This window comes from Aspergillus pseudotamarii, assembly GCF_009193445.1.
Source record: "Aspergillus pseudotamarii strain CBS 117625 unplaced genomic scaffold BDV38scaffold_15, whole genome shotgun sequence".
In the NCBI taxonomy this organism is placed as follows: domain Eukaryota; kingdom Fungi; phylum Ascomycota; class Eurotiomycetes; order Eurotiales; family Aspergillaceae; genus Aspergillus; species Aspergillus pseudotamarii.
In genome coordinates this window covers 1-255666 of record NW_022475029.1, presented here as the reverse complement: position 1 = coordinate 255666, position 255666 = coordinate 1, and the positions used below count along the sequence as shown (strand labels likewise).

The following is a 255666-nucleotide window of genomic DNA, read 5'->3' as shown; positions in this document are numbered from 1 at the left end:
ATCGCAAAGCCTGGTGATCACGTCTTAATTAACGGTAGCAATGACAGATGGGAGTATTTAAGAACTTACTACCTCGCAGTTATTGCCATCTCAGTCACCGGCTCTGTTGGAACTGTCATCAACCAACTGGATACAACGCAAGATATCGTGTACTCGGCATTACTAGCGGATACTCTGTTGGTAGAAAAAAAGCCTGCCTAGAGAGGATAGTCGAATACAGAAGAACCTATGAGACTCAGGCCTTCTTCCTACAGTTGACATATTCCTCAACCTCTGGCGCTGAACCTAGTGAACGAAAGTAGGGTTCAGAGTTATTGAGTCTATTCATACGAGCGGGAGTCGTCGCAGAACTCGATTTCAGAGCATAAATCTCTAGAGATAACGAGCTGAACAATTTACTGGCGGACACAGCTCCCCTACTTGGAGATGCTGCGTCCCTGTAACCAGTTCAGTTGGAGCGACCCAGCCGACTACTAAGCAACATCCTGTATTCCAACAAATACATCTATCATAAACATCGCCAATATGAATTATTATAAGTCACTATAGGATGCCAGACTGAGACGCCGAACACGGCCTGTGTACAGCCTCTTGGTCGTCCGATGCTATAGGGTAGCTTAAGGCTTTCAGCTTAACGTCTATTGAAAGGAGGGCCGAATTTGTCTTTCTAAAAGACAAGCTGGATGCTTTGTTGGATCACGAACTTTTTCAATGGGATTATGAAAATATTGCACGAGAGAAGGATTTGGTATTGGACATCTGAACAGTCAAAGCCTGACATATGTCTGGTGAATGAATATGGCCATAGGCGAGGTCTTGTTACTCAGTATACCACATTCTCAGGCATCATTTTTCGTGGGTATGATGAATCTGCCATCTGCCATGTGGAATAGACAAGCATCAAAGCCGCTTGAGATAGCCTCCACGAAGGTTGTTTGCATTTTGACTAGGCCCTTAAACGCTGTACATACTAGGAAGTATCGTAATGGCAAAATTCAAGGTGTGAGAAACAAGACTGAATTGACCGGTTACATTCTGCATTGTTGCAGTTTCCTGGCTATGACTCTCTAAGCATGAGCGAGAGGGAGATTACATCTACATACCTCAACAGAGCGACATAGTAACTTGAAAAGGCTAGTATCTAATATCCATGCCCCATTCATTATCAGTTACAGGCAACATCCCCATCTCTAGACGTATTCAGTTTTATAACACATAGCACATAGCAACCCACCTCAAACCTATCAGCCTCAACCCACTCATCCATACATTACCTACCCCCTTCAGACCCCCCTCAAGATCAAAAAACAAGAGGATATAAAAGCAAGAAAACAAATCAATCACACTCCTCCCCCTTAGCAACAGCTCTCCACCCCCTCCACCGCTCATACTTAACACAAACCCCCCACCCATCCCGAATCTCCCCAATCAGCTCCTCAGAATCACAATCCCCATCTGCATACATACAGAGATCAAACTGTGGCTCAGACGGACTCTTCCACGAGACCGTATCCACAATACTCAGATTCAGACCCCGAACGGTCGTCAAATCCACACATGATCGCTCCGATACGCCCTGCGCATGGTAGACGCTGACGTCGAAGTTGGAGCCGCTGGGTTGGCAGCCTGGTTTGAGGAGACGGAGGTCCCACTTTATTTTATTTTTGGTCAAGGTTATATGTTAGTTTCATGAATGGCACTTTGGAGATTGGGATTATGGTTGGGACTGGGGGGAGGGGAGTTACGTTTCGGGGTCTCAGGGTGTCGGCTGTTGTTGCTGTTCCTAGGGTTCCTAGGGTTGCTAGGAGGGTGAGGGTTCGTACTAGGTGCATGTTTTGGTAATTTTGGTTCAGGGTGTGGAGTTTGGAGGGGGTTGGGTGGAATTGAAGATCTAGAACAAGGTGGCTATGGGTTGGAACTTATTTATAGGTGGAAACGAGGTTGCTCTTTTCTTTTCCTTTTTTTTTTTTTTTAATCCACCTGACTCGAAGCTGAGTTCTGGATTGCCAGGAACCCGAACTCACTAATGCGGGCACCCGAAACACGGCAAATGGCAAAACTCCGGGGCACTTCGACCGGGCCGGCCATTGGCTCGGGGGTTGTGATGAACTTTTAGTAGGAAACTGAGGATACATGGCTGATGCAACCCTCATTTCTTGGTCTGCAGGGATCTTGGTCCACAATAGTCTGCATTTGGACGGTTCTATTAATACATCGAACGTGCAAGTGTTTTGCAAATAATACAGTCCGTGTCCATCTATAGTAAACCCCGGTCCCGTTTATCGCTTTTCTCTATTTTTACCGTCTATTGCCTGCCGTTCGGGGATAACCGCCACGCCCGCAGGGGAAGTCCCTGCAGCTTCAGCACGGCGGGTCGGATAAACATGAAAAAGGTGACGGTGCCAATCAGCACACATAAAATGTTCGTCGTATAATACCCATCCCGGAGGGTGTGACAGGAGCCGCCGCCATTTGTGCAACGGTTCTTATCCGGTTCCAAGGCGCAGGAGAAAGGCGAGGTGACCAGTTCACCCTTCAACTGGTCCGCCGCGGGAGGAACGCTGGGAGGGGTGCACGTCGCCTCGGTGAACATGTCCACCAGCTTCAGGATGAAGTAACGTGGGAATGTGCCACCCAGGTTGGAGACACTGCGCGAGTCAGTTTACAGTTACAGCAGTTTTAAATTGTGCAAAGGGGCAAGAAAAGGAAGAGGTAAAAAAAAAAAAAAAAAAAAAAAAAAAAAAAAAAAAGACTCACGTTGCCAGCAGCGTCATGTAAGTTCCTCCAATCGCTGGATCGGAGATGCGTGCATGGAACGCAGACACAGCGACGAACATGACCGTGTTCATAAACGTTGACAACACGTGCTCCCCAATCACCGTCAGCATATACCAAAACGGCACTTCGGATCCCGACGGGTAAATCATAACAGTGAACTGCGCCAGAACAGCCGCCGCCAGTCGTCCCATAAACGCCCAACACCATAGGCGCATGGGAGTATACTCGGTTGACCATTTACCAGCATAGTAGCCCAAGCCAATCTCGAATGGAAAGTCAATCAGCACGACCAATGCCATATTGTCCTGCCCGAAGCCCTTATCCAATAACTTCAAACTGGTTACGCCGTCGTTGGCCTGGAATCCAATCTTGGCGATCAAGTGCACCAAGATGATCGTCTGAACATTCTTGAGTTTGAGCACGCTCCACATGCTCTTATACACATCCGAGATACTATCCCGATCATGGGTTTTGTCTTCCTTCTTCATAACAGCCAAACATATTGTCACAACCAGGTACGCCCAGCCCCAGAACGTCAGATACGTTCCCAAGGAGAGCAGGCCGCCCTCTCCGGGAGCGGACCGGAACCAGCGATTGGCGAAATCCTGCGAGTTAAATGCAAGGAATACCGTGTACGACAAGAAATGGCCCGCGGTCAAGCCGACCGTCTGTGCGGTCGAGGCATAGGAGATGTTTGGCGGGGACATGAGCGTAATGGCCCAACCGTCCACCGCAATGTCCTGCGTGGCGCAGAAAAGTACCAGCAGGAACCACCAGTATGTAAAGTTCCAGACCCCAGCGCCGCCGTTAGCGCCCGCCTGCACCATCATATCACCAATGCGCCCGCCCAAATAAATCATGGCCAATCCGGCAATCACCTGGACCGGGGTGATCCAGCTCTTGCGGCGACCAAACCTTCGACTCCAGACCGCGTCCACAATGGGGCTCCAGAGTAGTTTGAGCGAATAGGGGTATGACGCGAGGGAGAAGACACCGATCTGGCCGTAGGACAAGTAGGGCTTGAGGAGGAACGGGACCGATCCCGAGGCTAACCCCATGGGCACTCCCTGGAGGAAATATAATACACACAATAGCAAGAAGTTTCTTTTATCGCTTGGCGGGAGGTTCGAGAAACTCGTCGTGGTTAATCCCGGTGTTTGCGGGGTGACCGGGGGGTCGTGGTCTAGGGAAAAGCTGGGGCGGGACATGATGCGGGAGGCTCGTACGGACGACGTCGATTCGATAGAGGTGTCCCTCTTGCGCATTTCAATGTTGGAATTCATTCCGTCTCTCGCATGGCCGTTCTGGCCGGTCGCGACTCTCAGGGTCGGCTTGGAGCGACGTTTGGACACTGTACGGTCCTTGCGCTTCATCGGTAGTTCCGTTTGCAACGGGACAGTATGAAATCGCGGTCGCGCGTCGTTTGTTGGAAATCAGAGAGAGGCTGAAGAATAAAATATCAAAGATTTTATGGAGCGTCAGATACGGGTTCGTGGGTGGCCCCTGGTCAATTCGGCATACTAATCGATCGATCGCTTAGCGTAAACTCTTCGGGTTGGTCGGTCCCAGGATGACGTGGGGAGGTGACAGGAAAGACAGAATTGAAGAAGAAGAAAAAGAGGAGCAGAGATACAGGGTCAAATGAGAGTATGGAGTGAATTTGTAATTGAAAAGGACCCAAGGGATAGGAGTTCGACCGGCGTAGTTCCTCCGATACCCGTGGAGGCGAAGTAAAGTAACTAAAAGCAAAGGAAAGTCAAAGGTGTCCTCAACGATCACTCGTTTTCAGGGTCACTCATTCATTAACCATTTATGGAAAGTCTGGTTTCCCCGGCTGACCCACTCGATCTGCAGGCTCCCATTGGCCCGAGCTTTTCTGCAGAAAGGGACATCGGCACTGACACCTCAGTCACCCAACGATCTAATCGCTACCTTACACTTTACACGTTCTATGGTGATTGTCTTCATATTTATTATGTGTATGCTCATAGTGTAGTTGATTGACCTTTCTCTCGGCCAGTCCTCAACAAGAGATTCGTCACCATTTCATGCCCATTCACCACAGCCTGAAACAATGGTGTCCGGCCCAGGACGTCCTTGGAGTCGACATCCACTTGTCCACTTTCAAGCAGCAGCTTGACCACTGCCGCATGACCATTTCTTGCCGCCCAGGCGAGTGGCGATGAGCCTTCGTGGTCTCTCGAGTCCATGTTAACCTGTTTGGTTTCTAGCAATAGCCGTACCACTGTCTCGTGCCCATTCTCTGCAGCCCAGGAGAGTGGTGTTCGGCCAGAACCGTCTTTAGTGTCCACATCAGCCTCTCCAGTGTCAACCAACCGTTTGACTAAGAAGTCATGTCCATTTTCTGCAGCTCGAGATAGTGGCGTTCGGCCAGCATCAGAATCTTTTGCATTCACTTCAGCCTGTCCAGTTTCTAGTAACAAGCTGACCACCGTCTCATGTCCAAACTCCGCAGCCCAACCAAGTGCTGTCGACCCGGTGACATCTTTGAAGTTTACATCGGCTTTGCCGGTGTCAAGGAGGACCTTCACGACCTCCACATCCCCTGATTGTGCGGCCAATATTAGTGGGGTTAGAAACAGATTATCGCTTGAATTCACATCAACTAGCCCGGATTCGAGTAACAGTTTTACCACACCGGCATGTCCATTATCTGCAGCCCAGCCTAGCGGGTCCCGACCCAGCTCGTAATCTATGGCGTTTAGGTCAACCTGTCCGGTTTCAAGTAACAGGTGGACCACCTCCTCGTGCCCGTTCATCGCGGCGATGGATAATGCAGTTAAGCCTGCATGATCGCATGCGTCCGGGAGAGCGCCCTCTCGGATGCTAATCCGTGCAGTATCTTCCACTCCGTGCGTTGCAGCCCACACCAGCGCTGAGCTGTCTGAGTTCCATGCATCAAACCGATACAAGTATGGGTTGATGACAGCGTGAAACACACGGTTGACTTGAGATAGAGCATTGATATCCTCCTCCATCTCAAGAAACTCGGCGACGGACAACAGAAGCTCACACGGCAAGCGCAGCAGCGACATTGGTGGTTGTGTTAGAGACTTAAGGGTAGGAAGCGGAAGCGATGGTGGTACGGGCGTTCTAGGATACACGGTGGGCGACATCCAAACTCGATACTAGCTTCAAGAGGGGCAGGGACTGACGAGGGGATGCCAAGGTTGCTCGATCTCGATATGACCGGTCTCAATGCTTTCTCAAAGTTGGCCAACCCTTTTTGAAATATTGGCAGGAAAGCACCGTGACCACCCGCTTAATGCCCTGCTTCTTATACCCCTCGTCTGTCTTCCGTTGTTTCTAACTACTACCTTGCGAACTCACTAATATACGGACTAATAAGTTACTGAATCGATTGACTAACGTACCGTGACCTCAATGAGGAGATGGTCGAATCCAACCTTCATCACCGCTTCGAACGGGCCAGAACTCGCTCTGATTGGTCAACGGGGGCTATAAAGTCGGTATGCCGTCGTTGGTTCATCGTCTTAGACACGCAATACTAAAAGCGGAGACTGAGACGCCGTCGATTCTTCTTTTGAACTAGTTTCATGGGTCCGGTCTGGTGCCGAGGCAAGGATGAAGCATGAGGCCTTACCTACTAGGGTAATTTAGTTGTTTCTTCACTAGCATTCACGGATCCTTCCATGGTCATGGTAGAGGAATTACGGAGTATTCCACGTCTACATTTCCTAGTAATTCCTCCTTTAGCAGTAAAGCCTTTTGATATACCGTGAGATAATTAATCACTACGCCTATACTTGCCAAATCCATGGGGAAAGCCCAATCCCCACCATCATATTCTTTATCATATAACCTCCACTTCTATTTCAGTTCCCTTCTAGAACTTCACACTTACTGTTGGACAATAACACAAGCAAGGAAGGCTCGATTGCTTGCCAGAAGGTTTAAAGAACTATGGAGAGAAGGACAGTTTATACCTGCAAAGTGATCACATGATTGAGAAGCGCCCATGTCCAATCCCTTCTGAACGGGTTCGATTGTCGCCCACAATCTCCTCCCGTACGCCCGCAACTTCCCACCAGACAATGTAAGAAAGTGTCGCTTGAAGATGTTGATCCTTGAGAAATCCTTTTCAGGGGAATGTATGCTTTTCTCCTCCGATGATTCGGTCGTATTTCATGTTGTCGTCGGGGACCAGGCCTGTGTTATGGAGGTGAGAAGTTGAATGGCTATATTCAACATTCTACACACTTACTCTACAGTATCGGGGACAGGGTCGTTTGGATCGTCTTTGATCGCGCGGTAGCTTAGGACAAGGACGAATCAAACCCACTGGCAGAGAAAGAAGCGGCAATGGTAACTGAATTCAGGGATTGTCTTGTAAGTGTGTGCTTAGTGTAGCCGTTTTTCAGGAACTGATCGTGTACTACAGCAGGCTGGCCTTCTGAATGGGAAGCTTCCACGGAGCATACCTCTTAATTCTACATGACTAGCTGATCCACTCGACGTCTATAATCACGATCCGTGGTCACCAGGGGCACCAGTGAATCTCGTCCGAAATCTGTCTGCATTCAACATCTAATTAACTGAATTTCTCCCATGTCGGCATTGACGTGCGTTACATTCTCCGAGTTTGTGGGATCGATATGGGCAGTATACTCTAGACTTTTGGGATTTCATCTTAATGGCCATACTAACAAGGAAGTTTGGCTGATACTTTGTTAAATCTAGTGAGGCATCTAGACTTTGACAGTCGTTCTAGGTATTTTCTTCATCAGCGTGGGCAAATCAATGCGAAGATCCATTTTAAATATATTCAGCAAACCCAACTCAGACTTCGCACGGCTCACCAGAAAGCATACTCTCTGCCATATGATACGCTTCTACCTTCTTTTCTTTCTTTTTGAATTTCTCTAAAAGAATGTTGCTTGGCCCCCAAAATAGTATACTCATCCACCCCTCTCTCATCACAAGGACCCGCGGTCCGCGGAAGCCTCTACTCCACCCCAGCCAAGACGCAAAGAATGGTCCAAGGCCACTCTAGAAGCGTTAAACACATTAGAGTGTCTTAGCGCCAGGAACCTCCCTTTAGCGGCTTGTCCAGGCAACCCCCATAAAATGGCATTGTCGACTTCCGCCGACTCCCTCAATTTGCAGCCTAATTTACAACCCTAAGCATCGAGTAAAGCCGGGAAGGTCGAAAATGCCACCCACATTACCAGACAAAACGGATCACTCACGATGGCGACTATTGAACGAGGACGGCCGACACACATGGCACTACCTGGAAGATGACGAGTCTGCGCGAAAATGGCCCCAGACGTTAGCCGATAAATACTATCTTGGACTACCACTGGTATGTATCTACCTAGTTACCATATACTCAGTAGTATTCAACTAACGCACCACAGAACCTGCCCGATCTCCCACAGCCAAAGTCCCCCTTAGAAACAGTCCAGAATGGTCTTGCATTCTTCTCTAAGCTGCAACTCTCCGCTGGAAACTGGGGCTGTGAGTACGGTGGCCCGATGTTCCTGATCCCCTGCATCGTCTTCGCCTGGACCGCAACGGCAACACCGATTCCCTGGTCCTATGCAACGGAGATCAAAAATTATCTCTTTGCGCGGGCCAACCCAATCGACGGGGGCTGGGGCCTGCACACTGAGGGCGAAAGTACCGTGTTTGGCACGAGCCTAAACTACACCGTCCTCCGCCTGCTCGGCGTCCCCGCCGACCACGAGGTAATGATTAAGGCCCGCACCCTGCTGCACAAGCACGGCGGCGCCATGTACGCACCCCACTGGGCCAAGTTTTGGCTGGCGCTACTCGGCATCGCGGACTGGGATATCGTCAACCCTATCCCGCCTGAGACGTGGCTATTGCCGGACTGGGTACCTGTCGCACCGTGGCGGTGGTGGATACATATGCGGCAGGTGTTTCTGCCAATGTCATTCATTTGGTCGAGACGGTGGACTATGCCTGAGACGGAGGTGGTCCGGTCATTACGAGACGAGTTGTTTACTCAGGATTGGGGGAGTATTGATTGGAAGGGGAATCGAAACTCCATTGCCGAGATTGACAACTATCATCCGAAGACATGGGTACTCGGTTCTGTGAACTGGTGGTTGAGCGAGGTTTGGATGCCCTTTTTGAGGCCGCGGTTTGTGGCTACCTGGGCTGAGGAGTGGGTGAGTAAGCTGGTGGATATGGAGGATGAAAACTCAGATTACGCTGATTTGGCATCTGTGAATGGGCCGTTGAATATGGTGGTTTGTTTCATAAGAGATGGGGGTGATGCGTACTCCGTCAGGAGACATCGGGAGCGGTTGGAGGACTTCCTATGGGTCAATAAGGAAGGGATGCTAGTCAATGGGACGAATGGGGTGCAGTGTTGGGATACGGCGTTTCTGGTGCAAGCTGTTCAAGCCGCTGGTTTGGCGGAGAGTGAGGAGTGGAGGCCTATGTTGATGCGGGCGTTGGAGTTCCTGGACCGCCAGCAGATGAGGGAGAATTGTCAGGATCAGGACGTTTGTTATCGCCATCCGCGGAAGGGGGCTTGGGGGTTCAGCAATAAGGATCAAGGGTATGCTGTGTGCGATTGTATCTCGGAAGCCTTGAAGTCAGTGATTCTTCTTCAGAAGACCCCGGGATACCCGCAGCTGCTTGAGGATCGGAGGATCTTTGATGCGGTTGACACGTTACTCACTTATCAGAACCCCTCTGGTGGGTGTTCATCTTATGAGCAGACTAGAGGTGGCGAGTACCTGGAAGTTTTCAATGCTGCGGAGGTATTTGGACGGATCATGGTCGAATATGATTATCCAGAGTGCACGACTGCCGTGGTCACGGCATTGACATTGTTCAAGAAGCACTGGCCGGATTACCGATCGAAGGAAATCGAGGTCTTCACCCAACGCGCGCTGCGATATATTAAAAAAGCACAGTTCCCTGACGGAAGTTGGTACGGAAGCTGGGCTGTCTGCTTCACGTATGGCACAATGTTCGCCCTGGAAAGTCTGGCATCAGTGGGAGAAACATATAAAAATAGCGAGTACGTGAAGAAGGCATGCCACTTTCTACTATCTAAGCAGAGAGAGGACGGTGGATGGTCTGAAAGTTGTGAGGTAAGTCACCTCCTTCAAATTATTACCGGCGCTGTGCTAACAAGATTATAGGGCTGCCGACAAATCAAATACATCGAGCATCCAAGCGGCTCTCAAGTCGTGCAAACGGCATATGCGGTCATCGGTTTACTCTCGGCTGAGTATCCTGACATGAAACCTATAGAGAAAGCTGTACGACTGATAATGGCGAGACAACAGCCCAATGGTGAGTGGCTGCAGGAGGCCATTGAGGGCATGTTTAATAAGACATGTGCCATCTCCTATCCTAATTACAAGTTTACATTTACAATGCTGGCGTTGGGGAAGTTTGCTCAGATGTATCCTGACCACAGACTTGATTGATTCTTATAACTATGTTATACTAATTTTGTGCTCTTCTTGCACCTTTTACACTGCCATGAGTCACTATATCCTTTCCACATGTTCTACATTTCTATTAACACTCACTTCGCCTAGAGATAGTGTATAGCATAATATGTATATACCACATGAATATCAGACGAACGAGAAGACCGACTTTGTCTAAACTCATTCCGGAAATTACTCTAACAAACTCTACATCCCTCAAGAATTGCCACATCATCTTTACAAACATCATTCCAGAAAAACCAGGATATCACAAACCCCAGCCTACTTCCCATCCAAGACACAACCCTCACCAACAACACCAGCACCAGCACCAACCCACCCTAACTACCAAGTCAAGTAACAATCCAGAACAACCCATACCCAAGCTCCCAGCCCGCCGCTGATCTACATGTGAAACAACCCAACCGGAAGTATCTGCCGCTGACATCATACGCATCCCCAAGATCCTTGGATCCATCATCTCGAGATACCATGGTCAGGCAGCATGATGGTATCAGCGGCGGCGTCTTACTTTTATTTCTAGCTTAAAGTAAACTCTCTTCATTAAGCTATGGATATGACGCTGTAGGGCGTGTTCTAGACTCCCTAGTGATATCATAAGGTAAAGTTAGGAAGCATTATTGTTGGTTTTCTGGATTGGGTGGTTTGCGGCCATATACTACTACCCTATGCTTCGTTAGTAGGGGGCTTTTTTGTCATGGGTTCGGGTGGTTAGGGCAGTCGTAGAATAGGGTAGGAGATTGGGTTAAGGAAGGGAAAGGGAAGGATAGTATATACGTACTTCTCCTGATAAGCATGAATACTCGGATCCCGTAGTCCCTGGCGCATGCGCGCGAGGTATACCTCTACTTCCTGACGAGTCCACTATATGCATCATATTAGCAACATGTTAGATCCTAATGTTGACCCCCACCTCGCAACAACAATAAAAACTACATATAACAGACACAAAGCACGCCAGCAGAAAATAAAACAAAAGAAACGAACTTACATTCAAAAAGTTCGTCAAAAGCATCATACTCCACCCCTCAATCCCCATCTCCCACTGCAACCGATTATATTTACCCAGTACTTTTAGCCGGGGATCCTTCGCCCACGGCCCGACTGGACACTTGAAGCGGTGTTCCTGTACATCTACAAACCCGGCATTGATCATTTTCTCTTTCGCTTCGTCCACGATGCGTAACGTTTTCCCGAATGCGTCGCCTGCTTGGAGTGAGACTCTACCCCATTCTTCGAAGATGGTGTTATTTGTGCTGCCGTCATCGGATTTCGGGACTACCGAGACTTCGACTTGTTCTAGGTAGCTGTTTGGTTTTAGGTGTCTGTTTTTTTGGGGTGGTTTTGGGTTAGTTAGGTAGGTAGGGTCACTGGGGTGAGTGTGGAAAATACAGCGGAGGAGGAAAGGAGGGAGGAAAGGGGCGTACTTGAGGGCTTCTTTGTAGAATTTATCCCAGTCTGCTACACACCCGTACAGACCGCGGACGTGGATGAAGTCGAAGCTGTCTTTGCCGTAGACCCAGTCGTCGCAGCAGTCGTCGACTTCAAAATGGAGGTTTGGTGGGATCCAGGTTGGTTGGATGGGGGAAAGATCTGTTCCGATTACTCTTGTCGTAGGATGAGCGTCTGCAAAGTCACTGTAGTAGTCGTTAATACGGTTTTGGATGAGTGTGGAGGTGGGACGGACATAGCCCATATGCCGGTTCCTGTACCGATGTCGAGGACTTGCTGGGTTTGGGTGAGTTAGTTGGTTGGAGTTGGATAAGGAAGTGATTTTGGATTATGAAGTGTGGTGCGCTTACTTCGACGTCCTCTGGGATCGGTGCGAGATAAAGATTTCCGTTTAGGAGGAGGTTGAAGACGTGGTGGCTGGGTTTGCTTAGTTGGTTGGTGTGGATTGGAGATGGGCTGTTTACCCTATATCTAGTTGTTCCATAGCTTTTTCGTCGTTGGGGCCCCTTGATGAGAGCAGTTAATAAAGCTTAGTATGGCGTGGAAGGTAGCTCTGTACCAATATGATCCTGCATGGTAGGCATGGTAGCGTCGCCCATTATCATAGTGATAGTTCATGATACTGCTGCGTAGCGAAGTATAATCTCTTGAAGATAGACATTGTCAGCTTTCCAATTTCCTAGAGACAGCCCAGGAAAACAGATAGTAGGAAAAGTACTGAATGGAACAACTCACGACTGCGCACTCTCCCCATACCCCGACTCAGCATCCTGCCGAATATCCAAATGATCAGTCAAAATTAACCCATGAAGATAGAGGCAACTACCGACAAAACATACAGTATCAACCTCCACAACATTAAGATCAGTATGCCGCGACATCACAAAAACCGTCAGCAAGCGCACAGTTTCGGAAGACGTCCGCACCACCCCCTTCACCGACGGGACCCCAGATATTAATATCTAGTGGTTCCGGACAAACACCCATGTCAGTACTCTTTCGTCTCGTCACGTAATCTACTATAGCATTGCATTATTGGTCGGACTCTGCGCCGTTAGACATGGGGGCCATGCATGGAGGAGCTAGTCCTGCATAGTCTCGGAAGCCCTAACGGTCGACTCCACTGAGCATCACTAACGTTCCGACGCTAGTCTCCTGCGTCATTGTCAAACGAGACTTTCTAGTGTCGGGCGGGATTGATGTATTCGTATTACATGGCGCTTTTGATGTAAAATTGTTTGCATGATGTGGCTTTCTGGGACTTGATTGTTTGGGGAGATGGCTTTGGGCTTGTGTTGCACAGGATGAGCCGGCGTTTATCGGGTGAGAGCCCCGGGGGTGCGAAGTTTCTTTACGGCGATAAACCGAAGGATAGTTGTATAGCATTGGCTCTGTCCCTCGGGAGCTTGTGAGTATGTCATGCCATTGCCCAGTCCTGCGTGTCTCACGCTGCGATATTATTACTGGTATAGGTATCTCGACATGGGACGATGTTGCCGTTCCTTAACAGCAATTATGTTTGATTCTCGGTCCACCTGATTTGTATTGCTTGAATGGCCATAGGCGGTACTATATCAACGGGATGAGTCCAATTTCCCACAGAGATCCTATAGTATGTCGTGATATCGTGTCCATTAACCACCACCGTCTTTGTATACAAATAGCATCACGTGATCTTAGCAAAATAAACAAACACACCAACCTAAGGCAGCGTTTCCCCATCCCATAACAATGTCGCAACTCTCCGCATTCCCAACTTAATCTCTTGCCCGCAAGACTAGTATCCAAAATGGACACTACAGAACCCCCAAAAAACATGGAGGAGGAGCTGGACTCCGAAATAGCCAATATCCGCGCCGAAAGTACGACTCCACCCCCTAAGCACCGTCGCAAAACTAACGCTCGTGAAAACAGTCCGCAATCTACAACGCAAGCGCCGTTTCTTAGCCTCCAGTCTACTCTCTTCGGATAGCTTCCAGAAACGTCTCCGAGAATATCAATCTTCAAGACCTTCTTCACCCTTAGACGCAGAAGTGTCCCCGTTGGTCCGCGCGGCAGGTAAACACGCCGAAGTGAACCACCACCGAGTCGCATTCTCAGCGACGACCTTCCCGTTCAAAGACCCGTCCCCGAATAGTGAGAATCTGAATTTACTAGGTGTGCGGATTGACGTCTGCACGAGTAATGGTCGCTTTACGAAACCGTATTATGTTTTGTTGAAACGAGTGCGCGGGGAGGAGAAGAGGTTGCGAGTCCATCGGCATACCATTCCGGCATTCATCTCGGTGGAGAAGCTCGAACGAGCGTTTTTGCCTGTACCTGTCGCCCGTGAGGAGGAAGCGGAGGAGAACTTGAAGTCGTGGAAGAGGAATGCAAATAGGCAGGACTTGCCGAGGTTCGTTCGGGAATTGAGACGGCAATTAGCTGCGTGGCATTTGAGGATGGATGCTGTGAATTATCTAAGAGGCAAACTCGGTGTCCAGCGGCGTGGTATTGAAGCTTATAACGACGATGATGACGGCGTTTGGGTGCGAGATATTTTAGCAAATAACCAGGAGGAAATCCGGCTGGAGACGAATGACCTCGGCATTGTATCTCTTTCTCCCACCGCGCTCGATGCGACTTATGTTCGGCTTGAATGGGAGGATGGACGGGTGGGACGATTCAAAATTTCCGATAATGGGGCCGTGGAGCGTGCGGTAGTCATCGGCGATGATGGACGAGACAAGTTGCTCGAAGCTGTTTTGACCGGCGGGAATGGTCGAGTAGAGGCGGTGTTGGACAGATTGAAGCAGCATTTGGTTCCCAAAGGATAAGCTTGGGCTGGTCCCAATCTGAATCTAAGAGCAAGCATATACCCAAGGTGTTCGTGAATAAATCAAGTTAAACCTCTCTGAAACCATAAATACATGTTCGTACATTCCAATGTTGAGTGCAAGAAACTTCTATATAGTGAAAGAGGAGCAAATCTATGTAGCGGAGAAAATTATATCATGCAGGAAGAAGAGAAGTAGTATGCACAAGAAACCAAAAAGCCGCCAAAGTGTATAAATGATGCCCCATCCAAAAAGCAAACGCACCGAATGCAGCAAAGAAATGTCGTAAAATTACAAAAAGTAAATGTCAGGAATAGCCGAAGTATAAAACATTAAGCTAAATTAGGGTGATATGTCACTGTATATGCAAAGGGTGAGAACCAGAAGGAGAGGAAAAGGGAAAGGGTATCACTGGGACATCGCATCATAAATTATAGTAGCGGTTCACCTCTCTTCCGGTGCACCAGTTCCTCATCACCGCTTGCACTGGTTGGGTTCCCTTCCGAAACGGAAATCGCCGAGTCGCGCGTCTCATAGCGAGAGTCGGAGAACGACAAAGGGGGTAGAGGCCCATAGGGTTGATCATATTGCACTTCGAGCTTCTTCCGCAGAATTGCTTCTTCCAGGTTCCATCGATGGCGTAGTCTTGTCTTCTTGGCTTCAAAGATTTGCAAAGCCGATGCCTCCTCCAGCTGGTGGTCTCGTTGGAGGTTGGCAAACTCCAGCGCGTGCTTGTCGATCAAATCGTCCAATTCTTTCTCCATACGGGCTATAACTTCCTGGAGCTTGAGTTCTTGGCGGTCCCTTAGTACTTTGATTTTGGCTTCGTGAAGTCGGTCCATCGATTCATGGTCGTGATATTCCTGAGCCAGTTGAGCCTTGTGTTGCGGGGTATACTTTCGAGTAGGCGGCGGTGATATCTCGGATCCTGACGCCGATCCGGGGGAAGGTGGAGGGCTTGCATTGCTGAAGTAGCCCTCCATATACTTGATTCGAGTACGGGAATTCATCTTCGCTCGCTCAAATTCGCGAACTTGATCCATTTCCACGGCGAGTTGTCGTTCCTCCATACGGCTCGCATCGGCGATATTCTAGCCAAAAATTGTCAATACCTAGAGATCATATACATTGACAAAAGACAGTTACCTTTTCGCGCTTTTCTTCTTCTGACCATTTATTTGCTGCGAGCCGGTCGGCAACAATCGTTTGGTGGTTGCGTCGGAGTTCAGTAATGAAAGTGTCCTGAAAGGTCATGTGCCGGTTCTTCTCCATCTTTTGGGACTCGCGCATCTGCCTGAGGTCTGCATTCTCAAGGCTCCGCCGAACACTCTCATTGTCAAACACCGGTATCTCCAGCCTCAAGACTGGGCTCTCTTCATCCGCACTATCGTGGCCCCGTGGTTCATTGACTTTGGATTCCACATAGTATCTGTCAACCCCTCCCTCACCTTTCGCAACGGTGATCTGCGCAGCCGGAGGGAGTAAGACAGCGGAGGGTGAACGCCGTTTCCGGAAATGAATCTTGTCAATTGCGGACTTCAAGGTTGATTTCCGCCTCTCTTTCTTTTCACTCGAAGCCACACTCAAGAAAGAGCTTCGATGGCCGGGGGTTCGCAATGCGATGCCATCTGTGCCGTGTGCTAGTTTCCCCTCGCTCGAACTATAAGAGGTTGGGCGCGTTGAAAGCGAAGCGATCGAGCGAGTACTACCGCACTTGGCATGGTCGGATAGGTTAAACTCGGAAAATGACGATGCGATCTGATCAAGGGGGGGGATCTCGTTAGATGGGGTGACTTCACAGACGGAATTGCGATCAGTTGAAGAGCCCGCTGATGACAGGATCGGAGAGGAAAGATCGACCATGCCTGAGGCAATCGACGCGGCCAGCGATGCCACAATTTCAACCTCTGGAACTTTTAATCCCAACTGACGCGCTTCTTCTACTAGTGTTTGTTCTTGCGATCTCTCATCGTCCTCGGAGGAGACAAGGAGAACCTCGTTGCGGTATTTGTTCTCGTCGAACCCGACGGGTTTGCTGGACTGCATCATGCGATTGGAGGGATTTGATCCGCAGAAAACATACGGTGCAGATGAGTCAAAGACCAGGTATCTTAAAGAACAAACAAGACAAGACAACAATAGGTATTTCACAGATGTGTGCTTATACAAAAAGCCAACAGGCTCGTCCACAGCACTCGACGCACAGTGGACGAGATGGAGGCGCTCCAGGGCGGCATCCGACTAGCGGAGTGTGAACTAAGAAGGAACAAGTTGAATACGAAGGACGGACCGGGGGGGAAAGGAGGGAAAGGGAAGGAGGGTGAGTGGAGGGAAAGGAACTAAGAAGATTGACTGATTTAATTAATCGTATTAATTAATTCCTTTTTTTTAAGGAGACAGCAGGTTAGGTCTGTGATATCTCTCTTTCTCTTGTTGCGGTCCCACGAGTGACCCGCCTGACCGAATCATTAACTAATCTGACGACACAGATGATTGTTATTGTTTATTCAGGAAATTTCCTTTTCCTTTTTTTTTTTTTATTATTTTCCATTCAGGCACAATCCGTTTCCCATTGTTAAGCAAGTTATGGTAACGTAGGTCAGTGGCTTCTCCACCCAAGGGAATCTGTGACCGCGGGTGAAACGCAACTGCCCCTCCAGGGGTACTACTACTTCGGGCAATTTAGGGCATAGGGCATTTTTGCCGGTCCGTTCCGCCCCCAAGAGACAACCATCCATGGTGTGGTTTCAGCCACTGCATCACCATCGCCTCCAAGTCAGGCACCGCTGCTTCAAGTTTCAACGGTTAATGAGGATTTTCTCTACTGGCCCACTGTTCTTCTCCAGTTTCAGGATCGTCACCGTCCCATCATCCTGGTTACTTATTCTTTATCTCGTGATTCGATGATGCGGTGGCCTAAGTTGACACCTCACCGTCTATCGTATGGAGTACCAGCTGGCGCCAATGCACGATTGTGGGTGGGCCAAATGATATGCAGTTAGACCATAATTGATTGATTCACCGCCAGTTACCCGATCCTAAACAAAAGAAGCGAAAGGCATAACTATGAAATTTTTATGAGTTATATAAGCTGATAATATGATGTCTCATCTCTCAAGAGGCGGACAACATTGCGATGGCCATAGCGTAGGCCTTGTCTTTCGCGTCTGCTGAAATGCTCCCTTCGGGGGCATTTTTGTCAAAGCCATGATTGCAGCCCTGCATCTGGTAAACACGAATCTCCCGCTCCGGTTCTTTTCCAATCTTAGCGGCAAGCGCCTCAGCTTCGCCTGCAAGGCTATCACAAGCTGCCGTCACCAATAGGATACGGTCGGGAAAGCGGTCAGCTTGGGCATATAAAGGCGAAATTCGAGGGTCTCTGGCATCGTAGGACGCAGGAATGTAACATCTATCAAAAACTCGGGCTAGCGCTACAGGCAGCGGCTTTCCTGCAGAATCCGGTGGAGTCTTCAAGCCTGGTTCCGTGTACAAGTCAACCGGGGGATAGAAAGCGAGCAATGATCGAAAGGTTCCTCGGGGGAAAACACTTGAGGAGAGTGCCAAAGCCAGATTACCCCCGGCGCTGAACCCCGAGATCGCCAGCCGGGATGTATTGAATTTCTCAGGCCGCTGGAGAACCCAGTTCACCGCATCCTCGGCATCATGGAGGGCTGCGGGGAAGGGATGCTCTGGTGCTAAACGATATTGTATATCTAGCACCGTGTACCCCGTCTCTCGGCTGACTTGCCGGCAGAATTCATCGTCGCTCCCGTGCATAGGAATAATGAATCCACTGCCATGGAAATTGATGAGAATGGGGGTTGGGTTCGGCGCCGATGCCGATCGGTAGACATGTGCTTTGATTGTTCGCGCTGCCTCCCGCGACTGAATATAGACGACGTCATTGGGGCTAGAAATAGGATGCTTGCCGCGACTAGCGAGAGCCCTGATTAACACGGCAAGGACTTTGTAATATAGATAGGTCAGAAAGAACATAGTGGAGTCTAGTCTCAGGTTTCGTAAATAATCGCGCGTTGGATTTCGGAAAGTCACAGCGACTCAGAACGTCTCAACTGCCGAACTTATATCGGCCATCCTGGCGTCAATGACTTCGGACGGTTGAGTGGCTCTTGGATGGAGACTAATAACTCACTAGTTTAGGATCGGTGGACCACCGCGTGGTAACTAAAAGTGGACGGTGTGTCCTTAGTCCAAATTACGAACCAAAGATTCCTACACAGTAGCGTATGAACCCCAAATGATGACGTCTTAGACAATCTACGAGATGTTCTCCTACACAGTACATTTTGTGTTGTGTTAAAGTGCTCTGGATATCTCTTAAGTATGGTTAGGTGTAGTACAGTACAAAATTATAGGGTTCAATCACATCAACATTGCTGGGGAGCGCTCCAATGGATCCATTATCATAACTAATTGCTATTTTCGGAATACTCACGTGGACAGGAGTTAATATCGTGGCAATACCCTCGGATACTACAAATGATGGCCTGTCTCCCGCAGTGTGGGTCAAGGTGCACGACATGCTTCTATTATTGCGACGCACATGCTTTGGCATCTGACAACAACTTCCCGTCATCCATTCAACTGCAAACAATCAATCAGATGATCCAACCGCCACGATCTATTCGCCGGCATCAATTTATCTCCGCGCGTGCCTGAATTACTAGATTACAACTGCAGAGAGGGGGGGTCGTATAGTCTTATGAGCATAATACGGTTGAAAACTGCGTCTTCCTGATCATCCCAAAGCTCCACCGCCAACTCCTAGCTTATCTCCGCCGGAATAACAACCACCACAGGATGACGTCTCTTAATCAGTCCGGGGATACCAACTTTACAGTTTTCATACGCCTCCCTTTTCCCCGGGGCGATTTTGTGGATCCTCCACCTGCAAGTATTTTCCCGGCTAACGTGCATAAACCAACTACTGACTGAGCTAGGCTGAGTGGAACGCAGCGAAGGACCAGGCTCTTTGGGACCTACTATCGCGGCCCTCTAAGGGTGATGATATAGACTGTATGCATATCTGCGTAGGGCTTTTCCGTCTACTACAGACTAACTAGTCACAGGGAAAGCATTGTATGTTCACGCATCCGAATGAAAACGCTCATGTCTGCTTACGTGTATACGTAGAGCGGAACGATTCGATGTAACTCTCCAGTTTCTCCTTCAACAAGCAGCATGGCTGTATGATCGGCAATTATCACAGGTCCGCTGGCAGATGCGCAAGGTGGGCACCACTCAGTCGAGTTCTCCGTCCCCTGCGCCTGGTTCTGTATCTGGAAGCACAGCGCTCGGCGGCCAATCAGCCAAGGGTGGTCCTGGTGCAGGTAAGCAGGTCTTCCGGCGCTACATGTGTCATCGGCTCATATGTATTAGCCCCACGAGTCCAGAGTCGTCTATCCTCACATCAAAAAGATACACTCCCTCAACGAGGTAAGTCTACCCCCGAGATATCCACCTCATATGCGTCCGGAAACCATGGGAGTGAACGCTTGTCTAACAATCTGCAGGTCCGCCGCCACGTCGGACAAGCTCGGCAACTACAGTAAACCAAATTAAAATTTCGAGGGAATCACCCCGCACTGAAACCCCCGCGGAGCTCAAAGATCCACGCTGGGAAAGCCTCAACCGGCGTTCATCAGCAAGCAAGCGGGACCAGGCTCCAGTTCCATCGGCACCAGTTCACAAATCACCCGTCCTTCAGGAAGAAGACCTAAGTTCAAGCTCAGCCTCATCATCCTCGTCAGACGAAGACGACGGTCTAGCCAGTAGACGAGGACTACGATTCCGACGATTCGGCAAGTTCTCCACACATCGACCTGGTCTTCGTGATGACGAAGAAGACGAGGATGAATCACCCGCATTTCTTCCGCTTTCCCGGGCCCAGCCTGAAGCTGCACGAGACCCGTCAGCGCAGGACCTCAATGCAACTCTCCGGTTACAAGGTGAAGATCACGCGGGAGCACGACGCCGCACATCAGAGCAGAGTCCGATTCCAAGAGCATCGGTTACGACCGAATCATCGACAAGCTCTACTAGTTCAGGGGCTCCAGTTACAGTGCCACGTCGGGGAGTGAATAGTATTCCATCACCGTTGAGTTCATCACGGAGGGGAGAGCTGGCCCATCTCAGTCCCCGGAGGTTGAATGCTTCCGGGAGGGATACGAGTGATGGTACACCGAGTATGGGAAGTAGCTACAGTGATCTTGATGGTGAGTCTGTGCTTTCTCTTTCATTCTTAGCCCCTCTTTGGCTAACAACGACATTGGTAGACGCAAGTGTTACGCAGTCGGCACTTGAGGAGGCTCTCCTGAGTAATATGCAACATGGTGGTATGGCGAGTCGCATGAGTACGATAAGTCAGGCATTACGGAGCCGGATTTTGTGAGGGTTGGTTTGTTACTCAGTCTAAATATTTGGTTTCGAGAAACCCACCCGGGGTGGACAAACGTCAAAAAGCGACTTACTTACAACACCCTTCGGCTACCAATCAAGAGTCGATAGTCCCCTATGCCTGAATACCACGGTGATGTAGGGTTTCTTTAATCTATTAAAGAATGAGACGCACATGGCTGCTGTATCAAACAACTTGCTGTTCCCAATACGGAAAGCGGACAGTAACGTGTTCGGCTTAATACACATACGTGTGTAATTGACCACTTCTATAAGAGCACGCAAATCATATGCCATGCCATCTCATTAGAGCTCATCAGCTACTTTCAATGTATCAATATCTTGGGCATGAGCGACAGGTTTTGTACGGTTGAGAGTTTCGAAGTATTGCCCCCTATACCTCCTTATACCAGCCCGCAGTGATGTGGAGCGGAAAGCCTGGTGGTGGGTAAGTTACGGCATTTTCTATGTAGCGTCAACTTTTGATGATCTTCACTAAGGAAACGTTAAAATTTGACTAGTAGCGAGTGCCATCGTGACCTTTCTCTATAGCAGTACAGTGCCTTGAGGACAAGCTTCACTCTCAAAAAGAAGAACAGATAGGTGGACGCTCAGAGGATATAGGGCGACGAGTGTAGGCACTGAAACTACGCGATTTGCAATTTATTCGTTATATATTTCCTCGCTATAACGCCCTTCACTATTAGGGTAGTATTACCTCCAACGGCACGCATATCAAAATCATTCGATGCACAGTGGTTCTCGATGTTTATCGTATCTTTGACTCAACGGAGATCAACAATTCTTTCCTGGCCCTCAACAGTTTCTTTGTTAGGGCGCAACGTCGTTGATGTTCAACCAACCTGAGGCATTCTAAGATCAGATAAGGTTGAATCCCGCCCACGTGATAACCCTTTGGACCGGAGCGACATGATTGGAGGATCAGCTGTCATCTGCGTCATCTGTTGCGGGCGGTGAGCGAAAGTTCCCCTCCCAATTGCCCCTCGGCATCTTTTTTGGCGGGCGTGATGGAGACAACGTAGTAGAAATCAGCATCACATCAAACCATAACTTTCTTGATCTATTCCCCTGGTGCAAACCCCGCGGCCTTTGGTACGATCCGAAAGGGCATTGCTGTAGTGGTGCAATTGAGATCTCTCCGGTATCACGTCAGACCGAGTCACTTACAGTTTACGGAGGATTAATTCCGGCGTACAAAATAACATACCAAATAAGGTCCGTCATTCCTCTTCCACGACTCAATTGTTTCTTTTTTTTTTTTTTTTTTTTTTTTGTAGAGGTGCATACTATCTCTTACAATTGAGAATTTTACACGTTATATCTTTCCTTCCCTTTGAAAACAACTATTGTTTGGAAAGCGACACCTTTCTGATATCCTTAGCATCGTCATACTCAGAAAAATAGGGCCCGGTCACCCCGGTCTTGATTACCTTGCAACATGGCCTCTGCTCCCACGCATGAAATGACCCCTGCTGAAGCAGAGTCAGTTTACTTCAACAATTATCCTCCGCCAAAGGCTCTTCCAAAACACGAGGCCCTCGCTCGAGCTTTCATCGACTATCATGTCGAGGACAACAGACGTCTCGTTCTCGTCACGTCGGGAGGTACAACGGTCCCTCTGGAGAACCAGACCGTTCGCTTGTAAGCAGTCTACTTGACCCGGGGAGAGTGTGTCTCTGATAATTTTTTGCTTTCCCAGCATCGACAACTTCTCCGCCGGAACAAGAGGTGCCACGAGTGCCGAGTACTTCCTCGAAGCAGGATACGCCGTGATTTTCCTGCATCGTCAATTCAGTTTACTGCCATATTCTCGCCACTATAGCCACTCGACCAATTGCTTCTTAGACTTCATGGACGAAGCGCCCCCAGCCAATAATGCCGAATCTGATCACGGGCGTATCGTCGTCCACAGTGAATACCAGGACCAGATGCGAGATGTGTTGAGGAAATATCGCTATGCGAAGAAACATAACCGCTTGCTTCTGCTCCCGTTCACCACCGTATCTGAATATCTGTTTGAATTGCGATCGCTGGCCACGTTGATGAAACCCCTGGGCCCTAATGCCCTCTTCTACCTCGCCGCGGCGGTTAGCGACTTCTTTATCCCGAGCGATCGGATGTCAGAGCATAAGATCCAGTCCTCTGAGTTGCCTAAAAACCTGAACAACGAAGAAGCTATTGACCCCTCGGACATTTACACGGGCGGAATCCCCCAGGAGACCAAGCCGCCCACCCACAGCAAGAAGCTGATCATCGACCTGGACCCTGTGCCGAAATTTTTGCATCAGCTGGTGGACGGATGGGCACCCGACGGAAGCATGGTAGTCTCATTTAAGCTCGAGACCGACCCCAATTTGCTTGTGTACAAAGCACGGACGGCACTCCAACGGTACGCGCATCATCTGGTGATTGGCAACCTGCTGTCGACGCGGAAGTGGGAAGTGGTGTTTGTCACCCCTGAAGCCCCTTATGAGCGCTGGATCCGGGTCCCCAAGTCCAAGCGCAGTAAGAGTATTTCTGGAGCAGAAGAGCAGGTGGGACTGGCCGAGGCAAAGACAGCGGGGGGCTCAGCGGCCCCGAAGAATGGGGAAACCGGTGGGGACTATGAACAGGGGCAAGACAGGAGCCACGAGGGTATGGAGATTGAGGCGTTGATCATCCCTGAGTTGGTCAAGCTGCACTCGAATATGATTGCGAAGCATGGTACCCAGGCTTAGTTGGTATATCGTTGGTTGGCTATTTAGTATGCACGGTACCTGCACGGGTTTTTAATCTATTAAACTGATATATTGCGGTTTTTCTTCTTCTTCTTTTTTTTTTTTTTTTTTTCCCTAAATTATTTATTATTATCCTCATTTAAACTATGAATCGAATTAATTAATTTCGTCGATAACGACGTTTAGATTGAGATTGGCGCCATTCTGCGGCGATCAGTGACGATGATTACCAGGTTGGGAGGCATATTGGGTAGATAAAATACCAGCCGTACGGTGTCGTTACCCCGTCCGTGACATTTGTTCATTACTCCGTATGTACAGGATCTATCGGTCTCTTCCTTCCTTTTAGAAACCATGGTTGATATCACAACCAATTGCTATTCTCGAATGCCCAGAGACAGGTGAGACTCAATCCAGTGGTTGGTTACAGCTTAATGAAGCTGTTTCAGTTTGACTGTCAACCAGGAGTGTCTCATTCTTGAGCTGCGCCCATACGCGTCATTGAGGTTCAGATCCTAGTGGGTCGATCATCCCATCCACTGCTTCTTGACTCTGCCGCTGAACAAACGTGCAGGCAACCTACCGTACCTGCTCGTCCCTTGTCGATCTTCGGGACTTGGGGGGCTGTTTTTTCTCCTTCTTTTTTTTTTTCTTCTTGTTCGTTTGTTCTTCTCCTTTTCTGCCTAATCTGTTGTGACTTTACATTCTTCATCGGCCCCCAAATCCCACATCGCAATCGACCTGCCGAGGCAAAGAGAACAACGAAAAATGGTGGATTGCTCCCCATCGATTTGGAGGAACGGTCATAATCTTGCTCTTTTGGTGTCATTTTCTCAGGTGCTCTGTGTGGAGGCTGTTCCTAGCTTCCGACGAGTCTTCCTCTCCTCTCGCTAGCTAGCATGTTTCCTCGTCGATTCCGTCGCATCGCCGTCATCACCTCCGTCCTTTGTCTCTTCCTCCTTTACCACTTCTCCGGTCTCCGATCGAGCTTCCATCCTACCACCACCCATGGCCGCCGTCGGGTCGAATGCCCACCCCTCCCGGGCATGGAAGACGTGCTGGTCGTGCTGAAAACAGGTGTCACCGAGGCATTGGACAAGGTCCCGGTGCACTTCCAGACCACCCTGCGCTGCGTCCCGAATTATGTGATCTTTTCCGACTTCGAGGAGGAAATCAATGGTATCAAGGTGCACGATGCCTTCAAGAATATGGATCCCGACGTGAAAAGGACCGTCCCCGACTTCAGCATCTATAACCGCCTTGTACAGCTGGGTCGAGCGGGCCTGGAAACTGGTGATTTCGCCGACGAGGCCAACTCTGCCATCGGCAAGCCAAACAACCCTGGTTGGAAACTAGATAAATGGAAGTTCCTGCCGATGGTCCAGGAAACGCTCCGCCACAAGAGCGACGCAAAATGGTACGTCTTCATGGAAGCGGACACGTATTACTCATGGGGAACGTTGCTCGAATGGCTGTCGCACTTTGATGCGTCCAAACCGTGGTACATCGGCACCGAGACCCAGATCGCCGATGTCATTTTCGCCCACGGCGGCTCGGGCTTTGCCATCTCGAATCCGGGCATGCAGCGAGTCGCGAAGGAATATGCGGAGCGCAATGTCGAGCTGAACGAGTACACGGATGCTCACTGGGCCGGAGACTGCGTCTTGGGCAAAGTGTTGGCTGACGTCGGGGTGCCATTGCACTTTTCCTGGCCAATCCTGCAAAACACCAACATCGGTGAGCTAGATGAGTTCACGACCGCCTTCTACCGTCGACCCTGGTGTTTCCCCGCCGTCGCATTCCATCATTTGAGCGTACGCGACGTTCAAGATCTGTCCAACTTCGAACAACGCCGATGGCGCGAGGTAAGCTTCCTGTCACCCTCCATCTTGAATGTCAATTAACCTATACCTAAAACAGAAACAAACCACCTTTCTCCTCCACGGCGACGTCTTCAAAGAACTCATCTACCCAAATCTCTCTTCATACCGCGACCACTGGGATAACCTCTCCGACGAAGAACACTCGGAAATCACCACCTTTGACGAATGTCAATCCCTCTGTAAGGACAAGTCCGATTGTGCACAGTTCTCCTTCCGCTCCGGATCCTGTTTCACCGGCAAGACACCTAAACTGGGCACGGCCAGCTCGGGAGCCCGGTCCGGATGGGCTATGAAGAAGGTCGAGGAGATGATGCACGAGGCGCCGGTTTGTTCGAGTGTGGAGTGGGGGGCGGCTTGATTTTTCTTTATTTCTTTTACTTGTTTCTGTTTCTTTCTTGCTCGCATTGGCGACGATGCATTGGCAGTTCGCAGGTCGAACGTGATGGGCTGGAGTTATACTCTGTTAGAGCTCGATGCCGATGGACAGAATGAGACCCAGCTGGTTTATGCTGATCTCTGGGTTGGATGCATACTATAGACTACAATTCTCGCTGTGCTCTTTTTCTGATATGTTTTTATGGGCGGTGCTGGGGCTGGTCTTGCATGGTAGGAGTTGTCAATGGTTTCATTCAATACAGCAATTCTAGCGAATCTCAACTACCACAAAAAGAGCAACCCGTTTTACAATGAGCCATAACCCAGGCACTTGACAACCCCACTAAACTGAATTATGTCACCTACAAAAAACAAGAACACCCAATTCACAAACTTCACAAGCACAACGAACAAACCCTATCATCCTACAAAAGCTCAGGAGCCCCCGGGTCCTCCAGGCATTGATCAATACGCATGATCTTCAATCCCTTGCCTTTGACAAACCGAATAATCTCCCGGAAATACCCCACGGTCGAATTACTTAGATAATGTAGCACTGCCAGATTGCCGCCGCGCTCGACATCGCGGTAGAACGCCTTCAGCTGGCGTTCGGGCGTGTCGGAGTCTGCCCACATCCAGTCCTCAATGTCGACGCTCCAGTTGATGATTTGTGGGTTTTTGATACGTTTGGCTAGGACTTCGCGCGTGCGGGAGCCAATTGTACCGTATGGAGGGCGGAAGTAACTGGCTATTTCTTAATTAGCTCGTTGGTTTCAGGGGAATATTTGATGGTGGCTTGATTGTAGTTGTTCTAAATTACGGATGGATAGGTATAAGTGCATGTATACATACACTCTACCCCAAGCAAAGACTTAAACGTAGCGATGTTGCGGAAAATATCGTCATCAATAGCTTTGGTCGACTCCATTCCTTCCATCCTACATTCGTCACTCATTAGCCTTATCAAATCTCACACTCACCCGCCCCCTCCCTACCCCTAACACCCTAAGCAAGTAAGGAGAAAATTGAGAGAGGAGAACTCACTTGGAATGCCCATCTGAATGTAACGCAATCTGATGTCCATCTTCCATCATCTTCTTGTAAAACTCCGCAAACCCTGTCTTATTATCCCTCAGTGGTCCCCCCACAACGAAAAACGTAACCAGCACCCCTTCACTCTCCAATATCTCCCTCACCTCGTCCGCAAGGCTGGGTATGCCATCATCGATACCGAAAGCAAACGAACCAGGTCTCGTGCACCGGAGTCTCAGCTCCCCGGTCGGTTGTTTCTTTGGAACTTTGACACCGCGTGGGAGAGTCGGGATCAACTCGATCTTGTACACTTTTACTGGGCGCGTGTATGGTGGATAGAAATTTCCAAGGGAGATGGAGAGGACGCGCGAGTGGTCGATGGTGAAGTGGGAGAGGGGGATGTAGAGGTCTTGTTTCTTTTGCTTCTTTGGTTTTCGGTGGTGCCAATGAGGTTTGGCAGTGTAGCGGGAGGCCTCGACGCTGTCACTGGTTTCGGGATAGGGGTTTAACGATGGGTTGCAGGAGGGATTGTTTTGGTGCATGGAGATGCTGAAGGTTGGTGGACCGGAGTAGACGATATGTAGGGTCCAGGTGGTGTATGGAGTTAGGTCGAAGCATGTTGTTGAGGATAGTTGGCTGTGGTAGGTTTGGTCGGCGTCTGAGGCGTTCAACTCAATATAGTTCCGTCCTCGGGCGACGGGGAGGTCTTCGAGGGCGCCGTGCCAGGATCCGAGGTTGTTTTTGTCGGGGTGGGTGAAGGTGTCGACGATTATGGGGGTGTTGTTGGTCGTGGGTGGCAGAAAGGTCACCTGGAGGGGTGTTCGGTGGGTGGCTTCTGTGGTTGTGGTCCAGAAGAGAGCGAGGATGATGTAGAGGTACAGAGTATGCATGATTGCTGATACGAAGTGGGCGGACAGTGTATGATATAGAGTCAAGGAGTGGACTGTGATAACTTCACACTTGTAGTAGATGATAGTGGACGGTGGATCTGTGTCACGAAGGTCAGCTCGCTCGACTTTGGAGACAAACGATGAAGGCATGTATACTCACTCACTTTACACGGAAGGAGCGATTGGTAGAAGGACACACACCCCAACAGGGCTACGACTGCTCCCACTCGAATCGAAGATTAATACTTATTAATTTCTAGGTCTAGCCATACAGGAAAACAAAGCCACCATCCCTCACTGCCCGAATATTCCCAACCCGCCCAGTCGTTGGTTAAGAAGCCCTAAATCCATATCCTCTACATTCCAAAGTAAGAGGAGACAACCTCGCGTGACCATTTACCAGGCTCCCAGGGAATGATCGAGGCTAAGAAGGCCGGCTCGCCGTTGTCTCCCGCATATGGAGCTGAGACCGCAGAACAGTGGAAGCCGCAGTAACGTGCACTGCATAGAGCATTTGATGGCGTGAACACGCAGAATTTACCTCAGTCGACTCATCACCAGTATTGCCCGGTACAACCTAACCACCCAGCAGCCTTGGTATCAACTCAGCCAAACCAGTGGTGAGAGATAAACGACCCATCAACTGCCAGAGAGCCTAAAAAGGTTAACTAGAAGTCGTAGTTGACGGCAGGGGCAGGGGCATCTTCGGTTTCACCCATGGGAATTCCACCCCAGGCATTATTACCAGCGCCCTCATTCTCATTCTCACCACCACCTTCTCCATCCTCATCATCGGTGTCGTCCTCAAACAGGTTTTCACCATCGCCAGGCTTGTAGGACTCCAGAAAGTCAGGTATCTTCTGTTTGGTTTCAAGAAGAAGCCGAACAAGATCAGGGGCGAGGTCCGAGTCGCGGTCATGATTGTAAAAGGACGTAGCAAGTCCTTCGTTTCCAATTCGGGCAGTACGTCCTGTCCATGGTTAGTATTCTGGTGATATGTGCGACTTGTTGTATTACTTACCAATGCGATGAACATACTCGACGATGCCACCGTGGGACTGGCGGGGAAGATCGTAATTAACAACATGCATGACATTCTTGATGTCAAGCCCGCGAGCTGAAACCCCAGTCGCGACCAGGATTGGGCATTTGGCAGTACGAAAAGCACGCCTGTTTCTCCTTCAGTAACTGGCTCATCGGTTTGAGGGGCGAGAATACTTACAAGGCATCCTCACGCTCGCGTTGGGTACGATCTGAGTGGATAGAAGTGCTGGGTAGACCCATGTTATACAGGTAATCATCCAGCAAATCTGCCTGTGCTTTTGAGTTGACAAAGATCAAGGTACGAGAGGGGGGCATCGCCAGAAGCAGATCATAGAGGCACTGCTTCTTGAGATGCTCTTCGGAGTAGACAATCTGAATGGTTTGTCGGTTAGTTATACGGTGCACAGTCCTAGCTTCCCAGTGAATGGCTTACACTCTGGTCTACATTGATGTGAGTACTGCCAGGACGTCCAACACGAACACGAACGTGGTCATCCGCAAGGAACTTGCGGGCCAGCTGACGGCACTCCTTGTTGAATGTCGCAGAAAACATCATGTAACGGTGGTCCGCATCCTCGTTCATATCTTTGTTGGTCAGCATCACAGCTAGATCGACCAATACTTCCGGTCTTACCTCCACCTGACATGATCTTGTTGAAGTCAGACTCCCAGTCCGCAAGGAGAAGTTCATCTGCTTCGTCGATGACAGTGTACCTGGTTTTGGATTAGTCACATACTAGTAACGTGGGAGAAAGAACTTACTTGACACGGCGGAGAGACAGAATATGAGGCTTATCCATGAAATCCAAAAGTCTTCCAGGCGTGCCAATGAGAATGTCGCAGCCTTTCTGCAGCTCGTCCCTCTGGTCACGCACAGGAGCACCGCCGTACACAACGCATGGACGCAACATAGAGCGATAACAGAGTCGGCGTGCTTCATCGAATATCTGTGTAGACAGTTCCCTAGTAGGCGCAACGATCAAGACCAGAGGTTCTGCACGGACAGCATCAATGATGGGGTTATACCCGTCCGCCAAGTTCGGACGGGGAGCAGCAAGTTTTTTCGCCTTTCCCATCAATTTTGACAGGACCGGGATCAGGAAGGCTGCGGTCTTTCCGGAGCCTAATTTTGTCAGTAGCTCATTTAACCTCCATACAACCTTCTCAATCACTTACCAGTCTGGGCAACAGCGATGAGATCGTGGCCCGTCATGACCGCAGGGATCGCATATGCCTGGATTGGCGTTGGAATATTGTAGTGACAGAGCTGGACGTTGTCACGCACGATGGGGTGCAGTCCGGCATCATCAAACTGCAGTAATCGTAAGACTTTGGTGGATCATCAGTGCTGAGCAGACTTACACTCTTAATTGGATTAGGACGATCACGACTTTCAGCGACGACTTCGATGTTTTGGAGACTTCAAAGATCAGGTTTTGGTGACCGTATCCAATAAATACATCTACTTACTTTCCAATTTTGAGACCAGTTCGATTTATGAACTCACTCCGAAACAGCATCTCCTCAAGCTGTGGGTTGGCTGGACCAACGTCACCGTATTCGTCTTTCCACTCGTATTTTGCCGCGTTGGCCGCCCACTCAGGGAGATCCTGCTGTTGCTGTTCTGGCTCAGTGCCCTCACCAGGGGTGGCCAGAGGAGGCCCGAGAGGGGCTGTATTGTACTTGGAGTAGTCGTAGCCCTCTGGCTCAGTCCACCCTTTTTCGCGGGCAGTACTAGCAGCTTCGGCCTTTCTGGCATTCTGTGCGTGCGTTACATCCTCAAGGGCAGCGCCCATTTTGGACACGTCAAATGTATCCATGATGTTTGAATCGACACGGAATACGCGTGAAGAGAATGTGTAGTAAACTGTTGTGGTTCAGAAACACAATGCTGAGCTTGAGGAAAATAATGAAGAGGCAGACTTAGAAAGTTTTACACATGTGTGAAGAAAAGTGAGAAGGGAGACAACTCTTGATTGGAATGAAGAAGGGTGTGCAGAGAGTGGTTAAATGATGAAGGGGAACGGGGGAAAGAAGCTGCAAGAGGACGAGGGGGATGGAGATGGAGGGCACAAGAGAGTGAGGGGTTGCAAAGGTAACAAACAGAAGGGTGAATATCATAAGAGGTTGCTCAGACATGAAACACATGTATTAGTAGTAGTATAAGCTGTTTGGTTGGGGTTACTCTCTTGTACAAACCAATAGGAAGGCTACAGGGGAGCAGTGAATAGTATCAAGATGTGGATGACTTTGGTTGGGAAGTGCGGTAAGAAACAGATTCAGAGAGAGTGAGTGAGAGAGTGAGTGAATGAAGTCTTGCTCGTCAACAAGAACTTCCGGTGACCACGGGGTTGTCCCAATTGGGATGTCACCAGTCAAATCACTGGGTTTAGATAACCCTCCTAGAATGATCAAGATATCCTTACATCCTTCAATTCTCCTGATGCGATACTCCCCGTTATGTCTATGCACCAGTACATATATAAAGTATAAGTGAAGTAACACCAAGTAGTACAGTACTTCAAACAGTGAGAATTGGCTCAAGAGCTGTCTTCTACTACTGGTATCTAGAGCGATGTTGTTATCTTTGTTAGACATATCTACAGATCTAGCCTTGACTTCAGGACGGACGTATCCTTGATGCCGTTCAACCGGTAGCCTAAGAGCGATTTCCCCTAATCCTTAATCCAGACTATGACCAAATAACAGCTCAAGGTGTAATGTTCGCTGGAGGCAATTACGAACAGAAATTGTAGGCTACACAGACAGTTGGCTACCTTTCCGGGCCAGATGCATCCATAGACATAGTACATGTATTCTACATAGTGTAGAAAATGACATAATTCTTCAGTGTGCATTTAGATTAGAGTATCAATATAAGTCTATAGGTCTATTAATTTACAGAGAAAGGCGGGGTGTAGGTCCTTCTACTATGTGGGTGTTTATACACAGAGATCGTGATATATATATCTTGCGAGTGAGTATGCGGATAGTTGTGCACTCTTTGAGCTTAGCGAGGGAACCTTCCCCTTAAAAGAAGAAGGAAGAGAGAGGGCAAAAAATAAATATAAAAAAATAAGATAAGATAAAATAAAAATAAAAAAGCCTATGAAAAAAAGTACAAGAATATTGTAAGCTTATATCAGCTATTTGCTCAGCTCGATTACTACAGATTTGGGTGGCGTGCCTGATGAGAAATGATGAATGCCTCAGGATGATGATCAAGAATGGACGACGTCATCCGGATGACTTTTGGACCGTTGCGATAAGCCCATTCATTGACAGTACGAGGTCACCACCTGGATAAATTTTTAGTCTTAATTTTAATTTTAATTTTTTTTTAAGATTGCCTATAGTGCACGTACTCCGTGCATACTCCGGGTAAAAGTGAAAGCTTCAATTTAATCTTGGTTCCAACTTCCGATCCCAACGGAAAACGGGCAGAAGGAGATATACGCCGTAGGGAACAGCACGGCAATCCCATTACTCCGAGATGTCACCCTGAACCACCGCGGTTCAACCCATTCCTCGGTTCTGGATGTGACCTTCAAGTTGCTTATTTCTTGCCGGCTCGCCCTTCTCTTCATTATTTCTTATCATTGATACACCATGTCATCTACAAACCACAACCCCTCGCGCGCCACTCGGCTAGAAAAAGCCATCACCAACCCCGGTACTGTGAAGATTAATGTCAAGGGTGCTTTCATTGTCGATGAAGATCCGCGATCTAAGAGTCCCGTGCGATTGGATGGTGTGCACTACGAAGGCCACGATATCCGGCTTCCCCATCATACCGGAGTAGTGAGCCATGTTGCTGTCGACGTGAGTGACCTCGCTTCATTTTTTTTTCATGTTCCCTCTCTTTTTTTTTGGCCGTTCCCCGCATAATCTTTATAACCCACACCCCGCAATTGAATTGCAAGTCCCGATCGCATCACCAGATTGTGACCAGCGCAACTGACTTGAGCTGTTTGATTTTTCTAGATCGGTGGTTCTCTTGCGAAATTAATTTATTTTACACGAGAGCTGGACTCCGTGGACAATGGCGGCCGATTGAACTTTATTAACTTCGACACTCATCGCATAGATTTGTGCATCAACTTCATAAAAGAATTGAAAGAAGAATACCAGAAAGCTCACGGACCTTCCAGCGATGAGCTATGTGTTGTGGCGACCGGAGGCGGTGCCTTCAAGTATTACGACAAGCTGAAGGAGACATTAAAAGTGAATATTATACGCGAGGATGAGATGGAATGCCTCATCACCGGTACGTGCGCGAGTACCGATTATACACATCCATTGTGGTTCTCCGGAGGCATGATGACTGATTGAACAACAGGACTCGATTTCTTTATCACCGAAATACCGAACGAGGTCTTTACCTATAGCGAAACCGACCCAATGCAATTTGCCGAGGCCCGACCGGACGTTTACCCGTACCTATTAGTCAACATCGGTTCCGGTGTATCCATGATTAAAGTGTCGGGCCCTAGGCAATACCAGCGTGTGGGGGGTACCCATCTGGGTGGCGGCACCTTCTGGGGCATCATGTCGCTCCTGACTGGTGCTCAGACCTTCGACGACATGCTGGCGATGGCGGATACCGGGGACAACAGTGGGGTAGACATGTTGGTGGGCGATATCTACGGCATGGACTATAACCGAATTGGTCTGAAGAGCACTGCGATTGCCAGCACGTTCGGCAAGGTGTTTCGATTGAAGAATGACGTGCATGAAGAGGATGGCGAAGACAAACCCCACGGTGAAGATGGGCAAACCAATGGTGAAGTTACATTCAAGCCTGAGGATATGAGCCGAAGCCTTCTTTATGCTATCAGGTAAGTCCAGACGCCCCTGCTCTCTGTGGTCTGATGGAACTAACGTAATCTAGTAACAACATCGGACAAATCGCATATCTGCAGTCGGAGAAGCATCAAGTGAAGCACATCTACTTCGGTGGATCGTTCATCCGCGGCCATCGGCAAACCATGAACACACTATCCTACGCCATCCGATTCTGGTCCAAGGGCGAAAAGCAAGCCTATTTCCTGCGCCACGAAGGCTACATTGGCGCCGTCGGGGCCTTCCTACGCCGACAGCCAGCGAACTGGGGTCGCAGGAATAGTCTTGATGGTGGCGCCGTGCCACAGGAGCTGAAGAGTAGCTCTACTTGACGAGTTAAAGAACCATTCTTCCAGTGCGACTGGAAGCTTGCATGATCTTCATTGTTGTTTGGTTTATCCGCCCTTCCGATCTCTTGGGCTTCTGATACCCACTTTTTTTTTCAGTTCTCCGTGCATGTTAGACAAAAGAATATACACCCTGCAAATATCTTTTTGCCAATCTTTCGGGACGTTAATGCAGTTCGATCTTGCAATGGCCGATTTACATTTGTACCATAATATCCTGAATACTTTCTCTCTCTTGGTTCCTATGAGCAGCTTACATCCACAAGACGATGATGGTGTCCTTCCTCCGTTGCTTTCGGGTTCTTTTCTCAATTCGTTCTGAGTTTCTTTCATCGTAGTTCAATTTAATGATGATTATTATTATATTTAGGGGCTGACATGGAATCGTGCGGTGCTATTCCGACAAAAGCATGTTTGTTGCCCAGACACTTGACAGGAAATAGTGATAAACTGCAAGCGACAGAACTCAATATTGACACATCTAGCTAATCTGTCATAAATGATTTTTTGGATAAGGAGAGAGACTGCGTTTGCTACCCAGAAACCGTTGGAGGTCACACCGTGCGACAGGTCAGTTTTGCTCCATGGGGTGGAATTGACCAGTTCACAAGCTATACAAAATCCAGCACAGACACAATGCTTCATTGTAGCTCAGAACGATCCCCATGCACCTAGGGCGATATTGTCAACTTATGAAGTACTAGTAAGTAGTAGTACGTTCGACATTGGTACCTGACGAGGAAGTTTGGGACTAACCGCTACTAGACTGCAGCTAGTACGAAGTAGTCCCAGTGGGTATCAAAATCACCCAATCGGAATGAAATATGACCTGTGTTAAGCTTAACCTACCTTTAGCGCATTGGAGTTGACAAACGCGGATCCCCGACATTGACGCGTTGGTTCAGTTCCAAGTTGCTAAAGGTATCGACCGAAGCGGTAGACTCCTTATCAACCATTGCAGCACGCTCAATTGCGGTCGGATTTATCATCCATCAATTAATACTTGGCGCGACTATCCTCTATTCCATCGAAGGCCGGCAATTATACTTATTTTCCCGCGTGTTTCTAGATCGGCAAGGGCGCTAGACTTGGAAGAACCAATATGGTGGATCAGTACGCAAAACTCCGTTCCGGTTATTCCATTTCTTCAAGCTCATCTCTTCTTGTTCAAGGCGAGAAGGTTCCCTCAACAGGGGCAGCTCCGAGGAAGAGCGCAAGCCGACAGTATCCCCTGCTAACGAACCACAAACATCGACCAGGTTACTTGTTGTGAACCCCAAAGCGACCTTTGGGTCCGATCAGCCGTTTCCCCAACATCTTGCTGATCTACTGGAAGAATGGCACAAAGAGAATGGCAGGGGACGACCGCCTTGTAACACGAAACAGCCTAGGAGAACCAAGGGTGCATGGAAGACTTTCGACCGTCAGGGGAGGTATCTGGAACTCTCCGCGTATGCGATTAAAGGGCCTGCCACGTACAATGTTCTGGTGCTTCATACTGCGGACGGGTCTGAGAGGCTCGTAGGTTCTTACTTCCCTTTCACCACGGTATACGGTACCTTCCTGAAGGGTTGGCTGGGGGTTCATGGTGGGTGGGATCCTACACCTTGTGCAGTGCGGAAGTTCTCGGATACTCTGGATGATCTGAGTTATGAGCCTGAGGTGTGGAGCGCATTTGAGGTTCTTGAGATGCGGCGGAATAAGGCACAGGCCCTGGCATCAGGAGCGAGTGGGCAGCGAAGAAGTCTCCCGGGACCGTCTCAGATGCAAAGACAGGAAACGAGGCCACAGAGAAAGAGCCTCCCAGGGCCGCTGGTCGCTACAAATGATCGTAGGGATAACATTGCACCTGGTACATCGCCATCATCGGCAGAGGAAGAGTCAGACGAAGAAGACGACACTTCTTCGGAGTCCTCATCGGACGAAGAGCCCGAGCCTACATCTGCGCCTAAAAGGCGCCGAATGAACGAGCCTAGCGTGCCCACGCATCGAGATCCCAAAGTGGTTTTCAAGTTGTTCTCGTATAAATCCGGAGCAGTTCGCTGCTTTCCATTGGACGAATGCCGGACTGGGAAAGAATTCTTCGACAAGGCCCGGGCCTTTTTCCAACTTTTCGATAGGAACGCAGAGGTGAGGATCCTGTCATGCCAGATAGCATCCCAGCCTCTACAGCAGTATATATTTGAGGGTAGTGAAGGCGAGTTTGCTCTGCTCGTGGAGCAAGTGAAAAGCCTGGCTGGCGATGGAGCTTTGACTGTAGAGGTCAGTCATGTCTTATCGCTTCACTGAGCTGAATATTGTTTTGATTGTGTGACGTTGTAATTTGGTGTCAAGAACGCTAGTTGTAACATGTTATGTAGCCATGACTAACTATTGAGAATAATGTATCTTTAAGAATAGATATAAGTGAGCGTTCGCGATCAGTAGTGGTCGGTTGAGTGCGCCTTGCTGTATAGATTGTTGAATATCTACCCTGGAAGCGATGACTAATGACCACGTGGGCGAGGCGACGCAATCGGAAGATCTACTTTGGGGTACTTCGCAACACGTCCCCAAGAATTACCCACTTCATCGTCGCCATGCGTCAAGCATGAATTCAGCGCTGCTCGATGCCTCCTCTGTCCGACTCGCCGCCTCCTGTTCCTCCTCCAGTTCCCGTCGAGACCCATCCAAATCGAGCGGTCGGGATAAAACCCCCTGGGCAACAACGGACCGTCCCCGATCCCACCCGGCTTGCCCCTGAAGATGCATACTATTCGCCTGCATTGGTGAGGACGCGAACTGCTCCAGCAACCTACGATGAGTCTATTCGGGGACTGAGCGGGAGCGCCGGCACCGCTGCCTCGGTCGCAGCTTTGCGACCGCCGCACGCGGTCCCGGCACGAAAACTACGAGGAACCAGTAGACGCCGGAGACGAAAGGGCGCGTGGAAAAAGCTTCTCTGGGTGAAGCAATCATGTATGGGTTGGAAATAATTTTCCAGTTAGGATGGTTGTTAACGGCGCTGGGCAGATCCTGATAACTACACCGATACCGAAACGTTCCTCGACCATCTCCAACGCAACCCGCGCGTGCGTCCCTACGACTTCTGGCCTCTGGTAGCCGATTCTACAGTCATTGTCCAGCATGTTTGCTCGGTGGCGATCTTTGTTTGCTGTTTCGTTGGCATCGTCCAGGGACGGGTGAGCCCCGTGTCGATTGTGTGCTGGGGAAGCGTCGGGACGGCGATGGGCTGGATACTGTGGGATTCGTGGGTGTTCAGAGAGCATGGGGAGAGCCACGTGGTGGAGCGCACATCCGAAGGCGATGACGGATCTAGTTCTGGCTCAACCACGAGCTCAATGAACCCATCCAGCACCCGGTTAAATGACCAGAAGGATAACCAGGTCCATGGACTTGGGTTGACCATGTCTCATAGTGAGACAGAACCGGTACGAAGGAGCAGTCACTCGGGTCTCGGCGATTCCTGCACGCAGGATGCGGCATCCTTCGGAGGTGCGAATGGCACTGCTGCCGGCAGCGTCCCGCTTCTGCCTCCCCACGATGCGCCGATGACTTCGCGACTATCTTCACGCAACCGCCAGCGGCTATCTACCGTCAAATCGGCGTTTTTGATCTACTGTGCATTACTGGGACTTAGTCCGATCCTTAAATCGCTCACGAAATCGACGGCTAGCGACTCGATCTGGGCGATGAGTTGCTGGCTGTTGATCACCAACATCTTCTCATTTGACTATGGAAGTGGGGAGGGCGCAGGCGCTACAAAGTTCCCGGCTTCCCTGTCGACCAACGCCGCGGTGATGGCCTCGACCGTGCTGGCGTCCCGACTGCCGTCGACGACGCATGTGTTCAGTTTAATGCTATTCTCCATCGAAGTGTTCGGACTGTTCCCTATCTTCCGGCGTCAATTGCGCCATATCTCCTGGACCGGCCATGTGTTCCTCACACTAGCGCTGGTGATCGCCGCTGGTGGCGCCGTTGGAATTACATTAAGGGGCGGACTGACGGCGGCCGTTGTCGGTTCGATGTTGGGCAGTATCCTGACTGCCTTGGCGATGGGAGGCTGTAGTTGGTGGCTCATCAGTCTCCAGAAATACAAGAACGTGGTGACCGGACCGTGGGACCCGGCGCGGCCCATCATCCGACGCCATTGGGATTAATTTGGAGATTCGAATTCGAACCGGCTGGATCCCAGGTGGCGTGTGAACTATGAGATACCCGTACGAACAATGTGAATATCGTTCCGTTTCGTTCCGTTTCGTTTCGGTCAATGAAAGTGTTCCTCTCATCTCCTCTGAAACCCTTTATTAATTATAGGACACTCTCATCATACACGGTGTACTCCTGACCGAGTCAAAACAAAGGGAGAAAGCCTGGAAGGATCTTTACTTCTGAAACCTCTGTTTTGAAGCAATAATCGGTCCAATGCCATGGATCCAACGACAAACCAGTATTCGTATCGTAGTGCCCTCGGGCGAGGAGAAGAATGCAAGAGGAATGCCACCTGGCATGTTAGAAGGTCTATTTTAGGCCCGGACCCCAACATCGAACGATTGATCGCCTGCTTCGCCCCCGGACTCAGGCCCTCCAAATACCGATGATCCAACAAACAATTCAACAATAATTCAATGGCAAAGGATCCAATGTCTCACCCACTGCATACCTGCCGGACCTCATCAAGAGATCGACATCGAACAGCGCATTCCCCACTACGTAGTTGTTTATTTGTCTGGGAACCGAAGGGAATGATTCGCACTTCGTGTGACTCCGTCTTCACGGCATGACTGCTCAAGTGACCCGTGCGCATTGGACTATATAAACCGCTGTCATCTGTCACTCACCCTCCTTTTTGTTTTTTTTTTTTTTTTTTTTGTTCCCTTATTATCATTCACTCACTTACGATATCCCTTCCCGACCGGGACAGAACCAGCGACAATGCAGTGGAAAAGTCTAGCCCTAGGCCTCCTGGCCACGGCCCAGTCTGCGGCGAGTCTTCGCTTCTTGATGTATATCGACCAGTATGTTGCCCCTTCACCCTAACCCGGTTCTACCCCCGGCCCCAACCACAACACCAAAAATAGTGGAACCGCCGAGCAACCGACTAAGAAAAATAAAAAATAAAATAGATATCACACCCAAGGCCTCCCCGACAGCAGCGGCACAGAGGGGATCAGTCACGCTGTAATGGGTTTCGCCAAATCGACCCTGTTCAACAGCGACTCACCGCAGCCCTGGCAGCCGTTTGAACCGGTTGACACGATGCGCAAGCGCTTCAGCCAGGATACGAAGCTACTGGTTGCCATTGGAGGATGGGGCGATACCTCGGGGTTCTCGGATGGGGCGAAGGATGAGGCGTCCCGGGCGAGGTATGCGAAGAATGTCAAGGCGATGGTTGACCAATTTGGTTTGGATGGAGTTGGTATGTTGTCTCCTTTCTCTGTTGGGATTGTTATGAGTGAGTGCGACATGGAGAGGTCATACTAACCAATCCAGACATCGACTGGGAATACCCCGGTGGCAATGGCGAAGATTACAAAGACATCCCCAATGAGAAGAAGAAGGGAGAGATTGAAACATACCCGCTCTTCCTCGCTGCTCTCCGCAAGGAACTTGGCAAGGACAAACTCATCTCTATCGCGGTACCGGGTAAGCGGGGCGACATGATCGCCTTCACCAAGGAACAAGGACCTAAGATCTGGGAGTCCGTCGACATGGTCAACGTCATGACGTACGATCTCATGAATCGCCGTAATAACGTGACCACGCACCATACCGGTGTCAAGGGTTCTTTGGATACCATCAAGGCGTACGAGGAGGTTGGTCTTGACACTCAGAAGATGAACCTGGGTGTGGCCTACTACGCGAAGTGGTTCGAGACGAAGAAGGATGCCGGCTGTGATACGCACCCGCTTGGCTGTGAGGTTGCGGAGCTGGAGGACGCCAAGGGTAAGGACACTGGCAAGTCTGGCGCGTTGACCTTCGAGAAGGGAACCATGGGCGAGCCATCAAAGGATTTGAAGGAGAGCACCGATGGCAGCTGTGGATTTGGCAAGGGCACATGTCCGAACGGCTCGTGTTGCAGCCAGTATGGAACTTGGTATGTTTTTCATTATACCTACCCCCACGCAACATTCCATCTTCGTACCCATATACAATCAATACACTTTGGAAGAATGCTAACAAAATTCACAGCGGCACAACAGACGCCCACTGCCAAGCCGGTTGTCAATCCGACTACGGCACCTGCAAGGGCATCTCACTGATCGACTCCTGGCGTCGTGCCGAGAAGGACGGTGTGACGGACGAAGAGGGCGGCGGCCAGTACTACTTCGACAAGGAAGTGAACCTGTTCTGGAGCTGGGACACGGCCCCACTCATCAAGCGCAAGTTCGACGACATCGTGGACGCCGAGAATCTGGGCGGTGTCATGGCCTGGAGCTTGGGTGAGGATACCTTGAAGTGGGAGCATCTGCAAGCGATGCAGGAGGGTGTGAAGGAGCGGAGTTAAGATGCTCAAAGCGCAGTCGTGCCTGACACTTTGAAGTGTATAAGTTATAACCATTTAACTTGCTTCTCATGAAGTTTACATCGATTCCCAACCATCTAAAGTCCAGTCAATCCCTTACCAGAATCAAACATAACCCAAACCCCCTAAAATCAAAAACACAAACCCCCCCACCCCTAACAAAAGAAGTGAAGTACGTACTATAGTTAAAGTAACAGTGATTGAAGTAACATGAAACTACCAAAAACAAAATCCCCCCCCCCCCCCAAATCCGGTCCAAGCAAATTACTACATCCTCCCCGAACGACCAGAAAAAACCAACCAATCCGAAGGCAAGGCCCAGCACGGGATCGCACAACCCTACTTAACCGGCCGCAACCATCAACTTCCTCATCAAACTGACGCGAAATCACTCATTTAAAGAGCACCACTTTCCCCTTGAAATAGAGAAGAAAAAAGAACCTTCATAATGTAACCAACCTAATATTTACCATGCACATTCATTTTTAACCACTCCTCCCATCAGCACTATGAAATGGATTCTACTTTATTTATATTTCCTCTGTTTACCGGTGTGTTGGGGGGTGCCGGTTCCGGGGAGATCTTTATCTGATAAGGATCAGTTCCAGATATCCAGGGGGATGAAGTTGTGGAGGAGAGTATATGGATATCATGATAAAGATGGACCAAGGAGAACCGGAGACCATGAGTTGAACACACGCATCCTGGCACCTTCGTCTCGAGATACAGATGTTGATGTTGCTATGACTATGGGGCAAAGTCAACATCCTATCACGCTCACTCAACCAGCTTATCAATCATACCGTGACTATACTTCCTCTGACAACTCTAATTCCAACGTCAACTCCAACTCTCACTCTCACTCTAATATCAACAACAACAACAACGACAACAACAACGACTACAATAACAACAACGACTACAGTAACAACCACTACCATTATAATACTAATACTAATAATAACAACCCCACAACCCACGGAACCTTCCTCACCACCCCCAATACAACAACACAGATCCCACCAATAACAAAACGTTACCTCCGTGTCCTTCACGACACACAACTCCCTACAACCTTTCTAAAGAACCACATGCATGAGATTGTGGTCGTCGGGTTATTCCTACTCATCCCTGTTACTCTGGCCTTGGTGGAGATTATCGAAAGAATTGGGCTGGGAGTTGATGAGGGTATTGAACTTGAAGATTACCTAGAGGTGCAGAGGGGGAGAGGGATGATTCGACGGGGGAGGGGGAGGGGGAGGGTTTTCAGGAAGAAGAGAGGGAAGGGGAAGGGGAAGGGGAAGAAGTTGAAGTTTCTGGAGATGGATGTGGCTATGGATATTGATATAGAAGATCAAGCACTCTACCGATGATCTTTAGATTATTCCTTAATAACGATGAGGTAAGGTTGAATTTTGCATATCTTCATTTTTGCATTTGCATTTGCTATGTACTGTAACATTCATATGTATATATGTATATATATATATATATACCAAGGAAAACAAAACAATTAATCGTTATACATTTCATGACTAGACATTCTCCCGCTGGTCGACCTCGGCCTTTTCCGCTGCCCGGGTGAAGGCGTCGACTTCGGCGGCTTCACCCTGAGGCAGGTGTTTGGCCATGGAGACGATGTGCCAGGTGGTAGGGGCGTCCCGGAAGACATTGTTAATAGCTTCCAGGTTACGGTTCATGGTCTCCGGGTAGAAGAAGTAGACGACGAGGGGAATGCAGGCGGAGATGACGGCATACATGATATAGTACTGGTAGCCGATAGTGTCGAGGGCGACGGGGGTGATCATGACGACGACGAAGTTCCAGAGCCAGTGATTGGCGGTGGAGATGGAAGCCATGGCGACACGCAGACGGACGGGGGCGACCTCAGTGCAGTAGAGGAAGTTTCCGCCGAGGAAGCCGAAGGGGTAGAAGGAGTTGAAGAGGAAGATGAAGAGGGCGGAGACGATGGAGGCGGCGTAGTTCTTGCCGAAGCTGTTGGTGATGGCGAGGACGATCATGCAGACGCTCATGCCGACGCCGCTGATCATGAAGATGGCGCGACGGCCGAGACGGTCGATGGCGACGAAGGCGACGAAGCTACACAGGAACTTCCAGGTCATGGCACATGATGAGAGGATGCGGGCCAGGTCGGAGTCCATGTTGAGGTTCTCTTCAAAGATGGTCGAGGCGTACACGGAGATCAGGTTACCACCGCACATCTGCTGGAAGAATTGCAGCGCCATGCAGAGGCCGAATCGGTACAGGAGACGGTCTTTGTCGTTCTTGCTGAACATTTCCTTCAGCGAACTGCTGTGGTCGGCGCTGACTTCGAGCGAGGACTCGATGCCGGCGATTTCCATGCGGATTTCGTCGTCATCTTCGGGGATGCCCTTGTAGGCGGACAGACTGGTGGTGGCTTCTTCGATGCGGTTGACGCGGACGAGCCAACGGGGGGATTCGGGGAGGAGGAAGACGGAGAAGACGAGGACCAGCTCGAAGAAGAAGGAGATGGCGAGAGGGATACGCCATTGCAGGGAGCCGTCGATTTTACTGAGACCGAAGTCGATCCAGTTGCAGAGCGTGTAGCCCAGACAGATACAGATACCGTCGACAATAACGTGCTGGCCACGGTGCTTGGCCGACGTACATTCGGATTGCCACACGGGCACGGCGGCACTGAACATTCCAATGCCCACACCGAGGACGACTCGGCCGATGGTGAACTGGATGAGGTTGTACGAGGCCGTCTGGAGCACTTGACCGATGATGGAGACGATGGCGCCGAGAAAGACGGTCTTACGTCGACCCATCCAGTCACCGAGGAACGAGCAGGAGAGGGCTCCGATCAGGGCACCGAGTTGGAAGGATGCGACGACGGCACCTTTACTGGTAGAATTATGAGCCTTGACGGCACCGGTCGTGTTGACCGTGTCGATTTCAGGGAAGACATGGACCCAACTTTGCAGAGTGGCCAGAGGGCCAACACCAGCTTGGTTGTAACCGAAGAGGATGAAAGCAGGAACGACGATGAGAAACACCTGAGCCAGGCGGAGAGGCCTTCCTTGGAGCACCATTTTGAGGATGTGGAAGAGGTCGACAGAGTGCCCAAGTGTTTCCAATGCTTTCTGGGTAGGGTGGGAACGTGTCGCTGCTGGCCTTTTATACCCTAATTCTCCGGATGCTTAAAGTCCTCCCACTTGACCCCAAACAGATTTCTACGTGGAGACCCCGCATCTTAGTAGCAATTTACTATCCTCACCGAAAGAGAATGAACACAGAAAACTACTGAAGTGGGCTAGGGGCGTGGGAGTGTACCTGTAAAACCAGTGGGCCCCCCCCCCAACTGAGCCGTGTTAACACACAAAAGGTTCCATATCTCAGTTGAGCGTCATACCGATCCACTTTTCGGACCGTGACCGAGCGGGCGACCTAATCAATTATCACAGGGACGGTCATTCGCCGTCGCAAGCTAAGAAATTCAGGGCTGTTCTTCGGTTGAACTCAATGCTGAGAAATGCCGCGTTGGACGGAGTATGTATAAAAATCTGGAGAAGGATGGTCCGAAACTATGCCGGTTAATAAGGGCTAGCGATCGGTATTACTGATTTAGTTGCGCGGCGAGAATATCCCGGAGGAAAAGAAGCTTCTTCCCCCCCAGAAAACAAGCAGCGATCTACCTCCACGTTTTTCTTGTCCTTTTCTTGTCCCGGACCATTGTAACCCCGTAGGATATACTCCGTACCCTCCAAGAGAGAAAAATCGAAACTTAAAATTTTTTAAATTTTTAAATTTTTAAACAATTGAAGAAAAAAAACTCTAACACAATGAGTCTTAACTTAGTGTACCATTTCTTACAGTCGCTGGATCTCCCCCACCATGGCTTCGGTGACTTCCTTGGTCGTGGCTTTACCTCCCAGGTCTGCGGTCAAGGTTCCTTTCTCACACACGTTCTCCACACACTCCATCAGTTTCTGAGCCGCCGTCTCCTCGCCCAACCACGCTAACATCTCGGCCGCGGTCCAGAAGGTGGCCACGGGATTAGCAATGCCTTTCCCGGTGATATCGAATGCTGAGCCGTGAATCGGCTCAAACATGCTTGGGTGCTGTCGGGTGGGGTCCAAGTTGGAGGTCGGTGCAATACCTATCGAACCGGCGAGAGCAGCTGCGAGGTCGGAGAGAATGTCCGCATGCTAGAGGTCCCGATTGATCAGCATCAGCCCATCCCCAAACCATAATTCAATAAGGTAATATCAATCCGGCCCCCTCAAAGCCAAGCGTCCAGGGAAAAAAATCCTTTTATCAGCGCCCACCATCCCCCCCTGGAGTATCCTCGGGTAGGGCAAGGAACGCGAAAGAATTGGATAAAAAAAAAGGGAAAGTCAAACGCACCAAATTACTGGCAACAATCGTATCCACTGTCTCTGGCTTCAACACCATCCTTGTAGTCATCGCGTCCACCAACATCTTGTCCACCTGCACTTCTGGGAACTCCTTCCCCACTTCGGTCGCAACCTCATCCCAAAGGACCATACCATTGCGCTGGGCATTGCTCTTAGTGACCACGGTCAGTAACTTCCGTGGCCGCTTGGCCGCCGTCTGAAATGCGAACCGCATGATTCGCTCAACACCGTGCCGGCTAAAAATCGCTGTCTCAGTCGCTACTTCCCAGGGGTGACCGCGGTGGGATCGACCCCCCTGCCCGGCATACTCGCCCTCACTGTTCTCACGAACAATCACCCAGTCCAACTTCCCAGGGGGGCAGTTCCGAAGCGGTGATTGTGTGCCCCGGAGGACCCGTGTAGGTCGCACATTCGCGTACTGCTGCAAGGGCTGACAGATCGAAAGACGGAGACCCCAAAGGGAAATGTGATCGGGAACATCTGTCGGTATTTACATTAGTAATCGTCGTAACATACTATTGTAGTATTGCATATGCGGGCTAGGTCGATCCCGGACATGGCGGCGCTGTATTTCTTTCTTTTCCTTTCTTCCTTTTTTTTTTTTGTTTTTTCTCTCTGTACTTACCAGGGGCTCCTACAGCTCCAAACAAAATCGCATCATGACGCTTCAGGTCTTCCAGTCCTCCGTCGGGAATATATTTCCCAGTAGTTTTGTATGTTTCCGAACTCCAGTCGTAGTGGGTGAAATCAAGCTTGAAAGTGTTAAGCTTCTCGGCCAAGGCGTTAAGAACAGTAACTCCGGCCGAGATGACCTCGGGACCGATGCCATCTGCGGGGATCGAAGCGATGCTGTAGGTCTTCATGGTGCAGTGTGTATTGATCCTAATTGTGATACAAGGATGTTGTTTGTGAGATATTCGGGTAAATTTGTCTTGAGTTTTAGTTCTTCTGGTACACTTTGATTCGTATTTATGTTTGGAAAATCTTCTGCGTGAGGCGACGGAGTTTGTGAACCCCGCCGGACTTGTTCTGTCCGGTATACTGGGCCCGGAGGTGGACATGTCCGGATTGCCACGCTGCCTCGTCTATCCTGCCCATTCTCCGGATTGCCTTTCCCGCTCATACGCAGTACTCCAGAGTACGTCTATCGCGGGGAAACTTGGGGGAAGTGACGGCCGATGTTGTTCCCCGATGGTAATTACGCGCAAGTGTAACTTATGATGTGAACGTATGGTTAAATTTGAAACCCGAAATTTTGATCGAAGTTCTCCTCGATCAACCAGGGCCCATCCGCGACGGTCCACAGGTCATTCCACCCGGATTCGAAATCTCCGGGGTCTGGAAATGGGTATGTAAAAGGAAAATTATTGATCGACGAGTCTCCAAATACAACCGAAGGGTGATATTGCGGAGCTGGCCTGGGGTCCTCGGCAATGTTAGTGGGGTAATCCGGGGCTCTGTCTTCTGCAGGTCCTGGGCTGGCTGGTCGGTTGTCGGTCGAGGGCGTTGGCGGTGGGTTGGATAGAGCAGATTCTAGATCGCGAATGGCTTCGATGCAGGTCTGTGACCAGGTGTTTCCCCTCAGAGATAGATTCTGGAGGATGGAGAGGCCGGTTTTGGCGTATCTATTGCAATGAGGTTAGGCTGGCATTTTATAGCTCAGAGATATTTCGCCCTCACCGTGAAGCGGATAGCACGGGAAAATCTCCTTCCCACGCTGCATATACTAGGATCAAACAGCTCATCCAGACGGCCCATGTGAATGATGGCCATACCAACGGCACCGTTCCCTGACCGCTGGGCAGCACATAACCTCTGAGAGCAGTGATCAGTGACCTAGATGACTCAATGCAAACCTGCAATGCCGTCTTGTACTCCGGCGACGATTGATCGGCCGCCAGGAGTGGCCTGTTCATCGAGATGATCGACTCATGGCGGAAAACGATCAGCAGTAGACGATGAAGAGGCGACACTCCGGGGTCCTCTTCCACAGGGTAAACATCATCGTAGACTTCGTTCCACCAGTGGGCAAGCTCCCCGTTGACTTGAGTCGCGGCGTTGGAGGTTTCCTGGCTATGAAGGATGGATTTATTGCGGAGTTCGACGACTAGACCTCTTACGCGGGCGAATTTGGCCAGATAAGTGAGCAAGCGGAGGTTTGGATCTAGAACGTTAGATCCGAGTGCTGTAAATCCAGCAGAAAGCTTGTCACTTACCGTATATCCCTTCACCGTGTCTCTCTATTCCTGGATAACACACGTCGATGTCGTCATCTCGGATGCTCAGTGGAATACCCAGGGACTGGGAGAGGTATCTCTCTAGGCAGTAGATCGACCAGAATAATCGCTGTCGGACTGCAGCTTCTTCAGGACTAAAACAAGCGAATCGCGCCGGACATCGATGTAGACCGAGATGGAACGCGGTGCGCGTTATAACACCACCAATTCGCGAGGCAGCATTCAACCGCAGCAGCGAGGCGAGGAACAATGCGACGCTAAAAGCCGCCTGGAGAATGGATATCGTAGGCGGGTCGCAGAACAGCGTGTGCAGGCTTTCCATTGCCTGATCAACTGTACGAAAGACCAGCTTTGCGGGCACATACGTACGCCTCGTAGCATCCACTTGGCGACCATCCATGAGAGAAATGGACATGATGGACCGGACGAGGATGACGTCCGTGGTCTTTACGCCGTCCAACCCGCCCTGGCTAATCCGCTCCAAGAGCTTAAGGAACCTGGGACCGGAGAGGAACGGAAACATCGGATGCCAACATTCGAAGTAACTTCTCGTCCATTGCACAAGCTGTTCAAATGAAGCCGTCTGAGACCGGTGGTCCAGCTCCTGCGGTGCCCACAGCTCGTTCTTCACTGCCAGTGCATCATGCCCTGGGCTCTGGAGCAATTGGTCATCTTCACCGGGAACCAGATTCTCCTGTGCCTTCTGGGATTGGCTGAGATGCGCTGAGCGACGAGCAAATGAGGTGTAGACGGTGCGGATGAAATGAATGCCGCTTGAGCTGCCGAGGAACGTGGCGGAGCCATTGTCCACGGATGATTTCCTCATCACGCCGATTTCTCGCGGCGGATTCGGTTTGCGCCGTTTGGCGGGAGAAGTAAGATAATCATGGTGCGGTGAGTCCATGATTCAGCAATGGGAAACAGAATTCTTATTGGATTGGGAAGTGATAGTAGCCGGAAGAGCTTGATAGAGTTGTGTGGGGGTGGAGACAGCTTGCCAAGTGCAGCATGATAATCACCCCTTGGCATACAGCGTTTCACGCCAAATGCATGTCGCCGTAAAGACTGTGTGGGTATGTTCTTCGTTCCACTCGCATGACACACAAGAGGTTCGTTGAGCTTGTCTTCGAGAACGACGATCGTCTGCGTCTGGGGGAATGAAGGAGGTACTAACAAGATCAACCTTGGAAGATACCCCGGAAATATATTTTCCATGCTACGCATGCACGTGGAGACTCATGACCGCCCCAGCGAACCATAAAAAAAGAAAATATTAAAATAAGATAAAGTACTATAAGAAATACAAAAGAAAAAAGTATGATTAAGAGAAAGGAGAAACTCCAGCTATATAAAAAAACCACAAAAAGAGGCTTGAACGAGTGAATCCATTGTTCTACTATCAGTATGTGACCTCTCGATCGCCCAAGGCATACACCTCATCCTCAGGCACCAACCACCTCAGGCAGACTATCAATTGTCCAATCACACGCGGCCGGACTTTCTTCGTGCGGCATACATTTCACGTTTGCCTCCAACTTAAACGTCTCCAACTCGCCATCTATAGTACTATTAATATCCACCAGAATCCATATCATGATACCCTCAGAGTAAATAAATTAATCACCCCAGCCAGAATGTCTACAAACACCATAGCCACCGCTCATCCCCAAAACCCCATCTCCTGCGAACCATGTCGACAGAAGAAATGCAAAGTTAGTTTCCACCAATCTCGATGTTAATCGAGATATTTACTGACCTATTATGATAGTGTGACCGACTCCTGTATGCGAAAAACACTCGTTATGTTCCGAAATTAGAACTAATAAGCAAGTCCGACCTGCACACAATGTGCCACCACGCCATCCTCGCAGAGCAGATGTATATACCCTGAGAGTGGGAAACGGTTCGTATATATACATCATGCCGTGCATTACCGTGCTGTAGTTCTATGCTAATGAGTACTAGAGGTCTTCCGCAAGGGTACATAACCCATCTTGAGCATCGTCTCGCCGCCACAGAAGCGGCTCTGTTCTCCGTGTATTCCCAAATACGGGCTGGGAGTCCTGTGCAACCACAGGGGCAATCCCACATACCGGAGGGCACTCTTCCTGTTCCTGTTGATGCGGTGGCTGCGTCGAGGGGAAGTCGGACGGAAAATATGGCTGAGTGGCAGGCGTTGCCGTTGACAGCTGGAGGAGAGTTGGAAAGATGGTGGGGGGTAAAGAAAAGGGCTTGGGGGGTAGAGATCGAAGATGGGGGTGGCTCTTCTGGTGGCTTTGGGCAAGAGAGTGAGAAGGGAGCGTTGGCTGAGGCCCGGAATGGACCGGACACAGGGGGAAGGGAATCGAACTTAGAATTAGACAGTGGGAAGATGACTAGAGCGGAGAGGCTGGCAAGGCTGGAATCGAGGGTATATTTTTGAACTGTCATTTTACTCTAAACCGATTGAGTATGTCCATGTGGATCATATTGGGTGTAGGATGTATCGTCCCTTGGTGTACATGATATGAAACGGGCTTCTCAAGAATTACATGTATGACGACAAATGAGTCGATCAGATACGGCACAACCGTCCGTTCTGGTCGGGAAGACTATCCTGGCTCTTCACCGTCCAGTCCTCACTACCAACTCCGGTCGGGGCATAGAATAACCCGGAGGGGTCGTACTTTTGCTTCAGCTGGTACAGGCGCTCATAGTTCGAGCCGTAAAACGACTGTTGGAAGTCTGGCTCCAGAATGTTCGCTTCCGACATGTAGGCACCCGCCTCGGGGCAGGTCCTGCGCCAGATACCGAGGACGTCATTGGCAAAATGCTCCATTTGGTTGAGGATCTGGGTGTTTGTCGAGTTAGCAGTCCAGCTCGCCGAGGTAATGGCGTGCATGAGCGTCTTGCGGAAGGCTGGGTTAGCTGAGCTCTCTGGGTAGCCCTCGGGCAGTTCGGCCTTCATGTTGAAGGCAAGTAGGGGGTATCCGGCAGTTACGGTAGTCTTGAGCGCGTCGAAAGTCTTATTCAGAAGACTGGTGTCTTCCCAATTGGCACGGGGAAACAGACGTGAACCGGTCACCATCGTCGAGGAGGCGACGGTCTCGAGAGGAAAGACAGCGTCCCAGGCGTCGTAGAAGTTGTCATGATACTTCGTGTCGGGAGTATATGGGATGCCCAAATGGTCGAGCTCGTCGAACCAGGGCTTCATCAAGGCATTGAACTCAGAAACGGTGTGGTTGACCGCAAAGTAGGGGTTCATGAGGAACGAGAATGAGTTAGTTCCCGTGGACATCACCCAGAAGTAGGCGTAGGTGCCAGCGTCAGCATTGATGGCGAACCGATCCAAGTAGGCGCGGACGCCGGCCCAGAAGGTGTCGACAGTGACGTTGCCACCAGTGGAGAAGTTGAAGGTTGATGTTGTTACGGCAACCTTGGGGTGCACACGAGAGATGATCGAGGTGACAATACCGTAGGTGTCTGAGTTGTTAGCACTTGATTCGCTTAGGATGCAAAGGAAAGACCAGGAATCACTACGTACTGCCACCACCACCACGGAGAGCCCAGAAGAGATCCGGATCGGTTTCTTCCGTTACGGTCACAAAGCGCCCATTGGCGAGGACAACCTCCAGAGCGAGCACTTGGTCCGCAGCCAAGCCGTAGATACTTGACATGGGCGAGTGACCACCCCCAAGGACGTAACCGCCCGCGACACCCACCGTCTTGCCTTCACCACCCACCGCAGTGAAGCCTAGCTCCTTAGCCTTCGCATAGATCTCAGTGGCCTGGACACCGGCACCCATCTTCACAGCAGGGCCACTGTACCCGTGGCCTTGGTAGCCCTCATAATACTGAATATCCTTGAGGTTATGGGTCCAGATGCCGAGAGCTCCGGCACCGGTAGACTTGCCATTGAAGTCATGGCCAGTATTCTTGACAACCAGGCGGATGCCAGTGTTACGAGCAAAGTTAACAGCCAACTGGATTTGAGCGACCGAGCTTACATTGACGGCATACTTGCTGTAGCCGCCCACGGTGCAGGTACCGGATGCGTTATTAGTGGGTAGACACGTTCGGCCCTCATACAACGGCCACATAATGGAGGCCGGGTTGGCAGCGCTAGTCATTTAGTAAGTGGAGGAAGACCAATCTACAATTCATACAAGTACGCACTGGAGGTTGGAATCCGTCCAATTATTCGAGACAACCTTGCACTGGTCGCGGTCGTATTCCGGCCATGATGAATAACAGGATGATGCCAAAGGAACCGTTTCAATCAAAGCACCACCGAGAAGGCGGTCGAAGAGCGACCAGGTGGAAGTGGACGGCCACTCCGAGCCACCGGGAAAGACCTTGCAGGCGCCGCTGTCGCTCAAGCCCAAGTTGGATGAGCTAGAATTGCTACCGAAAGCAAAGAGACTTGCGCTGTTCCGGAGGTTGAGTTTGTTGAGCACACCATTTGTCAGCTGAAGTGTCTCGCTATGGAACAAGGGAGCCCCTGCAGCGGTCTTTGAAGAGGGAACTGCAGTTTCAGCCGGTACGGAGGGAGATGGCGCGGCCAGAGAAGGAGTCAAGAGGGCAAAACACGCAAGGACGATCTTTGTGGAGGACAACGTAGGAGCCATTATGACGGCACCAGCACACGGCTGGGTGGTAGACGAACTATACCTGGGGGTTTAACGGAAAAGTCGATGGGGCAAGCGAGAGAGACCTATGGGATATTATACATTTTGCGATGAAGCCTAGATTGTGGGTGTCTAGACTACATTGAGCACCCCGGCCGAACGGTCGGTGCTAGCGGCGAATGGCTTGAGAAGCGTGTTAGCCTGGCTTCGGGGGTACAGCCAATAGCTTGTGAATAGCTGTGTCTAGCTACATTGTTAGATGCTCATATGGAGCCTTCATTATATGAGAAGATGACGGCTGGATAGCCGATGCCCTAAAAAGGTAACTTGACTAGATTATTATTGGTGAGCGTCAGACCTTTCTACTTCCAATAGAAAACCCTAGCAAAGCAATGCTGACAGAGATTACATCGACCCACATCGGAAGGATTCAAGGACCATGCAATCTTGGATACGGTCTCCACTTAGTGTAAAGATTTCGGGTTCCATGGGCGAGAAGCCGAGGAAGTTGAACCTATTCGAAAAAGGTACTACATCTGTTGTCTGTCCGTCTTCGAGTTCTCATGGCTCGTCTATCACTCCAATTATGTGCCTTCTCTTCACCGTAGAAGTTCAGACATAGCCTCAGAAAATGGTCCGTTAGAAGACCAAGATGTGATCTGTTTGAGTCGCTAACCACGTGATCCCACCAGCCAGTGCGTATGATAGGAAGCCATTTGTGAGCTTAGAAGACAGGTATGCACACCGGAAGTCTCCTACTTTTGTCATGCAGTTGGCAAATTGCGCCAGCCGACGTCGGTCTATAATAAAGGTATAGGATATCTTACTATATCACTAACTCGGAACGAAAGGTCCTCTGCTTCGCAGTCTACTGGTTACAGGGAACTTTAAGTACAGCTGTACTTCTATCGATTATTAGATTGATCTAATATACATGTCTCGTAGCGCTGTGGTAACAAATCCATTGTACAAGAAATCTTCAGTTTACCTACCTGAGCACTCCAGACTGACAGAGTTAGATCATGCGACTGCATTCCCATTCAAGATGATATTTTCCAGCATCTTCCGCTCCGGGTCCTGGTACACCATGCTCTGAAAACATGACTGATCACGGTAGCATCACTCCTTCGGACTGCCCGATTCGACGATCATCCCGTTATCCATGACAAGCACCATACCTGGATCGGCGATGGTTTTCAACCGGCGAGCACACCAGAGGTACATCGTCAGGAGGGTTGCAGTGATAATAAGGAGGTATGGATTCGCGATGGTGCCAGCAATCAATGCTGCAGCCATTTCCATCGAGTGTTTGAGTGTAGCGAAACGATCGCCTCCGACTTGAGCATCCAAAATGTTGACATCAGTGGAAAATCGACTAAGGACGTATCCTACAGGCGCGTTGTCATGCCAGGGAAGAAGCAAGTGGAGCACCGAAAAGAGCACTTTATGAAACAAACTTTGCGAAGCTCGAAATGCAGCAGAGGACGTGGTATAAATACGTCCAGATATGAATTCGCTAGGGCCTTGAGAAGTTAGGGAAAGAATCAAACGATATGCATGCTTTATCTAGGCTCAGTGGGATCTTACCTTAGCCAACATAAACCCTGAAAACCCAAGAATTGAAACGGTCATCAACAGCCATGGGAAGATGTTACCCCCCTCTTTTGAGAAAGTACTAGCGACTGTGCGTTTAGAAAAGGTTGGAGCCCATCTACTGGTTTTTTTCGGCAGCAGCAGAGCTACTGAAGGTGCTTGCACTTCCCAGGGGGCTTCGGTCAGGGTACTGGACCTCAACCATAGCTGGCAGTGACTCCTCCTTCAGTTGAACCGAGGGTACCAGCTGTTGCTGAGGGGCCCTTGATATTAGAATCACGCATCTCTCCCTGCCTTGAGGTTGACCACGATAAATCAGTCTCAGGACTGTCAGTCAGGTTTTTCAAGTTATAGTCAAGATAGGACGCCGGGTCCATGTAGTTGGGTTGACTAAGAGCTTCTCAACTATTTATTGTGGCCACTTTGAACCGGCTGTTCTAGTCTATTATATGAGTGGAGGTGTAGGAGTATATATATACCAGGAGTGATTTGGATAGGTCAGTATAACTTTAGATTTTCCTATATTAATATCATTTGGCACGATGACTATATATTGACGGTATGAATACGAAGTCCTATCATCTAATTTCATGGGTTCATAAATTGATTTTGATATTGGATGGAGGTGTGATTGAAGCCAGTGCCGAGGGAAGGGCAAATCCAATGAGGGGTTGTTGGGCTGCGGGGTTTTTGACAGAAACTCAAATGCTTATAAATTTTGATGAGAGTCGCAAAGCTGTCGACTTACCTTTCTTTCCCTTCAGTATTTATTCATTTCTCTGGAGCCACAGAATCGACAGGGTCCACCGCACAGACATAGGATTTCATCATGGCGACACAGTATCAATTGCCGTTCGAGGTATGGAATCTCCTTGTACGCGATCGGATCCCAACTAATGCACGACTGCTGATAGTTGAACGACCCGAGTCTGCTCCACTTTGACGCCTTCGTCGGGAACAGCTGGGTTCAGTCGAAGAGTGGAAAACGCTTTGAGGTCGTCGGTACAGTACCTGATCACAAAGCCTACGTAGCTACGCGGCTATAGCTATTAACTATCTCTTTCTGTGAAGACCCCGGCACCGACATTGCATGGGCCAGTTGTCCGACCAACGGCGCTGAGGACGTTCCATCAGCGGTAGAAACCGCGCACGCCGCCTTCGAGCAATACAAGAAAAGTAACCCCCGCCAGCGAGCGCAATGGCTCTTGAAATGGGACGCGCTCATCCGGGAAGCCAAGCCCGACCTCGCCAAGATCCTCACGCACGAGACGGGTAAGCCGCTGGCCGAGTCCTACGGAGAAATCGACTACGCGACCGGGTTCACCTGGTGGTTCGCCGGTGAAGCCGAGCGCATCCACGGCAGCATCAGCGTCCCCTCGGCGCCGAATCGCCGGGTGTTCACGGTCAAGCAGCCCATTGGCGTGGCGGCCGCCTTAGTGCCCTGGAACTTCCCCATCGCGATGGTCCTGCGCAAGGCCGGTGCGGCGTTCGCGGCGGGTTGCACGATGATCGTGAAGCCAAGTCCCGAGACACCGCTGTCAGCGCTGGTGTTGGCGCATCTCGCGCAGCAAGCGGGTTTCCCGGCGGGCGTGTTTAATGTGTTGACGACGGATCTGGAGAATACGCCGCCGTTGAGTGAGGCGTTGTGTAAGCATCCATTGGTGAAGAAGGTGACGTTCACAGGCTCGACGCGGGTCGGGAAATTGATTGCGTCGCACTGTGCGCATGGCCTGAAGAAGTTGACGTTAGAGCTGGGCGGGAACTGTCCGTTCCTGGTATTCGATGATGCTAATCTGGACCAGGCGTTGGATCAGCTCATGGCGTTGAAGTGGCGGCATGCGGGACAGGCGTGTATCACCGCCAACCGCGTGTATGTCCAGGCGGGCATCTATGATCGCTTTGCGCAGTTGCTCAAGGAGCGTACGCAGAAGTTGGTCGTCGGCCATGGTGCCAAAGAGGACACGACCATGGGCCCCGTGACCACTCCGCGGAGCATTGACAAGGCGCTCAGCCAGGTCGACGATGCCCGTCGACTTGGGGCGGACGTGATTCTGGGAGGGAATAAGGTCACGGGGACCCAGGGGTATTTCTTTGAGCCCACGATCCTGACGGGCATGACCAAGGACATGTTGGTGTCCCGGGAGGAGACCTTTGCGCCTATCGCTGCCCTCTATAAATTTGAAACGGAGGAAGAGGCAGTGCAGCTGGCCAATGACACGAGCATGGGACTGGCGAGTTACGCGTTCACGAAAAATATTGATCGCATGTGGAGGTTACTCGAGAATCTAGACGCCGGCATGATCGGGATGAATACGGGCAACTCCTCCGCTGCGGAGTCTCCCTTTGGAGGCATCAAGGAGTCCGGGTATGGCAAAGAAAGTGGGAAGGAGGTTGCCGTGAATGAGTATCTGGTGACGAAGACGGGAACGCTGACCATTGAGGGACAGTATTAGTAGGCATCACCAAGGGGGATTCAGCGTGCAATGCAGATTAGGTGTCCTTTTGGGGACGGATTCAACCGAATGAATTAACTGCTCTAGGTAGTCTAATCGAGAAACTGTCATGCAGGAATATAAGTCCGGAGTACTAATTTAATCAATTGTCGTGAAAGGCACGGACCTCAGGCATAAATTATGATCAATGATTCTCATGTTGGTCGGAGTCCAGCTCCGAACAGGCACTAATTACCTGATGGAGTCTAGCGGATCCGAGGAGCATCTAAGTTTAGTTAGTGTGATCCAACTGGGCAAAAAAGTCGGCACTTAACCGCTTTGGAAGTTGCCGTTGCTCGTAGAGATTACCGCATGCGGTATAGTGCACGAGCTATCCAGTGATCATCGATGGATTTGGGTTGATCTGCTTTTTCATCCACTCCCTGCTTTTTCTATCCTTCGTTCTCTCTCCAGGATTTATTGATTCTTCGTCGAGTCTTCCGCCTTGGGATTGGCATGGATTGGTGCCTGCCCCTGTGACAGTGACAGGACGAGTGTCTCTGCCAATCATGCCAGGACTTGCAGTCTCTCTCGTCCCTCCGATGCTGAACTAAGCATGCTTTTCTTTTGAGGTAACATCTCCGATATTGTGACATCGCGATCAATTTCGACCATCTCGACGACCTTGGATCGACACTCGGAGACTGACGAATTGCCTCTTTGGGTAAGCATCGACTGCTTTTTTGATTTTCTATTTTTGTTATTTTTCTTTTTTTTTTTGTGTTCTCGTTTCTGGTGCGATCGATCCTCCCTGAGTTGGGTCGTTTATATACTCCTCGGGTCTTCTGGCCGGTCGAACTTCTCTGCCTGTCATACAACTTCATTTTCCAATTTCCAAAACGTACTCTGTGATGATCATACTATCATTTATCTTATAATTGCGACTCTTTTCCCTCTCTAAACTCTACCTAATCATAATAATCAATTTGTCCTTAATCAACCATGGATCTTACTTCCCTCCAATCCGTGATTCAAACACACCCCCTCATTGATAACCATGCCCATAACCTCTTGAAGCGTGACGAGGCCTGCAACTACGCCAAGTATCCCTTTGAACAGATCACTTCAGAAGCTCAAGGATCCGCCCTGCGCAATGCCCCGGCTACACTACCATTACACCGCGCTGCCACACAGCTCGCCGCGCTGTACCGCTGTGCCTCCTCCGACTGGGACCAGGTCAAGGCGGCACGCGACGCATGGGTACAGCGCGACTACGATGGTCTGATTCGCGCGTGTCTGCAGGGCACGCATACGTTGCTACTCGACGATCTCCTCACCGACCAAGACATTGAATCCTATGAATGGCATGACCGCTTCACCACATCGCAGACTAAACGGATTGTGCGGATCGAGACCTTGGCAGCTGAAACGATTTCCACCCTGATGCGGGATGACACCCGGCCTCAGGAAGGGGACGTCTCGGTGCTACGGGAGCGGTGGGAGCAGTTCCGTGAGGGCTTTCGACAACGTATCGCCGAGGCGATCGCCGACCCCGCAGTGGTGGGGTTCAAATCGGTGATTTGCTACCGAACTGGGCTTAACGTCCAGCCTACCGAGGACGGCGATGATACCCTCCTGCGAGAGTCATTCGCGCGTACGGTTGGCCAAGGACAGGGGTCTGCTTACCGAGTGGAGGACAAGCGGCTGAATGACTGGGTTGTTCGTCAGACGCTCAATCTCCTGCAGTCCGCTAAGGCCGCCAGCGCATCCGCCCCCAACAAACCATTGCAGTTGCACACTGGACTGGGCGATAACGACATCGACCTCGTGCTCGCCAACCCGGCCCACCTGCAGTCATTAATCACGCAGTACCCGGAAGTAGATTTCGTATTGCTGCACTCGTCGTATCCGTACACACGGGAAGCCGGATATCTGGCGTGTGTATACCCCAATGTCTACCTGGACCTGGGGGAGGTTTTCCCCATGGTAAGCCGCGATGCGCAGGAGTCCATTCTGCGCGAAAGTCTGGACATCGTGCCCACCACGCGTTTGCTGTGGAGTACCGACGGTCATTTCTTCCCGGAAACCTTCTACTTGGCTAACAAGCAATTCCGCGATGTGATGGAGACGGTCTTCGTCGATTATGTTCACCACGGCGATTTCACGGTCGACCAGGCGAAACAAGCGGCCGCTGACATCCTCTTCCACAACTCCAACCGTGCGTACAGCTTGAACGAGAAGCTCGCGTATGAGGCACCGGTTTCGGCGAACGCCGTGCCCGCCTCGTCGACCGTTACTCTCGATGCATTCATGCGGGGTAATCCCGATGTCAAGTATATCTGGATGCAATTCATTGACTACACCAATACCACCCGAGTTCGGATGTTCCCCGTCGCAGAGTTTGCCAAGATCGTGCGCAAGCAACGTCGGGTTGGCATTTGTCTCTGCACCCAACTGATGCTGCAAGATGACAGTATTGCGCCGGAAGGGTCGGTCACAGGCCAGTTCTACATGGAGCCGGACCTGTCCAGTCTTCGCCGCAATGTCGGAATCGACTCGAAGAGTGCCACCGTGATGACCTACTGGAAGACGGAAGAAGGCGCCCCACTGCCCGGCTGTCCTCGGACAACCTTGCAACGGGTCACGAACAACTTGCGCGAGCACGGTGTGGAGGTCACTTGCGGCTTTGAGATCGAAGTCATCCTTCTCAAGCCCACCACCAACGACGCGGGCGAGACCGACTATGTTCCCGCAGTCCGGAACCACTCCTGGTCGCAAATGACCAGCGACACCCGGAAGATGGTCCCCTTACTGGAGGAGATTGTCGAGGCCCTCGCGTCCATTGGCATCCATCTCGAGCAATTCCACGCCGAGTCCGCCCCGGGCCAATTTGAGTTCATCCTGCCCCCCGGCTCACCCATTGCCGCGGTAGATACCCTGATCAAAGCCCGCCAAGTCGTCACCTGTGTGGCCGAGCAGCACGGCCTCCGCGCCACGCTCCACCCCCGTCCGCTCCCCCACGCCGCGGGCTCGGCGTCCCACGCTCACGTCTCCATTGCGCCCCCTACCCACGAAGACGCCTTCCTCGCCGGTGTGATGCGCCACTACCCAGCCTTGGCGGCATTCACTCTGTCGCAGGACGTCAGTTATGACCGCGTTAAATCAGGTCTCTGGGCCGGCAGCGAATGGGTCACATGGGGCACGCAGAACCGTGAAACCCCGATCCGCAAGATCTCTCCCGGCCACTGGGAGATCAAGACGCTCGACGGACTGGCCAACATGTACTTCGCCATCGCCGCCTTCCTCTCCGCCGGGTATCTAGGCGTGAAGGAGAACCTCCCTCTCACTGTCAAGGACTGTATCCGTAAGTTCACCTCCCGGCCCAACTTACAATGCCCCAAACTCAAGATCAGATAAATTAACAAAATCACAACAGACGACGCAGCCAAACTACCCCCAGCCGAGCGCGAAGCCCTGGGCATCACAACCCAACTCCCCAAATCTCTCACCCAAAGTCTAGACGCCCTGGAGGCAGATTCCGCTTTGCAGAGCATCATCGGCGAAACCGTCGTCAACAACTACACTAGCGTCAAGCGCATCGAAAGTAAACGTTTACTCGCTATGGACGAAACTACTAGAAGAACATGGCTTCTTGAGCGTTATTAGCTTTGATTCATGTATAGCTATGTCTTGCCTTTTTGAATACCTTCGTCTGATGACATGGCATATATCTGCATATGTCCTATGATATCCAGGATAGATTATTTAATTACTACGCTTCATGAATGATACCTTGGTTTCTCTTGAGATGTTCTCTTGTAGTATTACTGGAGCCCTGTCGTTAGGATTGTATATTTTGCTAAGGAAGACAGGATTTGGTCTAGATAGCGTTAGATGTTGTATGATCTTGAGAATCGGTATTGATTTCATGGGATGTTAGTGAAAGGGGGGTATTTATTTGTTTGATCGTAGATGTAATTTTGTGCTCTACATTGCTTCGACATGCCTCCTTGATGGCGAATGCGTCGTTAAACGAAACAGACAAAAAACCAGATCTAAATTTTTAAATAAAAATGTATGCCAGGACAGGATGAAGAATAGAACAACGCTCCAAGTTGGCTACAAAAAAAGAATACCGTCTGCGCAGGAACATATGATTCGTGTATTATCATGATGTAAGGGTATCACTCGTGACAGATCTAAAAACATATCCACATCCAATGAAAGAATCAAAAACTATCAAGCAGCCGCCCATGATAGATGCAAAACAAATGCAACGCGTGATTTCAATCCAAAAAAAACTCGGCACTCGCCGCAGGTCTAAAGAAATTATGATGACAAACACCGGTCTGCTAGGCCTTTCTCTGCCCATTCTTCCAGGAGTCGCGAGACCTCCTTGAAAGACACCGGTTTCGTGAGAAACAGATCGACGCCGGAAGTAAGGGCTTCCGATTCATCGCGAGAGCTGCTGAGTCCGGTCAGGGCGATGATCGTCGCGGGGGTACAACAGTCGCGTTCTTTCTCGATGGCTCGGATAGCCCTCGTCGCTTCAAAGCCGTTCATAACGGGCATCGAGATATCTATTCGTTTGGGTTAGAATTTGTCTAATTGTCCAACCAAGGAATCTGGTAATCAAAGGGGGCAAACACAACTTACCCATAAAAATCAGGTCATAGCCTTGTTGAAGCCTTTCAACAGCATCGACTGCTACTTTACCGTTTTCAGCAGCGTCCAGCGTAGCCAAATTGCGTTTTTTCATGAACGTCAGCATGAGATTGAGGTTGATAGAGTTGTCGTCCACAACCAGGACACGCGCGAGGCGCTGGGGCTTGGGTTCGAGTTCCTTGATTTCGGACGGCGATGGATCCAGTACTGAAGAAGGAGACATGATGGTAGGAAGGACTCCTGGAATCTCACTGTGTGTGGGGGAGTGTGCTGATCCAAGGGACGACGATGCGCCCGAACTGCTCGTGGCGTCTGGTGTTAAATCTGCCGCATCATCGGAGAACTCGGACTCAAAGCCGCCTTTGCCGTCGGGTATGAACTTGGGACGTTCCGGGAGGACAATGGACCTCGTGGTTGGGATGCTGTCAGCGTGTGAATCAAGACACTTCCGGATGCTTCGGGCAAGTTTATGTGGACCGCATGGCGGGCGGATGATATTGACGATGCTGGCGAGAGAAGAGCACTCTTTTAGCTTAGTAGCTCGGTCAACTGATTTGTTACAGAGCAGGACGAGAGCTGGAACTCTGGTTACAAACTGCTTCTTCAGATCTGCAGCTGAAATGGCTCCATCAGAAAGAATGATGTCGACAGGGGCCTGAGGCGACGAGACCAGCTCGAGGCCGTACCAGTCGGTCAGATAGCAGCTGATAATAGACCACCAAGGATGGCTTGCTACCTCATCTGGCTCCACACCGGCGATGGCAACCCGTCGACCGGCATGCTGGTCTCGTAAGAGGCGGCTTTCGGTGGGGCTGTCCTTATCCTTTACGGATGGTGACCGCGGGGTTAGCGGGTCCTCGGCGATATCTTCGACATCCGGTCGCAAGAGAGGCAGGGTGACCTTTACAGTAGTCCCCTCACCAGGCGTGCTATTCACATCGATGCGACCATTCAACGATTTCACAAGACTCCGGACAATAGATAGCCCTAAACCAGTTCCCACGGCCAACGTATCCTCCTGCGCGAATGGAGTGTACAGGCGCCCGCGCAAAAACTCCTCCGAAATGCCTTTTCCGGTATCCGAAACAACGAGGGTCACCAACTCTTCCATGCCTGACCGGCGACCACGACCCTCGGCCTCAGTCACCTCCAGTCGCACAGACACCCGGCCTGAATCTGTATATTTCATGGCGTTACCGAACACATTCATGATAATGCGCCGTAGAGCTCCCGGTTGGGTCTGATAGACCCAATCGTTCTGTGCAATGTTCACGACGACATCCACTTCAGGCCGGGATGGGGAGAGACTGCTTTTGTCGCTTGGTCCCTCCGTAGGCGATACCACAACAGGCTGATCGGATGAGATAGTGGACTTCTGGCCGTACGCATGCCCCAGGCACACGCCTTCCACCACTTCCTCTGTCAAAAGGGCTAGGTCTGTTGATACATACGTGTCCAAATGAGCTGATAGCCGATCGAGCGCCCGGTAGTCGGACGGTATTGTTCTGTCCCGCTTGATATGCCGCCAAGACTTCTCCAAAGACACAATCTTACTATAATCTAGGACCTGATTCATCGTGTCCAGCAAGGTCCGGCCGCATGCATCGATGGTTTCCAGGAGGGAACCCTGAAAGTCATCCAGTTTTGTGCCGCCCAAAAACTCAGCCGCTGCCAAGATACCATGCAGGGGACTGCGTAATTCATGTCTGTGTTAAGAGATACCAATCAGTAGCCGGCCTACGAGACTAAAGATATTGTGGATATACTTACGAAATACTGCCGATGAAGTCCCCCTTCTGACGGTCAGAGATAAGCGATTCGACCCGGCTGTACTCTGCCATGATCGAAGATCCAAATCCAAGGACAGAGCTCAGCTCCACGGACGAGTTAAAGACGCGGGTTTCGACCGTATTCCAACAAAAGCAACCAGCGAACCATTGAGAGTTGGCAGCGTTCCACAAAGGCACGAAGAGAACCTGAGTTGCGTTGGGGAAGTAGAGGTTCAGCATGGAGTTTTCCAGGGACTTCCTCTTCTTTCCCGTACCCCGGCCTAGTTCGGGGGCCTTGGTGGCTCGAGAGCGACTCCGAGAAGGCTTTTCGTCGTCGGAGCTTGACACCAACCCATCTCGGTGGAAGGACCACAGCTTTCCTTTCGAATAGCGCCGGAGCAACTGATGCAGAAAACTGGTATCGAAATTTGATGCTGGGTAGAGATTGGAACTACCCGGTCCTGGCGCGAACGGATCGTCGTTTGTTGAGATAGCCAATACGGGAGCCGGCGAGCTGTTTTCCGCGGAACAGTCGCTGCCGCTCTCCATATCGAGCATTGGCGTATTGCCCGCCTCCAAGAAAATGACACCGCCGTCACCACCGAGCTCAAGACTCTCACGCAGCAAATTTGCCGCCCGCTTAAAGGCCCAGGAGTTGCCATGAACTTCCTCCAGCCGCTGATTCCCCCGATTACCCGACCACCAATCTGGAAGTGGCGACAAGCCGGAATCGCCTCGACCCTCTGACATGGAACTGGTCGAACGGGCATCACTGCTCTGGGATCGCCGCGAAGGGAGCTCGAAACTGTTAAGAGAGCCCACCGAGAGGTGATTCGCCCTCAGATTAGAAGACTGGGGCGTGCCCGGTACCGCGGCGAAGCTTCCCGCATACGAAGGATGTGATGTATCCACAAGACTGGAACTACCCTCCACAAAACAGCTGAGACCCCGAGATAGCCGAGTTGCACGTCTCCCCTCAGAAGCTTGACGGCTCACTCGCAAATAGTCCATGATAAGTATACTCATGGTTTTCATCGTCTCCTTGTCGGTGTCGGTCAGCCCATCATGGGGTTTAGTGTCCAGGACAAAGAGACAGCCGATATTGATATTGGTCTCCGTTGTCAAGGGGGTTCCTGCGTAGAATCGATAGTTGGGTTTCTCGCGCACAAAGGACAGGCTCTTGTATTCGTCATGTTGACTTAGATCATCAATGACCAAAAACTTGCATTGACCCTCCTCTCTTTTCGAAGGACCGAGTGCTACTGTAGCCTACACGAGAAAACGGTCTAATTAGTGAGTGAATAAAGTGTTCCCGACCAATGAGACATACCGCACACATCTTCCATGCCTCGGCTGAAATGGTGCTACAGCCATTCCAGATCGCATCTCCTGGCACATCATGCTTGCTTGATGTAGTGGACGACCGCATTGACTGTGCGAGGATGAATTGTGAGTTGCGATCCGAGACACTAGATAGCACAGTGGTTAACAACGGCAGTTCGGTCAGAAGGAAAAGGTCCCCCCTACCTAATCAGCACACGCTCGACATCAAGGCGCAACGCTGCCAGCTGCGCGAAGGATGACAACGTCGTATTGGGGTTGCCCAGGACCAGGGCCTCCTCGGGCACGACCGCAGATGCTGCGCCGACGGGGCCCGGTAACGGTGGTTGCGAAGAGATCGACGGCGACGGAGGTGTAGCGAGAGACGAATCCTGGATTGGAGCCGAGGCCAAGAAAGGCGAGCTATTGCTGCTGGAGGCTCGGTTCCCACTGAGAACTCGTTCCGGTTGAAAGTAGCGATACAGCTCACGAACTCGGCGACCGGTATTGTGGTCATCGCTCCTGTGGTTGGACTCCATGGCTGCCGAGAACGAGATAACGGCCGGAATGAGAGGGGTGAAAAGACGCAAAAAGGTTAAATCGGTCTAATTGCTTCAGTCGCACTCCATCGTCAGTCCCTTCTCTTAGGACGGAACTGTTGTTGGTTGGATTGGGTGTGGCGCAAGAATAGAGCCTAAAAGACTGAGGATGGGAGGGGAAAAGAGGCGGAAAGAACCAGAAGGGAGAGAGTAAAAAAAAAAAAGAAAGAAAAAAAAAAAAAGTGTAAACAAGGGTTGAAACCGGGGGTCTGAAATGAGTTTTATGAATAATATCCCAGACAGGAAACCGGTTTAATATGCAGGCCGCGGCATGTGCCAAGAGGCGGATAGTAGATGGAGCAAGCGTCGTGGCTTTGAGGGTACAAGTCCCACGGTAAGGGAACAAAGACCTTGGAAAAAGAACGGACGCCTGTTGCCTCATATTGGAAGATTTACTGGGTCAGTGGCGATAGACGATCGCACAAATGACAAGGGCCAGCCGGACAAGGCGACATCATCCACGTTTGGGATGCCAAATTATATGGCAATCCGAGCATGATGCCGGTTTGGTTCCCCGCGACGCCGGCTGATTGGAGGTACCTGTAAGCGACCATTGGCACGGTAAGGGGTAAGGAAAACGCAAGACCCATACGATCTCAGATGGCGCAGACCCGGAATTGTCCTCCGTCACGGTTATGATGATTGGGACTCAGGCAGGGCAGTGGAGGAAGATGATGAAACGACATCCGACCAACATGTTTTCTCACTGGATCACCTGCAGGCACTAAACTATGTCGGGGAAGAGTGGAGCCTGCAGTTCCAGGCCACCCTGTTTTCGGTCCAAAATGCCACCACTGAACGGCCAGATCGACGCGTTGGCAGCTTTAGTCCTTCCGCTTTATCGCAGAGCTCCGCGCCTTTATTATTAAAGGTCCTGTCATGCATGCACGATTCAATTTAATTCAATCGAGCTTGCCAATCCCACTGGCTGATGTTTATGCCGATGATTTATCAACTGTGATCAGTCCCCGTTAGTCCCTCGCTTGGCTTCGTGCTTGTTTGACTCTCTCGAGACTCTCTCGAGACCCTCTCTCGATCGCTGCCTCAGGCGGGGCACCTGTCATGGGTCTTGACTAAGCGTTCTAGAATCCCAATGATGCGCGGCGGTGTCCATGGTTCAGTCAGTCCATTACGGCGTCCAATCAACGAGGCTGATTCTCCGGAATTACTAAGTAACGCATCGTAGTTCGATCATGTGAGTTGCCCAAGACAGTTTCAAACAGATAAAGTTGATATCACTCTATACTATATATATACTAGCTCGACATGTATCATGCACATCATGACGACTCAGGGACGTAACAATGCATATGTACTGGAACGTCCATGACCTATATATGTCCAATCATAACTCATCAAAGATTGCGTCGAAAGCAGGGTCTACCATTTCTCCATCAGGCGTTTACGGACGGTCCACATCCGAAGCCGCTTTCCATAAATGTACATGGGGATCGTAAATAGAAGGCATCCCAATTGAATTCCACCCAGGGCTAAGAACACGGTTTGAGAGCCTTGCGCGTTTAGCCAGTCGACAATGAACAACGAAAAGATCAGCCCGTGGAATACATCTGGAAGCGGTTGTTAGTTGCCAGCACCCAGGGAATAGATTAACATGGAATCATCGTAAGGGAACTCACTCTTGCTCCAATTCAGGGTCACCAACGCTTCGCCTGCGTATTGGCGATAGCTGTCGACACAGAACGTGATGGACGTCGTGCTACCCAGGCAGCATCCAAACGAAACTACGCCGAAAAAGACTGTGGGCACTATCCACGCATCCCGCTCCTCCGCGCTCCATCCAAATCCCATGAGACCTATCGTCGTCGATAGGGCGATGGGGATCGCCATCACCAGCCGAAATTCTGGTTCATAGACGCCGCCGTTACGTCGGGTCATGTATCGGACAATCACATCGGATACCTTCCCGGCCACGGCAGTTCCCAGCAAGCCTCCGATAAATGGCGAGATGTACACGAGTCCCACTTGCAAGGCCGTGAAGTTGTAGGAATCCCGCGTTTCGTAGACTTTTGCAACGGACTCGGACAGAACAATCAACCATCCGACCGAGAGCGCGTAAACAACTGCCGACCACAGCACAGCTGGGTAGGCAAATAGGATAAACGGGCGCGCGGCCACGCGCAGCCAATTGTCATGGGAGATTCGACCGTTCCAAACCCGGAGATAGTGTAGATATGGCATCTGAGGTCGCTCCCGAAGCCAATTCGTGTAGTGCATGGATCCATTCATTGGTGCGCTAGGATCAAGCGAATCGCTGCGGGCTGGAGATAAGGCGGCGTGGCGGCTAACTCCCAGCTCGGATGGCCGCTCGGGGCCAGGAGCGGCAGGAGCAGGAGGCTGTAGAAACCCGTCGGCCTTTTCCGGATCGGAGTTGTGTGCGAAGTGTACATGATCCTCGCCTGGGGCATCCGGCGCTAGTGAGACACGGTCACGGTCTGCCGCCGCCTCCTTTTCGTCGGGTGAATAACTTTCCGCGTCAGGGTTCTCTACGAATCCGACGTGGCCCTTCTTGGACTTCTTGGGCGGCGCGGATTCGGTGTCAGCCTCCGGGGCATGATCGTCAAGTCGTTTTACATGCGTCGGGCGCCCGCGAATGCCATGAGAGACCAAGTCCGACACGCTCCGATATAAATGTGGACGTTTGCGCGCACGAGGGCGCGGCGTACGATCCCAAAATGTTTCCGGAACAAAGAAAAACAACAAGACCAGGCAAGCTCCCACCACGATGGAGACAATCCAGAACACCCAACGCCAGCCCAAGTTGCCGATAATGGCAGCACTCACCAAAGGGATTAAATTCTTCCCTCCCAAGAGGAGAAGGGTATAAATCCCAACCCGATAGGCCCGTTCGTGTAGAAAGTATATCTCGGCAATGGTCGCAGAGGGTAGACACTCTACCGGGCTTACTGCGATGCCTTGGAAAACGCGGGCAACGATAAGGCTGGGGTAGTTCGGAGATAGGGCACACCAGACGCCTGAGATAACGAAAAGGGTGGCGCCGAGAAGGTAGACCGGCCTTTTTCCATACAAAATCGCGGTCGGCGACATGATGACGGACCCCACGCCGAGACCCAACATATACAGACCTGTGGTGTAGGCCACCTGTTGCGTGGACACGCTATAAGTATCCGCGACCTGCGTGAAACCAGCGGCCAGGATCGGTGTCATTCCACCTCCCATCAGACAATAAAATCCCAGCGATAACAATGCGGCATCTCGACGCCAGACCGGCCAGTTTAACGGGTCGTTCATCGAATCTTCAGGCTGAGGGTCTAAGACGATCTGTCCATCCGCGGTCTTCTTCTTCGACGGCCGAGCTTTTGCCGAGGTACGCGAAGATGAACGCGACGGGGGATATGGAGATGGGAGGGATGAGCGGGATGTCCGCTGCGGCTGGTGCCTCAGCCCTAATGGCTCATTGCGGTTTGACGATAGCAGAAGAACCGTTCCTAGAGCCTCTGTCAGTGGGTTTCTCAAGCTGTCGAGATGTGTTGATAAGAGAACATACCAGGTACTTCATCGGTTTGCTTGTCACTGAGAATTCCCAAGGTCGACTTGGAGCGATAGTTAATACTGTCTTGATTGACCTCCGCGTCATTTGCAGACGAAGGCTTCAATACTCGTTTCCACCAGGGACCTGCGGATGGTCTTTGAGAGCTAGCCTCTGGCTGCTCACCGGGAGAGGCTGTTGCTTCTGTAGCCATAATTATTGCAGCAACGCAAATGTCTCAGTGCTCGTGATAAAAACTAAACGTATCAGTAGGACCAGCAACTGATTTGATGCTCTGATCTGCCCGGGATATCCTGGTATCAAGGTCACGGAAGAAGGCAAGAAGAGGCCGGGCTGTAGGGGGTTGAGATTGTGTCTCTGATGTCGTACAATGTTTCTAACCCGTGTTGCAATAGATGAAAATTTTCCGAAGGGCAAAGATAGTGTCTAACTCGAGGACATGCCACACTCCCTCCTTTTCTCAGGTCAGGGAATTCGGTCACGACCCACGAGATAAGACCTCAACCGATGACTCTGCAGGGATAACGCCACCCCATAGCTGAGAAAGAAAAAGAACAAAGGAACTCTGGGACCGGGGGAAAATGATGAAGGATTAAATAGAGTCGGTGAGCCGTCACGCGCCAGTGAAGACGGCGAAACCAAGGAGGAGTATGGAGTAATTAAAATCTAATCAGAACAAAAAAAAAATAAGCGACAGATAATCTATGTAGTGTCATATCAGTTCTCTCCAGGAAGGCGGTGGGCACGGGAAGGGTACCTCAACGGTACTCGTGGGTCCGCCGGTCACTCGCTGGTTGGGCGAAGTACTTTGGAGGTACAGAGTAGTCGATAACGAGTAAGAACAATCGCCGTTTAAACTCGAGATCTGCACACCGTACAGGATGGAGTACAGGCGATGCTCTGGAGGAATATCATGCGGGAAGCATTTCTCGTCTCGGCTGGCGTAATTCCGAAACATTCTCTTTCCACCATTGGGCGTGGTTCAGCCAGTTAAAGGCTTACTATTGATGGGGAAGAAGGCAAACGCCGAATTATTGGGTTGGGAGGGGGGACATGTGGGCGTCGTCCCAAGGAAGCTGATGCATGATTACTAGTTTTCTGGCTAACCTTCTTTAATGAGGTGAGGCTGGCTTAACCAATGTTACTTCTTTGTTCTTTTTTTTTTTTTGTTTTTCCTTTAATTGTTTTTCCTTTTTCGTTTTTTTTTTTTTTTTTTTTTTTTTTTTTTTGCACGTATTTTAGTTGTTCTCTGAAGAAAGAACAAAATCAAAAGGTACAAAACAGAACATGAAAGATAATCAAGGGTCTGTATATGGGAAAACAACGAGTAAGGCCTTCTCTGGGACCGTCGTTTAATATGCCTCGAGTTTGTGTTCGGCGCGGGCAGCTCACGGTTACGACCCCACATAACGCATGCATCCTACAGACAAACTTCGACCGAAAAGTAGGGCTAAAGAGATCATCGGGCTGCCATTGGCATTGCCTCGAGTCATATGATTTCCCCCCCATCCTGGTAGATCTTGAGCTAATTTACCAAATTCCGTCATCTTGCAGCACCGTCTTTCGCATGGTGGGGGAGAAAGCGGTCTATGATTAGGGGGTTCACGAGCAGCGAAGGAAGGAACTCGTAGGAGAATTCTTATCGTGAGCCAACGCATAAAACTTTTCCAACGTCGTCTTGCTTGACAGAGTGCTCCAAACGCCATAACGTACCAAGACTATGTCGTCATCGCACAAGTGATATTCGGACAATACGAATTCCTCTTACTTGTTAGTATGCAGAGAGGCTCCACCCGACCTTGTCCACCTGAACAGCAGATCCCGTGACATGGCACCATCATCTGCTATGGGTTCGTGCTCATCCTCGTGGTAACGAAAACACTCGATCCAGAACGCTATCTAGCCAGATAATGCGATGAATTGTAGGCGATATGATTAGTACTAAAAGTACTAACACCTCGGAAGCGGAATGGACTTGAGAAAGACGATGTACCAGCATGTGTTTGGTAATATATATCTTCAACGGATACAATTATCGCAAACAGATAGTATTTATTTCTCGTGCCTCTCTGGCAAGCAACTAACGGCGAATGTTAGTTGCACGCATTACCATTTGAAGGCTGATGGGATCAACCCTACAAAGTTCTCGGTGGTCAAAGAGCGTCTCTTATCGGACCGATGGATACTTTTCCCACCGTTTAGGAAGAAAGCCGTCATTTCACAGTCAATCACGCCGGCAACAACGTCCAGATTGGATGCAGTACAGTGTTCGAGAGGTTCTAATCTATATGCGATAGCACTTCGTTTGCTAAAGGATTGATCTAATTACTAAGAGATCACTCTTCCTGGTATGCCCCGAGAAACGCCTCGGTGGATGGCAAGGGTTCCCGGCGAGGAAGTCGATCGTGAAAAAGCTGGATACCATCTTTTTAGCGAGGGGAGATCTGCTCCCATGCGTTACCTTCGAAGACTATAAACTCCGGAATTCGCTCGAAGACATTGAATCTGGACCAATACAATCTGAGATCCGGGGCTAAAAGAATACCCATTGGATGGAATGCTATCCTACATACTCCTTGCCCTGGTGTATGAGCTTCGGTATAGGAGGATTCGTTTCCCCGCGAACCAGTTCTAGGGCACGCAGCTCATTATTGTCATACTGCGCAATCGTAGCGAACTGAGGTCCGTGTCTTTTGTACGCCAGTCCACCGGGTCTGAGTCGTTTCTTCACGGCCTGCTCCGGGAGAATGTAGGTGGATCTGTCAAAGTGTTCACAACACGAACAGAACAGGAGATCTAACCTATCCATTGAGAGCAGACAATGTGGGAAGAGAAGGATGTCCGAGGCTGGGGACGCGCTGTTACAATACATGCCCTGGGTGACATAACACAACGGTACCTAGCGACGTTGGAATTGAAACCCAATTCGAAGCTCTTTTAGGTTCTAGGCGAAATACTGGTCAAACTGCAGTTGCCTGTAAGTCAGGAGCGTAGCTATTCTTTCCAATCCCACACGACTTTGCTATGGTATATCCCCAGTGGTTTCTAACTTGGCTCGTAGGGGGTCCGATGATACCCATGCATCAGAACCCCCACACTATTCAGAGTCAGCCAGGACACAGTCAATGAGTGACTATATAGCCTAAGAATGTCATAGATCAGATGGGGTGAATGAGGTCTAGTCCTGTTGTCCATATCATTGTTTAATGTAGGACCTACGGGCCGGTAGCACGGTGGAAGTAGGAACTTCGGTGATTCTGGAGAGCCCCATCAACGGACCTTACAAGATGAACCGTGCTCGTATAGTTGACGTTGATTGGGGATAGAGGTGATTCTAGGATGGACCCCTGAAAGCTCAGGCCTGCGAGGAAATGAGACTAGCTGTTCTTGGATCGCCTAGCACGTGGCCCGAAAGCGTGTTTCGATTCCTTGACGGGTTGGGGCCAAGGCTTGGTTGCTTTTTGCTCGCCCGGTGCCTGAATTCTATTATGCATAATGCCATGATTAAATCTTAAGCCATCTCACCCTTGCCTGCGGTTGGCACCTTGCAACGTGCCCTAACGTCGCTTTCGGATTTGTTCCGGGAATTGCTGCCAAGTTGCAGCAACGCTTGACAATTACAGCCACAATGGGTGGTGAGATGAACCAAAGGTGCTCCTCTACACCATGATGATTTATATCGTCGTGACTGTCTCAGGTCGCTGCCGGCGATCTTCCCTGGGGAGTTGCGATGCCTCCATAGTACCATGGAACAGCCGAAGCTATGGCGCCATTTTTCGTCGATGCTGTTCGGGAAGGCTGGTATACGTTCACCCCCCGTGAGAGACGCAATGTGGCCTTCTACATCTTGGGGATTATGCTCTATAAGTTCGGTCTAGAGGCCTTCAACGGCTCTATCGTGGCCCTGGCGACGAATCGCTATGACTATGATGCGATGCGGACCAAGACGCCCGCGAAGACTTTTCAAAGAGTTGGGCTCATGGTGGGCCTCAACCAAGCTTGCCAGTGTATCGGATCCATTTTGATCGCCCCGCTCATTCGGAGATTCCCCTCTCGGGTTGTGCTCTCTAGCGCAGTATTAGTCTTCGCCCTCTTCAGTGCCCTTCTTCTCATCATCGACGCTAGCACCGGGGGTACATTTGTACCGGCAAGCTTTCGCGATCACCACCCCGACCATGATTTTCATTACTACGGCCGGTACAATACCGATGGCATGATCCCAGTCTACTGCGTCGCGGGAATTGCCTATGGCATGGTGGAACTGATGCGCCGTGTCATTCCGCGCGATATTGTCGGGGGAAATGTTAAAAAACTACGTCACCTGGACGCCTTAGTGCATATATTCTATGAGGTCTCCGGCACCAGTGGCGCGTTCTGCACGGCATTAGCCTTGATACCTTTCTTTGGAAACAACTATTCTTTTTTGATCACCCCGATCTGTTTTGCATTCGCCGCTATCGCCTGGTTCTTCCTCACCGACGAAACCTTCCGCAGTCACGATCCGCCGGTATTAGAACACCAGCCTCCGCCATACATTAAAGCGGTCACGGTTGGGTTCTGGCTCTTTGTTGAGTCCATCTGGACTGGTGCTCGGATCATCTTCACGTCGCGCAAGTTTATCTGGCTGGTTCCCGGGTATTCCGTTGCGTTGTATGCTCACCGCTACCTGGAAAATGCCGTGGCACCCGCAATTGCCCGTCGGTACCTGGGGAATGCCGCTTGGTCACAGATTATCGTGGGTGGATCGAATTTAGGGGAGCTTCTAGGCGCACTGTTCGTTATCCTATTCACGAATTTGGTGACAACACCGGTACCCTGGCTCCGGTTAGATGCCGTCATGCTCCTCATAACATGGTACCTACCATTCTGGCGACCGTCGATGCAGGTCAGCGCTGCCTGGATGGCAGCCGCTACCTTTATTCCCATCTCGTTTGGGTGGGCGGCTGGCGACGTCTCGTTGGCGGCGTACATCCAAGCCACGCTGGCACGAGTCGAATCGAAGACGCAAAATGTCTCTGCGCTGGGGGCGGTAATGGCTTTCTTGTACTCGACCTACATTATCCTTTACGCCATCACCTCGCCGATCCTTGGAAGCTATATTGACCAGGTATACAGCGACACTGGAGGATCTGAGAATGGGGGCAATATATATGCAGCCATCCAAAATATCGCATCGGTGCAATTTACGATAATATCAGGACTGGTGCTGGTATCCACTTTCGTGCCGCGAGGATCACTGGCGTTCAATCCGAAGATGCTCTATAATGAGAACTTGGACGGAGAAGCGGGTTTGGAACGTGTATCCTCAGATGACTTGAAAAAGTAATTACAACCTTGACTTGCTGGCGAACTGCTGGATCTATATGATCCTCCCTGGGGTGTATCTTTGATCGGACGGCGTTAGGTGCTATTCGGGGTACTCCTACTTAATAGGTATTACTGCTGGTACACGATACCAATACTACACGCACCAACATGTCATTTCCTTAAAATCAACCCAAGTCGCATCGCATCATTCATCTATAACTTATAGCAATTTGTGCCCTGGCTATTTGCCACCAGACTCAGCAACATGCAACAATATCCGACGATAGGTAGTCAACGGCGGCGAGCCCGAATCCGTAACCTCCAGAATGAAATGGAACAGATCACAATGCTCGATGCCTGCCTCACAGGTCCTATTGATAACGGGAACCGGCAACTTAGCCTTTTCACCACGCGACCCAAAGGTCGTCACGTTCACATCCAGAGCGCCGTTGATGGTGCTGGGCTCAGGATAGAAAATCCAGTTGAACGTCAACTCATCCCCATCCGGATCCACCGAATCACCAGCATCCACGACCACCTCCGACCCAGCAACCCCATAAACCTCGACCGGCTCCAAGCCCGAACGCCCATTAACCTTCACTAGCGGATGGTGGTTCGCCTTCGTCACATCATCCGTCAAGGTCCAGCGCATCCGCGCCGCGAAATCATGCTGATACGCATTCCGCCACCGCCAAATCGTCGCATGATTCGACTTGAAAGTGTCCCCATTCACGCCCACCACCTGGTCCTGCACATCTGAGTAATGTCTGAACCCTAGCCCATGCTGATTGGGAGTGACCAGCTGATACCGACCGCCCCACGACCCATACTCGGGGTGCTCCGGTACCCCCAGTCCATTCTGAATGAGATAGAGAAACGTCGGGGTATCACCTTCCATGGTAAATGCCACGTTAGGATAGGCGGCGCCCAAGGTCCCGATTTGGATGTTCTCCTTGATCCAGGCATTGCCTACCAGTGTGCTGTTGGGGCCGCCCTTGTCGATGCCGTAGAATTTGTCACCAGAGATCCCGGCCCAGGTGGACATATAGTACTGGTTCCAGCCGTGGATGGAATTAATCCAGAACAGATCTGGCCACTGCTGGCGGAGCCAGGCGCCTGTATCGTCTTGGTCGGAGATGGTGTAGATGCGGAGGTTCTTCCGCAGGGTGGCGGCTTTGTTTGGGGAATTGTCCTTGTGGAGTTTGACGAGGGCTTGCGCGAGGACGTTGGTGCCGCCCCAGGCGAGGACCCAGAGAGGGGAGCTGCTGTTTGTTGTAGCTTGAATGCGGTCGAGGAGGAGTTCGGCCCCGGCACTGAAGGTGGCATTGGGGGCTAAGGCGGCCATACCGTAGACCTGTTGGTGTGTTAGTAATATTGATGTGAAATGGAAGGGGGACTGGGAACCCTAGGGGATGTATATATACCGGAGACCCTGCGCGGACTAGACTCCGCATATGTTCTGCGGATGGGTATTGTGAATCCGCTGGGGCATGATGATTCAGATTGTCGACGACCTTCTCATACGCATCGATGATGTCGAGCATGGCATCTGGGTCGGTTTCATTCTTGAGCCAAGTTGATGTCGTGGCCACGATGCCTTCCGTCTGGAACTGGTTGCTGTAGGTGAGATATCGGACGAGGGACTCAGAATCATCAGGTTCATTAGAGATATCCGAGAGGACGAAGACTCGTGGTTTATTGGGGAAGGAATTGAGGGTTATGGCCGAGGCGAGAGTGAGGCATGCTGCGTATAAGATAAACAAACGGGTTATGAGAGCCATGACTGCCAAGTTAGATACTGATCCAAATCTCCGAGTAAATTTGATCCACTTCCCTTGACCACAACCATAGAAACTCCTCTACCGACAAGAGGAAACATCATCCCATTTATACTGTACATACAACCACCCCAATCCCCAACCCAGCCATGAAAACAGAGGGAAAAAAAAGAATAAAAAAACCCAGGCACTTAATCCCTCCCCCACTCTCCCGAAACCTCCTACCTAGCAAGTATATAGAAAACAACCCCCGGGAAAATATCCATAGAGCCCAAAACTTCCTTTTTCGGACATCTCCGGCAGTATTCAAAGATCCGGGGAAAATGCGGAGTGCAGAATGCGGGGAAATCTCATGATATCCCCGCCGTCACTGATTCTGATCGGCCTACTTTTTTCTCTTGGGGAAGGTTTACGCACCCTCGTGGCTCCGATTGCCCGGTTTGGAAGATTTGGAGACACTTGGGTGTCGTCATCTGGATTTTCTGCAGGATTGTTGGTGTATAGTTATGGGAAAGAGATGCCGTTTTTGGTGGTGTAGGGTATTAAGTATTGTTTTCATTCTGATTGCTTTTATTTGTTTTTATTTTCTTTACTCAATGTTCTTTTGGAATTTGAGGAGCTTTGAATTCCCTTTCTTTTTTGCTTTATTTCTATATTATCTGTTTTTTTGGTTAGTGACTCTAGGGTGTTGGAACATGAGTGTGGACAACGTGAAACCGCTTCTGAGCGATGGAAAAGCACGTAGAAGATAACCATGACAGTCGCACAATTTAAAGAGTTACAGGAAGAAAGGAAAGGCCTCTGAGGAGTCGATTTTGGCTCCCAAAAAAAAGATGGGGGGGTTGAGTGAGCGACAAAGAAGCCTCTCGGTGGCAGTATCACGACTGGTCAGGCACTGAATTAGAGCATGACCAACCATAGGCGGATATACAAAGATGTTGAGACAGCAGGGCGTAGAATTAAACAGCTGTGGCACTAAGATAGTCGCAAAACGGCGCCAAATGCTGTTTTATTGTTCAGTGAAAACAAAAGCCACTAGATTACTCTACTCGTCCGCACTTAAAACATAAGCTTCCAAGCCGTAGTCACGCTGCTCCCTAATACAGCGTCAGTGAGACCACACCAAGCCCTACGGGATAGGGATCTATTGGTGAGTATATATAGCGTAAATGTTTAGGAAGTCTTAAATATGATTCTATATCCTCTTATGCCTCGACGGCTTTTGGTGTAATCTCAACTTGTCTAGCAGGTGTCATAGAGACAAACTCTTTAGCGTATGCAGCAGCCGTGGCAGCAGCATACTCTTGCCAGTCTTTGTTCTTATGAGAATCAGCATAGTCGCAGATTCCACGAATCACTAGACATGGAAAATTATCCATTAGGCCGGCTGCCTCCATCTCAAAGCATAAGATTCCCTGTTGTTCAGCAAGCCGGTCCCGGGTTATACCATGCTTTAAGACTTGATTTCCAGACGCAGTGGACTATCGGGGTATTTTGAGTTCGAACCTGGCGGTTCACATCCACCCATGAATTAAATACATATAACTCGTTTCGAACAATAAAGCAAACTTGCATTGACAGGCAAACCATAGTAGTTAGGGTGAATAAAGCGAGCACCTATGGATTCCCTGTTCCAGTTAGCTTTACCACTTCTGATCTAGTATTCTAATACCTTATATTACAGTTCAATGGAAGTTGGCCAAGGCTTAAAATGGAAAACCAACCTACTTTGATTATAACTTAGATATAAAATGCTACATGAAGTTCAGCGTGCTTAAGTCAGGACTAATGTACTTACATATCGAGTTGGAATGCTCATATAGATATCCGTTCATTATCCATCATGTATGGAAACATGAGAAATTATTTCATCAATTCCATCTCATCGTTTGATATGAGGGGTATATATATATATATAAAGTAGAAAACCAAAGAGAACTATAGGGCTGTATACGAGGAGCCGAGTATGCGGTATGGCTTCTTGGCCGATCCTATCCTACGTTGAACTCGTGACAGGAAGTCAAGAAAAATATCAAGAATAAACCAAGGCTAAGACCGTATAGTAATAGGTCCACAAAATAGTATTGCTGCTTTCTAGGCCAAGGAACGCTTTGCCGAAAAGTATTATATAAAGCTCTATCTACCGCGAGTGGTATCTCATGTTAGCTGATTGCGAATTACAAGATGCATGAACACAGCACCTGTGGACAGGATAGTGAGTCAGTAACAAGTGATTCTTAACTAGCATATCTCCTCCGCAACAGCATACCACTTAAAAATGGCGCCACTTGGACTAATCTAGCCCGGCACCATCGTTTCCTGATCCTATCTGGACTGCAGCCGCCAAGGTGTACTAGTACTTCCCGCTCACATGAACGAGTTAGCTTTGAGAGTCACAAGCCTCGCGGAAGTAGTGACTGAGCGAGCACCCAAAGACCCTAAACGTTGGGCAAGAGGATTGTGAGTCTGCTTTTGGATATTACCCATTTCAAGTGCCCGAAAGCCTTTGGCGGGAAAGGATCGACCGGGGAACCACAACGGATCGGCCCCTAGGTTTAATTATCTAAACTTTTCATTCGCGGCAGCCGGTGCTAACGAGCCTAATCACCCAGCCAAACCTGAGCTAAGCGCCCATCTTCCGAACGGATCATGGAGGGCTGCTACCGTGGTAGGTTATGTAGTAGTCAAAGTGCGCGCTGCAGCACATGAAGCCACGTAGTATCTGCTTTTGTGCGATTGGCTGCCTGCAGGCAATACATGACTCGCGTACGCACCAAGAGATCCGTGCGTTTTGGTTCGACTCGCTGTGCGGTATAAAGAATTGAAGCCTTGCCAGCCTTGTATTTAGACCACCAGATTAGGGAGCCGCTCATCCAACGATCAGATGAGTGTTCACTAAATCATGCTGTACCTTCTGCAAAGGCCAAGTCGGTTCTGCCACGTAGGCAGCTTGGGATACCGAGTGAGGCGGAAGTGAGGGTATAGGGCCTTGAAGCATCCCTCCATGATGAGGAAAGCAACGAGACTTAAATTGACCCTATGTGTCGATTTGCTGATACAGGAATGTCCAACGCCTCGGTTCTTCAAGCGAACAGGTTGGTACAGAACTTTAGGTGTTGCGATCTATTGACTGCTTTCGATTTCTCTTGGGACTTGTCAACCAACATGCCTCCTAAACCCTTGACCCCACCATCTACACCCTCACCCAAAGCCCCTGACCAGAATTTTGTGAGACTATTTTTTGATCAGTTCAAGTCGTTGGCCTCGAATGCGGGACTCGATGCCATTCTAGCCATTTACAATGAGAACAACAAGCTAGCCGATCAGTTGAAGGTCAAGGACCAGGACATCGCAAAGCTCAACGAGAAGATGGAAGGCCAAGAAAGGAACCAAGGAATCGCGCTGGAGGGAGTACTTGAGACTCATGAAAGAGAGAAGGCCAGACATAAAGAGACCAAAGATAACGTGCAGAGGCTTGAAACTATTATTCTTGGCAAGGAAAAGTACATTGCCGAGCGGAATAAGGTGGTAGATGACCTTGGGAAACAGCTGAAAAAGCTCCAGTCCGACAATGAAAAGGAGAGGGATAGGCTGGCACAAGCTCAAAAGAACATCAAAGACTTGCAGAAAAGCATTCAAGAAAAAGAAACCACCATTAAGCAGATGAAAGTGGTGGAGGCAGACCTGGAAGGGAAGCTCGCTTCTACCAAGAAAAGATTCAGCGATCTTGAAGAGAAGGCCACTGCCACCAACGGATTGCTGGAGACAACTCGGGCAAGCCTCAAAAAATTGGAGGGTTATGCTGTTGGATACAGTACAGTAACGGAAGACTCAGCGTAAGTGTGCATCTTCTGCGGGATCATGGGCTTCACCCAACACTCTAACTTCATTTAGAATTGAGAGCTTCTGCAAGCTTTGGAGCTATGCTACAACCGAAATATTTGGCATGTTGAAAAACGACCTTCCTGCCAATACTCTTGGGGTAAGTAGCTGCCATCGCACACCGTCCCACAAACAAGAATAAGGTGAGGAAAACTGACATAACCCATTGGATTGCAACGGTAGATCACTTCCGCATGGGAGAAGCTTCGTCAACGTGAATTAGCACGAACCTACCAAATCCCCCTTCCATGTTCCAACACACTGGCGGCGAAGCAGATGAGGCTTGCCCTCATCCTGGCCATCTTGGCTAGAGAGATTAACAAGCATATCTTCCTACCAGCATACATCGCACCAGTGGATAACGAAAATAACCTATTTCGGAAGGCTCTCAACAACGAGGCGGCTCTCAACAGCGAGAAAGAGTCATTTTGCCGATCGATTCTCCTGTCGCTAGATCCACCAACTCAGGAAAGTATATGCTTGGAGGGTATCCAAACAGTGGTGAAGAATGTGTCTGAATACTTCTACGAGTTACTCTCGGAAGAGCAGCGCCCCGCTTTCCATAATACTCTGAGCAAGGTTGTACAGAACGCAGCGGCTGTCTGGAAACCGATCCAGCGTAGCAAGCGCAGATACGAGCTCGACTTTGATCCGCCGACTGCCGATGATGAATGCGAGGTCTTTATGTTTCCCAGTTCCAATAACGCTCCTAAAGAGAAAACTGCCAACCAAAAGAACCCCAACAAGACCTACTTGACTGTGTTCCCCCGAGTGTCTATTATCGAAAACGAAGAAATGACCGTCTACACTGCTCCTATACAATTAAACAGTTCACAACCCCAGTGGGTAGCTGCGGAAAGTGAGATGAATAAAGAACCAGCTACACCTACCTTTGGGCGGAGGTTCATGCTAAGGAAACCCAGTACTCCAAAGAGTACATCCGTTTCAAACGGCGGTTCAAAGAAGGGTAACGGGGCATAGAAGCTTGGAGGCTTCATGGCTAAGAAGTGAGTCTTAACTAAGTCGCGGATGCTGGAAGTTCGACACATGATTAGTATGTCCAAATTGCATTAAATGACATGTTTGCGTTCAAGTTAGAAGCACCCTTCTGCCGTACATTAACTTATAACACCCCATTGCGCGTTCAATGCGAACATAGTCGAATTGATAGAGGCCTTAGGACGTAGCAGCGCAAAGCCTTGCTGAGAACTAAGAATATTTGATACCATCACTGGGCCGTTTGCTCTCCTTTCTCTACCCCGGAGGGTTACTCGTCCAAAAATAGTTCCCCTACCCTTGGAAAGGTCTGGAAGGAGGACTATACGAGCTTGGATTTTGATTCAAGACGAAAGCTGTCCAGATATAATAAAGCCAGCCCCTGGAACACACGCGATATTACATCCATGATCCCAATTTTGCCGTCACGCAAGACTGGGTGCTCGATGAAGTATTCATGCTGGGATTTGACAGTCGTTCTAAAACATAAAGCGAGGGCCTGTGAATCTTCTAACATGATGTCTACCTGCTGAGCACCACCCTAGTCGAAGGTACATTGCTTCCTGTACTCCAATGATGCATCGTGTTGCTAGACGAATCAATCACGGCATTTATAGCGCAGATGTACAGACTCCGTTCCAATTGGCATAAAGTCACTCGTCCATACTATCGGATATAGCGTGGTAAGCATATTTTTCTGAGTAGACATCATGATGATGGACGAAAGCGTCATGGATGGCCATCATTCCATCAACAGCACGAAACGATCCTCGATTTAAACCCTACTTATTATGGAGTCATGCTTACCCCACGTAATAGGAGCAGACCCGCCGCGGCCCGGACCTGGACCCGCTACGGTGGGGCCTGTATTAACTAGTGTGGTAAAGGCGCCGCGAGCCGTAGCTCACTGGCTAACTTATTTTTTTTTTCTTTTTTGTTCTAACTCCTTTTCCTATTTTCACCAGCACCGCGCCTTGCAATACTACTCTTCACCTCTCTTGAGTGTGGCAGAAGTCCAACAGGACCAGCAGTACCAACTTTTACTCCATCTATTCTGGTCGGAAGCACGTTTGAATGTCAGTGGCACCAGCGAGTACTCTATTACCAACATTCATGATGTCGTGAGCGAAGGCTCTATGTTAAAGCGATTCATTTGTTACAAAGATGAAATTACCGAAACCGTATTTATCGGCAAGGGTGTATAGGATTTTGTCTAAAGTTGGTCGGTCGATATCCAACGTCAACCCTATGGACAATCTCTAATAATTAGGTACAAAGTTCAATAATTACGTGGACCCACAGCCGTATCAGAAAGAAACCCTAGCTTTCGGCAGCCCATTTGGATTGGAATCAACAATATCCCGTTGCCACCACGGGAGCTGATGAATGAATGACAAATGCTTCTCAGAACAAAAAAAATAAGAAAGAAAGAAACACAAGAGAAGGAGCATCTTCGGCATACGCGAACGCAATAGTGGATCGAAATTTTCCTAGCGAGCTAGGCAAGAGAATCGTCACCGGGATAACTTATTGGCTAATGAGCACTTGGTGAACCTCTTCTTTTACATGTTCCATACTCGCATATTTGCCCCTCCAGCATTTCTGGATTATTTTGCCACATAGAACATCATCAACAGTTGGAAATGAATCTGGTTCAGGCCAACAGAGCTCGGGGTTTTCCGGGCTGAAGAAATAGTATTTATGGACCCGCCAGGATGCAATGGAGTAGAGAACCCAACCAAGATGAAGGATCTCAATCTGAACATTCAATTCATTCTCATCTACCGAAGTAATATCGATATCAAGTGGTAATAAAATGGACTGTCCGAAATCTGCAAGTTTAAGCTGCTCATCTAGAATTAAGATATTGCGAAGGGCGATATCATCCACAAATACTTTGCGAGAGTGGACATGTGCAAGAGTGTCAATGAGACTTGACATCCAGCGGATCTTCAGGGCGTCCTCGCGCTCGGGACAAGTTTCTAGATAAGACTCTAGATTTCCCTGCGCAAGAGCTAGCTCAATCCCATACGTGGATGTTTGGAAGTATGGAATAATCCCTGTATGGCTGCCCAGGCGTTCAAAGACCTGGATCTCATTCTCTAGAGTTTGCTGGTTGATGTTGTTCATGTATTCCACGTCCTCGCGGTCTGGGAGGTCCCCAGGTTGATATTGCTTGACTTTCTTAACTGCACGGTTTTCCCCCATCTGAAGAACAACCCCAGTCATCCCATTCCCAATTACTGGGAGACCAAGATAAGGATCATGAGAAAATGGAGACGGTTGAGCATGGGGTGATGATGATCCAGCTTTTGCTTTGATTGTTTCAAGGGGCGGTGTTTCCTCGAGCCGTATTTTGCGAATATTCTAGAGAAAATAACTTAGCCATAGAAGACAACCACAGCCTCAATACAGCTTACCGTTGACTGGTCCGACTCCTGAGTTGCGGAAGGCCACACGATATCATAGAACCAGGTGCGGATTATAGAGAGAACCATAATTATTATTGGCGCGTGTCGAATAAGAATATATTAAGAAAAGGAGGAAGAATATGCGCAAAACAGATAGGAGGAGAAACGGCGGGAAGCAACTTAGGGATGGTTAGGCTCCATCCCTAGCTAACTGGTCCTGCGCGTATATACGCTTGAAGTTGACAGGGCTGAGCACCGATAAATAAAGTCTTGGGTCGATAACGGGACCGGAAAAACCCTCGGCGTGGTTCAGAGCAAAATTACAGTAAAATATTACTCCTTGTACAACTACTCCTGATACTCCCTGATTCCCCTGATCACCCTTGCTTTGTGATAGTGTTGAGAATACTATTACCGGGGGAGGGACCGGTCCACTATGCTATATTGAGCAAGAAAGAGCGAACTATTTTAAAGCTTGGCCTCAAGTTAAGGATAGCGAGGGAAATTCAAGTAAAGCACAAAAATACATTGCAAATAAGCATCCTCCCTCCAGTATCATGGCCCCTGTTTATTCTTCTTAGAACCGTTACTTCTTTCGACAACCTGGACAGAGATATTGGCGGTTTGTGCTTGATCCTTTGGATGTAGGTGTAGGAGGGTCAGGACACCATGATGGGGGTGACCGCTGTTCCGCTACTGGACACATCCGGGGAGTTGGCTCTTTAGGGATATCGATAGTATGCTTGCATTTGGAAAAGTACACGGGGGCAGGGCTTTCCATGAAGCACATGTTCGGAGAAGCGTAAGGACGGTTGCAGATTCCTGAAGACCGTGAATCAGCTAAGCGTATGATGATAAGTTAGGAAAAGCAACAGACTAACGCAGTTATGAAGTCTCGGTACATATATAACTTTAGCAGCTTGTCGACGTTCGGAAGGATAGCTATTGTCCATTCCAAAATGGTTTAACCATTTTATAGTTGGTTCGCTTACGCCAGCCTTGCGCAACAGACTGTCTCTGCATAGAAGGAGGGGTAAACGTCCAGGGCACTTGGGGTTGGGCACGAAAGGCCATTCTATTGGGTGATAGGTGGCTAGAGAAATATCACCAACTAAATGGCCTTTCAAATCTATGGAATTAAGAAAGAAAATTTTCAGCACACACTCAGAGTGTTGGCTTGTAAAAGGTGGGGTGTATTCCCAGTAGATGTGGTTAGATTTTAGATATTCCAGTAATGCGTAACAGTAAGCCGTCAAGAAAGAATCCCAACAAGGGATAGAGTCTTTGTGGATACATAGCGATGCACACTTTTAGAGATATTTCAACCCTAACACTAAGTAGATAACATACGGATGCTAAATTATAGGTAGAAATATTGCCGTAAACGGCCGCGAAATTGCTTATTGCCGGCCTCGATTTTACAGCTCGTGGTGTTCAACTTATAATATACTTGACGCTGTTACATTGTTAATCGTGGAGGTAGTCGTGGTGTAGACTGAGACTAGAGTAGATGGAGTGTGTTTTCTTCGCTTCTTAATTGGGCTAAAAAATAGAGCTGCGGTATTCATACAACGGTGGATATAACACTAGCAACCTTGAACTTTAGCTAAAATAAACTATGTAATTCTGGTGGTTCCTCTGGATTTGAAGAAAGCCCTACCTGGACAAAAGGAGCTTCTCGAGCTATGTGGCCACTCAAACGCCACCAACATTAATTTCTTGTGAGCTAGTGCTGTTCATGATTCCCCCATATACTATCATACCATCCAGAGCAAGCCTTCCATGAACTGGAGTCAGTCGACGTGTTCTTGTGGAGCGGAACTTAAATTGTCAGAGCCTTGCAGATGATGACGAAATCGAACCTTATGCATAAATTTATATTCCACCCAGAAGTCCAGCCACATACTTAATATATCATGCCCTGCTCCTCTAGAATACCTCTACCCCCCTGAAACAACCTAGCAAATCTCCTGGAATAGGCTCTGGCATAATACTCCCCGATTAAAATTAGAGTACCTCAACCCACCGAAAAGAACCTACCAAAGAACCCCTCAAAATGCCCCGACTAATCGACCACGAACCCAACACGCGCATAGAACCCATGCGCATTCTCTGCCTGGGCCTAACCCGAACCGGAACAAACTGTAACATCCACCGACTATCATCCACAATCATACGGACACTAGCAAAAAGCCACAGCCCTAGTCGTGGCCCTGCGCAAACTAGGCTACACGCCCTACCACGGCTCGGAATGTTTCAAGTCTCCACCTCGCGACTTCAACCTCTGGATCGAAGCTCTAACATGTAACTTCTTCAACCCGGACCCGAAGAATATCCCTCGTTACGACCGCGACGAGTTCGACCGCCTCATCGGGCATTACGACGCTGTCCTCGACATCCCGGCCTCGATGTTCTGGGGTGATCTCATCCACGCATACCCGGATGCTAAGGTAATCCTCACAACCCGGGATTTTGATTCGTGGTGGGAGTCCATGGACAAGACTCTATTTAGATTCATACGGATGCCGTTCTTTCGGTATTGGAAGTATGTTGACCATACGGAGATTGGGCCGTTATATAGGATGTCTGAGCTTGTTTGGAGGGTGTTTTGTGGGAATTGTTATGATAAAGGGGTTTGTGAGAAGGCGTTTCACGAGCATTATCGAAGGGTAAGGGAAGCTGTTCCGGAGGAAAGGAGGTTGGAGTTGAAGGTTGGGAGGGATGGGTGGGAGGTGCTTTGTCCGTTTCTGGGGGTGGAGGTTCCTGCGGAAGAGTGGCCGAGGGAGTATCCTGCGAGGGCTCTTAATGAGCATGTAGATATGGCTTTCTGGGGAGCTATTAGGACGATTATTTGGTGGGTTGGGTTGGGTGCGATGGTTGTTTTGGGTGCGCTTTGGGTGAGAGGGTATGCTGGGAGGTACCATGATGAGATATGATTGTTGGATGGAGTAAATATGTTTAGTTAGCTTGGGCAGGAGGATGCTGATTGCGATGTATCGGTGCCACTTACTTATCATTATGCAGGGAAGTCGAAGCAGGTATATGGCTTCTGCGCTATTCAACCCATCCCATTGCAATGCTTTAGAATGTCCCGGTACCCAAGGTGTCCTTTGTAGGGCAATTCATAGTGTGACTCCTTGGTTGACATGCAGTTTAGTGCTTGTCATGTCAGACAAGAGCAATGTACGCATGCGGATTTACGTGAAGCTGGAGATGATAGCGTGACGATGAGAATTGTACTAAGCTATATATATGATGTGACCTGGTGAACTAAGAGGAATACACAAGATTCGTGGCTATGATAGGACTTTCTCCAACTCAGATACCTGCACAATTTGTAGTTTGATAAACCCAAAAAGGCCTCTGTCTGGGCCTGATGTACATATGCAAAATGCAGGTGACCGATCCAAACCCTAAACAGCTATGGCATTAAGCTAGTCACAACCGAAGAGTAGATATGTAGATGATAGAACCTTATCATGTATATTTTATCTGTGTAGATCGAAGATGGTGTCGACAAGTGTATACCTTGGTATAGATTAACAATGTACCTACAACAATATCCTTCGCTTAGCGCGCCATCATGACAGAGGGTGGTCATGTGAATCGAGGATAAATAACCGGTTGGGGCACGCTTTCTATTAGGAGGGGTGGTCAGCAATTGTTACGAGGCACGGACGAATTGAAGTGTTAGATGAGACATTTAGTCTGGCAGTCGTGTCAGACTAATGCACGTACACAGCACAGCCTCATGATCCAAGCTACTATAAGCACGATGAAGTCCCACGAGCAAGTAATCCTCCGACAAAGAAAGATACAACATGAGCACAGTACATTTCGACTACATAATTGTGGGTGGAGGCCTCGCAGGCTCCGTCGTTGCAAATCGACTACTCAATGCTGACAAGTCATTGAATATCCTTCTGGTCGAGGCCGGCGTTGATGCCTCTAACAACACTTTGATCCCTCACGCAAACAATACAGCGTTTCTCATTGGGTGCGAGCTCGACTGGGGATTCGTCACGACGCCTCAGAAGAATCTCGAGGGTCGCAGGATTGGAAACCCGGCGGGGAAATGCCTTGGCGGGGGAACAGCAATCAACAGCTGTAAGCGCGGTGGCTAGTACCAATCATATATCCTCAGACTGACAAATATTCCCCAGGTGGATGGATCCGTGGGGATCGTAGCGACTATGACAGGTGGGCTGAGATTGTTGGGGACGAAAGCTACAGCTACAATTCTATGCTACCTTATTTTATTGCTACGGAGGAATACACCGACGGAAGTCAAGCTAGTGGACAACATGGATCCGACGGTCCGCTGCATGTTGCCCGAGTCTCTTCGACCGGTCGCAAATATCCGCTGCGCGAGACATTAGCACAGGCATGGGATGAGAACCATGTCAGTGCCCTGCCTCACTTGGATGGAAACAGAGGTAACCCTCAAGGTCGGGCAGAGATCGCAGAGGATCGTCGTGACGGACTGCGTCAGTTGGCTAGCGCTGCCTATCCACTCGATGGTGTCCAGGTCATGACCAACACACTTGTGAGGCGCATTATTACAGCACCAGAAGACGACACACCGAAGGCTATCGGAATCGAAACAACAAGCGGCGAGAGATACTACGGCAGAGATATCATCGTCTCTGCGGGAGCATACCGCACCCCACAGCTCTTGATGCTCTCTGGAGTCGGCCCAGAAGAGATAATGTCACAGTATGCCATCCCAACTATCGTTGACGCCCCGGAAGTTGGAAAAAACCTCTACGATCATCTGGAGCTCGTACAGTACTGGAAGCTCAAGGACCCTTCCAAGGGGTATGCTGTTGGATCCGACAACCCTCTCTTCGCCAAACCCGAATTCGGACTCGGGGTGCCGGTTGACTGGGTCGTCACCACCAGCGTCCCCAGAGATGGCTTAGTAGAGGCAATTATAGCGGATGAAGGGTGTCTACCATCAGCAGATCACCCTCTCGTCAAAGCCGAGCGATCCATCCTAGAGTACATCACGTTATACGCCGCTGGTAGTGCTTCAGACCCGGTCGTACCCCTAGACGGTACCCACATATGTATGACCATCGTTGACCTACTGCCGACCTCGAAAGGACACGTTACCATCAATTCGACGGACCCGGCTGATCCGCCTGTAATCGACCCCGACTACTTGTCAACTGAGGTGGATCGCTACGCCTGGCGCACGGGGCTGCGCACTGCCGCTCGGCTATTTTTGGGGACCGATTCAGGCAAATCATTCATTGATCAGGAAACCCCACCGGATGGGTTTGAGCCGATCAGCTTGAACTCTAGCGATGAGTATTTGGATGCTAGGGCTCGGCATGGAGCGTTGTATGTACAGACCCGAGTCGTTCATATGGTCCTAACTAACGGATGTAGTTCTACGTACCACCCAATGGGAACATGCTCAATGGGCAAAGTCGTCGACAACAAGTTCCGGGTCCACGGAATATCCAACTTGCGGGTTGTTGACGCCAGTGTAATTCCAACCCCAATCGCGGGACATATCCAGGCCGCGTTGTATGCCATGGCAATGAAGGCGGCGGATGTAATCGCCAGCAAGGTATGAGTATATTTCGTCTATATTGAATGGGCACATCTTTCAACTATTAAGCTTCCCACGACAATGTAATTATGTGGCAAGACCGCTAGGGCCACCCGAGTGTATATAGTTGAAGTTGAATGTCAACGCGTAGGCCGGATGGTACTAGTATCAGTGAACAGGCCCGAAAAGCTCGGAAACATCAATAAGCAAGTATGAGAATTGTCTTCTGAATTTTGAGCATGATTCAGTCTAGCAATGCAATTTGGGTATAGAAAAGTGAGCAGGTCGAATCGATATTCAATCTACCACCGGGTAGTGTACTATCACCTCCTTCTCCCACTATTGTTGCCGTAATGAATGGTGACAGCTGGGCACAGATTTTATCCCAACAGTCCAGCGTCAACTCACATTCCAAGCGCACTTTGGTCAACCATGCATGAATGTGGAGATGGCTCTTCAATGCGGCCAGCAAGTGTTGATTTCAATGATCTGACTGGGGCTATAAATAAACCAATTTTGCTATATATCAAATAACCCTCAGTAAATGTGTGAATGGCATGCTTTATAACAACGCCTCTGTACTCCATATATATTAGGTTTAACGATCGGAACGCCAGGATTTTGCCTCCCAGGATTATACAGGCAGGTATTTGTCACAAGCAAGGAGCCGTGCAAAGTTATAGCAAATCAGCCAGGAATAGGAAAAAAGGGAAGAAGTGATATACTACCCAATATGCACAGTGACACCGCATCCTTCAATATCCCTCCTCGGGATATTGAATGTAGTCCCAGATTGAATGTCCGAGAGGAATGCTAACTGTACTTCACAAAATTGGCCGACAAGGCTAGTTAATGGTGCCTGAGGAACTTATGTGTGAATCATCCATCGCCTTCATGATTAGAACTAATTTGAGCGTTGAATGTATCTGGAACCATATACAAGTTTGGGGCCCTTGCAACTATCATTTGTAACATAAACTCAGTTTTATCTGCACTTCATCCTCATCAATCTGGTTTGTGTAATCGGCTTATAATGTTAACGAAAGCTCGTCTTTGATTGCCATATATCAAAGTCTCCTTTAACAGGCAAACATCCATGACTTGCCCATGGAATCGGTCTCTCTATTTTAGTAGCATCAGCAAGAGCTACACGTCAAGGGGCGCTCCAGGCACAATTTAGATAGGAGTCGTGGACAACCCGCCTTATGTTGCCATCGTTGCTTCTATTATAAATCTAGAAGGTAACGGTCGGAATGACCTCGATAGCTCGACTCCCAAGCCTACGGACATGACACAGTGGCGGTCATTTGAGCTGCATCGTTTCATATCCCCACGACATGCCTTTGTTTATAATCTAGGTTTGGCATATTGAAGTGTGCAGCTTGGGCAGCCGTCACGAGACCAAGTGCGGATTCCATGATGAACGGGGAACTCTGAGCTGCAGACTGGTGGAATAAAATATTGGATTTGAATATGGCTTTGGCTTGCTCGATGATATCCTCCAAAGGGTCACTAGCTATCGGCCGTCACAACAGCCAATAAAGGCGAAACTAAAACAGCGAGATTCAAGCTCCAAAACCCCGGTCTTTACATCTACCCGTCCCATTCCTCTTGCGAGGATATTCAACAACATGTTATTTCTTAACAGGATATTGATGATTGGTTGATCATCAATCCTTAAATTGATGATGACTATATCGGCTATCTTAGCTGCCGGAATCCACTATCAACACTCTTCATTGATAACAACAGCACTACCGCAGGTCACAAAAACAATATTTTCTTCATCATATTGAATATAAAAAGATGTTCAAGCCCCTCAGTAACCCAGGATGCCTTGTGCCTCAGAGCCATGCCCTAGATTCATCAAAGTGAGAGCGGCAGACGATACTCTAGACAGGTTGTGATCATGATGAAGTGATATCTACCCAAGGCTAACGCTACCCTGTGGCACAAATGGTAGCATGACTCAAAGATAAAATCGTGTTGTCCCTTTCTCATGTGGCTTAGAATGACCTTGCGTCTAGTAAGTCATATAAACATGTCTACCCATCGAGGGTCTGCTACTAAATTTGCTTAGACCCCAACCGCAAATATAATGAGTTTGCCAATCCCCAATAACGGCTTAATCTAGTTGACGATAAATATGGTTAACATTCACCACACAAAGGTGGATCAAAGAGATAAGGACGGTACAGGTAGCGCACCCTTATGTTACGGCTGCTTCTGTGGAACAACGGTGCTTCTAAGTGGGAAATTATGGCCTCCTATGCTCGCATGACTGCGACGGGTACGGAGGTTTCTCTCGGTATAATCCCATCAAGTCGATGCAAAAGATTATTGACTTGGACGAGCCAATCAACTTGGATCCTGAGGATGATAATGAATGGCCGGATATTGAGTCGGTGCGTACATATTCATTAGTTTGCGTTGCATTACAATGGGACATCATCACCAGAACCTGCACCAGTACCTGCCCCCCAGCCCGAAGGCATCGTCTCGGCTGGCTTCCATGACCTGATTCACGAACCGGCATTTTGAGCTGTTCTGATTCTTTCGGAAATTGGGATATTAACTCGCTTCATTGATCAATGCAAGAGGTTGACATTTAATCACCAATAGAACAAACAGTCCGCTAAAGCGAAGTCCAGAATGCTGTTGAGTCTACGGTATATCCATGGCGAATATGATGTTGCAGCTGCCTGAAGAACATATGCTTTTATAAGTAACAGCTGCTTGCTGAGCATCGTCGACTTATAAGGCAAGACAATTCCGAGTGATTCTACTTACCCTGCTCCATGTTAGCATATCTGCTCGCTCCACCAATGCTGCGCTTAAAGGTACTGTGAATTGACTGGAATATACCTTTGGGAGGGGCCCATTCCTCGATAAAGATGAGGTCACTCCCGGCCCTGACTATGACTACTCTAAGTGGCCCCTTACTGAGCCAAAGTTGAGACCGCCCACACCTATATAAGTAGCCTAGGTCTTGCAGAATGACAACGATCCCATTCCTTAATCAAAACCCACGTTCCGGTTTGGTATAGCTCAATTCCCATCTCAGTATATCGAAGGTCTACCACAAAGTCGAAGGCGCAATCATATACCGACATGTCCAGACCACAACGGATCCCCATACCGAGGGCGGAATAACATAGGAGTCTAACCGTCAATATGATAATAATGCATGACGACCCATTTTAAATCACGGTATCGGACATGAGTGATATCATCGAAGTACATTGGAAAGCATTCACCCCAACGCCAGACGCACCTGAACCCTATCCAATCGCTGTCACGAGTGGAATGTTACTGAATATTGAAGGCACGGGATTCCCTAGAGCGATAGCGTCTGCGTTGGTCGCTTCATATCGGCGAATTGTTCGGACAAGGCATTCATAAAACCTGTGAACACAAAGCCTTCAGACGAATACATCGATCATAACGGGAAAACGATCGCGCTGAAAGTTACCCTACTCATGACTACCCTAACACCAATGCCGTCTTAGAGCAGGACAGGGTAGTAAGAGCAGCCCTCATTAGAACTAATAGTAGCTTTAAAGATCAAGGAAAGGCCTGCCACCATACTGCCATATTATTGCCCGGTCAGCTCCCTACTGTACAGCCAAAGGAAGCAAAAAGGCCGAGTGCGCAACGTGTGACAAATCCTGTGGTATTGGACGTTTTATCGCCACATCACAGAGCTAAATATGGCCGCTGAAAATTCCCTCGTCCTGCGGTTTGTACTGTCTACCACTTATGCAATGAAACATGTTGTTGGACATGGAAAATATAAATCATCAACTTTCAATTGTTATGGAGAGCGGATAGAGCGAATCTTGGCCGCACTTGCGCGCTGATGAAGATCTATGGCTGTATAGATCCACCAAAGTCAACTTGGTTATTTTGTTGAACTGATCAGAATCTTCCCATAATGGAGATAAGGGTAAGGTTGTGGAAGAATTAACACCTATCTAACAGATGCAGAAGGGGAGCTTCTCGACGGTACGATGAAATCCTACCCCAGAGGTCAACCATGTTAGTTGATCCAGGCTGGCGACATCGCTCGTTAACCATGCGATAATCGTGTCTCCAAATGCCTTACCATGACAGACAGTCGTCAGTGCAGCTCTTCAGGTATTCCATAAATAGACTATCAGTTATCCAAGATGTTGTCATTTACATTGCTACGGGGTGACTGCAATTTGGGAACACGCTGAGTCCATAATGATAACATCACTGATCTCTCTTCGGAGCAATATACTTAAATTGTGTCATTTTCCATTACATATTACTTTGATACCCTCACCCCTTGTTCGACTTCCCATTGCTTGGAGCCCGTCATAATGTCCTTTCTACACCTCATTGCCTTGACACAAAGTTGAAGATATGATCCCCGTCGGATAGCAGCCTAGGCCACATACTTCTATCGAAATCTACAACTCATCAAGACACAGGAGCCGCACCTTTTTACTACCAGGAAAAGAAGGAAGCAAGGAACGGTATCAAATCGGACCAGACAGTTAGTCAAAACTTGGAGAATATCATCAGCCTTCTACCGAACCGAACCGGTGCGATTCCGATGAGAATGCATACATTTACATCCATCTGGATACGGATCGTGCTGGTGCGTTCCCTACAGTACCTGACTGGATAAATACATCCCATGCCATGTGGCCGATAGCACTGTTCACGTTATACGAATGTCTTTCTTGAAAGGTTACTCCTTCGGCAGGGGAGGTTTTTACCACTGAGCAACGCAGCCAACTCGCTTCATACATCCCCTGCTTAGTACCCTTATCGCGCACATGGTGAAGAAGCTGGGATTCATTTTGAGCAGCAGAAACCTCTTGTTATTGTCAGCCAAGGCTAGGGCTCGGAGATGGTAAAATTCATTTTACTAGAAAACCTCCCGGTCGGAAACTGTTTAACAGGATTATCCCGATGATGATTAGTATCTATCCAAATTGCTATGTTTAAGCGATCCAATAACCAGGAGAATGTATTCACATTCATTGTGTCGAAGCCCATCCTGGTCGAAGTGCTTGACAAGGTCATACATGGGGATTTGTGGATTACTCGTCTACAAAGAGGAGCACCCCTAGTAGCTTCATGTGAAGGATAACGCTGGAATATCGTCTATAAGGACTACTATGCATTGATAGGCAATGACGTGGCGAAAAGCATTCACCAGGGCCAAGAGACATAATAGAGAGTACCACCAGCCGTCGGATACAACGAACATTTGTGTTAAAGAGGTACAACTGGGGGCACTCGACTTCTATCCTTCAAGGACTTGAATAGGAGTATACGGGCGACGATTGATGCAGTTGTTGTTGGGCCAGTGGAGTATTTCGGTCATGCGTCGTATCCCCCGAGTTATCTGGTGCGGGTCGAAGCATGGGTTTCGTTGGAAGAGTCTGTGGTAATTGCGTGTGGGCGAGAGAATTTCGAATTGTAGGTATGCACAATACATGGCGAACCCTGGGACGATAGATAATCGAGCTGGGGTCTAGCAACGGGTTGAAAGCTGATTACGAGACATTGGGAAATGCGTATTCCGGATATCGTCCTCAACATCCCTCGATAATCTGGGAGAAATATCAAGCCAGCCAAGTCGTCAGAAAGCCAGCAAACAGAGCCTTCCGCCGTCGAGAGTGTCGCGTTTACCCTCGGCAGTTGTTCTACAGTTCGATACATGGGGACGGGGTTCGACCAGGCCAACTACAATGACGAAGGTAGTGGCAATCACGATCCCAGGGACAATGAAAACAAATCCTAAGCTTTGTATTATAGACAGCTGCTGATAGATATGTACTTATATGCTGGTGCTGATCTTCCGATGGGATATTAGTCAATTAGACTAGGTATCTGATTATTTTGCCTGCCATCGTCAGTTTGTAGTGCTTTGCCAGCTGTGTGACAAGCACAACGCACTGTGATTGATTATATACATTTCCTGCATTGTCCTTATATAATGACTTGCGAAGGCTCCGCAAGGTATGCTGGGAAATGTCTTCAAATTTTCGCGTGCACTGAAGTGGGCAAGAGGCGCCCTTTCGAAGCTACTATCAACGGGGAGGAGAACCCTGGTGTCAACCAAAGTACTCGTGAGCTTATCGCTAGACAGCGATAGTCCTCGGTTATGGGTTTGCCACTGTTGAGGAGACTTGTCGTGGGTAGTTCAACTGCCATAACGGGGGAAAAGAAGGTGGTATGTATTGAACAGCCTATACCGGGTGACGCTACAGTATGCCTTGCCGCTTGTTGCATGGACAAATCGCCCACTTAACGGGTACATTGGAAGCCATATCCATTGGACCTTTAATAGCTGTAGGTATACTACCCGCTTATTTGATGCTGCACAGAGAATAGAAGGGACCTGCTCGCTAAAGATTCATGCTTCATCGACAACAGGAGGAGGTCAAGAATCCGATTCTTACTTTAATAGTATAGCTAGGGGATTGGGAGCTGAGAAACAGATAAGCCACGTATTGTAAGTCTTTCATTAATAAATAAACGAGGGAACAAATTATGTCTTTACAATATTCTTCCAACCTGGACGAATCCGAGAAACTTTATATTTAAAATCACAAAGTTAAATGCTAAAGGTCGCTCAGACCTTGATTCTTAACTTCAATGCGGCGGGGACTTGAACCATAGATATAGGACTCTTTTATACCCAGCTGAATATTGCGAGAACAGAGACAGTGTTCAACAGAGCTATAGATGTGATTCGACCGCTGGCCAAGAATAGAAACAACCCTGGGCATCTGCTGCGACTGACCTGTTGATCCTTATGTTTTACTTCTAATGGCACGGCCATTAACTACAACGAAGAGGATGAAGAACAGGGCCTAAACTTCCGACGACCAACTGCAGAAGAAGATTGCCTTCAGGGAGCAAGAGACTCGAAAAACGGGTTCCTTCACTGTCTGTGCTTATACTTCACTATATAATGTTTCTTGCAATAAATCATAAAGACGGGGTTTCTAGTGTATTCTGACTATGTCAAGCCCGTTACAGGGCTGCCGGGTGGAAGGGCATGTCGATCATGCCGGCCGCGAAAGTTGAAACGGGTTCGTTCTAGTCGAGGATGATTCCCAGTCCATGAGACACGGAATTACGTCATGTCTGAATATAAAGACAGGTTCAGGGAAAGTATCTACACACAGAACACCTCGTATGGCTTTTGGCCAATCGCAGCTTGGTTCCAATCCCCTCGTATTGTTAGGAAGCGTGGATAAGGCTGATGTAGGGGAGGAAGTTTCAGCGGCAGACAAGCGAGCAAGGGCTAGCCAGCTAGGAAAGGAGGTTGAACGGATAAAGGCAGGGAGAATAGAATAGAGGCCGCCGAGGGAAAGGATGTCAATTGGGCAGACAGAGAGAAGGGCCCTCCTGTGATAGAGATGTACAGGACTCTAGGAAAACAGCAACTGCGCTGGTTGTAATTGACTGGAAAGGAGCCCTGGCGACATGCTTTTCTGCAAGGGCTATTACTGGTTGAATTTACAAGTGCGTGTTGATACAGCTTTATCATGTGGAACATTCTATATCTCCATAACCTGGTTCGAAGATGTACTAAGTGATCTAGAAATGAGGATGCACACACACAGAGGATAGCGCCTCAAGAACAGGGTGCGACACCAGCCGATCCAGGGAAGTCGCAATATACGCCCGAACTGCTCTGAGCACAAACCAACCCAGCGGGACATGGCTGCATCACCCACCTCTCATTGTCGCAAATACCGAACTGACTGCCATTGCAAGCAAATGCTCCACTAGTCGAACATGTTTCCCCATCAATGGGACACACAGTTGAGGTGGGTGCTACGGTTGGCTTACTGGATGTTGGACTAGCTGTGGAGGATTTCGTGGTGGTCAACGTGGTACTTGTAGATGTAGTCTTTGTCGTAGGGGTAGTTGAGGTCGTCTTCGATGTCGTAGTCGAGCTTGTCGTCGGAGTTGGAGGAGCTCCACCACCCAAGGCTGACCTGAGCCCTGAGAGAAAGCCGCTATTGGCGTAAACCTGACTCGCATCCCATACCATGGCTCCTCCGAAACTGCTGAACTGTTTCACGTAGTTAATGATCTCGGTAACGGTCGATATAGGCTGGTACCCAGTCCCTGCTGCACCCTTGTTTCCAGGAACACCGAGAAAGACTTTGGCGTTTTTGTTTAGAGAGGTTTCACGAGCCCATCTGTCCCAGACATCGAAGTTGAAGTTATTCTGTGCTGCGCTACCGGGGACAAATGCCTGCAGTCCGCAATAGTTGTTGTAGAACTGAATCCATATCGCATCGAAGTACACAGCGCCATTGAGCATCGGGCCATCTGCGGCGTCTGGGTAGGGACACTGCGGTGCCGCTGTGGTGTAGTATTTCTTTGAGGTATCACTTCCGTAATATGACCGCAATTGGTTCGCAAAGGCCGGCATGTTGTTGACAGTTGCCTCGAAGTCGAGGTCGAAGCCGTCAACTACTGCGTCTCCGAACGGTCGCTTCACAGAGGCATTGGAAACAGGTCCGAATGTCTCCCAGATCATCTTGGCACCGGCAGCTGCGGCTGCTTCGCTGGAAAAACCGCCTTCGTTGTAAGTGGCTCCTCCGATCGAAAGGAGGATCGTCCGTCCGAGCGATTGGCATTCCTTGATGTCCTCACTGATAACACAGTCGAGTTAGTGTATCTATTGTATATGATTTCGCGCGTACTCACGCAATTTGGGGACAGTCTAAAAGTTGGGTCCCTGAAAATGTGGTGCAGTTGTCGCCAGCGTTTGCGAAATTCACTTCAGGGACACCACCCGCCCCGTTGATCCTCGTCAAGAAGGAGATCTGGTATACCTATCTGTGCTGTTAGTGGATCCTTGAGCAGTTTGGGTCTATTTGATATAATACATCTATGCCCGTGGCTGGACATCACATGGGTCGAACCGTTAGCTATTGCATGCTTACGTGGTGTAGAGTCAGTCTTACTCCTGCAGTAATACGACAGACGCTGTTGAACATATGGACCGGTAGACTGTCCATAGGAATTCTGGCCTGAGAGATCCTATCAGCTATGGCGCAGGCTACGTGCTTGGCGCCGACTTTTACCCCAGTAAGCAGCAATGTTGTTATTACTGTTCAAGTTCAACGCGGCCAGCGCGCCATTGAAAGAAGCCAGAGCAAGCGTGAAGAGTGCAACAGTCCTTGACGAAGGCATGGCAGGGTATCATGAAACGCAATAGCGAACCGGCTTGAAAGATTTGGCGCTGAGGTTGAGTACAGCTCAACATGGAGGAATGTTGGGCCTTATTATACATCTTGTCGTAAGGTTCTTGATGGGCACACAGATGGTTGAATTAGATTAACTGCGCACATTGCGAGTCATGTGCGTTTGTCATGGGTATTTGAGACTAGCCTTTGAGAGTTGTACACATACATTCCTTGGCCTCATTCTTTGATCTCAATAGTCCGAGACATTAGTGAGACGACAATGGACTTCGGTGGAATGCTACGTTCGCATCTCACTGGAATAAGAACGCTAAAAAGGTCGAAATAACGCAGAGAGTCGTTTGCACGCGACGCGTTTCAGACGGAATTACAGGGCGGCGCCGTTATGGTGTGCACGACGAAGTGTTAGCGATGGCGTACAAAGTTGCTTGGCTAGTGTACGTCGAAGGCATGACAAACGGGCTTTGCATCATGGAAGGCAACTAATGATCGGGATTGAAATCCCTGGTGGTTGCCATGTTGTCGCGGCTAAGCATTCTTATCCGTCAGGTGAGAAGCCCTAAGAGACTGTCATGCAGGTGAACTGATCACCTCTTTGGGCGGAATGATCTTGAGAACCTTGTCTCAAGTTCGCGATATAATGCCCAGGGCCCCTGCATGATAATCCACGTAGGATAAGGAGGGTTTCACAAGAAGGCTCCATGGACGAACAGCCATTTGAGAATGGTTAAATCAATGCAACTCTGCCGGGTAACCACATGCCGGCACTCGGAAATGAAGCAAACTCGCTTAATCGTTGAAAGGCCTCATGACGGCCCGTCTAGACTCTCATGTCACATTCTTCGGCGCACCCGCTACCCCGCGGCTTGACAAGGGGTATTGACCCTACCAATGGCTTGTCAATAATTGATGGAAATGGGTCAGGGACATCTGCCACTTGGAAGATAAGCTACCATGAAACTGTTTCATCCCTTGTGCCCGTCGCTCTGGTGGTTCTATCTTATGTATCTTCCACGTGCGATATTACCTCTTCCAAGGCCTTCACAACTTCATTTGTCAGCCCTGCAATCTTGTACAAGGAACATTCAATGCGAGCTCCCTCGCTTCAGCCACCTTCTGTTTGTTGGAAACACTGCGTGGCACCCATGTCCTCGATCTCATTTCCCCTCGACGCCCTGGAATGCGAGGGATCTAAGACACGACAGCCGCCCGCCCTTTCCCCGAACTAGAGCGTTCCCTTCACTCTGATTTACATTACTTAAATAACCCTAACCATTCCGCAGGCATGTTTACAGGTTGTTGTCGGCGCCGAGCTTCGCCCAGAGGCCTGTGGCCATTCCTACATAATGACTGGTTCACCGTGGCTCCATTCTTTCTTTCCTATAATTTAGGATGGTATTATGTATGTTTTGGCCACGAGGGACATGAACCTCGAGACCATCTCTATCCTATCTAAATTATACGTCGCTTCATCGGGCCTAACGGTTGGTTTCGGTGTTCCTTAACGCGTCATGAGACCTTGTAGACTAACACTGTAGATCGTCGCTAATTATTAGTTCCTTATAGAGGCGTCCGCACGAGCACTTGGGTTCACTGCCTCCACCTACCAATTTAATCAATGTTACAGTGACAGTTACCTCGCTCAGTTCCTAACAAAGAAGGCCCTCCGTGATATAGACCTACGATGAATATCACATCCAAAAGTATATCAACGTTGCTGTTTCAATCCAGTGGCTGATATGCCTAAGATCGGTACTCCACTCGACCGAAAATACTACATCCCTCGGACTAACCAAAGTGTGCAAAATAGGTAGGCAGATGATGTTGTTCACATCATACAGTGCCCAACCATTATAGCCACTGTGGTGGTATCAGCAAGGACAGAGTAATTCCCCCATCTAAAAGGTTACATATAGAAATTCGATACTATTCAGTAGGTCATATGAGGATATTGTGACGATATCCACCTTTGAACACTCCGTTTAGGGGTACCGAATACTATGTGATCAAATTGACTGCTTTTGTAACCTTGCGACGCAGTCATGGTCTAATGATAAACTGGATATTCAGCGCGTCACGATGGAAATCAGTGTAGTTGCTTTACTACTCAGACAAGTGCGCATGGCCAGTGTAACATGTCATTTTAGTTGTTTGTATTCTGTACGTCTGGTCAAGCGAGCATCCAGTCGCGCCATGTTAATCGACTGACATCTACATGGAATGAAGGCTCGGTGATACTTAGATTAATAGTTGTCCGTAAACAATAAAGAAGAGGATGATGCCAACCCAGTACAGTATAACGAATATGCGAACAAATGACAAACGTCAGGCTTTGCTTGGAATACAATCCTAAACATCTGACAGCATGATCCATGAAACGAGACCTAACCTACAGAATTCCATTCCAGAGATTAAGTCCAGGGTGGAACACATATATATGTGCCGACGGATGGTTTGTGTACATCCTAGAACGAAACTCGGGATAACCCGTACTATTTGTTCTCCTTCGAGTAGGAGCATACAATATATGTACTGTTGAGGAATTCCTCGTTGATTCGACTTACAATACTTAGCCGGGCATTCTGTACAATGTCAATGTATAGGCAGCTAATTTCGCACGTGTAGGTGTAGCATTTCTCAATACAAGCTAACATGGTGTATGCCGGAGGGGTACTAGTTCTTTATCTTTCCTGTGTGGGGACTAGGGGGTTTATTTTGGCATATCGACGTTTTAGACCTTTACAGATATGCAACTTTGAATACACACAGATCAAGACAGTGTGGCAATCAATGTAGTAACCGTACGTAAATGTGGCGTGTCGATATTAAATACAATGATTGCCCAGCCATTCTTCCTGGAAAAGCTAATAATCTCTACTGTGATGGCAAACCTACTACTAGTAGTACCTCTATTCATGGTTTAGCCTGCGGGACATCGAGGCAGGACACGCACGGCACGATAAAAGTATAGTTGGTATTGCTACCTGATGAAGTTTAGGTAAACGAACTCTTGGTAAGTTAACTGGGGATTACCGCGTGATCCAATTCTACGAGACTTGAATGAACAAAAGAGACCCCACACATCATGTGGGCCTGATAATGGCATTTAGCAAATGTACACAATCGTAGTAAACATTAGTTCTCGAGCCACCGACCCATTGAAATACATACACAATGTAAACTTGACTCTAGGATGAGTTGCACACTCGGCTTGGCTTTCGTCGTGAGCGGTCCTCTTAAATATCGGCATTAGGGTTACATCGGCCCAGATCGACTAGTTGACTGGCCAGACCCTGATCATGGCAAACAAGTTACTTTTCGTGTCCCAAGAAAGGCCCACTATGAGGTCACCATCTGTATTAGTGATACGAAGCCGATCACTGCGAACAAAACAATTCAGTAGTCCCTCCTGCTTGGACGTTTGAACTTTTCGTTGCGAATAATATCCGTGCACGTGGTGCCGATAGTGGTTGAGGAGGGGGGATTGCATTATCGGACGGATTGATATGTCGCCACGTCAGGGTCGGCATAATGCAGCTAATGTGCTAATCATTTATCAGCGATTGCACAATGGAATAGCAGTTGTTTCGGGATTCATGATTTATCCCCTCGTAAATGTTGTACCCCGCTACCCGATTGATAGTATTTCCACGAACGATCGCTTAATTCACACTTTCTCGTACAACTGTTATATTCTCGTTGAAACAAGAATCTCTACAACAGGATTTGTCTAACCAAAACACCCACAAAGTACAAACTATCCTAGGGTGCTATAAAGGTAATGACCCCTATCGACCAATCAATCCTCTCTCTTTTCAATCCGACAGACTTGGTTCATTCTCGGCGCAGAACCAACCACTTGACAGATCATCTTCAACCATTGTAGGTTCAACAAGTTAAATTTCTCGTAATGAAGTGGCGCAATTCCTAAACTTCGAACACGACCGACAAAGTCCCGATTTCCCGGCTGCGGTGAGCTGGATCATAGTAGAGGACCGTGCACGCAGAACAATTGTTTGTGAACTGCTTATCATGGAATAGCTGCTTCGCTTCACCTCCACTGTTGTGGGCTCATATCGTCCAATTGAATTCATGACCAAGAGCCAAGCTTATCGGAACCTTTCGCCGAGGTTTCTAATTGGAAGTGTTGACTGTCTCCAGCTGGAAATAGCAGCTTGACTGTGTCTGGAGTCGGGGCATTCCGCTTTGGTATGTAGGGGTCGATGAAGATGAGGGTCTTAGGGCCAAGCCCTGGGGGTGGGCATCCCGCATGAGTACCGTGGAATGGAGGAAGAATAACTTCTGGGATGAAATCACTACGTCCTAGATAACTGACAGCTTCTGTTCTTGACAAACAACGTATGCTTGATGGCTGAATTCAGAAGAAACATGGCTTTTATCGAAGATACAATGACCAGCCACCCTTGCCCTAGATTCATTGGGGAGGCTATATCCTCGCATTCCAGTGTCCTCTCTAGAATTAATCCCTAATCATAGCGTGCCCCACCACTCTGCAGTATGAGGTGATGATGATCCTCCCCATCTCCGTTATTGGTAGCCACGCCATACCCACCGGATCGGAAATTTCTCTTACCCAGGCAGATCGAAGTCGTTGGTAATACTCTGTACTGGTCTTAGTGTCAAGAAAGTTAAGCCCTAGGCTGGGACGTTCTGGACTGTTTCCGGAACCTTGTCAAATAGACTCCATGATTGGTGTATTACTATTTCCACTTGCGGAAGGTTGAGCTGCCCCGCTCCAGCTCATATCCTGACGTTGCGTAGTATATAAGAATAGATTGCGTTACTCGGACCGACCGATTGACAATCCTTACAACACAAAATATAAGCAATGTCCCACTTGAAGAAATTCGAACGCAAGGTCGAGCGCAAAGTTGAGAACCTTGAACACAGACTTTCGCACGACGCCCACAAACACCAGAAGGGCGACCCCACCGGTAAAATGCAGGACCAACCCGGCCCCAAGATCAAGAATGTGGTGAAGAAGCAGATTGAGAACCGTCCCGATGAGTGGAAGATCGAGCAGGGTATCAATGCTGCCAAGCTGCCATTCCTGGACCAGAGTGGTCCGGAGACCGTCTTCATCCAGCCCAAGATATGGGACGGTAAGATGACCAAAGACGAGGCGGCCATCAAGGCGGTTGGCAACCCCGAGAAGTTGTTTCCCCGTGAGCTTGAGGGATGGAAAGGGTAATGACTACTCTCCGAATTGGTTATATTACAACACAGGAACTAATCATTCTCAGATATGTCGAGTGGGAGGAATACCCCGAGAGAAAGAAGGCCGCGCACAAGATCCTCACCTCGCAGGCCTTCCCTCCCAACCCCGAGTACCAGATGGGCCCCATCCCTGACACCAACCCTGTGCTGCCCGGAACTCACTGGAAGCAGTGGCATCATGCCGTTGGCGGTGAACTCACGGACGTGCCCGAAGACTCTTGGAAGACCGTCCTCGAGGAGAAGCACCCGGAAATGCTTCATCTTCTGCAATTCCCGTACAATGGCGAGCCTCCTAAGCGTCTCACTACCGCCCAGCCAGTTACACCCAACCCGCTTCACTTCGTTCGGAATCACGGCGGTATCCCATTGATCGACAAGGACAAGTTTTTCCTGAAGCTCGACGGACTTGTCAAGAACCCCAAGACATATACCATGGATGACTTGATGGATGAATCGAAGTTCCCTCGCATGAAGAAGATGATTACCATGCAGTGTTCTGGAACCCGTCGTATCGAGCAGATCGCCCTCTACGCTGGTCAGGGTGATGAGGTCCCCCAGGCTCCTTGGGCGGAAGGTGCCATCGGAACAGCCGAATACGTCGGTATCAGCTTGAAGAAGGTCATCAAGGACTGTGGTGGTCTTCTCGAGGGTGGCAAGCACCTTGAACTGTACGGAGCCGAAACATACTTCAAGAATAACGAGGCGATGAATTATGTTGTCAGTGTGCCCTGGTCCAAGGTCAAGGCCAACGAAGTGATGCTTGCCTGGGAGATGAACGGGGAACCCCTCCCTAAGATCCACGGATACCCCCTGAGAGTGATGGTCATGGGATACATTGGTGCTCGCAGTGTCAAGTGGCTGTATCGCATCAAGGCTATCGAAACACCCAGTCTGGCACCAGTCCAGAGCAAGGAATACCTCTATTTTAACCAGCAGGTTGGCAAGCACAACCAGCGCCCCACGGATGGTATCCAGATCCAGGAGATGCCGGTCAGTTCTGCAATCATGTCCCCATGGAAGAACCAAGTCGTCATCCACAACGGAAAGATCCGCTGCAAGGGCTGGGCCTATTCGGGCGGTGGCAGATGGCCAGAGCGCGTGGAACTCTCGTCCGATGGTGGTTTCAGCTGGTACCCTGTTCCTCTAGAAAACTTGTCCGAGAAGGGCCAGTGGACCTGGCGTACCTGGGAGATCGACCTGCCCTGCGATGTGGAAGGGTGGATTGAAATTGTGTGTCGCTGCTGGGACAACGCTCTGAATACACAGCCCCTGAATGTCCGTGCTGCATGGAACTGGGGTCTGCATGTCACTAGCTCCGCGCACAGAATTTCGGTCTACAGTATCAACAAGACCAGACCCGTGACTGCGGAGCGTTTGGAGATGCTCAAGGCTCATGGCCAGCCTCTTGCCCCCATCACATGGCCCGAAGAGCTCCAGACCCAGTCGTGGGATGATTATAAGGACTTCTTCAAGAAGTACCCGAGAGATGCGGATAATGAAGAAGTGTTTTAAATACGCTGCATCCAAAATTGGCACCTGTTTTAGCAGCTTCCATTTTATGACTTTTATTACGAAGTATCGTGGTTGTGGGGACGGTTAATCCTGCGTTGTGGTATAGCTAGCAAGTATATGCTAAATTGATGAATATTGAATTATTATTTCATATTGTCTTGATACATCATCCAACAATTGCACAGTCGCATGTGTTCCAGTCATTCCCTCCATAATTATGTTGTTTAACCCAGAAGAATACGCCATGGCACGACAAAGTGTCCGCACTACAGAAGGCTCATAGGGAGTATTTCAGTGCGACTTCTACATTAAATGTATGCTAATCAATAGACATGAGCTTTTCTCTTAAAAGACTAATAGCATTAACAGACCCTAGTCATGGTAGGAAAACAGCAGTTCGGCTAACAAACATTGAAATAAATAACCGACGATACATCACTTCATCGACTTCATAACATGTCCCTCATAAAGACCTACACTGAAGAGCCTGTTTCTGCATAACCCTCCAAAATACCAAATGCCACAACCCCAACCGTCCGCCATAATTAACCCCATTAACTGTGCTCAACAAATTTAGTCTCGGTAGCATCAGACGAGATACTGCCCGCAGCCTTTTTTCTCTTGGCAATGGTAAAGCCACCCAGCAAGAAGAACGCAGCCTCCAAGCCCAGAATAACCGCAAGGGTAACCATAGCCCCAATAACACCAGCAACGGGTCTAGAGACTTCGTTACTCTTCTTCTCGGTCGATTCAGTACCGGCAGAGTCAGAAGAAGGGTTAGCACACTTTCCATCGGTGTTACCGCACGCGCTGCACCATTCGGCCGTAGACATGACGGCGATGCTCTTGGTCTGCTTCTCAAACTCCGACCAGGGGATGGTTGCGCTAGATTGGCCATAGAGAGGGAACTCGGTGGGTTCATCGGAGCCAGTGATTGTACCGTTGTGGAAGACAAAGCGGACGGAAATGTCAGCTGGATCGGGGAATCCGCTTGTCGAGTCGGTGACCAGCTCCCATGCCATTGAAGAGGCGTAGTCAGGGATACCGGTGAAGTCGGAGTCAGCCTTGGAGAGCTGGGCAAGGCCGAAATAGGAGAGAAACGTTCCGTAGGAGCCGAATTGGATGTTCAGCTTGGTTTTGCCCTGAGTGCTAATCGTCTCGGTCAGGGCGTCGAGCATCTCGCCGGCAAGCTGGGCACCAGCAATTGCGCGGACTGTCTCGCTCGAGTTGTAAGCTAGATTGTACTGCTCGATATTGGCCAGGGTCAGCAGCTGGTGGAATTGGGCGTCTGTGGGCATGTTTTCAGTGCTGGAATTGTGAATTCTTGCGACATTGAGGAAGTCGAAGATCGCATAGGCGTTCTTGAAGCTTATGTCATCGTCGGAGAATTCGCTCTTCAGAATGGGCGTGAGTGATGTATAGAAGTCTTGAGTGGACGCTAGAAGATCCTTATACAGTGACGAGCTGTAATAGCTGTTGCTGCTGACCTTGGCTTTCTGACACTTGGTGGTGGCCTGAAGCCATGTGTTGTCTTCGCTGTTTGTTCCGGTAGTGGTGAGCGAGAGTGGGACAAGTTGGTAGCCGTTCAACGGAGCATCAACTGTAGATCCGTTGGCCAATTCCTGGCTTGCAGTTGCGCCGACTGGAGGGTAAATACCCTGCAGGAAACCAGTTGCCGAGTTCTGCAGCACGGCATCAGATGGTGCAGCTGCACTGAGCTGCTTGAGGTTGACGACATCTGTGCTGATGCCTTCAATTTGAAGGGAAGAGTTCGAATCGATGTACCGGTTGTGATAGTAGCTACCAGTCATGAACACCTCATGATATCCCAGGTCTGTAAGCTGGGTGTTGCCCAGTATTTTAGGGGTACGATCTCCATGACGAGAAAAGATGTAGGCACCCAGAACTCTCTCCGCAGACGCTAAGTGGGCCTGGGGCATGGCCAGCATGGCCAGCACGAGGTAGTCTCGCGATGAAGTACGCATTTTAAAGGAGGAATGTCAATCCTGGAAACAATTGATCCCTAACTCTTTCTCTAAGTCATGGGAATAGGGTGTTTATTATATATTTGGCAGGGTTACTGCATGCGGGACGCTACTGTTACTACGAAGACCCTGAAGGAGTACCCCGCACCTATACGGGCATATTAACGACCCTGTCCGTGGAGCAATATGTCACTAGCCATATGGTCGAAGACTATTTTACCCTTGTACACCAGTAGCAGTTCTAGACGTTATACCGGGTGCATAACAGAAATAGCTGCCAAGCCTAGACTCCTTGGCATGTCTAGCAGGAAGCAGGCGGCGCCTCTCCGGCCACCCGCTCTGTTCCAGGCAATTGGTGAACTCAATGCAAGAACTTGGAGCGAAGGTCCAGTATCCCACCTACCGTGGGTTAGACCATGAAGGAAAGCTTAAATCATTATGACTGGTCGAAATACCCATCTTGACCGTTTTTGGAAATTCTAACTGACCAATAATTTACTCGTGCAGTACACCAAACATCATTGACTACCTAATTGACTTGGCATCTGGTGTGATATGGTTCATGTTGTCGTTGAAGGCGCACTGGACCCTTCTAGGTAAGTAGAGAGCTAGTAAATGCACTAGTCACAGGATACGAAGGCCGTACCCTTATAATCAAAGGTCCAGACGCAGTATGGCTCCTCATTAAGCTTGCTACGGTGCCCATACATATGACGTCGAGGGCAATCTTGCCACCGGGATAATTAGATGCTTGGATATTCATGAATTGCACAACCTTTCCGTTTTTCAGTTGAGTGAAGATAGATCATTAACCTGCACTATTACATATTTGCTCATATCAATCGCAAGGCCGACCAGGTGGTCCACTGCCATACAATAATAATATTCTTACATTAGAAATGTAAACAGAATTACGGACAAACCCACAAGTCCATTCAAGTGACAGCTGAGTTTATTCGTATGACAAGATCAACTGACACTGCTGAGTTTGTACTCTAATCTTAAATGCCCGTCATCCGTAAACAATAGTCATTATTGATGTGAGACTAAATTTCCCTCCCCATCCCAATCCTTATTTGCCCTCCATTCCCCGTCTTCCGGTTTGCTACCAACGAACTCCTCCCGCTTCCAGATCTCCGCCTTTGCCTTGCACTCATCCAGGATTTCCTCGCCGGCTCTCCAAGCCGCACGCCGGTGCCCCGAGCTGACAGCAATTAATATTGATGCCTCTCCGACAGCCACTGTCCCCAGCCGATGGGAGATGCTCACGGCGATAAGCCCATGTTTTTCTTTGCTTCGCCGTGCGATCTCTGTCAGGGTCCTTAATGCCAGTGGTGGGTAGGATGTATAACTGAGTTGAGCGACGGCACGACCGTCAAATGTATTTCGCGTTGTCCCTAGGAAGAAAACATTTGCGCCTGCCGCGGGGGAGTTGGTGTAGGATAATGCTGTATCTGCACTGAGGGGGTCGTATGTCAACTCGATGTGAATTCTCTCGTCTGGTAGAGTGATTGTGCGTGGAAATGTAGACCGGTCAAGGTGAGCGGGGGTTGAGTCTTTGGTTTCGGAAGGTACTGAGGTATATGAAACTCTACTTGCTTCTGTTGAGACGTCCATCTTGAAAGTGCAGTAAGTGGTAGTAGTTCTAATGTAGTGAAGATATATATCCAAGGGCAAAAGTCCGCGATGCTATGATTATGGTCTTACAGCCCGAAGTACACTCTTTGGACCTCACAAAGCTACCTATCTGTCACAAACAGACCCAGAACTTGGTAAGATAAACCGCCGATGACAGTGGAGCTCTTAGGGAAGCTGAAGAGGGGCAATTGTTCGAGATCGTATCTGCAAAGTAGGGTTCGAACTACTAAACGAGTGGGGCAGCAACACCCCCGCGCTAGGCTGCTTTGGGAACAACTAATCGACCAATTACAGAAAATGAGATGTAATGCAACTAAACTTGACTACGACGAAATTCTTACAAACTAATGCACTCGGAGATGATCGCTTTGAATATTTTTCCTTCAGGCATCGGAGATTCCGCGGTGAAAGGTCGTTTATAATCCGGGTGATACTGTAAAAATTGGACACCAATAAGGTTACATTCGTGCCTTGCCGTTGATCTCCCGTTTCATGGCCTCTGCCCTTGAGTGAGTCCAACAGAGCGATGGTGATGGACGCACGCCGGCAGAAGAAAGCTGGATATCAGTGGGGCACGTTAGGCGTTGAACTCTCCACCACATGAAGACCAAGGAGGCTTTGTAATTATAGAACAGGAAGCATGGGCTGACAAAACAATGTGTAGCCTGGACAATCTGAGAGATTCTTGCTATTTCAATAGAGGATGACTGCTTTCTCGTAATAATTCTCCATCATTACTGAATCTTTTGTACTTGACTTCCAGCTATCTACGTTGTGAACCATGGCAGATAGAGCATTACAACCTGCGATACTGATCGTATCAGACACTGCTTCTCAGGATCCATCGACAGACCGGGTTGTCGATGCCCTAGCACCCTTATTACTAACCACAGACCAGAGTCCCTGGAAGACACCATTTGTCAACATCGTGCCCGATAATGTACTCGATATTCAAAGGAGCATATGTAACTGGACAGACGGGCAAGACGCCGTGAACCTAGTCCTTCTGAGTGGTGGCACAGGATTCACGACTCGAGACAATACGCCAGAGGTTAGTTAAATCCCTGGTAATGTTCTTATTGCTTCAACTCTGATACTCTGCTATGCAGGCGGTAACTCCCCTTCTTCATCGTCATGCTCCTGGACTTGTGTATGTTTGTTCTCCGGATGTATTTGGCGGTTATCGCTAACTCGCTGTAACAAGGCATGGAATGCTGGATGCCTCGTTGAAAGTCACGCCATGTATGGTTAAACTTGATCATTCCTCCTGTCAGAGAGAGGACTAATGTTGAGCGCAGTCGCGATGATGTCTCGACCCGTCGCAGGAGTCCGGACTAGGACAGTGATAGTCACTCTCCCCGGGTCGCCGAAGGGGGCAAAAGAAAACCTTGAAGCCATTGTAAAGCTACTTCCCCATGCTTGCGTCCAAGCAGCCGGTGCAAACTCCAGAGCTCTTCACGCTGGCGGCATGCGGAAACTAGAAGCAGAAGCCGGCGTCTCCTCGGGAAGGAACCAAGAAAGCAGCACCGCGGCGGACACCGATAATCGTCAACCGCAACTTGGACACAGTGACTGTGGGCATTCCCGCCACTGTGGAAATAAGACAGCAAAGTCGAATGACACGAGTGAGGGACCAAGCCGCCGGAATCGCCTATCGCCTTATCCGATGTTGTCGGTCGATGAAGCTCTCTGGCGCATCAGTCACCATACTCCTGATCCTGTGGTGGTGGAGGCCCCGGTGACACCTGCGCTGGTTGGATCAGTAATCGCTGAGGATATCTACGCCGCAGAGGCTGTGCCGGCCTATCGAGCGAGTACTGTGGATGGATATGCCGTGATCGCTCCTGACTCGACTGAAAAAGATATAAGTTCGACGAGTAGAGGGACCAAGGGGATCTTTCCTGTCGCCTCCATCGCGCACGCTAATGCCAGTGATACCGCTCCCCCACTGGAACCAGGGACCATTTCGCGTATTACCACTGGCGCACCTCTGCCTCCAAACGCAAATGCGGTGGTTATGGTTGAAGATACTGTTCTGCATTCCTCCACACCAGATGGTACCGAAGAGGCCACGGTGGAAATTTTAACGGATGATATCAAACCAAACGAGAACGTACGGCAACCCGGTAGTGACATTGGACTGGGCTCGAGGATCCTTCGAATGGGTGACATCGTCACACCCGTTGGGGGTGAAATTGGCCTTCTTGCAGCAACCGGGACACGCAAAGTCAAAATCTATAAAAAGCCTTGTATTGGTGTTATGAGCACAGGAGATGAACTAGTCCCACATGATGACCCCCAGAGACTTCACGGTGGCCAAATCCGTGATTCAAATCGGCTCTCACTACTTTCTTGTCTCTCGTCTTGGGGCTTTCCCACCATTGACTTGGGAATCGCTCCTGATACCCCTGCCGGAGTGCTCGAAGAGCGGCTACGTAATGCGATCGAGAGGGAGGAAAATAGTATCGATGTGATCATTACGACAGGTGGTGTCTCGATGGGTGAATTAGACCTCCTCAAGCCGACCATCGAGCGTTCCCTGGGGGGCACCGTACATTTTGGCCGGGTCTCCATGAAGCCTGGGAAGCCAACTACCTTTGCCAGCATCCCCGTAAAGCGGTCACCCTCCCAAGCGGACGATACACCAAACACATGGGGAAAGAAACTCATCTTCTCACTACCTGGAAACCCAGCCTCGGCGTTGGTCAGCCTGCACTTGTTCGTGCTACCCTGTCTGCACAAGCTTATGGGGATAGGTCAGGGAATACTTTCCTCAGGGTCCGGCCCGACGCCAGGACTCCCTATCGTGACTGTGACTCTGATGCATCAGTTGGCATTGAACCGCGAGCGCACGGAATATCATTGCGCTATTGTCAGGGCATCTCAAGCAGATGGACTCCTGTATGCTTGCAGCACGGGGGTTAGTGCTACAGGACAGCGGAGCTCGAGGGTGGGAAACCTTGCGTCTGCGAATGCTCTTTTGGTATTGAAACCTGGACAAGGGTCTATTGAAAAGGGCACGCTGGTAGCAGCCTTGATTTTGGGTCCTATTCGGTCGGGGGTATAATGATGCTTGGATTATAAATGAGTTTATAAATTCCGTGCAATATGACTGTGCTACAAAGAAGATGGCTCCCCCGTTCATCCATGGTTTACTCAGGCCCGAAGAATCTATATTAATGCCCTATACTATACTTGGCGTTGTATCAAGATGAAGCCAAGCTCTGGAGGATTGGCTCGCGTCAACCTAAATCCCAGCCACGAACTTGGCAAAATAAATCAAGTTCCAAATGCCAGGCACGCAAGCCACCAATACAAGTATTTGTGTACATTATGACGAGAAGAAATAATGTTTCTACTATTATTTACCCACATCATCAGGGCTTGCAGTGTCAAACCGTCTGAAAACCCCAAGTTCAATACGACGCAGCAATGATTCGCTCCATAGTATTGCCCAAGACGGAAACGGCGCCAAATTAGAACGACTCCACTCAGAACACACACTTAGCAATCTTAGCTTCTGCCTTAGGGTCTGTGCTTTGCAGACTCAAGCCACCTTTCTCGGAGGTGCAATCAGAGCCCGCGGAGATAAAACCGGGTGATTTGCTAATTGGGGTTGACAGGATTATCAAGTGGTTGAATAACGGATTTGCAACGTTTCTGCCACCGGTGGTAAAATTATTGTTGATCCCACGCAGCTTTGGTAACGATATCAACCCACGTTCAATACAATAGAACATAATTTACTAACTATTTTAAGAGTAAAAACTTTGAGCTAGGAAATAGGAGAAAAGCCCGCGAAGAAATAAATTCTACAACCATGGCCCAAGCTCCGACCGGGACCTTCCAGGTTCATTACTTCGCCAGCGCATCGAGCTATACGAACCGACAATCGGAGGCTCTGCCCGCACCACTTCCGTTGGGTAAATTGTTCGATATCTTGGAGTCCAAATACCCTGGGATTGGAGCCAAGGTTTTAACGAGTTGTGGAGTTAGTGTTAATTTGGAATACGTGGATGTGGAGGAGGAGAAAGTGAAACTCCGCGATATGGAAGCTGCCCAAGATGGACAAAGCCGGGCCTTGGTGACCATTAAGGCCGGCGATGAAGTGGCTATTATTCCCCCTGTTAGTTCGGGGTAGCCTGTAGCTGGTTTACTTCACATATGACAGAACTATGACTGTTTTCTTGTGACGGCAAGCCTCCTTTCTTGACTTATATTGCGTGCATATGCAGCACTAGCGACTTGTATACAACCCAGAGTTATGGTCAATCAGCTCAGGCGACCCTTACATACTCAATCTAGACCAACGTATACCACAAAATAGATGAGGCATGTATGCAGGAGAGCAAAAGCCGTCGTGGTCTTCGGCCCGAGCGTTGACTCCACCAGCCGGTTATAGTAACCGTCGGCCATTTACTACGTAGTAATTTTATCTAGCTGAGTGATTCGCAGTTGTCTTATCGGGATAGCCCGATACCTTTTTTTTTTTTTTTTTTTTTTTGGCCCTTCCCTTGAAAGAAGGGAAAGGTGTTGCCGGGCAAACCCCCTTCCCCTCAACTGGTGTTGTATATCGTATACAACTCTCTTCACTGCCTCACGAGATCAATGGTTACATGGCGACTGCGCGACATACTCATACGGAACAAAACTCGAATGGTTAAATTATGTATTCGCCAGCCAAGGAAGAGCTTAACCGCCACCATATCTGTGGACCGACTTTTCTTGTTGAATTGCTTGATTGCACGGCTTCTTATCGTCGGTGGGGTTCGTAGCCCTAGTCCGGAGACCGCCCGAGACCAAAGCCTTTAGTACTTGCAGGTCGGAAATGATTTAAATCTCGATCAGCGTCATGACCACCGGACGGCTTTTAAATAATCGGGGACTGCCTTGAGCCCGGGTCACGGTGTGTGGGAGTTCACTGGTCTTTCTTCACCATGACCTACGATCCAGAGAATGGAATGGCAAACGCCAGGGCCGATGCGCCCGTGGAGACAGGAAAGGAGCATGAGGCAACGCAAACCACTGTCAAAGAGAGTACACTCATCTATGATAATTCTCCCGACCCCAGCAGACGAGATTCCTACCGTCCCACGAAATTACAAAGTAATTTGACCATCGTCAGCTGTGTGAGTCGGAATCTACTTGCGGACATGCATAGAGCGAGGGCTGATAATCCATTTAGTACATCGCCAATTTCAGTGACGGATTCCAAAACAGTCTTGCCAATCCTACTAATGTCATCTTCAAAAAGCTCCTAGGGACCAATGGATATCCCTCCGAGATGCAGACACGGATTAGCAATTCCCTCTTAATCGGTGCTATCTTGGGTGTCCTCGCCCTAGGATACACATCGGACATGTTTTCACGACGAGCCGGGTTACTATTCACCTCCGGCCTCGTCGCGATCGGAACTCTGATGTCTACACTTGCGCTCCAAGTACATCCGACGCACAACATGCTCTGGTACTTTGTGATAGTGCGAGGGATCGCTGGTTTTGGGGTTGGCGGCGAGTATCCCCCAAGTGCAGCAGCCGGCATCGAGGAATCAGACGATGTAAGGCAGAGACCGAGTTACGTTCACTTACGGGACCGATCAACTAAGAAACCATTGACTAGTTTAAAAGAAAATACCGTGGACCACTATTCGTCTCCTTCACGACGCTAATGGCGACCTCCGCTGCGCCCATCCAGATGATTGTTTACCTCATCTGCCTCATCGCCAGCAATGAAAACCTCCCAGTCACCTTCCACGCCTTATACTCGATTGCGACCATTCTCCCAGTAATAATCATGGTCCTGCGTTTCTTCATGACCGACTCGACATTATTCCACTATTCGAACTTCAAACGCCAGAAACGCCCGCTCAGGTTCTACTTGCTCCTGCTGAAACGCTATAGATGGCGTCTCTTCACCACATCCCTCGCCTTCTTCCTTTACGACTTCATCAACTTTCCCAACAGCATCATGTCCAGCACCATCATCAACTCGCTTGTCAAGGACCACAATATCCGCACCACCGCAATCTGGCAGGTCATCCTCGGCGCCCTCCCCGTACCAGGCGTGATCGTGGGAGCCTGGTTAACCAATGCAATCGGACGCCGATACACCGGTATACTAGGATTCGCCGGATACATGATCCTCGGATTCATCATTGGCGGTACATTCCCCCATCTATCAAAGAACATGCCCGCATTCGTGGTCCTATACGGCCTGCTACAAGCCTTAGGTCACATGGGACCCGGTGCGACGATCGGATTGATCTCAACAGAGTCATTCCCCACCGCCATGCGTGGAATGGGGTATAGTATTGCGACAGCGTTTGGAAGAACTGGTGCTGCCGTTGGGACGCAGTGCTTCACGCCATTGCAGCAGAGGGCGGGCAAACAATCCACCTTTTACCTGGCGGGTGGTGTTGCTATTCTCGGGATGATTGTGTATTGGTTTCTGCCGGAGAGTAGTGAGTTGAATTTGGAGGAGGAGGATCGGGAGTTGAGTGAGTTTTTGGCTGAGAATGGCTTTCCGATGGAGAAGGCTTGAGGGTTTTTATGTCGCTGTTGAGATAATGGTGTTGATACTAGGGCATGGTGTGGGCTATGGCTCGATATCTTTTGGGACGGTGGGTGTAGCGTATCCACCACGTCAACATGTCCTTCACAGAAATAATGAGTAAAATTATACCCGCTAGATGAAAGAGACAGAGCGCGTTATGTTTATTATATACATTGATGTAATCAAGACGTCGTCGTTATTGAACAAACTTTTAGAAGCTAAACTAAATTTCTCTTGAGAATGTATCCAACTTCCAACTCACACAAGACCCAAGACACACTATCTAACAGACCAACCTGAGGCTATAACCCCCGATACATCCAATAAAGAAGTCTCCAACCACTTCTCAGCCACCCTCAGGTATCATTACTCCCTCCGCCGCACCCGAATCTTTACATTTAATTGAGGAATAATGGTCTGACCTACAACAGAATTCACCGGCCTCTTATCCAACGGCTCAATATCATAATTCATCAATATATAACCAATGATGAGCTTCATCGCGTGGGCCGCAAACCACCGACCAGGGCTACACAAGTCAGCGAACCATCATCCTTCAACAAACAAAGTCACAAATCAATAGCTCAAATAGAGAGCTTACCAAGAATGCCGCCCATGACCAAAAGCCAAGAACTTCTCACTGGTCACAGGAACCAGCATAGCTTTCGATTCCTGGGTTTCAGTATCTATAGAAAGGAAGCGGAAAGGCCGATACTCGTCCGGGTCTTCATATGTCTGCTCGTCACGATGGACACCAACTGCTGCTACAGCGAGCCAGGTTCCACGAGGTAGGAATTGCCCGTCGGGCAGTGTGATGCCTCCCTTTTGGACGACTCGTCGAGATAGCATACGGTCGGATAAGGGACTCAGACGGAGACTTTCGCGAATGGTGCTTTCCATGTGAGGCATTGATTGTGAGATGGGTTGGGATTTGTCCCGGTTTGTAAATGCGAGTTCGGCTTCTTGACGGAGAGTGTTGTAATATCTGCGGTCTGGGTCAGAGCTTAGGAGGTCGAGGAAGAAGTTTTCTGTCATTGCGATGAGGACGTCGATGGGGAGGAATACCTGTGGATGAGTGAGTTAATCTGATGTTTATGGTATGATGAGAAATAATCACTGATGGAGGCATGCGCTCACAATAAGGGTAAGCCGAACTATCAGAGCACTGATATGTACTTTGCGTGTCGGATTCTGGCACATGGCCAGATCGACCATCCATGTAACCATATCTGCTGGCGGAGTCTCTTTCCTGGTTCTGAGGCATTGTATGCGTTCTTTGAATGTCGGATACAGGTAAATAATAAGACGTATCCAGTAATAATAGATAGGAAGACCGGCAACAACACCAACAACGGGTTTAAGCGGCCAGGGGACTAATTGAGACACGAAAAGCATCATGGCCCCCGTGATGCGTGTAAACATCTTGACATAGTATACAAATTTTGCACTTCTACAAAGTGAGGCTCCGAGGAAGAGGCGAAGACATATCCCAAATATAATCCTGTCTAAAGCTGCAGTGAGATTAACCTCCTTCCATGCACTGGCACCAGGAGGGCCGAGCACTTCATCGGTGGTATATCTTAGTTCATCTAGAAACGCGTCTTCGGTGTTTGCAATATTTCGGGTAAGATCGTTCCGGATGGCTCTGATCAGTTCGAGATGGTCGTAGTTGTCGAATGCCGGGGCGAGGAATGGAAGGGCGTGGACATCTTCGTTGGCTTTTTCGTGGGACAAGACAGTTTCTGGTTGGCTTAGGAGCCATGGGATTTGTTCTGGTGGTAGCAGGACTTGTGGATAGAAGCTCGGGTTGCAGACTGCGAATGGTTCTGCCTTTTTGGAGAACTAGAATCAAGCAGAAGGGGGACACGTTAGCAGGTATATTGGAAAATTGCTTAACAAATGTCACACCTCTCTATAGCCACCCTCACTGGATCTGGACCCTATGCATTCCTTGAGACTTATTCTAAGAGCACAGAGAGGTTCACGAGGAATTGATGGCCACCACCGCATAGATGATGGTAACCTGAGATAGCCAAACCAAGGACATAGCAGAACGAAAACCAGCAGACAAAGGGAGGCAATGAGAATCTGCCCCGTTAAGTTAGTTGCCATATCTGCGATCTGCATTCTAACTGTGGACGGATGGAGTTTTCAATCTCGATAGACCGTTTGTGCTATCAACGAGTGATGTACAAAGACATGCGGCATGCGTTAGATACCTTTCTCGAATCGAGGATCTGACAACGGAGAGAATCATCTGCCGTATGGCACATTTTGCTATTGAATACCTAAGGTTGAAGTAAGCTGACATGTTCGCGAGAACCACCGAGAACTAAATTTTGAATGTGGCACTCAGGGATACAAAACCAAATTCAAATACGATCATATGCTATCCATTACTATTGTAGTGATCAGACACTGTGGTCTCCCTTGCATCCGGGCTTGGCCAGAAAGTGTCAAATACGAACCTGCAGTGTAATGATAGGCATCCAATGACGACAGAGAGTTGATAATGCACTGATACATGGCTTAAACCCAATGCTATGCATCCATCTGGCCGAAAGACAGGGAAAAGTGAATGAGGGACTGGCTGATGGGGGAAGGGAGAGGGTATTCGTATGACTGAAGTCAGCACGGGAGCGCGGCTGCATTCCACCAGGCCTCCAGATTGCCTGCACTCGTTACCAATTCAATTGTACCATGAAGTATTACATTTATTGAATTTAAAGGTGTGGGCTGGTGGTATTAAGGTGGCTCAAGGCCATACCATTGACAGGCAACCCGTGTCCATCCTCCCATAACATCCACGATGATTGGCGACCAGTATACCAACGTCGGTGCGGGTTTTAAATCAGCCTTAGCAGTACTCTGCATCGCCGTGTGCTTTCTTCTACTATCTCCGTGGATTGCTTACGCGAGTTTGCCAACGTCCATAAAATCGCCTATCAAAGTAAAGGGACCGTTATCAGCGCTCCGAGCATGCTTGAGTGAGATCACCGCCGGAACGAAAACCTCGACAAAGGGATACGAATTAGTGCGTAAAGTTAACCTTTCCACGTATGAGAAGGCTTACGCTAACATGATCGGGTGTACAGTATTCTAAAAAGGGACAGTCATTTGCAATGCTGAACATCAACTTTCGCCCTCAGGTTATCCTACCTCCGGAGTATGTTCGCTGGCTAATCACCCAACCAGAAGATATCCTCTCCCATGCCAAGGCCAGTGACGATGCTGACGCACTGGGGTATATCTGGCCACTGTTTGATGCATCAGCTCTTCACTCATTCTCCAAAGTCCTCCAGAATGATCTCACTCGGAACGTCACACAGACAGAGAATGATGTTTTGGAAGAAGTGCAGCACATCATGGATGAGCTTGTCGGTAAGGCCGGCACTTGGAAGGAGGTGAATATGGTTCGGGTTTTCGAAAGGATCATGTATCAGGCGACGCAGCGCGTTTATGTGGGACTTCCTCTGTGCCGAGACAGCACGTATATGGGATATGTGAAAGGATATGCCCGCTCTTTGGGGACTGCCATGGTATTCGCAGCCCAGCTTACCCCATGGCCCCTCAGACAGGTTACAGCCCTGCTGGCAGGTTTGCCGGTTTACTACTATGTCCTTCGGGTCCGATCTTACCTGTCCCCGCTATTCAAGGAACGGATGGAGCGGCTGAAAGCGAACGAGGGGATGAAGGAGGGTTTACCAGAACACGAACCAGGCAACCTGATTACCTGGATGTCAAATGGCGTGCTTTCCGGGGTCGCGCCCAGGTCGGTCAGCCCAAGCGAAATGGTAACATGGCTTGGAATTCTCGTAAGTAGTTCATACGACCTAGTGTCATTCTAATCCTCACTGCCGTATACCAAGACCTTAACTGATTATGCACAGGCACTCCTGCCAACAGATAATCTCTGGACGACATGCACAAATGTACTTCTTGATCTGCTTAGCTCCGCGTCCGAGCACGCTTATCTCCATAGCATCCGTGAGGAAGCAAAGACAGTATTCGCTTCAAGCAAGGAGTCTAGTAAGCCCGTGTCACATGGATTGCATCATATTGATAGCGCAATTCGAGAGAGTCTTCGGATGAATTCCCTATCCCCGAGATCCCTCCATCGCCAGGTTGTACGTCGCGGGGGTGTTGTGCTACCTGACGGACAGAAGGTCCCTGTAGGGACTTGGCTGTGTGTTTTATCCGGGAACATCCAGAGAGATGAAGACTTTTATGACGATGCACATACCTACAAGCCATTCCGTTTCGTTCCTAAGCTGGCTGAGTCTGGAGGCGACAAGGCACCGTCGTTGCCTTTGACAAATGAGAAGTATCTTACTTTCGGTTATGGTCGACACGCCTGGTAAGTATTTGAAATGATTCTTCCACTTTGGCTACACTAATCATGCTTCAGCCCTGGGCGATGGTTTTCATTCCAGATAATGAAGATCGTTATTGCCTATATCCTCGTAAACTATGACATTCGGCCGCTGGACAAACGCCCGGACAATATCAAGTTTGCAGATCTCAACATACCCCACCTATCCCACATAATCAAGATCAAGAGGATAACAGGAAGCCAGTAGTGCAGCACTATTGGTTAAGTAGACAGGAATGCGGTGGTTGCACGAGCAAGCAAGGGGTAATGCCTAGACAAGTTCATATAGCTTCGCAGCCCAGCTTTCACAACTACTGTGTATCTACTTAGGTTCCGATAGGTTTTGATAAAGAGAAATACCAGGGTTTCTTTGTATTGTATGATCATGCACTTGGCAACACCTCTCAAGAGGCTACAGGGCAAAGCCTCGATCACACAGCAGAAGTTATGGTTACAGCGCATATTCGTATTGGTGTAGGCCTACCCTATACAATGTCTCAGGGTCAGTTTTATGATTCCTCATCTTAGCCCGAGGTCTTGGACTTTCAACCACTGGGCAATTTAACGGCACTCTCTAGACTTTTTAACATAATGTATACTTTTTAATAGAGCAACCCTCCGAGCCAGATATGCTTACCCCATGACCAAACCATGTAAATTCAATCACAAGGTCCACTTCATACGTGATCTCTAAACTATGTGCAGTGTCTGAAACCCAGAGCATGCATAATGCCGTATTTCCTACTTACTCACACATGTCAGGTGGTACAATAGTAAGTCGGCTGGCTGGATCTCAACATGATCGGCAGCCGATGTAGCACACGGTATCCATGAATCGGAATCTGCCAACCGGAATACCTTTCCGATTGAAGCCGGAATAAACAGTCAGTCCTCCAATCGGCCCCGTATTCTAGTTTGTGTGATGGACAGCCGTAATAGAAAGCATTGTAAGTATGAGAACCGATGTGTTATGTTTCACAAGGGATCCTGCTTGGTGGACAATACTGAAGCTAACGCCTTAGATTATCACCGATAGAGGAACTCAATACAGTGTGAGTATAGGAAAGACCGGAAAAAAGGTCATTAACACTGCCACTAATGCATCCACAATCACAGTAAGAAATACTAACTGCGGATCAATGCTTATCCTGTGGGTCTATGTGATAGGATGCAGGACCGGGGGACCTCAAACTCTAACCTCTAGCCTAACGGTGGCTTTAGATGATGGGAGGGAATAGCTCCCTGTAAGACTCGGGGTTCATATCCTCCAATAGGACCACACAGGTGCTATGAATACGAGCGCATCTGGTCCCTTGGCGCTCTGGGTTCCGAGCGATCTGTACGGGTCTTACTGATATTCCGTTCGTATTACATGGTGACGGATGAAAAGTTATCAAATCTGACTATACGTATGCGATAGATCATGGCCATACCACTTCTTGATTTATCTAAATTAGGTCCCAATATGGACTTACCATGACGCATTGAATCTTTGAGGCTGAAATCCAACTGCTGGTTTTGGTGGGCCTGATCCATAATGACAGGATAAGCCAAATGAAACTGAGCTACAGTATACCGATATTTACATAGGGTTCTGTTTTAAAGCGCATGGCAATGATACGCACTTTCTAAATGTATACAGGGTTTTCCCCATAGAGGTCAACATCACAATTTGCCATAATCATTCAATACAATCCACGGCTAGGTGGCTCGGGCCTTTTCCAGCCCCTACGGAATCCTAAGCAAGTAGTCCAGAGATCACGGAGACCAATAGCTTAATTTGCAAATCTTGCAGCAAACCAGTCATGCGCAGAAGTCAACTTATGTTGGCCTTCCAGTCGACCCAAGTACAACGCCGTGGTTTGCTTCAATTGTCTGGCGGTATCGATCTCTGTCTCTTCCGGCCCGAAGTATCGGCCACCTGTCAACTGCGTGAAGCCAAACATGAGTTTCACATCCTCTAGTTCCTGGATTCCATGCGTGTCAAAGGCCTCCCACGTCGGTAGTATAGGCTGAAACCGCGCCTTGTGTCCTGTAACCGCGGTGAAATCCGCGACAACTTGTTCAAAACTGCGAATGTCGCTGACACCGTGAACGAAGTGACCGTTCCATCGACTAGGATCCAGAAATATACCATGGACGATATCTCCGAAGTCGTCCGAGATGCTCAACCATGGAACGTGTTCATCTCCTCCCCAATATGGGACTTTGAAAGTAAGGTATCCTTCGTCATCAGTAAAATAGGGAAATCCTCCGAAGACTGGAGCGACCTCTTTGCCAAGGAAGTTCTCTAGAAACCATCCAGCGCCAATAGGGGTGAAAGTCTCGAAGGAGCCAAGGGACCTTGCGTATTGCTCAATCTTGTTCTTCACTATCCGGGAGTTAGTCGTATCCTTCCGGTCAGTAACCCTGCAATGAAGGTAGGCTTACTGTCCATTGCCTTCATTCGCACTCGGCCATTTGTCATCTCTGTGCAAGGAGGACCAGAACTGAATACGAGATGCTTCACACCATCCTGAACAGCAGAATCGACGATTATTTTGCCCAAGTCGAACTCTGTTGGCCCACCTTCGGTGGCAAAGACCTTAATACATCCGTTAACAGCTTGGGTTTGCCGAGGTATCATGAGACATACACACCTTGTCATCGGAGTTGATATTGACAAATGCTCCCCAAGAGCCACTAAATGCTGACAGCATCTCGTCGCCCATAAAACCATCCCCCTGAACAATCTCGGCACCGAGAGCAGCAAGCTTTCGGCTGGCATCGGACTGGGGGTTTCGTGTAATTACACGTACTCTAAAGTCCGGACTTTGAAGCAGCGAATGAGCCACGGAACCACCTTGCTTGCCTGTACCCCCGAAGATGGTGATGAGCTTACGATCTGAGCCCATGATGAAACGGTGTCAGGGAGTCACTGTATTGAGTAGACAAAGCCTTGTAAGGAACGGTAGATATGATGAATGGAAAAAGCAGACTGAGCTGGTTTCCGGAATCCGAACTTGCGCGTCTGGGCCTGCCTTTATAGATATCTGCCAACCCTATAATCCGCGTTACGGGCAGCAGGCAGCACCATTACTCAGTAAACGGTGGCATCGATCGAGCTGCGTTAATCACATCCCGGACCATCTCAGTTGGATCCCAGGGCGCAGCTCGTGTCATCATGTAATTAAGTTGACATCACACCCTTACCTGCATGAATTGTCGGCTTTCACATTTCATAACCCTTCGCCATTGGCTTGCAGTGTTTCCCACGATCCCACACCACTTACCGACCATACATAACACTATACAGCGGTTTCCCATGCAGATGTGAGACAACCTAACTCCAGGAATATGTCTTACCTGGGCGGCCTGATGGATTGGACCCCTTGCTCTTGGGGCCTTCTCTCAATTCATCATGCAGTAATGATGTACTGCTGACAATTTTGACAAGGCATTTAATGTAAAATGTGGCAAATCACTGGATGGTGTATATAAACAGCTCCTTCCAGGGCTACTTGTTGGCTCAAGACAACTCCCTTCTCTGCCTGTCAATAGAATATTCTATTACCGACCTAACACAGACGCCTTCGATGCCTTCTCAAGTTTTGACTCATGAGGAAGAGTATGGCTTGGCTGTACGCCAGGGAAAGGGCCTTGCCCAACAATTTTTCGATCACGTTTTGCTCAACCCTTCTACCATTGCTGTTGTTGATGGCGATACCAGTTTGACGTATCAGGACCTACATGTGCGGGCTGCAGTGCTCGCCCAGGAGCTCCGACGGGGGAATCTGCATTTAGAAGAGCCTGTTGGTGTTGTCGTGCAACATGGAATATCAGATGTCGTTGCTCAAATGGCTATCCTGTATGCAGCGGGTACTTGTGTTCCCATGGATCCAACCCTGCCTGACCTGCAAATCAAGGGTCGACTAGACAGATTACAGGCAAGATATATCCTCGTCGACAGGGCCAATCAGCATCGGGATCTGCCATTCCACCTCTTAATTGTCGATGACTCAAGCGCGTCGTTTGCCAAGAGCTCGTACGTCTGGGACAATGACGAGCCCATGCAGACTACCTTAGAGCATCGCACCCACATCATACATACGTCCGGTACTACCAGTGAACCTAAGGCCGTTCAAATTGCGGCACGCTCTATTCTGCAGGTAGTTTTCCATGCCCCGTTCGAGCCTTTGCACCCCACCGATAGGGTGGCCCATGTCAACAACTCAAGCTTTGATGTCTCCCTTTTTGATCTCTGGGTACCACTGTTACGCGGAGCTTGCATTGTAGTTGTGAGCAAGGTTACCCTGCTCGATCTAGAAGCCCTTGCAGCTTATATAGATCGACAGAGAATTACAGTAATGGCTACTACCACCGCCATTCTCAATTTAGCGGCGTCGGTATACCCTCGTGCATTCGAGAAGCTGCGGTTGTGTTTCATCGGAGGTGAAGCCGCCAACATTTCCGCTATCGAGACTGTTTTCCAAGCAGGACCACCAACACAGCTTATCAACGCGTATGGCCCGACTGAGTGCTGCATATTTTGCCTTGCACACCGAGTGACCATCGCCGATGTCCAAGCTGGAGGGGTGAGTATTGGAAAGCCAATCGGACGCACTATAGCTTATATTTGTGATGAAGCCGGTCAACCAGTCCCTGATGGCCACGAGGGCGAATTGCTTATCGGTGGGGCAGGTGTCTCACCAGGATACATCAACCAGCCCGACAAGAATAGAGCTTCCTTTGTGGCTGTTGAAGGCAGCGACTGTGAGCGGCTCTACCGAACAGGGGATATTGTACGCCGACGGGTAACAGATGGCCAGATTGATTACGTTGGGAGACGGGACCATCAAGTGAAAGTTCGCGGGTTTCGGATTGAGCTCGAAGCAGTCGAGTCTGCGATTATGAAAACTGGGCAATTTTCTGAGGCCGTGGCGTTGAAGGTTGAAGCTGGCTCTGAAGGGGCGGGTTCGATCCTGGTTGCCTTCGCCGTTGCGCTCTCTGGAATCAAGCCTCACGCAGTCCTGAGTGCCGTAGATATGCTAAAAGCTGTTCTACCGGATTACATGGTCCCCAAGATTGAGCTCATCTCCAAAATGCCCGTCAATAGCCATGCCAAGGTTGACCGGAAATACCTCGAGCAGCTATTCCGCAACCGATGGGCCGAACAGCATATCGATATTGACAATGAAAACAGCATTCGCGGGAAACTTGCCAATCTGTGGGCCAGCATATTGGGTGTACCTGTTCCCCCTTCCAATGACAATGCCGATTTCTTCCTTCTTGGTGCTACGTCCATGCAAGCTTCCTTGCTTATCAGTCGAATTCAGAAGTCCTTTGAGGTTCAGGTGTCTCTCCTGACTCTCTATGATAATAGCAGCCTCATCGGACTGGCTGGCATAATTGAAGAACGCATACTGGGTACCCAGGAAAGCTTTTGCAAGGAATCAGAACGGCACATGTGGCTTGAAGATAGCAAGCTTGCAGACAACCTAGTTCCTCCGTTGGGCCCTCCGGTCGATTGGTGCCGTGACACCGAGGGACGGGTGTTCTTAACCGGGGCGACCGGTTTTGTAGGCTCCTTCTTACTCGCCGATCTACTGCGTCAGCCGAACGTGCATCAAGTCGGATGTTTGGTACGGGCTGTGGACCCCGCAACTGGCCTGAGACGTTTGCAAAATGCTCTAGCAAAATATGATCTATGGGAGAACGGGTTTCGTTATAAGCTGTTGCCCCTCTGCGGTACCCTAGAAGATAGGTATCTTGGACTGGGGCCCGATAGGTTTGAGGAAATTGCCCACTGGGCTAGTGTTATCTTCCACCTCGGCGCCCGAGTTAACTACACCCAGCCTTATTCATTACATCGTCCCGCGAATGTCCAGGGCACAGTTAATGTTCTGCGCCTAGCCTGTGCTGGCCGGTCCAAAGCGTTGCACTATGTTTCCAGTATCTCCTGTTTCGGCCCAACGGGCTTCATTACTGGCACACGGACCGTTATGGAGAATGAATCTCTCCCGCGACACCTGGAGGCCCTTCCCTATGACCATGGATATGCCCAAAGCCAGTGGGTGGTGGAGAACATGTTGCAACGTTTGATGGATAATGGGTTCCCCATCGTGGTATATCGACCGGGCTTTATTACAGGACACAGCCAAACAGGCGCCTGTAATCCCGATGACTTTCTCAGCCGGTTGATTATCGCATGCGAAGAGATGGGATCCTACCCTCTTCTTCCAAACCAAAGGAAAGAATTCGTACCCGTGGACTATGTCAACGCCGTTCTCCTGCATATCGCCTCATCAACCACTACCGCTATAGGCCGGGTTTACCAGATTGTGCCTCCAAACCGGGACCTGTCATTGGATATGAATGACTCCATGGAGTTGGTTGGCTCCTTGGCCGAGGGAGGCGGCTCTTCCCTGCGCGGCATAAGCTACCAGCAGTGGGTCCAGGAGTTGGACAGACAGTCCCCGGAACGGCTTCGGCCATTACAACCCATGTTGACGGAAAAGCTATACCAGGGACTCACACGGTGGGAGTTGTACGAGAACATGCCCGTGTATGACACTACCAACACCAGACAAGCGCTCGAGTGCTACCCCGGCGGTCTCAAGTTTCCCGTGTTAGACTCTGACTTGATGCAAAAATATATCCGTTACCTGCAAAATCAGCCGACGTGTCCGAAAGAGGAATCTGCAATGAATGGCACGGACAGTTAAGACGCATGCTAACCTTCATCCACGACACTATTGGTTTCATTGTCGATGATTTTATAGATGCTGATCTCGGGTGTATGCTTGCAATGGGCCGATTATACTTGGGTTTTGGGGAGGGGAGGTATCTCTTCCGGTAAATTGGGTTTGGTTTTAAAAGAACGTCATCATATGGGGCACATTGGGCTTCACTTCGTATAGTAGTGCAATTATTTGCCATGTCAATATAACGACCAAACTCCACCTCTCCTCGCTGTGGTCTGACCTTTGCCCCTACTCTCGGGCCATTTTCCACGTGGCATGCACAACTAGTGATTTTCCACCCGCGTGTTCTGGGGTTCACCCTCATATTGATCCTCTAAAAATAAATGTCAAATTATTGACGGCCGTTCTGAAAACAGTATCGGTTAATGACGCTTCTAGGTCTAAACGGGTATGGACTAACGCATGCTGTCAGTAGGGACACATCAGGAGGAACCTGGGGAACAAATCAAAACCGCGAGCTACTGCAACTGTTCCATCCTCGGTCACACGGTTCCACCTGGGAACACGTATTCTGATTGAGATAGTCACGGAGCCTCCCGTCACATCGGCTGGGTGTTCCCGCCGTGTCAACTTGTATAGCAATAGAGTGGTCTATTCTCGGAGCTTGGCGTCATTAGACGGGTCAATAGTTAGATTGTGGAGAGGAAGATCCTATATATAGAAAAGTTGTTCCGGAAGGGGACATGCGATCAACGAGAAGAAAGGAGAAGGCGGTGGACGATGGGCTGACCGGGCATTATTAACTCCTGTGCGCGTGAGCGGTGAGGTCCCGTTGACCCAATGAACAAGCATAAAAATCCCGGACTGGGGGGAAGGGAAGATGAGATTTGGATCTGGTCACGGGGGGCGGCTTTTCCCTTTTGCCCCTTATTTCCGCTTGTTGTGCCCCCCGTGGTCCGTGATAACCCTAAATAGTCTTAAGGAAGGAACTTTGGCTGGACTGGATCCCCCTTCTTTGATGGGCTCACAAATAGATGGTTCCAACGAGGTAGTAACAATCGACAACGGAGACCACTCTCCTCTTTGCTCCTCAATCGCCGATGTGATTTCTGCCAACAGAACAGATTCAAACTATTGTGGTGTACCCGTCACTCGGATTTGCTGATCATAGAAAAGGGTGTCTCACCTTCTCCACCGGACCATTGATCAACGGCGCACTATAGGGATAAATAGTTAGGGTTGCCCCTCATTGACCGTCGTCAGCAACCCCACTACTCCTAACTGACTCCAATTATTTGTGTTCATACACGAAATATGTCAATTTTCCCCCATGTTCCGCGTCATTTGATCCTTTAAAAACCATTCAAACGTGGCGCGTTCGACTTCTCCAGGCATCTCCAGCGCGTCGCCATGCAGTTGGTATTGTCGACAAGCTCAGTCTAATTCTACGTCTCCCGCTTTTTGTTTTCGCGGAGATGACACGGGTCACGATGGATCAGGACACGGAGAACAAAGTCCTTGTCATCAAGAATATGGACTCGGGATATCTGGTCGCCGGGGAACAGGTCACCCTCGAAGACGTGCCCTATGACGCGACCGAACCGATTGCCGAGGACGAGTTAATGGTGCAGCTTCTCTATGCAACCTACGACCTCTTCAAACGGGACCTGGCCAGTTCCTCGGCTGACGCGACAGAATTGCGGGGCCGAAAGCCAGTCGAAACGATGAGTATCGCGAAAGTCATCAAATCCAATCATGGGAATTTCCAGGAAGGGGATATTGTGATCGGTCGCTTGCCGGTGCAACAATACGTGCAGATCAACGCCGACGACGCGACCAAGTTACAGCGTCTCGAGAATCCCTGCGAGTTCGATGATATTCGGTTATTCCTCAGCGTCCTGGGTGTCCCCGGTCTCCTAGCCTTTTCATCCTTATACGAGATCGGTCGACCTAAAAAAGGCGAAACGATCCTCATCGCCGGTGCGAGCGACGAAATCGGCCAACTCGTCGGCCAGATGGCCCGCCTCGAAGGGTTGAAGGTGTTTGGTAGCGTTGAATCAGATGAAAAACTCGACTTTCTTATTACGGAACTCGGCTTCGATGGAGGATTTAATTACGCCAAGGAGAGTCCCTACGAAGCTCTCCCTCGTCTCGTCCCCGACGGCATCGATATATATTATGATAACTTGAGCTGGATGTCCCGCCTGAATATCGGCGGGCTGGATACCCATTTTGACCTTCTCGGTAGCAGACATCTAAACGCAGCGTTCGCCTCGGTGAGACGATACGGCCGGATCATGTTTTATGGCACGATCGCCGAACAGACCGTGCTGGACCCCATCATTGGCATGTTTTTGCACAATACTGTTTTGAAACGACTTACGATTCGTGGCTTCGCGCTCTCTGATCCCAGCTTTGGGAAGAAGTGGAGCAAGCTTCATATGGAACGCATGCAACAATGGGTCAAGGAAGAAAAACTCAAGATCCCTACCTTCGAGATTACCGGGATGGAGAATGCGGCCAAGGCCTTCGTGGAGGCCTTCTACTCCAGTGAGAATACACATACGCATACCATCTTAGCAATTACGTGATTCAGCCATGTGCGTCTGATCTAGGAAATACACCGTTCGACACCGTTCGCCCGAGCTATCATGACAGAGTTGAGGTTGTCCTTTCCCTCATCTTCCATGTCTCTATCCGCAGCCAACCCAGGGCATAACATGGTCACCTGGACCATATGCGACGACTACCTTCCGCAATAATCAGGGCTTACGAGCCACTCGACCGCACATCACATTTGTGCCATAATCCAAGGGCCTATAAGGACGCCGGTGAACGCCCCCCAGCCCGTTGAACGTCTCTCATCAATTCCGATTTCTCGACATAACATTTTCCTTCCATGGGAACTGAGAATTTGGCAGGTCACACTATACATAAAAACGGGGAATTCAGCGACCGTTTGTTAGACCGCCGCACCGCTCAACCTCCTTCTTCTGCCTGACAAAAAGCGCTGTCTTTACCGAACACCAAATCCCTCCGTATCTCACTCGCATGGCTAGCCCTGAAACGCTAACGAGAGAGATTTTTTTTTCTTAAGGTCTTGATACTATGACGATATATTTTTGCGCTTTTTTATTAGAGGCTTGAATTCCACGAAGAGGGTGTGCCTTCATACTAAAACACAACTCTCGTTCACCATTGTAAATATACAGTAGGCGGTCAGATAAAAGCTCGGATCATCGAAGCAAACAACACCCGGTCCCATCCCGTGATTTTCTTAGAGTCGGGGCTCTTCGGATTCTTTCGGGTACCTGAACTACGTTGCCTTGGTTCAGGGTCTCATGAACCGAGCACTGAATCGCCTTAACACGACATTTAATATGGTCTGTAATTGGCTACGCTATCTTTTTTATGAGAAAGCGGAAGTCTGGGTTAGGTATAAGGCGTTGGAGAATTGGGTTACCATGTTTATATATTTCGGTGGGATTATATATATGTGGAACTGTACATGTAAATATTCTATCAAGTCCGAAACACTTAATATCAAACTTCATTTTCCATAAGCCAACATAATCCCGAACAATGAGATAGCCAGCCGGAGATAATGTTCCCTATACGGTGATGAAAGGGCCCAACTGACTGCAAAGGAATGCTAAACAAACCCGCCCCCAGCTGCATCAGGTTTCTAAAGGCTCATACCAACCTCCGACGCCATTGAGTTACTGTTACAGAATTTTGATGAAGCTAATGTAATCTGATTTCGCCCCCCCATAGAAAAGCTTCTAACTTGTTCTATGTACATAGTTGATATTGTACCCTGTATATCCCGATTCAGTCATCACAACCCTGTACATGTAGTGTCATCTGCGAAATCACCACCTCATTCATTGGTTGGTATCGGTGGCCCAAATGGGCTCGCCGTCATTCTTGTAGAGAACGACGTTACCATCATTCTGCATGATGCAGTAGACAGAGTCATCCCCCGTGGGGGCAGCGGTGTTGGTGTGCCAGGTACAGTGACCGACACCCTCGTTGGTACTAGACATGATGTCGTGTCAACCCATCATGGTTTAATAGCAAGGAGCAGTAGGACTCGAAAAGAAGACTAGGAAACTTACTACATGCAAAAGTTTCCGTCTTCCTGCATCTTGATACCCTTTATATCGTCGCGCTGTTGGGGAGTGTTCTGCCAAATGCATTCGCCGTCGTCGCCGTTGTCCGGGTCACCACCTTTGTACACGGCGATCTTGCCATCATCCTGCATCCTGAACTCGAATTGGCCATTCTCGCTCCAGAGGCTGTTGCCAACATCGAGCCATTCGCCGTTATGGAGAGTGTCTGGCATGTTGTCTTAGAAAAATATATGTGAACGTTGGGGGGGGAAGGTTTGACCGCGTTAGGGGATGTAGTAAATAGATAGTTTGTGTATCTGAGAGGCTGGATGGTTGAGTTTAGCTTTGAAAGGAGGGCATAACGGGGGTTTATATATTCACATCTCCTCTCCCAAATGGTTGTTAGCATCATATGCAGCATAAACCGCAGCCCACCATGTTGCGTTTTTTTTCTGAGCATAGACGATTCTCGAATCCCATGTTCAGCTCGCCACTATCCCTTCAGCTACTCAAGATGTCCTATCCATGTCAATCTCCTGCGTGCCCGATCATAATCAGGTCTAATCAAGTTCTACCGTCCGTGGGGCGACCATCGTTCGTCTGCTTCCGATTATTCGCTTTGAAATCGTGAGCTGAACTGATCTGGTATTGTGGAGCCTACGCAGTCATTGCCTGGCCCACAGTGTGCCCCGCACTAGCACTACGATCGGAAATAACAGAAGAGATCGCTGCACGAGCTATAGTACCGAGGTGGAGAGGAAAGACCTGTTGTTGATCCGTTGCCAGCCACAATCTGTGCGATCTGGCACTAAGTATTGATATACCGACATTCTTACTGCCGATAGTTGCGAGGGGCGGGTATAGCCCTCATTCTATTAGTCGCGCGCATGCATAGAATACGTTCATCATCTAGTACGCAGTAAATCCCGTCGTGAAAGAGGGGTTTTGGGGGTAACGTGGAATAACCCTGTAATGTTTATCAAATCGAGTTATTCCGCAGTAAATGATTCCGTCGTGTCCCAGCTGCAGCTTCACCCTCATCTACGTGTCATCCTGTCCCTCGCCAACATCACTGACACCGACGATCCTCCGCTGCCCAATCAGGCAAGGTACAGCCCCACGCCTTTGCGTTAAGGTAGGAGGGGCTTTGTTGATGCTGGCCAATTGTTGGGGTTGGATGATCAGGTGTCAAATTTCTATCCAGAGGTGGAAGTGCGTGGTAAAGCCGCTAGAGCGTGGGTGAGAATGAGGATGGCAACCACGCTTCCACTGTCGTACGAAACGAGGCTCGTTAAGAGCCAGTAGGTTCTGAAGTTGGCCTTGAGAGTGGGTTTGTGGAGCGTTGTGTTGGACTGGAAATTGCTCCACCACATCTCCACCAAGGAAAGTAAAGATCTGCAATAGCGGTCAGGTCACAATTAGGCGAGATATTGAACATCTTCAAAGCTGACTGCTGCAGGACGACGAAGGCTATGCCAAGGCCGTATACAGAGTAATTGGAGCCATTCGATACTCTGCTGACCTCATCGCTCATTACATAGTATGTGGGTTTATCGTCTATTGATACATGATTTCCGAATGGCCGAACGACTGTGGAAAGCGCGTTTTCGCTATGTGGATGTACCGTCTCTCCGCAGCAAGAAACACCCTTCATAACGGCAAGGCTAAGTTTCTGTGTCGTGCTATTTCCGAGGGTCCTTTATATTTACGTTTACCGGCCAGTTATCTAATAAATCGTGTATTGAGCACATATAAAGGCATAAAGCAAATGTCGAACGCTGACTCATACATATCTAGACCACAGGAGTTCGTATGCTCCGCATTATCATCTACATACGGGACCTTACACGAAGACCACCTCCTGAGGGTCATTATTCCCCAAACCGCTAGGGTCTGCAACTGCTAGAGCAAATATGATCAGGATCTATTGGGGTGCGGGAGGACCAAATAGTGTTTTCACCCCTGTAGAGAACGACGTTGCCATCATCCTGCACGAAGCAGCAGACGCTGTGGTCCCCTATGGGATACGCGGTGTCGGTCTGCCAGATGACTTTACCATGCTTGGTACTACACATGGCATCGTGTCAGTCCAGGAGGTCCCACGATCAAAACTAACATAAGTGACAAGCACAGGGGTGGTGGAGGGGGATGGAATACCTACCATAGACAAAGGTTTCCATCCCTTTTCATCTTAAGACCCTTGATGTCGCTGCGCTGTTCAGTCTGAAATACACATTGGCCTGAGTGGGAGAGAACAAGTCTGCCATCGGACTGCACGCTAAACTCGACTGTACCGTCCTTGCTTTTCAGGCTGTGGCCTAGCTCAAGCCAGTGACCGGGATAGAGAATGTAGAATGACATGGTGCCTGAGGATTTATGAAGGTGGTGGAGGTTTTGCCGGGTGTGAAGGGGATCAATTCATGGGCTATGACTCGGAACATGGAAGTAAGTATGAGAGGGTTTTTATATTCTCATCTCTGCTAATGACTCAGGGTGGATCCCGGAATTATAAGAATCATCCTCGGCTGTTACGCTACAGAGTGCTCACTAATGTTTACTGTGGTAGGTAGCAAACCACCTGACCAGCCTGCCTAGAGAATAGGGATTTGAAGTCTTTCAACATCATAGACCTATAATAATTTCTCCATTTTCAGGTAATGTCGGGTTTGCTGTGGGTGCCGGCTTACCTTTCTTTCCTGAAAGAACTGGGTTGGACATTTGGCCCGGTTGCCTACTGTGTTGAAAGCAATGTTGCGCATAGTACTCTGTATTACTGGCCAACACCCGTGACGCCTTCGGCGGGCAGTGCAAAGAGGCAAAATTTTGTTCTGCCAAATCCGTGGCTACGGTCTAATTGACCAACTTCGCATGGTCAACGACACCCTTTTCATCCCCAAGTGGTGGCCCGAACTAGCAAAGCTAAATATATGCAATCATCCACTCTAAGTACAAACGGCAATGTAGCATTGGCGGTCCCCAATTCAGCTCTTCCGTACTTTGCATCCCTGTCATATCTCCATACTTGTCATCGAGACTGATGAGTGGTATTATTGGCAATCGGGCTATATCACACATCTTCGCATGGGTGGGCCTTTGTGGGCTACTTCAGTTGAGTATCCTCCGCTGCAGATATTTGAGATATATCTTAAATGACTTTAATAACTAGCACGTTGTTAAACGGAAGTCTGCGTCATCTGTCCCTGGTTGAGCAACGGACCATTCAAACATGACTTGCAACTTGGAGGCTTTCATCATAAATACATAACATTGTGAGCTATGTAGCTATCTCAACACGATGCATTCGAGTCACCATTCTGGAGGTGAGGAGCGTGATTAGAAAGTCTGCAATGTGAAGGCGGAGGCTGCGTTGGAGCTTCCAAGAGTGGTGCAAACACTCAACGTGTTCAACGAAGCATACTTCCGAGGTAGAAACACGTACAGGTCATTGTAGCATCGTAGTACTTCGAATAGGATCAAATAGTCTTTCGTAATCAGATTGTTTCAAGCTCTGCCGGGTTTATGTCTTCGACTAGTCGTAGCCGTTCCAGTAACTGTGCATACATACTGCTGATGCCCCACGCTTTCAGAGAACGCATGACCACGATGGCGTCTGCAAGTGTTTTGCGTCGGCCCTGCCGACTCAGAAGGTTGCTAATCCCCGGAAGTTTGATACATCCGGACCCGTTCGCGATCCATTGCTTAGTAGCTGGTGTATCGAGACTTTTGAGATCTAGTACAACTGAAGGCATCTCTAGTTGGTATTCACGACCCTGTCTTAGCTGGTCATGAATTGTTGAGTACAGCCACAACACAAGAACTGCTCTCAGGAGAAGCACTGGGGTCATGAAATGGATACAACGGGCCGACCTGACTGTCTCAAAGACATGAGCTGCATATAGGGCACCCATCCGCCCTTGGCAGGACGAGTTGCACCATCGGTCGATAGTCAGCATCCAGGAGTCATCGTTCATCTTCCCGTAAATCACTTTGATAGCTAGAGGTACGATATGCGATGTTGGTGTATGATAAAGTGTCAGTGCCGAAAGGATCATGACACGATGGGCAGCCGACGCCTTCACTTCAGACAATGAATGCCCGTAGCCTTGATCTCCTGTTTCCTCGAGCAGGGTCTCTAGGGCTTCTAAAGCAGCATGCCTGTGCTCAAGTGAGAAACTAGGCGACGCAGGCGACATGAAATCTTTGTCATTGACAACATTTGCCAAATATTGCAAGATCGTTTGCTTTCCCAGGGTTCCAGATTTCGACCAAGCATATCGCCACATCTTGTCTTTGATCACCTGGCCTAGAGTTATGTTTTTAACGGAGCCTATGCAATAAACTGTCAGCCACATATAGCAAACACCGCATATTATCGTGCGTACCATTCTCTTCTCCAAAGGTCGCCCAGACCTGAGCATTGGAAGCATCCCAGCGATCTTCTGGCTGAGGGAAGCAGTTTTGCAGTTCGTCTGCCCTCATAGTAGTGCATAGGTCAAAGCTATAGTCATACGCTGCATCAATAAGCTGTAATTGTAATTAGTACAATTACCATGGTTATAGCGATAGTGGTCGGAACTAAGGTACCCAGATAGCGAATCCTGCACGCCGACGCTGCTCGTCAAGGATTGAGATTTGCCATTTCTCTCCCAGAGGAAGCTCTAGTCGACCTAGCCTTTCCTGCGGGAGCGTATTCGTAAAGAGGCGCTTTCGCCGAGCTAAAGTGACTGGGACAGCTTGGAAGATCTCGGCCAGTTCTAAAGCTCTCCGGTCACCAGAATACATCAGACCTAATTGATTCAGAAGTATCGTTTGTGTCATCCACAGTTCCCGACTTTTCAGATTCAACTTTTCGCACTGGTTATGGCCTGTTAGCATTATTCAGGCTCCTAAAAGAGATGGTGTCTGTTACCGTATAGGATGTATAGCGCCGTGTCAGCTCATGCATCGCTCGAAGGCACCGCTGCGCACCTTTTATGTCGGAAAAGTGAGCACCGATAGCGGCAACTGCGAGGACTAGAAAGGGATTTGCTCTAGAAGTAGAGAAGGTGGGCTTATGCAGAACAGGAAACATTGGATGGAAATGTTCAAAGTACAGCTGAACCCAAGCATTCAGCACAGGTACTGGCGGGATCCGTAATTCGATGAATTGGGGGTAATTTGACTTATATTGCATATCATTGGCAAGTTCAAATACAGTATTTGTCAGCTCAGCTGGGACCTCTTCAACATGAGCGAGGTTCTCTGCCTCGATATCCTCATGAGGAATGTCAGTCATATCCGGGAAGACCAGCTGGGCGTCAAATTCCGCGCTGCCTGGGTCGTAATGTCTCGGTTCGACGGCATCTTTGTCAATTTCTGGGACCTGATTTCGTCTGTAAAGTTCAGCAATGTTAGATTGTGGTAGAAAGGAATTGCGCAGTTGTACATCCCAGGGCTTCAGCAACGACGACCCTTCCGTGACCGATGGTCGAACAACATCTACCATGGATAGGTCCTGTTCGTAGCACGTGAGATCCGGCCAGAGATCATTATCAGCAGGGACACTGAACCAGCTCGCAAAGTCAATGAGGTCGTCCGCGGACAAAGCTGGAGTTACCGTGACATGTATCGCATTCGTTGCCTCGGCTTCACTATGAGGACTACGGCGTCGGGGATCGGGTGGGAGAGTAACGCCATGGGGCACTGCATATTGCGGATAAACTGAACACTCTGCTGCAGAAACTGTTTCAAAGTCCATTACCTCCGGGGCAACTTGTGCACTTGGGAGTCCCGCCGATACATGTTCACCGACGTCAAGTTTTGGAGCCCTCTGAGAAGGTCCATAATGGCAGACGCTTTCTTGGTCGCGACAGCGTCTACATGGCTGATTTCCATCACACCGCAACTTTGATTGACTGCATTGGGTACATGCCTGTATGACCCTGCGCCTACTAGTAACTAAGCCGCCGTCTTCAACGCCCGGATTTTGGTGGACCGTCGTGTGATGCCGGGTGAGTGAATCTCTCCGCTTGGTCAGTGATTTACTCTGACACGAAGATTGATGGTATCTCACACTCGACCAAAGGTTTGTCCACACCAGGTACAAGCGAATGGCTTCTCCTTAGTATGTGTTCGTAGATGTCGTTGGTAATGCTCTTTTCTAGTGAATGTAGTTTGACATGTTGAGCAGTACAGCTCAGATGGCGTTTTGTGAGCACGGGGCATCTGTGGAATGTTTAATCATGCGGCCCAGCCAAAGCCCCAACTATCCTTTCAAGGGTGTTTGAGCACAGGGGGAAAGCTGGAGATGCTGAAGATTAAGAACCAAAAGCGAAAGATTCCAGTGGGTCAGTGATCATCGCGGATTTCCTATTCTGGACTAGTACGTGTTTTGGTAAGCGGAAGTTAGAGCGTGGCCCAAAAGGGTAATCGTACCTTTCTGCCCTCCTATACAAGTACCTCGGACAGCATACCTTACCATATAAGCCACGATCCCGGTGGCTAAATACGAAAGGGAGTCTTTGAAGATTGCTTTGATGGCAATATACCTAGATAGCCCAGTTGGACGCAAGGAAAGCAGTTTAATTTTGTATACACTGTTACCTTGATGGTCTACACTGAATTGAAACCTGATTGTTGCTCTATTGTAGACACTGAGAACCCATCGGTCATATCTCCCTCTATACATGATCTGCCAAGAACTCATATCCTGGAAGAACAGTTTCCTTGAAACGCACATCATCTCTTTCCATCCCGAAATTATATCCATGCTGGCCTCCCTCGGCTAGAACTAACTTCGTCTCTACATTCAAATCCGACAACTGCGTGTGTGCCTGCTTCGAGAACTTGGGGTTGATGAACGTATCCTCGGTTCCGGTCAAGAAAACCGTCGGCGGAAACTTCGGCGAGAAGTACGTCGCTGGATCAACACGACCAAAGTCTCCATCCTTAACGCAACGGGACAAGTGCTGTCCTTCTTTGAATGCCAGAGCCATCCAAGCATCTCTGGGCACCGAGAGATTTGGCATCGGCATAGTACCTGGGGCAATGAACTGCTGGGGTGCCACAATTGTCATTGAGGCAGGAGCCTCGTCGTACACGCTGTCTGCGAATGCCTTATCAATCGGAGGGATCATTTCTGTGCCAGGAGTTGGCTGTGTCCAGATATCATCATCGAAGTACGCGGCAGCGTAGAATGCGGCAATTGCGCGTGGTGGGGTTGGAAGGCTTCCCTGTAGGGGAAAAATCTTGTTATTTGGTCCGCTTTAAGAAAAGCATTAATCTCGGGGGTGCTGACCAGATGAAGAGCTAATGTTCCACCGGAAGACTGCCCAAATGCCACAATTCGGTCCCCATCAACATCAATATCGGCATCCTTTTTAACTAGATCTGGCAGTGTTGTCCGTGCCCAGTTGAAAGCATCCTTTGCATCTTGGATGGGTCCCTCGTATAGTGACACGTGGGGACATAGGTGGTGATCTGCTGACACCACCACGAACCCGAGATCCAGTAGGGCATCTATTTCATTTGAATTGAAGAGGAATCTTGAGCCGATAGTGAAGCCACCGGCATGGAATCCGATAGCTGGACGCGCACGTTTAGAATGTGTATTTCCGCCAATGTAGAAATTCCCTTACCGATGGGCTTCTTGGACGAGCGGGTTTCATCCTGACGATAGTACATTGTAGCCGCAATTTCCAGAGACCCAGAGGTCTTGTAAACATAGTCTTTCGAGGGCATGGTGCGAATGAGTTGTAGGATTGAGCGTCACAAGTCTGAAGATAGAGAAGTTGCAGGTGGTCTGATCAATTTACCGGGATGTAATTACGAGGATCTAGCTCTATGATATTTAAGTGAACTTTCCACGGCATCTGGTTTATGAATTGGGTTGTCGTCATAACGTGGTGCATATCGTCTCGGGTAGTGTGGTACGGATGTTGATCGCTCTTCGGGTACGGTGGGGAAATTACTCCGGGATCTACAACAACGCATCCCATTTCACCCATATACCGAGTAGAATAGTCCAATAGAGGTATTCAGAGCTGCAGATCTGTCTCGGAGTAGAGAATTCTCTGGATGGTGAAGGCTTGGGTCGAAACATGAATCGGCAAAAGATTCGCTCGATATTCCCGTTTTGGGATAACCGAGGACTGCTCGAGCCACCCAGGATTAATATTTGCGGGTCTCAAACAACTCACTATGCAGCTAGTGCTTGGGTTCAAGATTGTAGGTTGGGGATATCCTGTCTGACGAGGTGAGCGCTTATACTACACACTGGAGTGACACAATGTAATTGTTCATGCAAACACTAACGTATAAGTAGGAGCCTTTTACGCCTGCCAAATGTTCATTCATGTCCAATCATTTAGAAACGAGAAGCATACATCTCTCGCTCATCAGTTTCCCTAATATATAATTACCCAACGATTGTATCGCCGGAAATGACGCCGAAACCTTCCTCCCACGAAACCAAAGCCGGTGCGATCAAGGTGATTGTTATAGGCGCAGGACCAGTGGGTTTGCTTACGGCACTGAGGCTAGCCCAGAGTGGCATGTATGTTGATGTACTAGAGAAGGAGGAGAAGCTGAACGTTACTCCTCGTGCGTGCTCTTACTACGCAGCCGCTCTGCATGCCCTCCAACGTGCCAAAGTCCTGGACGATGTCAAAAAGGCTGGCTTCACCACGCACGGTCTGTGTTGGAGGGGTCCACTTGAAGACGATGGTAAAGGGGGAAAGATATTCGGAGACATGCTGGCGAGTTTGCCAGTTGTAGGCAACGAGGACTGGGATAGCGGGGTGGTCAACCTCCAGCAAGCCAAGCTGACGAAGCTATTGTACCAGAAGGTCCTGGAGACTGGCCGGGTTACTGTTCATCTAGGGACAGAGCTCATCGGCATTGAACAAGATTCGGCCTCTGTAATGGCGACTGCCGTTCGTGGGGATTTAAGCCAGGAACAATTCCAGGGCTCGTTCCTTGTCGGTGCGGATGGAGGAAGATCAACCACCAGAAGGCTCCTTGGGATCCGCCACAAAGGCCATAGCTGGCCTGAAAGACTTGTGGCTATGGATGTTCTGCTTGATGATGTTGAGTTCGATGAGAAGTTCCCGAGCTCGCTTTTTGTCGACCCTGTTTACTATGGTCTGATGTCGCCACTGGAGCAGCCACGCGCTGGCACGGAAAGCCTATGGAGGTGCACGGTAGCAGTTGATCCTACGGATGCGCGCACAGATGATGAACTGGTTTCGGATAAAAGCATTGAAGAACTTCTCCTCAAAACTGTTCCCGGCCCAAGACCACTTCCTTTCAAAGTCCTTAGAGCGTCCCCGTATCGTGTGCATCAACTATGCGCGTCCACATTCAACCGTGGACGGTGCGCTTTGGCCGGGGATGCAGCTCACTTGAATAATGTATGTATCATCTTGTCACCTGTACTATCCTTTACAGTGCCATTTACTAACTTTAAGACCTCCAGCCCATGGGAGCAATGGGTCTTACGACCGGTCTCATTGACTCCGAAGCTCTTGCAGATGCGCTAGAGTTAATCATCCACGAGGGGAAGCCTATCAGCATACTGGACACTTACTCAGACGAGCGTCGACGAGTCTTCCAAACGTTTGTGGACCCGACTTCCACACAGAACAAGCTACGATGTGCGAGTGACGCTGAAACCGCGAAGGAAGACTGGCTTATAAGATTAATGGCTAAAATGGCCAACGCACCAAGGGAAATGGTTGCACAGGGATCTCAGCCATTTTTCACTGCCTGGAGGACCGACTTAAAGCAGGTACTTAAGCATAGCTAAGTCGACGGGGGTAGTTTACGGCCATCTCAAGAAGGAACAAAGGACTATAATTAGAAAAACTATTATATGTTGGTTAACCGGTCTGAAAGACGAAACACTTGTTTTCGTTTATGTAAGAATCTTAAGTATGCTGGACTCATAATGAGCGTCCAAATATTAAACCATAATGAGGTCTCTATTTCCTCCGGCTGAAAATATTTTGCCAGTCAACGTCTTGCTTGATCTGGCCCTGAGATAAGATTCGTCCGACGACGCTCGCACATCTCGATTACCTCTGATACACTTTCTAAACTCTGAAGCCGAGGCCCGTTGAGCATAATCCGCAGACGAACCCAACCCATCTCACTGTAGATAAGAATGTGATTAAAGAGGAGCTGTGAATCTATCTCCTGACGAGGTTACATATTACCTTTATTAAGCTATCGCGGTTCATTATACCTTCGAACCACTCCGTGTTGAAGATATAGAGCAAACGTGAAGCAGAGGCTTTATTCTAGGATTTATAGCGGCATATACATAGCCTTTTAAACTCCTTCTGACCTAGTATTACCTACTCAATGGTCAAGAACAAATGCAGTAAGTGTCACTATCACGAGGAATGACGTGATGCGCTAAGATTAAGCCAGTTAATTAATTGACCCCTCAAAGTCTCTCTGAACCTATAAGTACACCTATCTCCGCTGAAGATACTTTTGAGGTTCAGAAAGACTGTGAAGGAGCAAGATGGTGAACTGGGGAATCATATGTAGGTCCATTTCTCAACAAGTACCATTGGATACCCAAGTCAATTGATTATAGCTAACCCTAACGGCACCAACCAGCCACTGGCGATAACGCTACAAGTTCGTTATCCACCATCATTCAATCTCAATTAACATATGTGCTTACCCAGCCTATTGTTCAGAATTTGCGAAAGACCTCCTCATCGACCCATCAACAAGGGACGTCCACGATGTCACCCACAACCTAGCCGCCGTCGCATCCTCGACCTCACTCCAAAAGGCCCAAGACTTCCTCTCTGCCATCAATGCACCGTCCAGGACAACCGCTTACGGGTCCTACGAGTCTCTTCTCGCCGACCCTACTGTTGAAATTGTCTACATCTCCACGCCGCATTCGCACCATTTCCAAAATGCCCGCGCTGCGCTACTGGCCGGAAAGCACGTCTTGCTTGAGAAGGCCTTTACGGTTAATGCAGCCCAGGCGTGCAATCTCGTTCAACTCGCTCGGGAGAAGAAACTGTTCCTGATGGAGGCAATGTGGACGCGTTTCTTCCCACTCACGCAGTATGTGAGACAGCTCATCAAAAATGGGGCAATAGGGGTTGTGCAACGAGTGGTTGCGGACCGAAATCTAGGGAGGGATATTGAGAAACTCTACGGAACGGAGCATCGATTGGTGAATTCTGCCCTGGCGGGTGGTGCTTTGCTCGATTGTAAGTGGCATCCATGGAGATGCAGATCTTTGCCAAAATCAGGGATTTTGGAGAACCTGTACTAACATGCTTCTCTGTAGTGGCTATATACCCTCTAACATGGATATTTCAGATCCTCTATCATGATAGTCCACTGGCCTTTGGTACTGTCAGGTCACCACCGCACATTTCTAGCTCCCTAGTCAAATACACACCAACAGGGGTGGATGAGACCGCTACTATTATTGTCACTTTTCCAGAAAGTAAAACGCAGGGTATAGCGACAGCGAGTCTTCGGTTCACCTCGGACCCAACCGACCCCGGGGTCCGTATCCTAGGGGATAAAGGTCAGATACAGATTTTTGGACCTGCTGCACGCCCGTTGAGTATTACAGTTGTTGCGTATGGGGAAGGAAGTCCGAAGATAGTGGAGAGGAAGGATTTTAAAATCCCAGTTGGACATGGATTGTTCTGGGAGGCGGATGCCTGTGCTCGATCCTTGTTTGAGGGGAAGACCGAGTCAGATCTCATGCCGCTGGATGAGACGCTGTTGATTATGGAGGTGATCGATAGGGTACGAGAAGAAAATGGGCTGAGGTATCCGGCAGACGTCGAGGCACATTAATGCAGCACCAAATACCAGAATGAGACGTGTTTTTGCATGAGCCTCCATGTTCGTAAATTAAAGTGTTCACTGAAAAATCAACTACAATCTCGATCGGCCTTTCGTTTCTCAGTAGCAAGACGTCTTGTTTTCCATGATCATTAATCAATTAGGATTATGTATTATATGCTCTGTGGATCTCTGTAGTAGATAGTTATCTAACATACTCTCACCAATGTACCCCTTAGTTTTATGCGTGAGGATACCACGCAAGGAACCCGAGACATGGGTGGTTTAAAGTCTAACGTCGGCTGAGTCTCTTGTACAGGTCCTGGATCTCGCTACCCATCTGTCTTTCGGTTGTCTCATGGAAGGAGTCCTCGTCAAACTCGGTTTCTCTTTTCTCCAGCCCGGCGTCGCGGTCGAGCTCCTCTTGAGCCAATTCAACTAAAGACGGTGAGTAAGTCATACAACAAAAGACAGGAGACAAGGCTTACCATGGCAGTAGACAGCCGCCGACTTCCCACTAGACATGGCATGGGGAACATTAGTGCTGTTATCGCTGTTGGCGTCTCCAACACCCCAAACGCCCGGAACGCTAGTTCGCAGGCCCTTGCGCAGCGTGTTCATCTTGGACCCCAGCATTTCCACACCGAGCTGAGCGGGCAGATCTGACCTCTGCGACGTATCATAGTTCGTGATGAACGCGCCGCGCACCTCGGAGGTGTTATCGGCGAAGTAGATTTGGAACTTGTCGAACTCCTGACGGGTCGCGGGATCATACACAACGCCTCCATCCTGAATACGGGTGATGTTAAGAATGGGCTTGTTATTGGCTGTCACATTATATGCCTGGAACACCTTTCTCCAGTTAGGGTGGTTCTTATCCAGGATTGCGATCTGCTCTGTGGTGTTGGTTCCGTTCGCGTAGATTCTGATACCCTTGTACAAGGTCGGGTGCAGTTCTCTAACAGCACCGTATGCCTCGGAGAAATTTCCCAGGACTCCCATAGACTGGTTGCGGTGCTCGAACCCGTCGCACCACGGACACCAGAAGATACCTTTCCCGAAGCCTTCCTGGAGACCTGGGACATTCGGCAAATTGTCTTTCATTCCACTGCCTAGGATGACCTTGCGAGCTGTATATTGCTGTTCCCCGACAGTTGCTTGGAAAACACTATCCCTGATCTTTTCGAGTTTGGTCACCTTTTGATCTATGAATGTTGTCGCGTTGTAAAAGGAGATTTGCTCACGGGCGGTTTGCCGAAACTCGGCGGGCACGACATCTAACTCCAAATCAGCATAATAGATCGATGCAGCTAAAGAAAGATATACATACGGTCGTTTCCAATCACATCGTGCATGTGTCTAGTAGGGTTGTTGCGGTACTCGCCAGAGTCGAAGAGGACCGATTTCCGCAGGACACGAGACAAGGCACTCGCTGCGCTAAGGCCAGAAGGACCACCGCCAATAATGATCACATCGTAGTTTGTCTGAGGTATATCTGCTACACAGACCGAAAGGATAGAGAGTAGGGCGCACAGAAGTGCAGTCCAGTTCCAGGTAAACATCATGTTAGCGACGGTCCCAGCAGCGTTGAACTAGTTTCGGAGACAGTAGAAGGGGCCTCAAGATGGGATCCATTTTTGTTATCATTTTATATTGAATAAAAAATACTTTACTTTTCCCTCACTATCAAGTCAAACGGGTTGGGTTGTATTGAATATTCTGATGAGCCTACGACTTTTGCGGGATGCTGTGAGATATACTTTGGCGAGAGCTGAAAAGTTTGTTGACACAGTTTTCCTCCTGGATATTGCACGAGATGTCACCGCATTCGGTGTATTTATTCCAGCATCGCGTCGTAACTCCAGTTCATTGGTAGGTATGCACGAGTACCGGAAATGCTTCGTGGTTACATTAGGGCTCCACCGCGGAGTGTCGATTATGTCATGACTCTACTAGAAGACGTAAAATCTCGAGTGATGAAGTAAAGCGTCAAAACAAACAAGACTGCTGTTTCACAGCCTGCCGCTTTCCTTTATGATATGCAACTAATTATCTCTGTTTGACTGCTGATTTTAATTTGGTTGAATGACAAGTTCTGTGGGTGGTTCCTCGCTCAACCAACGAGGGAAGGCTGGTTCATCGAAACCTTGGAAAAACTCTAACTAGCGAAAGACAGTTAATTTAGATGGAATTCGTGAAGTCAAATCTACTTAAGTGATTAGCAGATATCGTAAAGTTTTCATGGGGTATAATTAATCAACGTGGCCTGAGTTCTGGGCAAGCAAAATACCCATCCATCTAAAAGAAATGTTGAGTATGCGGAAATTCCATACATGCATGACATGGAATATTATTAATAGGACTGAAAATCTGGGAGATCGAATATTTCACGACTATCTTTGAGAAGTGGGGGCTTAAGGTATATCTCAGGACTCGGTGTGCCTGGGTATTCATCACTTAAGCCTTGCTATTCGAGGCTTCATGGCATTCAGAGTCCACGACTGAATACGAGACGGGGTTGAAGCGGTGTATCATCCTCGACATTGTCTTGGCTGAATATCATGTTGAAGCAGTCGGTATCATAGATATGAGTGTCATCCGGATTTGTTCTACTAGTAGGACGTTTGGCCAGGGCTCAACCCATGTCCTCGTGTCAGGCGAAAGTATCGACATAGTGCGTCGTCTGTAGGGCCCTTTGAGCTTGATTTCATACCAACGGTTGAAGTATAGGTTTAGTAATATCCATACACGAATGCTGACTTCTGGTCATTGGGCCGCGATATGCGCAAGAGGGTGGGAAAGAAGCGGTATGCGAGAAGCGGCAAGGTAGACACGTAAAAGCACGTACAACAGTGAAGTACCGATAGTAGTGAATATGTAGCATAGGGGAAATGATTACGTTTGCTCTGACAACGCGGTTAATTGTGAAGGTTTATAGAGTAGAAATGCCTTACACGTAGACAGCCACAAGGAATCCAGGCTGTGCAGGAGGCTGAAGGAGGCGAGGTGCATGCATGCGGCTCCCGGTAGGGCTCGGAAAACAACACGCACCGACGTCAGATTTTAGTAGGCAACGTGAATATAGCACATTGGTGGTTCATACCCATCGGTGAACTTACATGCTGACTTGGCTCGTGTTGGGTGCGGGGAATTGACGATCTGAACACCAAGGCTGCCAGTAGTCTCAGACTCTCGGGCGTCCACATATACTCACTACTACTATGACAGGAAAGACCAAAAGTGTCTATCCATAAATATGGGTTCGGTGGAGACTGAGTAATGCATGGACATGCGAGTTCCGGATGCGTTGAAGTTTATCGATGACAACAATTGGTGACTTCTCAAGCCCACGTTTTCCTCTCGTAACCTCGTATATGCCGCTCCCATATTTTTCGTGTGAAAACGTTGGGTCCACTTACATACGGATAAGCCTCGAGAACAACATAGTGCTATTGATAGACATTCCCAGCAACTTCATTAGACCATGCAAAACAATAAGTTTGTTGCAGGCAACATTCATACCTTGTAGACATTGGGTAAGCACGTTGATCAGGCAAAGCCTAGGAATGTCAGGCCATCTCCGCCGCAATGACCGGTCATCACTTGAGGCTTATCGTCAGCACTAGCATACGATAGGCAGGCAGTGAAATCCGGGGTTCGATCTTCGAGTCCGCCACTTCCGTGTAGATCGCTGGCATGACATCCGAAGATTTCCGTGGATTCTACTCCATGAGTTTGTAGGTTTATGGATTTTCTTACTATCTGAAAATAGCGTCCATCTAGGATCTCATACACCCGAACAATGTACCACACTCAAGTACCATCGCTCCATTCTTTAAGTCATATCGCGGGAATTAAAGAGCTGAGGTTCATATACAAGCCTACCCTAACACATCTGGACATCCAAAGCTTGTAGACATAACATACGATGCGAGACACGGCTGTTCTGATATCTTGAAATCACAGGCAGGAAAAGTGATACTTTGGGCCGGGCTTGCCACGATTGAACGACTAGTTCTTTCGGTAGGAGCATATCATCCCACCACTTAAAATGAATGTAATTGGTGTTGGTCAAGGCCTAGCCTTACCGAAATGAGCAATTTAGCCTCCTTCCTAAATAATAGTATTGTATAGTTCAGGTGATTCGCAATTTCGGGTGCAACCGATGAGGTGATGTCACGGAGATGATCCATGGTTGTCCGCGAAAGAAGGCCGTGAATTAGCCAAAAGCGGAAATATACTTATGAACGTGCGATATATTTAGCATAGAGTCAAACCTAGACAGGTGGCACGGAATTAAGGCCAACCACGTACTCGGGCAATCTGTCGGAGTCTCGATTGACCGGTGTTGGTATAGGCTGCTCTTCTACAGGTTCGATTCGGATCTGATATCCATCATGTTGGGGCAGTGAGCTGCTCAGATGACAGCCATATGCCAATAATGTTGTTCCTTCCGGGCTCTTAGGCGTCGGGCCGGCAACACCTACTTTGGGAGAGGCTGCGTATGGCTATGTCTCATTCTATCCATGGATGGCTTCGTATCTGTGATGTGTTCTGGAAATAGTAACATTGAGGTAATCCCAAGGGCTTCTCCAGAGACGGCCGAGTTTTCCTACAGTTCGTACCAGTGGCTTGCTTCTAGATGTCTACATAAACCCCCATGATTCCTGCTTCAAGTCCCATTTTCAGATCAACATCAAGCATCTTTACTACTACCTTTCAATACAAGATCAAACTAAGACCATCAATCTCCTTATAAACCAAATATTCAAGATGAAGTTTTCCTCGACCTCTGCTCTTGTTGCACTTGTCGCCGGTGTCAATGGCGCCAGCATTCCTCGGACCCAGGGCTCAGTCCCCATCACTTTCATCGGTGCAGCCGATGCCCAGTTTACTCAGGACTTCCCAACAGACGGTTCAAGTGTTGCCATCAGTAAGTTGCTCTGACTGAGGGTCCTTGAAGCTCGTGAAGTAGCTCTGACCATCCCAGCCAACCCTCTGAGCATCTCCCACATCGCCTCTAGCACCAACGGCGTGTCCTGCGTTTTCGATGGTGTTGACCACAGCGTCACCATTGTCTCTGATACAGAGACTGTAGACGTTGGCCCTCCCCAGACACAGATCTCGGGTGCATGCGCTGTTGGCGAAGTTCCTCCCACCCGGCACGAGCGTCGGTCGTCTGATAACCAGAATGTGGTTATCACTTTTGTTGGCGCAGCCAATGCTCAGTTCACATGGGTCTTCCCGACCACCGGAGTCGCGACTCATATCTGTACGTATAACCGGCCTAATCTTTAGTGGTTCATGGTAACTGACAACAATCCCAGCAAACCCTCTCAGCATCTCTCACATTGAATCTCATGCTCCAGGTGTTGAGTGCACCTTCACTGGCATTGACAACAGCGTTACCACTGTCAGCGGTGTCCAGACTGTTGATGTCGGTCCTCCCCAGACCCAGATCTCTGGTGTCTGCCACCGCAACTGAAAGGATATTACTAGGAGCTAAATAGCTTCTGGACTGTCTAAGGTCACACGTATGGACTAAATACAGCGCTAATCTTTGAACGACCTCATTACTAATTTCCTTTTTCACCCTTGGGGTTACGATTCGGACATCGTTATATTTAACTCATGGAATGTTGTCTCTTCTTATATTACCTCTACATATACTTGTTTATGTCTCTCCCTTTAATGTGTTATCTTATATTGTTGCTTTTGCTTTCCTTTCGACAATCTTGTTGGTAGACCTCGATGTGATAATGATATAGCCAATCCTTAATTGACTATTATTGGACGATCTGTCTCATGACATGAACGACTTAACTGCAAAGTAACACATTTTCGAGTACTAGTTTGATTTCCCAAGAGCCTCTCGCTTAATATCTAGTGCTAGAGTATCGGCTCTCATGGAAACAGCAAAGTGAAGATCTTGAATCAGCGATAACATTCTCAACGAGCTCCTCATCAAGCGATAGCTTGTGCTTCGAGATACTCATTAACATGTAAGGCCAGGCGATGACCCATGAATTATAATATGTGCGATATTTAGCTGACTTAGCCGATCCATTATGCTCGATTATGCATGTTATTCATACCATTCACAAGATACGACTGGTAGCACACGACTCGCAAACGGAACTAGAATATTCCGGAAAAGCCTAGTCACATACCTTCAGTTGTTTTTATTAGTTGTACAAGCAAAGGCGTATATCTACTTTTGTAAGCCACCGTGCGGGAGTCGAGTGGCAAACCAAGCCCGCCATCAGACAAGGATCAGCAGAGCAGAATGCTCTTTCTAGGGTTTCAATTACACCTCGAAGCAAAAGATATGGCACGAACCCTCAATCGGCTAAGCTCTCCTCGTTGTACAAATGCTGTAATCGAGACGTAGGCCAAGCCGCGGCGGCCGAATCGTGAGGCCTGAAGCCTCGTCGAGAACGGCTGGATCCATGGGTTGGCTGCCGTCATGATTGGAACCACCCAAACATGATGGCGAGTTCCAACAACTACAAACTCTATATGCTCTGTCACCTGAGTATGTTGGCGTCAATGATTGGGACTGACGACCTCTTCGTCCGTGGAACCGAAGATCCGGGGTTGTCTGGGGTTCGCATCAACTCGCTTGTGGTTAACAGAAACGCAACCGTTTTTTGAAACCTCAGGTTTGCTCGCACAATGGAATTCATTGTAATTACGCAAGGTACGACATTTATACAGGATTTTACTATGGGTGGTGACCTCATCGGGGGTACTTGAACCGTCTCAGTTTTTCAACTTATAAAACCTCCCGTTGTATCGTCAGCTTACATGCTCCTATACTAAGACATCATTGATGAATTTAATTGACCCATTCCTTTTGATACCTTTCTTCAAACTAGACAATGGGGCTTCCTAAACTGAAAAAACCTCGCGCAAATGCTGATCGACCGTACAAAGATGAGGTGGACCCAAGACCATCGAACGCCGTCCTCCGCGAAAGCGCGGACGCGGATGATGGTCTGGTAGACACGAAAGTCCCTTTTCTGACATTTCGGTCATTTAGTATGTGTATCGTTATCTCGATGGGTGGGTTTCTCTTCGGTTATGATACTGGTCAGATCTCGGGATTTCTGGAGATGCAGGATTTCCTCCAGCGATACGGTGAGCAAAAGGCAGACGGTACATACTACTTCTCGAACGTTCGATCGGGCCTGATTGTTGCTCTGGTATGTAAAGTTCTTATCTCGTTTAGCATGAGTTACCCTGCTAAGCTTACGATAGCTGTCAATTGGCACCTTAATGGGCGCATTGGTGGCCGCGCCAATTGCTGATCGGGTTGGTCGCAAATGGTGTGTTAGTGGCTGGTGTGTGATTCTCTGCGCAGGAATCACGGTCCAGATCTCTGCCCCAACAGGCAAGTGGTATCAAGTTGCATTAGGTCGATGGGTTGCTGGTCTTGGTGTGGGAGCTTTATCCCTCCTGGTTCCTATGTATCAAGCTGAGACTGGCCCCAGGCATATTCGAGGATCCCTCGTTAGGTGGGCATGAGCCTAGAACATATCACCCATTACTGTTTCTGACGCAAAAGCAGTACATACCAGCTGTTTATCACTCTGGGCATCTTCGTTGCCAATTGTATCAACTTCGGTACCGAGGCCAAAACCAGCACAGCCTCCTGGCGAATTCCAATGGGAGTGACGTATATCTGGGCTATAATTCTCGGGTTCGGGATAGCACTGTTTCCAGAAAGTCCGCGTCACGATTATCGAAAGGGCAAGGTGGATAGGGCTATCTCGACGCTGGCAAAAATGTATGGCATTCCTAAGAACCATCAAGCACTGCAGATTGAGTTTGATGAGATCAAGAAAAAATATGAAGAGGAGGTGGAACGCGGCCAAGTATCATGGATCCAGCTATTCAAGGCCCCACGAATGGCGTACCGTGTTGCTGTCGGGGTCGCCCTGCAAGCATTACAGCAGTTGACGGGTGCGAACTACTTCTTCTACTACGGCACGACCATCTTCCAGGGCGCCGGAATCGAAAACAGCTACGTGACGCAGATGATCCTTGGTGCAGTCAATTTCGGTTCCACATTTCTGGGACTATATCTCATCGAGAATTACGGCCGTCGTCGCTCATTGATCGCTGGCGCGCTCTGGATGTTTTGCTGCTTCATAGTCTTCGCTTCCGTGGGCCATTTCTCCTTGAATCGGGATGACCCGCCGGCGACTAAGAGCGCGGGTGTGGTCATGGTCGTGTTCGCCTGTCTGTTTATTCTGGGATTCGCGAGTACTTGGGGCCCCATGGTGTGGACGATTATTGCTGAACTATATCCGTCGGAGTACCGGGCGCGTGCGATGTCTCTGGCGACGGCATCCAACTGGCTCTGGAACTTCCTTCTGGCCTTCTTCACGCCGTTCATCACGAGCGCGATCGACTTCCAGTTCGGGTACGTCTTTGCCGGTTGTCTCTTCCTGGCTGCCGCTCTCGTTTATTTCGCTGTCATGGAAGGAAAAGGTCGTACCCTTGAGGAGATCGATACGATGTACGTGATGAAGGTGAAGCCATGGCAGAGCTCCAAATTTGTCTTTCCAGAAACCGAGCCGAGCATCATGGAGAAACGGAGAGCCTCTCATGCTTCGAACCCGAGTACTAACCCGACAACCATCGGCAACGAGCATGAAACTACGGTGTGAAAAGAACGTAGATGTTGTAGCCTGAGAAGGGGCTGTTGTAGCTACATCACATGCTTCCATGGTGCCCTAACCAATCCAGGCCAGACACGTATTACTAGAATTCCCATATATGGATACACCCCATGAAGAGATGGTGAAAGAGGTCTATTATATTGTGATTAGATCGATTAATGTCGACCGTTTGGGAGTATATCGAAAGAGGGAACCCTGTTAATCCCCACACTGGGTTTATTAGCAATCGTCGACCACTTTAATGGATTTTTAATTTTTGATGTCGCTCAGTTTTTGCTCATTGGGTTTGTTTCCATGTTTGTATGATAGCTTGAGACAGATTAGCTTGTGGCCAATGATAATCGTTATGACTTCATCATGAAGTGTTGGCCACTTCGCCTCCTCCTTGAAGATGGCCTAACAAAATGCCCAGACACGACTCGGACCTAACCAGCAAGGGGCGGGTAAAAAAGTATGCGAAGACCGACAGGAAGCGTCCAATTATGTTGTAGAGACCGTCATGGATCCGACACCCCTCTTCCCTTGCAAATTATACATCATCCTTACCATGTCCCATTCAATTGACCATTAAGTTCGCGGCGCATCAGGTACCCACGGTTAGAGTCGAGAGGTAGGGGGTCACGACTTGTACAGGGGGCTCTAGGTAACGCGTTTATCGTGGTCGAATCTGTCCTAGACACTGATATCGATGTGGTAAGTTTCCAATAACCCAAATATCCTACAACAGAACGAATGGTTCGCAAAGGATCTCGGCCACCCGATTCTCTGAGCACATCGACAATGTGGCGAGGTCGCGTGTCGTGTCACTAAACGGATCGTCAGGGACCTGAGCGAGCAGGATGCGAGGAGAATGCGCATCAGGATGTCAGAGATTCCTCAGACCAGGGGGGAGGTGTCGACTGCGTCATGGCGCGTATGCGTGTATGTGTGTTCACGAAGCACGCAAAAATGTGTTCTTGTTGCGGGAGGCGATTGACCAGGAGAATAAATACCTAACTTAGTGGATTCTGACTAAACTCCTAGTAACTAGCCTTTCGGGGCAATATATAAACTGTCGATCATCCCTCAATCCTCGGCCGAAACCTCGGGGTCAATTTATCAGGGAGAGAGAAAAATGTTCGAAGCTACTCCTTGCATAATCCTCGGCTACGAACCTGACCAGCTTTTCTTATCTCGTATTAATTTTGTGCTGATACCATCTCCATCTTCACCAAATCTCCACGGTTAACTCTCCCTAATTTATTTTGGGTATTTCATGTGTCACCGTTCCGACGCGTCTTCCCGGAACCAAAACAACCCACTTTGATTAATTTTGACCTATTTATTTTTTTTTCCCCTTGATATCTATTTGTATATATATATTTTTTCCCTTGACCCGTTCGGATCTCCACCTAGTGATTCATGACTGGACGGTATCATCAAAGGCGTCTCGCTCCCAAGGAAGAACTTCCACCCACACCTGATGATCATAGCCCTGCAGAACAGAGCAAACGCAAACGAGCCTCATTAGCCTGTCTGGAGTGCCAGCGACGACGTATAAAAGCAAGCTTTATCCAAGGGTCCATTCATCATCGTCAGCCCTAGTGTTGGCCCATGATCTCCGTCACTAACCTCTTATCTTATCGTCTTTATTTAGTGTGGCCCTGGCCGTCCATGCGAACCATGTCTGCTCAATAGACGTGAATGTATCTACAATGAATGCAACGACAAACGCCGCAAGATATCCGCCGAGGCGACAGAACAGAGCCTGAAGTTTTATCGCAGTGCCTTGGAGAACTTATTGCGCGCAATCCAGATCGGCTCCGACTCGGATGTGGACCACATCATCAATGACATTCGGAAGGGCGCTCCGCTATCGGAAATCTCTCGCATAGCCGCCGAGTGTCTAAATGATATAGCGGCGACGACGACGACGACGGCACCTGATTCGGCGAAGCAGGACTCGGTCGGGAGCCCTGGATGAATACTGTCTTTTTTTTTTTTCATAATCTCTTCCTGGTTGTTCAATTTTGCCCAAAACCCTTACCCGCGTGGAAATCCTTATGTGGTATGTCCTGGAGCCCTCAGGGAAGGGGAGGGGGGGCAGGGTGGAAGCTTGGTCGTGCCGCCACTCTTGGCGACTGTCGAACTTAGGCTTTCAGATACCGAATGGCTTCTGTGGTAGTATTGGTGGCTTGGTCTACAATGGGCTTAGGGGTCTACCCGGCCCATATTATTACTCAACTGGCAGGGCTTCTTCTTCTCTGGTCAGAGAGGCGTGTCCTTGCCATTTTGTTGGGTGACCAAGGATATACAGCATATGATGAGGCTCCATCCATCCATGTCAGTATAATGAAAGCAGCGCGCACAAAAAAAGTCGAAAGGAATCAAATCAAGAAGGCTCTTGGAGCCGTATCCACCTGGATCTGCAGATGGGCACTCGCCGCGACGCAAGTAACGTTCCTGTCATCATATGCGGCGCATTCGTAGACAATATCTTAGTGTAGAACTCAAAACTCCTGTCATGATTTATGGTTCGTGGTGTATTTCCACAGCTACCATTAAAGCAGACCCAGTTGTGGGCAATCCGGATTCTTATTCTCAGACTCCTAAACATCATAAGTGGTTAAATAACGCATCTATTGGACCCACATAGAAGGAGCTCTGGGTAATTGTCCGTTCACGCATGACGCGACATGGTTTCTTTGAAAACCGGCATAAGCAGCTGTTCTGGTGTTGAGGATATATATTTGCTACGTTGACCTGGCGGGATCCAACCCATTTTACGTAAATCGTTCAAATTCATGTGCATGCCGCGTAGACAGCTCCATATCTTACTACAATTGATATAAAATACTCAGAATCGTCCATCAGGCGAGAAAAAGAACGGGTATATGGAAATGTTGTAAACGTGAAGACTGGCGTATGACGTCACGGTGTTTATCGGCAGATCTCGGACCGAAAAAGGATAAACAAGCAACAATCATGGAACAAACCGCGGCAATTCACGAGGTATGACATTCAACCTATTCTTGCCTACAAGAAGATTGTTGCGTATTCTATGCGTATAAGGGTTGGAATCTAGAACCATGCTGGTTTGACAGTCTTATACCAATCACGTCCTAGGCGTATATAGTTTGTCCATTTGAGGCTGCTTTGAACGCTTCTTAGAGCAAAGAGACATCTACTCCCTACGCCGGTATTGTGGTATTTATAGGGACTGTCACTACGCCGTGGAAAGCTATCCTTTGACGTCCCTGTCTGGATTAGGACCCCAGCATCTCCTGGCTAATCTACCGCATAGCCGAGCCCACTTTTGATATGCTAGACTTGAGCTTGATGCACTATCGCATGTTGAGGACGTCTATATGTGTCTTCAGTGAAGAGTGGAATCATTGTTGACGTCGAGAAGTATGCAGAATGGCTTGTTCAATGTAGCTTATCATGCAACGTATTGGCTCCTGTCACACTGTAATCAACATCTTCGGATCAAGGCTGTTGCCATCCTATTACAAGCGACTATTTACATATAGACTAGCTAGCAAAGGACTGGACCATGTGGGGTGATTCGCTGCACGATGAACGACAGCCTGGGTGGATCCACTGATCGCTCGCTTGAATTTTATTCGTACCTCATCTTCGTAGAATGTCGACGATCCATTTTGTGCGTAATGAGCTGCAGTCCCCGCCCTGCAGATGATCTTTTGCCAGCTCCACCTCTCCGTCGGATATTCTATTGAATGAATTTTGTGCAAAATTCATGATATCGTCATATAGCTAGCTGTGGTCAAGTCAATAAGTCTTGATAGACACGAATTCTGTGGATTTGGGGATGTTTTGTGGGCAGTGTTCCTGCGGTGGGAAAGAGTCTTTCTATTTATGTTGGGATTTAATGTTACAACGTGTCATCGAGTTGGACATGATACCTGCCCGGTACATCCAAGCATATTGATTGATTAGGTGGTTCCAATATGCTCGAACTCTTCACCAAATTCGTCATATAGCCACTTTTTGTGTTGAGTGACCCACGTCACGGAGGTTCGGGCTCCGCTGATAGAGATGCCCATTGAGCAGGCGACGAACATATACACACCACCATGACCATTACCGAGGATAATATACTTGGGTACCATATCAAAAGGCATGCATACTCTTCACTGAGGCTTACGGTATAGTCTCACGACAATAGTTTGCTCTATAGCCAAAGAATAGTTCACCATGTCACGTCTTGCCTTTGCTATCGGCGCTGCCGGCTCCTAGCTATGTCCATGAGAATGCCCCTGACTAGCTCAGCCTTACCGCTGTGCCGGTAGCATGCCTTTAAATGTCTTCAGAAGAGTGATTTGCTTTCGGAAAGGGCGTGAAGGGGTTGACATCTGCATGCCCAACGAACCCGTCTTTGTATCTGTGGTAGCCGAGGAGGCTGTGGCTGTGTATCCTACTTTCTATTATCTTAGCTTTCATGTTCTTTATCCAAACATTGTCACTTTGCCTTCACATTTTCGAGATTTGAGGAAGGTTGAATTGGAGGCCTTCCTATCTGGGTTAGTGCAACATCAACCTCGCCTCTGAGTAAGCGGACAGGAAGCTGATTGGTCCGTTACTATGACGAGGCGAAAGAGGAAACGAAAGACAGGCACAGTAATGAAAAGTGCCCTTCTCGATATTCTGATCCTACTAGCGGAGGGATAATGCTCCCTGTAAGGCGACTCCGCGAACTAATACTTAAAGATGCCCAAGCAGACTGTGTCACGCAGGGCCAAGCGGGGCTCGTTAACGCCCAAGAGACAGAGGCGCAGGGCATGTGATTCATGCTTCAAGAGAAAGGTGATATTCTTGTCTACCCAGCGTTAGATGGAATGTTATCTATTGTGCTGATATTGGCCTAATCATTGCAACTTTTGTAGATACAATGTGATACAGAGTTTCCACAGTGCAACTGGTGCAAGCACCACAATCTTGCTTGCACGTATAGCAGACTGCAGACTCGCACGGAAGCAAGGTATGTACATAATAGGATCCTGCAACACAACTAGCTATGTATAATTAAGCATTCCATCTCCTCAGATGTATACTCCCCCAAGATCTCATTCCCTGAGGCTTTTTGCCGAACTGTCGAATCATATCGGCTGCTTTGACGATTCGTCACTAACCCCGTTGATATTACTAGGGACCAGCTACATCTGCAGTTTTCCGAGAAATCCTCAGAAGCAGATTCTAGTCTTGGAAACTCTGATGTGAATAGCCACAGTCAGTATAAATTATGTCGAAATCTTTCTCATGCACGTTAACCTGTCTCGCAATTCTCCAGGTCCCTCTATGGATAACATGGGCTCAGGCGCAAGGCCAAGGCGCCCCCACTCTGCGAGCTTCGGCTTAGACTCTACGACCTGCTTTAATTGGATGCATCTTTTATCCGATGACGGCCAGAGATGGATCGAATCTCGGACAGGAGAAACAGTCCGCTTCGAGGAGCTATGCGCCCTTGATCTTCCTTGGGCTAACACGCGCCGACTTTACATGGAAACCTTGAATTCTGGCTCCATTCATGAACTCCCAAGTCGATGCTCGGTGGAAGGCCACGTCAAGCAGTATTTCTCATCCTTTCAAAGTCTTGTCTTTCCCGTGATCAGCAAGTCGCTCTTTGAGAAGACCCTAGATCTTGCGTACGGACCTCGTAGCTCTTTTGGCTCGGCCAGTGCTAGGTCATGTGTCTATGCATTTCTTGCTGTAGTGAATCTTTTTGAGATCGGGGACAACCTTCAGGAAGCTATGGATTGTGGGTACTTTGCCTCGGCGGCGCAGACCTTTATGGTTCAGGTCACTCAAGAGATGACAGTTGATGGACTCCAAGCGGTCATAATGCTTGTACGTGGTTATTTCCCCAAGGCCTACCTAGCCCGATGACGGTTCCAAGCTGTACTAACAACATGCAAGATTCTATTCCAGTATTTCCTAGGGGATTTACAGGCTGCAGCAGTATCTGTATCAATCGCCACCCGCCTCCTGTATACACTTGGCGCTAATACAATGTCTGGTGTCGATTCATCTGGTTGTTCACAACCTTATGACAAAAATATTGAGGAATGTCACTTGCGCGATCTATTCTGGGTGTGCTATTCATTCGACAAAGACATCTGTTTAAGAACCGGACAACCACCCGCGATCAACGACAGCTATTGCAACTTGACACTCCCATCGGACTACTCGCGGCTACAGGACTCCAATATTCTACGAGATAGCATGTCAATGGACACCCACACTCTCCCTCTATTCCCTTGGGACCTTCGACTCTCAAAGATCAAGTCTGAAGCATACGAAGCTCTTTACTCTGCCGGTGCCCAACGCAAATCAGACTCGGAGATCTTGTCAAGTATTCGGAATCTCGACGAAGCACTAGAGCAGTGGAGGATATCTCTACACCCTGACTTCCGACCAACTTTATCTTTTTCCCCGGAAACGCCGGTTAGTGCGAATTTGAATACACAGGCAGTAATGCTGCGACTTGCGTACTATCACTGCGTTACCATGATCCACCAAGCGAGTGAAAGAGGCAGACTGTCAGATGATTGCACCGAGTGTAGACTTAGTGGGATTAATACTAGTATCAGCCTGGCCATCAATGCTGGGACGTCAACACTGTCCTATCTACAGACAGTATTACCTGTAGTGGAGGGGGAATGCTTTTGGTGAGGCTCAAACCTCGTTAAGTTCAAAAACCTCAGACTAACTCGGGTTCTCTTTCACAAAACTAGGGTTGTCCTCTTCTACGCCATCACTGCTATCCTGACTCTCTTCCGCAATATTTTGCATAACCCTCTCGGCCCTGAAGCTCATCACCACGTGCATATACTGCGCGAAGTACCTGATCTGATTCGCAGAATTCCTATTCGGAAACTCACACTGGGCGAAGTCATCCACCTAAGATTTCTGGATGGGTTCACCACCGAACTGGCGAGGTTAGGTGCATGCGCCATCTCCCAAGTGCAACAAGAGGCGGCAGGTATGAGCGGTACTAAGCCATTGGCCACAGATATAGAATATCCTTTATAAAAGTATACAATGTACAAAGTCCCAGCCCCTTCCCACAAATACTTCGTCCAAAACCAACAAATCTCAAAAATCTACCAAACTGAAACAATGAGTCACTACCCTATCCCCATCCTACCCCATACAATAACCAACCCCAGCCTCAACCAGCAACTTACAATACTGAAAATGCAACCATACCACAGGAGGCGGGAAAAGTGCCTCAGTCGTATGCTTCACACCATTGAAAAAGATATTCTTCAATCGGAACTCAGCCACTCCTTCCTTGGTGTCAATATCGACAGTGATTTCCGAAATATTATCCATTTCACGGGGTTTATCTAGGTCCTCTGTCGGGGATAATCCACCCCGCATGACGATAGATCTGGGCTTTTTTTGCAGGACGATAAAGTGATCTGTTACGATTGTTCCTATCCTCTGTTTTAGTAATTCCCAAGCGTGGAGATCGATGATAACCTTGTTGAAGAGAGATTGTACAAACCTTCGTCATAAGAGCTAGCAAGCAACTGCTCCTTACTCCATAGCATGGCCTCATTGGTTCTATCCTTGCATAGGAATGTGAGAATCTTCCGTTGGATTGCGTAGCCTATTCACCAAATTCGTATCTATTAGTCTTGCATATCATACATACCCCAGTCCAACATTCCATGATCAATCCCAGAGTTTACAAGGTTAGGCATGATAAGAAAGAAGGAAACTTACCATATCCACCCCAAACACCCCCACAGAAGCTTTCCAAAAGCCTCGACCCACCATTATGGAAATCCTCAACCAGCTCAGGTTTGACTTCTGATATAGGAACCTTCCGTACGCACGAATCATCCAGCGAGGGATGTTTATTCGGATTAAATCTCTGGAAATACTTGCTCTGAAACAAAACATCACTGTCAGGACCGAAGGGCTCGAAGTAACAGTGTCGTGACCATAGCTGCCAGGTTGTGGCTCCGGTTATGCCTGTTATCACGGTGTATTTGCAGAATGTCAAGACTTTGGGTGGTATGAAGTGATTGAGACGTCGGAATGGGGACATGGTTGGGGATGGATGGGGGGTGAAGAGGCTCTTGCTTGAAGGTCTAAAGAGTGAAGGGGGAATATAGAGGAGTCTAAAGTTTCAAGATATTACTGGGTATTTATACTGGGCTAATGGATCCAAAAGCAGGTAGTTACCAGTTACGGATGATATTAATAATCGGGCCTACGGCGGACTAAATCGAAGTTCCGGACAATAGACATTTCCGACCGAAACCTTGGCGTTTTACATTAAACCACGCACTTATTTAGTATCACTCTTACTCTATAAAATATACTATATATTGTATATCAATACTAAAATTATTATTAAAATAGAAAGTTTATAGTTAATTAAAAATTTTTAATATTAGTAGTAGTATTGATAATAGTACTAGACAGTAGACGATCGATAATAGGCATAGGCGGTAGTAGTAGGCGGTAGTAGGCAGGTAGTAGTGGGAAAGCTAAGCTTAAAGATCCCGCTATCTTTTAAGATTAATAGTACTAATTTCTAAATTTTAAAGGCTACAGTATCAAAAAATATAAATTTTTAAAAATTAGTAATAAAATATTATAGAAACTATTAATATATTTAGAGTGAAATCAATTATTTAAACTATTATAAATTGTAGGTACTATACTAAATTTTTTTAGATAGATTAATTTGACTGACTCAGGTTAAGATATAGTACGTTGGTAATATATTGGGGAGTTTGGTAATATTTTACAGTCCGGAACTTCGATTTAGCCCGCCGTACGGGGCTCAGTTAACTAGTTATGCTGGCCGCTTATTCAGCGGATTGTGGGATGTGGTTCTTCGGGGTGGGTGTTGGAGTTGCTGAAGGTAAGTGGGATTCATATTTTATCTACCTGGTAGAAGTTCCTAGTCTGATGTTAACTGAGACGAAGTTAGCGTTACTGAGTCATATAAAGTTGGGATTAATGTATGCTTAATTGTCATATGCAGGTCTCTGACCAGATGGCTAGGGTGGGACTGTGGGTCTATCAGTCTGACTCGTAGGATTTAATAGATTAGGAAAACCTAGTGAGTAGCCAGAGACATCGAAGACGTAGATAAAACCAGGGTCTAATTGAAAACCATCTATAGCAATTGAGCAAATCAGTCATTTCTAAATCATGACTGTGGTATACTAATACAAGCAATCGACCCAGATGAAATGTTCCGAAAAAGTGAAATATGCGTGGGATGCCTCATCAACGATCTGTACCTATCCAACCATGCCTATTTCAGTCTCGTCTATACCGTAGTTCCTGCTTTAGCAAAGCTCCACCAACGGTGGGTTGACTCTATCGTCTCAATCCAAGAACTGGATGGGCCGTCTCATGATCGTCAGGCTTACGCCCATATATTCACATACCCGTTCAAGGTTGCCGATCAAGAACTTGGCCAGTTCCCCTTCCTGATCCTGCAAATGAAGCATGATACGTTCAAATTGAGGCATGACAGTGGGGTGCAGTCTAACTAACACCTCTAATTCGGAGATAAGATTGGGGAGATATCTGTGCAGAACGTTGGTGATCTCGAGAGATTTGAGAGACGTGGGCAGTATATCAACCAGGGATCGCGGGGTAGCGTCAAAGCTATCCCTGATGTTTGCATCTGGGAGTCGTACGAGATTGGCATGGCGCATGGAGAGCTGTTCCAAAACAATGAACTCTCTGAAGGACCCGAACGGAAGATCATCACGTTGGAAATGACGATATATTCTCGTAGTCCTCTGCCAGGCACGGAATTCCCGGTATGAACGGTGAAACCTGAGAGAAAGCGCTTTGAGAGTTTCCTTACATGGGTGAAGACACTGGCGGAATGCGATAGGATCGAAGATATAAAAGGTGTGGGTACCAGACACTATGCCAATGTCCACCTGGAAACGCTCGAGCCTGCTGCACGCTGAGATCCAATCGCCCATGCGTTGGCAGTTGTAGGCCGGAGATAACACAATTTCAGTGACTGAACGAACTCGCGCGGCATTCTAGGCCGGAGGAATTCGACATCCCGAGGCTCATTCCAGCTGAAGGAGAGTCCCATATTTTGACGCCCTGGATTGTGCGAATAGCTGGCAGATGAAACAAGCCCATTGCAATAGGTGAATTATATTGGAGCAAGCTGAATTGGCCTTTGAGTGTGACCTTTTCCAATAGCGGGAACGGAGTGGTCCTGTTAAATGGTTGTCGGTGGAAGGCCGCTTTGTCCCAGATACTATTGAGTAACCCTTGATTATTTCCATAGGTCAGCGTGACGCTCTTCAGGTTATTTAAGCGAGTGAGTAGCGCTCCCAGCCAAGCCTCTTCGCAAAATTGTCATAGCTGCATATTCCGCGCACTTTTCTCATATTCGGATTCACTTATATCATCAACGATATGGTCAATGATCCAATCCCGCTGCGAGCAATAAGCCCCCGTGATGGACCGGGAATCCGGACGGAAACGCCACGCGAAGCCCAAATAAGCATGTTGAACAAGACGTGTCAAGTCAGGACGACACCACAAGTGCCGAATGAGTGCAAATTCATGTGTTCCTATGGAGGAAATGTCGAGAGATGAATAGACTAGAGAAGAGTCAAACAGCCACTGAAGTCGGCGAGAGCACTGGCTCAGGGCTAGTTTCGTGGACACATCGTCCTTGATGTCTTTCCCAACTAGGAAAATCAACTCGTTCGGTAGCCTATCCATTTTGGGGAGTGGGCGTTGTTTGATGTTCTGGCAAGAGTTCTTTATGTTGTCGACAACCGAAGGAGTTGTGGTCTGTTGGTAGGCAGCAGACTTGATCTCTCTGGTTACAGGCAACGAAAGAACAATTCGCTCATCATATGAACCGGAAGTAAAGTATTGAGCTCTGATATATGTTCAATGTAGCTACAGTTCTCGGCAACGACCTTACCGATAGACAATATGAAATGCACCCGCAGGTCAAGCCTGTAGAAGTGCAGACAGTGCTAACACCAATTCAACAATAAAAACAAATCGATTATATATCTATAAATAGAGAATTAAGGGTCATAGTAAACATCACATTATCCATACCACCAATACGTTGAACGACTATTGTTCCTGCAGGGCCACATGTGCAGTCAAATCCAAGAGTCGGTTGGAATATCCCCATTCGTTATCATACCACGCCATGATCTTGAAGAACTACATCGGCTGTCAGCTCAAACTGCATGAATGAGCAGGGATAATGGGTAAAGACGAACCTGGGGATTCAATTCTGTGCAAGCAGCGGCGTCTACGACTGCGCTGTTCGGGTTTCCCTTATAGTCGCTACTGACAAGCTCCTCGTCGCTGACATATAGGACACCTGCAAGACTGGACTTGGCTGCGCGGCGGAATGCGGCCAATATCTCCGCTAACGATGTGGGTTGTTCTGTGGTCACGGTCAAGTCGATCATGGAGACGTTGGGACTATCATTGATCAGGTTAGCCTTTACCCCTTGAACGGGAGTACTGGGAACATGATGACTTACGCTGGTACACGGATGGACACTCCAGTTACCTTGCCTGTCAGCTCAGGCAGGACAGTGGCAATGGCCTTTGCGGCACCGGTAGTAGTAGGGATGATGTTATCGAAGACACTGCGGCCTGTTGACGATTAGCATTGGTCCCCGTCTCAAATGCCCGATCTATGCAGGTCCACCTATTGAACTTACCCAGCCGACGGTTCTTCTTGCTATACCCATCCAGAACCTGCTGTGATTGGGTTGCGGCATGAACCGTAGTCAGAAGTCCCTGCACGATTCCGAACTGCTCGTGGAGTACCTTCAACACGGGAGTCACGCAGTTTGTGGTACAGCTGGCACAAGAAACTACTCGTCGGGCTTCATCGGCCATGTAATCATCTGAGTTGACTCCATACACATATGTTGGGGAGTCGGAGCTGGGAGCGGAAATGACGACCCGCTTGGCCTGGCCGTAGGTAACGTGCTGCAGGGCCAGGTCACGTTTGGTGAACTTGCCGGTGCATTCGACAACATAGTCCACACCGACGGCGCTCCAGTTGAGCTTCTGGAGGTCACGTTCAGAGGTGAGGACAATCTGGCGACCGTTGATGGTGATCAGGGTGTCGGATACGGCGTGGATGGAGATGTCGTCCGATAGTTTACCCATGCAGGAGTCATATCGGATGAGGTAGATGAGGTCTTGCACGGTCGTGCAGGTGTGGTTGATGGCAACAATCTGAAGGTCTGTTCTGGTAAGGGAGGCACGTAAGACGTTCCGACCTATTGGTTAAGATATCTGGGGTTAAAGAACTGAATGTTGACTGGACGTGGTTCGGGATAGCTGTGACCAACCTATACGGCCGAACCCGTTGATGCCGACTTTACAGATAGAAGGCTGGGTGGAGGCCACACTGTGAGGGAAGTCGCTGATGGAGGGAGCCATATTGTTATCTGAGAAGGTAGTAGTACTATAATGAAGGAGTTGAAGTTCGATGGGCAGATTGAATCCGAAGGACGATAGTTGTATATCGTAACCAAGCTATAACAGAAGCGGCTTGACAGTCAATAAATACTGATTCCCAGCGTCCACAATGTCTCACCACACCCTTCTCCCTTTTCTATATATACATCAATTCATTACGCAAGATCCATGATATCAGCGAAGTAGCATCATACCGTATACTTCTCCGTGAAGGCACTGACCAGTAATATTGCCGGGAATTCCCGGACGAAGCAATTGAAGGTCCACTCGTTGGGTCAATGTCCCGATGACCGGATATTTAATCGGCTTTCACTATTAGCAAAGCGAAACCACCAATTAGACGGCTCGCTGCGGCCTGCTCCAATTACCTGCCTGCCTGCCTTGCCGAGAAATATGCCGGTTCGACGATTTTATCTTGAGTTTTAACGAGGTACGCCGTGTCCTTGCAACCCTATCCCCCCAATAACCGAGCGTCAACGTGTATTGGACTACCCCAGCACGAACTTTCCGTCAAGACATACCGAGTCAAATTAACATGCATATTGTCATATCCCTAATGTCCCATGGATAGGTGGTTGGTTCAGGGTCTCTCCGCCTAGCCGGACGATTTCATGTCCGACGGAAATCGGAGCGGGAATGTCTTGTCCGATTACCGGCAGTATCTCTAGTCTCCACTTTGGGTCTGGTTCTCGATCTTTTGATGTTGGGTATATCTATTCGGCATTGACAACCCATGGCAAATTTTATTTTGAGGACGTGGGGGATTTACTGGTGTTGATTTGCTCTATCTCGCAATTTACACATTCGAAAACCATATCTGTAGCGGCGGGATACTGAGCTACTTGTAACGGCGGAAACCTATCTAGGTGCAACCTAGGGCAATCTGAATCTACGATTCAGATCGATGTGATCTCTTCGTCTTGTGGAATATATACCCTGGATATATCTTTTACAGCTACGTTGTTCATTATGGCTAATCCAGTTGCCATGATTCTGTCAATGGGTATAAACCTGTTGAGAGCGTCCAGAACTACCAAAACGTCCTGTGATGGACTACATGGCTCACACTACGAGGCATTTATTGGCCAGGAGAACAGCTACATGAAAAGTACTATAGATACTGATGATATTGCTGGAGAGATACTCTACCCTAGTCACTAATACCCGTCCGAAGTAGGGATACCTCTGGGTTCGTACGTTAAGGGATCGGTACTAGAAGAAAGGTATAACAATACCCAGCGCACGGACGTCTTATTGGTACAACTCAAAAGAACCCCTGTCCAATATGCTACAAGCTGAAAATGAACTCAAAAGCTACGGTTCCACACAGTGCAGTGATGTGATAGTTTTGTACGTCGCAGGCATGGTGGTCTCTCATTCAAGGCCAACAACTACGCATGAACGCTGGCACATCATTCTCCCCATGATACAAAGCTGGCGGCAATCCTCATTGACAAGGGGAATCCATGACCTCCGCCAAGAGGAAAAACAACAAAGAAGGTGGCGGCAGAGGTACGCCACGAACCAATCCGACTCCCATGTGTCCCAACTGACTGCAAGCAAGACCCTGCTAAGCTCTTGCATCCGTGACCAAGCCCTTGAATTTATGTTTAGCCTATTTGTTTTGCCGAGAGGTTCCCTAATCCAAGCGTTTTGCGTAGCCTCACTCTGTCAACCAACCCCCGGATTTTGTGACCCGTCAAGCGCGTGATAATTTGCGGGGGAAAAGTCTGGGGATGGCTGATCGCTGCGCTTCCATTCATTCTGAGAATGGCTATTCGTTGTTGACAGATGCTGGATTCACCAGGTGGAGCTGGGTCGATCCTCTTGGCTTCGAATGACCTGGATCTCCCTAAACTTTGTTTTTCCAGATGTTCGACTCGTGAGTCGAGATCCTCTAGAGCTTGACAGCATTCTTCCTACGGGTTACGAGTATAAATATGGCATGTACTATCCTGTGGTCCCGTAGGACTGGATGACTACGCGATCGATGTATATAAAAATCATTCCCAGTTTCCGAGGCCACACTAATCCATATTGATCTTTATATAGGCCATCAAGCTCTAGAGTCATGTCGTCTCCTTTCAAACCAGATATGAAGCCCCAGAGCTCTCCTCCTCTAGGCGAAAAAACACATAACACCTATATTGAAGATGTGCACGCCCTCAAGCCGACCGATGAGAAGGCGCAGGGAGATTACTCCGGTGCCACGGCCAAGACAGATCCGAGGGAGATTCGTCTTGTTCGAAAGCTGGACATGCGGATCATGCCTATTTTATGGGCGATGTATTTTATGAATTTTGTGAGTATCAGTCGAGTCCATGCAACTCCAACTTTATGCCACTAACATCGTTAAACTTCAGATTGACCGGAATGCCGTTCCTAATGCTCGGCTAAACGACCTCGAGAAGGATCTTGGTCTCATCGGTAACCAGTACAACACATGTATTTCCATTTTATTTGTCGGGTATGTTGGAAGTATGGCATCTCGCCTGATGGTGATTACTGACTACAACAGGTACCTGTTGATGCAAATTCCCTCCAACATGCTCATGTCTTCCACGAAGGTCCGGCCGTCCCTGTACATGAGTGTTTGTATGGCTAGCTGGGCACTTGTCTCGGCTTGCACAGCTTTGACGAAGAACTATGTCGGGCTCGTGATGGTTAGATTCTTCCTGGGTATCACCGAAGCCCCCTTCTACCCCGGTGCTCTCTTCCTCCTATCCGTCTTCTACACCCGTAAAGAAATCGCTCTTCGCATCTCAATCTTATACTCGGGTAATATCATCGCAACGGGTGTTGCAGGTCTCATCGCCGCAGCAACCTTCTCCACCTTGGACAAGACCCACGGTTTAGCAGGTTGGCAATGGCTCTTCATAATCGAAGGCGTAGTCACATTCGGAATCGCCGTACTGGGCCTTTTCATGCTTCCCGATCACCCGCTCACCACGCGTTGGCTGACTCCCGAAGAACGCCAACTAGCCCACGATCGCATCGTCAGGGACACAGTCAACAGCGAAGAATCCAAGGGCCCCATCGCGGGCTTGAAGCAAGCCTTCCGTGACCCACGTCTGTTCCTACTAGCCTTCATGCAAAACATGCACCTGAGTTCCTGCAGTTTCAACAACTTCTTCCCCACCGTCGTCGGAAGTCTGGGCTACAACAAAACAATCACTCTCGTTCTCACCTGTCCTCCATACATCGCGACATGTCTCGCTAGTATCGTGATAGGCATCACCTCCGGTCGGTATAACGAGCGCACCTGGCACATCACCGGCTGCATTGGTGCTGCGGTCATCGGGTTCATTATTTCCTGCGTGACGCTGAATACAGCCGCCCGATATATCTCTTGTTTTTTGTTCGCCAGTGGTGCCTATGCGGCTAATTCTGTCATTCTTGGTTGGGTCTCGGCGACGTTGGGACAGACACCCGAGAAGAAAGCGGCGTCCCTCTCTTTCATTAACGTTGTTGCGAATGCCTCGTATATCTATACGGCGTATCTCTATCCCAAGAGTGATGGGCCTCGTTATCTGACTGCCATGGCGTCAAATGCGGCTTTTGGATTCGCTGTCATAGCCAGTGCCTGGGCTTTGAGGTTCTGGCTGCAGAATACGAATAGGAAGATCAGGCGTGGTGTTCTTCCAGGTGCGGATGAAGGTTTGCTGTATGCGTACTGAGGATATTGCGTGAAGATTAAAGATGTCTTGATTTTTGTAGCGCGCAATGTTGACCCAGTGACTTTACCTATTCTCAGGAAGCTATTCAGAATAGTTAAGATACCAAGCATTTATGGGCAACGTGATACCCTGGCCATAGTAAAGCTAGCGGAGTCAAAAAAGCTCTCCACCACCTCTTCCTGAGGAGCCTTGGGGGCGATTTGGTAAATTCTCGAACTCCTGCAGGAGCTTATCTGTGTCACATCTCTGGGCGGATTTAAAGTCGACCAGAACTGTCTTGGAATCCGGCACAAGGAAATTAAATCGATTTATTTCACCGTGCCCGACCTTTTCAGGCGACGCAGCCGACTCGGTATCTGCCGGCAGGGCGCGAGATCCTGCAACTCGGCATGCCGTGCATTGGTGATACCTTCCATTAAAAGCCCGATCACCGGGCCATCGTCGGTCAAGTGTTCTAAAACGCAGAATAGGCGTCACATACCGAGATATCAAGAAGTGCTTAGTTCTTCGTGTTCGGTGAATGTTACTCAAGCTCTTGAGTCCAACAAATGACCTTCCTTGCCTTGTCCTTTGCACCAGCGTTAGCTCAAATGCTGTCGCTTCATCCTTTTCACATGTTTTCCCTGTATGATTTCTCCGCATTCCTCAAGGTGTTTGGGGAAGTTTTCTAGAGTGAACTGCCGACGCCAATGCAGTGGTCTATTGTAGTGATGCGGCTTGCAAGCGAGACAATGGACCCCCCGTTCCAGAGATTCGGTGCGAGGTTCTAATTATGGGGCACGAACCACCCCCATAAACCTCTTCGGGTTGGAGGAATGCCCATCGAACTCATCACCACATCTGGGCTGACGCGAAACTGTAGCATCTCTTTGCCTGCGTAGCAGTCTTTGTGATTCGCACTGCTCTAGTTTCTTGGGCATCAGCTTGGCGGCATGCTGCTCCATTTGTCGGACGGATCCGTATAGCGTGAGACCAGCTTGTCGGGCAGCGACACGATCGAATAATACATGTAGAGCACGGCATTTGGTTCCACGTGGTGAATATCGACCTGGCACACTTCTCATAGATGGCAATGCTTTTAGGTCATTGGAGCCAAGCGCAAACTTCCGCATAGCGTCCTTTCGTAGCAGGGGAGGGTAGTCTGTCCCCTCTGTAAAGCAGAGAAAACAAACACGGCGGCACGTAACGATGTAGAGATATCCGCCGAAGTCACCACACCTCTCGCATTCGGCTGTACATAGCGTCTCATAAAGCTCTCGGCATGAATACGAGCTTCCAGTACCAACGCTGAGACATCCACGAATTAAGTCTGGGGCATGAGTGATTATCTTACGATACTGAGGTATTGAGTCGACTGTCCACCTAGCTCGTCCATTGACGCGCTGAAAGGTCGTCAATATCAGAATGTCAAGATTGACAAGGATCGTATATAGCAGTTCTAATGGAAGTCGTTCCAACGCTCCAAGCGTACACCTCAAGATGCGAAATTGAACTCCATTATCCAGAGGACAAAGACTCTCAATATCCCCGAGGGTATTGTCCTTGATGTCAGCAAACGTGTAAAAGGGCGAAAGAGTAGTAACCTCCTGCGAGGAAGGAGCTTGGTTGGTAACATGATCCACGATCCGGCCGCCAATTTTGGTGACCTGCTTTATTGAGAAATTTCAATTACCAAGCATGTTCTCGAATGCAGGTCAGACGTCCAGCGGAGTTAGTTGAGTTAAAGCCCAGGATCCTGTCCTCCAAAGGAATTAGAAATACAGAGAACGGAATCTCACCGCATTGTGGTGCCTGACGGATAAGGCAGCGATATTTGCACTCTTTGCCTTTGCTTCCGGCTCCCATGACACTAGTCCATACTAGGCTAGTGTGGTTGAATAGGTAATGAAGCCCCAATCATTCAACATCGAAGATCTTGAGAGGGTAATTTATAGTGCTATTTCCTGGTTGAAAACATCCCTATACTCTTGTCAACTTGTAATTCTGGTGCTGTCTGGTATCTGTCTGAAGTAGGAACGAAGAGGTTAGAAAGAGCCATGGATGGTAGCTTGTTCCTACAGTGATCTCAAATTGTGTATAACAACCACATATATATATTTTTCATGTCTCCTTACGAGGCACTAAATCTTTAATTGAAATAGACTATATAACTCTTACCACCGTTCAAATACGTCCTACTAAACAGATATTAATTTCTGGAGTTCAAATCTTGTGCAATGATTTTGCAATAACTTTTAAATCGTCGTCCCATTTTGATCACCATAATTGTACAGAGTAATTCAAACAGTTTTCCACGTGAGATCTAAAGATGACAGAACCAAGAGAAGTTGAGTGGAAATAGAATTATAAAAAAGAAAGTAAAAATAAAAATAAGAAAATAGAAAGACAAAAAGAAGGAAAGAAGGAAGGCTAGAAAACAGCTAAGATGATTATAGGCATAGCCCCGGTAAAGATATTAATCTCTGCATATTAAAAATTATCGGGAAGACTAGGAGAATCCTACGATTTCCCGCGGTAAACTGGATACTCCTGCAGCACAGACTTAGTTCCGAGCCTTGTACACGTACACTTCACGCTAAAAGTGAAGATACATGACTCCAGTAAGATGCAATCCCTGCGAGAACTGACCTACCGTCATCTAGAATATCTTCATGCTAATGCATACTCAGAGCACGGAGTCTAGCCGGATTGCAACGGGCGAAGAAATCGGGAAGCGTTGGTTGATTGGCTCGATGTATTTCGTCGGATCGATGAGCAAATGCACAAAATCAAGAGTAGTTGCATGCTAGCCGGCAATGAGCCTTCGGAGGGTTAGAGCCCCGAGGAGATCATATACATTTTCTCTCGGAGGTACCCTTCCGACCGCATCTTAGGCTCTCCTGGGCTCGAGGGAAACGCTACCTTCTGTTCTTGGGTTTTCAAGGGACGACAGGAGAACGCCCTAACAGTAAGAGAGAGACAAGCTCGAGGGCCTCGACGATATGCTTGGCCTCCTCATCAACAATGCCGGTGATGTAGGGGACATCATTATGGGCTCAGGTCATGATTTCGGCAATATCCTCCTCAACAATTTGGCGACCGATGGCACCAACGCGATTTATGACGGCATTGGGCTTCTGGGCGTTTCTAGTTCACTTGGGGGAAGGTTCCACTTGAGGATACTAGCAGCTGTGGAGATGTTCTTAGCCATGAAGATCTCGAAGATCCTGCTATTCTTGATGATACCGACAGAAATGAGAGCCTGGAGGGTCAGCCTTGAAATTGTCACCTCCCAACTGATACAATGGGATTGATCCAGCACTGGTACGAACATCTAAGATTCTCAATTTTGCCTCCCGAGCATCTAGTTAGACTCCTCGGACGGCAGCCGATGTCTAAGGTGCGCATTGTTCTTATTTCCCGTGAACATGCTTTGTCTCGTATGGATAGGATGAGAGCATACACATAGGCCTACAGCCGACGATGTTTATAGCCTAAACTAGCAAGCTTAACGGCCCGCAGCGTTTGTCTCTAGAAAAATCACGCAGAGGGTGGCGGACATTGATGTGTCGGTTCTTATTATCCCCGATGTTCTCATTTGCTTAACCTGTTCTATGTTAGTGAGCTGACGTTCTCATACCAAGCTCCACTTAGTCTCCTCAATTGAAAGGTTGATTTCTAGACTATCCGGGCAACGAGTGGCAAGCGCACTGTGTCCCCAATAGGACTAACTCATGCATACTAGACAGGGTATATTTAATTAATATGGACTTAGCTTGAAAGAAGTCCCATGTCTGTGACCTCAAGAAGGATGGATATGCGCCGGAAAAAAAAAATTAAAACTTAAGAATCACAGCAATACCATAAAGTCTCTCTCTGATAATATCGTCAACTAATTGTGGATTTATCATGGATTATCGAATGTTTTGGTGTACGGGTTGTATGAAGTCCAACAAGTCTGGCCCCCCGGATCTGGGCTATCGGGTTCGGCTCCCGAGCCGTAGAGAGACACCTAAACGGGAGAGCAGAAAAGCTGAACACTAAGAGAATACCTAGTAGACTCACCGGCTCTTGAAGAGGGAGAATGTACCGTAGGAGGACCACGGGTCGGGTTCGGAGAGGACGAAAAAACGACCCACAGTCTCCCCGCAAACACGACGGCCCCCATATCGCGGGGTTTGGGGCTTCACGATGCACGAACTAGACACGATACTTGACCAATTCCTAATCCCCCCAACGAGACTCGAGAATGACGTGCCCGCATCCCCATACCTTTCTCCAGATGCTGGGTATAAGAAGGCTTAGCGTTCAGCTTGGCCTGACAAAATGTGAACGACCATTTCTCCACTCACACCTTCAATATGGATCGTCTATCTGAACGAAGTATTCCAAATGACCCCATTGATGACATGCAAAACCATGCTCCGAAGAAGGAGGAAGTCTGGGAGGAGGTAACTCACGACGCCGTCTTTGGAGAAATATCTGAGGAAGGCCCTAATTATCGCAATGTATGTATTTCGCACAGTTCACAAGGAATACAAAAAGTCGCTGAAACTGACCAATGGCGAGGTGGGCTTCTTTGGCACCGTCATTCTTATGATGAAGACCCAGATTGGCTTGGGTGTTCTGTCTATACCGACTGCTTTCGATACCCTAGGCATGGTGCCCGGTGTGATTGTTCTATGTGCTGTTGCTGTTATCACCACATGGTCTGCCTACGTCGTTGGCACGTTTAAGCTTCGCCACCGTGAAATATATGGAATCGATGATGCAGGAGCTTTAATACTTGGTCCAACTGGGCGTGTTATTCTTGCAACTGCATTTTGTCTCTGTAGGTGGAGTGCATCAGCCATGAATAGAAGTGAAACACTGACTTGTGTTATGGATTACATCTTTAATGCCGGCTCTGGTATTCTAGGGATCTCAATCGGCTTCAATGCAGTCTCCACCCATGCCCTCTGCACGGCTGTGTTTGTGGTAATTGCGGCTATTCCAGGCTTTCTGTTTAGTAGTATTCGGACCCTGGGCAAGATTACCTGGCTCGCATGGGTCGGATTGCCATGCATTCTTACTGCAAGTATGTTCGTTCTTTGCATATCTGTTGTCAGATCAAAGGCAACAAAATCAGAGTCTAACGTATCCTAGTTCTGATTGTTACTATCGCCGTTGGCGTTCAAGATCGTCCTGCAGCTGCACCGCCTGGCGAGTGGGTTTCCGACTTTAAAGTCGTTGGCAATCCAGGCTTCACCAAGGGCATTACTGCCGTATCTGCCATCGTTTTTGCATTCTCTGGCACACCGGGTTTCTTTTCCATTGTGTCCGAAATGCGCGAGCCTCGTCAGTTCACAAAGGCTGTGATGGCTTGCCAGGCCGGTGTAACTATTATCTACATTGTCATTGGCGTCGTGGTCTACTACTACTGTGGATCGTATGTCTCGTCACCAGCCCTGGGCTCTGCCGGTGGAATGGTGAAGAAAATTTCCTACGGATTCGCACTGCCCGGTTTGATTGTTACCTTAACAATTGTTTCTCATGTAAGGCTTCACCAAACCAACTTTTCTGGGCTACATTGACATAAGATACTTTGTTCCAGATACCCGCAAAGTACATCTTCCTCCACCTCCTCCGTGGCTCAAAGCACTTGACCAGCAACACACCAACACACTGGATCTGCTGGCTGAGCTGTACCTTTGGCATTGCCGTCATTGCCTATATCATTGCTAGTGTGATCCCTGTCTTCGACTCGCTGGTCTCCTTGATCGGTGCGCTACTTGGCCCACTCATGTGTTTCCAGACGATGGGTGGCATGTGGCTCTACGATAATTGGGCAACTCCAGCCAGGACCAAGAAATGGTATTTCATGTGCTGCTTCAGCATCTTCGTGATCCTCTCCGGAACCTTTCTTATGGTTGCCGGAACGTACGGGTCGGTGGTTGGCATTATTGATACATACAACTCGAGTGGAGGCTCAGCCGCTTTCTCCTGTGCGGATAACTCGAACTCTGTGTGAAATCTATGGTTTAACGGTGTATTAATAAAGAATGATACATATATAGATCGATTGATAGATGGAAATATAGACTATGTCAGGCTCCTTGTCCAGTTCCCGAGGCTAAGGTCGCCTCTGCTACAGAGAATAGGGACATGCGATAGAGTATTAACGATTGCTCTGGATATTATTCTATTCAAACAATGCAGTTAACTTAAAGAATAAAACACAACACTCGTTGCCGACCGACAGATAAAGTTAAGGAGTGGACCGAATCTCGGGACAGTCGGGTTCAAAACCTCCACGGGTTCCAATTAATAGTTGTGGGGAAGGCGATGAAATGGCCACTCTTCGGCTTTCTTGCGCCTCTTCTTCCCCATCCCCCACAAGTGCGACGGACTAAGCTCGCTCCCCAAAATTTATTCCTTCATAGTAACCCCCCCGGAACAGGGTCTCATGCATTATGGTCGCCGAGAGTAGACCCGAGCCTCGCAAGGCTAGGCGGACTGCAAACGCGTAAGAAGCGACCCTTATGTCCTCGCATTATAGACTAGAGCTGATCCCTAGGGTGCTCCCAGTTGTGTTTCTTGTCGGCAGAGCAAAATTAAATGTTCGGGAACGGATCCGTGCAATAATTGCCAACGTCGCAAGGTGCGCTGTGTCTTTACCGAACCACCCAACAAGGTCGTCGTGACGGAAAGGTACGTCTATGATGTACTCAATGCGAGTTGCCCTGCTAACTCTTAATTTAGCTATCTGCAGCAGTTACGGCGGGAGGCGTATGAGAAGTCTCATTCTCAGGGTATGAAGCGGTCGTCGGAGACTGCGTTCACACCGGAAGTGGAACCCGAGGGTATAAGATCTCGAAACCATGCGCCTCTGGTGAACGCCACTGAATTGATCTAGAAGCTACAGGGTCTGAAGAGCCCGCTGTCCACTCTATACCAAGAATCGACCATGCGCGCAGTATCTGGACTAGTCCGTTCACTTTGCCGTCTAAAACGATCAAAAATACCCACCGGAATAAGCGGAGTTGGAGTAGGTATACCGTCTCACGGAAGTTGATATTGGCCCGAGCGCAGGTTTTGAAATCGCCAAAAGGAAAAGAAAGGAAACATGTAGAAGACGGGGGATAGACTGGGCTTTGGAACTAGAAGATGAATGAGCGCTAACCGTGTCGCATAGTCTGGCTGGCTCCTTCATCCATGTGGTCATTTACGGCGCGACTGACGCTAATGATGGCCGATAAACTCAACCTGGAATCGCATAGTGCCCCGAACCTCATCGACCGAGACATCTACCTATTGCACTGGCGACCGGCAGCGCCGGATGACCAGCCTGATATCCATGGACTGCCTTCTCTGGACCATGCTCTTTACTTGTTGAACACGGTGATGTTCTACATGGGTCAGAACTATTTCTTGTTTGAAGAGAAGGCCTTTCTGGGCCATCTCCACGAGTTCTACTATGGGGATCCGCTCCAAAAGGCCGTGGAATACAAGTTATGGTTCGTCCAATACCTCCTGGTGTTGGCGTTCGGAAGCGCCTTTGTAGGACAGCCGACCAAAAACACTAGGGAACCCCCGGGAGCAAAATACTTCATACGCGCAATGTCCCTCATGCCCGAGCATTCAACCTTGTGGAAGGACAGTCTGCTAGCCATCGAGGTGCTGGGCCTCGCAGGACTATATCTGTATTCCATTGATCACCGAGAGTCCGCTCATGTATATGTAAGTTTAATACCACTGCGTGATCACAAATAGTGGACCTGCTGACAGGTGCAGTTGGGCCAAGCCATACGCATCGCCCATTTAGAGGGAATGCATACGCAACTCCCAGAAGAGGAGCTAGGGATCGACACAGTCACCCGCTGTCATAACCTATGGTGGACTCTCTACCTTATGGACCGACATTTCTCGGCATCGCTTGGGTTACCGATGATTACCCAGGATAATGATATTACAACCTTGGTCAATCCGCCAACGGCCTTCTCGCGCAATGCAACACTCAGTCTTCGGGTCCGACTGTCTCAAATGCTGTCATTTATTCTTTCTTGTAAGCCTCATCTCTGATAGATAGGTTGTCCTCTTCCGTTATCGCTCACAATAACATCAAAAGCAATCTACAAGACCGAGGAAACCCGGCTTGGCATCTTCCTCGAGCAGACGAGGTCGATTCTACACACCATGGCTGGACTGGCCCAGGAGATTGAAAATGCGGTGTCTATACAGCTCCAGAAGCCGCTCCACCGGGTTCCCAGAGAAACACGTCTCATCATGTTGATATATCACCAGGTGCGCATTGCGATATTGTTATACGCAATTCTTTCTTTTTGCTAACGCGCGTCACTATCTAGTGTGTCATTGTTGCGACGCGCCCGCTCCTGCTGTCCGTCCTCAAGGAACGGCTGGAGAAGTTGGGGCATGGCGAAGAAGATTGGCAAAGCTTGCTCTCTGCCACAGAAGCCCTGATCGCGACTGGGATCAAGTCAGCAGCAAAGACACTGCAACTCCTGACGGATGAAGATGATCTTTTGGGTAAATAGTTACCCTTTCCATACACAGTACTCCCGTCACTAAGAAGTCAACAGAGGCATTTCTACCCTTTGACCTAGAATACACATATGGTGCCGCAATGCACCTCATGATGGCACATACTCTTTTCCCAGGAGCCGTGGAAGACTATTCCCTCAACCAGGTGCATTCCATTCTGGACGGGATGATCTACAAAGGCAACCAGGTGGCGGCCGCACGAAAGGCTGAGTTAACGCATCTCGAGTACTTATTCCAAGAACTGGCTACGCGGATTGAGCGGCGCGGTCTTCAAACTCTCACTCTACACAGCCTACCGCAGGATGAGCATGCGGTGGAAAATCCCTCGCACCAGCCGGACAATCATTTGCTGCCAGTTCCCGAGCCCACTCTACCGATAGATGGGGACCCGGAGCTCTTACCCTCGGATCTCCGACCGACGGCTAGTAACATGGAATGCCTGGATAGTCTGGGGATTTCATCTTACGAGTTCTTTTCCATTGTCGCGCAGATTGGTCATCACGAGTCGTATAGTCTGCTAGATCCTAGAGAGACATAGAAACTATCCCAATGAAAGTCATGATCCGTTACGATCCCGATAGTCGCCTGCGCCATCCGATTTTATAATTATTGGGCACTAGTAATGCGCAGTGCTTGCCCACAGTAGTTCACCTTCGTACGCCCAACGTAGGTCTCACTTCCGTAGGGTTACTAGAGACCTCACCCCCTCTTAAAAGAACACTTTAGTACTGAGGGTTCTCATTTCCATGCCTATTAATCAGTAGTGAATATTCTGTGAATGATTGATGGCGAAAATAAGCCCACACTATCCCCGGAGTAGTAGTCCCCATACATATGGCCGACCCCAGAACCACCTCGGGACCTGGATCCACCAACCCGTGCTCCTCGTGACACCTAGCCCTATCCACACCCTCAGGGCTCGGCTTCTTTCTGTGGGCTTTTAGTGCGTCAAGTAGATCCGAGGAGATGCCGACGATGGAGCGGTTAGACTTGGACCTGAATGTCATCTTTACACCCAGTGATACATTCCAGAAAAAGTGTCGCAAGAATATTAGGACGAGCTAGTTCTACCTTTCTGGTGGAGAGTTCAGCCATGCGAGAGCACATAGCAGCGTGCCATGAACGAGGCCTCTACTGTATGGCTCAGTGGAAGTATAGTCTATGAACAAATGATTTCTTGAACATCTCACAACGTTCTCATCCTTCTTCCATGTTACAAACACATCACTCTCATTGGTCAGAGGAGGCTGTTAAACCAAACATAGATTCATTAAGCGAAACAGAAAACCTCATAAAACCCATAAATCTAAAACAAAACTCTATCGGAATATGTCTATCCGTCTATCAATCCCAATCCCAAACACAAACCAGACAAAAGTATTTACACAACATCAAACTCAACCGAGCCCCAGCCTTCAAAAGTACAGTTCCAATGCCCAGCCTCCGTCATCGGCACAGCCTGCAAACAACTGCCAGGAAGAATAACCTGTCCAGGCTGGAACTCAATATCATAAGCCGCCAACCGATTCACCAACCACGCGACAGCCGAGATAGGATTTCCCAGGACATTCGCCGTATTGCCATCCATAACCTGCTTATCATTAAACCGCAGAACACCCCGCGTATCCCTCAACGTAAGCTCAGTAAGCTTCCTGGGCGTACCACCCAGGATAACAGCGCCCGTAGATCCATTATCGGCCAGGGTATCCGCAAGGCCAATGTTCCAGTTCTGGACCCGGGAGTCAATGATCTCAATTGCGGGGATGGCGTAGTCAATGGCGTTAATCACATCGGCAACAGTCACATTGGGCCCCTTGAGTGGTCCGCGCAGGACAAATGCCGGTTCGAGTTCCACGTAGGGCTTGATGTAGTCCTTGAGACGGATTGTGGTGCTTTCGTAAACGAAGGTGCTGGCCAGGAGGAAGCCGTAATCGGGGTGGTCGAGTCCGAAAGCATCTTGCATTACTTTGGCGATGTTGCCGAGCTTGTAGCCCACTAGACGGTCACCGTTCTTAACGGCGTGCTCCGTGCTGATTTGTTGGATTTTGAACCCGTCTTCGGCGTCAAGCGTGGGCCATGTCTTGCTGGGGGGTTGGATTGGGGTTTGGTTTGCCCGCGCAGTGCGCAGGGCCAGGGAGACTTCTTGGAGTTCGGATTCTTTGGCGGGCATTTTGATTGCTGAAGGGATGGTTCGGTATTATTGATAGAGGAATTGGCACGGTTTTGTTTTTGGAGTGGTACGCACAACCTGCCCGCAATAGTGATCAATGAATGAAATAAAACGATGTACGATTATGCCTTCCAGAAGTACACACTCGCAGATAAGTATATATATATATATCTGCACGATTTGTATAGAACGAAGCAAGTGATTCGAGCGGCCTCGGATCAAAGATCGGATCAATGCCGCTTACCGACCCTATCTCGGGTTCTAAAGCCGACGACACAACCCACGCGCTTCGGCATACGTCAATATTTTGCAGTCAAGTGATGCACGTCAACTTGGCCTGCATTGCATCTCTAAGATTCTAGGCTTCGGGGAACTTTTTACCGTATGTGGTTAATTCATGTACGGTGAGTAGACTAGTAGTATAGCTTCAATTGCAGGAAGGATGTTCACGAGGACAAGGTGTGTGTGGTGTACGTTTATGTGAACAGGGGGCGGACTCTTTATTTCTGATCTGGAAATATATTTTTTTATCTTTAATGTAAGAAGACATACTTTGGAAATTGGATAACAAAGCAACGTAAAACGGCATCGTAATCAACTGTATATTTAGCTAAAACCATTATGCCTAATCTGTGTAGAAACTACAATTAAGGAAGCACAGAACTTCAACTCAATCAACTATCTAGACTCTATCGGTAGAAAAGTCTGGAGATGAGTGGTTTGATATAGGTAGCTTTATAGAAAGACTCAAGAGTCCACGATAGCCTTCGCGAGGCCCAGGGAAGCAGAAAATTCAGGAAATAAACATCTAGTGGCATAGTCAATCGTTATATGAGATGCGAAACAGATACGATATGTGGTTAAATATCACAGGATATATATAAGTGTGCAGTATGTCAAAGAGGTAGGAATAACGACACCATAGTACAGATCAGGAGCTGATTTGCTCTAGTCAAGTCTGCAAGCCATCCTAGCCAATTGCACAGAGCGAGGAATCAAGAGAGCTAAGCTCAAATATTGTGTTAATGTGGGAAGGGATTTTCATAGTTTAACTCTATTATTGAATTTCATCAAACTTCTGAAGACTGCAATACATTGAGTAAAGAAAAAATCGCAAAAGTACCATGCCGCTAACATTCAACTTGCAAAAACATGACCAACGAACCCAAATGCCCACAAACCATCATACACATCTCAGTAGTTTAAAAGATTAGTCGATTTCAATGATCTCCTCCAACATCGACTCCAGGAAGGACTTCTGTTCCTTCAAGAACTGCCGCATATCAGCAATATCAAATGGCCGGTTGGCCACGACACGGCGGCGCTCCTCCTTCTGCTTAAGGCGAAGACGCTCCTCCAAAAGCTCCAGACGGTACTCGGTGTATTGGGTGTAGAGCTCGGAAATGTTGCTGATACCACGGACACCGACCAGGACAGTCTCATCGCGGACCATGGGGTCCTTGGGACGGAAGCAAGTGACCATGCTAATCCGCTCACGACCGCCGAGGGCCTTCAATGCCTGATGCTCGATGTACCGTCCCTGCAGAACAACGGCAGTTCCCTACAAATTGAGTTAGTCTGCGTTCGAGAAATATGTCCGGTGAAATCCTATCACATACCATTGCTGGGCCCCGGACTTTCATAATGTCACCGGAAGGTGTGCGCAAAGCTGTTTCACCACCAACCATGCCAGTGCAGTCAGAGAGCATAGTCACACAGACAAAGGGGAAGCTGTCATAGTGCCAAGCAACGGCGGGCAGCTCATCGTTGGACGGGACCTGCTGTTCCGGCACAGGTTGGTCGGGGTTGCTGTTGACAGAGATATTAATGTTGGCGATTTCGAAGTCGACGGAAGGGATGAGGTCGATGCCGGCCACCTCGGAGATGCGGCGGAGAACTTCAGGGTCGTTCCATGCAGCGTAGGTGAAGGGAGCGCGTCTAGTAAAGTTAGTCAAAGCCGCTAAAATCGCCAAGCGTCAGTAGAACGTACGCTGGGCCCATGCCGCGGACCATGTGCTTATTGAAAGTAGACGAATACTGGCAGTCAGCCAGGACTTCATCACTGAAGATCTCTGCCCTCATCTGCTTGATGGCCTCCTCGTTAAAGAGGTTGAAGGGGTCCGAGCCGGCGTGAGGGGAGATGCCCTGCCCTTCCAGGCCGATCTCCTCCATGGTGTAGATGCGCTTCGGGGGTTGGAAGTTGAGATGCTTGGCTGCGTCGAAGGTGTCCTTCTTAGCGATGCGAGCACCGTCGATAAGGGACTGGGGAAGCGTGCTGGAAGGCCGTGTAGCCTTCTTGGTGGCCGGCCCGATGACGACGGGCGGCTCTGGGGCGATGAGTGCTGCAGGTGCCATTGTTTTATTGGAAGGAAGTGAAGTTTCTTTGAAAGGCGTGCTTTGCGTTTGATAGGAGGTTATAGTATTGAAGGATGTTGTTTTGTTGAACTGAACGTGCTAGATGAATTGCGCCCTTATTTGTATGTCTTCTGGCATGGCAAGACTTGGTTCACGCCCCCAGGTTCGAATGGGAAAGGTCACGAGGCACTCGGCTCGGGGATCGGATGAGGGTATTCAGATTATCCCAAAACGGTACACTTTTCCACCACGAAACTTGGTAGTGCTAGCGATCCCGAGAGCCAAGCTTTCCAGAAACTCGGATGTGCAAAAGAACCCTCGCCCTGTACACACCAGTCAGTTTCCTGTTAGAAGCGCCTCTGCCTTTCAAGGATCGGGTTCTGTTTCCGAGGAACCAAGGAGCGAAACAGCCACCGCCCCACCCCCAACATCTCCAATAGAGAGCCCTGCACTCACAAGATCAGCTCGGCTCGAACTTTGAATAGCTCTTTCGGCTCGGGTTCAGTGTATATCATGGGTGTCCCACCCCCAGGGGGCGTGTCAGGACATCGGTTAGGATAAACTGGGGCGTGAAGCCCCGTGGGGACTCCAGACTATACTGCTCTTCCCGATTTTCAAGCAAGTAGCACTTCGGCGGCTGCCCGGCATTGAATGCAATTCTTCCCCGTGGGGCTATCCTCACGACATGTCCACCTACTGGTCAGTGTGGAGCTCGCCGAACCCTGCATCCGATTTTCCAGTCAATAGCCAAACCCGAGCCCTAGCTACTAGAACCCAATTACTAACATGAAAAGCCTCTACCCAAGCATTCTGAAATAACAAATCCCATGTGACCATCACTAGCTAGGGGCGGGGCGGCCCACTTCGCATATCCAAGGGCATATTCTCTCATCTGAAGTTGAAGCTGAGAAATAGAATCTAACCGGGTATTATTTAGAAATATTCGGCCTCTAGGGATTAGGCATCTGGGACTTCGACCTAATGATATCGTGCCTGACGCTATACTAGAACGAGTCCCCATTAACTTGCACAAGCGCAAGCGGCAAACTCAACCACACGGTAGAATCTAGGCTGGGGGTTCCCATCCGATGGCTTTTCAAGTAGATGAGCATACAAAACCATTAAAGATAGTAAGGGCTGTTTTCTAACAATATGGGCCGGTACAATTTCAGCTGCACGTCCCATGTGTTTATCAGAGAAGATTTGCTAAATGGGGTTTCCTACGATAATAAGCCACTTGTTCCAAGCACCTATGTGCCGTTGTCCACATTTCAAAGAACATACCTGTTTGTAGAATGCATTGCCGCCGCTCTTCTTTCTCGTACCTTCAGAAAAGGCTTCTCGCCGTAGTTGACCCGCACAAGGCACTAAGAAGACGTAAAATACCTGTTCATGATATTGTAGAACTCCGTATCATCAGCAACTATCCCTCATTCTACATCAGCCGGTTTCTGGACGTTGTCGTAATTCCAGCAGTCCAAGCCCTGAAGTCGGTGGTCTTGCTAGAACCATCGTGATGAATGCATATTCAGAACAAAACTCAGAAGAAAGACCGGATCACTGAATGTCTGATTTCAGGAAGTAATGTTGGAGGGCTCTCAAACGCTGCATGTTTACTGCGCTATATACTGATCACGTGGCTATTTGTGCAATTTCTGTCAACCCTTATACCGTCTATGTTCCAATATTCGACCCAGTATATATCTTTGCAAAGGGGAAGGTACTGCTTGTAGATACCGTGTGCTATTTCTAGGTGACTCGGCTACTGTAAGTACACTTTTAAGGATAAAATTACAGAGTGTCTCGATACAGAATCGAAGAATATAGCTCAGGATGCCTTCACTGGACAGGCAAACTTTGGACTCTGGAACAAAACAGAGCATCACATGGTTGAACCGATCTTTGTTTCTGGGCTGTGGCATCAGCCGTCGGTCCTGTCTTCCGGCAGAGTATAGAATGGAAGGCCTTGACTGGTGAACTTCCACCTGGAACGAAGGAATCCCGTTGTTCCCCATGGATCCTTTGTGTGAGCGTCTCATCCTACCTCGGGAACCTCTGCCGAATCCGAAGAATGCGAGACTGAATGGATCACATCAGGGAGACTTTTAGGCATCCATGCTGTTGGCTTCGTAGTCGGGAAGGTACATATAAATGATATCTTGAGGAGGGGCTGATAACTACATCGATCTACTTGACTTTCGATTCCTATAACTTCTGTGTTCTGTTTCTCTCCCTACTACGCAGTTCAACTCTCTCCAACTTGTCACCCATAGAATTACAAACTTGCCTCTCTTGCTCTAGCGGACAGATACCGAGAATCTTCCGAACGGCCCCTATTGCCTCACCTCCATCAGTATCCACCTATCCTAATTCGATTGGCCTGGTTTCTCTTCGGATCTTACACAATGCACCCTACCATTACTCTCCAAAACACTGCTCGGGCTTCTCGTATCCGGGCTCTTGGTCAGCATTTTGTCACCCGTATGGACTCTCCATTGACATAACGTTGGGATGCGCTAATTGGAAAATTCTGTTTAGTCTCGGTTGGCCACCAGCCTCGATCCATCTCTATGTCGTCCGCAAGCAGCTCTTATGACTCTTTTGCCGCCTATCGCACTAGGGCCTATCAGCATGGCCCACTTCACCAGGCGTCCCTTATGCGCCGCTTCGTGAATTCGGGCTCTGGTACCTCTCGGAAGCCCATCAACCCCAGCCGAGAATACATCGACCGCGTGGATTTCTCCTCACAGACCCACCACCTTCCATACACAGAAGCGGAAATTGACGCTATCGAGTCTGGCAGTGCCACCCTCCTCTCTTAACTTCCTGTTATTTTGTATAGACAGGAACGCTTAATGGTGGCCCAGGAGGTTCAGGTGTTATTTGGACACTTTGAAGCTCTGACTATTCCATTCACCTCGGATTCATGAAGTAATTCAAGGGTCAGGCTACACTCTTTCAAGGCCTGTGATATACAACAGTTTCAGCATGAAGGATATACGGTACATTCGTGGTTTTCTGTTCTTGTTCCTTTCTTTGGCTCAGGGAGGCGTGGTGTCTTTGTTGTCTATCTGCACAGCCAGGCGTCGGCGGTTCATATTTCTCTCTTGGCGTTATTACCAATTTGTCTAAGTGTCATGCGAATCAGTATTACATATTAGTGCTCAACATTGGAGTATACAGTCATTTATATATCGATCTTCTTCTGGTTGCTTATCCATTAGTCGCTACTTCCTAGGTTCGTTGTTTCACCTGGTTTTAAGCAAGCCGAGTGCGAAGCATCAACGCCTCAACTTCACAATCCTTGGTGCCGAAAGAAAGGATCAGTAGATGTAATAGAAGGATTCCTCCTTTTGCTTTAGAAGCCAAGGATCTTCACTGTTAGCGTCTCACAACTAAATTTCTGCTTTCAGCTGAACTGGAAAAACAGAACCCTTGCTTAACTAGGGCAATTAATATAGTGTTCCTGACTTCGGTACTTCATTACAACTGACAATATCACAATACTGCCCAGCAATTCTGGAATGAGAGAAAGACATCACGCTAGATAGGAGTTCACCTTGGTACTGGATCACACTATAAATATTTCCCCTTTGGGTTTGTCTTTCCCTAAATCCACGTACATTCCCAGCCCTTCGACATCCCCCATATTTCAAACTCTAGTCTCCTCTTATCGGGTTCAACGCCTCGAATAGACATTAATCCAAAATGAAGGTCCTCTATTTCCTCGCCTTTCTCCTTTCTTACCTTGTCCTTGTTTCTAGTCTCCCAGTTGAGGGCGACGAGGACTTACCTACTGCCGCTGAGAAAGATAATGCGTTCGCCCCAGGAGAGACCAAAAAGAAGCTGCACCTTCTGCAGACCCGAACAGCGGGTGTGGTTACTATTATTGCCCTACTCGAGTCTGCCGTGCTAAATAGTAATAATGATAGGTTTTGCTGTTCGTATGACCGTTCCGAGGTGTGCAATGTTGAAATGTAGTGACGCGATGGAGCATTGACGATTGACAGGGGTATTTTGAATGGCTTTAAAGGTCGTGGAAGAGGCTTAGACATGCTCGCAATACTATCAACGGGTTTACCTCCGTTGTGGCTCCCCATGGTGATAATGAAACGTGAGGCCTTGTTTCGCTTCAAGGATCTCGGGTTTTAGTTGTTGTGTCTCTAATTATTTATTTTCATGGTCTTAGTTCCATTTATGTCTAGTAACGTGCATGCATTCTTGTCTTAGTTGAGGTCTACTGCATGTACTGTTGGGCAACCATTAGATGTAGACTTGTAGTTACATTCGATTTACAGCGGTTGGGCAGGTAGCTTTGGCAAGTGCGTAATCTACCGTAGGTAATATCTAGCCGGATCGAAGAACTAGAAAGATATAGGAGGAGTGATAGCATCCCCTACAAGTGACCCTCTACAGGCCCATTATAATCAGCTAGCAAAATATCGAATTAACCAGTCACCGACCGCTATCGGACATATATAACAGGTCCCTAGCTCCTCACAGGTTGGGGCCATCATTGCCAGGAGTCCGACACATTTCAGTAAGTTAAGAATAATATGGTGCTCGCTGTGTTAAAGGCGATAAGGGTGTACTGCCTCCCATTTTGTCCGACTGTGCATGAATAGGTCGTGAATACTTCTAATCCATTCCATTGGCTGAAATGCAATCATCCCTCTTGCCAACAAATCATATTGCGTGGCAGGAGTTGCTCTAGCAAGATGTGTCTGAGATGTACATGAGTTTCCCTAAGTATATCCCGGTTCAAATCCAGGATAATATGAGGTGTTGTGGATAACTTCGGCAATAGGAGCCAAATTATAACTGGGGATCCTCGCAGGAGGTATGCTACGTTTCTCAATCATCGCACGGTCAGATTGGTGATGTTGTATGTAGTACTACCCAATTTAAGAAGTCCCACCATGTCCACGTTTTCAGTCTCTTGATGGAATCATGGGAACAATGATATTACGTCGAGTGCTTCATATCCCGACTGGCAGACTGCATATGATATCTTTCATGGCTGTCGTGGAATCCAGAAGCCAAGTGGCTGCCCAGAGACTAGTTCAAGCCTGCGATAACTTGAAAAGACATGGCAAGGTAGATGGTGTTGTGGCAAACTTCAGTGGTTGCCCCTGCTTTGTCGATTGCTGCCATATCCTATGCTCCCGCCTAAGAACGGATGTCGTTGTATACAACCCTACTTCTCTCAAAACACTGAGTACCAAGTAACTCCCACGCAACGTTCGAGGAAAGTCACAGACTAATCGGTACTGATTTACGAGGTTTGTACTTTTCATTGTCCACATTTTCATCCACTTACTGAGGGGTTGTTCGGCAGCCCCGCGAGGTTGTAACTCGCATCCCACCTTCGGACCGATATGTACGGCTGCATGCAGCTGCGACTAGTCATTCGGGCCACTGCATCAATGCCTAATACATATATCCCCCTATTATATCCCTGTCATTCCTCCTACCCTGTTTGGGTCAAGTCTCTCGTTCCAATAGAATATGACGTTGCTGGCGATTCCACGACTACAAAATTTGACAGTATCTTATTTAAGAAGATAGCGCGGATGGGACCAGGACCTGAGTCACCTAAACCTGCAGCTACCTCCTCGTCCTCACACTGCTGTATAAAACTAAAGCCGAAGCCTGTTTAGTTTAGAAGTGACATACCCGAAATGTCGTCTAGCAAACGAGCCCTCTTAATCGCCAGTACCTATGGAGGCCTAAATGGAACCCTGAACGACGTCAAGACCATGGAAGGTCTTCTCACAAAAAGAGACTTCGAGATAATCCCCTGCTACAACGAAAATGCAACCCGTGCTGGCATTATAGAGGCCTGGAATAAGTTGATCGAGATCACCTCTCCCGGCGACGCCGTGGTGATCTACTACTCAGGACACGGAGCCCTAGTCCACGACGAAAAGCGAAAGGAGAAGAACAAATCATGGCAGTTCCAGTTTCTTGTCCCAGTCGACTACGACGAATCAACCGAAGGGGACTTCCGAGGCATCCTCGATGTGGAAATATCATACCTGCTTCGTGATACGACGGACAAAACACGGAACGTTACTATTGTGATCGACTGCTGTCACTCTGGTAGGATGTTCCGGGATCCAGATGAGGAACCCGTTAAACACAAAAGTCTTTCAAAAGTACAGTTCCATGATTTGAATTTGTACTTGAAACAGCTTCGGGAGAAAGGCTATTTCCATGGGGAGGTGTTTCAGTTAGGGAACCCGTATGCGGTTCGGATTGCTGCCGCGGCCACCGCGGAAAGTGCTTGTGAGCATATCAATGCGCGTGGACAATGGTCAGGGGCCTTGACTGATGCCTTGGCCAAGGCTATGAATGAGACGGATGGCGTTGATGTGTCGTGGAGGACTACGCTTGTCAGGGTCTGTCAGCTGGTTAATACCAGACACCAGTGGCAACATCCGCAGGTTGAAGGACCTGACACCCGGGCACACTTTTCTCTGCAGCATGTCAAATCAGGGGCGCTGTACGTCAGAATGGAGAATGGTAAGGCCATGATTGACGCAGGAAGTGTGGTTGGTGTGCGAAAGGGGAACATTTACACTGTTGTTCCCTTTAACCCGGATGAGGCAGAAGACGGGGAACCAATCGTGGAAGCTACCGTTACAGCTGTGGCTGCATTCAAATCTAAAGCCGTCCTAACCCATATGCCATCATGGAGGAGTATACACCGCGAGGGTGCATTGGCCTTTTTGAAACGGGACGTCGTTGACAAGTTACCTGTGTCTCTTCCCCAAGGCCTGGACGGTCTCCAAGCGGGAGTGGAAGAATCTAGATACCTCAGACCTTCCAGTCCGGACGACAAGAAGACTCCCTTAGCGGAATTTCGCCATGAAGAGGGCTCTATTGTGCTGGTCGATAACCAAGGCGTCCGAGTCAGAACACGCTCGATCGACAGCACGGAAGAGGAAACATCTCAAACATTCAGTGACATTATTGCCGATGCAGAGCTGCTCGCCCGCGCAAAGCGTGTTCGAGAATTACGCTGCGAAAGAAGACAGGACCTTTTGACACATAACTTACAGGTAACAGTTGGTACCGTGGAAGACGGCGAACCGAAGGTCAATTTCCAAATGGCGGGCAGCGATCACATTACCGAGGGAGAGTCCGTCTATATCTGTCTCGAGAACGCCGGCAGTACTACTCTCTACGTTTCCGTGCTGAATATCAATGTTGTCGGTACTGTTTCATCCTTGACCGGAGCATGGCCCCTGGGTATTGAGCTCCCTGCTGAGCTTGATATAACACTTGGAAGTAATTCCTTTGATGAGCTTGTGGGCTCGGAAATATCTTGGCCAAACGGGGTTGCAGCTGACCTTCCTGTAGAGGAGAGGTTTGTTATTCTGGTATCTAACCGCCCAGTTAGTCTCAACTATTTGGTGGAATCGGTAAACCTCGACGTAGATATTCTGCGCGACGCCGCCGAGTTTGTCAAAACTGCAGCTCACCTTTACGATGTCGTCCACGTTCCATTCCGACTTCACGCGAAGTGTGCCAATTTGGATGATGTTCCTGATCTAGACGACGATTCCTCCAGCGAAACCGTTTTTTACGATGCCCTGGACGAACCAGCGGACCAGTGTATTCTAGCCGCGAATCTACCAGAGCCAGAGACGGTGGTCGAATGGGCAGATGCTCTGAGCTATCCTTTAGACTCCGTACCGAAGGTAAGCCACGTCAAAGGTCATTCATACCCTGCTGCTGATCTACTCAATAGGGCATCTTCGGGGCCATCCTCCGAACCAGCAAGAATATCCCACCATGCATTCGAGTCATAAACCAGCATACCGAGGAGATAACAGTCGTGGTATCTAAGTACCGACCTAATCGAATGCTATCAGACGTAGGGATAAATGCTTCCGCCACAGGTGCTGGCATAAACTTTGGCACAACGGTACTCCTTACCGATAATCGACCCTTTCACTTAGATTGAGGCTAACAGCAATATGGTAGACATTCAACGGTCCGGCGACTAGAAAGACTCTTGCTTCCCAAACGGATGAATGTGGATGCTGTGTTGCTACCTTTCCTCTCTGGTCTCGAAGTGAAGGCTTCGGTGTGATTAGCATATTTAAGGGTCCGGAGAAGATCTTGTATATCGAAAACGACCGGGTCCCCGCTGGAGCGACGGCGTACTTTGCGAATAAGCCCAACCTACGACTTGAGAAGTATGCTGCCGGACAGGAATTGGTATGAATCAAATCTCTCTTTATCCTTTTCTCATACTATGACCATGTCAACCCCACTACGGTTGTTCAAGATGATCAAAATCAATTTTGCATGGTTCACAAGAGGGAACGACAACCGTGGATGGTAAAGGATCCGATATTAGAAATACAAACCTTTCTATAAAAATCAATATACATATTTCGTTAAAAGGGAAGGAAGGCCAGGCTAGATTTGTGCAATACATCATACAACTCAAGCCAAAGATGAGGATCAAATACTGAAAACATGCCATTTCCTCTCGGGCCTAAGCCAAGTGTATATGCACCTGTAAACGCCTACTCTGTCCTAAACACTCAGTCTTGACCATGAGAAATCGTTTTTGTTTCGTCGGAAATGAGTATATCGTGTATGAGAGTATGCAGAGTGTTTAAGATTCAGCTCTGCCCTTCTTATCTATTGGCCAGCAGTGGGGGACCATGTCCCTCGCTAAACAGGTCTTGAACTCAAATGAGCTTGCCCTTCCTACTCTTTTTTGAAATGAAGCTTGTCTTATTTCCCCAACGCCCAGCCTCTGATGATATCCGCTTCTCCATGTTCTGCATACGACCAGTATGTAATATCGCTTGTAAGGGTCTTCCCGTGCATCGTCAAAGTCCATCCCGACCACAACACAAGATATGAATTCAGTCTTATCTGTGTCGAAGAATAACGAGCCCACTATGTTCCGACCTGCGGTAGCAATATAATGCTCATTTTCCTGTCGCGTCTCACCATTCTCCAAGATTTCAATTTCAATATTCAAATGATTGGGAGCAAGTCCGAGACGGCCTGAAACCTTGAGGGGTGAAGTTATCATAAATAGTGCTTGCCCAACTTACGCCATCCAGGACCGGGAACATGATTTCCCCTTTTTATGTGCAATTGGCTTTGTTTTGGAATCAAGCCGCTTCCATAACGAGAGTCTATACATAACCTTTTCAAAGACACCATAATTCCGATGCATGAGCAGAGCTTCGCTTAAACGTCTGGCTAACCCAGGGAATACAACAACCCTATCTGTCTCAAGGGTGAGACCTCGCTTGGTATAATCTTGGATGAGTTCTCGGATGAATTTGAGTGTCATTACCATACTCAAGCTATACAGTAGTTCAGGAAAATCGGGGTCCATAAAATATGATCTTGAAAGAGGGCACTTTAGCCTAGTGACGTTGTTATAGCGAACACCATCTCCACACTCCCACTAGATGCCCGACAACATAAAGATTGGTCGACGTGAAAGCACCCGTTCCTGTAGTACCCATTCTCGTGTGTTAAGTTGGCTTCATCCACATGTTGGCAGAAATTATGCTCACAATCTATTTTACATATCTTCGTAACTCTCTCTTCATATGATAAACATGACAATGCCTCAAGAACCCAGGCAACAGTGGATAAAACCACCGAGTGATGAGCACACAGGTGCAATAGACCATGCTTGTAACCCATGTAATACAGAGCCTGTACCTCGCTCGATTTTCCTCGGAGAGCCAATGAATCTTAAAGACGCGCAGGATAGGCAAGGCCACCATGACCCAAAAGGGTAAGTTGTGCGGATATAGGACATCACGAGTCACACGGAGCACTGCAGGCGTCGCTTCAAAATGAGGTTAGGTGGAAATCAGTGGATGAATCATAACTCTACGGAGTATATACTTTCGCTCTTGTTGGGTGCTGTAGATAAAGTTCCAGACTAAATTAATATTCTCAATGAGAAATACATTATGCCCGTGACTACTATTCTTTAAGAATTTTTCACTGGCTAGTTAGACTCGCTATGTCTTGCTACTGTAACAAGGTGTAAAAAGATCGAGCTGGTCTCTGTGGGGGTGCTTGTATATCATTTCCTTGTGCGAATTTTACCAGCTATTTATATACAAAAATATAATAGGACCACCCTTGATACTGTGGTTCTGATAGTTCCACCCACGATCAGTAAGCGAGACAGCCCACAGGGATCAACATGATCTTTTCGCTCCCTACATCGGTACAAGGAATTTTATACAAGACAATGCCATTTTTGAGCAGAACTTGCCAAACGCAGTTTTGTGGTTTCCATTCTGCCGTAACGGACTCTTTGAAGAGATAGAAAGCGAGACGGTGCGAAAGGGTATCAGGTTGTCTATAAGACGAGCTACTGCAGTAGCACTCTGTTCCTACGCATAAAATATATGGTCTTCACATCAACATTTGGATGAGGTGGACATTCCGTCCAAAGCAGCGGAATTCCGAAGGTCGCGCTTACCAGAGCAGGAGAAAATACAGCGGCAACACTTCTACTAAATATATACTGTAGTGGGTATCGTGCGAATCTCAATATTCCAAGCTCATAGGACATATGACGATGTGTGCCGTATCAGTATCAGCCCTGTTTCTCTCCATTGCGGTCGAGAGACAGGCTGAAATGTAGCCAACAGGGATTTGTCGTCGTTTTTAACACAACCACTTTATAGGGATTGCTAAGTTCCCTCCTCATTTGTGATGCCAAAGGAGTATCCTTCGGAAAGACCACCTGCAGCTCTAGATCTATGTTAACTAATCCCATACTTTATTCTCCCCTACTACACTGGAGACTCGTTGCGTGCGGAGTAGTAAGTCCCGAGACCATAACGGCTCATCCATGGCTGCTGTGGGCTAAAATTCCTGTGCTCCGCCACTAACATCCAAACAATTCATTAGCGCTGTCCACAGATGAAACACGGTTTGCATGAGAAACTTCTTTCTGGCTAACCAAATCATCGTCTAAAGGTAGGCTGTATGGGCTGTGGTCTAGAAGACGTCAGCTTTCGACTACATCTGAAGCTACAGGACTTGACTAGCAGGGGTCGTAGGGCGTATATTCGACGGCATTCGTCATGCCATTCCCTCGCTCTTTCTTTCCCACATTCTACCCTAAATTGAACATACATACTATTTTTACATAACACTGGTGGCTATTCTTCTAGCATCGGCTGGTAGATTAATTAGAGTCTACCTGTCAACCTGCGTTGATTCCCTCATGGCTTTTACCCCGGCATGGTCTCACAACAATGCCCCGAGAGGCTTCAGTCTCATAGCCAAACCAAGTGGACCTTCTTTAATTAAGACAAGCTCTCCTGACTCGAATATTCCGGTTGACCTTCGGGATTTAACCCAATTCTAGAACGACCGATGTGATCCACTCTGGTGAAACGGGCTACCCCGTAGTTTCATCATGACTTAGTTTAATAGACAGGACTACGCGACAGCAATACAAACATTCTATTCCTCCCAGATATAAAAGCGCTACAGTCATCTCTATGATTCTCCTGTCCAGTAGCTCACTCTAACTGCAAATCCTCAAAATGGTCTCTGCTAAACCCTTCATCGCTCTCGCCTTCAGCGCTTCTCTGGCGGCTGCCACCCTCTCACCGGCGTCATCGAACACCAAGGGCAAGTGTCCTGGTAAACTCAATTGCAACCGTGCGTGGTCTTCTCCTGCAAAGCTATTACGAGACTCACAAGTAAACAGCTGCCAAGACCTCTACTGCTATCCAGGCTGCTGAGTGCTCCCACAACACGAGAACTTCTGGTACGCTATCTGCCTCAGCTTTCCTGTTAATCTTCCTACTTACATCTATGCTAATAACATTTACAGAGACACAAACCTTCGCCGTCTTCGTCACTGACCACCAATACGACTCCTCTCACGGTGCTCCCTACGGGACATGCAAGGCCTACACCTGCACTGCGCCTACGGACGCAGAGATGACGGATTCTGATGAGGATTGTTGGACTTTCTTCTGGAAGTAAGTTGTCCTCTGCATTATGGATATACATTTATGTGTGGTCAGGAAGCCAGCATATGCTGACTGGATTGTCGTACAGTGACAACGGGGAGTCATCTGGTGTCGGAACCGGATGCATTAAGAGCCCTAAGGACGGCACCTGTGGTTGCGAAAACTCCGATGGAACCTTCGTCTATGGCGGAACCAACTGCTCCTAGACATGCTGGATATCGTCGTAGGCGTAAGGCTGGGTGCTCTAGCGGAGATTAAGAGTGGTGTATATATTAGTTGAAAAGTTATATCTGCCAACCCCAAATGTATATTTCGGACGGAATACTGTTTGTTGAACTCACTATAAAATAGCTTATGGCATGGTTAGTCAAAAGACTCTACTCTTTCGGGGTTGACTTAACTCGACTTCATCCAGCCCGACATGTCTGTCCTCGAGTCATCTTGCCGCAGATATACTGTGTAGAACACTCGCTCCTTTGCATTCTCGTCTACCTGAGCCTCGTGCGATCTCTGAATCTCATTGCTCGACCAGACATGGAGACATGCCGTTGACCAAATAACCATTTGCTTCTCAGCAGTACAGCTTCCCTTCATGTTGGTTAGCAAGTGATAATTGAAACTCGGCCTTATGTCCTTTACTTGGCTTATGACTTTCCCTCTTCCCCTTTACATAATTCCTTGGGCAATGTCTCGTCAATATACATATGTGGCGGAGTGCTTGAACTATAACGCAGTACATGCAATACAGCGTACTTGGTCAAAGAAAGAGGCCGAAGATAAGAAATACCTCTCCTTCACCCGTGCGTATTATGCATGACAAGAGAAGTAATCCAAGATTGTTACGCAAATTCCTCCAAGGCCCTCTAGCCCACCATGTTGGAACTCCACAGGTCATGAAGAACAACGATGGAAAAATCTCCCGTTCCAGGTACTTCGGAAGGACATCCTCAAACTCGATGTACCTAAAACTTCGACACGGAAGATAGACCAGCCATCGCCGCTGTTGCAGTATCTGAATCGTTTGCAATGCATTTCCAAATATTCCCAGGATGAGTAGCTGTCATCTTGAGCCATCGAGCGGTGACTGTTGGCCACCCCTATCCCACCATGATATTATTATATTCCAATGAGAGCGGGACGATGTGTAATGCAGTGGAGCGGACGCTCTTGGCAGGATAAAAATAGTGGAACATAGATTAAGCTAACGGGAACATGACGAGTTCTGTTGACGATCAGCCGTTTCAACAAGGTCTGATAATTTTCGTGTTCTTTCGATTCCACCCAATTCATAGCGAAAGATCAAATGAAGGATAAATCAAGAGATTCTAGAATGATAATGGGTAATGAGCCAATCAGGAGAACCATGTGCCTGATTGCCGAATGGGGATAGTTTGCATGGTTTGCTGGTGTCTAGGTCACGTGCGATAAAGCGTACCGCAAGCGGACCCCCACGTGACGGGGCGATTGCCCCTTTCCTTTTGCGGCCAACCCAGCCTTTCTGGAATTTCTTGTCCTGCGTCTGTTCTCCTGTTCTTCTTTTCTTCTTCAGGTCTCCTCGTTAGTAATTTTTCTCTTCTTGTTTTCATTCCTTCGTTTGGATCCCTAAACTTCGTCGTTGCTACGATTGTTCCGCGCCGCTATATAATCCGCTGAGAATCTGTTGTCGTGGCTTTACCATCAACGGATCGTCATCGATCATAGCGTCCTGAATCCACCTTCAACTTTGCGGCTTAACCATTGCCCTTTCATGGGCTGTAGCCCGTGAACATCTTTCAATCCAGACTCTATTTTAGAACACCCTGAACCGCATTGTCACCATGAAGGTTCAGCGCCTCTCGTCACCGTTTCTCCTCTTTCTCCTCCCCGCCATCGCGACGGCCCTGACAGACTTGGCCCCGAACCCGGCGAATTCGCTCGATCCCACCGTTGTAGAGCGCGATGCTACGGTCCCCAATGCCGCCGTAGATGGACTCGCTGCCCCCAAGGTCTCCCCTAAAGGGACGCAGGACGCCCCGGTTGACGGCAAAGATGGCCGGCCACACGCTGGTCCTTGGGTCGAGACCAGTGCGGAACGGGATCGCAAGAAAACGGGCACCGCGAAGACGGAAGAACAGGCGGACACCAAATCCACGGAGCATTTGGGTCCCGACGGCAAGCCAATTCCTCATTCGAACGATGGGGTGATGGATGATCCGCATCGGACGGGTCCGAAGGAGGGCACACGTGGAACAGAGGGCGGAGTGTCAGAGAAGCAAAAGGGCAGCACAACTCCAGGCGAGAAAGTGCCAGATCGCCCGAAGGAAGCTCCTCCCTTGCCTCATAGTGAACAGCAGAAAGCCCCTGCGTCCGAGGACAAGGACGGCAAGCCCTCTGATTCTAAAATGGGCGTCGTTGAGGTAAATTTCAATCCTTACTAGATTTGGCGTGCGTACAAGGCTAACTAGAATCCAGAAACCCGCCGATTTGCCTGAGAAACCACACGACATCCCCCATCCCAAATCCCCGGCCTCCGTGAACGATGACCCCCTTGGGCTCAATACTCCGAAGGGCTCTACCGCCAAGATCCCCGGTACACCTGAAGAGCCAGTAGATGTGATGCACTCGCTCATTGCCTCGTTTACTATGATTGTGGTTTCCGAAATTGGCGACAAGACATTCTTGGTCGCTGCCTTGATGGCTATGCGGCACCCACGTCTCCTCGTCTTCTCTGCCGCCTTCGCCGCGCTTTTTGTCATGACCGTGCTGTCAGCCATTCTCGGACACGCCGTTCCGACACTGATCCCCAAGTCCATGACCAAGTTGCTGGCCGCCATCCTGTTTTTTGTGTTCGGACTGAAGATGCTGAAGGAAGGCCGAGAGATGTCGCCCGATGAAGGTGTTGGCGAGGAGATGAAGGAGGTCGAGATGGAACTCGAGGAAAAGGAACAGGAACAACTTCGTAAGAGCCGGCGTCGCTCGTCCGTGACCCCTCACTCTCTGGAATCAGGCCGTGCTGGACGCGGCAAGTCTCGTTCGGCGGGTAACCGTCTGCCTTCGCCGCCGGAGAGTCTCTCCTCTTCTTCGTCCCGGGGATCTTCCCCCTCGCGGGGCCGTCGCCTGGATGACATGCTCTCGGGCGTGAACAATCTTTTCTCGCTTCTTCTCAGCCCCGCATGGGTCCAAACGTTCGTCATGACCTTCCTTGGTGAATGGGGTGACCGTAGTCAAATCGCGACCATTGCGATGGCCGCGGGACAAGATTACTGGTGGGTGACGGTCGGCGCGATCTCCGGGCACGGCCTCTGCACGGCTGCGGCAGTGATTGGAGGAAGTGCTATTGCGGGTCGCGTCAGCATGCGAGTCGGTAAGTGTTTTGGCGATTCTTTGATTTCTGTGAATATCCGCTAACTTGATCCTAGTGACTCTTGGCGGCGCTGTGGCTTTCTTGGTCTTCGGAGCTATCTACTTGATAGAGGCCCTTTATTAGACCGTGTATTGTGCTCTTGCTTCATGTGTTGGGAAATTCTCATGTAACATATACACTTCGAGTCCATGAGCGCAACATGATGTTGGGCGTTCGACATTTACTACGTTTTAATGAAGAAGCATCGTCCATGAACTAATGAGATTGATGTTTGATTTCTATTGCATTCCAAACGATTCATGCATTTTTATACTTCCTATATACGTCTGTTATATACTTCATTCTTAATTTTGAATCAAACGTCGTCCTCCCAGAAAGCACCAACATTATCCAGACAGTCCTAATACACATACCGAAACCATCGATTCTCTCTATCGGTCAGCCCAGCCCACTTCGGCTCATCAATAACCTCTTCCTCGCCTTCACCCGCAGCCTTCACACGTCTCCGGTTCTCCCATACATAATACAAAAACAACACAAACGCCAGGGTCCCCGCCGCGGCCTGGGTCGCCAACACGGCGATCTTCGCCGGGCGATACTCTGGCGCATCCCTCGCTTGGAACGTCTGCGGACCGATAATATTACCCACGGAGAACGACCCAGCTACGAGGGCACTGGAGAACGCGCGCTTCGTGTGTCCGGCGCAGTTCGCCATCGTCCACTGGTAGAGAATGGGCAGCGTAGCAACAATCGCATTGACCAGGTAAATGCCAATCAAGACCCCGGCCTTGTTATGCTTCGGCAAGAACGACATCAGCGCCCCACCGATGATCCCGGGAATCGTACAGAAGATGAACCACGCCCAGCGGTGGGAGACTCTGCGGATCCCGATCCCGACGGCTAACGTAAAGAAGATGCTGACGATGCCGGAGGGCGTGTTCAGCAGCGCCGAGTGCGGAGGCGTAAACCCGAAGCCGTTGATTAGGGTTGCCGAGTATGTCGTGACCACCCCGGAGGATACGGACGTCTGTCGTATATCTTCTTGTTAGCACTCCCTTCATTTTTTTTTCCCTGGTGGGCAAGGAATAGCAGAGTGACTTACACAAATGGTCGTCAATGTTAACAACCACAACTGTACATCCCCAACCGCCTCCCAGATTTGCCTCATATCGACCCGACTACTCCACACCCCCGTCTGATTCACACTGACATGTCGCAACAATGCAACCTTCTCGGTCTCGCTCAACCACCGCGCCTTCATCGGCGTATCGGGAATGAAAAGCATCGTCAGTACCCCGACCAACATCGTCACCAGTCCCAACACCAGAAACATAATCCGCCACCCGGCAAACGTGTGATGCACCTGCTGAAACGCAAACGAGATGATCCCCCCGATGATCTGCGCCACGCCTAGCCCGAGGTACCAGAAGGTGAATCGCGGGGCCTGTTCACTGCGCGTGTAGAATTGGCTGCTGAGAAGCATCAGCGAGGGTCCGATGGTGGCCTCGAAGATACCCAGGAAGATTCGCGAAACGAGCAAGCTCCGATAATCATGGGCGCCAGCCGAGGCTGCTGCTGCGACACCCCAAAGGGTAACATTTAGACCGAGCCATTTCGCAGCGGGAGTCTTTTGAAGGAGATACACTTTTCCCAGTCCAGATCAGTCATCGCATTCAATTCCTTCCAATGAATCAATTCAAACGACCATATCCCCTCTTCCAGGACAACAGTAGAAGAAGAGGGGTAAGTAAAAGGACAGTAGATCGATAGATAGACATACCATTAGGAACTTCCGCAATCAAATACGCAATAAAGAACCAAGTCGCCGTATTTGAGAAATCATTCCCTACTAGCCCGAGATCTTTCTTTATCCCCATAACCGCGGCATACTACTCTTTGAAAGAAAAACCGCATTTAGTCCGTCTCTCTCTGATCCGACTGCTGATTGCGATTTGCTAGGGTTTAAAACAAGGGATAAAAAACATACGTTCAGCATGACTTTATCCAAAAATTGCAGCACATAGCAACAGAACATGAACGGGATAATGCGGTAATCGATCTTGCGACGCAATGCGCGTATGTCTACATCCTGGATGTCGACCACGCCCGAATGCCCCTCCAGGTACTCGACTGCATCATCGACTCGGTTCGCGGGGATGGTCTGCGCCACTACGGCGTCGGAATGTTTCTTTTCTTCTTCCCCCATGGGGATTAAAACCCAAGTGAAAAGGAACAAGAAAAAGAAAAAGAAAAGAAAAGGATGTTCAAAGAACACGCAACAAGTGGGCAGCAAACAGAAAAACTGCTCAAAAGAAGGGGAGAAGAAATGCCGCAGCGCAGGCAAGGACACGAAAAGAAGAAAAAAAAATGCTACCAGTGTCAGCGCAAGAAAACCTCCGAGTCAGTCCTGCCAGTCAGAACTCAACCCTGGCAAAACTCTATTGGGCGAGGGAAGGAGAAGTATAATTATGATTTAATTGAAGTAACTCCGCCAAAGCCAATGGTTTGCGCGACACCAGGCCATCGATGCTTTGGGTCCTTGCTGCATGCATTTGCCCTAAATGGACCACCGCTTTAGTGTATGTGTGTGTGTATTGGGTGAGACTTGCGGTGGGAAGTGGGTTTTGCGGAACAAAGCTAGACAGACTACGGAAATCGTAAGGTTTAGTTTTTAATTTGTGGTTAAATCCTGGAGGATTAGGTGGAATTGTAATTTGATTATAGTCTGTTTCGCGATCACAACGTGCACTCCTTGCGGACGACACCTACACGAGGGTTACGCCATGCGAGCTCGGTGGAATGTCTCATCCTTGTCTTGGAATGATGTCTAGCCTTTTCCAGAACAAGCAAACAAGATTGACGTCCAGGTGGTGGAGGACGAGGGTGCAAGGGGGGCGTATGCATTGGGTGTCATGATGCAGAGGTCGCATATTAGGCAGTCGTGCGTTAAAATAGCTGTTCCAAAGCTCTGCGCCTTTCTTGATGCCTTGTTTGCGCTTCTTTTCGTCGATATACCTACCTATGCTGGTCTAAACGATGGGCTGGGTGCACCATGCCGCTCCAGAGGTCGAGGCTCAGTCCCAGTATCGAGAGATTCTGGGGGTCTGTCTTAGCCTGACTATCTTGATGGTCATTACTGTCTGTCTGCGGCTGGGCCTTCGGGCGCATGCTCGTCGACTGGGCACTGCGGACTATGTGATGGTGATGAGTATGGTGAGTCGCATTCTTCATAGAAAGATCAGATGATTTGGTGGAGGCCATCCCATTAACCTGATCCAGCTCTTCAGCGTCATCTACAGCGCTCTATGTATCTCTCGTAAGTAATTGCTACCAATGTAACAGGCGAGCGCTCATAGCCACAGAAAGCAAATACGGGCTGGGACTGCCACTCAACCTGCGCCCAAAAGAAAACCTACCAACCTATAAAAAGGTACAGTGCTTGACACTCACTCTCTTGCATCGATCTCTATGAACTCCTCCAACTAATCATATATAGCTCAACTATGCCGGTCGACCCTTCTACCAAATCGGCATCGCCGGCTTCAAAGCCTCGCTCTGCCTCAGCTATCTACGCCTCCTCAGCAAAACATCACTATCCTTCTACCGAGTCCTCATCTGGACAGTCCTCACCATCTCCACACTAGGGCACATCGCCGGCGCACTGGCCCTAATCTTCAACTGTAATCCTGTATGTTCCTCATTTCCTAACCCAGAAAAAAGTCACCACTGATACAAGAATAACAGGTCCAACTCGCCTGGCGAACAGATATAACAGGCACTTGTCTCCCCGTCGGAGGCACATTCTACGGTCTAGCCATCTTCACCATCATCTGCGACCTTATGATCATCTTCTTACCCATCCCGCTCTTGCTCCGGCTGAAGATCAAACCCGCCCAGAAAGCGGGCGTCGTGTGTCTATTCCTCCTAGGGCTATTCACGACCATCTGTTCGATCATGCGGTTAACCCAAATCCACCGTGTAGCTTACGGGGACGGCAATTCCACTGCGTTGGTGCTTTGGGGCACGATCGAGTTTAATGTCGGTGTAAGTACTCCCCCAATTTATCCATTTAACTCCCTCCCTACAAGGTCCCTACAAAGGCACGACCTAAAAAGAAAAGAATGAAAAACAAAGGGTTCATCCATGATCTAAAGCTAACATGTTTCTAGAATATCATCTCCTGCATTCCCTACTTGGCCCCGCTGTTAAAGGGGCTGGTGCGGGATTTCCGATCGAATAGTAACGCGTACGAGAGTCGGGGTCATTATGTTTTGGAATCGTGGAAGGATCCGCGATCTCAATTGCGATCGACTGCATCGGCGCCGGCGCATCCGAGACGAACACCTAGCGAGGAGTTAATCATGGATAGTTTGGGGCCTGGCCATGGGGGGATCGAGATGACGGTGGAGGTGCGAGTGTCATTAGAGCGCAAAATATCTAAGGGGATGGTTTAGTTAGTCTTGTATAATGACTTTAATTACTATGTTCATTCATTAGACTAGCGTAGTATGAGTCTTATTATTTGCTCTGTACTTACTACTGGATAGAGGGAGGACAGGAAAGACAGCCAGAGTAAGCACTAATACTGCGTCGAAGCAAGGGGGACATGTTTGAGGTTGGTTAAGATTCCGAAGGTATCCGTCAATACGACCTCGTCCGACGGAGGAGACTCCGGTGTAAGTTTCACTAAGCAGGGGTTGGGAGAGCCGACGTGATCCTCGAGGAATGAGATTATGAGACAGATAAATTAGGGCTCGCGCTACGGGTGGAAGTCAACGCCAGTGGATCTCCCGGGTTTATCCCGAGCGGGTTAAGATGAGCCCAAGCATCTCGGCGTGCCGTCCGTCTCGTGAATGTTCTTTGCTTAAGTTTTACATGCTTAGCCGTGTCTCAATCGAGTGGGGACGCTGTCAATGTAATCTTCGGCCGCAGCAAATAGGCACAGAGACGGTAAATGCACCGGCTCAACCTTAATAACCCATCGTTATAGCACGCAGCCAATATACTATAACCGGGATTCTCTTCCTTCGGGCCAGACTACCCAGCTCCACCTTCATGTCCATATCGCACCATCCAACGAGTCTAGATTATCTCCCAACCCCAACAGATTGAGATACCCCCCTTCCCCCCTCTCTCTTTCGCCCAGGAACAGACAAGGATCAGCGGGCTATCCATCCCACTTTCCCTTACTTCGATAGATAGATCGATAGAGACCCGAGCGTCAACCATGGCCGACGAACAACTCCCCGTGCTCATCGTCGGCGCCGGCATCAGCGGCCTGATCCTAGCCCAATATCTCAAAACTCATGGCGTCCCGTTCCAGGTCTTCGAACGCGACTCGGCCATCGACGCACGGAGCGGTGGATGGGGCCTCACTCTGCACTGGGCATTGCCCGCATTGCGGCAGTTGCTTCCGGAGGACATCGTCGCACAACTGCCAGAGACGTACGTTAACAAGGAGGCGGCTGCGCGCGGTGATACAGGTCGCTACCAGTTCTTCGATCTGAAGTCTGGGGAGGCGCTTTATAATGTCCCCGCGGCGGAGCGGATTCGGGTTAGTCGGGTGCGAATGCGTCAGTTGTTGACGAGTGGGATTCAAGTGCAGGTGAGGTTCATGAATCCATGGATAGAGAGCCATGATAAACAACACTGTCATGAGAAACCGAAATTTAATATTCGAAATAAATGATAGTGGAATAAATCCCTCAAAGATATCGAATCAACCCCGGATTCCGTAACAGCCCATTTCGAAGACGGTTCATCATGTACAGGCCGTATCCTCCTCAGCTGCGACGGATCACGGTCCCTCTCCCGACAAATCCTCTATCCAGACAACCACGAAATGCAACCGCTACCCGTCCAACTCCTCGGCGCAACAGCACTATACACGCCTGAGGAAATGAAAGGCGCCCAGAAAATCGACCCTTTCATCTTCCAAGGCGCACATCCAGATACCAACGTGTATCTCTTCTTCAGCTGTACGTACATCACCATCATGATTATCCAGAGCATAAAACGCAGATACTGATGAGATATAGTCCTTGACACCCCCAACAACTTCTCCGACAGCACAGACAAATACCACTGCCAGCTTATCGTCTCCTGGGCGGAATCGAAGGGTATCGAATTCCCCGAGTCGAATGCGGAGCGCATTGCCCTAATGAAATCTCTAACGGCGAACTGGGCCGATCCGTTCCGGTCTCTTATTCACCAGGTACCGGATGAGACGGAGGTGGTTTCGATCCGTGTCGCGGATTGGATTTTCAGTCCCCGGCGGCAAAGAGGTCATCCTCGTGTGGTTCTTGTGGGTGATTCGGCGCATACTATGACCATGTGTTTGTCCTCCTTTTCTTCCTAGTTCTTGCTAAATGTGATGTTCTTCTTGGGAAGGGGCTGTGTACTAACTCGAGGAATGTAGTCAGAGGTGAAGGTGCCAATAACGCCATCGTGGATGTCCAGGATCTGGTTAAGAGGATTGATTTTACGTCGAGGGAGTATGATGCCATTCCCAGTCTAATTCTGTTCATGGATGAAATGGTGTGCTAACAAAGAGGTGTAGCTCGTTCACACTCGACGCCCTTCGTTCTTCCGTCGCCGCATATGAACAGGATATCTTTACCCGTGCGGAAACCTCTGTTCTAAATTCGAGACAGGCATGTCTTGATGCGCATGATTTTGAGAAGATTTTGAATGGAAGCCCCCTGGTTTCCAAGAGGGTGCTTAAGGAGGATGAATAAGACCCCCTGTCTTTAGACTTGGATCAGAGATCGAGTACTTGGAGGTATAGCGTATGAAGAACAAGTGAGATGAGATTATGATAGACAAGACTTTGCTGGAATACAAGCAAATAATACGTTGTAATTGAACCTTCCATGAGGTAAAAGTGAATGGTATGTAAAAGCAACGTCTGTACAAATCTTATGTCCATAGTCAATGCAATGTCTTGCTCGCAAAGAACCACCCAAGGTTTGTAACACGCATGATGCCGTTACAGATACGGTTCAGATTACAATCATCCTTCAGTCGAGACAGAGTCACATTATTGGATCATATCTCTGGTCATTCATCTGCTGTGCCATGGCTACTACAACCAGAAAGTTCCGGGATGACATCGAATGCAATAAATTACCTGAGCCTTTGACCAATCGTTCAGTATTCCACTCCAGCAAGAAATCTCAATGAAAAAAGGCATGTGCTGTCAAGTTGGAAAAGTTCAAGAAATCATCGCAGATGTTTCCATAAGGTCAGCAACCGGTGGCGCGAAATAGCATGACCCGAAATGCAGTGCTTGGCAGGGTCAAGTTTAGGGTCATAGTGTTAACATTAGCATTAACATTAGGCTCAGCATTAGGGTTAACATTAGGGTCACAGAGCTAAGGCATCAAGGCAGCAATAAGGCATAATTCAGGCAATAATAAAGCCAAATTAGGCATCCGAAGCGGATTACATAAGAATACCCTAAACCCAAACGCGCCACTTCGTCTCCTTCCCTGAAGTCTTTGTTTTCTTGTCTTTTTCCATCCACAGCAAGCTCATCATCCGCAGCCATCGATTCGCATCAACTTGGGCATCATTTTCATCATAATACGACCTGTTTGGGCTCAATATCATTCTGTATACTTGCGGTGAGTGAGTTGGGGTGCAGTCCGCTCCGCTGACCGCCTTTGGATATGGCTCGCATTGCTACGCGTGTTGCTGGGCAGCAGGATATCCATGCTTTGAAAGGGAGTCCACCGAGGAGACGGTGGACGAGGAGCCAGAGTCGGGAGCTTGAGGCCCATCCGATAGAAGATATCCCAGCTCTGAAGTCTTCTCTCAAGAGTAGCAAGCTGTGGAAGGGTAAAGGGAAAATGAGCGGAAATGGTTAGTACTGCTTGTTTTGTTGACACAGAAAACGGAAATATATTGTCAAGTCCTCTTCTGCCATATGTTTCTCCTGTTGCATTCTGATTCGTTGTGTATCCGTGTGTTTGTTATTCTCTGTTTTGCTGTCACTAGGGGGATGTCGGAAGTACACTTCTTTACGCTCCCACTGAATGGGAACTTACATCTCAATCGATAGACTTGAGCGTCGTGACAGAAGAATCACCAGTTAAGGCATCCCGGAAAACGGGATTCCGTGCTGGCCAGGTCATCCCTGAATCGCCTGAGGATGCGTACAACCACACTATGTCGGGCTCCACCATTATCGTACCTGACGCAGAGACTGATCAGGAGGATGATGAGGATGAGGATGAGGATGAGGATCCCCAGAATGATCTGGAGCCCGAGGTGATGCTCGAATCGCTTCCAGGCTTAGAGCGATCTGCAAAGGAGGTTCTTGAATTTCTGGTCCCTAGTTCCGCGGATCTGAAAAGCATCGTTAACATGGCCAAGCGGCTCTCCGATCCCAGGAACACTCAAAGCAAACGTCTGGCCGTTCATAAGAATGCCTTGAAGAACCAGCCGGGGTGGTTCGAGGGCAGGACGTATATCGACGTCACGCAAGCTAGCCAGTCCCTATCGTCCTATTTGACCAAGGATGGGCACGAGCTGAACTGGAGCGCGGAACCTATCCTCCATCGCGCCAACTGTGCCCATTTCGCACTTGAGGTGCTCCTGGCTAGTGGCAATTCAACAGGCTTCAAAAAGGCGATCAGGGACGTCGAAGGTCGGTTTCCATTGCCTTTCATGCGTGATCTGGTCGACGGTCGACGGAATACCGCCGGTGAAAGCGCGCTTGTGAAGGACACCTTCCAGCTCGCCTTAGAGATCCGCACTCAGTCCTTGATCATGCAGTTAGAGTATCATCAGCATGAACACAGCTTCGATCCGAACTTCATCCTGGAAGACGGATTCTTCTTAGATGTGCCTGTTCACGAACCGTTTGATAGCCGCAATGCTCCAATGCGTGGATTCAACTTGCCAAGGCTTAATGTTGATGGGTCTCTTCCTGACGAGTTCAGAGAGACAGCATACGATCGCTTCGAAGATTTGCTCGTCATTTTGCCAGATGAAGATGGCAGCTTTGATATCGACGAGCTGAAAACCACCTACCCCTGGCGGAGCTTTCTTCTGCAAGCAGCTCGATGGATTCGCAAGCGGTGTGAGGAAATCGACCAAGACTTAAGCCGCCAGCAGAGTGCAGAATCTGCACGCAAGCAAGTTTTCGCGGAAATTGATGCAAAGGAGCGTCGTAGTAGCAGCATAGCAGGTCGCTCTAGCTTAGCTCCCCGACATACAGAAGAAAGGAGTGAACGGGGCACGATTGCTTCTCCGGACAACAGAAGAGTTTCAGCGATCCCGCCCGAAACCCCTAAAGACACGCCGAGGGGGGTTGAATCCAAGGAACGGAGAAAATCTGGCAAACCGTGAGTTTAGACGTTTTGTATCAGCTCAGCAGCTGGCTAACCTGGTTAGGGCCTTTTTGAACAAATCGTCTCTTGAACGCATAGTGCAAAGATCGAAACATGCCCATGTGTCCATCAAGGATCCCGAGGTGCGTAGACAATCGGACGGTGCTGCGAGATCAGCTCCAGGAAACATCCGTAAGGAAACCGAATCGCAGCTTCGGCGTCAGACCCTACCGGCGTCCCGGCTATCGCCACCAGCACCATTGGAAGAAGCAACCGAAGAACACGTCGAAGGGCCTGTTGAAGAACATGTCGAGGAGCCTGCCGAAGAACACATCGAAGAGCCTGCCGAAGAACACATCGAAGAGCCTACCGAAGAACTCATCGAAGAGCCTACCGAAGAACACATCGAAGAGCCAACCGAAGAACACACTGAAGAGCCTACCGAAGAAATCATCGAAGAACCTACCGAGGAGCCTACCGAAGAGCATGTCGAAGTATCAGCTTTCCGTGAATCTTCGCCGCTCCCTCAGCATGACGAACAGGACTTCAACGTAGACAGCGAGTCGGAACTTTTTGTTGACGAACGCACGCAATTAGAGAAGTCACATAGTCCCATCATGAGGAGGTCACGCGAGCCTCGCTTCGCAACTCTCAGCCCGGTCAGGACCAGACTCTTCGCGACAGAGGTACGCCTCGAGCCAACCTCAAAGCAGACCCGCAAGGCCTTTCGTTCAATGCCCTCCAGTCAAGAGCTGTGGAAAGCAACCAGGCCACGCCGCGATACAACCCCTCCACGGACGAGCAACACCTCGCGCCCATTGCCCTCCATTCAAGAGCTGTGGAGAGCAGCCAACCGTGACGGGTCATCACAACCTTCCAAAAAGCCCGAACAGGCGTCCCGGTTCATTGACCGTCAAGCAAACGCGCACCGCATTTCCCCAATCAGCCAAGGGGCCGACCCACAAAGCGCCGAACGACGCCACGTCGGTCTGCAGTCCAAGAAACGAAGGCGCCATGATTCAGAGGAACAGTATGAAGAGAGCGACGACGATTTCAGCAACTACAACCGCCCCGTCGACACCGCCCGCAAGCGTGCAGAAAAGCCCGCACGGCCTCAGAACAAACGCCAGAGAATCGGAGAACACGATGAATCTGCAGCCCAGCTGCTGAACGGTCTAGAAGAGACCACGCGCAGAACCTCTATTCCTGAATCTCCGGAGGCAGCGCGTAGGAGTACGAATCCCATTGCTGAATCACCCGAGGCTGCGCCCAGGAGTACCAAGCCCGTCCCTGTGTCTTCTAGCGCGAGACACACAGTCATATCAACTAAGGCGCCAGTGCGATGGACGCCGGCCGAAGACAAGCGACTGATTCGGTTAATCGAAGAGGTCGGTCTCGGAGGACCCAAGGGCAGCGGCTGGTGCAAGATCGCCAGTCAAAACGAGGCGCAGCCAGTTCGGGAAGGTGAGAGTCGCATCGAAGGGCGAAACCAAGTCCAGCTCAAGGACAGAGCGAGAAACATCAAAACCAGATACCTTAAGTATGTTTTTTTTTCTTATCGTATCAGTTACCCTGAGGATGAAACTAATAGCAAACAGAGACCGAAAACCTCTTCCCTCGAACTTCGACCACGTGACCATGAAAGAGAAAGACCGGGCCATGCTCGCGGCGAAAGGCATCAACGTGGCTTGATAGCTGAGGATAACGCTTTATCTGCTCGTCTTTTCACTTCCACTTAGTGCCGTACAGCCGTACCTCTTTGTACTTAGTCTTGTAATATCCCTCTCCAGAATGATACCCCTCATGCGAGTCGTGCGTTATTCAAGTATCGTGGGTTCAACGTTGGAGCTACTTTGTGTTTACTGGTTTCGTTGCATTGTCATAGTCCTTCTAATCAAATGTTTATTTATTCTATGGTAGATCGTTCAACAATATATTATGATTAAGCGAGCGGATCGGGTATCCAACGTGCACAAGAATCCAGCACAAAATACCGCAGTGAAAGCCATGAGTCGACCAGCGAACTCACCAGAAAAGACAGTAAGTAAGTAGACCAAGATACACACAATCAAGCAAGCCATATAAACAAAACACCTACAATACTATTCACAATCCCAAGTAGCACACACCCCTAACACAACCCCCCAATACCCACCAAACCAACAACAACCCCAACAACCAGCCCCCTTACAGCAGAAGAAGAAGAAGAAGAGATCAAAGAAGAAGCACCACCACTAACCACACTCGCTGACGGCGTAGCCCCACCACTCACAGACGCCGACGCCGAAGCCGAAGCCGACGCAGAGGCCTTCGCACTCCCCGTAGGCACCGCGGTAGCCAAAGTGGACGAAGGGCTAGTAACAACATCCGGCTGATTCGGGTACGCAGTCCCCGAAGGAGCAGTCAGGATACTCTTGGGCGTATCAGTGCCGGTAGGAGTAGAGGGGCCGTTACTGGCTGTCTTCACCATGGTTGGGTTCACGCTTAGACTGGCGAGCGGGTCGGAGTCGCCTTCGTCGACGTCGGGGGCGGTTAGGATGCCATTGGCTTCTGTTTCTCTTTCGGTGTCTTTGTCTGTTTCGGTGTTTGTGGTTGCGAATATGGACCGGCGCTGAGACTTGGTGGTGGAGCCGATGGTGTAGGTTTTTTGGCCGCCGCCTGGGTTTTTTGTTAGTTCTTTTGTTTGATATATATATACATATACCTCTCTCTCTCTCTCTCTCTCTCTCTCTCTCTCTCTGTGTGTGTGTGTGTGTGTGTGTGTGTGGTGGGGTATAGATAGACAGCACTTACAGTATTCAACCGGATACCCAGGACATCTCGTCTTACATTCCGTATTCTCCACCTTAGCAGTGAGCGGAGGAAGAGTATCTCCACAGAAACATTTCCGGTCTTGCACAGCATAAACAGGCTTGTTCTCTTCGTTGCAGAATTGCTGACAGAGCGCCACGGATTGGTATTCGGTCGAGTGCGAGGGAGTCAGATTGCCCAGGTCATTGTAGCAGGCTGTGTTCAAGGCAATAGCTGGCGCTGAAAGAGATAGGAGGGTGACGATGGATAGGTTGATCATTGTCCTTGTCATTTTGGCTTTTATTTTTCTCCTCGTTTGTCTTGATGTTGTGTTGATGTTGATTGACTGAATGTCTGTTTATATAGGTCTTTTTTGGGTGATTCGGCACCGGGCAGATTTAGTTTATTTTATTTATAAACTGGGAAAAAAAGAGTGAATAATATTCGAAGATGAAACAAACAAAGAATGGAAAGGTTAAAGATAGTTTAAATTTTCTTCAGATCAAAGAGAGAAGGAACAGCAACAAAAAAGACACACAGGTTAACGGGGCACAATCCCAAATATAAAAATAATCCAATCCCTTCATCCACCACCCTTGAAAGGAAGAAGAGAGTTAGAAAAAAAAAAAAAATCCAACCCCCTGTGAAAATCCGATAATCCAACCCAAAACCCAGAAATGAAACGGCAACAGAATGCCGATCGGGAAGATCGCAAGAAGAAACGACTCGTTCAGAGTGTACTAAACTCAAGTATTTCCCTTTTTTTCTCCCCTTCGACGGAGTGGACTGAGTGAACTCCAGTTCGCTGGTCGATCGACAGACTGAAACCCCCGCTGGGCAGGGCGTTTCAGCCAATCCCTTACTTCCGTTTCATGGGTCGTTCATGTCGCTTAAGTTGTGATCGGGCAATTTAGCGTAGGGCCAACGTAGTTTTTTTTTTCCAGTAATCCACTCCCTTGGGCACTGAGAGACTGGGAGTCAACGCGGTGATGTCACGGATCGACATAACTATTGCTTTCTGAGACTGACCACGCGAGACACTATCGATTATTATGTTTTTTCCCGGGGGAAGAGAGACGCGGTGCCGTCATTGGTGTGGATCCAGTCTCTCATCTGGGGAGTCTTCACTCCGTATTGGCGCCAGTAAAATCCCGCAGAGCTCGGAACTGCTCCATCTGTCAGTGTACTGTGGATAAAACAGTACAGGAAGGGAAAGAAATGCGAATGTGTGGTAGCGAGAGTGTCATGTTTGGAGAAGTTCAGAAGTTGTTTCGAAGATCGCAAGAATGGTTCGGGTTGCATTATGGAATTGACTGCCGACGGGGATCGGCACCTGATCACAGGAACCCTTGTTCTGTCCTACTCTGCAGTACAAATACATAGTAATCCAAATCTTGATCGGACTTCAGATCTCACAGGAGTAAAAAACACAAATACCCTAAAGTCCGAAAACCATAAATATCCTGTCTCATCTGTAAAAGGCAGTAGGAGGATCAGACACGTCGAGTGACTCCACCCGCGCCACCAAGACATTTATAGGGTCTGGCAACCACCAATTCCAAATCTCCCTTCTCGAAGAATAAAGGGATGTCATCGCAGGCCACGAGTTCATCCCTTCCTTCCTGTCCAGATATTATTATCCCACCGGACACTTCATGCTTCTAGAATGGCGGACAATGCAGGTACCCTTCTCTTTACCTCTCGTCGCCAAGTACAAATATGCGTAGGAACTAAAAGTCTGAGCTTGACTTAGGTAAGCAATTATCGGGGCTTGATCATCCAAGAGAATGAAATGCTACGCAGTATGTAAACAATTGAGCTTTTGTTATAAATGCTTACAAAATATCATAATAAACTATTTCTTTTGAAAGGCTAATACCGATGGCGAGGAATGCATGCTCGACATCATCGACACGGCCAGTCGACAGTAATAGGCCCGATAGGCGCAAATCTTTGTCCTCTTTTTCCATTCAACTATGGCCAGTTCCACCAAGGTTTGGATAAGTATACGTCAACCACTCGCCTTTTCGCTACGATAACATATCACAAGACATAATCGCAAGCCATGTTATAATACTATCATTTTGTTCTATTTTATTCTTTTCTTTGGAAACGGACTTTGTTCGATAAGTTTGGCTCTGCAAGGACCATTGCCGTCCCGCTGGGTTCTTTCGGCCTTGAGAACGTAGGTAGGACCGGTAGATATACCACAGACCAATGTTTCTCGAGTACATAATATTACAGACACCGTTCAAACGATACATTTTAATGTGATCCAAAATGTTCCCTGCATTTCTTGCTGTCGTGTTCCACCTGCGTCATAGTATGACATCAACTTGAGCACATAGGGCCGAACCGACCAACTTCCAGCTTCTATAAATCGTTCACCCAACTCACATTCTAGCATCGAAAGAACACACAATTACAAGTAACCAGTAAATCTAATTCGCAAACATGCAATCTATGCTGAAGCCGGTAATTGGCCCTAAAAAGGAGGTTCACGACCTCTCCGGTCGAGTCGCTCTGATAACCGGAGGGGCGTTGGGTATCGGGTTAGTCTAGCACTCACCTATTACAAAATTTTCAATCCATTAAAGTGGCTGATAAGATCATCAGTTATGAGGTCGCTCGTGCATTCGTGCTCAATGGAGCGCGAGTGATTATGGTGAATCGGAAAGAAGAACAAGGCCAAGCAGCCATCGACAAGATCAAGGAGGAAGCCGGCCAGGACGCAAAGATCGAATGGGTACCATGCGACATGGGAAACCTAGCGCAGATCAAGGAAGTATTCACCGGTATCTGTGAGCGGGAGGAGCGGCTGGACTTAGTATGTTCCGCTTGATACGCTACCGATCTTATGTGCTAATGCCTTCATATAGCTCATCTTGTCGGCTGGAATCAACGCAAACCAATATGGCGAAACTCATGATAAGATTGACCGCCACTTCCAAGTGAACTGGCTGGGGCAATTCTACGTCTGCAACTTACTCTTCCCACTAATTCGAAAGACATCCAAATTGCCGGATACGCCTGCTCCTCGCATTGTCTGGGAGACTTCCGAGCAGCACCGTGCTGCCCCGAAGGTGGTCCATTTTGGATCTCTGGACGAGATCAATAACCCTGAGATTGACAACACTGAATTATACGGGAGGTCGAAATTGGCCATCATCCTTGGTGTTAAGTATGGGTTTTTGGATCGGGTGATTAAGCCCAATGAAGATAACATATATGTCCTTTCGGTTCATCCTGGTGCGGTGAGTTTTCTTCCTCCAACGGGTACATGATATTACACGTTCTAGGTAGCTAATCATGGGGTTTCGTAGGTCAACACAACCATGCAGCAACAGTGGAAGGACGCATATCCTGGACTCCTGGGGAAGGTGATCACGACGGCGATGCTGGCTATCGGTCGCGATGTGGAACAGGGTGCCTTTAGTGCGCTTTGGGCGGCAACCAGTCCGGAGATCGAGGAGAAGAGTTGGAACGGCTACTATTTCTCCGATTCGGCGCAGCCTGGGAAGGAAACGAGTCAGGCTTCCGATCCTACCTTGGGAGCGTCTCTCTGGGATCTGAGCCATCGGATCATCCAGGATAAGGTCGGCAAGGATGCGATGGCAGATTGGAATTCGGGCAAGTCTTGAATTGGTTTTGGATAATGAAGGGTGCATATTTGTGTATTGTTCGCAGAAATTGCCGCATGAATCTGACATGATATGTTTATTCATATACAGATCGTAGATCTTCTACAATTTGCCAATTCTGTAATATCTGTACAGAGCCACTGTGGCTATTCAACAATTCTCACAAGGTCAGGAGTATATCACGACTGGGACTGTGGTCTAATGCCATGACTATAGCGATAAGTTCAGTTTGGGTCCAATTCTCTTAACCTATCATGGATTTTAGGTTCTTGGCTCTAATCCCTAATCCATAATCTATATAGATAGCCCATTGGATACTATCTATTTATATATAAGCAAGAAAAATAGCCCTATGTCTCACGATGGTACAAATTATATTACATAAACAATACAATAGTGACTCAAAAGTATTGCAACACCTTGGCGCAACGCGCCCCCCGTCAAAATCGAACTTCAACTTCAACCACCTACCATACAGCCAGAATGAACGAAGTTAGTTCAAATACAAGGCCTAGATTCGAGCTTTCTCCTGAACAACGCGCCGTTTTACTATGAGGCCTAAGATTTTCTTCTTCTTTTGTTTCATAAAAATCTCAAATAATTTGTTCTGGTGTTAAAAAGTTGATACATGTCTCTAAAAAATTTGATACAAACCAGAAACCCATTATAAATCCCTCAATATAGCCAAATCCATCTGACACAAACAAGACCTCCTTTCTAGAAAAAGGGAAGAAAAGGGACTTCACTGGTAAAACAGGCCAAGACACTGATCTCAAACACCTCCGACTCGGTTTTCTGTCCGATCAGGCTAACCTCCCCACCAAGATATCGCCAACGACAAAGAGAAAGAGAAAGAGAAGGAAGGAAGGAAGAAAGAAAGAAAGAAAGAAAGAAAAGAACCCACCTCCAAATGTCCCCCATCTCCAAACCAAGCTTCTGTCAAGACGAATCTAAGCCAGCATCGACCTTCCCAGACAGGCAAAACTAGGGCAGACTAAAGGCGGGCGAATCCGCTCTATCGGCGATTGCACCATTGAGAATGCATTCTTATCCGAGGTCCTGCATTTCCAAAGCGGAGAAGAATGCGGAGTCCATTCGATCAATCAATTGACTGGCAGTGATAACGTTGCCATGCAATGCCAATTGGAGACGGAAATGGCGACAGTGTGAAGATAAGAATATATATCTTAAAGTGCCCCATTTTTTCAATTCAATTCTCTTCTAGTTTTCTTCACCTTGGTACATACACATCACCCAACACAATTATATACTGATGTATACCATTGTCTAAAGACAGAGAAGAGAATACATGGAATAAACCTCCAAAATGCACCCCAAAACCCTTCATTTGATAGGTCTCCTATCACCCACAGTAACATCCCTCAGCATCCCAATTCCTTTCCTGCCCTCCCAGCAAGTCTTCAATCCTATTCCCTGGTCGGACAATGATATCTGCCCACTAGCTCCTAAGGTCTCCCCTGCGGAAGATGGTCTCCTCCCAGCCCTCAGATTCGTCGAAGACGAATCCATCCGGGCCCGTCAGGCGAATCGACTCTCCAGAGCCGTGCAAGTCCCCACCACGGTGACGGATTACTTGAAAGACCCATATGACGAGGGATTCGCACCGTTCGTCGAGTTCCAGGATCTTTTGAAGAAGCTTTTCCCTCTTGTGTATGTCCGTATCTTATCTTACTACACACTACCCCAACCAAACTAATCAAGAGAACCCCAAAAATAAAGCCACAAAAAAGCAACCCTCTCCCACATCAACCGCCTCGGCCTGGTCTACACCCTCTCCGGCAAAGACACAACCCTAAAACCCCTCCTCTTCACCGCCCACCAAGACGTCGTCCCCATCAACGACGCAAGCGACTGGACACACCCCCCATTCGAGGGCTACTACGACGGCACCTGGCTCTGGGGCCGCGGAGCCAGCGACTGCAAGAACGTGCTGATCGGATTACTCTCCGTAGTCGAGGATCTGTTGAGTCAGGACTGGACCCCGAATCGGACGGTGTTGCTGGCATTTGGATTCGATGAGGAGTCGCATGGGTTCCTGGGTGCGGGGTCTATTGCGGAGTATTTGGAGGGGATTTATGGGAAGGATGGGGTGGAGTTTGTGCTTGATGAGGGGGGGATGGGATTGGAGACTCTTGCTTCTTCTTTTGCTTCTTCTGAAGATCAAGATGGTGGACGTGAGAGTGAAGATGACGGAATAATCTACGCCCTACCAGGCGTATCCGAAAAAGGCAGCGTAGACCTCGTCTTCACGCTCTCCGTACCAGGAGGCCACAGTTCAGTTCCACCAGCACACACGGGGATCGGGATTCTCTCGGAGATAATCTATACCCTGGAGAACAACGAACTATTCACCCCCCGTCTGGACAACTCTCACCCTTCGCGCAAGAAACTCGAATGTCAGGTCCAGCACTCCCCCTCCAGCGTCGAGCCCTGGCTTGCCTCCGCGCTCCAGTCAAACGACCACGTCTCCACAGCCGAGAAACTAGCCCGCTCACGCGGCGACAAATTCCGATACATCTTGCAAACCTCGCAAGCAGCCGACCTCTTCCACGGTGGGGTGAAGACCAACGCGTTACCGGAGCATATTGAAGCAATAGTGAATTACCGGGTTGCGTTGCATCAGACGCCGGAAGAAGTCAAGGATCGGGCGGTCCGGATTGTGTCGCCGATTGTGGAGAAGTTTAATTTGACGTTGGCGGCGTTCCCAGAAAATAAAGAGGAAGAAGAAGGGAAGGAGAACCACTTGACGATATCAACGTTGAGCGGGTCTTTGTCGCCGGCGCCTGTGAGTCCGACAGGGACGGGGACTGATGCGGTTTGGACACGGTTTTCTGGGGTGACGAGATCGGTGTTTGAGTCGGTGCCCAGTTTGAAGGGAAAGACGGTGGTTGTGAGTGGCGATATCATGACGGGCAATACTGATACGAGGTTTTATTGGAACTTGTCCAGGAATATTTATCGGTGGAGTCCGTCCCGGGTTGGGGGTGCGTTGAATATTCATACCGTCGATGAGAGGGTGGCTATCGATGTGCATTTGGAGGCTATGGCTTTGTATTATGGTATGTCCTTTTTTGTCCCCTTTCTCTCTTCTTCATTGGAGGGTGTGCGAAGAGTATGATTGCTGACGTGAGCAGACCTTATTCGTGCTTTTGATACGTGGGATGGTTCGGTCGAGTCCACTTACGATCTGCGATAGATGGCCATAGCCACTGGTATAAGCAGATTTAGATCCGTAAATGACCTGGATATATGCCTAGATAGAAGCAGCTTTGCAGCCCAGAGAGTTCCCTTGATGAAACATCTGTTATCTACACCTCTACTGTTTATTTGTCCCAAATACAGTAACACTGTTGTATTTGCAGACACATAAGAATGCTATATATGCAATGCGCTATCCACAACGGTCACAATCTGGTCCAACGGCCATGGTAACAATAAAATTAATAACAAAGTAAGCGAGCGTCCCCCCCCTGCGCCCAGAAGCGAATATAAGCAAAGAGACTGAATCCCTCCTAGTCGAGAATTAACAATGCAAAGGCGCCACCCATGACGGGCCGCGCAATGAACGTAATGCCCGCCGGATAACTAGATTGGTTAGCAAAGCCCACGTAGCCCGTCTGCAAACACTTACTTTCCAGTTTGGGTATCATAAAGATCCGTAAAGGCACGGTTGGTCGGGGTCTCGTTGATCCAGGTCGCAAGCGACTTGTGGAACGTGTCTCGGACGCTCTCAGACGCAACCGCGGCTGTGAAAAGCTCCCAATCCGCTGAGGGCGAGTCAATATTCAATGCTAAAACATCAAGAGGGACATCGAGCTTACCCTTAGTATACACATGCCGAGTATCAAGCGGCACTCCATACTTCTCCGTTACAGTCGGATAGAAGGTGCTCTGCATGTCATAGACCGACTGAGGAACCAAGTTTAAACCCAATTCACGATCCGCGTATAGATTGTATAGAAGCCCTGGAGAAAGTTAGTACTGTAAGTGCACCATGAGCAGCGAACTGACCATGAGTCTCGTTAGCCCCGTACGACAGTGTCGTGTGTGGAGGATTAGCATTGTGAGCCACGCCTAGTGTCTGCCACCTTGTGATGTAGTCCTTGGCTATGCCGGAGTGGTTAGACGCATCGTCCGTGTGTCCAGTCGTATTGCTAATCACAGCCATTGCCTGGATTCCAATGATTCCCTTCAATGCCAGATTGGTCTGGTTTCTGTACATTCGATTAGTATCGACGCCGATCTCGCGTATGGATATCACTTACGCTAGCGGGCCAGCAAAGTCATCCGTAGAGATCTGATTCGCGGGATAGATAGAATCCTCCACGAGGTATGTCGTCCATTTGTTGAGGATGGGATAGTGCTGTGAGAGATAGTCGTTGTCTTTAGCCTTCTGGGCGTATGCGAGCGCCATGATAACCATGTTTCCACACTCCTCCAGTGGCATTTTCTCGTCGTTGCCGTCTGGATGACCGGTGGCATTCGGATAGTGGGTTCCAATATCGTGCATCGCGTATGTGTTCGGATACTTTCCGTTTTCTTGAATCTCATAGATTGGCTTCAAAATCAGTTTGAGGAGCTCGGGGTTTGTGTACAAAAAGATCGGGTGAGCGGGGAAGATGACGTCCACGGTGTTCATGTTGCCATTGGAGGAGATCTCCTTCATGAAGATGTAGGGGTCCTCGGGCGTCCCACACAATTGCACTGCCGCAAAGACTTGACGAACCGTAAGGGAGGTGATCGTCAGGTAGTCTTGGCCAGCGGCTTCAATGGAATCCTTGGATATCTGGTCATCGAGATCCTTCGATAGTGCAGCCGCAGCAGCATAATCATGATGGAAGAATTCAAGCTACGGGGATTGTCAGATTATGTTCTCGGTCAGAAATACAGCAGTAAATCCACTCACCGCGGCAGTCGCAGTGCTGAAGTAGCTCTTCCAGAGTGAAGGCATCACAGTTGTTCCTTCAGGTTTACCACTGTACTGGATGGCACTGTCCTGCGCAAGGCCAATGGAGAATAACGTGCCAGCGGATGTCTTCACCGAGCCAAGGTCGCGGGAGAAGGCAAACACCGGCCAATCCGTCGAAATTGCACGATAATTTTTATCGTCCGAATTGGCCAACTTTCCGTTCTTTGCGAATGCTCCTCGCACATCAACATCCGGTCCGGACTGGTAGCTCAGACCATCTTCATCGTCTGTTGCCCAGTACCACTCGCCCCATTCTGCCTGCTCCGTGTTCTCGGAGAAAAGCAGCTGCGTTTGGCGGTAAACCTTGTGATAGGCGACGCCATCATCAGTGACACCATAGTCCCACTGCGCAATGGCATTTCGGTCCCCAGATACCCACTCTAAGGTCCAGTTAGCGGATATTTGTACGGTTCCGGATCGGGCTTTTTTCTTGCTTACCTGCCGAAATGTCTGCGTACACCTGTATATCATGCGCTTTGCCGTCAATCGATTCAATATCTACGTCCAGATAGGAGAACACGAGTGACTGTCTGCGAAGATCATTTGGTGTGATAGGAGAAAGGAATGTCACTTTCATTTCCACCATATCCCCCACACGCATCGTGAACACGCTTGAGGTCGAGGTGTACTCAAAGGAAGTCTGGTTCACCGTAGGGGTATTAGGGATAGCCCCCATCCATGTGTAGGTCGAATTATCGACCCGGATTTGACCCGCCCAGCCATTTACCTGGCCACTGTCACCAGGGATGTGGTTTAGTCAATGTACCATACAGATAGATATCTTGAATTGCTACATCTCGGGACTACTCACAACCAGAAGGTAGGCCATTGGCCGGCCAGGTACCCTCCATTACCGCCATCCGTGCCCGCAGACAGCCATGTGCTCAAATACGGCGACTTGACAGCCAAGGGCAGGGCAGGTGGCCTCGCAGGGGAGAAGGTTGACGCAGCTCCTGCGTAAGACACCAGAGAGGCCACCGACAGACAAAACGAGAGGAAATGCATTATGGGTCGTATCGAGCGATTCACACCGGGTACATCCTCCCTTATGTACGTAAGAATTTCAAGTTGTTTTGAAAAAAATGAACGAGCAACGATCGAGGTCTGCCAAAAAACGTGCCACCGAGAATGTGGGCCTGAAGAATGCCAAAGGAATGTCAGGCACACTTATATAGTTGGTCCAGCCCGCATACCGGAAGGCAGGGGGGCAATTCAGGAGGGGCTAGATGGTTTATGGAAGTTTAGCACGCTGCATGAGGGTCTAGAAACGGAGTGCGGAATGGAGACACGCATGATTGTCACTCCCTCAATATCGCCTGACCTGTCAGTCCCTGTGGGGGAGCAACTCATGCGGCCTCGATCCGCCTGCCCGACAGGTGAAAGAAACACGGAATTCTAGAAGTCCGACAATTGGACAGGAGACAAGATCGGAGATTAACAAGCAAGGGTCGACAGAGTGGGAGTATGTACCTTATCCTTAGCCGCTTCAGACTCGACCAGTCCTCGGCCAATACACTCTGGGGGCTGCAGGCGATCTAATGAAGAAAAGCCGACACTAAACCATAATAGTCCTGGCTTTCAGATCCACCTGAGCAAACAAGGAGAGGCCCAAGAAGCGCTAGTGGCTGGTGACTATGGGGTAGACCGAGTTAGTTTTTTTTCGGCAGCGATATGAGGGGAAAGCATATGACATTGGCTACCTCGGTGTGCGAGGAAGAGAGCATCGCAGACATCTTATATCCGTATCAATTTCATTGCGCAATAATAATGCGGTGAGGGACAGAAACGAGGATGACCCCAATTCCAACGAGGGACTAAGAATAGATGTCTTCCGGTAGCCGAACTAGATACTGCATCAACCGGGATGGGGGTCGAAAGATCTGCAGCTCGATTTGGGGGAGTCGAAATGACAAAAGAAACAATCATGGCCTGAGGCAGAGGCCTGTCAGTGATGCTCCCGTGCCCTAAACAGGAAAGTGATACATCGAGCTGAGGATGGAGTCAATACTTGGAAGTGGGGTCACTCTTGCCGTCCGATCAGGGATATCAAAGGGAATCCTACATGACTACAACATCTATACACAATTTATTACTATTCTAAAGAGACTTGGGTATACTACGGTGCCTACTAAGTAGTAGTAGTAGTAGTAGTCAGTCCCGTGTGACCGACAATTGTGATACTATCAGGTGGCATGGAGTTTATCGAAGGTGCAGTGTGACCGTGACCTCCTTTTACCCTGCAGATTTAGTGTTTCCCAATCAAACTCATCCACTAAATGTTAAAAGAGGAGAAAAAAAACACAAGCATCACTGGTTCCCCCCCACCTGATCCATCATGTCTGCCGCAGGAACCAACGTTTGAGTCCCAGTTTGACTTCCCGCGAGTGGCTCCACGTCAGAGACATACATATCATAGAATGTGAGTAGTATGTGAATTAGTATATACTTTGTTCGTATCAGTCCCAGATATCAACATGGGTCTATGCATTCTTTCTTTAGCTACGGTAGTAGTAGTTGCTGACCGCTTGATTCCTAGGACACTTCGGTGACCCAGTCACTAAAGAATCAATCTAATGAGGCTATTATCGGTGGTTACTGTAAGGGGGCCATACGACATTTTGTCGATCAGTGAAGTTTATAGGTACATACTAGCAGGAGGTATATTCCTATCATGGCTGCCTAGTCATCAAATTCAAAATCAACCGTATATACACATCTCGCGGACAAAAATGGCGAACTGCAGATTTCAATGGGGTCGGGCAATCCATCATGTAACATCCATACTATTATTATAGGGCCATCAAATTCTCCTGATAACACAACTGACTAATGTCACATTTCCTGCAATCCATCCAGCTTTCTTCTTTCCCCCCTTTTCCCTTCCCCGTTTTCCCTCTTTCTTTATCCTTTTCTTTCTCTTTTTCTTTCTTTTTCCTTTTTTTTAAATATTCTTTTCCCCACCTTTCCTGGCTGCTTAACCCTTTGTTCTATACAGTGCATGCGTAACCATAACCAAAAAATTGTCATCGAATCATGAGCACAAAATCCATAAACTCGTCAAGTCGTAACCAGACTCCTCTTTATCCCTTTTTCGACAGCTCCTTAGAACTACGCGCTAGTCCAATGCAAAACTCCCCCCAGTCATCGCCGGTACTGCTCGACAACACCTCCTCGAAAATAGCCTCTTCCAGTCGCTCTCTGTATCTCCGACGGAATTCGCTTTTGACCTGCTCCAGATGGCGCGGCTCCCAGTGCAATCGGACCAGTCGAGAAATCAACAATTCCGATCGCTCCTTGCCCGTCCGCGATTCCCGCAGGGCCTGGTGGAGAAGAAGAGCGTCGCGCATGGGTCGGTTGATAACTCCGTTGAGTATATGCGCAAGAGTTTCGCCCTGGTTCCATCTAGTTAACCAGAATCCTCAAATAAGGGGAAAGAAAAAAACAATAATTATAGTAAAAAAAAAGAAAGAAAGAAAGAAAGGAAAAAGAGAGAGAGCATAATATCACGCAGGATACATACCACAAGATTCTGCGACTTGGAAATCATAGCACGGGCGAAATTCCGGCCGTAGATCCGCTCATACAAGCGGAGAACCTCACGCAGATGGGAGTCACTCCGGCGAACAATGATATAAATCATCGCGGTTTCGCCTCCATGTCGCGACACCAGCGCCTTGTGCAGCTCGTGGACGTCTCGTTCGATCAACTCGTCATCGAGGGGTTCCCGCTCACTCTGCCGGTTTGCCTCTAGCGCCATTAACACAGCTGTTCGGAATTTGTCGGCCTTTAGCTCGGCCTTCATGCATTTCTCCAGGCTATCAAGGTACCGCGAGTCACGGAAGCATTCTTTGATCGCACGGATCTCACTATTGCTCCGGCCAAACAGTGATTCAATAAGCAGCTCACGGCGGGACGTGCTCGACTGATAGTAACAGTTCGCCCAGAACGCTTCGGATTCCCACCGGCCTAATGCAGTCGCATAGCACACCTTACCAAAAGTACTATTGCCCAGCTTCAAGCGAATATGCTTGGCAAGGTTGACGCTTTTTCCGTGCAGCTTCACATGCTTCTTGTACTCCGCCCGGAGGTCCAAGATCTCCTCGCTGGTCAAACGGGGCAGCACGCGGATGAGAGCCTTGCTATCGACGTTGCGGGTATGCGATAAGGCATCCTGCATGGCCATGGCATCGGGTTCGGGATCATAGAAAGATACTTTCTTGCGCGGTGTGCTAGGTTCGATCAGCATGACGGCTTGTTCTTGCGAACCAGGTCGCTCATGTCGGACACGGCTCCTCTCGCGCTTGGAGCGATCACTTTTCGGCTCCTTCAGTTCCCTTTCGTCCTTCGATTTCTTCCTCCGATGCTTTCTTAGCCCACTCGAGTCGGAGCCGCCATCTAGGGGCTCTAGGTCCGACACATCTTCATCCCGTTTGGAAGGAATGACGATCGGAGACGGCATCGGGGAGATGCTCTGGTACGTCCCCTTGTATGGCTCCAGCATCGGACTAGCCGGTCGAAGGCCGGGATCGGGGCCTGCGACCGACAGATTGTTGCCCGAGACGGAATGGCTCTTCGGACGAGTGCCCGTCCGGTCACCGGGCACGATTTCGACATATTGCTGTCCGCTCTCCGGCCGGCTGGAAGGAGTCTTGGAGAACTGCGGATTGGCGGAGTATTTGACGTTTGCGTGCTGCGACGATTGACCCCTGTCTGTCTCGCCCGGTTTCGTGTATTGAGGTGTCGCGGTATATGAAACAGGCTGCTTCGATGCGCCCTTAGAGGTATATTGAACTTTCGGGCCGATCTGCGCGTACTGGAAAGTAGGCGGGTTGGCGTACGGGGTCTGCGCAGTGGTGTCGCTTGATACGGCGCGTTTATGGGTCGGGGAACTGACCTTGGGAGCGTACGCATGAGGACCAGACATCGAGACGGGACGACCGCCCCATGATGGATAAGGATTCGACTGTGCTTCTAGGTTCGCGTACTGAGGCATCGGAAACGCCGGCGCTGCGGTTGTCGCCGGCTGTGGGAACGCACCCGGCATGTATTGTTCGTCGGCTTGCGACGAAGGTGGTACGAACCCTGGGCGCTCACACTCTGGAACAGGCGCCCATTCCGGTTGCGCATGAAGGTATTGACCGGGCGTCGCATATTTGAACGCGCCCGGTTTTGCGTAGCTAGGATGACCGCCAAGCGCTTCCTCGCTGGAGCGTCCTGAGGTGGGCTCCTTTCCGGCACGCCTGTCTCCATTCAGCGCGCCGGACATCATTGCACCGTTGACCTGAGATGACGAGGTCCGGGGAGTAGCCATGTACCCATAGTAGCTGCGCTCGAATCCATCAGGAATGTCCCCATAGGCCAATCCCTCGTCCTCCGACTCCGAGTACACATCATCCGGGGGAGCATCGTAGCGAACCGGACGAAGGTTGGGGGACCGCGAGGGGTCAGTATTATCGCGTAAATAATTATAGTGACCCAAATCTGGGCCAGCGGGAAGATGGCTGGCGCTGGTCCGGTAGCCACGGCTCCTTGATCTCGCTCGCAGGTATTCGTCTGCGGGTTCGGAAGACAGGTACGTATTCCCCAGGGCAGAAGCGCGCGAACTGGAGCGCTGTCGAGATTTGGAACGGCCACGCGACCGTGGGTCGTCGGCCTGGAGAGACATGGATGGCAAGCGACTGGAACCAGCGATCGCGGCAAGGGACCAACCCAAAGCTGACGACTTTTCAACACCCCGCGCTATTTCAAGCTTAAATTGGTGCTGTTGAGCCCGGGCAGGGTCAGATACGATATCAGAACGACGGTAATATATTCAGACCAGCGAGAACAGAATAGCCGGGGGAGATGGGTTAGTTATTGGCTGCGGGATAATGCGTGGGCAATGAATGGTAGGGGAAACTGTCAGGAAATGAGGAGAGCGCGATGGAAGCGCCAGTCACCAGGCACACTCCACTAGTAGTATCTTTGAATTTAAATTAGTTGTTGTGGCCGAGGCTGATGGACATAATCAGAACTAGTTCAGTAGGGATCATCGGGGTCGCATCCCCGTTCAGGTGAAATGGCAATCGAATGGTCTCATGGCGCGGCGCCTCCTCGAACGCAACAAGAATAAGGGAAAAGAAAAAGAAAAAGCAAAGATGCGCCTCATGGTCATTAGATCATGGACAGAGGAGCAGTTCGAATCCTCGCACTGAACAAGGACGAATCAAGGCTTACCGCCTCTTGGAGCCGCACCAGAGCTACTGCATCCTATGAAGCTGACGGGAATTGGTGCCAAAACCCACTGGCCAGGCGGTCAAATCTCACGAATGACAGCAGGACTAGCTAGTACTTTCCAGTACTAGGAGTAGTGTTGAGGTACCTTAGGCAGGGAAGTAGGTTTTCCCCACTTCACTCTGGACACGGCTGATTTGTCGGAGTTGCCGCTGGATCCCCGCCCGTCATTGGCCCTCGGACCTGCCGCTGACTGTGTGGATCCAAGGGCATTCTGTAGTGCATCCTGAATACGACCTACTCACGAGTAGTAATTATTATGGGCAGCTATATATTTGGATCGTACAGGCACATTCAACGGTACCACGTTGCGTAGCCCCCTATTTCTACGTGACCTTCCCCATAGGCAACAGTGCTACATCTCCTTCATGGTTGACTACGTACCCACCTCACGGCTACCTACCTTGCGGGTATCCCCGGGGACTCCAACGTGAGCTTCTAGGTCCGAGAATGAAGTAACACACTCAAGCCGACAAATGACAATTTGGTTGGTATCAAGCAAAGCTCGCGACATGCGCAAAATGAAAGAATCAAAATCTTTAAAGGTACAGATGATCCCATTCTCAAAACCACCCCTCTCCGCAGAGCAATAGAGGGCTGCAAGCGTTAACACGGGAACCAATGGACGTCAAAAGAATACAGGTCCTGAAAGTAAGGGGGAAAAGGGCAAAATTGGATTTCAAAGTAACCAGGATAAGGAAATGATCGACAGGGGAATACGTCGAGAAAAGAAACAAAACCATAGGTCGCGGTCGGGGGCTCAGAATCAAAGACGTCGAAACATCAAGGGGTAATATCACTAAGAACATAAATGGTATAAGGAGCGTCAACAGAGCATCACATAATGGGGATATCAGGAACACAATTCAACCCGCTTCTGTCAATTATGCTTTCAAGGCAAACGGAACCAGTAGAAACTGTACCAAAGACAAATGATGGAGTAGATGGGGAACCCGGAAGAGAAAATACAGGTATGCTTCGCTGTATCCCGTTTCCCCTGAATCCTTCAGACAGGAAAGGTCATCTTCACGTCGGCCATCTGGCTTGCCTAGGGGCGTTCCTTGTGGAGCTCGGTTTGTCCCACGTACAAGAATGATAGGGAGAGAAAAAGAAAATAAGAAAACAAGAAGAAAGGATAGAAAGTGAGGATAGTACCATGAAGCACGCAGCGGGCTGTTTTGTCTCGGTCGAACCAGACTTCCAAACTAGCGGTGGAGAGAGAGCTGACCCAGAGGTCGCGTGCATCCGGCAGGTAAAGAGAGGGCTGGTACCCGTATGGGAATACACATCATAAATGAACACTTCATTCGCCAACGGCATCCAGGAAGAGTCAGAGGGCCACTATCGTACTCGAGGGCCTTGGTCGAGGGGGCCCAGCCTCCCAGCATACACCTTCTTCGAGGGCCCAGTACTGGGGACGGGAGTCTTCCGATCCAAGCGGCTTGTCCTCCATCGTTCATACCAGACTACCCGGCTGGCCTCGCGCAGTTCGATACGCCAGTCGCTAAAGACGGACTCCTTGAGCCGGACGAAATCGCAGTGCTCAGCGTCATAAGGGTCCGCAAACCCCCAGGGGAATCTACGACCGACAGGCTCGTCACCGGCCTCCAACGAGTGGGGATCGGGGGACAGGATAGAGAAAGGCAGAATCTGCGGCGAAGCTTGCGTTCCCGACCCTTGACTCCTGGTGGAGGGTGAGCCGGGCTCTTTCGTGTCGTCCCCAGCGTTCTCAGGTGTCTCTTCCTCTTCGTCAGCGCTCTCTGAAGACGTGTATTCCTCCTCCTGGTCCTCCAAGGTGAGGATCTCAAGGGGGTCAATGTTGGCCTTCTTTAGGCTGTCCCAAACCGCCTTCCGCAGATATGACATATGTGCCGTAGTAATCGTGTCGGCCTTGCTGATGACGGGGACCACCGTGGTCTTGCCCAATACGGCTCGCAACACCTGAATATCGAGATTCTCATCTAAAACACCAATGACTGGCGAGTCTGAAGCCTTGGGGGTTCCTTGGGCAGCCCTTTTTGCGGCCGCGATGTTCTCATCCAAGCGTACGGGGTCGAGGAGCAGGAATGTGCAGTGAATATGGGTATCCCGCACTCCGGGTGAACGAACGACTTTCATTTCTTCACTCAAGGTCTCCTCAAATTTACTTTCAAGAAAGCCGGTCACACCACGCAACTGGATGTCGACAATGTTTCTCTCAAATCCCTGAGAGTCCCACAGCGTTAGCCCGACGCGTTCCCCGTCGATTTCCGTTTCAAGGTATTCAGACGTGTAGCCCTGGTTGGCAGGCGCATGTCGATCTTGGTATTCCATTTCCTCGGCGGGGCGAGAGGGATGCTTGTGGGCTGGCATGACCAAAGACTTTTTCAGGAAATTCAAAAACTCGGTTTTTCCCGAATTACGGGCGCCAATGACAAGGACACTGTGCGAACAGTTAATCTGGGTCTGCGGTGAAGGATGTGAGTAGGAAGGGCCTTACTTGTACGGAGTAGGGTCCTTACGCCGACGCAGCCTACGCGGGTTGTTGACGGTACTGACGGCACTACTCGCATAGCTATAACGCCCGCGGTGCGTCATGCTTTCTGTGCGTGCGTAGGGGTCGCAGTCGGTACTCATCGAGTTGCGAGAGGGCGGTTGCTGTAGTTGGGGTGAGGGGGTGCTGTTCGAAGGCGTGGCAGCGTTATTGACGTGCCCTCGCTCTTCGCCTCCAAAACTCTCCAGAATTGGGGCGGGAGACAGGGAGGGCAGGCGAGGAGGTTGCTTCAACATTGCTCCTTGTCGACGTAGTTCCTCTTCGGTTGCTTGGGATTTGGAGTTCTTCTTGCTCTTGCCTCCGAGTGGTTCTATGGACTTAGGGCGACGGAGGAAACCTAAAGAGGAATTTCTGCGTTGATCTTTGTTGGTATTACCGTTGTCAATATCGGAGGGGTCATGGTGTCCCGGGGAACGAAGCCCAGAAGTTGCAGTAGCCATTGGTCTTATTTTTCGGGTGGCTCTTTCCAATCGCCCGATCGTTGGTAACACGGATGGGGTTTCGGAGGTACTTTGGCGCAAAAGTGGGGTAACTGTGAATGGCTTGTCTCAGATAAAAGATTCCCTTTTGCCAATATTCACTCAATGTGCTATTTATCGTGAGCGGGACTGGATCTGGTCAACTCCGTTACCTAGCAACTTCCCCAGTAAAGTAGAAAAGTCAGCCAATGCTTTCGAAGCCTCATTCACGGGATTGTCAAGGGACATCGAATTGCATACGAACAGGCCCTCTTTTAGTCCTGCTCCTAAAAATACGACGATCAACCAGCTAAACGGTAAGCACTTACAGGTCCCGGAACGGTCTGCTGTCGCGAGCCGCACTCAAATCAATCTAGCTAAGTATATGTATGTGTTTTGGAGCTCCGTTGCGCCAGCTTTTCTTCTCGTGAGAAGAGTCCTTCAAATGGCGCGGTAACGATTCAGCGGCGACCTCCAAAATCGATAAATGTCCGAATACGTTAGATTGGGGTTGACGACCGATCAACATCCACAAGCCCTGCAAGTGTCTGTTGAGACAGGCCTGATGTCTCTGCTAGAGGACACCAAATTATACGCTATCGAAGCGATTGTTGGGGGTGAAGCTATAGCTCAAACGAACCACAGCTGTTCCGTTTTTCCTTTTTTTTTTTGAATTTAGTTTATTTTCCTGTACTTCGAGCTTAGCTCCAAGGAGGCAAATAAAAAAAAACCCCCAAAAGAAGGTTGTGAAGAAGCCTGCTCACAGCGTCCGATTCAAGCGGCGCATTAATATGAAACGCAAAGAAAAGGGGGAAAGAAATTGAGATTGAAGAGAAATAGTGGAAAGGACGAAGCGAAATGAGAGAATGTTAGACGACTGATAATGATCGGCCTGAGAACGGATATTAGAAGGACAATGCTTTTCCTCTATCCGATCTGCCAATATCCGCGGACCACTTTTGCTTCGCTCTGCGAGCACACGCGAATTCAGGTCCAGGTTGCCTGTGTGGTAACTGTTCAGCTCGTCGGAACGCCAGAGCTCACCGATGTTGGAGCTCTTATTCTTTGTTTGTTTCTTTTCTTTTCTTTTTTCCCCTCGTGGACGGGGACCTTTTTTTCACTACGGCGGAGAAGCGATTCAGGGGCAACGCAAAAGCAAAGCTGCAGGCTTTCCAGAATTCCCCCACTGCTCTAAGTGCCTTTTAGGTTAGGTTGGGCGCCGAACAATGCTTCTGAGTGGATGAAGTGCTTGCCGTTTTTGCTCTTGTCGTCGGGGGACACTAGCCGGTTTTGCGATTACAGTAAAGTTACTCAGAAGTACCCTCCGGACTCAACTCTAGAAGAGCTCTGCGATTGAAAAAGGGGGGTGTTGTACATGGATCCAGGATCATAGCTATACTTGAGAATCCTGGAGGCAAACATTTTTCGAGCGAACCAGGCCATTGATGCCATAGGCGATCCTCATTCAACTTACCTCATCCGTGGGATTTCTCGTGGTATACTTACCGAGTATCTGAAAGTAAACAAACGATGGATAGGTACAGACATACAGTAAGTACCTCTGATCCATGGAAAGATCCATACCGCCCATAGTTAACATAACTTACGATACGGTATTACGTAAGGTACACATCTCGGCCGTCTTTTCAGACTAAAGACTAAAGCACCCTTTTTTCGGATCAATTGATGATCAATGTCCACACGTGGATATGTGACGTCCCTCAGCTCATTAAACGTGAGGGCGCTGCAGATGCCATGCATCTCCGCCCGCCCTGCGGTGGATTAATCAGAAATGCTCCATTTTTAAAGCAAATTTATAGAAATCATAATTCAATCGATCCAAATCCATGGACCTGTATAACCGGAACAAAAGCATGGATCGAGTCCTGAAACCTGGTATCAATCAGTACATGAGAGTATTGATACCGTAAGAACCGAAATTAGCTGGCAACCCACGTTTAATTGGCTCCAGTTCGGAGCTTTTTCTCATGAACCACATTGTGAGCTGTTCCAAACTAACGACTCACTCGTAGGTTGAAGCTGCCAATTACACTTCAGAGTCCCATCGCCCTCGTGATGCAATTTCCCTACAAGGTTTCACTCCTCAGAACTTGACCCCTGCAAATGAACCATGGATCCCAATGCCAATGATGGCCATGGTGACGGTCGAACATCCGCTCCTATGGAATACGGAGGTCCCAAGTCTATTCTTCCCGTCCACGGCCCGATAGTCTAATTCGTCCAAAACATCTTCAATACCTCGAATCGTGTGGATCTGGAACTCCATTAGAACTCCATAAGTACACTCACTGACAACAGAAGCGTACCAAGCAAGGCAAAGCCGGGTTCTGAAACAACAATCTCCATTAATTAACATCCTTTCTCTTTCTTGCTCACACGGGGACTCCTTGAAGTTTATCAAAACAGATGTCCCGCAGTTAGGACAGAATTTGTGCGGTTTCGTCTGGTTCCCGAATCGATCCTCCGCGAGCTGGTCCTCCCCGCGATGGAACATCACTTCCGTTCGGAGAGGATACACCAGGCGATAGCTATTCTTCGTACAGATAGTGACCGATTCTTTGTCTCAGGCTTGTAGTAGCCCAACTCATGTAAAGATGAAAAAGTCAATAAGGCAAACAGATGGGGCTCTCGGCGATAAGTGAGGGTTATCAGCTTTGTTCAATTTCAAAATAACTACAGCCAAGACATTCGTTAAATATCGGAATCCTGTTGGCAAGGCTTATTCTGGAGCCCTCAGTTCCATGAGGCAGGGCTGACTGCATTGGTTCCTCGCTATCTGTAATCTATTTCTGATAGACAAGATGACGAAGCTACCGGTCAGGCGATAAGTTCGACGGGATACCTAGTCAACGGTGACTAAGCATAACTCCTAAGTTTTTGACTAATTGGATGCTGTTATTTGTAAGGGCGAATCTCTCAGCATTCAAAGAACCTACTATCTGTACATATCTCAGTAGTAGACATGATTGAATATCCATATTAGTGTGGAGGCTGAAATACCTTTGATCATTAGAATCAAATGCAACGGTTTCAGGTGGAGCGAGGATTTATCAACCCCAACATTGACTGCTCATATGATAGAGCAGTTGACGTATCAGATTGTGATTCATTGCGAAAGAAAAGAGACCTCCTCTCACACCTGATGATACTCCGTACTCCAAATACAGTCCAGAAGACGCCTGAGGTGACTGTGGGAGGAAAATATGACACTATGCCCGGAAGGGCTAGATAGAGACTTCCATGTAATCTTATTTGCAGCGCTAAACATTAGGTAGTGGTTCTTAATTAACGAAGGAATAACGGTGGTCCATTGGGTGGCTGGCATTTAATTGTGATCGCAAATTGTCGCGTCGATCCCCATCATATGTGACACAATTGAAATTGGTCCATTGGGCTTCTACAAATGAAAAGAGCGAATACTATATAACATGTTCAACATGTCCGTTCAGGGTCACAATCCCCGAGATTAGGTCCCCACATCCAGCCTATGCACAATGACCGTTGTAAAGGCAGTCGATCCGACGTCCATGCTAACTTGACTCCGTTCGTTGTCCTTGCTCTTCCAACGTCTGATTCTCCCAGATCCGGAAAGGCAGAACGACACATGGGCTAATCGGGCACACTTTGTCCCTCACCAGTTTCTTGAATTTCGGTCCATTCGGCCCCGCAACGTACTTTTTCTGTCCAAACAGTTCCGGCCCTCCCGGCAGTGCATCGTCTCCCCACTGGCCGTTGAAATTCAACCAGTTGACCGGATATCCAGAGTCATAGGCCTGAAATGTTTCCTCAGAAGCATCATATTTATATACATAGGCACTCAGAGTCGGGTCCCACAGTGTACCCGAATCAGTTTGGTCCACGATCAGTCCATCAGGGAGATTGAAGCCGGGAATAGTATGGTCATGTTTCCTGAGTCAAGCCTTAGCCTCATATTATCTAGGACACGGGAAAATGCATAGGGGTGTATACCCAGAAATGGCATAATTAGCATGGGTACCGTTCCCTGAATATGCAATCGGCCGTTTGCCGTTTTTCTCCGTTGCTCCATACGTAAACGCCTGTCCCGAGGCATGCTGGCTATACCAGATTGCCTGTGGGACACCCTCGGAGAACCGTATCATGTTATGCTCCCTGTCGAGACCACATCAGTTTCTGAAATCGATTTGCCTCTTTGACCTTATGACTAACCAGTCTCCGATATGGTCCCCAAACTCCATTCCTAAAACTGTGTTTCCCTGGTTATACCTACGGTATGGTGAGTGTGGTGTGAATCAGCACTGATATGCGAATATCACTCACGCATAGAAGTAGAAATAGAAAGCATCCAGGGTCCCATCTCCGTGGTCACGAAGAATGATGGTTGAAGAGACTGCATCCTGCGTTCGACCGTCTTGGTCAGGTTTGATACCCCTGAGCCATGAAGGCTGAGGGTCAGCATCTATTCCTTCCTTTGAAGTTAAATAAACGCTTGTGTTGCCAAGGTTGTTGAGCTGGTCAAGATTTTCAAGAGTTGTCGCCGACGGGGCGTTCTCGATAGGCTTCCAATCCACCATCGGCGTGGTGTGTACAAGCTGCTCCCCGATGTCAGAGGGCATGTATGCCTCCTCGCCATGTAACCAGACCATCGGTGCTAACAAGTTGTTAGAATATTGTGCGTAAAAGATATTGCGTGACTCACCATATTCCAATACATAACTCGGTACTGTTGCTGCAGCCACATCCCGTGAAGAGATATAGAATGTTGTCTCTGCGGGATGAGGTATCACGCCAAGTACGGAGATTTGGAGAGAGGAAATCCACGAGAGATTTGGATACCACATCTTGACCCCAGTGGTATAAGGTGAGAGTTAGTCGCTAAGGTAAACGTGCCTTGGGCTAGTCAAACATTTCCAGGTCGTCTTTCCTACGCATCGCTCTTTCCTTCAGTAACATCGTGCCTCCCGAGTTTAAGAAGCTTTTGAACCTCCCCTCGGACTCGGTCACGGGAGATCGGGTTCAATAACCCGTCATAGGAACTGAAGTGGGAAAGTAATGCAGATTGCATTGCCGCAGCTGACCCTCCGATTACCTTCAGCATCCCGGGTCATCGCATCCGATTGATTCACTCCTGTCTCATAAATCGGCTAACTGATAGGTGCCAAAGCCAATGCATTCATGCTCTGAGACCACGCACGGCCCAGAGCTGGTCAGATCGGACCTTATCTTTTTATCAGGATCTTCATCTCACTGCAGTCTGATTTTCGGAGACTCTCTCAGCCCTCCGCGACTAGCCAAAGTTATTTCTGCATGAGACAACATAAGCATGCCCAATGAATAGAATCCGAGGTCGAACGTGGCTTGTGACCGACAGGTCACGTTGGTCATCCCGTGATCTCATCAGGAATCCCGCCATCCCTGCAGTGATCACCCGCCTATCCAAAAGTATGCCTACTGACCTCAGGTACTATATTATCCGATTAATACCCTACAACAGCATCCCACCAGACATTCCAGTCCTGTCAAATGCGCAAAAGCTTTCAATATAATCCATGCCCATAACATATATACACAAAGTCCAAATTCAACCAACAGATAAACAGACCCCTCCCTTAGAATTCTTCCCAGATACCAAACACCTAACTGACCCCTCTAACAAGCTTCATAAAGCACTCCCATTCTGCTTATTTTTCTTTTCCGCCTGCTTCATCAACTTAAAAATCCTCAAATCCAACGGAATCTTATCCCCCAACCATGTCGCCCGCTGCGTATGGTTCCGCTCTTCCTCCTCCTCCTCATCTGTATTTGGATGAAGCAGCGCACTCAACGGTCCCCGATTAATAATAAGCCAGGGAATAAACGCTCCAAACTGCGCCGGAGTGAAAAGGTTAACTTCGAACATGGCAATGGGGTGAGGTCCAAGTGGTCCTTCAAAAAATCGATAGATGCGTAGCTCGGGGACTATTGGTATTGAAGTCAGTAACCACTTGTCTTTCATGACAGCGCGCGGAAACAGAAAAACAGTAGGTAGGTTATACATTCACGACGAATTCGCTCGTAAAGAGCCCTTGCGTATGCGACTTGGTCAGGATTATTCTGTTTGGTTATGACCATGTCAGTGATGATCACTCATTCGGTTTATGCGATATGGGTAGATAGGTAAATGAATAGAAAGAAACGAACCTGGAAATGATAGATATGGACATCAAATCCCCCGCGTCGATCTTTTGCCAGCGGATCGGGGAATTCTTCGTATGCTTTGCTTAAGATACCGTGCTGGGGGTTCTTGATAGATTTGCCATCTTCATTTAATTCTCTATACGACCTTTGTTAGTCTCATTATAGAATATACCAGGTTATCTTGCACCTCAAGACAATAAGAATATACTATACTTACACAGGCAACGGTTCCAAGCCCTCATACCCCGCCAAAGGCGAGGGATAATCAAAGGCGAATTGATCGGTCATTGTGTTGTTACTCTTGGTTGTAGAAAGGATAAAGTGAAGGGCAAAAGTAGCGAGTAAAGAGGGGAAGTAGACAATAGATATAGATCGCGGAAGATATTACAACCGTCCGCTATACAGGGTTTATTATAAGATACTGTCGCAAATAGATTGTAACGTAGTATGCATTTAGTAATATATCGATTTGCAAGTAGGTAATCAATTTCTTGACGGCTGATATATTCCAATGATGTGATTATGTGGATTTCTTGTGATATTGAAAATCAATTAGAAATGCATGGGGTTCGTTCCGCACTTTGACAAAAACGCGGAATAGAAGGTTTCTTGGCGTTGGTGCCCTGTCTATGGATCTGGGATCTTATCAGATCTAGACCCTTATTTTTTCCCCTCTTTTTTAGTAGTTTGTCGTTTGTCGGTCTATTTTAGGTTGCTGAGCTCTTTTGCGGTTGCTAATTTAACTTTAGGTTTGTTTATACTATTGTGGTTGGTGTTCGTTTAGTTAGTATTCTGTTATGGGTCCCTCGCTATATATTTTCGTGCACATTCGGATGATAGAAGGATTAGAGTTTAGTTATAGGGTTCCATGTATGCTCTTCATCGCATCATAATTCATGAGAGGGTACTAAGTGTAAAAGTATTTATTAAACAAATAAGTCCCAATGGTAATAATCCCAACTTCCAAACGCCACCCAATTTACGCTTATGTTGTGGACCTCACTACCAAGAGGCCTTAACATCAATATGCCCATCCTCATTGACATACTTTCCGCGATCCCATTCTCGACCTTCGCCTTTCTTGGACCACTTTACATCCTCTAGCCTACCCTCAGAATCCCCGGTGGTAGGTGTAGTGTTGCTTTTCCACTGATTCACAAACGCGTCGTCAAAACCAGCTTCGCGCAATCTCTCCTCGCCTCTTTGCTTCCAACGGGCTCGGTCACGAACTGCTTCAAGAGCGAGTTCCCAATCATCATCTCCAGTCATGAGGCCGGCTACAGGGCGGCGGCTGGGTTTGCTACTAGCTTTCTCATCGTCATCTTCTAGTTGCACGTCCAAAGTAGGGTCGTAGTCAGGGGCAAAATGTGCGTCAATGTTGCTCATGTTGAGTCTATAGGCACCCCGACCTCGAGAACGAATTGGTGCAGCATCAGTAGAGCTATTTGCCTGCAGAGGTAGGGGCCCAACAATGTCTTCAAGAGGGTCCGATTCATATCCTGGCTGTTGATCTTGGGTAGCTACCGGGGGCAGCGGCGATGACGCCTTGATTTTACTCGTAGAACTCCTTTCTGGGGGGCCTTTCTCGCGTGAACTGCGTACACGTGTGTTCTCACGATCTCTGTTCCTGCGTCGATCATTCGCACCTAGCGATCGCGAACGAGACCTTGAAGGTGACCTAGAGCGCCTCCGTCGCCGATGGTGGCGACTGTGAGATTTCGTTTCTCGATTCTCTTGCGGAGATCGACTACGCGACCTGGAATAGGAACGGTGCCGATGACTTCTTCGGGAAGATCTGTGTCGATCTTCATCCTCGCCGTAAGAATCACGCCTCCGCCGGTGTCGATGAGAGCGATCTCTGTCCGCCGAAGCCGAACGACTTCTATGCCTTCTTCGATAGGAGCTCTGTTTATCTTCACGGTCTTCCCTTCTATCTCTGCGCGACTTGCGATCGTCCGATCGTGTTTGGCGGCCATGGGCATCTTTTCTAGAATCGTTTGAAGAAGCAGGCTGGTTCCGTAGCTGCCGCATTCGCTCTCTAGCTTCCCTCTCTTCCTTTCGCTTTAATGCAAGATTGTGATTGTCTGTTTCTTTTATAATGTGTCGCAGAAATCGCGTATTCGGTTTAGGAGCAGCACCTGTAGGCCTGATAGCTACTCGTCAGCTTAGGGGGATTTGACACAGTGGAAGTGGCTAGCAACCTTTTCGGCATATAAGCCCCCATCCCCAGGGCAGAGTACTTCAGAGAACTGTCTCGAGCTTCATTTGCGAGAACTTGCGCAACGTAGTCATCATCGTCAGGATTGCTATTCGCTCTCCCAGTGTTGGGAGGCATCGTAGCTCCGAGGTACGTAGTGTGTACACTGGATGATTTGACCTGGACGGGGAGATATGTTATATAGTAGTAGTAAATTGACATGGACCGATTAAAACTGTAGCACTGTACAATCTAATCAAAGCATGAGAGGAGCACCCCACCTGTTGCGCCGATACGAGATCGGCGATGTCAAGGGAATGGCGAATAAGTCCGTCATACTTGCCGGCTTTGCCTGAGGGGAGCTTCACCGCCTACAGCGGTCTCACTATTTGTGTTTATCTCCGCATATTCTGCCGACGTGATACAATAATCAGCGCATTGAGGGGCTTATCGTTGGCATTCACTCTGGTCCAGTTCGAACATACTAGTCAATCGGCTTGTACCTTGTCACTGTCGCAACATACTACCACACAGGCATCGCATGCGAAATTATGTCGGAGATTAACCCCGCAGAAACACTGGAACAACTCCAGCATCTGCAAAAAGAGAGCGGAGATTTAAAATCGCAACTCGCGATTCTTCGCATCAGCGAACCGATCTTCTCGCCTGATGCCGGGAATCAGAGTCAATCTTTGTCCAAACGCACTTCAGATGCTTCTGCGATCGATAACCCCACACCGGCTTCCCTCGAAGCCGACCTAACACACTACAAGGTGCGGATGCTGTTTGTTTGCAATAGATACGCATACTGATCTTTGCGGCGAAGGAACTCTTCTCAAAATTACGCTTCTCGTATGTCGAGCAAGTGACGAAGGAAAAGTTCCTGCGTGCCATCGTCGGCGATCCTCCCCTGGTAGTCGGCCATAATGAGAACGTGGAACTTGAAACACAATTAGCGGAGGTGAAGGCAGAGCTTAAGGCAAGCAAAGAAGAAGTCCGCATGATGATTGAAGAAATGGAGAAGACAGGCCGAGACCTTGCGAATCGTAAGTCTTTCATGCTGCGATGCTGCATTTGATACTTCCCGATTCCACCTACAATCCGGTCGAGAACTCTGCGGGAAAGCAAGATACACTAACAATTATGTGATCACAATAGGATACAACAATGTTGAAATGCAGATGACGCAACTCTCTACTTTGCCCGAAGCCATCGAGAACCTAGAGTCCACGATTGCCGAACTGCGTGCCAAACAGGCATCCAATTCAGACGCTTCATCCTCCCAGAACCTTCCGCTTCCTGCAACTCTGTCGCTTGTTGCTGAGCGAGAGGCAGAACTTGCTGCGCTTAACCGCCAGCTTGCCGCAGTACAGAATGCTTTACCTCGCAAGACGCGAGAGGCGGAAGCAATGGAGCGAGAGCTGGGTGTGCTTGAACGACGGAAGTCAGAGGCTATCACCCAGGCTAAAGAAGCGGAGAGGAAAAAGCAAGAGGGAGAAAGCGACGGACTGGAGGAGACAGGAAGATGGTACAGAAGTGCAGAAGAAGCACTCAAACATCTAGTGGGCATTGAAGGATGATATCCACTTTGGCTAGGGTTTCAATGGCTACGATATGATATGATCGGGAATGGGCGTTACGGTGATCATGGTGCGAAAAAGGAGGGTACAATAATGCGTTACTACAAAAGTACTCAGGAAAGTTTAGATTCGGGTTTCGAAATGAGCCTGAAGGCTATGTTTTTATTCATTGAATGGCATGATCGTACAACATCATACGCTATGCTGCAGTCACAGTTGAGGCCCCACATTTTTATGTTCCAAAACGAAACCCGTCCATACTCCGGTTTAAATGATTTACTCATCATCCTCCTCAGCGGCATCGTCACCACCATCGTTGGCAGCAGCGGCCTTCTTGCGCTGGACACGACCAGGGCGACCACCGCCATAGGGAGAGGTGAGAGCGAAGTCGATGTGCTTCTGGGAGTCAAGACGGACCATGAAGGAGGGAACGTTGACGATCTGCTTGCCGACGCGGATGTGGCGCTGCTTGATCAGGACACGGGCGTGGTGGATGGACTTGGCAAGGCCAAGCTTGTAGACACAGGTCTGGAGACGGCGCTCCAAGAAGTCCTCGACACGGAGGGCCAGGACGTAATCGAGCTTCATGCGGGACTCATCGAGCACACCGATACGGACCAGACGACGAATCAAAGCGTTACCTTCGAAAAGACGCTTGGGGTCCTTCTCGTCGAGGGTGAGCAGCTCACTAAACTTGCAGTCAGTTTCATGTCCGGACAAGTCCCATCATGTATCGATGGACCAAGGGCGCATACCGAGCAGCACGACGAATCTTGGACAGGGTGAGCTGGACACGCCACACCTCACGCTTGTTGCGCAGGCCGTACTCGCCGACAATCTTCAGTTCCGAGTCACTAGTGAAAACAAGTTAGGAACATGAACACACGACATAAACAGAAGCACGCTTCTGATCAGTGGCCGGAGAGTACTAACAGACGAGCCGACTCGAAAGCTATAGATATATTAGCATATGAACGGCCTCCTTGACAAGTGATCGAATTTCAAATCGACGATGGTTACTTACGACGACGGGGGACCTTGTAGGTCTTGGAGTAGACGCGACTGTATTTCAATAGCGATTAGAATGATGCGACTCAGCGTTCATCATCATGAAGTCGTGTACTCACGGAACGGGGGCCATGGCTGCTTAATTGCGCGTTGTCGCGGAGTTGTCGATACACCAAACTACACGAAAATCGTAGAGCTTCGAAGATGAAGTTGCGTTTTAGAGCATAAGCGAGAGTGGATCGTAGTGGAGTCGAAACCGGCTTAGTGGCAGAGGGTTTCTGCCCCAAGACCCTAATCGCCCTGACTAAGACTAGTCCTGCTACCCTCAACTAGAAGAGGCAATAGGGCCTAGGGCTACAGCCCTTCCATAAGCGGGACGGCGCACTAAAGCTTCCGAAGAAGTCTACACCATCGGGAAGGGCGGCAGAGTGAAGCACTTCGTTGTCGACAAGTTCCCAATTCCAGCACCACCAACACCGCCGACATGGGTCACTCTCACGGTTTGAGATCCGGCACTCGGGTATGTTTGCGAATGAAGAAATCAACGATATTGTACCGCTCGATGGGAAAGGGTGCGCTGACGACAATTTGATGTGATAGTATGCCTTCAGCCGTAACTTCAAGGAGCACGGCCAGATCCGCCTGTCGACCTACCTGAAGACCTACCGGTACGCCGAAACCTATCGCGAATATTGGAAGTGGTTTTGTATAATGTGCAGGATCTGATATGTTTATAGGGTTGGCGACATCGTGGACATCAAGGTCAACGGTGCCGTTCAGAAGGGGTCAGTTTATTCCGCCCATTGAAAAGCGACAAGTCCGTGTTGAAGCGGATTTGCGATTTGCCTTTGAAATTGCGTGGGATCGTTTGCTGAGACTGGAATAGTATGCCCTACAAGGTCTACAACGGTAAGACCGGTGTTGTCTACAACGTCACCAAGTCCTCCGTCGGTGTCCTCCTCTACAAGGTTGTCCGCAACCGCTACCTCGAGAAGCGCGTCAACATCCGCATCGAGCACGTCAAGCACTCCCGTTCCCGTGAGGACTTCATCAAGCGTGTCAAGGAGAACGCCGAGAAGAAGAAGCAGGCCAAGGAGCAGGGTGTCCACCTCCACCTTAAGCGCCAGCCCGTCGGTCCCCGTGAGGCTCACGTCGTCGAGGCCGCCGCCCCCGAGACCATCACTCCTATCCCCTACGACACCCACATCTAAACGAATAGAATGGTCAGGTCGATGCGGTTGTTTGGTGTTTCTGGGTTTTGCCATCTAAGGGTGGATTTTGCATTGAGACGAAGCGAAGAAGGGTACTCGGATGTACTAGCACAACTCAGCCTGTGCATAGATTCCCCTGAATGAAACAAAAAACAAAATTTCGATTCCCTGTTCAGCAAACTCAGCTGGGGCATTCGCCTGTCTTCCTTTGGCTTTATCCGCGCAGCTCCGGAACTTTAAATTTGACAAGTATTGGACGCCTTGCGCCCGCCCTATCCTCAAATAATGGAATCTTGCCTTGCGCGTGGGAATCTGATCTGAGATATGGTGGTGGTGTTCCACGAGTTACGCTTGTAGTCAGGGCACTTACGACACACCAAATAGCGCTATTTCAATGACAATACATCTGCCTGGCAAAGTACAACCAGTCTCTGGTGGCCTGAAGATCACTTTTGCTGTCAATTCCTCAGCGAATGACCCAAGCCTTCACCCAAACGTATGCGGAACGTAGCATATCCAGTTCTAGCCATTTCGAGTACTACACTCTATCACGTATTCTACATCATCTGCTCTGTTGCAAGTAATAGCCTTTATATATGTGGCGTAGTTACTAGTATGATCGGTAGCGTAGAAATTTCCCAGCGGAAGGCCGCCCGAACTCCGCCAATGGCAAAAAAAAAAAAAAAAAAAAGACACTCGCGGTCAATCTAGTACCTAGGGAGTAAGTAACCTCTAGACAATTGTCTGGCCAGCTTCACACGACCCTCGTTCTCTTATTCTCTTCTCATTCCTAGATACATCCACAACCCATGTTTTAATTTTTGTTATTCTGTACTGTATAGTTCTTAATCTACGGTTCCGATTAGCCTTCGCGGCTGCTATGCCATTCTCCGCTACTCCCCATACCAGCTCTGCGCAGGCGCATCTGGCAGTTGACGACGCCCAAAAGGACATCGGCAAGGATTTAATTATCCAGTCCAGGGAAACCGGCGATGTTGTTCCGCAACCCCCACATCCCTCTGCTGGGAATACCGACAAAAAAGACCAGGCAAAGCCTTTTGCCCATTTTGTCGCTGGTGGGTAAGCATATACTCCTCTACAATATGACCCCGTCCTTCCATACGACCTTGTGTAGCATGGGTTGACATCTCGTTCCATACAGACTTGGTGGCATGACCGCTGCGACTCTTACCTCTCCTCTTGATGTCCTAAAAACCCGATTGCAATCCGACTTTTACCAAGCGCAGCTGCGATCGCTCCGCGCCGCTCATCCCTTGCCGCCATCTACATCGCTATCATCCCTGCCTCGCAGTGCTCTTATGCACTTCAACGAAACGTTCCAAATTCTGCGCTCGATCCACGTGCATGAAGGCTGGCGTGCTTTGTTCAAGGGTCTGGGACCCAACCTAATCGGGGTGGTGCCTGCTCGTGCCATCAACTTCTACGTATACGGGAACGGGAAACGGATCTTGAGTGATCATTTCAACTATACAAACTCCCAAGAAACACCCGTCGGAATCCATCTGACCGCCGCTGCCGTCGCCGGAATCGCCACGGGAACCGCCACCAACCCGATCTGGCTTGTGAAGACACGCCTACAGTTAGACAAGTCCAACGCCGAACACCATAATGGCCAGGGACGCCAATATAAGAACAGCTGGGACTGTATCAAACAGACGGTGCGCCACGAGGGCGTCCGCGGCTTGTATAAAGGACTTTCGGCATCGTACCTCGGCGTGACAGAGTCGACACTGCAATGGGTGATGTACGAGCAGATGAAGATGTTCCTTGCACGCAGGGAGTCGGCCAAGCGTGCCGATCCCAACTATACCTACGGCACCTGGGATGATGTGGAACTATGGGGTGGACGAATCTGTTCCGCAGGATTGGCCAAGCTGGTCGCCGCAGCTGCCACCTACCCTCATGAGGTTGTCCGGACGCGATTGAGGCAAGCGCCGACTGTGTCCATTGGAGACGGCAAGGTAGTGATGAAATACACCGGTCTTGTGCAGTGCTTCCAGACGGTCTGGAAGGAGGAGGGTATGGTTGGGTTGTATGGCGGCTTGACACCGCACCTGCTGCGTGTCGTTCCGTCCGCTGCCATAATGTTCGGAATGTAAGTTGCTCTCGACCGCACGGTTTCGGCCATCATATCTAACTATCAACAGGTACGAGGTGATCCTCCGCCTCTTCGGAACAACATCTTAGATCTCCTCTCACGCAGTTTCTAACGTACCTTTTACGCCACTCTTCTTCGACGCCCTGTATATTATCACAATTGTCTGTTATTCTTTGGGGGATATTTATCCTGTTTAGAAGGGTTAAACTGCATGTCCACGGCGTACAGTTCTTCGGTTGACTTGGCATTTATCTGTTCTGTTTGGGGCCGGTGTCTGGCCCATCTGTCATTCTTTCTGCTCAGCGATCCAAAACTATATTAATCTCGATGAATGTATATTAGCAACAAATAGAAACGCATCATTTCCGTTGGTGGAATCTAGACCGTCGTCAAGTCTATCAAGCAGGTAACAACATCATGTGGGCAATGCCCAAACATTACCCAACAAGAGCAACTATCCCGAGATATATATCTACAGCCACAGCAGGATATCACCACAAGAACCCCCTTCAGTTAAAGAACGCATCAAATAGGAACCATGCACCACGATCTAGAACACACTTCACCCCCCAAACAATTATATCATATATTAATTAATTGCCTATCTATCACCAAAAGAAATGAAAAACCGACTATCTAGAACTCCCGAAGATATGCACCGGACCAGCAAGACCCACTTTTCCCAGGTCGTCGACGTGTCTAGATCGTGAAATAAAAGGTCCAGAGCATCGGGTGTTAGGGATTATGATCGAAAATCAGACGTGGGTGTTGTGGATAGTAGTGCGATGGGCTTGAAGTTTCTTTTGATGGGTTTGATACTTGGTGGTGTAGATTTGGTCTATGGTGAGGTCTGGACTCGGAGGGCGGTATGTATGTCTACTTCGTGTGTGTTGGGAGTGACATAATTTTGCAGGGAAGGCAAAGAAATGGGGTGTTTTTAATTTTTTAAAAAAAAGGAAAAACAATAAAAACAACAACAATAATAATAGTAAAAAAAACAAAAAAAAAAAAAAAAAAAAGGAAGGGAAAAAAAAAAAAAAAAAAAAAAAAAAATACGGTAGGGATGAGAAAAGGTATGTACGATATCAAGTAACCGAACTTTCGAGAGAGGAAGACTTTTTTTCTTCGTCGATCCAAATGGGGGGACATATGATCAAAAAGGGGATCTTCACTTTCCGAGAGTCCTGCATTCTTTGGAGTAGTTCTTGAGTCGCCAAAAGTTCTTGGTGTGAGGATGGGGCTATGCAAAAAATATCAACGCCCAAGGCACACAAGAGGAGCTTATCACGACGGAGGTGCTGTGTATGCACCCATGATGGAAGCTTGTTGACTGTATGATGTATCCGTAACAGTCCGTCAGAGGACTAGTATTGTGGCAGTGATCGCAGCTAGGAATTGTGTCTTCTACTTACTACTAGTAGTACTACGGCCGACCCCGCGACTCTGTAAAAAAAAAAAAAAAAAAAAAAAAAAAGAAAAGAACATCATTGTAGCCAATCATAAACCCTAAATCTGTTCATGCTCAGTTGGAATTGTTGACCACCCAACGACATGGGTTGAATAAACGCCGGTTAAATTCTGACGCTTCCATTGGCGTGACGATAGGATGGATTGTTTCATCAACGGGTCTCAGACCCTGTGCCTAGCTAGAGGTTGCTAGTCTACCATGAACTTACCACAGCACCTCACGAACCTACGACTTGTACCTCTAGGATCTACTAGTACTTCCTGTTGGAGAGAGATGCATGTTTGTTGGTTTACCCGTAGCTTCACCCAGCCACGTCATCAGCCACAGTTGACGTACACCGCCACACTTCGAGGAATGAATTCGCCACCCACCCACGGGGGTTCTGAGTGTGAAATTTCGGGGAAAAGCCCAGACAACCAGATCGACAATGACATCGGCTCCCAAAGGTCGGTCTGCAAATCCTGGAATCCGGGAGGGTTCGAGATCTCGAACTTTGAAGAAGGAAATTAATTTTCTATCCACCACATTCGACGACATTTTACTTCGACCTTCCGCCTCACTTCTGCGCGCCGATACTTGGTGTGAACGTGACAGACCGTCATTTTTCCGAGGCTATGTAGTTCATGCATTGACTGGTCCTGTTGCAAAGAAGCCAAAAAAGAAAAAAAGAAAAATTAATAATCAAGAAAAAGGAGTAAACATTGTCATCCCCTCTTTCTTTTTTTTGTTTTGGTGAACGGGGCACGGATACATTAGGTCAGTGTCGAGCAGATTGGATTGCCAAGAAGAGGTTGACCGCCTCCGAGAATGGCCTCGTGCTGGCCGTTTCACGGATTTATCTCTTCTTTTCTCTTCCTTTCAATTTGCTGACTTATAAGACGGTTGAAACGAGGGGTGGGCTACGACACTCAAGTGACCCTGGTGTATTGAACGTGGTGCATCCCGAGTAGACCTCATTAGCTGTATCTGTTTCATCGAGATCAATGGTGGTCTCCTGAAAGTTGAAGGCGCATCAATGACAAGGGTGTTGAAAAGTCAAATTGCAAGCGTGACTAAAGTGACAGAGCCGCATCCAGTGCAAAACATCCCCTGTACATCGACATACACACGCCCACAGATGTGTCTGGATCCCATTCCTTTCGAACACTGGTGATGTGATGTACTCAAAGCTTGACGGTAGTAGGAAGTCGGGGACACATAATAGACTAAATTACCCTTCCCCACCTCATCAATGGATTGCGGCAACGGGAAAAAACGCGGGTGATGGAGACTTCCCCCCCCCGGGATCCACTCAATGCAATGATTGTTCACATTAAACTTTCAAACTATTATTTTATTTTATTTATTAATTTTATTTATTTATTTATTTATTTATTTAATTTTTTTTATTTCTTTTCTTTTTTTCTTTTTTTCTTTTTCTTTCTGCCCTCATATACCAATGCTGTTGAATTCAGTACATGTATACGTATATCCATTGTTACAGCGGGAGGATATAGAAGCAATTCCAATCAAATTTCATTCAAAGAGAAACCTACAAGGGTAAGAGGGGTCAAGATGGACGACGGAAGTTGGTTTATTCTCCGCCACATCTAGATCTCCCGCAATGGAAGGGTCAATGAAAGTACTACTGAGTCAAGTCAGTGCTAAGCCACGTGCATGGGGAAGATGCCAGGTATCGTTCTATACTGTTTTGTATACCATGGCTCAGAACGAATACGTCGCTGTGTACTGACTTGTCCAGACCTCCCAAACTACTAGGAACTGTCGGTAAACGTCTAGCAGGGCACGGATACCCAATGACCGAGTCCTTGAATTCCCTCGAATATTCATCATCGAGATACCTTCCTCCCTGGCAGCTTTACCTGAAGCTTGTTACATACCGATACGGCGACGTGGTTGGCTCCAAGGAAGGACTATAGACAATCCCATTGCAACCTGATTTTGCCCTAGGGCACCCAGTACCAGTACCTTGCTTACCTCGACTATAAATTCCACACTTGCCGACTAGCCGCCTGTTTACTTCTTTGCAACTTGTTTACTCTTCTCTTTCCGACGACTGGATTCGAGTCAGTGTGAAAAGTTCCATTGGTTTCCAACTCTTCGCTCCATATTTCGTAACTCCTGTCAGACCGTACTTTAGTACCGGGGGCATCAGCCAACTGATATTGCTCTTGGTTCAAAAGACGCCCCTTCCCTTCCCTTTGGTTTCTTTCTTGATTATCTCTAGTCGTATTGTTACCCTCTTACTTTCCTTTGATTGTTCTCGTGTTTCTTTCCCTCCCTCCCGTACCTTCGCTTTCCCTTGTATAGTGTCGAGTAAGATTTAAGCTGCTGGCCGTCTGATATCGTTGCCTTGGCCAACCTACGTCAAGATGGACAGCTCGTATTCCAATGGATACCATGACCCTCTATCATTTGTTGGTTATGGTCCACCGGGCTACTATGCCACATCAGAAAATGGGCATCTGATGCCGAACCCCTTTATGGATCCCAACTCAGTACGTTCCGTCTCATGATTACTCCATCTCCATGCCGATGTACTGACATCGACTCCAAGTCCAACTGCCAGTCGTCGGCCACGTCACCGGTGTCACCACATAGCTGCACCAGTGCAGATTTCCTTGCCGGAGGCACAGCTTTGCCCGAAACTGACACGGATTTCTACCTGTACGATAACCCGGCCAACGACATATCGCCGACATTGCCCATGGACGCTGGACATGTGCCTTCCACAGAAAGTCTTTTCAGCACAAGTGTTCCACAGATCCCTCATCTTCATTGTCCACAGAGCGTATCTTCTCCAGACCCCCTCGACGACGTTAGAGCTGACCTGAACCGGCTCCAATCGACCGTCCAAAGTGGCGTCAGAAATGTTTCACACTCTCAACTGTTCGAAATGAAGTCTCTTGTGAGAGACACTTACAACTGCCTTGAGACTATGATCCAAGACGAGATTGACTGCGAGATACACTCCCCCAACAGTACTAACAGCACCAATAGCAACCGAGACAGGTATGTCTGTCAGCTGTGCGAACCTTACAAAAGGAAAACGTACGCCACGAGGGGGTCATTCCGCCGACATGTATCCACTGATCACCGTCCTCGGTATAGACATTTTTGCCCTCTTTGTGACTGGGATACTTGCCGGAGGGACAAGGTCTGGGGACATTTTCGGCTGAGACACCCACCACCAGCCAAGCTCAGACCGAACGATATCAAGCGTATCAAGCTCAGGATACCGAGAGATTGTCCGTTATGCAAGAAGTCCGTGCAGTCCTGGGAGGCTTACTTCAACTGTGTCTCCGAGCATTGCCGCATACAGAACGGCAGCTCCCCGGCAACGAGTGGAGTTCAAAGCAGAAGAAACAGTGGGGATAGTGGGAGTGGTGGCGATGGATTTAATGGCCATTTGGCTCCCGGAAACCCGTTTGATGGACATGGACCTCAGACCCAGTTTCCAAATGGAGGTGGGAACAATCCAAATAACGGAGACAATTACTTCTCTGGACATGGATCCTATTTCAATGGAAACAGCTACTCCAGGGGGAGCAACTTTGCACAAATGATTGAGCAGAGACTCTCGCACCCCCTTAGCTCGGTTCCAGATAGAGATGATGCTTCCCCAGACCCTGCATTGTTTTCTCATCATCCAGGAAGGAAAGCCAGCGGGATAAGCCATCTGAAACCAAATAGTCTTTCGAGTCACCACCAGCTTCTTGATTCCACCATACAAAGGAACCCACAGGCTATTCCGCCTGTGGATCATTCGAGATACCACAGCGGGAGAAAGCCACAGAATCCGAGGGGCCCTTCTGGAACAACATCTTTCACCGACAGGATGCCACCCCTGAGGACATCGTTCAAAGATCTGTCTCCCAAGAACTCTCAAGAACGCCCTGCATCTGAGCCTCAGAATTTGCCCCCAGATAAATGCAAGTCATGTGGCCATATAATGAAGAGTTGCGTTGAATGCAAGCTTCAGAAGGGTACTGGGGATAGATGCCATCTGTGCACTGGTAAAGCCAGCCAGCAGCACGGAGCGCTTAGGGTTCTGGAAGAGTATGACCAATACTATGATTTTGCGTGCAATGGCATGTCAGACCGGAACCGCTCAGCGTCAAAGATTGTTTGGGCCTTAGAACAAGTGTCCCAGGCTTTTAAGCCAAAAGATGGTCCATGTATAACTGGAATCAGCCGCGCAGCCACAGATGCTTCGTCCGAAGGGTCGTGTCAGGGGGCCTCAGTTATGAAAGCTATCGACATGGCGTATGCGCTTCAGGCCTCCGAGCAGCCTACCTTCAAAACCATGGGCTCCAACAATTCGACAAGGGCTCTCTTAAGTACCTGGGAGGCCCATGTTATCCGATCTCGTTTCATAACGATGACTCTAGCTCCGTGCTCACCGCAGATGTATAACAATTTTGGGCATTTGGGCTCGTTGAAAGGCATTCATATAGAACTTTCTGAAGTTCTAGACGACACACGGAATAATATTGGAGATACAAGTGTTGCGTATAATATTGATTCACAGAAGGCAGCAGCGCTAGCATTTGCTGCTGAGCATGTCATCCCACGCCTTTCGACGGCTTCCGAAAGCCTTTGTACAATTCAATCGAAAATCATGTCTTTCAACAACCCTCAAATTAGGACTTTTTCAGTCGGGCCGCATGAAAGTGGGGCTTCGTCTCTATATGGTATGTACGCATATGCATCCCTACCATTTCAAATATTGCGATATAAGTACTAACAGTGACCTTATAGATGTGGCAGTTGAACCTACAGCTCTGAAAAGTAGCAGAGGATCTACTATATATCGTACATCCTGTGTCGTCAAAGACAGACAGTCTTCTCAACATTCGAATTTTTTGATAGCACCCAGTTCAGCCAAAGTCCAGCTGACGCGCAGGAGGCACTCTAGATTGCGAAAAAAGCTTCAGGTGATCATCGAGATCCTTGTATTACAAGCATCTGTCGCCCATACGCTCCCAGTCTCGAAGCAGTTGGAAGATAGGGACCCAAGGAATCCTATTGCAGAGTCTACAGACACTGATCTCATTGAGGTCGGTAGCGACCTTGACTCGTCCGATCCCAATTTCCTACCTCAGTGGCTCCGGGAAACGATTTCCATATTTTCTGCAGGGCTGATAGACAATATTGAGTCTACGATGCTTGCAACACCGATGTACAAAGCTGAAGAAGAGATTTGGCCCAAGGTCAAGACGTTTGTAGGATCTATGGCGAGCTACCTGGAAACTCCCGTTAGCCCGACAGTGATCGAACAGCATATTGCTGAATATAGGAAACTCAGGTAAGTTAGTTTAACTCGTCTGAAGGACTGTATACTGACTAGCTACAGAATGTGGTGACCTGGCTAATCTTCATGGCTATGGTCTTTGCCCTGTATAGGAATTGACTGTCCTTTCTTCGACATTTTCTTGATGTGATGTACAAAATTTCGGGTATATACTCAAATCGACGGATATCAACGACACGATGCAGTGATGTGATGGGATTAGAGCTGTGGGAGTGTGGTGGATCATGGAAAGGGTTATGTTTACGACAGTCACGATACCATGTTTCAATATTCTGGTTTTCTTTGGTAGCTTTATACATTTTGTGAACCTTCTTGTCCGCCGAACCTGGATAGACGTAGATAAGCATCTCGGGGATAGGAGTTAAGGAAAAGCGGAGACTGCCGCGGGATGACATAACCGTATCGATAAGACAATCCCATTCGGAGCCAAACTGCCGGTCAATTGACGCCCGTTGTCTATCCTCGTACATACTATTGGAAGCTGATCAAGTGTTTGACATGACCCTTGCGGCCAATCCTGCCACCCATCGCCCAACCCTAACCCCTCCTCGCCTCCCCCAATTATGAGTTCCCCCGACCCCCATCCCGCTAGTGGCGACCGTCCGGCGTCGAGAGGTTCACCTGCTATATGGCACCCAGCCAGAGAATGGCTCGAAGAGGATGAGGAAGATGATATGGACTATGAACCTGAGGCCGAAATTTCTGAACACTCAGAGGACATACCCCATCCGGATGAGGATAATTTCAACGACGAGGACGACGAGGACGGCTTCTACGGCGTTCATCTAAATTATCTCGGTATTGTTGTTCCGCCATGTCCAGTTGCACCCCCAGATGCTAATACTCTGTCGACGATCAACCTCATGCAGACCCTGAACTACATTTAGGTAATATACATATTGAATTCTCCATGGACGAAGGAAATTCGGAACAGTCTGGAGAAGCGGCGGGTCAGGCCGGTGGCAGACACTCCCGAGGTATTTCGACCATGCCTATCTTCCCATATCCTAATTGATTACGGTTTACATTTTCTCACTACCGATTGCTAGCAGTTTCCGCCGCCCGGCTACTGAATTTACTGGCGTCAAACGGCCTGCGACATATTCTCCATTACAGTCGGGCTGGTGGCCAAATGGACGAAGACGATGAAGATGAAGATGATGAGCTTGCGGGCTTCTTTGGATTCAGGAGACGAGTACGGCGAGGTGGGGGTGATCCGGAACCCCCGGTACCTAGTGAAGAAGGGGCAAAATTAATGGCTTCTGGCGACTTTGGAAGCAATTCTTATTACACCGATGAATTGAAGAAGAGGAGGAAAAGCCTTGCAACGAGGACCATGTGGCGAGAACTAGGTATTGATCTGTCTGGTCCGAGGCAGGAGGTACAGTCGATAACTCAAGTGAGTGTTTGGCCGTGTAATATCAAATGCGGTTGATGTTGACGTTCTGTCTGTATAGGGTCTTATACCTGGTTCAGTTGCCGACAAAATCATTCACTTCGACTCAAGATGCTACTCGGGGCAGTTCTCCGATGATGGTAACTTTTTCTTCTCCTGTTCCCAGGACTTCAGGGTTAGGATGTACGATACGTCTAACCCGTATGAATGGAAGTACTACAAAACGGTGAACTACCCTTTTGGCCAGTGGACTATCACCGATGCCACCCTGAGTCCAGACAACAAATTCTTGGCGTATACTTCCATACGGAACCTTGTTTGCCTTGCTCCTACAGATCCGCTTGATTCTTCTGAGCCCTCGGTATTGGACCTCTCATCCTCTAGTGGAAGACAGTTTGGTGTATGTTTCTCTCGCGTCCCATGTTCTCTTGCTGTTCTGATGTGAATATAATAGATCTGGTCGGTTCGGTTTTCAGGTGACGGCCGTGAAGTCGTAGCAGGCACATCGGATAACTCGGTTATTGTCTACGACCTCGAAACCCGACAGTCAATCCTACGCCTACGCAACCACGAGGATGACGTGAATGCTGTCTGCTTTGGTGACAAGTCTTCCCCCCACATTCTCTACTCCGGGTCCGATGATAGCACGCTACGAGTGTGGGACAGACGCTCAATGGGCGACAGACGTGAAGCCGGCGTGTTCATCGGACATACGGAGGGACTGACATACGTCGATAGCAAGGGTGATGGTCGATATGTGCTTTCTAATGGCAAGGACCAGAACATGAAACTCTGGGACCTGAGAAAAATGATGACCTCAGCGAAGTTCGATACTATCGACGCTCAGGATTACACTAGCGGCTTCGACTACAGGTTCGAGCCATACCCCGAAAACTACTACGAGGCGCACCCACACGATTGCTCCGTGGTCACATTCCGAGGCCATCGGGTCCTCAAAACTCTGATACGATGCCATTTCTCGCCACCAGACAGCACAAACTCTAGATATGTATACACGGGAAGTGCAGACGGCAAAGTTTATGTGTACGACTTGGATGCAACCCTTGCCGGAACAATCGACGTCGGTCAAGCGACAGTGGACACTCGACCGCAAGACCCCGACATGACCAACAGTGCGTATGATTTTAGCAGCCGCTCTGGCGACTTAGCCTGGCAAACGTGTGTCCGAGACGCAAGCTGGCATCCTAATGCCCCTGTACTAGCTGGTAAGTCTGGCCCTGGTGAAACCGCGGAGATGCATGCATTCTAAGGATAATTTTAGCGACGTCATGGAATGGCTGGGGCCTCTCCACGGGCACCTGCACAGTACATTCCTGGAATGGCGGCGCTGCCGAGGACGAGGGGACTCCACCGGTCTCCAAAAATTACGATTGCCGGCTGAAATCCGTGCGCGAATACGACCAGTTTAAGGAAACCGTCCATCACCTCCGAAGTCGACCCGTATATCGGCGGACGCTAGATGACGAGTACGCGGGTGAAATATGGTGATCTACGAAATAACGTTCCTTTTTGATTAGCATGGTCTGCGTTTGGAGCCGAAACTGAATGCGAGCGCAGCCTTTTTTGTATACCAAGCTCAAGTCGGGATTTATGAGATTGAAATTAGACTCCCATTCAACAACAGCCATATCACAAAATTAGATAAATCTCTGAAGTTATCCTCTCTGAATGCTTAACAGGGTTCAGGAAACGCTATTTGTACAGAATCAAAGACATCGCTACAATGTTTCATGCAGCAACATCCACCTCCATCACGCACTGACGGCATGTCATCAAGTGAACAATGAGTCAAACACCTCCATTTCCCATCCATATATTTCGTTTTAACGCAGCAAGAGTAACGGGTATCGGATACAAGCATGGACGGATTCTCCCCCCTTTTCGTTATGCAGAATCCCATCCCCACATCAAGTTAAGGTAGTAGGTTATCGAGTGTTGATTAATGTCGCTCATAGCTTATGCGCCACCGACAAGGATGTTGTTGACGGGAATGTGTACTAAGGAAGCGATGTTAGTTATCGATCGGTTATCACCTGCAGTCATATCTCCAGGGGCCTGAGTATTCCTCCTAAGGATTAACTGCACATGCGACCGACTTACTTAATTTAATGAAGTAACCAATGGCACCCTGTATTGTAGTTAGAACCACTATTCACGGACAATGAGTTTATGCAATAGATTCGAGGGTTTCGTACCATGATAAGGAAGCCCATGCCGACGGCCTGGCTGATCTTGATGAATTCGCGCTTGTCGGCTGTATAGCATTGAGTCAGTTTAAAGTCAGAGAATATCAAAGCGACTGTGGTGTGGCGTACGCTTGGTGCATCTGCGGACGAAGAGGGTACCCTCACGGAGGAAGTCCTTGGGGATGTCGGCGAGCTCTTGGAGAGTTTCAGACATTGTGACGGAGGATTGATAAGAAGAGAAAGAAAGGAGTGAGAATGGAAATAAAAAAAAAAAAGTAGTATGAGTGAGTCAAGAAAGTCTAGAGAAAAGAGAGAGAATTGGAGAATCGAAAAGAGGCGATCTGGACAAGAGATAATCGACAGATCATCCACACGCGCGCAACAGGAGAGTTGGCCTTCCGGGGTTCGGAAGTACAGTTGAGCCGCGTTCCGGGTCCAGCTCCACAACCGCAGCTCCTTCGAGATCCAAAGGCAAGCTCTCGCCTTCCCTTCTCTTCTTGCGCGCTCCACTCGGCACGTCCTTCTTCGGACACGTCTTATTGATCCAAGGGATTGTTCGCCTACCAACGATTTCTCTTCAACCTCAAACATTTCACCACCCCCATCTCTCTTGCACCTCGTTCGCCACTTTCTCTTTCCTCTCAACCCGTGCGCTGACGGCTTACGACTCAGGGGATACAAACTGGGCGCAAGTCCCTCTGTACTTCCCGTTCGCATCAGTGTTCTGCGGAACTGGCTCAACTGACCTCAAACTCACAGCGCTCTTCTGCTAATTTTCCTTTGCTCTCTGTGTACTCCTACTGGGAAAGTTATATCAGTTTTGTTCTCTAGCAAAAAGTACGCTCGCTGCTTGAACTGTGGCAGCAGAACTTAACACTCGGCGCCGTATCTCCTGTGGAATTATTTCCATCTTGATCTCTTTCCCTCTCCTATTTTCACTGAAGAAAATCTTGCCATCCTTATCTTACCTGTATTTGGAATCCTGAGACAAAAGTTCCGCTCTGTATCTCCGTTTCAGAGCTATCAGATTTACGGACTGGTGAAGACTTTGTTCATTTTTGAAGCTGTTGTCGCTTCGGATTGTACGTATTTTCGAGCCTTTTTTCATCCTTTTGTCTGTCTATACTGCACTCGCCCCTGTTGCTTTAAGAAGTTGCAAAGTGGATTTTGGCATTTGCTACAAACATGACCCAGTGTTACTCCCTTACTGCTTGGGAGACTCGTGCAGCGACCTTTCACTCTCAAGCGATGGCAACTTCCGTGCTAATTGACGGTCTATGTCTGCAGACATGTACTTCCATTGATTCAACGAATCTGAAAAAAAGAAACAAAGGACTGTATATTTCACTATCCAAGCAATCAAAAATTTGCCTTGAGCTTCCGATCCATATCTTAACGCCATGGCTACTGAAGATGATAACTTCGATATTGACATCTATGGTGATGGTGGTGGATATAACGCTAATGAACAAGGCGGAGAGGATGATATCAAACATGATGACACCGAGCTCATCCTAGACGCCCCAGAGCAGCCCCAGAATGGCGGTCCTGCCCATGGCGATGGCGCTGCAGACACCAACGCGCAGCAGGGGCATGCTGAAGGTACAGCGCCCAATGGGGAACATGTAACACAGTCAAACCCGCAGCAGCAAGCGGCAACGGAGACGCCGGCTCCTCCGCAGGGTGTAAAGCGCAAAGAGCATGACGACCGCCCATCGGACCCGGATGCCACACCTGCTCTGCTTATCTCCGATTTGTACTGGTGGACCACTGATGATGATATCCGTGGTTGGGTCCGTGAGGCCGATTGCGAGGATGAACTTAAGGATGTAACGTTCAGCGAACACAAGGTGAATGGCAAGAGCAAAGGGTAAGCAGTCATGGCTGAGCTGTTGGGGTGTGGCGTGCTAAATAATTTGCGCAACCAGGCAAGCTTTTGTTGAATTTACTACGCTTCAGGCCGCAACTGCCACCAAACACAAACTCGAATCTTATAGTACAATAGGATCATCAGGACGGAAGTACTCTGTTAACTATACCAACCCCCAACCAAACCCTTTCCGCACACTCCCGAAGGATGCACCTATGCGAAAGGACAACCAGGCTCGGTCAATGTCTGGAGGCTTCAACTCACCTGCGCAGAACATGAACTTCGGAATGAACAACATGGGTGGTGGTGGTGGTGGTGGCGGCGGCTTCCGTGGTGGCCGCGGCGGTTTCAACTCTCGGGGTGGCATGAATAATAACATGGGAGGTTTCAACAACCGGAACTTCCAGAACCCAATGGGCTTCCAAAACCCGATGGGTGGAGGTTTCGGCGGAAACCCGATGGGTGGCATGCAAAACTATGGCGGCTTCAATAACCGCGGAGGTATGATGGGCGGCATGCGAGGTGGACCTGGGGGCATGCGCGGCGGCCGTGGAGGTGGCGGCATGGGAGGTCCCAACATGATGGGTATGCCGAATATGAACCCGATGGGTGGTATGGGCATGAACCCGATGTCTGGTGGTATGAACCCGATGATGGGCGGCATGGGAGGAAACATGGCTATGCAAGGTATGTCTCGTTGCGAGTGATATAATCCCCACCCGGCCATGTAGACACGTTCTGACCACGGCTGTTTTGCTAGGTAAAGGCGGTTTCCAAGGCCCTAATCCGGCTTTCAATCAAAACTTCTTCCCTCCTAACCAAGGGGTTGGAGGTGACGGATCATGGAACCCCCATGGCGCAAAGCGCAGCCGACAAGAGTAGAATATTCTCCTGACCCACTTGCATAATTTATGGTTTGTCCCTGGCGATATCTGGACATTGAGGAATTGTTATTTTTCTGTACCACATGTTTTACCATCTTAAGTTTCCCATCATTGATCCGCCTTGGGTTCGTTTTCATATTGCTTGTTCTTCTAACGGTTTAACGGGAAATTGGTCTGTTACTTTCACGCGGGTTTTCAGCTCTTCTTATGGTGTATTAGACAAATCGAATGTTCTTTGTTGCGCATTTTGAGCTGGTTTACTATGAAATGCTTCATTTTACTACCTCTTGCTATTCAGGTTGACAACTGTATGACTATTGACGTTTTGTTGCTTTGAATATCTTCTACTATTGAGATTTAATTGACACGTTTTACTACAATGAACGCATATCACGTATGTATGTACTTACGGATACATCATAATGGCCCTATCTCAGTATAGCCTCCTCTCTCCTACACCAAACACAACAAGGAAAAAGAAAAACCCCCAAACGAAACACCAAGAGAAATATAAATCCACCTATCTTAAATAATGAAATCTACACCACCATCCGACTCTAGGAAACAAACCCATAACCACAAGCCCTCTTCAACCCGCTCCCCGCTCTACCCAGATCTCATTCTAAACGATCTCTGTGATGTATATAGAAACGAAAAAGGAGAGGGAAAAAAAAAAAAAAAAAACATAAAAACACACAACAGCCGGTTTTCAATGCTGGTCACCCACCCAACTACTAACCGGCCGGCGTGTAGCTTACGCGCGGTCAGTAGGTCAATGCATGTCCCCCTCAGGGTGAGTACGGATGATGATGCCAAACCGTCGCACGCTTAACGTTGGTATTGTTTAGACGGGGTTTTTGACCTGTGTTTTTCTGCTATTGACTGACCGGGACCTCGTGTAGTAGTAGGCTGTCCAGCAAGACACCCACCTCTCAAACAGACCGTCTCTATTCTATCTGACATTCTATAAGCTTTAATGGATGGTCGAGCAAAATAATAACCTCCGACGAGCATCCCCGATATCGTGTTCTTAGGCAATACAATAAAAGGTCTTATAGTATAGTTTGAACGACGGCAACCCCCCCCCCCCCCGGTTTTACAATTTCTAGAACTACTTCTAAGTATAGTGACAGGGACTTGTCTACCCCGTCTGTGAACTCCGCTCGAAATCTGGTAATACCCATTGGGCCATCCACCTCGACTGTAGGACCTCTCGAGCTGTTGGCCGTTCTTCTGGCCGGAATGTTAACATTCGACGCATCAGGTCTAGAATAGCGGCTGCTTCCTCCCTGTCAAACTCGCCCATTCCAAGCTTTCGTCGATACTTCTGCACACCTTCCTCGAATGCTTCGCCGATCGACGGCCACACATACCGGCCCTTCTTCGGATAACCATCGTCATCGAAATATTGATTTCGCTTTTCCCAACTCTCAACCCACTTGAGAGGTAGAGGTCCCAACACATCAATTTGCTGAGAGATTATCTCATCTACAGAAGCATATTCACTGCTGAAAATAGCCTTCATACCAAGGATCTCCCAAATTGCCACGGCCAAGCTCCAAATATCTGCTGAATATGAGAGAGAAGAAGTCTGTGGTTCAAACCAAGCCTCTGGAGGTCGTCCTGCTGGCGGTGTATGGCAATCTTTTCCCTGACGAAGTTCCAAGTCAGGTTTAAATGTCTCGCCAAAATCACTTAGAAGCACCTGTGCGTCAGGAAGTGAAAATGCCTCCGCATCTTTCCCCAGATACAGCGGCAATACTGCTTTTTCTGGGATATTTGGGGCAAGCGGTTTCCCATTGCATTGCGTAATGGGAACTGTTTCCGGCTCTCCATATTCTTCGTATAGCTGCTCAACCGAAAGGTGATCGAAACTTGATGGAAGCTGGACTAGTATATTGCGAAGATGGATATCTAAATAAAAAGGACAATATTGATATTAGCGGGGGCATATCTGGACCATTAAGTAAATTCCAATGTTCTTGTAACAAACCTCCATGGACATAACCCTGTGAATGCATATAGGCAATAGCTAGCGTGAGACGACCTGCGAGAGCCCGCACTACTTCTAGAGGGAATATGTGACTAAAAGACACTTCCCTGAGATTACACCGTGCAGGAGTCATTGTGTAGCAAAAGTGGTTTCCGTTGGGACCATTCAGCTCGAATTCGTCCAATAGTAGAGGAATAGAACTATACCCCGGATGTGGGGATGGTGGAGAAAGGGCTCGGAGAATGTTGGCCTCGCGCGACTTTGAGTCTGCTATACAGACTTTGACAGCAATATACTGTTCCAGGCGAGTATCGCGCGCCAGCCAAACGGTCGAATAACCTCCAAAACCTAATTTGTCCACAATGCGGTATCGTCCGTGGAGCATATCTCCAATCATCACCGGATGATAGCCTCCGGGTTTGTATTTTTCAAGGGACTCGGCGCCGTCAATCCAATTGTACTCGACGTGTCGGCTCCTTGCATCTTCAACGCGCGACGCTGCTGTGGATGAATAAGATGAGGTGAGGGTCAGCCGTGTGAACCTCAAGTTAAGCTTCCATAGACGACAACTTGAGCGCGGCGAGCTTGACGGTAAGATTGACAGCTGAGGGAGAATAGATGATGAGCACCTGAAATGAACCGGTGCAGCTATTCTGGGGCAGCGTTTCATGATAGAAACCGTGATGGTTATGGTTTGATGTCAATCAAAGCACTGGGGGTGCGGGAAAGAGGCAGAAGTGCGTGCCCCAAACCCCTTCGGACAATAAATGCACGCCCTCTTCAACCCGCTCCCCGCTCTATCCAGACCTCATTCCGAAAAGATCTCCATCATGTATATAAATGGTCAATGTTCGGCTTCAGCAACGTCCTTAACATAGGTACTTTTAAAATGGGCCCGTTGACTGGCATATTTGCATACATCGAAATAGTAGGGACACCGGCGCACCGGATTGGCCCTGCCCAGCTATCTACACACCCACGAGGAGTATTGCCATCCTCTCACACGGTGCCTAAAGCTATCTCATTCAGTGATTAAACGATAAAATACTAAACATGAGGAACAAAAGAGATCAATATTGTGCTGTGGATGGATAGGCTCGATATCAGCTCCGTTCCAGAGCAGCAGCTTGACTTCTTGATCTCCCTTCTGGCCTGCTAATGACAGTGATGTCTGACCATTGCAAGTCAAACCTCTATGCCAGCGCCTCTTTCAAGCAGCAGCTGAACTGCCGCCTCATTTCCGATCCAGGCAGCGTATGTCAGTGGCCAGTCAAACCTGGATTTGCTTTCTAAATCGGCATTCTTCTCCAGCAGCAACTTAACCACCGCCTCATGGCCTTTCTCGACAGCTAATACCAGAGATGTCAATCCACTCTCGGTTCTTAGATCGATCGCATATTTCTTTGCCTCGTAAAGCAGTTTTATGACCGCTTCAGATCCTCGTATTGTCGCATACGACAGTAAGGGTTTTTCTTCGATATATCCCTCGAGTACTGCCACTTGCCGAAGCCATCCCTGCGCAGAATTGGCAAGGTGCTCTATTTCCACAACATCCATAATATGCTTTTCATTTATGGAGTATGAAAGTTCGCGTATCAATTGCTCCATAGATGCACTACCATTGTCAAGGATACTCACGATTCGATCTCGCTCGTATTCCTGCTGTTCTAGATTCTGAGATGGTGTATTATGCACTTGGAGATTGTTGTGGATGTCCACGCAAACGAGTCCTCGGGACCTTTTCAGCACTATTTGGAACGAATTCCCCTCTTTGTCTATCACCAGTAGTCGACCAAGGATGCCGTCAGCCGGACGTTCCGTGGCCGTAATGATCAGCTCGTCCTGAAAACCCCCAGCTAGAGCACCGATAGACTGTACGGGAAGCCATGCCCTCTTTTTATACGCCTTTGAACCTGATTGCCCATTTCCCCACGTTTCCCTGCTTTCTGCGACGTACCGCACGCCATGGTCTGACATACAAGGATGTCAGTGGGTAATGCTCGAGATGGATCTTTTCTAGGTCAAGCAGTTCCAGCTCCCAGCTTCGCTCTCTCGTGAAATCTTGCTCTGTCAAGAGTATATCCTTCAGACGGAGTGCGAGTCGTTTATTCTCCTCCCTTATCTGAGTGCAGTCGAGGATAACAAGCCCCAACCCCCC

At 48.9% G+C, this 255666-nt stretch overlaps 94 protein-coding genes across 94 annotated transcripts; 51 read left to right on the top strand and 43 right to left on the bottom strand.

Moving 5' to 3' along the window:
• Positions 1 to 1027: 1027 nt before the first annotated feature.
• BDV38DRAFT_44966 (uncharacterized protein) lies at positions 1028 to 1869 on the bottom strand. Its single transcript, XM_032063373.1, has 2 exons — positions 1746 to 1869; positions 1028 to 1651 (listed from the first exon to the last, which is right to left on the bottom strand). Exons 1-2 carry the CDS (start codon positions 1830 to 1832, stop codon positions 1337 to 1339), a joined length of 402 nt encoding a protein of 133 aa, XP_031915637.1. The 5' UTR covers positions 1833 to 1869; the 3' UTR covers positions 1028 to 1336.
• Positions 1870 to 2007: 138 nt separating this feature from the next.
• On the bottom strand, positions 2008 to 4500 carry BDV38DRAFT_241767 (SD08430p). Its single transcript, XM_032054051.1, has 2 exons — positions 2758 to 4500; positions 2008 to 2648 (listed from the first exon to the last, which is right to left on the bottom strand). Exons 1-2 carry the CDS (start codon positions 4149 to 4151, stop codon positions 2306 to 2308), a joined length of 1737 nt encoding a protein of 578 aa, XP_031915636.1. The 5' UTR covers positions 4152 to 4500; the 3' UTR covers positions 2008 to 2305.
• Positions 4501 to 7913: 3413 nt separating this feature from the next.
• BDV38DRAFT_44935 (terpene cyclase/mutase family protein) lies at positions 7914 to 10387 on the top strand. Its single transcript, XM_032063372.1, has 3 exons — positions 7914 to 8125; positions 8181 to 9893; positions 9945 to 10387. The coding sequence occupies exons 1-3, from the start codon at positions 7973 to 7975 to the stop codon at positions 10233 to 10235; spliced, it is 2157 nt and encodes a 718-aa protein (XP_031915635.1). The 5' UTR covers positions 7914 to 7972; the 3' UTR covers positions 10236 to 10387.
• Positions 10388 to 10433: 46 nt separating this feature from the next.
• On the bottom strand, positions 10434 to 13125 carry BDV38DRAFT_241758 (class I SAM-dependent methyltransferase). Its single transcript, XM_032054050.1, has 10 exons — positions 12554 to 13125; positions 12450 to 12484; positions 12274 to 12360; positions 12179 to 12220; positions 12065 to 12131; positions 11950 to 11990; positions 11690 to 11899; positions 11254 to 11587; positions 11040 to 11126; positions 10434 to 10928 (listed from the first exon to the last, which is right to left on the bottom strand). The coding sequence occupies exons 1-10, from the start codon at positions 12593 to 12595 to the stop codon at positions 10857 to 10859; spliced, it is 1017 nt and encodes a 338-aa protein (XP_031915634.1). The 5' UTR covers positions 12596 to 13125; the 3' UTR covers positions 10434 to 10856.
• Positions 13126 to 13302: 177 nt separating this feature from the next.
• On the top strand, positions 13303 to 14579 carry BDV38DRAFT_44869 (uncharacterized protein). Its single transcript, XM_032063370.1, has 2 exons — positions 13303 to 13576; positions 13629 to 14579. The coding sequence occupies exons 1-2, from the start codon at positions 13504 to 13506 to the stop codon at positions 14528 to 14530; spliced, it is 975 nt and encodes a 324-aa protein (XP_031915633.1). The 5' UTR covers positions 13303 to 13503; the 3' UTR covers positions 14531 to 14579.
• A 1-nt stretch (position 14580) lies between these two features.
• Positions 14581 to 16756, bottom strand: BDV38DRAFT_44875 (uncharacterized protein). Its single transcript, XM_032063371.1, has 2 exons — positions 15677 to 16756; positions 14581 to 15621 (listed from the first exon to the last, which is right to left on the bottom strand). Exons 1-2 carry the CDS (start codon positions 16577 to 16579, stop codon positions 14962 to 14964), a joined length of 1563 nt encoding a protein of 520 aa, XP_031915632.1. The 5' UTR covers positions 16580 to 16756; the 3' UTR covers positions 14581 to 14961.
• A 533-nt stretch (positions 16757 to 17289) lies between these two features.
• BDV38DRAFT_241751 (putative esterase/lipase) lies at positions 17290 to 18914 on the bottom strand. The gene is made up of 2 exons (XM_032054049.1): positions 17559 to 18914; positions 17290 to 17504 (listed from the first exon to the last, which is right to left on the bottom strand). Exon 1 carries the CDS (start codon positions 18524 to 18526, stop codon positions 17645 to 17647), a length of 882 nt encoding a protein of 293 aa, XP_031915631.1. The 5' UTR covers positions 18527 to 18914; the 3' UTR covers positions 17290 to 17504; positions 17559 to 17644.
• Positions 18915 to 19351: 437 nt separating this feature from the next.
• BDV38DRAFT_280919 (multidomain presynaptic cytomatrix related protein) lies at positions 19352 to 20942 on the top strand (the record flags this gene model as incomplete). The annotated part of the gene is made up of 7 exons (XM_032059419.1): positions 19352 to 19426; positions 19492 to 19567; positions 19621 to 19630; positions 19685 to 19881; positions 19931 to 19987; positions 20065 to 20766; positions 20827 to 20942. The coding sequence occupies 7 exons, from the start codon at positions 19352 to 19354 to the stop codon at positions 20940 to 20942; spliced, it is 1233 nt and encodes a 410-aa protein (XP_031915630.1).
• An 800-nt stretch (positions 20943 to 21742) lies between these two features.
• BDV38DRAFT_44821 (phosphopantothenate--cysteine ligase CAB2) lies at positions 21743 to 23739 on the top strand. Its single transcript, XM_032063368.1, has 3 exons — positions 21743 to 22183; positions 22350 to 22609; positions 22668 to 23739. The coding sequence occupies exons 2-3, from the start codon at positions 22407 to 22409 to the stop codon at positions 23683 to 23685; spliced, it is 1221 nt and encodes a 406-aa protein (XP_031915629.1). The 5' UTR covers positions 21743 to 22183; positions 22350 to 22406; the 3' UTR covers positions 23686 to 23739.
• Positions 23740 to 24331: 592 nt separating this feature from the next.
• BDV38DRAFT_241734 (glycosyltransferase family 31 protein) lies at positions 24332 to 26644 on the top strand. Its single transcript, XM_032054048.1, has 2 exons — positions 24332 to 25550; positions 25606 to 26644. The coding sequence occupies exons 1-2, from the start codon at positions 24585 to 24587 to the stop codon at positions 25924 to 25926; spliced, it is 1287 nt and encodes a 428-aa protein (XP_031915628.1). The 5' UTR covers positions 24332 to 24584; the 3' UTR covers positions 25927 to 26644.
• On the bottom strand, positions 26369 to 27865 carry BDV38DRAFT_269747 (polysaccharide deacetylase family protein; the record flags this gene model as incomplete). Its single annotated transcript, XM_032057025.1, has 3 exons — positions 26369 to 26691; positions 26796 to 26881; positions 26988 to 27865. 3 exons carry the CDS (start codon positions 27863 to 27865, stop codon positions 26369 to 26371), a joined length of 1287 nt encoding a protein of 428 aa, XP_031915627.1.
• Positions 27866 to 28533: 668 nt separating this feature from the next.
• On the bottom strand, positions 28534 to 30729 carry BDV38DRAFT_291274 (DEAD/DEAH box helicase; the record flags this gene model as incomplete). The annotated part of the gene is made up of 9 exons (XM_032061705.1): positions 28534 to 28835; positions 28887 to 29035; positions 29088 to 29281; positions 29343 to 29494; positions 29544 to 29623; positions 29672 to 30032; positions 30086 to 30221; positions 30272 to 30312; positions 30465 to 30729. 9 exons carry the CDS (start codon positions 30727 to 30729, stop codon positions 28534 to 28536), a joined length of 1680 nt encoding a protein of 559 aa, XP_031915626.1.
• A 130-nt stretch (positions 30730 to 30859) lies between these two features.
• On the top strand, positions 30860 to 31265 carry BDV38DRAFT_241729 (uncharacterized protein; the record flags this gene model as incomplete). The annotated part of the gene is made up of 1 exon (XM_032054047.1): positions 30860 to 31265. A coding segment is annotated over exon 1 (151 nt), but the record flags the coding sequence as incomplete, so codon positions are not given.
• A 1253-nt stretch (positions 31266 to 32518) lies between these two features.
• Positions 32519 to 34083, top strand: BDV38DRAFT_269745 (pantothenate kinase; the record flags this gene model as incomplete). Its single annotated transcript, XM_032057024.1, has 4 exons — positions 32519 to 32731; positions 32894 to 33176; positions 33249 to 33747; positions 33801 to 34083. 4 exons carry the CDS (start codon positions 32519 to 32521, stop codon positions 34081 to 34083), a joined length of 1278 nt encoding a protein of 425 aa, XP_031915624.1.
• Positions 34084 to 35200: 1117 nt separating this feature from the next.
• On the top strand, positions 35201 to 36387 carry BDV38DRAFT_280913 (uncharacterized protein; the record flags this gene model as incomplete). Its single annotated transcript, XM_032059418.1, has 2 exons — positions 35201 to 35211; positions 35271 to 36387. 2 exons carry the CDS (start codon positions 35201 to 35203, stop codon positions 36385 to 36387), a joined length of 1128 nt encoding a protein of 375 aa, XP_031915623.1.
• A 284-nt stretch (positions 36388 to 36671) lies between these two features.
• Positions 36672 to 38342, top strand: pigc (phosphatidylinositol N-acetylglucosaminyltransferase). The gene is made up of 2 exons (XM_032063367.1): positions 36672 to 37056; positions 37111 to 38342. The coding sequence occupies exons 1-2, from the start codon at positions 36708 to 36710 to the stop codon at positions 38256 to 38258; spliced, it is 1497 nt and encodes a 498-aa protein (XP_031915622.1). The 5' UTR covers positions 36672 to 36707; the 3' UTR covers positions 38259 to 38342.
• A 623-nt stretch (positions 38343 to 38965) lies between these two features.
• Positions 38966 to 40722, top strand: BDV38DRAFT_241718 (glycoside hydrolase superfamily). Its single transcript, XM_032054046.1, has 4 exons — positions 38966 to 39116; positions 39225 to 39517; positions 39592 to 40195; positions 40291 to 40722. The coding sequence occupies exons 1-4, from the start codon at positions 39034 to 39036 to the stop codon at positions 40604 to 40606; spliced, it is 1296 nt and encodes a 431-aa protein (XP_031915621.1). The 5' UTR covers positions 38966 to 39033; the 3' UTR covers positions 40607 to 40722.
• A 1437-nt stretch (positions 40723 to 42159) lies between these two features.
• Positions 42160 to 43711, bottom strand: BDV38DRAFT_291272 (sugar porter family MFS transporter; the record flags this gene model as incomplete). Its single annotated transcript, XM_032061704.1, has 1 exon — positions 42160 to 43711. Exon 1 carries the CDS (start codon positions 43699 to 43701, stop codon positions 42160 to 42162), a length of 1542 nt encoding a protein of 513 aa, XP_031915620.1. The 5' UTR covers positions 43702 to 43711.
• Positions 43712 to 44478: 767 nt separating this feature from the next.
• On the bottom strand, positions 44479 to 45890 carry BDV38DRAFT_291271 (putative tartrate dehydrogenase; the record flags this gene model as incomplete). Its single annotated transcript, XM_032061703.1, has 3 exons — positions 44479 to 44817; positions 45017 to 45507; positions 45653 to 45890. The coding sequence occupies 3 exons, from the start codon at positions 45888 to 45890 to the stop codon at positions 44479 to 44481; spliced, it is 1068 nt and encodes a 355-aa protein (XP_031915619.1).
• A 171-nt stretch (positions 45891 to 46061) lies between these two features.
• Positions 46062 to 48291, bottom strand: BDV38DRAFT_291269 (CeGAL family transcription factor). Its single transcript, XM_032061702.1, has 3 exons — positions 47244 to 48291; positions 46708 to 47191; positions 46062 to 46652 (listed from the first exon to the last, which is right to left on the bottom strand). Exons 1-3 carry the CDS (start codon positions 48166 to 48168, stop codon positions 46262 to 46264), a joined length of 1800 nt encoding a protein of 599 aa, XP_031915618.1. The 5' UTR covers positions 48169 to 48291; the 3' UTR covers positions 46062 to 46261.
• A 543-nt stretch (positions 48292 to 48834) lies between these two features.
• On the top strand, positions 48835 to 49775 carry BDV38DRAFT_241712 (Zn(II)2Cys6 transcription factor domain-containing protein). Its single transcript, XM_032054045.1, has 4 exons — positions 48835 to 48976; positions 49033 to 49046; positions 49096 to 49167; positions 49230 to 49775. The coding sequence occupies exons 1-4, from the start codon at positions 48899 to 48901 to the stop codon at positions 49684 to 49686; spliced, it is 621 nt and encodes a 206-aa protein (XP_031915617.1). The 5' UTR covers positions 48835 to 48898; the 3' UTR covers positions 49687 to 49775.
• BDV38DRAFT_241710 (FAD-dependent oxidoreductase) lies at positions 49762 to 51905 on the bottom strand. Its single transcript, XM_032054044.1, has 3 exons — positions 51420 to 51905; positions 50788 to 51365; positions 49762 to 50726 (listed from the first exon to the last, which is right to left on the bottom strand). Exons 1-3 carry the CDS (start codon positions 51869 to 51871, stop codon positions 49819 to 49821), a joined length of 1938 nt encoding a protein of 645 aa, XP_031915616.1. The 5' UTR covers positions 51872 to 51905; the 3' UTR covers positions 49762 to 49818.
• A 1085-nt stretch (positions 51906 to 52990) lies between these two features.
• On the bottom strand, positions 52991 to 53669 carry BDV38DRAFT_280905 (uncharacterized protein; the record flags this gene model as incomplete). The annotated part of the gene is made up of 2 exons (XM_032059417.1): positions 52991 to 53394; positions 53615 to 53669. The coding sequence occupies 2 exons, from the start codon at positions 53667 to 53669 to the stop codon at positions 52991 to 52993; spliced, it is 459 nt and encodes a 152-aa protein (XP_031915615.1).
• Positions 53670 to 54201: 532 nt separating this feature from the next.
• Positions 54202 to 56040, top strand: BDV38DRAFT_291265 (NAD-dependent succinate-semialdehyde dehydrogenase). Its single transcript, XM_032061701.1, has 3 exons — positions 54202 to 54323; positions 54379 to 54466; positions 54536 to 56040. The coding sequence occupies exons 1-3, from the start codon at positions 54294 to 54296 to the stop codon at positions 55915 to 55917; spliced, it is 1500 nt and encodes a 499-aa protein (XP_031915614.1). The 5' UTR covers positions 54202 to 54293; the 3' UTR covers positions 55918 to 56040.
• An 858-nt stretch (positions 56041 to 56898) lies between these two features.
• On the top strand, positions 56899 to 59562 carry fluG (extracellular developmental signal biosynthesis protein FluG; the record flags this gene model as incomplete). Its single annotated transcript, XM_032059416.1, has 2 exons — positions 56899 to 59260; positions 59333 to 59562. 2 exons carry the CDS (start codon positions 56899 to 56901, stop codon positions 59560 to 59562), a joined length of 2592 nt encoding a protein of 863 aa, XP_031915613.1.
• A 273-nt stretch (positions 59563 to 59835) lies between these two features.
• Positions 59836 to 64431, bottom strand: BDV38DRAFT_241699 (putative sensor histidine kinase/response regulator). The gene is made up of 5 exons (XM_032054043.1): positions 63858 to 64431; positions 63661 to 63799; positions 62332 to 63599; positions 60553 to 62267; positions 59836 to 60476 (listed from the first exon to the last, which is right to left on the bottom strand). The coding sequence occupies exons 1-5, from the start codon at positions 64187 to 64189 to the stop codon at positions 60226 to 60228; spliced, it is 3705 nt and encodes a 1234-aa protein (XP_031915612.1). The 5' UTR covers positions 64190 to 64431; the 3' UTR covers positions 59836 to 60225.
• Positions 64432 to 65439: 1008 nt separating this feature from the next.
• Positions 65440 to 68230, bottom strand: BDV38DRAFT_44658 (putative MFS transporter). Its single transcript, XM_032063366.1, has 3 exons — positions 67776 to 68230; positions 65887 to 67716; positions 65440 to 65817 (listed from the first exon to the last, which is right to left on the bottom strand). Exons 1-3 carry the CDS (start codon positions 67969 to 67971, stop codon positions 65630 to 65632), a joined length of 2214 nt encoding a protein of 737 aa, XP_031915611.1. The 5' UTR covers positions 67972 to 68230; the 3' UTR covers positions 65440 to 65629.
• A 2866-nt stretch (positions 68231 to 71096) lies between these two features.
• On the top strand, positions 71097 to 73215 carry BDV38DRAFT_44637 (major facilitator superfamily domain-containing protein). Its single transcript, XM_032063364.1, has one exon. The coding sequence runs from the start codon at positions 71542 to 71544 to the stop codon at positions 73102 to 73104; it is 1563 nt and encodes a 520-aa protein (XP_031915610.1). The 5' UTR covers positions 71097 to 71541; the 3' UTR covers positions 73105 to 73215.
• BDV38DRAFT_44638 (uncharacterized protein) lies at positions 73216 to 74617 on the bottom strand. The gene has a single exon (XM_032063365.1). The coding sequence runs from the start codon at positions 74428 to 74430 to the stop codon at positions 73327 to 73329; it is 1104 nt and encodes a 367-aa protein (XP_031915609.1). The 5' UTR covers positions 74431 to 74617; the 3' UTR covers positions 73216 to 73326.
• Positions 74618 to 75908: 1291 nt separating this feature from the next.
• On the bottom strand, positions 75909 to 76260 carry BDV38DRAFT_280898 (uncharacterized protein; the record flags this gene model as incomplete). Its single annotated transcript, XM_032059415.1, has 2 exons — positions 75909 to 75960; positions 76130 to 76260. The coding sequence occupies 2 exons, from the start codon at positions 76258 to 76260 to the stop codon at positions 75909 to 75911; spliced, it is 183 nt and encodes a 60-aa protein (XP_031915608.1).
• Positions 76261 to 78028: 1768 nt separating this feature from the next.
• BDV38DRAFT_280897 (uncharacterized protein) lies at positions 78029 to 79726 on the top strand (the record flags this gene model as incomplete). The annotated part of the gene is made up of 3 exons (XM_032059414.1): positions 78029 to 78699; positions 78758 to 78845; positions 78929 to 79726. The coding sequence occupies 3 exons, from the start codon at positions 78029 to 78031 to the stop codon at positions 79724 to 79726; spliced, it is 1557 nt and encodes a 518-aa protein (XP_031915607.1).
• Positions 79727 to 80954: 1228 nt separating this feature from the next.
• BDV38DRAFT_44622 (kinase-like domain-containing protein) lies at positions 80955 to 82356 on the bottom strand. The gene is made up of 2 exons (XM_032063363.1): positions 82162 to 82356; positions 80955 to 82108 (listed from the first exon to the last, which is right to left on the bottom strand). The coding sequence occupies exons 1-2, from the start codon at positions 82237 to 82239 to the stop codon at positions 81269 to 81271; spliced, it is 918 nt and encodes a 305-aa protein (XP_031915606.1). The 5' UTR covers positions 82240 to 82356; the 3' UTR covers positions 80955 to 81268.
• Positions 82357 to 84253: 1897 nt separating this feature from the next.
• On the top strand, positions 84254 to 85088 carry BDV38DRAFT_291256 (sulfotransferase family protein; the record flags this gene model as incomplete). The annotated part of the gene is made up of 2 exons (XM_032061700.1): positions 84254 to 84296; positions 84352 to 85088. The coding sequence occupies 2 exons, from the start codon at positions 84254 to 84256 to the stop codon at positions 85086 to 85088; spliced, it is 780 nt and encodes a 259-aa protein (XP_031915605.1).
• An 885-nt stretch (positions 85089 to 85973) lies between these two features.
• BDV38DRAFT_291255 (GMC family oxidoreductase) lies at positions 85974 to 87736 on the top strand (the record flags this gene model as incomplete). The annotated part of the gene is made up of 3 exons (XM_032061699.1): positions 85974 to 86259; positions 86316 to 87498; positions 87547 to 87736. The coding sequence occupies 3 exons, from the start codon at positions 85974 to 85976 to the stop codon at positions 87734 to 87736; spliced, it is 1659 nt and encodes a 552-aa protein (XP_031915604.1).
• A 7709-nt stretch (positions 87737 to 95445) lies between these two features.
• On the bottom strand, positions 95446 to 96916 carry BDV38DRAFT_269730 (glycoside hydrolase family 18 protein; the record flags this gene model as incomplete). The annotated part of the gene is made up of 5 exons (XM_032057023.1): positions 95446 to 95465; positions 95693 to 96372; positions 96428 to 96555; positions 96635 to 96753; positions 96808 to 96916. 5 exons carry the CDS (start codon positions 96914 to 96916, stop codon positions 95446 to 95448), a joined length of 1056 nt encoding a protein of 351 aa, XP_031915603.1.
• A 5139-nt stretch (positions 96917 to 102055) lies between these two features.
• On the top strand, positions 102056 to 103677 carry BDV38DRAFT_269729 (sulfite oxidase; the record flags this gene model as incomplete). The annotated part of the gene is made up of 2 exons (XM_032057022.1): positions 102056 to 102135; positions 102192 to 103677. 2 exons carry the CDS (start codon positions 102056 to 102058, stop codon positions 103675 to 103677), a joined length of 1566 nt encoding a protein of 521 aa, XP_031915602.1.
• A 351-nt stretch (positions 103678 to 104028) lies between these two features.
• On the bottom strand, positions 104029 to 105686 carry BDV38DRAFT_241682 (histidine phosphatase superfamily). Its single transcript, XM_032054042.1, has one exon. It carries the CDS (start codon positions 105660 to 105662, stop codon positions 104232 to 104234), a length of 1431 nt encoding a protein of 476 aa, XP_031915601.1. The 5' UTR covers positions 105663 to 105686; the 3' UTR covers positions 104029 to 104231.
• Positions 105687 to 106624: 938 nt separating this feature from the next.
• BDV38DRAFT_44606 (molybdopterin synthase catalytic subunit) lies at positions 106625 to 107474 on the bottom strand. The gene has a single exon (XM_032063362.1). The coding sequence runs from the start codon at positions 107277 to 107279 to the stop codon at positions 106695 to 106697; it is 585 nt and encodes a 194-aa protein (XP_031915600.1). The 5' UTR covers positions 107280 to 107474; the 3' UTR covers positions 106625 to 106694.
• Positions 107475 to 108021: 547 nt separating this feature from the next.
• BDV38DRAFT_291253 (bifunctional molybdopterin adenylyltransferase MobB/molybdopterin molybdotransferase MoeA family protein) lies at positions 108022 to 110367 on the top strand (the record flags this gene model as incomplete). Its single annotated transcript, XM_032061698.1, has 4 exons — positions 108022 to 108351; positions 108410 to 108450; positions 108505 to 108542; positions 108599 to 110367. The coding sequence occupies exons 1-4, from the start codon at positions 108082 to 108084 to the stop codon at positions 110365 to 110367; spliced, it is 2118 nt and encodes a 705-aa protein (XP_031915599.1). The 5' UTR covers positions 108022 to 108081.
• A 753-nt stretch (positions 110368 to 111120) lies between these two features.
• BDV38DRAFT_280888 (MoaD/ThiS family protein) lies at positions 111121 to 111441 on the top strand (the record flags this gene model as incomplete). Its single annotated transcript, XM_032059413.1, has 1 exon — positions 111121 to 111441. The coding sequence occupies one exon, from the start codon at positions 111121 to 111123 to the stop codon at positions 111439 to 111441; it is 321 nt and encodes a 106-aa protein (XP_031915598.1).
• A 796-nt stretch (positions 111442 to 112237) lies between these two features.
• BDV38DRAFT_291248 (major facilitator superfamily domain-containing protein) lies at positions 112238 to 113864 on the top strand (the record flags this gene model as incomplete). The annotated part of the gene is made up of 3 exons (XM_032061697.1): positions 112238 to 112429; positions 112486 to 112857; positions 112920 to 113864. The coding sequence occupies 3 exons, from the start codon at positions 112238 to 112240 to the stop codon at positions 113838 to 113840; spliced, it is 1485 nt and encodes a 494-aa protein (XP_031915597.1). The 3' UTR covers positions 113841 to 113864.
• A 585-nt stretch (positions 113865 to 114449) lies between these two features.
• Positions 114450 to 115964, bottom strand: BDV38DRAFT_269723 (cytochrome P450; the record flags this gene model as incomplete). Its single annotated transcript, XM_032057021.1, has 3 exons — positions 114450 to 114917; positions 114990 to 115694; positions 115761 to 115964. The coding sequence occupies 3 exons, from the start codon at positions 115962 to 115964 to the stop codon at positions 114450 to 114452; spliced, it is 1377 nt and encodes a 458-aa protein (XP_031915596.1).
• A 697-nt stretch (positions 115965 to 116661) lies between these two features.
• Positions 116662 to 118432, top strand: BDV38DRAFT_291247 (cytochrome P450; the record flags this gene model as incomplete). The annotated part of the gene is made up of 4 exons (XM_032061696.1): positions 116662 to 116886; positions 116948 to 117667; positions 117743 to 118209; positions 118261 to 118432. The coding sequence occupies 4 exons, from the start codon at positions 116662 to 116664 to the stop codon at positions 118430 to 118432; spliced, it is 1584 nt and encodes a 527-aa protein (XP_031915595.1).
• A 1447-nt stretch (positions 118433 to 119879) lies between these two features.
• On the bottom strand, positions 119880 to 121404 carry BDV38DRAFT_44520 (NmrA/HSCARG family protein). The gene is made up of 3 exons (XM_032063361.1): positions 120864 to 121404; positions 120655 to 120808; positions 119880 to 120595 (listed from the first exon to the last, which is right to left on the bottom strand). The coding sequence occupies exons 1-3, from the start codon at positions 121116 to 121118 to the stop codon at positions 120000 to 120002; spliced, it is 1005 nt and encodes a 334-aa protein (XP_031915594.1). The 5' UTR covers positions 121119 to 121404; the 3' UTR covers positions 119880 to 119999.
• Positions 121405 to 121799: 395 nt separating this feature from the next.
• BDV38DRAFT_280883 (non-ribosomal peptide synthetase) lies at positions 121800 to 124928 on the top strand (the record flags this gene model as incomplete). The annotated part of the gene is made up of 1 exon (XM_032059412.1): positions 121800 to 124928. One exon carries the CDS (start codon positions 121800 to 121802, stop codon positions 124926 to 124928), a length of 3129 nt encoding a protein of 1042 aa, XP_031915593.1.
• A 1469-nt stretch (positions 124929 to 126397) lies between these two features.
• Positions 126398 to 127498, top strand: BDV38DRAFT_280882 (MDR family NADP-dependent oxidoreductase; the record flags this gene model as incomplete). The annotated part of the gene is made up of 1 exon (XM_032059411.1): positions 126398 to 127498. The coding sequence occupies one exon, from the start codon at positions 126398 to 126400 to the stop codon at positions 127496 to 127498; it is 1101 nt and encodes a 366-aa protein (XP_031915592.1).
• A 1092-nt stretch (positions 127499 to 128590) lies between these two features.
• Positions 128591 to 129283, bottom strand: BDV38DRAFT_44504 (bulb-type lectin domain-containing protein). The gene is made up of 2 exons (XM_032063360.1): positions 129026 to 129283; positions 128591 to 128945 (listed from the first exon to the last, which is right to left on the bottom strand). Exons 1-2 carry the CDS (start codon positions 129250 to 129252, stop codon positions 128792 to 128794), a joined length of 381 nt encoding a protein of 126 aa, XP_031915591.1. The 5' UTR covers positions 129253 to 129283; the 3' UTR covers positions 128591 to 128791.
• Positions 129284 to 129375: 92 nt separating this feature from the next.
• On the top strand, positions 129376 to 130547 carry BDV38DRAFT_241662 (uncharacterized protein). The gene has a single exon (XM_032054041.1). It carries the CDS (start codon positions 130023 to 130025, stop codon positions 130260 to 130262), a length of 240 nt encoding a protein of 79 aa, XP_031915590.1. The 5' UTR covers positions 129376 to 130022; the 3' UTR covers positions 130263 to 130547.
• A 141-nt stretch (positions 130548 to 130688) lies between these two features.
• Positions 130689 to 131856, bottom strand: BDV38DRAFT_241661 (bulb-type lectin domain-containing protein). Its single transcript, XM_032054040.1, has 2 exons — positions 131181 to 131856; positions 130689 to 131086 (listed from the first exon to the last, which is right to left on the bottom strand). The coding sequence occupies exons 1-2, from the start codon at positions 131378 to 131380 to the stop codon at positions 130906 to 130908; spliced, it is 381 nt and encodes a 126-aa protein (XP_031915589.1). The 5' UTR covers positions 131381 to 131856; the 3' UTR covers positions 130689 to 130905.
• Positions 131857 to 132302: 446 nt separating this feature from the next.
• Positions 132303 to 134842, bottom strand: BDV38DRAFT_291241 (fungal specific transcription factor domain-containing protein; the record flags this gene model as incomplete). Its single annotated transcript, XM_032061695.1, has 4 exons — positions 132303 to 133346; positions 133402 to 133543; positions 133929 to 134649; positions 134760 to 134842. 4 exons carry the CDS (start codon positions 134840 to 134842, stop codon positions 132511 to 132513), a joined length of 1782 nt encoding a protein of 593 aa, XP_031915588.1. The 3' UTR covers positions 132303 to 132510.
• Positions 134843 to 135678: 836 nt separating this feature from the next.
• Positions 135679 to 136738, bottom strand: BDV38DRAFT_280878 (alpha/beta hydrolase; the record flags this gene model as incomplete). The annotated part of the gene is made up of 3 exons (XM_032059410.1): positions 135679 to 136230; positions 136296 to 136582; positions 136636 to 136738. 3 exons carry the CDS (start codon positions 136736 to 136738, stop codon positions 135679 to 135681), a joined length of 942 nt encoding a protein of 313 aa, XP_031915587.1.
• A 392-nt stretch (positions 136739 to 137130) lies between these two features.
• BDV38DRAFT_291238 (uncharacterized protein) lies at positions 137131 to 140842 on the top strand (the record flags this gene model as incomplete). The annotated part of the gene is made up of 5 exons (XM_032061694.1): positions 137131 to 138408; positions 138474 to 138657; positions 139708 to 140238; positions 140319 to 140542; positions 140576 to 140842. The coding sequence occupies exons 1-5, from the start codon at positions 137440 to 137442 to the stop codon at positions 140840 to 140842; spliced, it is 2175 nt and encodes a 724-aa protein (XP_031915586.1). The 5' UTR covers positions 137131 to 137439.
• Positions 140843 to 140982: 140 nt separating this feature from the next.
• BDV38DRAFT_44475 (NAD(P)/FAD-dependent oxidoreductase) lies at positions 140983 to 142722 on the bottom strand. The gene is made up of 3 exons (XM_032063359.1): positions 142161 to 142722; positions 141319 to 142107; positions 140983 to 141268 (listed from the first exon to the last, which is right to left on the bottom strand). Exons 1-3 carry the CDS (start codon positions 142393 to 142395, stop codon positions 141123 to 141125), a joined length of 1170 nt encoding a protein of 389 aa, XP_031915585.1. The 5' UTR covers positions 142396 to 142722; the 3' UTR covers positions 140983 to 141122.
• Positions 142723 to 142770: 48 nt separating this feature from the next.
• On the top strand, positions 142771 to 143713 carry BDV38DRAFT_241652 (uncharacterized protein). Its single transcript, XM_032054039.1, has 2 exons — positions 142771 to 143513; positions 143579 to 143713. The coding sequence occupies exons 1-2, from the start codon at positions 143418 to 143420 to the stop codon at positions 143666 to 143668; spliced, it is 186 nt and encodes a 61-aa protein (XP_031915584.1). The 5' UTR covers positions 142771 to 143417; the 3' UTR covers positions 143669 to 143713.
• A 1790-nt stretch (positions 143714 to 145503) lies between these two features.
• On the top strand, positions 145504 to 146770 carry BDV38DRAFT_241650 (uncharacterized protein). Its single transcript, XM_032054038.1, has 3 exons — positions 145504 to 145763; positions 145821 to 146102; positions 146158 to 146770. The coding sequence occupies exons 1-3, from the start codon at positions 145604 to 145606 to the stop codon at positions 146313 to 146315; spliced, it is 600 nt and encodes a 199-aa protein (XP_031915583.1). The 5' UTR covers positions 145504 to 145603; the 3' UTR covers positions 146316 to 146770.
• Positions 146771 to 147873: 1103 nt separating this feature from the next.
• Positions 147874 to 149505, top strand: BDV38DRAFT_269714 (sugar porter family MFS transporter; the record flags this gene model as incomplete). Its single annotated transcript, XM_032057019.1, has 3 exons — positions 147874 to 148035; positions 148091 to 148347; positions 148401 to 149505. 3 exons carry the CDS (start codon positions 147874 to 147876, stop codon positions 149503 to 149505), a joined length of 1524 nt encoding a protein of 507 aa, XP_031915582.1.
• Positions 149506 to 150647: 1142 nt separating this feature from the next.
• On the top strand, positions 150648 to 151573 carry BDV38DRAFT_44427 (Zn(II)2Cys6 transcription factor domain-containing protein). Its single transcript, XM_032063358.1, has 2 exons — positions 150648 to 151059; positions 151154 to 151573. Exons 1-2 carry the CDS (start codon positions 150919 to 150921, stop codon positions 151478 to 151480), a joined length of 468 nt encoding a protein of 155 aa, XP_031915581.1. The 5' UTR covers positions 150648 to 150918; the 3' UTR covers positions 151481 to 151573.
• A 3203-nt stretch (positions 151574 to 154776) lies between these two features.
• On the top strand, positions 154777 to 156549 carry BDV38DRAFT_280872 (transcription factor domain-containing protein; the record flags this gene model as incomplete). The annotated part of the gene is made up of 3 exons (XM_032059409.1): positions 154777 to 155364; positions 155434 to 156185; positions 156252 to 156549. 3 exons carry the CDS (start codon positions 154777 to 154779, stop codon positions 156547 to 156549), a joined length of 1638 nt encoding a protein of 545 aa, XP_031915580.1.
• Positions 156550 to 156580: 31 nt separating this feature from the next.
• BDV38DRAFT_241641 (uncharacterized protein) lies at positions 156581 to 157654 on the bottom strand. The gene is made up of 3 exons (XM_032054037.1): positions 157249 to 157654; positions 157028 to 157132; positions 156581 to 156956 (listed from the first exon to the last, which is right to left on the bottom strand). Exons 1-3 carry the CDS (start codon positions 157574 to 157576, stop codon positions 156661 to 156663), a joined length of 729 nt encoding a protein of 242 aa, XP_031915579.1. The 5' UTR covers positions 157577 to 157654; the 3' UTR covers positions 156581 to 156660.
• Positions 157655 to 158873: 1219 nt separating this feature from the next.
• Positions 158874 to 161958, bottom strand: BDV38DRAFT_291236 (type I glyceraldehyde-3-phosphate dehydrogenase; the record flags this gene model as incomplete). Its single annotated transcript, XM_032061693.1, has 8 exons — positions 158874 to 159551; positions 159616 to 159866; positions 159903 to 160243; positions 160694 to 160713; positions 160773 to 160980; positions 161043 to 161157; positions 161226 to 161795; positions 161901 to 161958. 8 exons carry the CDS (start codon positions 161956 to 161958, stop codon positions 158874 to 158876), a joined length of 2241 nt encoding a protein of 746 aa, XP_031915578.1.
• A 2134-nt stretch (positions 161959 to 164092) lies between these two features.
• Positions 164093 to 165674, top strand: BDV38DRAFT_269710 (major facilitator superfamily domain-containing protein; the record flags this gene model as incomplete). The annotated part of the gene is made up of 3 exons (XM_032057018.1): positions 164093 to 164299; positions 164361 to 164464; positions 164516 to 165674. The coding sequence occupies 3 exons, from the start codon at positions 164093 to 164095 to the stop codon at positions 165672 to 165674; spliced, it is 1470 nt and encodes a 489-aa protein (XP_031915577.1).
• Positions 165675 to 166444: 770 nt separating this feature from the next.
• On the bottom strand, positions 166445 to 166786 carry BDV38DRAFT_280868 (uncharacterized protein; the record flags this gene model as incomplete). The annotated part of the gene is made up of 1 exon (XM_032059408.1): positions 166445 to 166786. The coding sequence occupies one exon, from the start codon at positions 166784 to 166786 to the stop codon at positions 166445 to 166447; it is 342 nt and encodes a 113-aa protein (XP_031915576.1).
• Positions 166787 to 170014: 3228 nt separating this feature from the next.
• BDV38DRAFT_269709 (transmembrane amino acid transporter protein-domain-containing protein) lies at positions 170015 to 171663 on the top strand (the record flags this gene model as incomplete). Its single annotated transcript, XM_032057017.1, has 5 exons — positions 170015 to 170161; positions 170223 to 170484; positions 170572 to 170730; positions 170799 to 171187; positions 171247 to 171663. 5 exons carry the CDS (start codon positions 170015 to 170017, stop codon positions 171661 to 171663), a joined length of 1374 nt encoding a protein of 457 aa, XP_031915575.1.
• Positions 171664 to 172446: 783 nt separating this feature from the next.
• On the top strand, positions 172447 to 174732 carry BDV38DRAFT_269708 (fungal specific transcription factor domain-containing protein; the record flags this gene model as incomplete). Its single annotated transcript, XM_032057016.1, has 7 exons — positions 172447 to 172495; positions 172549 to 172680; positions 172828 to 173372; positions 173427 to 173697; positions 173761 to 173936; positions 173999 to 174179; positions 174233 to 174732. 7 exons carry the CDS (start codon positions 172447 to 172449, stop codon positions 174730 to 174732), a joined length of 1854 nt encoding a protein of 617 aa, XP_031915574.1.
• An 843-nt stretch (positions 174733 to 175575) lies between these two features.
• Positions 175576 to 176364, bottom strand: BDV38DRAFT_291233 (2-keto-4-pentenoate hydratase; the record flags this gene model as incomplete). The annotated part of the gene is made up of 1 exon (XM_032061692.1): positions 175576 to 176364. The coding sequence occupies one exon, from the start codon at positions 176362 to 176364 to the stop codon at positions 175576 to 175578; it is 789 nt and encodes a 262-aa protein (XP_031915573.1).
• A 1210-nt stretch (positions 176365 to 177574) lies between these two features.
• Positions 177575 to 178719, bottom strand: BDV38DRAFT_269706 (uncharacterized protein; the record flags this gene model as incomplete). The annotated part of the gene is made up of 3 exons (XM_032057015.1): positions 177575 to 177925; positions 177984 to 178302; positions 178355 to 178719. The coding sequence occupies 3 exons, from the start codon at positions 178717 to 178719 to the stop codon at positions 177575 to 177577; spliced, it is 1035 nt and encodes a 344-aa protein (XP_031915572.1).
• A 2405-nt stretch (positions 178720 to 181124) lies between these two features.
• Positions 181125 to 181541, top strand: BDV38DRAFT_280862 (ribosomal protein S36 family protein; the record flags this gene model as incomplete). The annotated part of the gene is made up of 2 exons (XM_032059407.1): positions 181125 to 181200; positions 181258 to 181541. The coding sequence occupies 2 exons, from the start codon at positions 181125 to 181127 to the stop codon at positions 181539 to 181541; spliced, it is 360 nt and encodes a 119-aa protein (XP_031915571.1).
• Positions 181542 to 182427: 886 nt separating this feature from the next.
• Positions 182428 to 182750, top strand: BDV38DRAFT_280861 (uncharacterized protein; the record flags this gene model as incomplete). Its single annotated transcript, XM_032059406.1, has 2 exons — positions 182428 to 182679; positions 182730 to 182750. The coding sequence occupies 2 exons, from the start codon at positions 182428 to 182430 to the stop codon at positions 182748 to 182750; spliced, it is 273 nt and encodes a 90-aa protein (XP_031915570.1).
• A 1638-nt stretch (positions 182751 to 184388) lies between these two features.
• BDV38DRAFT_291229 (caspase domain-containing protein) lies at positions 184389 to 186954 on the top strand (the record flags this gene model as incomplete). Its single annotated transcript, XM_032061691.1, has 3 exons — positions 184389 to 186425; positions 186476 to 186652; positions 186712 to 186954. Exons 1-3 carry the CDS (start codon positions 184401 to 184403, stop codon positions 186952 to 186954), a joined length of 2445 nt encoding a protein of 814 aa, XP_031915569.1. The 5' UTR covers positions 184389 to 184400.
• Positions 186955 to 190286: 3332 nt separating this feature from the next.
• Positions 190287 to 190927, top strand: BDV38DRAFT_280859 (uncharacterized protein; the record flags this gene model as incomplete). The annotated part of the gene is made up of 4 exons (XM_032059405.1): positions 190287 to 190404; positions 190454 to 190513; positions 190580 to 190730; positions 190810 to 190927. The coding sequence occupies 4 exons, from the start codon at positions 190287 to 190289 to the stop codon at positions 190925 to 190927; spliced, it is 447 nt and encodes a 148-aa protein (XP_031915568.1).
• Positions 190928 to 192456: 1529 nt separating this feature from the next.
• On the top strand, positions 192457 to 194326 carry BDV38DRAFT_44335 (uncharacterized protein). Its single transcript, XM_032063356.1, has 3 exons — positions 192457 to 193117; positions 193173 to 194064; positions 194120 to 194326. The coding sequence occupies exons 1-3, from the start codon at positions 192539 to 192541 to the stop codon at positions 194185 to 194187; spliced, it is 1539 nt and encodes a 512-aa protein (XP_031915567.1). The 5' UTR covers positions 192457 to 192538; the 3' UTR covers positions 194188 to 194326.
• Positions 194287 to 196419, bottom strand: BDV38DRAFT_44343 (putative MFS transporter). The gene is made up of 4 exons (XM_032063357.1): positions 196052 to 196419; positions 195845 to 195953; positions 195167 to 195708; positions 194287 to 195091 (listed from the first exon to the last, which is right to left on the bottom strand). Exons 1-4 carry the CDS (start codon positions 196268 to 196270, stop codon positions 194465 to 194467), a joined length of 1497 nt encoding a protein of 498 aa, XP_031915566.1. The 5' UTR covers positions 196271 to 196419; the 3' UTR covers positions 194287 to 194464.
• Positions 196420 to 197069: 650 nt separating this feature from the next.
• On the top strand, positions 197070 to 198528 carry BDV38DRAFT_241633 (uncharacterized protein). The gene is made up of 6 exons (XM_032054036.1): positions 197070 to 197277; positions 197344 to 197380; positions 197427 to 197494; positions 197561 to 197752; positions 197809 to 198108; positions 198234 to 198528. Exons 1-6 carry the CDS (start codon positions 197101 to 197103, stop codon positions 198516 to 198518), a joined length of 1059 nt encoding a protein of 352 aa, XP_031915565.1. The 5' UTR covers positions 197070 to 197100; the 3' UTR covers positions 198519 to 198528.
• A 611-nt stretch (positions 198529 to 199139) lies between these two features.
• Positions 199140 to 200899, top strand: BDV38DRAFT_44306 (FAD-dependent oxidoreductase). Its single transcript, XM_032063355.1, has 5 exons — positions 199140 to 199669; positions 199757 to 200042; positions 200103 to 200399; positions 200483 to 200558; positions 200624 to 200899. Exons 1-5 carry the CDS (start codon positions 199292 to 199294, stop codon positions 200799 to 200801), a joined length of 1215 nt encoding a protein of 404 aa, XP_031915564.1. The 5' UTR covers positions 199140 to 199291; the 3' UTR covers positions 200802 to 200899.
• Positions 200900 to 201734: 835 nt separating this feature from the next.
• On the top strand, positions 201735 to 205091 carry BDV38DRAFT_280854 (SANT/Myb-like DNA-binding domain-containing protein; the record flags this gene model as incomplete). Its single annotated transcript, XM_032059404.1, has 4 exons — positions 201735 to 201927; positions 202127 to 203414; positions 203464 to 204939; positions 204998 to 205091. The coding sequence occupies 4 exons, from the start codon at positions 201735 to 201737 to the stop codon at positions 205089 to 205091; spliced, it is 3051 nt and encodes a 1016-aa protein (XP_031915563.1).
• Positions 205092 to 205530: 439 nt separating this feature from the next.
• BDV38DRAFT_280853 (WSC domain-containing protein) lies at positions 205531 to 206481 on the bottom strand (the record flags this gene model as incomplete). Its single annotated transcript, XM_032059403.1, has 2 exons — positions 205531 to 206057; positions 206193 to 206481. 2 exons carry the CDS (start codon positions 206479 to 206481, stop codon positions 205531 to 205533), a joined length of 816 nt encoding a protein of 271 aa, XP_031915562.1.
• A 2100-nt stretch (positions 206482 to 208581) lies between these two features.
• Positions 208582 to 209977, top strand: BDV38DRAFT_44280 (short chain dehydrogenase/reductase family protein). Its single transcript, XM_032063354.1, has 4 exons — positions 208582 to 208741; positions 208806 to 209016; positions 209069 to 209443; positions 209513 to 209977. Exons 1-4 carry the CDS (start codon positions 208644 to 208646, stop codon positions 209828 to 209830), a joined length of 1002 nt encoding a protein of 333 aa, XP_031915561.1. The 5' UTR covers positions 208582 to 208643; the 3' UTR covers positions 209831 to 209977.
• Positions 209978 to 211157: 1180 nt separating this feature from the next.
• cps1 (Gly-Xaa carboxypeptidase) lies at positions 211158 to 213618 on the top strand (the record flags this gene model as incomplete). Its single annotated transcript, XM_032061690.1, has 3 exons — positions 211158 to 211501; positions 211571 to 212910; positions 212986 to 213618. The coding sequence occupies 3 exons, from the start codon at positions 211158 to 211160 to the stop codon at positions 213045 to 213047; spliced, it is 1746 nt and encodes a 581-aa protein (XP_031915560.1). The 3' UTR covers positions 213048 to 213618.
• Positions 213293 to 216036, bottom strand: gta1 (glutaminase GtaA). The gene is made up of 8 exons (XM_032063353.1): positions 215632 to 216036; positions 215259 to 215554; positions 214758 to 215200; positions 214117 to 214700; positions 213863 to 214065; positions 213673 to 213816; positions 213483 to 213618; positions 213293 to 213436 (listed from the first exon to the last, which is right to left on the bottom strand). The coding sequence occupies exons 1-8, from the start codon at positions 215823 to 215825 to the stop codon at positions 213364 to 213366; spliced, it is 2073 nt and encodes a 690-aa protein (XP_031915559.1). The 5' UTR covers positions 215826 to 216036; the 3' UTR covers positions 213293 to 213363.
• A 1827-nt stretch (positions 216037 to 217863) lies between these two features.
• anxc4 (annexin ANXC4) lies at positions 217864 to 220732 on the bottom strand. The gene is made up of 2 exons (XM_032063352.1): positions 218341 to 220732; positions 217864 to 218212 (listed from the first exon to the last, which is right to left on the bottom strand). Exons 1-2 carry the CDS (start codon positions 220483 to 220485, stop codon positions 217901 to 217903), a joined length of 2457 nt encoding a protein of 818 aa, XP_031915558.1. The 5' UTR covers positions 220486 to 220732; the 3' UTR covers positions 217864 to 217900.
• A 1579-nt stretch (positions 220733 to 222311) lies between these two features.
• aspE (septin) lies at positions 222312 to 224244 on the bottom strand. Its single transcript, XM_032063351.1, has 2 exons — positions 223573 to 224244; positions 222312 to 223515 (listed from the first exon to the last, which is right to left on the bottom strand). Exons 1-2 carry the CDS (start codon positions 224064 to 224066, stop codon positions 222435 to 222437), a joined length of 1575 nt encoding a protein of 524 aa, XP_031915557.1. The 5' UTR covers positions 224067 to 224244; the 3' UTR covers positions 222312 to 222434.
• A 63-nt stretch (positions 224245 to 224307) lies between these two features.
• Positions 224308 to 225608, top strand: BDV38DRAFT_241606 (uncharacterized protein). The gene has a single exon (XM_032054035.1). The coding sequence runs from the start codon at positions 224968 to 224970 to the stop codon at positions 225277 to 225279; it is 312 nt and encodes a 103-aa protein (XP_031915556.1). The 5' UTR covers positions 224308 to 224967; the 3' UTR covers positions 225280 to 225608.
• Positions 225609 to 226081: 473 nt separating this feature from the next.
• On the bottom strand, positions 226082 to 226831 carry BDV38DRAFT_44187 (uncharacterized protein). Its single transcript, XM_032063350.1, has one exon. It carries the CDS (start codon positions 226597 to 226599, stop codon positions 226189 to 226191), a length of 411 nt encoding a protein of 136 aa, XP_031915555.1. The 5' UTR covers positions 226600 to 226831; the 3' UTR covers positions 226082 to 226188.
• An 804-nt stretch (positions 226832 to 227635) lies between these two features.
• BDV38DRAFT_269695 (uncharacterized protein) lies at positions 227636 to 230549 on the bottom strand (the record flags this gene model as incomplete). Its single annotated transcript, XM_032057014.1, has 8 exons — positions 227636 to 228014; positions 228075 to 228236; positions 228405 to 228735; positions 228784 to 228852; positions 229755 to 230042; positions 230120 to 230177; positions 230265 to 230397; positions 230479 to 230549. The coding sequence occupies 8 exons, from the start codon at positions 230547 to 230549 to the stop codon at positions 227636 to 227638; spliced, it is 1491 nt and encodes a 496-aa protein (XP_031915554.1).
• A 575-nt stretch (positions 230550 to 231124) lies between these two features.
• Positions 231125 to 232757, bottom strand: BDV38DRAFT_241562 (uncharacterized protein). The gene is made up of 2 exons (XM_032054034.1): positions 232463 to 232757; positions 231125 to 232407 (listed from the first exon to the last, which is right to left on the bottom strand). The coding sequence occupies exons 1-2, from the start codon at positions 232678 to 232680 to the stop codon at positions 231264 to 231266; spliced, it is 1362 nt and encodes a 453-aa protein (XP_031915553.1). The 5' UTR covers positions 232681 to 232757; the 3' UTR covers positions 231125 to 231263.
• Positions 232758 to 232931: 174 nt separating this feature from the next.
• On the top strand, positions 232932 to 234116 carry BDV38DRAFT_44122 (uncharacterized protein). The gene is made up of 3 exons (XM_032063349.1): positions 232932 to 233231; positions 233285 to 233504; positions 233617 to 234116. Exons 1-3 carry the CDS (start codon positions 233010 to 233012, stop codon positions 234036 to 234038), a joined length of 864 nt encoding a protein of 287 aa, XP_031915552.1. The 5' UTR covers positions 232932 to 233009; the 3' UTR covers positions 234039 to 234116.
• Positions 234117 to 234169: 53 nt separating this feature from the next.
• BDV38DRAFT_241558 (40S ribosomal protein uS4) lies at positions 234170 to 235286 on the bottom strand. Its single transcript, XM_032054033.1, has 5 exons — positions 235166 to 235286; positions 235063 to 235100; positions 234972 to 234990; positions 234794 to 234892; positions 234170 to 234726 (listed from the first exon to the last, which is right to left on the bottom strand). The coding sequence occupies exons 1-5, from the start codon at positions 235177 to 235179 to the stop codon at positions 234315 to 234317; spliced, it is 582 nt and encodes a 193-aa protein (XP_031915551.1). The 5' UTR covers positions 235180 to 235286; the 3' UTR covers positions 234170 to 234314.
• Positions 235287 to 235419: 133 nt separating this feature from the next.
• Positions 235420 to 236822, top strand: BDV38DRAFT_241557 (60S ribosomal protein eL21). The gene is made up of 4 exons (XM_032054032.1): positions 235420 to 235566; positions 235647 to 235714; positions 235784 to 235831; positions 235933 to 236822. Exons 1-4 carry the CDS (start codon positions 235531 to 235533, stop codon positions 236255 to 236257), a joined length of 477 nt encoding a protein of 158 aa, XP_031915550.1. The 5' UTR covers positions 235420 to 235530; the 3' UTR covers positions 236258 to 236822.
• Positions 236823 to 236957: 135 nt separating this feature from the next.
• On the top strand, positions 236958 to 238816 carry BDV38DRAFT_241553 (putative mitochondrial carrier protein (Rim2)). The gene is made up of 3 exons (XM_032054031.1): positions 236958 to 237337; positions 237420 to 238373; positions 238426 to 238816. Exons 1-3 carry the CDS (start codon positions 237138 to 237140, stop codon positions 238463 to 238465), a joined length of 1194 nt encoding a protein of 397 aa, XP_031915549.1. The 5' UTR covers positions 236958 to 237137; the 3' UTR covers positions 238466 to 238816.
• Positions 238817 to 242244: 3428 nt separating this feature from the next.
• On the top strand, positions 242245 to 245156 carry BDV38DRAFT_269691 (putative C2H2 zinc finger domain protein; the record flags this gene model as incomplete). Its single annotated transcript, XM_032057013.1, has 3 exons — positions 242245 to 242261; positions 242758 to 244517; positions 244681 to 245156. The coding sequence occupies 3 exons, from the start codon at positions 242245 to 242247 to the stop codon at positions 245154 to 245156; spliced, it is 2253 nt and encodes a 750-aa protein (XP_031915548.1).
• Positions 245157 to 245933: 777 nt separating this feature from the next.
• Positions 245934 to 247858, top strand: BDV38DRAFT_241550 (WD40 repeat domain-containing protein). Its single transcript, XM_032054030.1, has 5 exons — positions 245934 to 245956; positions 246028 to 246135; positions 246208 to 246557; positions 246616 to 246954; positions 247009 to 247858. Exons 2-5 carry the CDS (start codon positions 246069 to 246071, stop codon positions 247822 to 247824), a joined length of 1572 nt encoding a protein of 523 aa, XP_031915547.1. The 5' UTR covers positions 245934 to 245956; positions 246028 to 246068; the 3' UTR covers positions 247825 to 247858.
• A 673-nt stretch (positions 247859 to 248531) lies between these two features.
• On the bottom strand, positions 248532 to 248975 carry BDV38DRAFT_280837 (translocon subunit SSS1; the record flags this gene model as incomplete). The annotated part of the gene is made up of 4 exons (XM_032059402.1): positions 248532 to 248572; positions 248676 to 248703; positions 248771 to 248829; positions 248891 to 248975. The coding sequence occupies 4 exons, from the start codon at positions 248973 to 248975 to the stop codon at positions 248532 to 248534; spliced, it is 213 nt and encodes a 70-aa protein (XP_031915546.1).
• Positions 248976 to 250161: 1186 nt separating this feature from the next.
• BDV38DRAFT_280836 (uncharacterized protein) lies at positions 250162 to 251513 on the top strand (the record flags this gene model as incomplete). Its single annotated transcript, XM_032059401.1, has 3 exons — positions 250162 to 250631; positions 250690 to 251318; positions 251392 to 251513. The coding sequence occupies 3 exons, from the start codon at positions 250162 to 250164 to the stop codon at positions 251511 to 251513; spliced, it is 1221 nt and encodes a 406-aa protein (XP_031915545.1).
• A 1143-nt stretch (positions 251514 to 252656) lies between these two features.
• On the bottom strand, positions 252657 to 255021 carry BDV38DRAFT_291213 (kinase-like domain-containing protein; the record flags this gene model as incomplete). Its single annotated transcript, XM_032061689.1, has 3 exons — positions 252657 to 253429; positions 253509 to 253991; positions 255003 to 255021. The coding sequence occupies 3 exons, from the start codon at positions 255019 to 255021 to the stop codon at positions 252657 to 252659; spliced, it is 1275 nt and encodes a 424-aa protein (XP_031915544.1).
• Positions 255022 to 255666: the final 645 nt, after the last annotated feature.

Excerpts from the sequence above, each read along its gene's own strand:
- pigc (XM_032063367.1), top strand. The coding sequence starts at position 36,708 with ATGCCTCCTCTGTCCGACTCGCCGCCTCCTGTTCCTCCTCCAGTTCCC. Across the intron at positions 37,057-37,110 it reads TCTCTGGGTGAAGCAATCAT|ATCCTGATAACTACACCGAT; the intron begins GTATGGGTTGGA and ends GGCGCTGGGCAG.
- BDV38DRAFT_241767 (XM_032054051.1), bottom strand. The coding sequence starts at position 4,151 with ATGAAGCGCAAGGACCGTACAGTGTCCAAACGTCGCTCCAAGCCGACC. Across the intron at positions 2,649-2,757 it reads TACATGACGCTGCTGGCAAC|TGTCTCCAACCTGGGTGGCA; the intron begins GTGAGTCTTTTT and ends TGACTCGCGCAG.
- BDV38DRAFT_44637 (XM_032063364.1), top strand. The coding sequence starts at position 71,542 with ATGGCGCCATTTTTCGTCGATGCTGTTCGGGAAGGCTGGTATACGTTC.
- BDV38DRAFT_44187 (XM_032063350.1), bottom strand. The coding sequence starts at position 226,599 with ATGTTCCATCGCGGGGAGGACCAGCTCGCGGAGGATCGATTCGGGAAC.
- BDV38DRAFT_241751 (XM_032054049.1), bottom strand. The coding sequence starts at position 18,526 with ATGTTCTTTCTGACCTATCTATATTACAAAGTCCTTGCCGTGTTAATC.
- BDV38DRAFT_44638 (XM_032063365.1), bottom strand. The coding sequence starts at position 74,430 with ATGGCCGCCTTAGCCCCCAATGCCACCTTCAGTGCCGGGGCCGAACTC.
- BDV38DRAFT_44966 (XM_032063373.1), bottom strand. The coding sequence starts at position 1,832 with ATGCACCTAGTACGAACCCTCACCCTCCTAGCAACCCTAGGAACCCTA. Across the intron at positions 1,652-1,745 it reads ACACCCTGAGACCCCGAAAC|TGGGACCTCCGTCTCCTCAA; the intron begins GTAACTCCCCTC and ends AATAAAATAAAG.
- BDV38DRAFT_241562 (XM_032054034.1), bottom strand. The coding sequence starts at position 232,680 with ATGTCAATTTACTACTACTATATAACATATCTCCCCGTCCAGGTCAAA. Across the intron at positions 232,408-232,462 it reads GGGGCTTATATGCCGAAAAG|GCCTACAGGTGCTGCTCCTA; the intron begins GTTGCTAGCCAC and ends AGTAGCTATCAG.
- BDV38DRAFT_241662 (XM_032054041.1), top strand. The coding sequence starts at position 130,023 with ATGATTCCGTCGTGTCCCAGCTGCAGCTTCACCCTCATCTACGTGTCA.
- BDV38DRAFT_44869 (XM_032063370.1), top strand. The coding sequence starts at position 13,504 with ATGGACACTACAGAACCCCCAAAAAACATGGAGGAGGAGCTGGACTCC. Across the intron at positions 13,577-13,628 it reads AGCCAATATCCGCGCCGAAA|TCCGCAATCTACAACGCAAG; the intron begins GTACGACTCCAC and ends TCGTGAAAACAG.
- anxc4 (XM_032063352.1), bottom strand. The coding sequence starts at position 220,485 with ATGTCTCTCCAGGCCGACGACCCACGGTCGCGTGGCCGTTCCAAATCT. Across the intron at positions 218,213-218,340 it reads CCAAGTCGCAGAATCTTGTG|GGCGAAACTCTTGCGCATAT; the intron begins GTATGTATCCTG and ends AGATGGAACCAG.
- BDV38DRAFT_241682 (XM_032054042.1), bottom strand. The coding sequence starts at position 105,662 with ATGCGTACTTCATCGCGAGACTACCTCGTGCTGGCCATGCTGGCCATG.
- BDV38DRAFT_44122 (XM_032063349.1), top strand. The coding sequence starts at position 233,010 with ATGTCGGAGATTAACCCCGCAGAAACACTGGAACAACTCCAGCATCTG. Across the intron at positions 233,232-233,284 it reads CCGACCTAACACACTACAAG|GAACTCTTCTCAAAATTACG; the intron begins GTGCGGATGCTG and ends TTTGCGGCGAAG. Across the intron at positions 233,505-233,616 it reads AGGCCGAGACCTTGCGAATC|GATACAACAATGTTGAAATG; the intron begins GTAAGTCTTTCA and ends TGATCACAATAG.
- aspE (XM_032063351.1), bottom strand. The coding sequence starts at position 224,066 with ATGGCTACTGCAACTTCTGGGCTTCGTTCCCCGGGACACCATGACCCC. Across the intron at positions 223,516-223,572 it reads AAGGACCCTACTCCGTACAA|TGTCCTTGTCATTGGCGCCC; the intron begins GTAAGGCCCTTC and ends CTGTTCGCACAG.
- BDV38DRAFT_241661 (XM_032054040.1), bottom strand. The coding sequence starts at position 131,380 with ATGTCATTCTACATTCTCTATCCCGGTCACTGGCTTGAGCTAGGCCAC. Across the intron at positions 131,087-131,180 it reads GATGGAAACCTTTGTCTATG|TACCAAGCATGGTAAAGTCA; the intron begins GTAGGTATTCCA and ends TGCCATGTGTAG.
- BDV38DRAFT_44875 (XM_032063371.1), bottom strand. The coding sequence starts at position 16,579 with ATGATGCAGTCCAGCAAACCCGTCGGGTTCGACGAGAACAAATACCGC. Across the intron at positions 15,622-15,676 it reads AAGAAGAAAAGCGCGAAAAG|AATATCGCCGATGCGAGCCG; the intron begins GTAACTGTCTTT and ends ATTTTTGGCTAG.
- BDV38DRAFT_291265 (XM_032061701.1), top strand. The coding sequence starts at position 54,294 with ATGGCGACACAGTATCAATTGCCGTTCGAG. Across the intron at positions 54,324-54,378 it reads AGTATCAATTGCCGTTCGAG|TTGAACGACCCGAGTCTGCT; the intron begins GTATGGAATCTC and ends GACTGCTGATAG. Across the intron at positions 54,467-54,535 it reads AAAACGCTTTGAGGTCGTCG|ACCCCGGCACCGACATTGCA; the intron begins GTACAGTACCTG and ends CTTTCTGTGAAG.
- BDV38DRAFT_241633 (XM_032054036.1), top strand. The coding sequence starts at position 197,101 with ATGGGCTGGGTGCACCATGCCGCTCCAGAGGTCGAGGCTCAGTCCCAG. Across the intron at positions 197,278-197,343 it reads ATGTGATGGTGATGAGTATG|CTCTTCAGCGTCATCTACAG; the intron begins GTGAGTCGCATT and ends AACCTGATCCAG. Across the intron at positions 197,495-197,560 it reads ACCTACCAACCTATAAAAAG|CTCAACTATGCCGGTCGACC; the intron begins GTACAGTGCTTG and ends AATCATATATAG.
- BDV38DRAFT_44606 (XM_032063362.1), bottom strand. The coding sequence starts at position 107,279 with ATGGACGTCTCAACAGAAGCAAGTAGAGTTTCATATACCTCAGTACCT.
- gta1 (XM_032063353.1), bottom strand. The coding sequence starts at position 215,825 with ATGCATTTCCTCTCGTTTTGTCTGTCGGTGGCCTCTCTGGTGTCTTAC. Across the intron at positions 215,201-215,258 it reads GTACGCAGACATTTCGGCAG|AGTGGGTATCTGGGGACCGA; the intron begins GTAAGCAAGAAA and ends ACTGGACCTTAG. Across the intron at positions 214,701-214,757 it reads TCAGCACTGCGACTGCCGCG|CTTGAATTCTTCCATCATGA; the intron begins GTGAGTGGATTT and ends CAATCCCCGTAG.
- BDV38DRAFT_44306 (XM_032063355.1), top strand. The coding sequence starts at position 199,292 with ATGGCCGACGAACAACTCCCCGTGCTCATCGTCGGCGCCGGCATCAGC. Across the intron at positions 200,400-200,482 it reads GGCGCATACTATGACCATGT|TCAGAGGTGAAGGTGCCAAT; the intron begins GTTTGTCCTCCT and ends CGAGGAATGTAG. Across the intron at positions 200,559-200,623 it reads ATTGATTTTACGTCGAGGGA|CTCGTTCACACTCGACGCCC; the intron begins GTATGATGCCAT and ends AAAGAGGTGTAG.
- BDV38DRAFT_241553 (XM_032054031.1), top strand. The coding sequence starts at position 237,138 with ATGCCATTCTCCGCTACTCCCCATACCAGCTCTGCGCAGGCGCATCTG. Across the intron at positions 237,338-237,419 it reads GCCCATTTTGTCGCTGGTGG|ACTTGGTGGCATGACCGCTG; the intron begins GTAAGCATATAC and ends CGTTCCATACAG. Across the intron at positions 238,374-238,425 it reads GCTGCCATAATGTTCGGAAT|GTACGAGGTGATCCTCCGCC; the intron begins GTAAGTTGCTCT and ends AACTATCAACAG.
- BDV38DRAFT_241699 (XM_032054043.1), bottom strand. The coding sequence starts at position 64,189 with ATGGAGTCCAACCACAGGAGCGATGACCACAATACCGGTCGCCGAGTT. Across the intron at positions 63,600-63,660 it reads AGGCATGGAAGATGTGTGCG|GCTACAGTAGCACTCGGTCC; the intron begins GTATGTCTCATT and ends TTTCTCGTGTAG. Across the intron at positions 60,477-60,552 it reads CTATGACCTGATTTTTATGG|ATATCTCGATGCCCGTTATG; the intron begins GTAAGTTGTGTT and ends CCAAACGAATAG.
- BDV38DRAFT_241710 (XM_032054044.1), bottom strand. The coding sequence starts at position 51,871 with ATGGCTCCTACGTTGTCCTCCACAAAGATCGTCCTTGCGTGTTTTGCC. Across the intron at positions 51,366-51,419 it reads TGGACGGATTCCAACCTCCA|CGCTGCCAACCCGGCCTCCA; the intron begins GTGCGTACTTGT and ends CTAAATGACTAG. Across the intron at positions 50,727-50,787 it reads TCTCCGTGGTGGTGGTGGCA|ACACCTACGGTATTGTCACC; the intron begins GTACGTAGTGAT and ends CTAACAACTCAG.
- BDV38DRAFT_44658 (XM_032063366.1), bottom strand. The coding sequence starts at position 67,971 with ATGGCTACAGAAGCAACAGCCTCTCCCGGTGAGCAGCCAGAGGCTAGC. Across the intron at positions 67,717-67,775 it reads GCAAACCGATGAAGTACCTG|GAACGGTTCTTCTGCTATCG; the intron begins GTATGTTCTCTT and ends CAGAGGCTCTAG. Across the intron at positions 65,818-65,886 it reads GACCCTGAATTGGAGCAAGA|ATGTATTCCACGGGCTGATC; the intron begins GTGAGTTCCCTT and ends AACCGCTTCCAG.
- BDV38DRAFT_44343 (XM_032063357.1), bottom strand. The coding sequence starts at position 196,270 with ATGGGGGAAGAAGAAAAGAAACATTCCGACGCCGTAGTGGCGCAGACC. Across the intron at positions 195,954-196,051 it reads TGGATAAAGTCATGCTGAAC|TATGCCGCGGTTATGGGGAT; the intron begins GTATGTTTTTTA and ends TTCAAAGAGTAG. Across the intron at positions 195,092-195,166 it reads TAACATTGACGACCATTTGT|ACGTCCGTATCCTCCGGGGT; the intron begins GTAAGTCACTCT and ends GATATACGACAG.
- BDV38DRAFT_241557 (XM_032054032.1), top strand. The coding sequence starts at position 235,531 with ATGGGTCACTCTCACGGTTTGAGATCCGGCACTCGG. Across the intron at positions 235,715-235,783 it reads ACCTACCTGAAGACCTACCG|GGTTGGCGACATCGTGGACA; the intron begins GTACGCCGAAAC and ends ATATGTTTATAG. Across the intron at positions 235,832-235,932 it reads AACGGTGCCGTTCAGAAGGG|TATGCCCTACAAGGTCTACA; the intron begins GTCAGTTTATTC and ends AGACTGGAATAG.
- BDV38DRAFT_44520 (XM_032063361.1), bottom strand. The coding sequence starts at position 121,118 with ATGGGCTCAGATCGTAAGCTCATCACCATCTTCGGGGGTACAGGCAAG. Across the intron at positions 120,809-120,863 it reads ATATCAACTCCGATGACAAG|GTCTTTGCCACCGAAGGTGG; the intron begins GTGTGTATGTCT and ends GGATGTATTAAG. Across the intron at positions 120,596-120,654 it reads GCGAATGAAGGCAATGGACA|TGAAGAACAAGATTGAGCAA; the intron begins GTAAGCCTACCT and ends ACTCCCGGATAG.
- BDV38DRAFT_241718 (XM_032054046.1), top strand. The coding sequence starts at position 39,034 with ATGCAGTGGAAAAGTCTAGCCCTAGGCCTCCTGGCCACGGCCCAGTCT. Across the intron at positions 39,117-39,224 it reads TTCTTGATGTATATCGACCA|ATATCACACCCAAGGCCTCC; the intron begins GTATGTTGCCCC and ends AAAATAAAATAG. Across the intron at positions 40,196-40,290 it reads TGCAGCCAGTATGGAACTTG|CGGCACAACAGACGCCCACT; the intron begins GTATGTTTTTCA and ends CAAAATTCACAG.
- BDV38DRAFT_241641 (XM_032054037.1), bottom strand. The coding sequence starts at position 157,576 with ATGTCCCCATTCCGACGTCTCAATCACTTCATACCACCCAAAGTCTTG. Across the intron at positions 157,133-157,248 it reads GGGTGTTTGGGGTGGATATG|GCTACGCAATCCAACGGAAG; the intron begins GTAAGTTTCCTT and ends TTTGGTGAATAG. Across the intron at positions 156,957-157,027 it reads TGCTAGCTCTTATGACGAAG|GAACAATCGTAACAGATCAC; the intron begins GTTTGTACAATC and ends AACAGAGGATAG.
- BDV38DRAFT_44821 (XM_032063368.1), top strand. The coding sequence starts at position 22,407 with ATGGCCTCTGCTCCCACGCATGAAATGACCCCTGCTGAAGCAGAGTCA. Across the intron at positions 22,610-22,667 it reads GAGAACCAGACCGTTCGCTT|CATCGACAACTTCTCCGCCG; the intron begins GTAAGCAGTCTA and ends TTGCTTTCCCAG.
- BDV38DRAFT_44475 (XM_032063359.1), bottom strand. The coding sequence starts at position 142,395 with ATGATGTTTACCTGGAACTGGACTGCACTTCTGTGCGCCCTACTCTCT. Across the intron at positions 142,108-142,160 it reads CGATGTGATTGGAAACGACC|ATGTCGTGCCCGCCGAGTTT; the intron begins GTATGTATATCT and ends ATTTGGAGTTAG. Across the intron at positions 141,269-141,318 it reads GGCGGCTGTCTACTGCCATG|TTGAATTGGCTCAAGAGGAG; the intron begins GTAAGCCTTGTC and ends CACCGTCTTTAG.
- BDV38DRAFT_241734 (XM_032054048.1), top strand. The coding sequence starts at position 24,585 with ATGTTTCCTCGTCGATTCCGTCGCATCGCCGTCATCACCTCCGTCCTT. Across the intron at positions 25,551-25,605 it reads AACAACGCCGATGGCGCGAG|AAACAAACCACCTTTCTCCT; the intron begins GTAAGCTTCCTG and ends TACCTAAAACAG.
- BDV38DRAFT_44280 (XM_032063354.1), top strand. The coding sequence starts at position 208,644 with ATGCAATCTATGCTGAAGCCGGTAATTGGCCCTAAAAAGGAGGTTCAC. Across the intron at positions 209,017-209,068 it reads GGGAGGAGCGGCTGGACTTA|CTCATCTTGTCGGCTGGAAT; the intron begins GTATGTTCCGCT and ends GCCTTCATATAG. Across the intron at positions 209,444-209,512 it reads TTTCGGTTCATCCTGGTGCG|GTCAACACAACCATGCAGCA; the intron begins GTGAGTTTTCTT and ends GGGGTTTCGTAG.
- BDV38DRAFT_241606 (XM_032054035.1), top strand. The coding sequence starts at position 224,968 with ATGATCGGCCTGAGAACGGATATTAGAAGGACAATGCTTTTCCTCTAT.
- BDV38DRAFT_241558 (XM_032054033.1), bottom strand. Across the intron at positions 234,727-234,793 it reads AAGATTCGTCGTGCTGCTCG|TGAGCTGCTCACCCTCGACG; the intron begins GTATGCGCCCTT and ends CTGCAAGTTTAG.
- BDV38DRAFT_241650 (XM_032054038.1), top strand. The coding sequence starts at position 145,604 with ATGAAGTTTTCCTCGACCTCTGCTCTTGTTGCACTTGTCGCCGGTGTC. Across the intron at positions 145,764-145,820 it reads CGGTTCAAGTGTTGCCATCA|CCAACCCTCTGAGCATCTCC; the intron begins GTAAGTTGCTCT and ends TGACCATCCCAG. Across the intron at positions 146,103-146,157 it reads CGGAGTCGCGACTCATATCT|CAAACCCTCTCAGCATCTCT; the intron begins GTACGTATAACC and ends CAACAATCCCAG.
- BDV38DRAFT_44504 (XM_032063360.1), bottom strand. The coding sequence starts at position 129,252 with ATGCCAGACACTCTCCATAACGGCGAATGGCTCGATGTTGGCAACAGC. Across the intron at positions 128,946-129,025 it reads GACGGAAACTTTTGCATGTA|TACCAACGAGGGTGTCGGTC; the intron begins GTAAGTTTCCTA and ends CATCATGTCTAG.
- BDV38DRAFT_241758 (XM_032054050.1), bottom strand. The coding sequence starts at position 12,595 with ATGTCGCGGCATACTGATCTTAATGTTGTGGAGGTTGATACT. Across the intron at positions 11,127-11,253 it reads TTTTGACGAACTTTTTGAAT|TGGACTCGTCAGGAAGTAGA; the intron begins GTAAGTTCGTTT and ends TGATGCATATAG. Across the intron at positions 10,929-11,039 it reads ATGCTTATCAGGAGAAGTAC|GGTAGTAGTATATGGCCGCA; the intron begins GTATATACTATC and ends AACGAAGCATAG.
- BDV38DRAFT_241652 (XM_032054039.1), top strand. The coding sequence starts at position 143,418 with ATGAGTGTCATCCGGATTTGTTCTACTAGTAGGACGTTTGGCCAGGGC. Across the intron at positions 143,514-143,578 it reads GTATCGACATAGTGCGTCGT|ACGAATGCTGACTTCTGGTC; the intron begins CTGTAGGGCCCT and ends TAATATCCATAC.
- BDV38DRAFT_44935 (XM_032063372.1), top strand. The coding sequence starts at position 7,973 with ATGCCACCCACATTACCAGACAAAACGGATCACTCACGATGGCGACTA. Across the intron at positions 8,126-8,180 it reads ACTATCTTGGACTACCACTG|AACCTGCCCGATCTCCCACA; the intron begins GTATGTATCTAC and ends AACGCACCACAG. Across the intron at positions 9,894-9,944 it reads GATGGTCTGAAAGTTGTGAG|GGCTGCCGACAAATCAAATA; the intron begins GTAAGTCACCTC and ends ACAAGATTATAG.
- BDV38DRAFT_44427 (XM_032063358.1), top strand. The coding sequence starts at position 150,919 with ATGACTGGACGGTATCATCAAAGGCGTCTCGCTCCCAAGGAAGAACTT. Across the intron at positions 151,060-151,153 it reads GCCAGCGACGACGTATAAAA|TGTGGCCCTGGCCGTCCATG; the intron begins GCAAGCTTTATC and ends GTCTTTATTTAG.
- BDV38DRAFT_44622 (XM_032063363.1), bottom strand. The coding sequence starts at position 82,239 with ATGGTTCTCTCTATAATCCGCACCTGGTTCTATGATATCGTGTGGCCT. Across the intron at positions 82,109-82,161 it reads AGGAGTCGGACCAGTCAACG|AATATTCGCAAAATACGGCT; the intron begins GTAAGCTGTATT and ends TATTTTCTCTAG.
- BDV38DRAFT_291269 (XM_032061702.1), bottom strand. The coding sequence starts at position 48,168 with ATGGACTCACCGCACCATGATTATCTTACTTCTCCCGCCAAACGGCGC. Across the intron at positions 47,192-47,243 it reads ACACGGTGAAGGGATATACG|ATCCAAACCTCCGCTTGCTC; the intron begins GTAAGTGACAAG and ends CTAACGTTCTAG. Across the intron at positions 46,653-46,707 it reads CCCGTGCTATCCGCTTCACG|ATACGCCAAAACCGGCCTCT; the intron begins GTGAGGGCGAAA and ends TCATTGCAATAG.
- BDV38DRAFT_241712 (XM_032054045.1), top strand. The coding sequence starts at position 48,899 with ATGTCTACAAACACCATAGCCACCGCTCATCCCCAAAACCCCATCTCC. Across the intron at positions 49,168-49,229 it reads TACCCTGAGAGTGGGAAACG|AGGTCTTCCGCAAGGGTACA; the intron begins GTTCGTATATAT and ends AATGAGTACTAG.
- BDV38DRAFT_241550 (XM_032054030.1), top strand. The coding sequence starts at position 246,069 with ATGGACGAAGGAAATTCGGAACAGTCTGGAGAAGCGGCGGGTCAGGCC. Across the intron at positions 246,558-246,615 it reads AGGTACAGTCGATAACTCAA|GGTCTTATACCTGGTTCAGT; the intron begins GTGAGTGTTTGG and ends CTGTCTGTATAG. Across the intron at positions 246,955-247,008 it reads CTAGTGGAAGACAGTTTGGT|ATCTGGTCGGTTCGGTTTTC; the intron begins GTATGTTTCTCT and ends TGAATATAATAG.
- BDV38DRAFT_44335 (XM_032063356.1), top strand. The coding sequence starts at position 192,539 with ATGAAGGTTCAGCGCCTCTCGTCACCGTTTCTCCTCTTTCTCCTCCCC. Across the intron at positions 193,118-193,172 it reads CTAAAATGGGCGTCGTTGAG|AAACCCGCCGATTTGCCTGA; the intron begins GTAAATTTCAAT and ends ACTAGAATCCAG. Across the intron at positions 194,065-194,119 it reads TCGCGTCAGCATGCGAGTCG|TGACTCTTGGCGGCGCTGTG; the intron begins GTAAGTGTTTTG and ends ACTTGATCCTAG.